Source organism: Phyllostomus hastatus, unplaced genomic scaffold (assembly GCF_019186645.2).
Source record: "Phyllostomus hastatus isolate PE091 unplaced genomic scaffold, TTU_PhHast_1.1 phas_contig_283, whole genome shotgun sequence".
In the NCBI taxonomy this organism is placed as follows: Eukaryota; Metazoa; Chordata; class Mammalia; order Chiroptera; family Phyllostomidae; genus Phyllostomus; species Phyllostomus hastatus.
Genome location: NW_025333833.1, coordinates 3,295,392 through 3,579,482, shown reverse-complemented (window position 1 = coordinate 3,579,482; position 284,091 = coordinate 3,295,392). Strand labels below are relative to the sequence as shown.

At 50.8% G+C, this 284,091-nt stretch overlaps 5 protein-coding genes and 1 long non-coding RNA gene across 10 annotated transcripts; 4 read left to right on the top strand and 2 right to left on the bottom strand.

Moving 5' to 3' along the window:
* Positions 1–30,501: 30,501 nt before the first annotated feature.
* On the bottom strand, positions 30,502–48,943 carry NTMT2 (N-terminal Xaa-Pro-Lys N-methyltransferase 2). The gene is made up of 4 exons (XM_045838723.1): positions 48,667–48,943; positions 38,029–38,204; positions 32,275–32,524; positions 30,502–31,586 (listed from the first exon to the last, which is right to left on the bottom strand). Exons 1-4 carry the CDS (start codon positions 48,818–48,820, stop codon positions 31,315–31,317), a joined length of 852 nt encoding a protein of 283 aa, XP_045694679.1. The 5' UTR covers positions 48,821–48,943; the 3' UTR covers positions 30,502–31,314.
* A 14,398-nt stretch (positions 48,944–63,341) lies between these two features.
* Positions 63,342–71,739, top strand: LOC123818517. The gene is made up of 3 exons (XR_006785635.1): positions 63,342–63,460; positions 70,070–70,724; positions 71,606–71,739. It is a non-coding gene; the product is annotated as an uncharacterized LOC123818517 (long non-coding RNA).
* Positions 71,740–78,058: 6,319 nt separating this feature from the next.
* On the top strand, positions 78,059–182,054 carry KIFAP3 (kinesin associated protein 3). 2 transcript variants are annotated; one of them, XM_045838759.1, is made up of 21 exons: positions 78,059–78,300; positions 82,223–82,354; positions 85,417–85,571; positions 88,121–88,176; positions 88,727–88,868; positions 92,337–92,436; positions 93,505–93,629; positions 96,062–96,160; positions 98,308–98,486; positions 106,583–106,745; positions 124,495–124,595; positions 131,345–131,453; positions 132,656–132,768; positions 133,168–133,333; positions 134,483–134,608; positions 136,210–136,308; positions 139,036–139,121; positions 147,558–147,747; positions 154,116–154,215; positions 178,031–178,099; positions 181,599–182,054. In XM_045838759.1, the coding sequence occupies exons 1-20, from the start codon at positions 78,269–78,271 to the stop codon at positions 178,074–178,076; spliced, it is 2,319 nt and encodes a 772-aa protein (XP_045694715.1). In that variant the 5' UTR covers positions 78,059–78,268; the 3' UTR covers positions 178,077–178,099; positions 181,599–182,054. The 2 variants fall into 2 exon arrangements, with proteins under 2 accessions (XP_045694715.1, XP_045694714.1); XM_045838758.1 differs by lacking the exon at positions 178,031–178,099.
* A 3,717-nt stretch (positions 182,055–185,771) lies between these two features.
* SCYL3 (SCY1 like pseudokinase 3) lies at positions 185,772–210,029 on the top strand. The gene is made up of 13 exons (XM_045838426.1): positions 185,772–186,203; positions 190,434–190,640; positions 191,767–191,952; positions 193,767–193,880; positions 195,145–195,201; positions 196,348–196,450; positions 197,457–197,568; positions 198,776–198,853; positions 200,472–200,611; positions 201,772–201,956; positions 206,073–206,244; positions 208,408–209,096; positions 209,464–210,029. The coding sequence occupies exons 2-13, from the start codon at positions 190,476–190,478 to the stop codon at positions 209,521–209,523; spliced, it is 2,061 nt and encodes a 686-aa protein (XP_045694382.1). The 5' UTR covers positions 185,772–186,203; positions 190,434–190,475; the 3' UTR covers positions 209,524–210,029.
* A 128-nt stretch (positions 210,030–210,157) lies between these two features.
* Positions 210,158–246,262, bottom strand: CUNH1orf112 (chromosome unknown C1orf112 homolog). Of its 4 annotated transcripts, XM_045838422.1 has the most exons (24): positions 246,105–246,262; positions 242,177–242,216; positions 240,947–241,035; positions 240,166–240,270; positions 239,561–239,701; positions 238,673–238,847; positions 237,218–237,302; positions 235,231–235,369; positions 232,095–232,175; positions 228,044–228,108; positions 224,234–224,382; positions 223,825–223,954; positions 222,627–222,813; positions 221,722–221,804; positions 221,350–221,401; positions 220,869–220,958; positions 218,168–218,353; positions 216,890–217,012; positions 215,948–216,043; positions 214,391–214,504; positions 212,726–212,830; positions 212,064–212,144; positions 211,404–211,523; positions 210,158–210,358 (listed from the first exon to the last, which is right to left on the bottom strand). In XM_045838422.1, the coding sequence occupies exons 1-24, from the start codon at positions 246,213–246,215 to the stop codon at positions 210,158–210,160; spliced, it is 2,748 nt and encodes a 915-aa protein (XP_045694378.1). In that variant the 5' UTR covers positions 246,216–246,262. The 4 variants fall into 4 exon arrangements, with proteins under 4 accessions (XP_045694378.1, XP_045694379.1, XP_045694380.1 ...); XM_045838423.1 differs by lacking the exon at positions 214,391–214,504 and having other exon boundaries at positions 246,105–246,256; XM_045838424.1 differs by lacking the exons at positions 228,044–228,108; positions 237,218–237,302; positions 238,673–238,847; ... (3 more) ...; positions 242,177–242,216; positions 246,105–246,262 and having other exon boundaries at positions 235,231–235,348.
* Positions 246,263–246,379: 117 nt separating this feature from the next.
* METTL18 (methyltransferase like 18) lies at positions 246,380–248,771 on the top strand. Its single transcript, XM_045838625.1, has 2 exons — positions 246,380–246,547; positions 247,398–248,771. The coding sequence occupies exon 2, from the start codon at positions 247,593–247,595 to the stop codon at positions 248,709–248,711; it is 1,119 nt and encodes a 372-aa protein (XP_045694581.1). The 5' UTR covers positions 246,380–246,547; positions 247,398–247,592; the 3' UTR covers positions 248,712–248,771.
* The last annotated feature ends 35,320 nt before the right edge of the window (positions 248,772–284,091 follow it).

Below are 284,091 nucleotides of genomic sequence, written 5' to 3'. Positions count from 1 at the left end.
ATAACGAGAGTAAATATTTGTTGAGAACTGTATGTTGGCACATAACGCCTGACCCTATGCTAAGCAGTTCAAATAGTATATGGCCTTGAACCCCCTGGAGGTAAAATGCCTGTCTAAGGTGAAGAATCTGGCGAGTAGCCGAGTTAAAAACAGGACTGCCAAATTCAGCAAATAAAAATACAGGCTACCCAGGTAAACAAGAAGTATTTTTAGAGTGAACGCCTCCCGAATGTTGCACAGGACACACACACACACATACACACACACACACACACACACACACCCCACACCCCCGCCCCCCGGCAACCGTGACGCGACGCCAGGCCCCCAGAGCTCTTGAACCAAGCTCGCGCTTGTTTTCCTTCACCGCATGGAGTCACGTGCAGAACAGAACCTGTTCCCCGCGTAGTCCGTTCTCTAGCACTCTCTTACAACCAGAGGTCCTTCAGGAAGAAGCGACCCAGAGACTGCTTAAGGTTAGCAACTGTCAGGGAAAGTGAGGTGCCGAGGGCGGATAAGCTAGGCCAGGACGGCGGGGCGAGGGGCTGGCGCGTCAGGAGCACCGGCCGGCCCAGCTCTGGGTCCTTTTGCGGTCACGGTTTTCAAGCACATCCATGATGTGTATGTTTGTTTGTTTTTAACTTAAATGCAAGTGGTATATGATGTCATGTTAGTTATAGTAGTTTCAGTTGTGCAATATAGGGATTCGACCTTTTTACACCTCACATGTGATTGCCCCGTGTGTAATTATCACGTATTACTGACTGTGTTCCCTTCGCCTTTTCCACCCACCGCCGGCTCCTCGCTTCTCTCTGTGTCTAGGACTCTGCTTTTCTTGTTGTTGTTTTGTTAGTCTGTTTCTTTAGATTCCATGCCTAGGTGGAACCATATGGTATTCGTCTGTCTGTGATCTATTTCACACAGTATAATGCCCTTTAGCCCCACCCATGTTGTCACAAATGGCAAGAATGCATTCTTTTTTATTGCTGTGTAATATTCCATTGCATATAGAATCTCCTTTATTCATCTACTGATGGACACCCCGGTTCCTTCCGTGTCTTGGCTATTATCAATAATGCTGCAGTGCACAGAGGCATGCATGTATCTTTTCTAATTAGTCTTAGCAATTAGTGTCATCAATTATGAAAAGCATTTACAGACAAAGTAGCAGGAGGCAGGCTCAAGAGGGCAGCTTGGGGAGATCCTGCACTCCCCTCCTCCCACAGACACATGAAAACTTCAGCTACATGTGAAGCGAGTCCCTCCGGAGAAGACCTGAAAACCAACTGAACAACTCCTCCCCAACAGAGGACAGAAGGATAAGAATCCTTTGATAAGAATTCTTTGATAAGAATCAAATGGGTGGGAGAGGCAGAGCTGCAACCTCATCAACGCCCCAGCCCTGCATGGCGACCCGCAGTTGAGAGGGACGTCACAAGTCCAGTACGGAGCTCCTGCCGCACATCGGGCGCTGCAGCCCTTGGGACCAGCACCAGAGGAGTGAGCCCCCCAAACATGTGGCTCTGAGAAGCAACCGCATTTACATCCAGGAGACCCAAAGAGCTGTTGGGAGCTGAGATCCCATGCTGCAAGAGCTTGTGCACAGACGCGCCTGCCCCAAGACCCAGCTCACAAGCAGCAGTTTGAAAAGCATCTAGACCATATGTGAAGTTTTTTCATTTACTGATCTCAGAGCCAGAGGGACAGGGTCCTGTTCGGACTCTCTCTGGGGACCAGGGCACTGGTGGGAACCACAATTGCACCTCCCTCTACCTAGCTAACAGCCGAGGGCGTGCCCCGCCCCCATGCACCATGCAGGTGCAGCCCTGCTGAGGCCTGCAGGCATGCGCACACTGCACACACTCCCACGGCCCCACTAAAGCCTGCAGGCACGTGCAGCCCGCACAGGGGACACCTCCTGAGTGCCTGGCTCTGGGGGCCGGGAGGACTTGTGTCTCTGGGCCCTCTGGGACTGAATCGATCAGGAAGACAGTTCTGGGCAGGCTACCACCCCCAGGGCAGACTACACAGACTGAAACACACACACGCACACACACACGCACACCCCCATCTTCCTCTGAAAAAGTCCTAGTTATTTATCCTGGAGTTTCAGCTCGAGGGGCAGGCTTCAGGCCCGCCACACATCCAGAGGCTATGGGAACGTGGGCTAGGAAGTGGGTACGTAAACCCTCATCAAGATACTAGCACGCTGAATTAAATAATGCATCAAAGGGATCATAGACCGTGGCTAAGTGGGATTCGTTCCAGGGATGCAAGGAGGTCCAACATGCCCAAATCAATTGAGCTGATGCGCCACACTAACACAGTGAAGGATAAACGTCATATGATCGTATCAATGGATACAGAAAAAACATTTGACAAAATTCAACATCAATTTATGATAAAAAGAGAGAAGCTCTCAACGATGTGTGTGCAGAGGGAACATACCTCGACAGAATCAAGGCCACAGATGACACGTCCCCAGCTAGCGTGGTACTCAGTGGTGGAAGATGCAAGCTTTACCTCTACCATCAATAAAAAAGGAGCAAAAATAACATTCATGTTGAGAAAAAATATTTTTGTATGATAACTTGCAGCTGTAAATTATACTTTAAAATGTTTAAAAAATGTTAAAGGGACGAGTTCACAATCTGATTTGTTCATTCAATAAAAATGATTGCCTTTGTGTCGGGGTACTATGTGGACAGTGAATGAACAGAACCAGACTCTTCCTCTGTCCCGCGGGGACAGAAACTAAAGGGGCTAAAGTACTGACCAGGCACAGAAACCGGTGAAGGGACAGTCACACGAGACCTCTGGGGGAGAAGTCTCGGAGAGGTGAGCCTGAAAGGGGGAACTTGAGTTCGGAAGGGCTTCCGTGAAATGGTGATACTGGAGCTCGAATAAGGTCTGAAGGGCGAACAGGATTTCACCAGAAACTCTCAATGGTCACGTAGGCAAAGACCCCGTGGGGGGAGGGAGCACGGCCAGAGCGAGGGACCAAAAGATCTCTCCAGCCGACGGGAGAGGTGAGGCACAGCAGGACTGTGGGCAGGCGAGGAGGTGTAATGGGGAGACCCCAACGTAGCGTGGCTCAAAACAGTAAGTGTTTACTCCCCTCCCACCCAGCTTTCTAAGGAAATTCCAGGGTAAGGCTGTGACTGGGGGCCCCTGAGGAGCCCTCTCACGGTCAGAGCTTCATGCCGACACTGCCCTGTCTTCTTCAGCCTGTGGCTGTTGCCGTCTCAGCCCCCTGGCAGGCAGGCTCGTGAGTGATGCGCAGCACAGGTGTCCGTGGGTCAGGCCTGAGTGCAGCCCCGTGTCGCTTCCGCCCGCTTGTCCTTAGCCAGCCTCAGCCAGGTGGTCGGCCGAGCAGCGAGGGAGTCTGGGGAGTGGAGACCGTCTCTGGGACGGGAGCCAGCGAGGACTGGGCGTTGACCACTCGCACTCTGCACCCTAGTGGGTGGAGGCAGGCAATTCCGGGTCTCGCAAACCTGGCCGAGGAATTTTTGTTTTACCTTAAGACCGATGGGACTCCAAATGGAAGTCACCTAAGCAGAAAGAAGCGACGTGATCAGATCCGTGTTCTGGAAAGACGACTCTGGACACCAGTTGGAGAACAGGTGAGAAGTGTGTCGGCGCAGCTGTGGGGCGACCAGTGGACAGGCTGCTGGAGCGACCCAGGCGCCGTCGCGGTGGCGTGGGCCACGCCGGCTGGTGATGCCGGAAACAGAGAGACGTGGCCGAAGGCCACAACGGGACCAGACACGGCGCTGCCTAGGGAACACCGGGCAGGGACCGTGGTAAACGATGAGTCTGTTGTCTTTGTTTAACTGCCTTTTACTGCTTGTTGTCCCCTGGATCTCGTTAGTTCCTTTTGTGCCGCTAGGATCCCCGAGGACCATACACGGAGTCAGGAAACAGGACCCGTGTTACTTTTTCACTGTTCTCATCTACATAAAATTAGAACGAGCCTGCTTCTTGGGCTTCAGCGGGTGAGAGAGTCGGATGCCGTAGGTGGCACGTTAGACTGAGGTGCACAGTGGTTCGTGTTCACGGGGTGCCGTGGTGTTTGAAGTTCCTGTAATTGCTTGCTCAAGCTATTTAAGGAGACATTCATCAAAGCCTTGGCACATTAAAAAAAAAGGCCTGTTCACTGCTTCCTTGTTTTTACTGTTACCTAATATAAAAATAAGTGAAAGTTATTTGCCTAGTGCAACATGCTAAACAAACACGAGGTATACAAACTTGTTATTCAGTGTACGGTTTAATTGGAGAGTTGAGAGTTTGGTGGTGGTTTTTACTGCTGCAAAAGAGGGAGGCCGCTTAATCCTCCAGCTGAAAATGATCTTTCTCAGAGCTACTGAACTTTAGTTCCTCCTGCAGTCATCTAACCAGCTAAAAATAGAAACAGGTAGCACATTAAATACACATATGTATGCATACACATATAAATATAAATATGCCCCTGACCATAGCCCTATCTGAAGGGCACTATTGTTACCATCTCATTCTACCGGTGAGGAAACTGAGGCACTAAGAAGCTAAGTAACTTCCCCAAAGTCACAAAGGCAGTAAACAGCTGAGCTCCAGTTCCAGCGCAGACTCCAGGACTCCGGGTCCGTTCTTTTTAACCTCACTGTGGTGCCTCTTTGTGCGGTGCTAACTGCTGAATAAAGGGCTGTCTGCCGCCCGCAACAAGATCATCCGCATTCTAGTCACGGCCTTGTTTTTGCTAGAAGAATGTTCACTGACAGCACCAAGTGACTAAAGTTCGGGCTGCATTACTCCAAAATGATGACTCGCTTGGCCCCACAGCTGTGCAAGGGAGGCTAGTAAGATAACTCCAGATGGAAGGGAAGGCTGGAAAATTCCACAACTAACTGCAGCCAGTTCAAGTCTTACCCAGGGAGGAGCAGGTTGCTGCCACAAGGTCGCTCGGGCAGGGTGATGACTTCCAGAGGCCGCCGACGTGCGGAGATGAGGCAGTCAGGACCCCAGACTTCCCTTAGTGTCCCGTGGCTCGTCAGATGGTGCAGAGAACGTAGTAAGTGAACCGCGCCTTGGAAGCTGAATTGAGTTGCCACAGGGGAGATGGTGGAAGTAAGGACACGGGAGAAGAGCATGGGAAGGAGAAGCAAGGAGCGGCACCGGTGGGGAGAGCAGAGGCCGCGGAAGGGAGTAGCAGGCTGGCTGAGCTGGGCCGTGCAGCGTGGAGCGCCCCGCGGAATTCGGGGGCTCTATTTGCTGTCGCTCCCGGGAACCGCTGGAGGAGACCGAGAAGATGGTGATGCGTTTGGAATATCGAGAACATACCAGGGTTGGGGGAAAGATTCTGGTTTCGGCTTCGGACTTTCTGAGTCTGAGACAGTCCGGCTGAGGGGCGTCCTGGGAGGGGGGTGTCGTGCGGGCAGGCGGACATGACGTTATGGTGTAGAAGAGAGACCTGGCTGGAAAGGGATTTGGCTGGCAATTAAAGCCACGACCCTTCCCTACCCACCTCCACACACAATCACCGCACTGCTCTTAAACAAACAAACAGACAAACAAACCAAAGCAAACCATGACCAGTTAGCTCGCAATGGAGCCATGAGCATAAATTAGATTGCCCGGGCGAACGCAACAAGGAGACAGAAGAAGGCTAGGTTGGGACCCAGAAGTCCCACTGGGGGGTGGCAGACAGAGGACCAGTGGACCTGGCGGGAGGCGACCAGCTGGGAGAGTTACGTGAGCAGAGCACGGGCCACGGGAGGAGGGAGCACCGTCCCAGGTGAGTGGGCACACGCATGTCAGGGTCCCTGAGAGGCTGAAATAAGGCGAGGGGTCTGGGAAGCCCTCCCTATGTCTGTGCAGCCACGACGCACACTGCCGCCCGCAGGAGGGGAGTGGACGCGGGGTTGGGGAGCACGGGGAGACGGCAGGAGGGCGGGGCTCTGCCGAGGGAGGAGAGACAGGGCCCGAGCCCTGGCGGCCGGCCGGCCGCCGTTTTCCCTGCTGCCGCTCAGTGGCCCGGCTTCTTCAAGGCCTGGGGAGCGGCTCGGCGCTCTGCAGCCCACTTTGCCCGGCACCCTCCCAGCACACACCAGGGCAGTTCCACTTGGGGCTCCGGCAGCCAGGCTTTGGGGTCATTTCCCGACCCCCAAATGCTGCAGCATGACACACTGGACTGGACGCCCCTTCAGGACCCGCGGGTCCGACGGGTGAGAACAGAGGAACAGCCCAGAATGCGGGACTTCGGGGTGTCGGGCGCACGCCGACCGAACTGCCTCTTTCCACCCGTCTCAGGAAAACCCTGGTTTGCACAGGCCAGAAGGAATTTCAGTGATCGATCGTTTTTATTCTCCTCTAGGGTTTATTAGTGAGTTTAGTTCATTACAATTATTCAGTCTCTGGAATATTATTTAAGACAAAGTTGTTTGCAGGAGGCCAGCTCTGTACAGAGTTACCCACTCACTTTTCACCGTTGTTCAAAATCCCGTGGTCTGTTATCCTGTCCCCTCCCCTAACTCTTCACGTGACCTTGGATGTGCCACTCAATTGCTCAGGATCTTAGTGTCTACAAAGGGGCTGGACAAGATGGCCAATAAAACCATATTATTCTGCACCAGGGGTCAGCAAACTTTTTCCACAAAAAGCCAGACAATAAACACTCTTGGCTTTGCAGACCCTGTGGACTGCATTGCAGATACTCAGATCTACTGCCATGACATGAAAGCAGCCACAGACAATATGTAAAAAATGAACATGGCTGTGTTCCAATAAAACTTTATTTAAAAAACAAACAATGGGTCGGATTTGGTATTCAAGCTGCAGTTTGCCAGCTCCTGTTCTAAGCTCTAAAGTGAAGTCCTTCAATGTACAAGGTTGGACTTCTTAGAATCATCCTTCAAAATACTCACATCCCAGAAAAGACAAATTAGTCAGCTACTATCAGACATAATGTGGTGGGAATTATAAAACTTAACTCACGGCAAGTGAGAAAAGCCATGAGTTATAAGGTTTAATATTTCACTGGTAAACAATCTTGTCTTCTTAAAGGTTGCATGAGAAAAATGTACTAAAAATCTAGTCAAGCTTAAAATTCAGTTTGATCCAATCATTTAAACAACCTATTTAAGAAGTGTTCAACAATTTTTCCCTAAAAATTCCATATCTCTTTGAAAGCCTTCCTTCTCGCTGCTTAAAGACAGTGGTATGTAAATGAGTGAATGAATGAATGAATGAATGAATGAATGGAGAGGAAGAAGAGGAGCAGGGGGACTTGTGGGACCTCACAGTGCATAAGGGAAGGGTGGGATCCTCAGGAGCAATGCCCAAACCCTGTGTCTCTGGGATACCATCCTTGGTATGGGGACACTGTGTGCCCCGTGGGAGGTGTAACTGGCCACCTCATTGGTCTTAGCTTGGGCTCGGCAGAGCTGGGCAGTGACCCTGGGCTGACTCTGACTCACCTGCACTCCTCCGGGACCAGGCATGGTGCAGGAACAGGTCGCCCTTAGAGCCTTCCTCTGCCCAAGCTTGCTGCCTTACCTGGTCGGTGGGCTGTGATCCAGCTCACGAGGACTGCCAAGGGGCTGCCCCCCATCCCAGCCTGTCCCTCAGACCCCCTTCAGCTCACTTCGTGGCTGATGGGGACAGGGGTGTCTGACTCCCCGGCTTTCCTCTCTCTCCCTCTCTTCTCGCGGTCTCTGGAGCCAAAAGAAGAGTGGCCTTTTCTTTTACTGTGCATCCATCCATCTTACCCCTGCTACCACAGAGCTGCCTAAACATCGTAGCAGAAGAGCTGGCTTTTCTGTGCTGGAGGAGTCTCAGAGCACAAACCTTTCATATGGTAAAGGGAGCCATGGAGGGATTTGGAGAAAACTTTCTTAATATTGCCCAGTGAACTCTCCAGTCTATCGTTTGTTCAAACTATTTCGTATGTTAGAAGCTGACTGTTTCCTGTGTTTCTTGTTGAATTTATTATGTGGCAAATTGTGGTCTTGCCCCAGGGGAATGGATGGGTAAATCCACATGAGCTCTATAGATAAAGACTCTATAGCCTAAGGGGTAAAATGAGGAGTACATATTCCCAACGTGTTATAGCATTGCACTTAATTTCCAAATTTACTCAGTAGTGTTTTCCATGAAGACAGAAGATTAAGATGGGGTTCTTGAGAGAGCTGAGCTCAGGACGGGGGGGTAGTTAATGCAGAAGAGAGTGGACAGGCCGCTGGTGGTCTGTCACAGGTGCTTGGTGTCCAGGGTTCAGTGTGTGGCCACTCGGCAGAAGGAAGAGAAGAAAAGTTGTAAAAACACATTTCACAAGCGTGTCTGGGGCCCACATGCTTGAATATTCCAGGGAGAGGGAAGGATCTGAGCATGAATCACTCTGCAGTCCGTCGGGTACGCAGTTGGGGGAGAAGAAGGAAGCAGCGAGCTGGAGCGATGACTCTGCATCATCCGAGGACTGGCACTTCGAGTCAGTAGTTTGGGTAAAACGGTGCCAGAGGATGCAGAACCTTGTTCGGAGACGGGCAGATTTATTAAGTTGATTGCTCCTGGCCCTTTGATATGGGACCAGACTCAAAACTCCGGCGGTGTAATGGTGAAGTGTCCGATAGAATGCCCCAGGGAGGGCTGAAGAGAAACAGACGTAAAAATATTCAGCATCTGGATAGAGAGTTTATATTCTCTTAAAAGGCAGATACCTGCTTATGGTTGGAAACTTATACCTACAATTTAAATGTCACCTTGCTACCTACAAAGTCATGGGAAACCCACAGGTAACTCACTCTTGACTTGGAAGTGTATTGTATACATTTAGAATTGTCTATTGTTCCCTGATGGCGTCATCCCAGGGTTGACACCAGCACCGCTGGCGCATGCGCTGACCGGCAAAGAGATGGAAGAAGGGTTAGGAAGCCCAGCCAAGCTGGCACTGCAGCGGTCCCCGGAGAGGAAAACGTGCACGTCATTTACCGACTACACGTCAGATTCACAAAGTAACCCCGGGCACTTGGGAATAGTGAATAAAGATTACATTGATTCCCATCCTCGAGGAGATTAAGGTCTAATGGGAGGGAAATCAAATACAGAAAATCAGCGTAAACACATGCAGATGTGCGCAGCAATTACAAGACGGACATGGTCGTACGGAATCGAGAATTAGGCTGATTCACTGGGAAACGGTTAGATAAACCTGAAAAAGATACGTGAAGGAAATAGGGTTGTAGTATTCAATGTTGTCATCAGCACACTCTACTTGCATGGAAAATCTTACTTTCATGACAGCCCTTAATGTGTCAACCTGAGATGTAATCTCCAATATCTGAGAAACTTTATTTCCAGGGCTGACACCACCCAGTACTCAAAATAGCAGCAGGGTTTAAGGATCTCTTACCAACAACCCTCAGAGGCTGCTATTTTTCTAACAAAAACATCCCCAGTAAATCCAAGAGCCGGTTATAGTGCGAGAGCACACGGGCACACAGAGATGCGTGTGCACAGTTCAGACGCGTCGGGTGTCCGTGGCAGTGCTGTGGGCAGCAGAGGGTCTGCTCCTGGTGGGTCGCCTGCCGCCACTGGGCCCGCCTTCCTCCGCCTGCACACCGGGCGCGTCTCCAGAGTACCCGGCTGTGCACCGGGACGGCTGCAGGAAGGGACGCGCTTGGACCTCCTCTGAGGCCTGGGACAGGCAGGTTCTCGACTCCGCTCCTTGCGGTCTCCTGTGGTTCTCCTGCAGTGCCGCCTGCCTGTCTGCGAGGAAGGCTTCAGACATAATTTCCAAGAAAGGGAGGTATTAAAAAGAGAGGCAAGTGAAAAATTACATTTTTTATCCAAAAAGGGAACCAGAAGAGATATCTCTGTAGCAAAAAGAGCCAGAAATTTTAAAAACAGAAAAACAAAAACACCACCAATGTAGCCGAGTCTAGAAGAAGCTCAGGAGGGATCTGGAATCCAGCAGCCCGTTGCAGTGTCTGCCTTGCCAAAAACCCACCCAGCAGTTCTTAAAAAAAAAAAAAAAAGGCCTATAGGGACTGAAAGCACTGACTAATAATTCTTGAATCCATCTCCACAATATTATTCATCTCTGCCAAGGTCAAGTTTGGTCACTGCGTGGCTGGAGGTCTGGGCATGCTGTTCCCGGTTTTATTTTTACAGTAGTTATGGAGCCCTTTCGGTTTTCAAGGGCCCTCCTGTCACTTATTACCCACCGCCCAGACCACCCACCCACGCTCCCACACGCAATACATCCAGACACCCCCACAGAAACCCCACTCCTTAAACCTTATGGTTTACACGGGCTGCTGCAGGAGGAGTGTTTGCTCCAAAGGATTCTGCTGCACAGACTCGGAGTTGCCCAAAATAAACCCTCTTTCCTCTCCGGGGACCAATCCGTGGGTCTTTCCGCTCGGTAAATATTTACAGAGCACCTACTGTGTGTGTGGCACAGAAGGACACAGGAGCTAAAGGAAGCTCACGGGCGGGCGGCGGGAAGGGCTCCAGTTCCTTCTGCTGAGCTGTCTTTGTGTCCTTGTCACCAGATGGGTGTGGGGACATGGGGAGGGGCAGGCCCTGTCTGAACAGAGAGGCCAGCTCTTTCTCTCGCCCACACGTCTCTCCCCTCTTTTCTTTTTTCTCCCCTCTGTTTGCCTTTTTCTCTCTCTCCATCTTGTTCTCTCTCACCAGCCCCCTCCCTCGGCTCCCTTCCTCCTTTTTCCATGAAGACAAGCCCACCTCAGAGTTTCTGTCCCGCTTGGGGGCTCTCACGGTGCTTTTCCCGCCTCCTTAATTAACTGGTCATGAGAGCAGCCCTGCGGCCACGCAAACCCGGAAAACATAAAAGGAGGGAAACTGTCTGTCCGAACGCAGAAGAGCCGACCCGGGGGAACTGCGCCCATCCCTCCCCAGGCTGACGGCGGGGCCCGCCTGCCGGAGAGGCCGGCGAGGGCGACACCCCAGCGCTTGCAGCCCCCCGGAGCCTCCCGGGCCCTGCGCCCCGAGCATAATTTATGAGGTGTCAGGGCACTCCGACCACAGGGTCGGAGTAGAATGGTTTTTACACTTCAGCTCCCATGAAAGAGAAACAATTTAATTCTGTTTCGCTCTGGCACTGTCTGTTTTCGCAATGAACAGGGGATTTGGGTCTCCTCGAGATTATTTGTCTAAGCACAGACCAAGACCGCTGCTGGGCCTGGAGAGGTCTGATTCTGACTCTGGCCTCCTTCTTCCCAGCTAGGGGAGGGGCCGCTGGCCTTTCCCGCTGTGTCCGAGTGCGAGCGGAGTGCGTTTCACCCAGGCTACTGCTGTGTGCAGTGGGTAAACGAGATGTCCGAGGCGCTCTTCCTCCTCTAACTTCCAGTGGGAAGGAGTGGGAGAGCCCTTCCTAAGGGCCCCAGGCCCCACCGTCCCAGCCAGGTCGTGGGCTGGAGTCTGCAACGGTGTTTCCCTTGGCCTGGAAGCGCGGCCTCCTGGCTCGCCCTGAAGCTGCAGCACCAGAGACATTCCGCTGAGCAGCCTGAGGCTCTGCCTGCCGGGAAGACCGAGCGTCTGCTTGGAGACGTCTCAGGCTGGGAGCGCAGCGCTCCCCCACAGACAGCGCGGCCAGGAAGACAGGCGCGGGCCGGGCTGGCTTCTCAGGACCCCAGCAACCGGTCCTCCAAGCCAGACCAAGAGGGCCACCTGAGACTCAGAGTGCGACACTGCATCGCAAAACGGTCACCCAGGAAGCTGAGGAGATGCAGAGGCGTCCTGGACCCTCAGGCCTGGAAGCAGGAGAGCTTCCTAGGCCAGCGCACGTGACCTTCTGTGGAAACTGCGTCTCCTAGCGTGTGGCCGCCTGACAGGCACGAGAGAGGCAGGAACAGGAGCAGAATAAAATAGAACGTATTTCCTCAGTCCTTTGAAGTTGCAGGCCAGTTTGAAGGAATGCCGTAAATATTCACATGCTGATAAGTAATAGTCTCTGAGGAAGGTGAAGGGAAAAGAACCAGGGCACCCTGCTGGGAGAACAGTGTGCCGCCACGCCTACGAGCAGAGGCGGTTACACATGAACGTGTACTTACACGGACACCGTGTGGGAGGACAGGCGTGTTTCGGGCTTTGTCTTTCAGACGGGGAACTGGAAGCCGGAGGGTCAGCGTTCAGACACAGACTTTCTTCCTGCTGGGCATTTATTCGTTTGTATTAAAAAACAAAACAAAACTTTTTTTTAAAGATTTTATTTATTTATTTACTTTTTAGAGAGGGAAGGGAGGGAGGGAGAGAGAGAGAGAAACATCAATGTGCGGTTGCTGGGGGTTATGGCCTGCAACCCAGGCATGTACCCTGGCTGGGAATCGAACCTGCGACACTTTGGTTCCCAGCCCGTGCTCAATCCACTGAGCTACGCCAGCCAGGGCTACAAAACTTTTTTTTAACCAAGAGCTCCTGTTATCATTACAGAACAATTCTTTCATTTAAAAAATAATGTAAAATCACAGGAAATGGTAAAGGAAAGGAAAGTTAGGAAGAAAAGCAAACTGATTCAGTTTAGAATGCAGCTTAATGTTGGGCCAACCAGTTCTCAAAAATAAAATTACTCCCCTAAGTTAAAGCAATGATTTCTTGGTGGGAACCATAAAAGGAGCTATTTGGTAAACGACCTTCTCAGGTTCCCGGGGTAGTACTGTCGTATTTAAGTGCTTACGGGAGCATTCCGGACTTTCACGTGGGTGAAAAGATCACTCCACTCCGAAGGACTTCAGTGGCGGGGGCGGACCCGTCCTGCAGTGTGGCACCCAGTGAGCCTCAGTTTCAAGCAAAGTTCTGAGTCAGACTGGTCTGCACCCCCTTCTGCCCTGATCCAAGCTTCCCAAGTCCCTCTTCCACACCGCTGTCTCAGTAATCGTTATCTCCGCGTTTCCGGAGAAGGTCATCGATCCAGGCCCGGCGGGGGTCTGGGACCCTACAACAAACGACACGCGTTACAGCGGTAGCTGTCTCTGGGTTGGTTTGGTAAATCTCTTCATCTCTCTGGGCCTCGGCTTCCTCATCAGTGAAGAGAAGGACCTGAATGAGACACCTTGCCTTAAAATGCGTGGAGTGCAACAGGTCTCCGACTCTATGAAAATGCCATCATCAGGCTCCATGCAGACCAAGCCTGTGACGTATCCATGGATTTCCTCGGCTCCATCTGATCTGCAGGCAGATGCATGTATGAAAGCACTTTCCGATTGGTTTCTTCGTTCATTAGGATGCCTGAATAGCTAGCTGCCCCAAGTTTGCTGCTCACCACCGGAACACAAGGTGCGGAAAGTACCTTCTGCCCAGCTATGTGACAAAAAGGAGGAACCGTTGCACTGTGAACGAAGCTTCAGAGGTGTCCTGGGACGGACCCAGTACCCTGGACGGCTGACCCACTGCCACGGCTGTGATCCGATGGGCAGGAGTTGGCACTGAGGACGCCGTCCCCGACCAGACAAGAAACGCCGCCAAGACGAAGGCCCCTCTCCCGTTCCCCGCCCCTCTGTAGGTGTCCGGGACGTCGGAGAGCACTGTCCGCCCGTCGGGACGAGGTCCCGGGGAGAGCGGCCTGGCGGTGCCGTCACGGCCCCCGGGAACCAGGGAGCACCGTCCGCCACACCCGCCAGGACTCATCCTGAATTGTGACCGTGACTAAGCCCCTTGATGAAATCAGTAATGATTTCCGAAGAATATTTAAATTTAAGAGTAAAGTGCATAAATATCCAAATTTTCCTGAATCTGTTTTTAAGAAGAGCGATGTTATTAGGCTTCTTGATGTGCTTATTTGAAAAAGCCAATCGTGAAACATAAAACAGAGGTGCATAAATAATATATTAGAAAAACGTAAGAAACCAACAACAACAAAAACATCTTAAGTCTGCTTTTTACCCATGGTAAGCTTGGGAAAGTTCCTAACCTGTGTGTGCCACGGTTTCCTCATCTGAGAAAATGGGACGATCATAGACCTTACCTCATTGTGCAGTCACAGCCATTGAACGACTTACCGTGGGCGAAGTGGCAAGAACAGTGCCTGATACCGTGTAACCACTATGTTATTATATTATTGTCATCAGCTGTCCGGGCTACCAGATTATCCTGAGGGTGCTTGACTCACTGTGCTGGGTGCACACGAAAAAGTAAGGCTGCGGCTTCTGAACCCGTCAGTCCTTCCCCGAGCCCAGGCTCCCCCGCCCTCTGTCATCACGGCCGTGCGTGCTGTCCCTCGATGTGCCGCCGCGGGTAAGGCTTTTCATCCGCCGTCAGTGACGCGTGTTTACTCACCGACCCGTCTGTCCCTCACTTGGCCACGCCCGCTCTGAAAACAGTAAAGCTTGTCTCGCTCTTTAGTTTGGAATCACTCTCCCCCACGTTCTTGCTCCAAGTTCTCCTGGTATTTAGATGGGAACACTAACAGAGTATCTGAAAGTTTGAGAGGGACAGTCAAACTTAACTATATTTTCCGCAGGATTCTGGCTTCCTCGCCATCTTTGTTTCCTTAGGACAAAATACTCCACGTAGGTCTGCTCTCCATGGAGGGCGATTAAGGAAGATGGTTTTCTCCGGGAAATGGACAAACTGTTACGGAGGGCGCTGTTCCTTGTCCACGCGCCCTCCCTGCAGCCGCCTCGGTTACCTGCTAATTAGACTGAGTATGGGGTGGGGGGGCAGCAAGCAGAGCTTTCATGCTCTCGAAGAGGTTAGCTCCTTCTCCGGCCCCACTGGCCATTCCGCTACCCTCGTTGGTGGCCAGAGGAGCGCATGCGGCTCAGATCTGGCTGGTGGGGCACGCCAGAACGTCTACTGGGGTGGTGGAGGGAGAGAAACTTCTGGAAACCATTTTCTTTCTTTAAAAAGGAAAAGGACTAAATCTCACAGAAAAAAAAATTAAAAGGCCTTATCCCTAAAGGTAATGGAGCAAGAATGCGGCAGTGGGGGCTGGGACAGCCACGGCAGTATAACGAGGGACACGGCCAGCACGCTAACAACGGCAGAGTGAAAAGAGGGGCAAAGGAGAGAACTTGGATGACAGCATCTGAGCCGCCGTGACTCCCTGGAACAGCCTCTCTCCAGACTTCTTGTAGGAAAGTGTGAAGCAACTGTGATTTGGTCTCTGTTACTAGATAACACAAGTGCACATTTCAGGAGAAATGTTAAGAACTTTGTAACAAAACATTCTTCCTTGGGAATCTTCTTTGAGATCTAATCAATAATTATTTATACTTATAAAGATTTTCTGTATTTCAAAGTATTGTTAATCTCTGATTTATTCTTAGATTTTCTCCGTTAAAAACTATTTACTTATCATGTAACACTAAATTACCTTACTTAAAATTAACTTCAAATTTTCACAAATACAAGATTCTGTTTTATTCTCTCCAATTACAAATTTGAACTTTAATTGTAACTTTATTTGATTCTTCCTGACCCCAATATTACCTCTTTCTAGAGAAGTTTTTGCTAAAAGCGTGGGGTTGGGATCAAAGAGACCGAAGTCACATTTTACTAGACATACGAATGGGAAAATTACTTAATTTCTCTGATACCTAATGTCCTCACTTAAAAATAATATCTAGGCCTGTTACTGAGATGACATGAGTAATAGGATTCTCTAGATCTTGGCACAAAACAAAAACTTAAAAAATTGCAGAGACAAAAGAAAAGGAGGCAACAGGGATGGAGAAGAACAATGTGAAGAAGGAGGAAGAAGAGGAAAAGGGAAAAAAGGAACTTAAAAAGGAGGAGGGAGCTGAAGAAGAAAGGCTGAAAGAAGTGGGAGAATAGGCAAGAAAAGGGAAAAGGGGAGAAGAAAGGGGAAAACAGAGGAAGGTGAGGAGGGAAGATGGGGAAGAAGAAGAGGAAGGGGTACAGAGATGAGAGGACACGAGAAATTGATGATGGTGACCATGGCAATGACAGCGACCATGTGAGGAGCTGAGAAACAGAGAAGTGAAGGTAGATTTTAGAGCCCACACAGAACCGCAATCATCTATAGTTTCATACAACGTGATTTTCCTCCTTAAAGCTTTGGCTTTATAGACGGCTGACCCTCATGCAGTTTAGATCTGGTGACTCCAAATGCCACTACAAAGAAAATTACAAAGGATTATAAACCTTGGGCAACAGTCCTCGTATTTCAAAGAAGTGGTTGATTCATTAAGATTCCAGTGCAATCAAAGAACTTGAAAAAGTCCCTGGAGTTTGTTTTAGTCAAATGCGAGGCACGGCTAAATTAAATGAATAAAAAATTAAATGAGTGATTCATTGGGTTTCTTCTATAATGACCAGGTGTCCTTCTTCTTCAGTGATGACAGGATGAGAGGAAGGAGCTTTTTTCCTCCGGCTGGAGGGAGGTCTTCTGGGCAGCGAGGGCTGATAAAAGCCCTCGGTTACCATCCCGTCGGTTACCGAGTCTCGGAAAACACTGGGCTCGTTGGGTGCGGTCCGGGCAGAGTGTAGCGCACGTGACCGTGGGGGGGGACTAGAAAGCCCCCTCACAGGACCTTCTGGCCCCCCCTGCCCCCCGGTCACACCACAGCCAGTTGCTACCTGTTTTCCATACTGGGGACTCGGGAGACGGGTCTCCCTTTCACTTCTACCTGCTTGGGGTTGGTTTGTGCGCATCAGCTCTCTGTCCTCCTGTCTCTCTCGGACACGTCCATGGGCCCTCCGCTTGCAGCGCTCTCCTTCCTGCTGGAAGCAGCAGCACGTGCATCCTTCCCCGTTGTCTGTCCCGCCCGCTCCATGCCGCCTGCGTTTACAGCTTTCCTTGGCCTAGATTCGAGCCTGAGATCTTCTGACTTTCCCTTCCAGCTCGGATAGGGTTATCATTAGCGACCGTTTCTCAGACACATCCATGGATATTATTGCTAGTCCTCATTCTCGCCTCTAGGAGGTTAGAGCTCAGGCTAATGCTGCTACCTTCGTCGCCCTAACCCCCATCCTCTGGCCTGATGCTCTTATCCGCTGCACTTGAGCTTGCACTTTGGAATCGTACCACCTTGCATGGCGATTCCAGTAGAGGGACTTCTCCAAAGGAAGGCAAAGGAAGGAAACCCTCGTGTCAACCGGAATTGATAACGGGGAAACGAGAGAAGTCTCACCCTTCCAAGGCAGAAGGTGTGTGCATTGTTTATTGTGAGGAGCCCTTGGAAGGAGGAGAGTTCAAGGTCAGCATTTATGTGGCACATTTTTCAATTAGACAATGCACTGGACGGCATTTCCCTTCCTCCCCCAGCCCCTTCCTTTTATTACCACATGACTTCATCTCCCCGTGTGACTGACAGAGCCCATTGGGCTCAACACTGATAAAAAACATCTGGGGGAGAAAAATTGCAATTTAGAAAACAATTAAGTACATCAATTTCAATTCATTGAGTTGGCCAGAGGAAGAAAAGTCCTTTCAAAGAGGTAACTTGATCTGCAGCGGTCGCGGAGTACAGGGCACCAGACCCGTCTTCTGCAGGTCGCGGTGTGGAGCAGTGCGCCTCAGCTCAGGGGTCCAAACGCAGACGCTCGCTCCTTGTTGCAAATTTCAACCAAGAACAAACCACCGAGACGTTCCCTAACTCTCCCATTTCTTCCTATTTTTGAAGACATTCTTTTTCCATTCTTTCCAAATTCGCCAGAACTTAAGTGCTTCCTCAAAGGGTGTGTGTTTCTGTCTCTCAAATGCTCGCCGTGTGCTCGTTTCCTATGGGAGCTCCGCGAGGGAGCCTCGGCTGACGGCTCAGGGCCCCAGCCGAAGGGCTGAGGGGGGTGTGCGTGTGTGCGTGTGTGCGTGTGTGTGTGTGTGTGTGTGTGTGTCTTCGCTGACTTCCCCTTCTACTTCTCCTCCCTAGCTCTCTGAACACCCATGGGCTCATTATCTTAAGGTACCCAGATCCTTTCTCAGGACCTTTATGAAGCATGGCATAACTTTTCATTCACAAAACCTTCTATAAAGAATTTTAATGCCAACGGGTTTGGCCTGGGTGCTTCCTCCTTTGCCAGAAACACATAGCGAGGCACAACATTCTAGCCACTGCTCTCATGTATTGAACATCTACTACAGACCAGCCACTGTGATGCACCCCTGGATGATAGTATCTGGCTTTCCGGTCAGATCTGTTCCGTTAAGGAGTTATTCTCATTCCCACTCCTGTCTTAAGACAATACGCTTCTTACCCGTATAAAACAGGAAAGAGTCAAACCCAGATTTCTCGCCTTCTTAGCGTCATGCTCCCAGTACCACGTACAGAAAATAGCAACCTAGGCACTAAAACTGGAAGGTGGGTTCCAGTGACAGCTGTGAATGGAACATCTCTGACTGCATTTCATTAAGAGAACACACATAAAATAACCAGTTAGTGCCTGGCCCAAAGTAGTTCCTCAATAAATGATGGCTGCAATTAGTACATAAAACCCTCTCCACTCATTCCCCTACCCTCACCCTCAATTTCCTTCAGGAGCATCAAGCACACTGCTGAGGTTTTGTCACAGTGCCCACCTCGAATCACCATCGATGTGGTCTGAGGACCTAACAGCAAGATCCAGAAGCAGGCATTTTACGTTATCTGACTGAGAATACTAACTATCAGGAAGTTAGCTATCCCGTTCCGGGAGGGGGAAAACAGGTGGGAAAGGCCCTAAAGGAGACCTCGCTCATTTTCTGTTAAAATCTGCTTTGGGAACCAGCCTAAAACCTGCCCCCTTTCACAGCCTGCGTCCCATTTTGCCTACGGTAGACGGGGGACACAATTACAAGAACACCGAGAGGCCACAGGGAAGCGTGGGGTTAGGGCACACTCGTGTTGCAATGAGCCAGCGCTGCCTGACAGGACCACTCAACAAGCGGCCACGTCGGCACTCGGAGGGCCGGAGGCCGGGACGCACGAACAAGGAGAGCACTCGGCACCAGTGGCTGGGCGTGAAGTGCAGGGGGAAAGGGCGTGCGGGGCAGAGGCACTGGAAAGGCAGAGGCAGTAGCGAGAGGTGCCCCTGGTGGGGCTGTGGTTGAACCCAGAAGCCTCCTGGCTGCTGAAGTGCCAGGGTCTGGGTAGAGCACGCAGGGCTGACCTTGTAGCTCAGGAAGGTCAGCAAGTTGCCGAGAGGAGTTTACTTGACTTAACTGTCAAGGTAGCGGGATGACAAAATACCCAACCCCAGCTGCAGCGCGCGCAGGGCCCTGGAAAACGGTTGTGCTAGCTGAGAGATGACGTCACTGTGATTGGCATGTTCAGGGAACCCCTGCTGGAGCAGCTTCCCTGGGAGAGTTCGGCGAGATGGGAAGAAACCAGGGCGCCTTGCCTGTCAGAGGCGGACCCCAAAGAATGGCAAGAAGGCAGAAGTGGCCATGGTGACAGCAGGAAAAAGAGGGGACTGAGACCGTCTGCTGAGCCCCGGACCAGCCCCGGCCCAGCCCAGCCCATCAGGGCCCAGCTAGCCGGCAGTGAGGAGGGCTTGTGTCCGGCTTCTCGGGGACAGCAGGGACAGGCCAGCTGCCTCCTCCTGGCCCGATGTGCTTGCTGAGACACGGCCAGGTGTGCACGACGTGTTCCTTTAAGGTTTTGTTTTTACATTTTGTTTAGGCTGCTTTGGTTTTTAACCTTCAGCGCAAGGCAAGTCAGGCAACGCGCATTCAGAGGTATCGCAGAATTTGTCGGAATCATCTGTCTTCTCTGACTTCAACAACCAGGCAGAAAATGTTGCAAAATCAGGTTTCCAGTCTTTCTGGCCCCTGTTCCTGCCAGGAGCTCCCACGCCCGCCCCCGAGAGACAACAGCCCCTCAGATCCCCAGGAGCCCCAGGGGCTCACTCATGAAAAGAAACCAGACCCCTCGGCACGCCCGAAAGCTCTTGGCTCCAGACACAGGCGAGGTCCGGGGTGGGGTTTTAATGTTCACGTTACAGAAGCTCACTCTGGGCTTGCATCGCCACGTTATCCTTCAAAGCACAATAGAACCCCTGTCAGAAGATAGATCGCCACCACCCTGGGACAGCTCAAAATCAGCCTGTCCTTCCTTTTCTCCTCTTGAACTTGAGGGTGCTCTCAGGGACCCAGAAGCACTGTTTCTGGGGAACCGAGTCTTCCCTAGTTTACCCCAAAATAGAAACCCGACCTATAGCATCCACAAATCATAATAGGCAGATTTTGAACCAAAAGAATCATGTCCCTGGGCTGAATCGCTTACTACAGTAAAATTCTCCATGTGCATTAAAAAGGGAAAAAGAGAGAGAGATAGAAAGACAAGGAGAACTCTTTTCTCTTCATCATCTATTTTTAGAACTCTTCTGAGCTGACAGGCAGACAGGCACAGTGTGCTGCCCCAGTCAGGGTGGTCCATTTAGGACAGTCCCCTCCAACGCGGCGCAGCTGTAAGTGTGGCCCGTCGTAAGCGGGTCGCCAGATGTATTGTTACTATGTCGGCCCTTCCTGCCATGGTAGCACCGGGCAAGGCTCTCGGACATGTGGGAAGGCAGGGAGGCCGGCGGAGCCCCGGGGCTGTGGGAAGAAAGACGCCCGCCCACGTGGGCGCCTGGCAGAAGGGAAACACAAGAAAAAGGAGGGGATGTGCGCAGTCTCGGTGCTGGTGCCTGTGTTCTCACGGGGAGGGCTTGGGCTTTTGTTTTGTTTGGGGTTATTATTTTTGTTTTGTTTTGACGGTTGCATTGCATTTGCTCATGCAGTAAATATTTGCCGACTTGCTGTGTGGCGGCACCCTCCTGAATGCTGAGGGTGGGACGCTGCAGAAGCAGAGGCAGTGCCTTCCAGAGCCTGTGAATTCGAGAGAGAAACACATGTCCAGAGTTTGTCCCGGCCTGCTGTCAGACACGGGTAATGCTTTGGAGAAAAACGCAGAGAGAGGGGAGGCGAGGGGAGCACTGGGAAGGGCCTCTTTCATCGGGCCACTTTATGGCAGAGGCCTGAAGGAAGAGCCAAGGTAAGCCGTGGGCACCCCACGCGGAAACAGCCACTGCGGGGGCCCGGAGCCGTGAGTGTGCGCGGCCACTGCAGGAGCGGCAAAGGGAGCACAGGTCCTTGCGAGACGAGCTTTCCTTCGCTCAATGCTTCCCAAAGTTAAACGTAAGGAGTGGAAGTGGAACGGGATGGAACTCGGGTTCCTGTTACTCATTAAAAGGAGAAATTGAGGTAGAGAGTCGGCAATCAACCTGCTCCCCCTGTTCCTGAGCAAGGGCTCGAGGAGGGTGCTGTGTGGTTGTGGGGCCTCCCCAGAGCGAGGGGAGGAAGGGGAGATTGTGGCCAGGAAGCCCAAGGAGGCGGCCACTTTGGGACTGAAGGTTAGGCCCGTGTTTCGTGAGGCCCCGTCCGAGGCTGTGGCTACTTTAGAGGTTGCACAGGTATTCTGTTGAGTTTAATACGAAACTTGGTATTATCGACAGGGTTATCAAAGTTCCACAGAAATAAACTTTCTGTTTCCTAGAAAGTTCGCTATTAGGACAGAAACTGGAGAAGCCATTTTATTTGATGTTCTCGCTTCTCCCTCCCCCTCCCCCCGCCTCGCTGGCCTCTCCAGAGTCAGAGGGGTGTTGTTTCCTTCTCCAAAGCAGCGCTGAAGGGTGCCGAAGGGGAGGGAGGGTGGTCTCAGCCCCCCCACCCCCCGGCGTGAAGGCGCGGAGCAATGCCAGTGAGGCTGCAGTGAGGGGCTGTCCTGGCCCTGCCTCCTGCCTCCTCCTCAATCATGGGACGATTCTTCTCCCTCCCACCGCCTGGCCCTGGACGTCTGTCTGTGGGACCTTCTTCTGGTGTCGTCCACAAGGTGTTCACCTGTTCTGCAGGTCATAGCTCCCAAAGCGTGATCTGCCTCTTCACGTCCAGCTTTGCCCTGATCAGTTCAAACGGAAACAGAGAAGCAGAGAGATGTCCGCGTTTTAATGATTTGTTTATTCAGCCACCATTTATTGAACGCCTACCGCATGCTAGTCGTTGTGCCGAGAGGCTGGGAATGAAATCGTGGGCAATATAGACCTGACCCAATGTGTGTGGTGTGGGACAGTGTGCGCAAGGAAGGCGATGTGTTCCCCTTCCAAACCCACCCCCATCCGCTGGTGTCCATGGGGACCCCATTCGGAGAACTCCACTGAAGCCCTGATTTCGTGAACTGCCCCTGAGTGGGACTTCACAGAATCCAGGATTCATCAGCCAAGGATGCAGGCCCTCCTGGGTCCTCGGATGTAAACGAGACGTCCCACCTCCATTATCCTCTTTCTTGTATGTTTGCGTCATGGCTTTTACCGCAGTTAAAGTTATTACGCGTTTCATGCCTGCCCTTCACCAAATTTCAAATGACCCAGAGCTGTTCTGCTCCCCATGGCATCTCCAGTGCCTAACACAATGCTTGGCATGTATTAGGCACCAGGTGAATACGTGCCAGCTTAGTGTGGAGGTGAACAGTGGGGCAGGTGAATCGAGTCCTTCTATTCATTTGAAAAGTTTGGAAACTTGTCTTGCACGTGTCACTGAATGAGGGTCACTCCTGATTAGAAGCCATCCACCGTAATTTCCTGTAGAAACTGAAATTTACACACGCCCTTTCGCGCACGGCGTCTCCCGGCCTTGCCCCTCTCCCTGCTCGTCCAGGGCAGAGCCCGCAGGGAGGAGTGACGTGGGGTGTCTGCACCAGCCCCAGCCCAGCGCCTCCATGAACAGCACTGTTCTCTCCTCAGCCAAGGGCCCCGGATTCCACGTTAGATGGTTCGGCGACTTGGGCTCCCGGATCCTTAAACCGTTTCTTCCGGAGCCAGGCCTCATGGCCCCAGGACCTGCCCTCGTTCCAGAGACGCTTAGGGTTTCTGACTCGTCTCTGTCTGGACCTGTGCTCAGATGAGCAGCCACTGAGATGCAGTCCTGGTGAGGAGCGGTGACGGGCCCAGCCCGAACGGCTGCCTCTTGGAGACCAGCCGTCCCTGACGTCCCGCCCGTCCCAGACACAGCACGGCGACTCCGAGAGGCCCTGACGGTGCTCTCACTGCTGGGCCGCCACCCGCCACTCCAGAAGGTGCATAGAGGAGTCCTTCTGGGCCAGAAAAAGCACCCAAGGCTAACGTTGCAGAGACAGGCTAACGTTTCACATCCAGAAGTGGCAGCTTGACCCAGAACAACACACAGAGAGGCCTCACGGATGGACTCAAATGCCCCCGGATGTTTCCTTGTTGGGTGGGCCTGGTTCTCATCACTTCAATTTTGGCTTTAACAATACATATTGTCAGAGAGCATCTGCTACACGTAGGGGGCCTGTCTGCCACATTCCTTTTTCCTTCTTGACAAATATTCCTGGAGGGGCTGGGAACCAGACACTCATCCACGACATCCTTTTGTTCTTTTTGCAACAACCGAAACCCTTTCTGTACACATGTTTAATCCAGTGGTGCCGGCTAATTGCAGCCTCCTTGCTCTCGCTAAGGTCTCAAGTGCAGGTGTTGGCTGCCTTCCTGGGACGCTCTTTTTAAGAGTTCCTATCAAGAGACCATCTAACGGTGTCTCTCCTGCATAGCGTGAACACGTTACATGACTTTCAATTCTCCTAGTATTTCCTTATGTCAGTCACTGAAGACACTCAGACATGGAATACAATTGTGGAGCCTCTTCCCCATTCACCTCCTCCTTTAACCGTGTCCCTCAACTCCAGCGCGCAACTGGGGCGGAGACGGGGGAATGCCACAGCCGTACCCCACAGCCTGCCCACACACCCAGCGTTAGGCAGCCTCGTCTTCTTCCATCACGCTTCATCACGCCCCAGCCCCCCACATCTCCAGCCACCCGGCCCCACCCATTGCCCTAAGCCAGGGTGAGACAATGCTCGCCATTGCGAGCATTGAAGACAACATTCATTCCACAAGAATGAATGAAACCAGTGTGGAGGACAAAGGATGAGCACTGGAGGACTTGAACTTGGAGAGTCTGGGAAGACAATTCAGTTGTCTTTCATACGCTCGCCATTTCTTCTGTTCTGTGTTTTGTTCTATGCCAATAAGTGCCCCCCAGTTTACTGTGCCCGAAATGTTCTTCCCCAGCCTCTCTACCTCGAGAACAACCTGTCATCCTGGGAGTCTCAGCTACAACTTGAGATCGTGTGTGAAGCCGACCCCCTCTGGGCTCCTCGTGGCTATTTCCAAACCATTGTCCTTCTTCTCCATCTCCGCCCTAGACACTCTGGGGATCGAATCTCCAAGAGTTAAGTCTTACTACCCATCATTTCTCACTGTGGACGTCACCAACCCACCCACGGATTTTAGTTCCTCGTTCACTTTTAAGCTCTTCAATACAGCCAATGTCTTCTTTCTCGGAAGATTGTCGTGTGTATAGTAGATGATTCAACCCAACGCTCTAGTTTGTTCAGTTTCTTGAATTCCTCTCCTCCAGTGATCTGGCCCTCCCTGCTGCCGCAGCCATGTATGTGCACAGTCATAACCCGAGACCTTCTCATTACCGATAATCTCTTCATAATCCCAGCTTAATCAATTCCATCCCAAGACCATACCTCCATTTATCCTTCCGTTCACTCCCTCTCCTGCCCCAATTCCTGGGTCTTCCCACTCTCTCTAACCATCTTAGCATCCTCCCTACTCATCTTCAATTCCACCACCAACCACGTACTCATGTATTTGTATGTACCCTCAATTCTCGGTTGGACTCACTCGACAAAACCACAACCCTGGTTAAATTCATCCTTTAAGCTAATTTGTGGTATCATTCATGCCAAAGAATGAGCTGAAGACAAGTAACCTTGATTATGAACCTCAGGTGGATGTGTACGCTGCTTGATGACCCTGTTCGGCTTTCCCAGCTCATCCCCCCATCCGCGTGTGTGACGGGTATCTTGCGTGTGCTCTTCTGTCCTCACACGCACAGCACACCACTCAGCGTTCGGTCCCAGAGCAGGGCCTTTTCTCCCACTTCACCGAGAAAATCTGAGCAAAGAAAAAGGGCCTTCCACGGGCTCCCATCGCTGCTGCCACCCACCGTGATGTGCACCTGTAAACCGTGACTCCCCCACTGGCTAGCAGGAAGGATGTGAGCATGCGCCTATCTGAGGCCAATCCTTCTGCTTGCAGGTGAGGCCTCCTCTTTTCTGACTCAGTGGCTTTGCTCTGCAGTCCTCCCACTTTCTTTCTTGAATTAGGAAATTTTCCATCTCCACCAAATCTCTCCCATCGGTACACAAACACACAATCAGGTTATTCCTCTGTCTCAAAAACAAAAACATATCATCCTTCTCTTAATCCTACTTCCCTTGCCTGGTACCACTTCATTTGTTTGAAAATGTTTCCCTTTGCAGCAAAACTCTTTGAGAAAGTTGTCTCCGTTCATCATCTGTAATTCTTCCCCTCCCATACTCACAACGCTCCAGCCCAGCTTTCGTTGCTACCTTCTCTACCAAAACTGCATCGGTCAGTTCTCAGTTCTCCTCCCACTGAACGCATCAGAAAGACAATACAGGTGACCCCTCTGTCCTCCTTGATACACTCGGCTTTCAGAACACCCCTCTCTTAGTTTACTGGTCACCTCCCAGTCTTCTTTACTGCTCATGCTTTTCTTCCCAGACTCTCCAAGTTCAAGTGCTCCAGTGCTCATCCTTTGTCCTCTGCACTGGTTTCGTTCATTCTTGTGGCAGTCCCATCCGCAGTCCCGACTCTGAGTACCATCCCCATGCTCCTGCTCCATCTCCAGCCCCGGTGTCTCTTCTGAGCTTCAGACTCGCGTAGTCAATTGGCTCCTCAACATCTTTACGTGGCGTGCGTCGTCTACAAACTCACAGATGTCGAGTCTCAGCTGTTCTAATTCCTGATCTCTCACCGTGACAACCGTTTCACTACCGACTTTGTCTCAAATGATAGAAACCATGATCTTCCGGCGATTCAGGCCCAACACTTTAGACTCATCTTTGACTTCTCTCTTTATTACTCTCCCCCACACGAGAAAATCCAGCTGGCTTCCACTGCCAATGTACCTGAGGTCCGAGCGCTTCCCCCGCTTTCAGCACACGCCCTGCTGGGAGCCGCCGTCCCGCCTCTCCCGAATCACTACAGGATGATAACTTGGGGGTCAGCGGTGTTTCCTTGTAAAGGGCTGTGCAGTAAACGTTTCTGCTTTGCAGACCATACAATCTTTATGACAACTACCCCCCTCTGCCACTGTAGGGGAAATGGGCACAGCCACGTTCTAATGAACGTTTATTCACAAAAAGGCATGCGGCTGGATCTGGACCATGAGCCGCAGCCTGCCGGCTCCTGTCCTAGCTGCTCTCCCCGTGTCCGTCCTTGCCCCGCGGTTCTCTTTTCTCAGTGTCATGCCCAAGGAATTCTTTTACACGAGCCAGGTGTCACTTCTCTTCTCAAAACTCTGCAGTGGCTCCCCTGCTCGGTCAGGACAAAAGTAAAGGCCCTTCCCAAACCTGCAAGACCCTGCCTGATCTGGCCCCACTCCTGTCCCTAAGCCTTGTATCTTACTACACTCTCTCCCCCCTGTACTCTGTGGCAGCTGCACCGACCCCCTCGCTGTTTCTCAACTAGGCCAGGCACACTGGAGACAGAGCGTTTGGACGGGCTGCTCCCTCTTCCCCCAGACGTCCGGTGGCCCGTGGCCTCACTTCACTCCTGTGCTCAAATGTCACCTCTTCAATGAAGCCCACACTAACCACTATTTGAAACTACAACCCTCCTCTGTGACCCCCAACTCCCCTTACTTTACTTCCCTCTTTCCCCTAAACTTACCACTTTCTAACATAATGAGATAATTTATTATCCTGTATTTATTGCATCCCTATGTCTTCTAAAATACAAGCTACACAGGACCAAAAATCATTAGATTTTTTTCCTCTGGTGTATCCTGAGACCCTAGAGCAATGCACGCCACGTAGTAGGCATTCAAAAACATGTTGAAAGAACGAGACTGCGTAGCCTCCAGAGGTGTAGTGAGTCCCCCTGTTCTCCATATTCCTTTAACGCTTTGTACTGCCACTCTCTCGGTCTTCTGTCCTGATTTATTAATATGTATGTGTCTGTCTTTCCCATCACCGAGCCATGATCTTCTCAGACGTTTTCTATATGTTTATTCTCAGAAAGTAACCCAGCCTGTCGTGCACCAAGAGGTCAGAGTAGGCCGACGTCATGAACGCACAGAGGTGCCGTGTATGCATACTCCTCTGGCCCAAGTCACTCACCCTGCAAGTCAGTTGTCATTTAAAAAGTCTCTCCTCAACCCTACTCCAAGATACATGTGTACACACACTCTACTAATTGAGATAATTTAAAACCATTTTTCACATATTTACTTAATTAGCTCGCAGTGACCTCTGCAAAAACACTGGCCTCTGATGATTATAAGAGGTAGTTTTCTGGCGTGGACACCAAAGCATCAAAGCGTCAGCTGGGACGAAGGAAAGCAATAACACAACTGGTTTTAATTACTCCTGACAGGCAGCTGAATGTATCTGCCACAGGTCTTCTCCCCAGTACATCACTCAAAACAGACCAGTCACAGGAAATGGCGGAGAGGGAAAAAAAACACAACAGAGTAAGGCCAAAATGTGTCCATAATACAAAGCAGATCATCTTTCCCATGGATGACCTGATTCATTTCGTTTTATATTTTTATGATGGTCCTGAATCTATAAAACGGCTGACCCCTTAAGACTTGGCAAGCTTCTACGCTGGTGCTTAGAAGTGGTGGCCCAGGTTCTCCGGAGAGGAGGCGGGCGAATATTATACCCATTCACGAATCCTTGTACGAGCCCAGGGGTCCTCCAGAGTTCATCTGGAGTGGCAGGCATGTTTGCAATCAGCTCGTCTCTGGGGTACAGGTGAGCCCCCTCTTCCCACAGTCCACGTTCACCGAAGGACTGACTTCATCTGTGACCTGGTTGGCGCTTTGGGCTTGTCGCTTAGCCAGAAACAGGTGAGGATTAGGGGTTGCTTCATTATGACCGACTCACCATTAGAATGTATCTTTCTTATGAGGTGTCACCTCTCACATGATGAAACTTGGGGCTTTGGGTTGGCCATATTCTTGGGTTGACTCAAATATGAGAGAGACAGAGAGAGATGTTTTCTTACTAGGAGGGACCTAATTTTCTTACTACAATCTCCTCTTGATTGCTTGTGTCCAATCCCCAAACTCACTGCCTTCTTGTATCCATGCCTTTCCTGTCTGGCCAGCTTGCATTGCCTGGTCGCTGTCTGGACCAGCCTTGCACATCCCAGTGCACATGGGATTCAGAAGCCCTTGGCTTTTCCTACTCCTTTGCTCTGATTCCCGTTTGATGCTTCCAGAAACTTAGCCTGCCTCCTGAGTCTTTCCACTGCTCGTATGTAACATTGCCTTGTATACTTTCAACCCAAGTCTGAGTTCCTGAGTCCCTCCTGACTGGGAGGGCATATGCTAAAGGCAAATTCTAACCATGAATGCTCCATTAAGGAGCTCAGATTTTAACAGAGGAAATAGCACGTAAGCGGGTAATTACAGTGCCACGTAAGTGCCGTGAGACGTTAAGCAGAAGGTACTATGGCAGCACATAGTGGGGGTGCCTAACAGCACCTGCGGTGGGAGGCTGGCGAGGGAAGGAAGCTCCCCAAAGTCGGCAGCATCTAAATAGTCTGGGGCAGATACAAAAGGAGGAGAGACATTCGACTCTAAGGAAGTAACACCTGTGAATGCTTGAGCCATAAATGGCAGCTCCTTCAGGGAACTACACGTAGTTAAGTGTCGCTGCAGTGGGCTGTGGGGAAACCAAGGATGGATGGGAAAGCCTGGGCCAGGTCAGGAAAGGCTTTGCTGTCGTTCTAAGGAGCAGGAAGTCTCCCTTAGTGATAGGGGGTCACTAAGAGTTCATATGTGACACGGTCATATTTGTGCCTTAGAAAGACTGGCATCAGTGTGGAGAATGGGTTTTACCGTGTAGCTCTTCCCCTGAACCCGGCCCACGCTCTTGCCTGCCCTGCCTAATCTTTCTGTGGCTCCGAAGAGCCCAGCTCCCATGCCCCTTTCTCCGTTAGTATCCTCCAACAAAGGAATGCTCAGGAAGAGTTTGAAGCCTTCTAAACAATGCAGATTATCTGAGCCCACGTCACAGAACTAGACTCTCGTGGGGACAGGGCCCGTGAATCTCCATGTTATAAAAGTCTCCCAAATGGTGCTGGGACAGCTGTGCTATGCACGGAATCTGTACCTAGTGCAGACTGTGACTCGTGCCAACCGCACAGATGGGCTGACGGCACCAGCAGGGCTTGGCTCACTGAACTGCACTGGAGACGGCTGGAGCAGGTCTCACTTACATGCCTTCCTTCTGCAGTGTCTCTGACTCTGCCCAGGACCGGAAAAAGCAGTCCCTCCCTGGAGCCCTCAAGAACTTTCTCTTATTTTTTGAATAACATGCCCAAATGTTAACATGACCTATTAGGCAGCATGATCAGCTCCAAGGGCCTCTCCTCTCAAGTCACTCTTTCCTTTATCTTGTGATTAAGAGTGTAAAGAGTGTGTACCGAGGACTGACGGACAAGGACAATGCGGGGGGTGTTGATTGTGGGACAGGGGGGCAGAGCAGGGGAGAGCAGTGGGGGAAATGGAGACGACTGTAATTGAACAACAGTAAAAAAAATTTGTAAAAGAAGAAAAAAGAGTATAAAGAGAAGAAGATGCAGATATAATTTACTCCCCAACATCTACTTTCTCAATTGAATTAAGGACAGATATAGAGTTGGGAATTGGGAGGAGCAATAAAAATATGGAAAACGTCTAAGGAGAATAAAAGTGACTTGACTTAGGATGAGGAGAGGGACTGCTGGTCAACCTCAAAGACTCGACCAAGTTGAAGGTCGTATATCCGTATCCGCAGGACAATTAGGTTACTTCTTCCATAAGCTCGGGAGCCCAGGAGCAGAGGAAATCGATAATTGTGTCCATCAGTATCTGAGTATTGGCAAAGCAGAAAGTCGAGAGGTTAGAGAATTGAGGGCACTGGTATAAAGAAAAAGAAAATTCCTGGATGGGCCTAAAAAGATTTGTCTAAGTTGCTCCAATACACAGCGGATTGAAACTAGCGTGCCCTTGTTCGCCACACTCAGTCCGTTTGGTGTGGTTCACCGTTTGACTTAGCTCTGCCCTGGCTCGTTCACTAAAGGTTCCCCCTCACATCCTGCTACGTTCCCCTAGAGTGTGGTGAGTGCGGACGGTGGGTGCCGGGGCAGAGTACGTGGCACAGCTTTCCAGGACGAAAGTGAAACTACCGAGGTAATGCTGTAACAGCATTAATGACGTAGTAAATGTTCTATAACGCTCGTCTTCCTCCTAAGCTAGAGCTATGCCATGCCGACGGGATTTTTATGGCGATAGCACATCCATGCCATACACCTTCTGTGTGTAAACTGATTCCTTGCACCCCGTAGAGGACCCATTGTACATCCAAATAGCAAACCTACGCATCGATCGGAACACAAGCGTATGCTTCGGCATGAAGATAGGGGAGTGTTGTAAAGACAACACGTTACATTACACTTGGTTGTGGAAGATTTTTTATTACTTTTAGCTACCCAGTGCCTTACATTAATCCCGCTAGTTCACGTTTCAGGTTTATCATTTCGCTTTTCTGTCCCGTGTGCATCCACACCAGCCAGGGAACCAGGGGCCCTGCAAGGAGGCAAGCAGCGCCGGGAGCCACTGGCTAAAACTGCATCACCAGTGACACTTACTTGCATGCGCACAGCTGCAAGTTCAAGGCAACGACGCTTTCTCCTGAAAGTGGAGCCCCTTCCCCACCGCAGAAATGCAGCCTTCGGTCAGCAGATTCCCTGCGTAGGACATCCCTGGGCGGGGAACTGACCCAAAACAGAAAGGGAAACCATGTACTTTTCTGTCCAGAGAGAGACTAAAGACAAGTAATGGGCTCGTTTTCATAAGAGCCCTTTGGTGTTTTCGTACCGGGGGAGGGGGCGGTTTTAGAGCAGTGGCCGCAGGAAGAGGAAGGCCGTGCAGCGCACCGGCCCGAGGGCGGGCAGAGAAGGGGTCAGACCTCAGTGCGTCCTCTGCCTCGCGCGTCTTCAGGGCCCGAGGCCGGGTGGCTCCCTCGCCTGTTCCTGGGCACACACGCGTACAGTTTCGGTACACAGCCGGCATTTTTTCCCCGATGTTTCGCTTCACTTATCTTTCGGACAATCCAGAGCGTTTGCATGGACTTCTTTAATGAGTGGAAGTGGTACATACGACGTCACCCGTCGTTTCCACACACGCATTGCGTCCCTTCTCGCCGTCCCTCCGTGGACGACGGTGCGCCCCGGAGGGGAGCTCCCGCGTCCCGGAGCACCGCCGCGCCTCTCAGCCCCCGCCTGCGCCGCGGGTCAGCGGCACGCGTCGCCGCGCAGGGCGAACATCCACACGGGCATGCACTGCTCTGGGAAGCCGTCCTGCTTCTCCTGGCCCAGCACCACCAGCCCACTCTCCCGGATGAGGCTGCCGAGGATGTGCGTGTCCCGCGTCACGCTGCTGTCCGAGGCGTCGAACACGCAGCCCTCGCGGGCCACGTTGTCCTTCAGTATGATGACGCCGCGCTCTTTCAGGCCCTCTCGGCACCGGGAGAGAAAGGCGAGAAGGTCTCTATCGGTCAGGTACCCTGCAGATGAGGCCGGGTTGAGGGGGAAAGGGGAGGAAACGGTGGGTGGGAGAGAAGGTGAGCAGGAAAGGACCAGGAGACCGTTTCGCTCATTCATGCATTTTCTAATAGCCTGGATTGTTTTTGTTGCAAGAGGCTTTGAGAATTTAGATAAGGGGAGAGTTATCCTCTTTGAGGGGCTCAGTGCCCTGCTTATAAAGTAGATGTTACACTACCTGCTCTCTCTACCTCCTGGGCAGGAGCTGAACTATTGCCCATCCCCATGGGTCCTCTCCAACCTGACTCTGTCACTCACCTGTGTCTCTGACACACACACAGGACAAAATCTAATTCACTATTGTCTCATTTCCTAAGGAATTCAATCTAAGAAAGTCTAGTTTTGCCAATAAGTGGGAATAAACTTTTTTGGCCATACATTTTAAAGTTTTTCAAGTATTTAGGTTTCTTCTAAGATTTGGGTTGGTCCCAAGACATTCCCTCCCTATGGACGGGAGTTGTCAGGCTGCACAAAGGATGCTAGGGGCGAAATCAGAAGGACCAGAGCTCTCTAGCAGTCCCCATGCCACCTGAAGCCAGCTAACCGCTCTAGGCGCAGCTACAGCTACAACCTTGCTCCCTCTCCTCCAAACCTCGAAGGAGTCGGGTGTTGTCTTTTTTGTGGGGAGGGAGAGGGCCGTGGGGGACTGACCGGACACCCACTGGATCCAGATGACGTCGTATCTCCCCGGCGGGGGCGTGAACTCCTGCAGGCCGTAGCAGTGGTAGTTTTCCACCTTGTCCCCATCGACCTGCAGGTAGTTCTGGGCCTCGAGGAGGAAGGACTCCATCATGTCCACCAGCTCCACGCTGTTGAAAACCGGCAGCAGGACGTGCTTGCTGACCCTTCCTATCCCAGAGCCGCAGTCCAGGGCGCAGTCCGTCCCAGCTCTCCCGGGCCCCTGCGCAAAGGCACAGACACCCACTCTGAGTCTTGGACACCCCAGTTACCTCTCCACGTCAACTTTATTTAGGCCAGTCTCATGTAGTAGTAAGATGCACTATGTTAAGAGGGTTTATTCAATGAGTCCGGACAAGTGCGCAGAGGCACAAACTACCATAGCCAGGTTATAGAACACTTGAGTACCTTTTCAGAAAACACACAAACATTTCCAGCGTTTGCTTTCTTGATATGATCGAAACACAGGTCTTTAAAAGAATTTCAAAGTAGGATTTTAGAAAATCATGCCTTGGGTTTAAAAAGTTGGTCATTTCCTCGGAAGAAATAGGTCACTGAAAACCCTATGAAGACAGAACTTCGTGGACTGTCATTTCGGGTCAGACCCCCAGCTACACAGACCTGCGTTGCAGCTTAGTGCTTTATCTTGAACAGAGAGGCAGTCACAGCCCCTCTGAGTTTCAGGTGCGCTTTTCAAACTCATTCCGTGAACACGTTTCAATCCAGGTGGTAGACTTGAAATTTCAGTTTTTTCCAAAACGGACTTGGGGTTCTCTGAAGCGTCTACTCTCCCAGTATGGGGGAGGGGGGGCGGATTCTGGGGACCCACGCTGAGGGAACGCTAACCGCCTCGTGCTCCTGCCCGGGTTCTCCAGCAGACCTGCCCCGACGGCGCACGGCACATTCAGGTGGGGCAAAGGCGGTTGCAGCAAAATCCCCTGCATCTTTCATGCTGGAAATTGTTTTCTGCTTTTGTACCAGAAACCTCGTGATCCACTGGGCACAAAAACCTCTGAATTTTTTTTTAAAGATTTTATTTATTTATTTTTAGAGAGGGAAGGGAGGGAGAAAGAGGGAGAGAGAGAAACATCAATGTGCGGTTGCTGGGGGCCGTGGCCTGCAACCCAGGCATGTGCCCTGACTGGGAATCGAACCTGTGATGCTTTGGTTCACAGCCCCCACTCAATCCACTGAGCTACTCCAGCCAGGGCAGCCTCTGAATTTTTTAAGTATGTCTATGCATCAAATTTACAGGGGCGAAGGACCGATAGATGGTGAAGGAAGGGGAAACCAACCAATATAAACTTTCTGCAACTTGCTTCTATAAAGTAGTATTTACAGCCCTGGCTGGTGTGGCTCAGCCGATTGAGCACCGTCCTAAGAAACAAAGGGTCACTGGTTCAATTCCCAGTCAGGGCCCATGCCTGGGTGGCACAGCCAGGTCAGGTCCCCAGTAGAGGGGCGTGCGAGAGGCAACCACACATTGATGTTTCTCTCCCTCTCTTTCTCCCTCCCTCCTCCTCTGTCTAAAATAAACAAATAAAATCTGTTTTTTAAAAAAGTAATATATACAAATATGTACATATACATGATGGGCTGAATCTCTGAGATATCTGTACAAATCCATCCATAGCCCAAAGATTCCACCGGTCTAATTGATTTGGTTATAATTGGGATGGCTGTTGAATAGGTTTTATCTCAGAAATTTTAGTAACAAGATTCTTGAAGTTGCCAGTAAAGATCTTAAGGAAAAAGCCTACTCTTGATTTCTCAGAAACTAAAAACATTCAGCTAAGAATCACAAGGTAGAGTTTGAGCAGAAGTAAAGATCAGAAATGTGCTTTCCAGTCCACCCAGAAGGCCTTCCTCATAGCAAGAAAAGTACAAGGAGGAAAAAGTGAAGCAATTGTACCTTCTCTACAAATGGGATGATAATATCCAGGATTTATTGAATGCTTATATATAGCAAGCTTTTGGCATCTACAATAACTACAATAATCAAAACAGTTCCAGAAGATAACGATCATTCCCCAATATGGAGGTGAGGAAACTGTGATTTCTAATGCCACACAGTTAATGGCAGAACTTAAATCTGAACGGGGAGCTGTGTGACTCAAAGGCCAGCCAGTTCGTTTCTGAGAGTTGTCACCTCCAGTGCCAACTCTGGTTTCCTAGGGAGCATCTGGCTAACGCTGCGTTGCAAGGAATTCTAAGGCTTCATTCGAACTCAACAGGAAAGAGGTGGAGGATTGATTAGTGATGTGTGCCCTGAGTATGGGCAGGGGACATGGTAATACAGGGGCCATTTGTTTGTCATTCCTACTTACATGGTACCACCTCCCTCATTCGGACATTCTAACTCCAACTAAGCTAATGCAGAAGAGAGGCCTCGGCCCAAGGCTTATGCTGGGAGGGCTGTAAAGGAAGCCCCTTCCAAGTAACCGCATAACATAGACAGGATGGGGGCAGAACAGGGACATTACTGTGAACCGCTGAAAAGGCCTAGAAGAAATCTGTGTGCTCCGTCAGAGATCATCATCACAAACTTTTCTGATCACGACCAGCCCTGCAGGCGGTGTGGATCATGCGGCTCACATCACTGCGGCGAGCGGTCTTGGATGCAGAACTGTGGACAGTGAGGCAGGGAGACCCGGGAACAACAGGCGGAGGCGTCCAGGAAGACTCTACCAGCTGTGCTCCTTTTCCCCAGCGGACCGATACAGCCGAAGCTTCTCCGGTTGAAGTGGGGGCAGGCCGCCCACACTCAGCCTTCCTGCGGTTGTCCCGATAAGCCCTCGAAGGGTCTCCTTCTCACAACCCCGGAGCTTTCTAACCACTCTCGCCCAACTCTCCTACTGATTTGGGCAAAGAAACCGAGCCCCAGAGAAGTGAGGTGCCTGAGACAGAACTCCCTGGAAAAAGTCCCTCCCTCTGATTTGTATTCTTCCCCAGTTTAGACGTGTGATATTTGACTACACTTGCTCTCGAAACGATGGTTATTTGCAGACAGAAGAAGACGCCTCCCACGCAGATGCTGTGTCCCCCCAGCCTCTCGCCTCTCTCTCCCTTCCGTGCCTGGAACCGCCCCCCCGCACGATGGCACTACGTCTCTCTCTCCGTCTCTCGTCTTCACGCAGCCCCTCCGGGAGGGGTATTTAAAGACCGGCCTCAGGGACGGCAGCACCGCCTCGTGGACGCCGTGCCTGTCCGGAGCTGTGGTTGCACCGGGATCTAAGGCCCTTCCGCGAACGTGCCAGAACCACATACGCCGTGTGACTTCCAAGCAGGAGGTTCTGTTATTTTCATCTTCGTTGGTTATGCTCATTAAAATGCTCTTAGGAACTTTTACTTTAGTTTTGAGTCTGCCAAGTACTTTGTTTTCTGAAGAACATTATTTCAGGTTCACCCGGTGGAGTTTAAAACTAAGATGGAAGTGTTGAAGGCGACTGTATAAAAATCAGGAAATGTATGTAACAAGCTAGACCCAAGGTTCCTAGTTGTGCAATCTGAGAAACAGCAAAAGAGAAATGCCGTCAAATACTGATAACTCTTCACAAATTGCTACCCCTCCCCACCAGAAAGCTAAAATGGGGGAAAGTTATCAGCTGTGCCATGGACATCATCATCTTAATACCATTTATTTGCTAAAGTAAACCTCTTTATAACAAGTTTAAACACCATTTCCCTCCATCCCATGTCACTAAGTGTTGAAGCCAAACTTTAAACCAAACTATCCGCCCTTTCCTGGTTGACGCGAGGATTGAGCACGATCCTCGTGTTCTCGTGACCCTTGGATCTTGACCTGGATGCTCACTTAGCAGATTATTAAGGTCAGAGTGCGGAAATATCGTTCTTTCAAAAAGACCGTGTTTGTACTCAGCGGTCACAGCTTCACAATGAGTTTTGTCTGCTCAGAAGGACTCATCATATCTGCTTCAAAAGGGCAGCCCACGCTTTCCAACATAAACGTGCAAGCGCAAGGCCGTTTCCTCTCCCAGGCCCGTGGGCGTGAGGACGGGCTCCGGCTGGCCGGCACCCCTGCGGCCGGCGGGGCATTCCGCGCGGAGCGACAAGACAGCTGGATTACTGACTAAGCCCCTGCAATGCAGGGGATCAAAGTCAGCCTCGCCACCGGGCGAGCAGGGGGCACTGCTCTCCGCCAGACTGGAGGAGAGTCGAGGTCTGTGGTCCACTTAAAAAAAAATAAAAAAGCAGGATTTTTTTTTCTTCATGAAGCAAATGGAAAAAAGTATGTCATGGTTCAGAGCAGGGAGTTTGGTGTCAGACAGACCTGTCTGGGCTCAGGCTCCAGCTCTGTCTCTTCCCAGCTGTGTGGCCTTGGCAACGTACTTAACCTCCCCGAGCCTCAGTTTCCACAACTGTGGACAAGAGGAGATACTAGGACTGACCTCCCGGAATGGTGAAGAGTACATGGAAGATGGTTCTAAAGGGCTTGGCAAAGGGACTGACCGTCTCAGAAACAGCACCCCGTGAGATCAGTCGGTGACGGATCTAGAAATACTCCAGTTAAGCTGACCCATAAACAGCCATGGCCTTCATCCCCAGCTCCCTAGTCCCTACGGCTGCAGCCGATGTCCGGACACTCGGGTCCCGGCGGGCACTCCCTGCTGACCCCGTCTTCCCTCCGCAGGCACTCGGTGCTCCGGGGAGCCCGGCTGTAAGGTGAGCCTCGCCTCAACACCGCGGGTATGCTTACCAGTATGCTTCCAAGCAGGCGGACAGCCCAACCCCAAATATGTGTGATATTTACAATGTTTTCTTTATCAGAATAAAGTCAACTCTGAATTTCAAACAGACAACTTCATAATGAATTGAAACAAAACCTGTTTGCCAATCAGGACTTTCTGTCATCAGTAGGACTAACGGCAGCTTTATTGTTCGAACAACAAAGTGAAACTCCTTAAAATGCAACGAATGCGCTTTATGTAAGACTGTCACCATCGTTAGTGGCAGTGAATCAGACCTACTGGGTGACAGTTATGTGCACCAAGGCCAGCACATGGCACGTATGATCTCATCTGATCATCATGTATCCACCGAGGCATGTTCCATGGTTTTGCTCTAGTCGGAGGTAAGAAGACGGAGGCTCAGAGCGTGTAAGTAACAAGCCCAAGGTTGCTCATACAGGAAGTAAAAAAAACTGTGATCCTAGAACCCAAGATTTTGGCCCCTGCTCTCTACAGACTCCATGGGACACGCAGTAAGGACACCTAGGAGTTGCACCCGACATTGGACTATGAAGGGATCACATTCTTTCAAGACAAGGTCTGAAACTGTGTATAGAATACTATTAAGGGATTCTGCCATAGCTATCATTTTTAAACCAAACCTAAGCATGCGTTCCCTTACCACATCAAACTTTTATTGGAGAGAATCACTAAATCACCCCAAGATCCTACATGTCGTGACCGCTTATCAATTACCTGGTTGTCAACTCTTTACTAAGAGACTCTAAAACAGATGCCTTCTTAACCTCCAACTTGTATTCTCAGCACGGCCGGCTCACCTTTCCCTGAAGCACAAGCAATTAGATGCTGCTTAGGAGGTGAAATGCCCAGTGCAGTTTCTGAGCATCTCGAACAGGCCTTCAGGCCGCACTCCTGGCCGTGCCCCCCGCCTTCAGTACGGCTTAACCACACAGAAGCATGTGAGCTCGACGTTGGCAAGAACTGTGCCTCTTCGTCAAGCTGTGTTTGGATAACTCACCCCAACAAATTTCCTAAGAAATTCCTGAGAGGCCTGGATATCCGGGCTGGACAGTTCAATGAAATTTCCCATCATCCCCTCTTCTGTAGCTGGTACCTCTCGGTAGAAGAGTTTGGCTCTGGCATAGAACTGCATCTCGCCATTGATGACTTGACTTGTTAAGGCATACAATTTCACTGCAAATGAAATAGTATTAATATGATTAGTATTTATATGACAGAGCAAATTCAATCTTATCACACATTGGTTTCCTCCTAGAAGCCTGCACTTTGGGCTGTGAAGGAACAGACACTGGTCTGATGTCAGAAGACCTGCATCTGAGCTTGGCTCAATGACTCGCTTGCTGTGTAACCTTGGGGAAATTTCTTAACCTCTCTGAACTTCTGCTATCTATGTATAAATCATAATCATGTGACATTTTTCATGATTTAATGCCCTATGGTTTAATACAACCGTAGCTTATCACTATACTAAAAAAGCTTAGTAGTGTTTGCTATAGTAGAATAGACAATGTCACAAGTTTTACCGTGAGTTTTATCTTTGAGTTCCAAATCTTTTATGTGAATCTAATCATTAATCCTTACTTCTAATCACAAGGTAGATTATGGGTAGCTATTTTTTAATCTCTTCTTCAAGCAACTCATACCCAAATACTTCTTAGTACCAATATTGTAGAAAATGTGCTTAAGCTCTATATTTCAAAATAAAATAATAGAAAGATATATAATATTTGTTGAACAACTATTTTGTTCCAGGTAGTGGACTAGGTATGTTATACTATGTCATTTCACTACTTCAGAAACCACATGATGTATTATTTTAAGGCATTTATTTTTTTAGGAAAATGTGCATTCCAACTTCTGAAGGGTAAATATTCAAGTGTGTTTTATAAACCAAAATGCATCCTTGAAGATGTAAAATATTTCCATAAGAGCACATTCAGGAGGAAATGATAGAAACTGAATGAAAGGGAGGAACTTCTGGTTCAAGACTGTAGGCTGAACACATGCCTTTGCCTCCCCTCCTTCCCAGTGCCCCCCAAGAATTGCTTTAATAAACCCCGCCCATAACAGTGAAGAAAGTGAGAGGGGACCGCTGATGGGCTCGTGATCTTAACGAATTCCGGGGAGGCAGAGGGCACCCGGAGCAATGCTCAAGAGCTTGCAGCCCCGCGCAGCTGCAGGAGGAAGTAAGAGTTAATGAAAACCCTGTCTGCATACTGACCAGCGAGGGGACAAACGCCCCCTCCCAAAGCAACAGGCGTTACAGCTATGACCCTGGAGGTGGGAGGTGGGAGTATGTCTCTCCTGTTTAAGAAAATTAGGGGAACGGCCTCCATCACCTAGAATCACAGACCCCGCCCTTCGCTCCTAACCGTGAATAAACAGGGATTTCCAAAACCATGGGGGTGACCTGGCAACCTGAGAGAAAACATAGAACTGAGTCCAAAGGAAATAGAAATAACCCAGGAAATGGATGTGAATTTAAATGAAACTAAATGAAAAACTCATATACCCTTGGAGAGATGTGAGAACTGGTACATCTATGAATCAGAGACAAGGTGCCAAGAAAGTGATCATTCAAAGAATAACAAAGTCTTCTTAGAAATTGAAGTTTTGATTGCCAGCAACTTAGGAATATAGTATTGAGTACATTTATCAGGATGTAAACACAAAAAAGATATGGAAAACAGAAATAAAAAGATTAGAGCTATAATCACTTAATTCAAGAGGCCCAATATCAAGGTGATTAGGAATCTCAAAAACAGAGAAATGGAGGGAAGAAAATTATTAAAGAAATAACATAAGGAAATTTCCTGGAGCTGAGATTGTAAGATCCAACAAGTACTGAGTAACATGGACTAAAAATAACAATAATTAAGCAAAAGCCACATTTATGCATATCCTTAGGAAATTTCAAAATGCAAAGAGTAATGAGAAGATTCTAAAGATATTTAAAGGAAAAATAGTGGTTCGACCTTAGAGTAGGGTTGCCAGATTCAGCAAATTAAAATATAGGATACAAAATTAGTTTTTTAGTTCAGAGAAACAATGAACAGTTTAGCAATATAAGCATGCTCAAAATATCACACATTGCACGGGGACATGCATACTTGTACCAAACACTTATCAGGTGATTATTTCAAATTCCAATTCAGCTGGCACCTTATTTCATCGGGCAACCCTCTGGTCAAAGGACTAGAATCAGGTTTGTAACACATATCAGAAACACTGGAGAATAACGAAGCAGTGTCATTAATATTCTGTGGGAAAATGACTTTGAAACTAAAATGGAATCCCCAGTCAAATGTGAAAGAGTACTTACCTGCTATGGATTCATTCCTCAGAAGTTCCTTGAAGCTATATATTTCAGCCTGATGAAGGTTAAAATAAAGAGAAGATATTTGGCGAAAGATGAAATGAAACCAGCAGTCCAATGAAAAGAAATACCCAAATCACAGACATTTATCAGATCTAGAAAGAAATCAGTTTGTATGACAACAGAAAACATAGGCTTCAGAAAGAATATCTTCAAGAAGTATAACGAACTGGATTCTGGACAATAGACAGGACAGGTAAGAAGAGAGGAGACAGTGATATCCTACGGAAGATACATTTTTAATCTCAACCACGAAAAATGAAAGACTGTTGAAAGCTCCAAGCAAAATATGCAACAGCACAAAAATGTTACAATCGGGATATGAAGCAACCCAAAATATGACCTAAGTTGGAGCAGAAGGAAGTTGAGAGAATCTATTTAACCCTAACTAGGAACACCTTTCTTCAGGTAACACCAAGATCGTGAGGTCGTACTGGTGCACGGCTGGGCTCTGCATGGAACAACAATTACACAGGTCCAAATTTTGATTCTAAAAGCTAAAAATCCAATAAACACCACTTACATTGAAATGTTCTATTGTAATTTGTTCCCTCTGTGGAGTTACATCCGTCATTTCCAGCTTCAGGCTGTTGGAGCCAACGTCAGGGTCCTTGAGCGACCGTAAGGGATGCTGCAAGGGATGCAAGGACCGGTCCCCACGCACATTGTTTCCTGGAGGCTAAAGACATTACTGACTACATTTCCCACATGTATTACCTGTTGTACATAGATTGTTACTTTAAAAATACAAATCTTGCCCTGGCTGGCATAGCTCAGTGGATTGAGCGCGGGCTGCGAACCAAAGTGTCGCAGGTTCGATTCCCAGTCAGGGCACGTGCCTGGGTTGCAGGCCATGACCCCCAGCAACCGCACATTGATCTTTCTCTTTCTCTCTCTTTCTCCCTCCCTTCCCTCTCTAAAAATAAATAGATAAAATCTTAAAAAAAAAGAGGCGGCTATTGCCACATTTCTAAAAAAAATACAAATCTATTTAAAGTATTTACAAATATATAGATGATTTTTGCCATCTTGTGCACCAGTTAGCTATTGGCTGAGAAAACACAGCTTTGAAAGGAGAGCCCTCACGCTCAAGAGCGCTGAGAAGCGCCGACCAAACCAACACTAATCCCCTTGGACTTGGTAAAGTGTTGTGGACACCGCAGGTGGCTCAATAAAGGCTTACAAATTCAACAGGGATGACAAAAATCAAGTGTCGCCAGCTCAGTTACAGGGCCATTCCAAATTCCTCCGTACGTCTCAGAAAACCAGGCCGGGAAATCACAGCTCAGGGCGTCTTCCCGGAGTGGAATGCCGCCGCGGACCGCAGGCAGGCCGCCGCTCAGTGCCCTCCCTGATCCACCCAAAGCCGCGCAGCCGCCATGCTCATCATCACCTGCTTAAGCCAGCTCGTCCGCGGCGGAGTGCATTAAAACCCTTAATCTGGAAACGGGAGCGGACTGTTCTGCCAGCGACGACGTTCGGACCACGAGCGGATGCCAGCCTCAGCAGGGGTCAGACTCAACAGGCACGCTTTTACGGTTATGGGCTTGAGTCCTCATTTTCACCTAATTGACAGGCATGTTTCACTAAAAAGATATATGGGGCGGCGTGGCCAGCCCCGGGTTCTCCCCTCCTGATCGCTCCTGCTGTGGTGCCAGCCAGCTCAGATACGGTCACCCGTCACCCACGCCTGCCCCGTCGTCGCAGAGGTGCATCTGGTGGCTCTTCTTACGGGACTGCGAGGTCTCGGCAACTCGGGGCAGCCTGAGACAGAGACTAGACGTCTTGGATCTTGACATTCTAGGGCACTTACTTCTCGACCTGCTTCATGAACTGGCCTCCCAGAGGCCTTCGCAGGGTTCACTCGGTCCAGGAAGAACAGCAGACTGCAAGTTCACTCGCCCCAAGGAAGAATAAAGATCCAGGAGTTCTCTAAGAAAAATGTTGGTAGTAGCTATGTGTGGATCATTGCTGAGTATCTTCTTTTCTATTTTTTAATGGTTGGAAATAACTATGTCGGGCTTTATTGCAGATGTTAGACCTGGTTGCCAACCGGAAATCGATCTCAGGATCTCCAGAGGGTAGACAGGCAAGGCTGACACTGTGACTTTGAAATGATTTGAGACGGAATATTGGGTCAAGTGAGTCTTTCATTTCTAGGAAAAGTGCAATGAGGAACTGCCCTTATGAAAGGTAAAGCCTTGCATAAAAAAGATTTTCTGGTGAGCATTTCCCAGTTTCGTCATTAAAGAAGTAATGGTTAAAATGGAGGAAGGAAGGAAGGAAGGAAGGAAGGAAGGAAAAACGTATCTAGATACAGTGGAAGATTATTTAGCCATTAAAAAGAAGGGGATCCTGCCATTTGCAACAATATGATGGACCTTGAGGGCATTGTGCTAAGTGAAGTAAGCCAGACAGACAAAGACGATAATGTGTGATATCTTTCTACATATATCTTACGTATATGTGGCATCTTAAAAAAAAGAGCCTCATATGTATTTTTTCACCAACAGGGGAGGGTGGAAAGTGGGACTTTATCCAGGTTTCTGGTGAGATCCGAAGGCCTGGGTGTGCCAGAGTGCTCGGGAGTTGTCCTTGTGGGGCTGCAGGGTTGTCCCGAGGGTCCCCGTAGGTTTTACCTGTTCCCTGGGTGCTGTAGTAAGTGTCTGGAGTTTCTTGTCTCTAAAACAACACGCTGCCCGCCCTCAAAGTTTCAGAGCGCTTTCTCCTTTGCAGCTGAGGCTAGCTCAGTGTTCCCTAAGCTCCTTTCGGGCTTCAACACAAACGAGGTGGACGGAGGTGGGAAGGGAGGGGAAATTCGCCCCTCCAGCCAGGGTCCACTCCAGCTCCGCCGCGGGCCTCGCCCCCGCCCCTGGCGCAGTGTCTCCTGACCCACTGCTTCTGCCTGCGTGGCGTACCTGACCCACCGTCAAAGGGTAAGAGGCCGCCGGCAGGCAGGGGTGCTGGAGACTCTTCCCGGTGAGGCTGTAGGTGGGAAGAGTCGGCCTTTGATTCGGCGGCTGCCGCGCCTCCACTGTGCCTCTCTCGGCCACCACCGGCAGTGACGTCTGTCACTACACATTCCGCCGAAGTAACGGGCGGGTCTCCCCTTTGTAACCCCAGCACATGCTATTAGGCTTGACACAGAGTAGTGCCCTCCCAATGTTCGCTGAGCAAACGGGCATCATCCAGTGTTTCTCGTGCTCCAGCAAAGCAGTGAGGGGCTGTAGGAGGAAGCCGACAGAAGCACACACAACTCCCAGCTCGGACAGTCTGTGAAATCTCCACCGTCCTCATTAGGCACACCCAAATAATTAAAAATCGGCGACTGTAATTGATCAAGCATGCACTACAAAGGCTAAACACGTGTATCTCATTGAATCTGTCTTATAAATGCTGTATCTACCGAAGAGAGCAAGGCATTGAGAGATCAGCCAACTTGCCCAGGACCGAGTAGCCGGGGAGTGACCCAGTGGGGGTTTCCGCCCCGTCTGCTGAAATCCAAACCCAGGTCTCATCTGTCTCACGCTGCGTCTGAACGTCTGCTAAATAAAAGGGGGACTTATCTGCTTCTCCATTTCTTCGGAGAGAAAGAAAACGACCCGGCAGCATCTGCGCTGGATGGAGGTTAAGAGGAAACGTTTGAAACCGTGTCGGCTGCACCTCGAGGTGCGGAGGGTGAAACCCGTTTGCAAACTGCCAGTGGCTGCGTGCGGGGTTTCCTCGGGAAGTTCCCAGTGTCTCATGGGAAATGTTTGCCGTCCACTCTGGCTTTGAACTGTGATGTCAGGTGGGCGACCCTTGTTTTTGATTTCCTCCTCGGTGACCGATTCTCCTAAAAAGGGGTACGTGAAGGGGGTGCTAACAATTGGCAGGCACCACCTGTGTGCCAGGCATCGTGCTGGGCATTTTTATATCATCTCACACGTGATCTCTTTTGACGCTACACATAGCAATGCTACCAGAGGGGGTGGTGCTACAAAAGCATCCCGTAGAAACAGGTGTGGTGGCCGTGTCCTCACCCATCCCTATTTCAACACAAAGCCTTTGCTCCTTCTGTTAAATTGCACGGGACCATTATTCTAAAGGTGATGACAGACTAAGCCTTTAACAATGTCCAGGAGTAGTAGACTCTTGCTCAGTTTTTAATCTGTAAATAGTCAATGACTTCTGTGTATTCAGAAGCATGCTGTGGATAGCGCTAGAAGAGTTACTTACACGACCATCTCCGACTGGGCTGTCTGTAGGCAGGCCTCTCCTCTGAGCACTGGTACACAGACTGGAGATTCATATACATTGTCTTTCCGTGCCCCTTCCCAGCTGGTCACAAGCAGCCAGCTTTAGAAAACTCGCTCACTCCGAACCTCTGGCTGAGTGTGAGCTGGTACAACTAGATCGTGCGAACATCCTCACTGGCCAGCCTCACTGCTGACCTCAGTAGAAAGTCCATGCTCTTCCTAGACTATGTTTGACATTCCCGTCCCATCAAAAAGGGGCTAAAACTGGGGGCACTTCCCCCCAGTCCTCACATTGCCCTTGACACTGGGAGGTGGCAGCTTGATCGTGTGGTTAAAGAAGACAGACTCCAGGGGCAAACACCCCCCCACCCCCCGACCAGGTGATCTCCGGTGAGTCACTCACACCTCTGTGCACCCTTCCTCAGAGACGCGGTGGGGTGGGGGCTGGCAGCAGCACCTAGCGGGGATGGTGTAAGGACTAACAGGGACCACCTAGGCAACATGCTGAGAATGGCAACGGGCGTGTTCCCATTTCTTTCGGAAGACCGGAGCCAGGGCTGTTTCAGCGAGCGTCCCCATGACGGAAGGTCGCTGCCGCTGAGGGTGCTGCTGTGAGACCGGCTGCCTGTCGCAGGCCGTCGGAAGGAGGAAGGAAGGAGAGGAGGAATCAAAGGGTCTGGTCAGCCACCACCGTCCCCCTCATCGCCCCGAACAACAAGCGCTCTGTGCAGGCTCCGCCACACAGGCTCCCCGGCCTTTCAAAAGAAGGGCTTTATTTTCACTTCTCTGGAGCCTTGAAACCATCTGAAGGAGGGAAGGCCAACTCCAAAGCACCCCAGCGGAGCGAGGGCGGGAGCACTTCCACCGGCCGAGCTTTGTTCCCACCGCGGCCCAAAACCCCCTCCGGTGAGTCCTGCGCCTCGCCTCTGGGGCCGCCTGTCCGGAGGAAGCCTGCATGGTGACTCCGAGGGGCCCGGCTCCGGGGAAGGGAAGGGAAGGGAAGGAGAAAACACTGACATGCATTGAGCATTGAGTGCTCTCACATATCTAACTAGTTGCATTTGATCCTTCCGACGGACCTGCAGTTTTGAGCAGAGCGATGCTCAGAGACTTCAGTAACTTACAGAGGTGACTTCTCTACCACCACCGCTGTCAGAGTTCGAACTCAGGACTTCGGTGGCCTGCAATTCGTTGTTAGTAAGGCCCATTTCATTTGTTTAACAGATGTTTATTGAGTTCTTTCTATGTGCCAGGAGCCACGGTAAATGGTAAATACGCAGGTATAGAAAAGGACAGCGTAGATGAGTCTCTACTCTCACGGGAACTGCAGTCCAGCAGAGGAAACGACGTGTAAATGCAGTCCCTGAATGTACATGCAAATCTCCTGGAGGAAACCCCAGGGCTGGGGGAGTGAACCAAGGGTTGGGATAGCCTTCTCACCGGGTGCAGGCACGCTGGCAGATGAGTCGTAAGTGCCGCCTCCTTGCCACACCGCCCAGAGCTTATGCCGTTGGCCACATTAGAGGTACTTCAGGTTTTGCCATGAGAAGAGAAAAAGCTGCAAAACTTCTGAGTATTCACAGAGCTGAGAGTCTGCCTTCCCTGCACCCTCAATCTATGGCTTTTGAGGATGAACAAAAAGTTACTTGTAGATGTGTCTCCATTACCAGATTATAAAACCCTGAAGAACAGAGACTGTGTCTTTTTAAGGTTTGAGTCTTCTCCAGTGCGTGGGAGGATCTGAGCTCCGTGAGGCCTGTTGCACTGATCAGAACCGAATTGACCCAGGAGAGGAAGTGCCTGGTGTTTCTCTCTCTAAAAAGCCACAGTTTCCCCCGCAGCATCAACGTGTACTAGCAACCGAATGTGCATGCGCCCCCCTCACAGCCCAGCACCCTTGCTGGTGGGGGCACGGGACTAGTTCTGGGCAATGATCTCTCAACAGGAGTAATTACGTCTTCCTGGGGCAAAAGATGCAAGCGCCGGTGGGCACCCCTTAGCGCCTGTCTTCCCTTGCCACGGTGAGTAGTGACATCTTAGGTGGTGGAGCCTTCATCACCCCGGATCCCTGGAGGCCTGCCTGGAACGCGGCCCCTGCATTGCCCAGTAATGCACGTCGGAATGACGTAGCCAAGTAAAAAAATAAACTTTTATATGTCCAGCCATTGAGATTTCAGGGTTGATTTATCACCGCAGACTAGCCTGGTCCATGCCGATTAAAATAGCCCTCGGTGGTCAAAAGCAAAGGGACACTTGGGGTGGGGCCCGAGCTGTTGGTCTCAGGGACCGCTGTCTGGGCTGAGTCACAGGGCAGGGGAAAACGAGCAGGACCCGGATGTGGAAAACCAGCTAAGTAAGCGGGGTCCGCTCTGGCTTAGAATCAGTTCACGGTTTCCCCGCTGTGTTTATGGAGCCCCGGGGGCGCCGCAGAAGTGCCCCAGGGTCAGTGAGGAGGCCAGGAGGCTGGAGCGGGACAGCGGAGAAGCCTCACTTTCCCTGTGTTGCCCTCTGGGCCTCCATGGAAGACTTTCCTCTAGTTTGACTTTAGTAGCAAATGTTTCTAAAAGGCTGGAAATCACTGATAAACCACCAGCACATTCCCAATGGATACAGATAAAATCCAAATGACTATCCTGGGTAGAGAAAAGAAGATCGAGGCCGAATGTCAATTATTCTCTACTTGTCCCAAATAATTTTCAGGAAGGGCTGTTTTATTCTTACTCTTCAATTCATTCTTAACTACTTTCAGAGAAACTAGTCTCTAGTCATTCTTTTTGTCTCTAGTCACTATTTTTAAAATGCGGCAGTCTTCTGCCCCTCGTCCACTGTCGTTAGTGTTTTAAGACAATCATTTACCTGCAGTGTGATGTACCTGAAGGAGCCCTGGCTTGGGTACTGGCCAGAGCTTGTCACCTGGGCATTTTCTCTTCCCCATTTGCAGAAATAAGAAGGGGCTGGGGAGCAGAGGAAACAAATAATGACACTCCACACACCCCATAGCGTGGCTGTGAGGGTGTGTGAGAAATACGTAAATATGGGAGGGAAGCATTTGTATGTCCAGAAGTGGAAATCGCCTCAGAAATGGCGATTTTTTTTTTTAAATAAAAGGAGGCTGTGGCGGACGGCTGGCACGTGGTTTCTCGAGTGGAGTTCAGAGGCTATGGAGTGCCTCTCGCGTCTGGACCCCCGCCACACCACGTGCACAATGGGGCTTTCAGGCAACCTTGAGAAAACAGCCTGGGACCCATACCCTGTTTCTGCTCTCGCCGGGGTTGGGGCGGGGCAGGGGGGCATAAATCAAAGGCGGGTACTTTGCTCCCTAATCAGAAGTTATTTCCTTTCCAGAGCTGCTGAGAGTGCCCCGGAGTGACCACTTTCACGGAGACTGAGGAAAGAGGTGTAGACAGACCAGATAAGCTCTTTATGGCCCTATCGTCTCATTCCCTGAACACTAGAGGAAATATCTGCAATGGAGACACACGGCTGCCCCAGGTTTTTTTTCTTCATGTTCAAAGACCAAACTAAAAATCTGCTCCCTTTAAACGGTCTGTTAAAGGATCATGTGGCCTGTGGAAGCATGCACACTCACACACGTGTGCACACACTAGGACACAGTGATCTATCACTACCAGTCTCTCTTTTTAACTCTTAGTTGATGTGATTACTGCATTTGTACTCTCACCTTTGAGTCGCCCCATGTTCCCACCTTTCTCTTAAACACAGAACTGAGTGTCTGTAAGCCTGATACTCAGTTAACCAACACCCAGAAAAGCAAGTTACTCTGCGTGAGGGTGCATGGAAGTCCCAGAATAGAGACCCGACTCGCCTGGCAGCACTGGGTCTTTGCACCCTCCGCGAGGAATGCCATTGACACATTCAAGCGCGCTGACACCTCCGTGGGTTCTTTGCGTGCCCGCCTGAGAGGTGCCCTTGTTCCGGCTGCTCTTCCAGCAGCCCCACCGCCTCCCACAGCCCCTGCAGTCCGGTCCCCTTCCGTATCTCGCAGCTCTGCCTCACTTACCCAGGGGGATTTTTTCCAGCAGGTACAGATAGCTCTGGAAGAAGTCGTTTTGAATGGCTTTGTGAAGGACAAAGGACATGCTGTGTCGGCAGAGGTCATCGTCGGTCTTCTGCCAGCGGGACCTAAAGGCGAAGTGGGCTCCCAGGTGGGCCATGGGGAAGGGGGGCTAATGTTATTCCGAGAGAGAGGAGGCTCGCCCGGCTGCTCCTTTGAACTAGCTTTCTCTTCCCACATGAACTTGAGACTGTCATTTTAAACCAGTGCCCTGTCCATCTATATCAGGACGGGCCGTCATGAGGTGTTGGGGGAGGGTGTAGCCGGCACCAGAGGTCAGGCGCTTGGCACCTCCAGCCGTCTGATTGCTTGGGTGACACCATTCCAAGCCAGCAGGTGCTAAGTAAAGACGAGAGGGGCTGAGCAGAGCCTGCCTCCTCCTCCGGGCAAGAGCGCACCTCCTGCTTCCGCCCCCCACTGCCACCGCTGCTCACACCCTGACCCTTCGCTTTCCTCGGATCCCTGAATCAGAGGGGCCTCATTTCCATTTCAAAGAGTTGTGAATATTTTGCAAGGGATCCTGTTCCCTGATTTTCATCCATTCCTCCTGGAGCACTGAGTCCTCAAGTTACAAGGACCCTTCAAAGTCGTCTCAGCCACCCACCCCCCTTTCATCAGGACGATTCCGCCGGACTCCTCTCGTGGAGGTGGGTGTGTGTTTCCCATTTTGAAGGGTCTTCAAGGACACGATTATACGGGAGCCCGTTCTGGTGTTCCATACCCTTCTGCTAGCGGACTCTCCCGTCCAGCTTGCTCTAGACAACACCTCGTGGGGAAGCCCGCTCCTTGCTCTCCGCCCATCGTGATGTGACTTTCAGTGCACGTTTTGTTTCTGCCCCGGGTGTCTTCTGACTGTCCCTCCAGGTCCGCCCCCGGTTACCGTGTGCCCTGGAGGCTGAGCTGTACTGACAGTATCAGGGGACCCTCTTGCCCTCTGGCTTCCAGCTGGGTTCCCCCAGCGGGTGGTGCCTGCAGGTGCCGGGAGAGAGCCAGTCAGCCATTTATTCCCGACACCTTCCCCGTGGAGATGTCAGAAGCTGACTGCTTCACAGGTGGAAAGTCAGAGCTCCTGTCTGGGGGCCTTCTCTTCTGGCCCTGATTCCTGCTTCAGGCGTCGGGGCTGTGATGCGCCAGGCCGGTGTAGCCCTTGGAGAAATCCACTGCTCCTTGCACTTCCTTACTCTTATCCGCAGTTCGTAAATAGCCCCTCTGTTAAACTGGCGTATATTCTCAATGTGTGACTGCCATCTGTTCCCTGTAAGGGCGATACCACCACACCACCTCTTTAGCGTTCCTTTGGAGAAAGTCCGTAAGAGCTCAGGCTTCTACTGGCCCCACCCCATGCGCCACCTCTGGCCACCCCACGCCCCCACACACGCCCACACATGCAAATGCGCGCATCATAGGAGACGGCTCTAAGGCGGTCCTTAAAAAATCCCCACGTCCTGCCCGACGTTCATTCACTCTCAGCTACTCTCCTCTCCTGAATGTGCGCTGGCCTCACGGACTCTCTTCTCAGCAGTAAAATGTGGCAGACGTGATGGACATCACTTCCGAGACTAGGTCATGCAAAGACTGCCTCGGCCGTCTTCCGCTGTCTCGCATGCTTGCTCTGAGGACAGCCACCCGCCTGCCTGTGTGGGCTGCCCTGTGGAGCAGCCCACGCACCGAGGGATGAGGCCCCTAGTGCAGCCGCCCTGGAGGGGGGGGGGGAGCCGAGCTGTACCGACAGCCGGGAGGGAGCGGGGAGAAGGGCCTCCTTGCTCAGGCAACGAGAGGGAAGACCTTGAGTAGGCTGGGCCACACCTAGGGGGTCGCTGACCCACGGACGTTAGTGTGTGTTCTATCCTGCAGCTACATTTTGAGATAATTCCTTCCACGATCTTTCTTTAGGTTGACTCTGTGTGTTAATTTTTGCTGGGACAGGACGCAAGGATTCCGTTTGCTTGATTCTGACTTGTTTTCCTAGGCTTCTGTTTTCCCGTTTCCCCTCCATCCACCTCAAGGGGGAGCTGTTTAGTTGGGGGCAGGGGAGGCTGCTTGTACCTGAGGTTTCAGGAGCGCCCAGACTGCAGTCTGAGCTACCCACGCTCCCCTCGCCAAAGCGAGCGGTTGATGGGTGAGCGCCTGGTCCAGTCTCGAGTCGGCCAGTACGCGGTGCGTCTCCGCCTCTAGTGTCCGTAGGAGAGTGGGCGCACCATCCCGATCTGTCACCGCTCACACCCGCTGAGTCTGGCTGTCCACGCCAGCAGCGTGGAGTCTCATGTAATGCAAATATACCTTCTTGACTCTTAGTTTTTACTAAACAGATCCCCGTAAGTATGGAGATAGAGTAGGTGATAGGAGGGGGGAACCCCCCAAAACCCCTGGAATTTATTTATGAAAAATCGTGTTTTTATTCTAACATGTTTAAATTTCCATCACTTTCCAAGCACTCTCCATCTGATGCAATACACCTATCTGGACGTTTTTTCCACTGCTCAAAACTGTTTTTGAACTCGTCAATTTTGATAGCTTTGAGTGCTTCTGCCATTTTTTGTTTGTTTGTTTCATTTTCTCCATGTCAGCAAAATGTCTCCCTTTGAGGAATTTTTTCATCCAGGGAAACAAACAAACAAAAAATTGACTTGGGGTGAGATTGGGTGAACAGGGAGGGTGGGGCACAGGGTCATGCCACTTCTGAGTCAAACACTGCTGAGCACTCAGCACGGTGTGGGCAGGTGCGCTCGTGAACCACCCATCATGAAATGGGCAGATGCATCGAAAGGGTCTTCAGAAAGAATCACTGAAGTCGAACACAGCCTCTCGCAACAATGTCAGCTAGTGCAGTGACACAGATGGGCTCCTAGAACACTCACCTAGCGGGGGGAACCTGTACTACAAGGGGCCTGCCTTCCAGAAGGAGGAAGTTTTGGGGGGTCCCCCTTGTATCAAACAACAGGAAACTTTAAGTGAGAATGTTTAATCAGGTTAAGAAGGAAGGCTCTCAACTGGAACTTGAAAGATTTGACCGAGAAACTCATTTCCACCCCCCACACAATGGACAACTTGGACAAGTTCCCGGTCTCTCTGATGACAGTAGTGCACGCCTCCCGACTGGTGTGAGGACTAAGTGTGCTCTTGGGCGTGAGGACTAAGTGTGTTCTGCGCACAACACCACGGTGCCCGGCACGCGGTGCACGTTGAATGCATGCTACATGTTCGTTAGCACTGTAATCTTTGAAAAAAATAGTTGATGAGTTACAGGTCTTGAAAATATCTTATGTCTCACTGAGATTTGTCGGGTCAGATTCAATGTGACATTGTGTCTTGGGCAATTTTGCCACATATTTAGATTGTTTGTACTTGAAGCATTTAATTAAGAGTTGAAAGGAAAAGAAATTCAAGTTAAATGCACTTTCAGGGCCCATCCCTCTGTCCTTCAGAACTTTCTGTTGCTGTAGGGAAAACGAAGCAACAGGAGAGGAACACAGATCTTTTCTGTTGCTTGTATTCGTCAGTGTGTGTAAGAGGAGGCAGGTTCTTAACCCCGGCATTGTAGCGATGTTTGGATAACCTCTCTCGGGCTGTGAAGGTCAGGGTGGCAGGCCCTAGGAGAGACGCCAGAAGCCTCTGACTCCAGCTACTCAGTGGTCCTTATTTGGCAATTGATGTTGGCAAGTATCTCAGCTGTTACAGAACTAATTTTCTTCCACTGTGCGATGGACATTAATGACTTGTTTGGAGATGGATTACTAAGTGATTCAAGATTTCTATCTTTCAGGGCCATAGTTTCTGCGTGGGGATGAAAGACAGATGGGTTTCTACAAGGTGCCTTTGTCCGCTTGTGTCTGTCTCCGAGGCACCTTAGGGTTTGCGACTGCGTCTCACTCCGGCGGAGCTTGCGTCGGTTTCCGGCCCATTGCACTTGCCTCCTTCTGTGAATAATTTTTCTCTCGCAGCTGAAATGCCCCGTTTGCTACCACCTCGTAGCCCCCTTGGCTATATCCACACTGGAGTGAGTGGGGCTATGGTGCGGATCGGGCATCCGCCACGGGTCTCCAGCTTCAGGACGGGAAAGGAAAACAACCAATGCAGAGGGAAGGAATTCGACTTCGGCGAGAGAAGGCGGAAACTCTGAGTTCCTCCAGGTCGTTTTGTCTTCGCACGAGGGATCCTTCGGCGAGGAGTCAACCCCTGCTAAAAAACAAATAAGCGCGGACAGAGAGGCAGAAGTGAGAATGGAAAAAGCAGCACAGGAGCCCTCCAGGGAGCGTGCTCGTGGGGCGGTGCAGTGAGCTAGCCGCGCGGGAAGACCGGCTCCGTGTAAAATACCCACCCAAGGAGCACGTCGTAGCCCTGTGAACCGAGCTGCAGAAGTCCCCGGGTGAGCCCCGCTCATCTACAGCCGATATGATTCCGGACGCACACGGAGCACAAGAGGAGGGTGGGGTGACTGTCCCCACGTGCTCCCAGCGCCTGGTGGGGCGCGCGCGGAAAGCCGGTCCGCCGGGCGTCCACACCGGTCAGATTCAAGGTCCGCAGTCAGGCCTCAGCTTCGCGGTCATTACCGAATGGAAATGGTGCTCGAGATGAATGACCCTTTGCAGCTGGAGAAATATTTGAAGCCATAATTCTGAGGTTAAGTCATTTGCTTGCACAGGCGGAAAGGCTGGAGTGACCCTGGGAGGGCGCTTTCCTGGCTCCCTGAGGGGAGAGGGGCTCTCAGGAGCGGCTTTGGCGCCCCAGGCATTACACTGAAAAAGTGCAGTCACATCTTTAGTAAGGGGGATAATGTCGCTGCCTAAAACACCTGTTTGGGATGTGCGTGGGTCCTTTTCTCATGTTCCTCATTTATGTGAAATGAGGAAATCATAAAATATTCAAGTTCACATCAAACTTTCTTCTTTAAAATACAACCATGCTCGATGTCACATAATCCCGTATTTTTTGGACTATAAGACACACTTTTCCCTCCCCCCACAAATTAATAACCATCCACAATGGTTGTTAATGCTGCTGTTGAGTTCTGTTTACATGTATACTGGTGAAATATTATGTCATTTATGTTATTAAATATTTTACCACATTTTTTGCTTCAAAAAAAATTTTCCCCTCTTTTCCTCCTCTAACACCTAGGTGCGTCTTACGGTCCGAAGAATACGGTAACTGTCTCACTGCGACTTCAGGTTGCTGAAAGCGCATGGAGTGCTGTCCCTGCAAAGTCACCCTTGCATGTTCTCTGCAGCCAAGTGCTGTTAGAGGGTGAAGAATGGAAACGAAATCATCCTTCCTTTGTATCTCACGTAAAGACACAATAGGATCATAAAGATACAATAGGATCGAGTCTCAGGCTGAACTCCTCCTATTTCAGTTTCTTCCTCTTCCTTTCAACCCTTCCCTCCGTTATGCTGGGAGGCAGGTTGGGGGAAGGGGCAGAAATGCGGGTTTGAACCTGAGCAGACTTGACCTTGTCAGCACTGACCTGGTCGGGAGAGTGCGGGAAGGCGTGGGCAAGCAGGTGGGCCCTGGCCTCCTGCCTTCACGCCGGCCGGGAGCGCAGACCTGAATCATCCTACCTGAACCATCTGCATAGACGTTCCCTCGAACCCAGTGCCCTCCTCTCACCCCTGCCTGCGTCACGCTGCTCCCTGACCAGACACACAGCCCGGCTCTCGCCCAGCTTGCCCCTCACTCTCTGCTCACCTGCATTTCCCTAAACACGTGGGGTCCCAAGCTTGCCCCACTGTGCACGTAACAAAGCAGATTTGGGGGTAAACTGGCCTCTGCTTTGAGGTTCGCCTGGAAATGCACATACCAGGACCAGATAAACGTAGCAGCCCTGAGCACTGGAAAAAATATGCTGTCCCAACCACAAGATGAAATACAAAATAAGAACATTTTATTATTTGAAATTTGTCTCCCAAGTCTCCTTCCCTCCCCTTCTCTCTCTCACCCTCTCTCCCTCCCTTCCTCCCTCCATCCCTCTGTTCCTCTCCCTCAACCCGCCCCAAACCCCGCCCCCCGCCACCACCCAGGGACTCGGGATATCCTCTGGATAACCCAGCACTGAGGACAGTGTTTCTCAAAGTGTGAACCTTATACCACCAGCGTGGGAAACTTCTAGGGCAAAACTGGAACAACAGAGGCTTTCTTCTCAACCATACTTCTATTTCTTTCATTTTCTAATTGACTGGGTTTTTTTATTATAAAATATTTTAGACTTACAGAATATCCAGTGTTAACAAATATGATACGCTGTATAGTTCAGATTGTTTTTTCTTTTTGAGAATTAAATAGTTACACAAGTACAGTTGGGAGCTCTTTCCCATCCCCACTACCCTGCAGCCATCCTTGGAAAATACATACCAGTTTGAGGTATGTGTCCCCGTCTAAGTTTGTATATGTTTAGTGTAGATGTATCATGCTTATCCAGAATCTCGTTTAACAATTGTCTTGTTAACTTGTTAAGTGCACGTAAGTTGATATTCTGCAATTCACTTTACTCAGTCCACGGTGTGCTCTTGGTATTTTATCCAGGGTGCTCCATGTTCGGTGCCCAAGGGGGAGAGGGTGAGAATACACACACACACACACACACACACACACACACTCACACCCATGTGCACACAGAGCCCATTTTAACTATAGTGTAGAATTGCATTGTATAACTGTACCACCTTTTGTCTGCCCCTGTCCATAGACACCTAGGTGACTTCCCGGCTTCTGCTGTGACCAACAGGCCTCTACCAGCCCCTGGTGCAGGTGTGTGGAACTGCTCCCCAGGGCGCAGCCAGAAGCGGAACTGCGGGTTGTAGACCGTGCGCCTGGAACCTGGCCGCACCCGGCAAAGCCGCTTCCCAATGTGGACGCACCAGTGTATCCACCAGCAGTGTGAGTGTCCCAGTCCCCCCATCTTCTGGCCAAAATGTGCGATGCTTCTTCAGTTCTGCTAACATGTGTTCGTGGGTGTCCACAGCTAAGACTAAGGAAACATCGTTACAGTGCCTAAATCGTTCCAGACACTGCTCTCTGTCCTTTGTATCTAATAATTCCATGGACAGCACCTCTTTGAGAAGTTGCTTTTTAAAACCCTCACTCTGTAGACAGGGAAACAGAGGCATGAGAAGCTGGACAATGTTCCTGAGTTCACATGGTTCGTAAGAGGTCGAGCCGGGGCTTTGAACCCAGGTGACCTGGCCCCAGTGTCCCTTCTTTTGCCCGGCCGGGCACCACAACACCCAGGCCTGAGGGACCCCTGCCGGCAGGTGTCCGGCCGTGAAAAGTCCCTCCCGCAGTTCCTGGAGTCCCTGTCCCGTCGGAGGCCATGCTGTCACCTCCAAGTTTTCATTCCGGCTTGCGCTCCTTTTTGTTTCTGGTGCCTGGACGTTTCTGAATCATTTTCCAGCACAACAAAGTATTTAATTTTTTCAGTTGTTCTGTTAGTATCTCAGGCTGCTCTAACAACATACCAGACTGAGCAGTTCAAACTGAGACATCTATTTCCCACCGCTCTGAAGGCCGGGGAGCCCGCGGTTACGGTGCAGACGGGGAGACGCGTTCTTCGTCTCCCGTTGCTGGAGAGCTGCCTAGAAAACGGGGAAAAACATCGTGAAATCTCCATTATCAGTAAAGCAGCAAGAAAGTCTCCTCGTTGCAAGTTTCCCGTCTCAAAGGATCTCTGTGGGGCGCTCCTGCGAAAGAGGGGAAATGCACACCTACCCTCCACCGCGCGAGACACACCAGGCCCTGGGAACCGGCCGTGAAGTGGTTGCAGTGGCCGAAGGTTGTCACCGGGGACGAGGGATTAGAACCTGGTCAAAGCAGCAAATAAAAAGAATTTAAAAAGCTCTTAAAAGAACCTGACAAGGGAAGCTTAAATCTTATTTAAAGGGTTGGGTTGTACTAAGCCTTGAAAAATCCAATCCCCCGGAGGGCTATATCTCACTAAGAAAGCTCCATGTAAGTTTATCATGTATCCAACACCTAGACATTGGGCCTGGGAGACCGCTAGGATAATATTTCCTCTGGATTAGCGCTGGAGCTTGGAAGTGACATTTGTAAGAGGCAGGCTTTGAAACTCCAGGGCTTTCCCAATTATAAAATGATCACTCTGAAGGGGGGGGGAAATGCTTTCTGCAAAGGGAAGGCGCCCATGATTTACGTCTGGGAGAATCTTCTTTTTCCACACACTTACTTACTAGGATAAGGAGGAGGGCTTGCTTTTCCTTGTGCTTTTTACTGAAGTTGTCTTTTGGTTGGTACCCAGGGTCAGGCCTGTCTGTCTCCGTGCGTTTTTATTTCTTCGGTCCCACGTGTCCTGAGGAATGGTTGTGCGGACCCTCGTCGTAGGCGGCACCAGCATGTACACTGCACGCACCACGCGGAAACCTCAGGAAGCGCCCGCGCGGGGCCTCGGCAACCACGGAAGCTTTCCTGGCGGGTCCTTCCCTGCGCAGGCTCTGGGGACGGCTCTCCGACGGCGGCGTCTCTCTGATGGAAGCCAGACAACAGCGAAGTGAGGCTGAAAACCTGTCCCTCCTCTACCCTCAGCCCGTCTATCAAGGTCTCTGGGACCCCGGTGCAGCCAGTCTCCCACTATCCCACGGATAGAGAGTGCTTTGGGTGAATTAATATCTAGTGACAGCCAAAGTGATAAACTACTCGCCTCCCTCGGGCCACTTTTCCAGACTGGTTTTCATAGTCCTTTCTTCGGCCAGGGTGTACGTCTTGTGCAATTGCGAACATGGACAGCTTTGGGGACGTAATTTAACAGTGTAGCCCTCTATTTACATTTGCGCGGATACATTCAGGGTATCTGGAGAATACGCAGACAGATCTGCATCTGAAGCCAAGCGAAGCCTGCTAACTTTGGTTTCACTTCGGGACAGCAGGCCAGACGCCTCACTGACTCATCTCTCCTACGAGCCCGGGACGGCCACTGCTCCGTGGGGCTGCATGCCAGGCCCTGGCCCAGTCACAGCAAATCCATCCCCTCTGGTAGGAAAACAGGTAACTCATACTTCTTTCCAGGCCCTTCTTGCCTGCAAGGTCTCTTCTGAGAAATCATCTGACAGCCTGATGGGAACTCCTTTGTAGGTAACTCTCCTTTTCTCTTGCTGCTTCTAGGATTCTCTCCTTCATTTTAATCTTGGATAATGTAATTATGATGTGCCTTGGTGTGTTCCTCCTTGGGTCCAACTTCTTTGGGACTCTCTGAGCTTCCTGGACTTCCTAGAAGTGTCTTTCCTTTGCCAGATGGGGGAAGTTTTCCTTTATTATTTGTTCAAATAACTTTTCAATTTGTTGCTCTTCCTCTTCTCCTTCTGGTACCCCTATAATTCAGATGTTGGAACATTTAAAGATGCCCTGTAGGTTCCTAAGCCTCTCTTCATTTTTTTGAATTCTTGTTTCTTCATTGTGTCCTGGTTGGATGTTTCTTTCTTCCTTCTGGTCCACTCCATTGATGTGAGACCCAGCTTTCTTTCCATCACTATTGGTTCCCTGTGCATTTTTCTTCATTTCACTTATTGTAGCCTTCATTTTTCATCTAATTTGTGACCAGATTCAACCAATTCTGTGAGCATCCTGATTACCAGTGTTTTGAACTGTGCATCTGATAGGTTGGCCATCTCTTCATTGCTTAGTTGTATTTTTTCTGGCTCTTTGATCTGTTGTTTTGTTTGGGTCATTTTTTTTTGTCTTGATGTGCCTGTTACATAGTGAGGGGCAGAGCCTTAGGTGTTCACCTGGGCAGGGTAACCCACATTGCTCTGTTGTGACGTTGTATGTGGGGGAGGGATCCGAGAGGGGACAGTGCCACTTGCTCTACTCTCTGCCAGATTTCAGTCACTTTCCCCACTTCCCACAAGCAAATTGGGTGCCTTCTGGTGCTGGTTCCTGGGTGGGTGGGATTGTGCACGTTCTAGGACCCTGTGGGTCTCTCCAAGGAACTCTCCTGTGAGGCTGGGAGTCTCTCCCACTGCCTCAACCCCCACAGGTGTTTTCAATCAGTGGTTTGAGGCTCTATTTCCCCTCACTGGAGCCCTGGGCTATGCAGCCTGTCCAGCTCCCCAGTTGTTCCTCCCAGTTTATCAGCATACAAATGGGGGACCGCCCGCCCCACCAGCTGCTGCCTCACTGGGTCCTCCAGCCACCACCTTGCCTCTAGTCCTCTCCACCCAGCTGCCTATCTCTGCCCCTCCTACCTGTCTGTCTGGGTGAATGTGTCTTCTTTAGCTCCTTGGCTGTCGGACTTCCATACAGTTCGATTTTCTGTCAGTTCTGGTTGTTTTTTGTTTTTAAATTGTTGTTGTCCTCCTTTTGGTTTTGTGAGGAGGCACAGTGTATCTACCTACTCCTCCATCTTGGCCAGAAGTGAGAAAAAATATTTTAATATTAAACACTGATATTCAGCAAAGCTATTGAGTGTGAAGTGTAGGAAGAATAATGATGTTTTTTCAATGTGGAGGAAGGCACCAAGTATTACCTCACGTGCACATTTCTTGGGAAGACACTAGAGAAGGTGCTGCACCAGAGTGAGAGTGGGGACCACGAGCAGACACGTGGTTGTTCGCTCCAGCGGAGACAAAACCCTTACAGTTCTGTCTGAGTAAAGACTGTACATCACGGCTTCTGCTCATTTATAATTCTACTCTCGTTCACCAAATAAACCTCAGAAGGCTTTACAGTTTTTCCACAAAGAAAAGACATGTTCATTTGAATAGTATGGCCCAGGCAACAAATTATTAAACAGTACAACCAGTCAGAGTTGCAGATTTTAGAAGTAACCTATTTCATAGGACATAGCAACACATTCTAATGTCTGGGTGTCTAAAAGCCTCCTTTGTACAAATAATACATCCCAAGAACAGTTTTAGACAAGTAACAGAATAGGCAAATGTATTTTTGCACAAATCTTAAGACTGCACAGGAGTGTAAAATTGAGACCTTTATAAACTTCAGCCAGCCATCACTTTATCAACAAGTGTTTTACGACACAGAAGACTGTACCCTCCATGCGGCTGTGGGGACTGATGGGCACTTTCCCCTTCTCACTTTCCTTTTCTTTCGGGAGGGTCTGACATATTTGAGGCTCCTTATTGGATTTCTATTAACACTGAGAAAAAAAATAGCGGGCTCTTGAAGCTCAAAGGTGACATTGTGAAAATGAAAGGGCAGAATGCGATGATTTAGAAGGGGACTAAGAGGCATGAAGTGTTTTGAATCTATAGGATCCGGGAAAGTAGGAAATCCATGTAAAAAAAGGATCCAGGAAAATAGGGAATCCATGTAAAAAGAAAAAAAAATCCCAGGATGCCAGTGAAAAGAAAGCTCCCAGAAGCAGGGGTGCCGTCGTTCTAGAACATCACTGGCCCACCTTAGAGCAGGAGGATGGGCGTCTCCAGGAGGAGCTGAGTCAGTTTCCGGAATTGTTGGAAGTGGTGGGAGCAGGTTAACAGAGTGTAGGGAGAAATTGGTGATAGGTACGGAAAACTCCAAGGAACTTAAAAAAGGAGGTATTTATTGATTCCAGAGAAAACCAAATGTTATAAAAGCATTACAATCTAAATCATCATGTGACACAGCTGTGAACATTATTCGTAGAATCATAATAGTACAAATATTGAAAATTAACAAAAATTGTGCGTTGGCACTTTAAACAAAAGAAGAAGTGAAATGGGGTAGAAAGTAGGGGTGTAAGAAGCCCTAGTTGTCACTTTCCACTCAAGGGACGTCAGTAGGGAATATGTATAACTGAGAAATGTTAAGAAGTAGCGGTAGAAGCATGGTATTTAGAGATAAGCTGTTAAATGCGGAGGAAACAGTGAAAAGAGTTGTGTCTGGAGAGCAGGAACCAGAAGTGGGAGGTTGGGTTGGGTCAGGGGCCCCCTGGACCTTGGGTGAGCCCCATTCTCTCTACCATCAGAACCGGTGGGCTCTCAGGGTCCGAGACGGTGCCAGCACCTTAGAGGCAGTATGAGACAGCCCCGTGGCTCCCAATGCAGCGAAGACATGGAGGACTGGGGAGGAGATCAGTGGAGCAGGACGGACAGGTGCCTGGTGGCCTTACCTCTGTTCCCTTTGCATGGGGCTCCGGGGAACGGGGCACCTGTGAAACAATGCAGGGTAAGGGGCGGACAATGCCACTTCATGTGTAGCCAAGTTTTTAAGGCTATGAGGCAATCCTGGTCTAACCGGCGCCCTGTGCACAGAAATGAGTCAGATAAAAGGTGAAAAGTCTTGGATTCAAGGCCCAGTTTGAAATACTAAAAACAAAATCTTGCATGGGAAAGGTTCATTTCCAAAATGAGTTTATAGACAGTTCCCGGCTTAGGGCAGTCCGACCTTTTGAACTTATGATGGTGCAAAAGCGATACTCGTTCAGTAGATGCCATGCTTCACATTTGAATTTTGCTTCTTTTCCCCCAGGCCAGCGGCGCGCTCTCCCGATGCGGGGCCGTGGGTGAGCTGCAGGCCCCAGGGAGGCCTTCAGAGTCAACCGCCGGCGCTCTCCCATGGGCTGCGTGCCCCGCGGTCCTGGGTGTTGTGCTCTGAGCACACTTAGGGCAGGCCAGGCTAAGCCATGATGCCCAGTCGGTTATGTAAATTGGATGCATTTTCGACTTATGATACTTTCAACCTACGACAGAGTTTACTGGGACAGAGCCCCATTGTAAGTCAAGAAGCACCTATATGTTCAATCTCCCAGTTCACTCCTTCAACAATTGTGTGGGATAAGTAAGACAGAAGTGTAGCTTTAAAACCAGCTCACAGGGTGGGAAGGTAATGACTTTGAAAATGTTTCCGTGACAGCACTTGAGAGATTTGTTCTTTTATTTCCTCTCCTGTACATTTAGATACTATTATCCAATGACCTTCACCTAAACGGAATTTGAAAGGTTTATGCATAGGGACATTTCACTTCTTACCCACTGAGGTTTCACCTGAGCCTTAGTTACACACACATTTTACATAAAAATGTTCATACCTAAATCTAACATAACAGAAGGATATTGTGTACCCAATCTGTCTCAAGATTAATATCAATTCTGCAAAGTTCAGAACTTCCCTACTCTGAGCACCTTTCCTAGCTCCTTATTACAAGTATTAAAAGTATGTTTGGAAGGAAAAACTTGTGCAGTACGTAATCTTGAGGTTGAATGCCTACACAGTAAACCTGATTTTCCTCAATGAAAGTTCTGACCTCTTAGGAATGTTTATTGGCACTTGTATCTTGATTTGGTTGACAGCGTCTTAATTTTATGAAATAACTCACAGTTCTTCCACGAGGAGCTGTGATAAGAGAATGACAGGTAACTACACTCACACTGTAAGTCCCTGAGAAAAAAACTAAATGATTCAGGAGTGATGTTCTTTAGAGGAACACTGGTTTGAACTGGTGAGCGTGGTGGGCAGTGAGATCATTGTGGACAGGTACGTGTTACAATGTAACCCGTGAAATAAAGTGAAGTCATGCTAGACTAGCGCCGACTTGATTTTTATGATGACAGGCAAGACCATGTGGCCAGGACACCCTCACGTGCCGTTTCAGTCTTCAGCACCACGGCCAGCATCTGTTTGGCCCATAAATTCCTGCCGAGGCTAACCATGCGCATCACAGGTAGCACTTGATGTCAGAGATTAGGACACCCTTAGGTCAACCACTCAACCACCCATGTAATCCCTGAAGGTTTTCTTCTTCCATCCTGACTCTGGTTTGAATGACCCGCGTTATCCTATGGTAATAGTCATCTATGAGTTGTATGCTGGTCACTTTGTGTGCGTTACGTGCCGTTGAGTTGGCTCCAACTCCCAGTGACCCTGCGAGTGAGTGATGCCCGTGGTATCCTGTCCTCAGTGACCCTGCCCAACTCCTGTGGACGCATGCCTGTGGCTTCCTCTATGGAGTCAGTCCATCCTGCATTGCCCACTTGGCTAAGCCATTAACATAAAAAAAACCCAAGGTTAATGCAGTCCCGTAGCTCAGAAAGAAGTGTTTATTCTAAGATGCAACTTTATTTTAGTGTCCACTATGTGCCAGTTTACCTGATTCACCGACTTTCCTTGTTACCCCAACCCTCCACGGAGTGGAAGACAAACTGTTCTAGGTTCCTCGGAACTGAGATGGGCTGAGGAGGAAGAAACGAGTGTGCGAAAGTCACACTTCTGTGTCTCAAAGAATTCACACCCTACCCGGTGATAAACACGCGGGCAAAGCAAGCTACACTGCTGTAACACAGTCTACAGTCTGAACAGCAGTGCCGGGGGAGCCTAGAAAAGGGAGAAATTCGTTCTTTGTCGAGAATCAGCAACTATTTTCCTGGAGGTGGCTCGGAGAGACGAGTGAGAGTTGGCCAGGGGCGTGAGCCAGAGAGCAGACCTCCGGAGCGAGCAGCCGGCACCGCTAAGGTACGGCACGTATTCGGGGACTCGGCATTTCAGGCGCAGTCTTAAAGGACTGGAGAAGAGAAGCGGTGGTGGGTGGGCCGGCAAGGGACGGAGGAGCCAGACTGGAGGCGTCCTCCGACGGCATGCTAGCGTTCGGGAATCCAAGCAGTACTCCGGTGAGCCCAGCGTCCTCGTAAGGACAGGCCCCGGAGAGCTCGCTCTTCCTCTCTCTTTCCAGGCGCACGCGCCCGGGCAAGGCCGCGTGAACACGCAGTGAGGAGGAGGCTGTTTCCGAGCCGGGGAGAGGGGCCTCCCGGGGAGCCGGCCCTGGCTCGCCCGCCCGGACTGGGACCTTCAGAATGCTGAGAAAGTACGTTTCTGTTGTGTGAGCCGCCTGACCTGCGGTATTTTGCTGTGAACATCCGAGCAGACTGATACAGCTCCTAAGTCATAGAATTAGGATAGACTGGGCTCGACTTCTGTGGCTTCCTTCGGGTATTTTAAAATCTAGTCATCTGGCTAGATAATAAAAATGCACATAAAGTAGAGAGGGAAAGACAAAAAATTATAAAATGTTTAGCTAAATAGAATGAAAGGAAAGGAGGGGGCATTATTGGAGATTTCATGAGGATCTAAGGATCGGTGCAAGTCTGGCTAGACGGTAAGGAGGTGGTTGGGCGGAAACGGGAGAGAAAGTGTAGCCTGAGAAGAGCAGAGACGAGTCTGCAAGTTCGGGCAGAAGGCTCCTGCATTTCACAGGAGACCTGGGATCTGAGGCGAGATTCTCGAGATGAGACGGGTCGTGGCTGAGACGAGGGCAGAGCCAAGGCGGGCTCAGCAGGAGGGGCACGTCACGGTGGGACGGCCTCTCCCTCCCCGGGCAGCAGGGGACATTGGGTCACCTTTCCCTCAGAAGCCAGGGGACACGGTGCCCAGCCACCCCTAGTTCAGGGGTCTCCTCTGGGACAGGAGTTGTTCCAGAGGCGCCGCAGTACAAGGCCCAGAGTGAGGAAGCGCTGCAGGGACTCTCCTAGGGCGCAGAAGAGGCTGGCGTGGGGCCGGCCGGGCGCCCCAGGGTCGGAAACCGTGCCCGGGATTTGTTCTCACCAGGTGCGGCGAGGCCGGCAGATCCGGAGACGGCTGCCCCTGCAGACGCTTGATCACCCACCGCTCCCAAGGAGAGGGGCACCCTACGGTCGGCAGGGCCCCCGGGGAAGCCCGTGGGTAAATCGGGAGGCAGCAGGAGAAGAGGGGGATGATGATGGGCCAGAGCCTTTTTGAGGAGAGGAAGGAGCTGGGCAGCCTGTGCACGGGGTACGCTTAGCATCCGGGGGTTTGAATACTTTCAGTGGGCTCTGGGCTCGGGGGTGGGCTGTCTGGTCCTGGCCCTGGGCAACTCAGGGCAGGGGGGCTATTGGCTTACCTGTGAGAATTTGAAAGAGAAAGCAATGAGAGGTAAGGGCTTTGGTTGATTGGTTTGCCTATCAAAGGTGTGTTCCCAGGCCAGGTGTTGCTATCTCTAGGGAGGAGGTAACCCTGGCAGGGGCAGCCCCTCCCTGAGTCTTCAAGACCCCCAAGATGGCACATATGGAAAATAAAAGATATGACTAGTACACAAAACAGTATCCAAAACGCAGAGGATGGAAGAGTAAACTGAAACAATACACATTTACGAGGCAACGGGCGCCTGATAGCTGGGTCTTGAAACAGTTCATTTAGCCACTTGGATTCAGATAGATAGACAGGTAGATGGGTAGTTGTGGGTTCTTTTCCTTCTGTCTTAGAGGGACCACAGCATTAACAAGCGAAGTTTGAGAACAGCCCACACGTGGTTATGTAAATTTATGAACAGATTCAAATAACTGTATTTGCAGAAATTTAGGAAGTGCTTTAGGCCTAAGCAGGGTATCATACTTCACAAAATCATCCCTTTGTGGATTGAAACAATGTACCTCCAAATTTATACTTATGTTCAGGTATCAACTTACTTAACTTTCGATCTCTGGCCCAGTAACTTTTAATTCTGAACATATATTTAAAACAGACATGATTCTTAAACCACATTTTATTAATGGGCTCTGTTTTCAATGAGTTTCTTTGTTTAACTAATGCTACTTTGTGCTTGATTTGGTTAAAAGCGATTGAAAATCCCTTGAACCTTGAATGTATCATTATGTCTTAATGCCATTCTCATTTATGGAAATATGTGTAAAGGAGCAGAAATATTTATTCCCATTCTTTTTTTTTTTCTTCTGTCAGTTCCCTCAAAGAGGGCTAATTGTGCTTCTTTAAAGCAAAGTGACAATTTTTGATACAGGTTTATTTAATTTTTAAAAAAATTACGTAGAATAATCAAACATGAGTGTTAATGAGAAACACATGTGAGGCCCCAAATATTCTGGAAATGAATGCAAAGCAACATTCCAATCAACACGGGTCAGGTTTCCTGGCCTGTTTCTGCACACGCGAAATCAGACAGCGTGAGCCGGTGTGCGTAGGTGGGGGACCGTTCGTGACCGAGCACACATCCGTGTGTGCCGTGGAGGGCCCGCCTCTGCCGCGGCTCCCGGCAGCCTGGAGAATCAATCTTTTACATGGAGCAAGACGCACTCCAGGTTATTAACACTCGGCCGTTTCCAAGAGCCTCTGTTCACACCAGCTCCAGAGGAAACACCATGAAAGAAGGAGCCTCAAGCTGCTAAAAAGCACACAAAGCAATAAGGAGAACCAGTTCCAAGTCCCATAAAAGTGGAAAAGGTTTCAAGAACAACTGCCTGTTTGTTCAGAGAGTGCCCACAGAGAAGGAGGGTAAATAAAACTCAGTACCTGTTAGATTTATAGGCAAATAATCATTATCTACTATGTGTAGATGAGTGAAGGATAATTTTATGCAAACCACAATAAGTAAATTCAAACAGTGTGAACTAAGCCTGCACAGTAAGAGCAGGAAGTTCAGGGAGGAAAAAAAATAAGGAAACGGCATTTTCTGTGTGGTGTATCACCGACCTGGGAAATCCATTACCGAGCCAAAAACTGCAACAGGATTTTATGAAGGCCCTGGCTTGAAACAGAGCTATGCACCCCCTAGGACTTGTATGGTGATTTCATACCTACAGCAAAATTCTGCTCCCCGTGATCTAATTACTAATTGGCCTTACATAGAGGATTATGGAGAATTAGTAAATTGGAGTTTTTACATAATGAGTGTACAGTATAAATTCTTTAGGGGCCTTCACGGCACATTGAATTTTTGAATGAATCGGTTTATGTCAAATATCGGGAACTAAGTACCCTGACCAGTGGAGCTTGGGATTTCATGGACCTGTGTCTCAGAACCATATAGTTTTCTAATCAAAACACTGCTTTTATAAGATTTTTCAAAAGCAGGACATTTTATTTTGGCCGAGTTGAAAATCTCTTTAAATTCGGTGGGTTTTAAATTGGAAAGTGAAACCAGGGTTTTTCAGGTTCAGATTTCATTTACTCTTTATCGAATGTCGTTCCCTGGGTGGTAGTGGAAGATGAAAAGGAGGCTTTTAAAGGATTATATAATGCCTATAAATAGATTCATTAAAATAAGGGCATCAATTTACCCGAGTCCGTTTGAAAAGCATGCGAGCATTAAAACACCGAGGAAAACGTTCTTAGCGCAAGGGTGGAGGTTTTAATGAAACTAATTTTGTTGAAATGGTTTTGCTGAATTATGAGCTCCAGTGACTTCACACTCTGGGGTGGAAGCATATTAAATGAGCTCACAGAAGCTTTGGGATCAGAAACAAGTGGGTTTAAACTTGGCTCCGGAGGAAATGGGGGAGGATCGGAGAAAGGAAGGAAGGAAGAAGGATGGAAAAGAGAGCACGTTAAAGAGTTTCTCTGTATCGGGCACTTACCAAGATGCTTTCATGTATACATATCTCCTGCGGCTTGGTGTGTGGTCTTGTGCAGATGACCTCGCCTCCTTGGGCCTCAGGTTTCTTATCTATATATTAAAAACAAAACCGACTCTCGTGGGATTCTAGGAAGATGGTAGTGGCAATGTAGCTTTTTGAGTTCTCCTAAATCACCACATTAAAAAGACAGTATTAAAAAAAACTTTTTTAAAATAAAAAGACAGTACTTAGATAGCAAAAATAAAAATCCACTAAAACTGAGCAGCAAGATACAACACAAGCCTCAAAGCACAAGCACACAGAGACAAAGTACTGACAGCCACAAGACTTGTGTGTTGTTGTCACTTGAGCGGAGAGGAAAAAGCAGGGAGAATGACAAGGCATTGGATTCTCCTGAGGGTAAGGGAAGCAGAAAGCACCCGAGAGATGGTGCCTGCATTCTGCCGCAGTCGGGTGGAGAAGAGGACCTGAGTCTGAGAAAGGCATCGCTCACCCAGCAGCGTGTGAGTACGAAGCACCTGCTGTCAGCCCTAAGGGCGAGGCAGTCCCTGTCTAAGAACTCTCAAATCTGGCCCACCAGGACAGGGCTCCATGTTTAGCCGGAATGAAGCAATAGAGGTCAAGGAGAGAAGACAAGGATAAAAGTGAGGAACCTGACAAGGGCTAGGAAACCTCAGAATGTAAGATGCTGTAGCTTTACCACTGCAGGCAAACAGCAGAAGAGGAATGGCAGTGAAATTAGAAACGCTGCTGTTAGTGGTGGAGTTAGACTTGGGTTCTTGAGTTCAGTTAAGAAGGAATCCGGAGCCAGGCAGCCTAATGCGAGACGCTCATGTGGAAAGGCGCGGAGGCCGAAGAGGCGAGCCAGCCGGGCTGCAGGGTGCGGGAAGTAAGTGGGAGGCCAAAGAAGGGCCTTGGAGCTGAGGAGAAAGGAAACAGAGGTGCACGCCAGAGAAAGAAGGTGCAGGCGTATGTGTGCAGGGCCGTGGTGGAACTGGGCCCCTTGCCTTAAGGGTTTTTATGGGTTTCCTAAAGGCAGGAGTGCCGGGCGAGGTCTCAGGGGAGGCTCTGGATAGCATATTCACTAACTTGCCGGGCGTGCCTTCCCAGGATCGTGGTCTCGACTGATGGGCCGGCGCTAGGCCAGGGTGCCGTAGGTCGTCTCAGCTGGCCCTGATGTCAGCCATGGCGTCGCTTCATCTGCGTTTGCTGCCTTTCTGGGTCTGGGACACAGCTGAGGCCTGGAGGTGATCTCCAGTTTGACCAGAACTCTGTATCTGTGGTGAACAGCCCCAAGGCCTGGCTCCCGAGAGTGTCTGATGCTGATCAGAATCTTACCGTCCTGAGGGCTTAACGCTGAAGGGAGGGGCCCTGCAGGGGACTGTAAGGGAGTCATAGGAGGCCATTCTCTGGCCCCCTCATTCCCCCTCCAAGGGGGCCCAACTGCACGGCTAACGAAATGCTGGAGGAAGGAGGGTCACCCTGGAGCGAGGTCCTGGCCTGTAACAGTCGCTTCCTCTCGTTTTGCCCATGGCCCCTGAGACTTCCTGCGCGGGTCACATTCTGTACCCGCCTGTCATCCCTGCACCGTTCACATCTGCCCAACTGCCCACTGTCTCACTGCCACTTTCTCACTGTGCGGGACAGCGAACTTCATAAAAACCGAACAACAGAAAACGTGTTGAGCTCAAGTCCCATGCGATCACAATGAAGTCACACCAGGAAGAAAGGAAAGAGATCAAAACTGCAACTCATTTAAAAACACACACACACACACCCCCCAAACTATATTAATGACATAAAACATGAAACAATAACATAAGTCCAGAGTAGAAAAGTCAGAAATAAGCCAATATGAAGAGCTTCCAGGGACCCGTTTCACTTTTTCTTTGCTCCGAGTAAACGGCCAGCAGAAGGAAGGAGCAGCACATGCGTCCCTGTGGTTTATCCTTGACCTTCCAGCTCAGGCTTTTCGTGTCTGTTCAGCTTCCACGGCATTAGACACTCAACTGTCCTGGCAACAGAATAACCTTGGAATCTGTCCTACCCCACACCACCGGGTCTAAAAGCAAAAGGTATTCCGGGAGCCACGAAGGTCTTTAATAAGGTCAAATAAAGCCAGTCTCACTAAAAACGTTGAAGCTGTCCGTGCTTCTTCCTTAGCTCAGATGGAGGGATCTTCGCCAGCACGGCCCCTGGGCTATGGGGGAGGTGGTCTGTCTGGTGGCCTTCAGTCAAGACAGCATTTAAAGGAAAAGCACGTCCCCGTGTTTTTCTGAAGATGTGGTAAATGGACACGCAGTGTTTTGTCTACTTCGCTTTCACTCCGTGGGTTTCTGGCGAGGGCATCCTCGCACCTTTCAGTCAGAGCGACGCTGACGCCCTCCCACGTGACTCACTTGGAAAGGAGGAGCTCGTGGGCCAGTGAGGGGAGCGGGTCCTTCTGAGAGAAGGAGTTTACGGTTTGCCCAGCTTGAAGTGGCAGCGTCTTATTTTTTTACCTCTCGCTCTTTTAAAAAAGAAAGAAAGAAAGAAAGGCAGTGCGGGCCGGGCACTGAAGTGTGAATGAAAATGAAGTGAATTTTAAATCTGTCTTGTCACTAACACACCCAGGAAGGATTCTGACCTTATTGCAACCGCAATTGCAAAGTTTGCAAAGTATTGCAAAGTTTGCAACCTTATTGCGACCTTATTCCCATGGTCTTTGATCTGGCCCCTTTCCTGACGTGGTGATGACCGCACTGAAGAGACATGGATTTGGCGGGAAATTTCCAAAAGCATAAGCAATTCTGTTTCCGAGGTGCAATCACTTTTGTGATGTAAGTGCTGTCCACACGCACGTACGCACACTCACACCGAGAAGAGGAAGGGAGGGAGGCAGGAGGAGGAGATGGGGGGAAGAGAAGGGCAAGAGAGAGAACAAGCTAAAAGCTTTAAACTCAAATAACAAGGATTTAATTTCCGCCCCGTGTTTATGAGGCTGGGATCGCATCATCCACTGGGAAATAACGTACTAACCCTGCGGGCACAGGTTCACTTCCCACCCAACTTCCAAGTTACTATTTTTTTTTATTATTTATTGATTCTAGAGAGAGGGAGAGGAAGAGCGAGAGAGAAAAATTAATTTGATGTTCCACTTATTTATGCATTTGTTGGCTGATTCTCCTATGTGTCCTGACCGGGGATCAAACCAGCAACCCTGGCACATGTGGCCGGCACTGAACAACCGAACTACCCCGCCTGGCTTCCGTGAAGGTATTATCTCGAACTGGCAGTTGCTGGGAGCCAGTCCAGAATGCGCTGGCAGTTCTGGTTCTGTTCCTCATGACTCAGAGGGTATGTCACAAACACCCATGTTATGTGCCACCTTTCTCGAAGAGGTGAAGAGGAGAGGCACTCCTTGGTGACCAGCTAGCTTTCAACCCCCTCCAGCCGAGGCGTGCGTGGCGGTGGTTGTCCTGTGCTTTCCAGCTCCAGAAACTGTATGATTGTGCTGCCGCGGCTTCAGAGGAAACCCCTGCTTGCAAACCTGGTCGCTGCTGACTCCACCCCGTCCAGACGACGTCTTCAGCCCCGGGTCGCACTGGGACGCATCGCACGCACGGACCAGAGGAGTGCTGGACAAGAGGTTGGGCTGACCTCGTGATTCCAGCTTGGAACGTCTGTCATTGTGAGAGCCTATGGAACTGGAGCAATAGGTTAAAAAGACCGGGTGCGGCATCTTCCCACGGACGGAATCGATAGGTGAGCCGTTCAGAGTAACACAAAGCCATTTGACTTGGGATGCAGCTGTGTGGGGACACGGCTGAGATGCCAGCTGCCCGTTCTCTCACTGCCTGTTTGTGGACTTGAAATATTTGAGGGGAAGGGCCGTGTTTCAAGTCATTCCCGTAGCCTCCGTTCTGGGACGGGCGCCCTCTGCAGGACAGGCAGGAAGTGTGTAACGATTCCACACTCGTCTCCCCAGTTTCCAGCTTCCCGTTTCATGTATTTATTCACTTTGTGTGTGTGCGGGGGGGGGGGGGTAGATTTAGGTAGAATGCTTCAAGTCAGAAACCACGTCTGTTCGTTTTTGCACACGCGTGTCTAAAGCCATGCCTGCTCATAAGTTTTAATGAAAGTAATAAATAGCTCACCCGGCTGCACACACGCGGGTCCGCTTCCTCCCTCACCATGCCGGGAACACCTCTCCAAAAGCACACACGTGGAAGCATGCAGTAGCCATGCTTTCTTGCAGAGAACTTCCAGTTGAACCTGTATGTGTATATCTACGTATACAAATTTGCAAACATAAGCGTTTTTTCTGTTTGCATAAATGCGTGTGTGTGTGTGTGTAAGATGAAATACACAGACCTAACTTACACTGGATGACACATTCACTTGACTACATGTCTTTAAGGATCACCAGGTTGACACACCACACAACTATCTTCTCAAAGAACCTGCAGAAGGAGAAAAGCACAGAGATGAACTATTTGTTTTCCTGAGGACCACCCCTGTCCTGACCCCTGGAGCGGCCCAGTGATGTCATAATTGTAGCTATACTAGCTGAAAAGACAAGTTACCACCATCGGGGAGAGGTCGTATCTTAAAGGCCCGTTTAACCGAAGTCTCCTTTGCGCTAGGATGTGCCAGGCGAGCTAAAACCGGTTTGAGAAGAGAGAAGATGAGTGCGCTGCTAGCCGGCGGGTGTGGACTCTTTGGGCCACTGTGGCCTTTCGATGACATCCCCAAGGCAGTCATGAGGTAAGAGAGGATTGCCTGTGCACTCTCGAAGCACACCGGGATTACAATTTCAAAGCAACGTACTCTCGGAATTAAAAACATGCAATTCTTACAGCTCTGTTCTATATCGGTGTATGGGTAAAATACAGAAAAATCAATATTGCTAAAAGCAATAAATTTCAACATATAACTGTATACAGAACATGTGCATGACTCCTGATGCCTAAAGCTATTACACTTTCTTTTGCCAGGACCCCCACAATTTTGCTCCTCCAGTCTTTTCCAAACTTCCTTTTCACCACTCTCCCACTCGAACCTAATTCTGTAACCATCTCAGCTACTTGCAGTTCCCTAAATAAGCGATGGCGCTGGATGCATCTGTGTCCTTGGATATGCTGCTGCCTTTCCCCAGGCCGTCGCTGTCATGCTCCCTGCTAGCAAGTTACTACCGTCCTCTGGGAGTCCTTCTCGGAGCCCCTGTCTGCCATGACGAGTGGGTCGGTCCCTTTTCTGTGCCGACGTCCTACTGGTCCCATGCTGCCATTTTGACAGTCCTCAGTGTGTCTGACAGTTACCTGTGTGCACGCCTGGTGCCCCTGAAGTGTGTCATTGCACCTGATGTAGCCACGGCTACCAATTATTCGTTCTCACCATGTGCCAAACGCTGAGACTGGAAATGTAATTGGCAGTTCATAATTGTATGCCCTTTGAATCACTCTGTTTGGAGATGATAGGGCTGTAAAAACAAATCATGTCCATAAAGTACAGAGAGTACAGTAGGAAAACAGAGGAGACGATTTAAGTCTGGAGCTCAGGGAGAGCCTCCAGGAGGAGCAGAGGTCTGCAGAGGAAGCGAACTGTGATGCCAGCAGGAAGGCTTCCCACAGCAGTGCAGCCCGAATCCCGCAGGGCAGAGCCCCCCGGAAACCACCCTGGGGTGCCGATGTGCCCCTGGGGTTATCTGTGTTTAAGTGATTCTGTCGTAGGTGCTTTCACGTGACTCCGCATTCCTTCTCTCCGCACATTGAATTAGAAACGGTGAGGCAGTAATTGCTTTTCCTTCGTACTTTTCAGCTGCTCACCGCTGCTATCAGTATTCACAATAAAAGTTGACGAAGTTAAGGATGAAGCGGAAATAGTAACAACCTCTGGCGTTTTCATGTAATTTTACAGTCTACAAGGCTGTCACAAAATGTTAACTCATTTTCTCCTCAACTCAGTCTTTTGCGGTAGGTGCCCCAATTTTTCTCAGTGAAGACGCAGAGAGTTTAACTGACTGGTCCGACTCATATGGTGAATAATACATGGTTTTCAAACCCCTGACTCAGTTGACAACAATCACTAGCATTGGTATAATTTTACATGTGCCTTCTCGTTTAACATTACAATAACTCTAAGACCTGTGAATGACTATCATTCTTATTTCATAGACGAGAAAACTGAGGCCTACAAGGTTCGGCTTGCTCAAGGTCAGGGAGGAAACAAGTGGCGGGTCAGGCACTCTAACACAGTTCCGACTCCAGAGTTTCGCTCCAACCACCACCAAGTCTTGATCCAAGACTGACCCAAGTACCGAAGGGTGGATTGCTTCATTCAGAGAATCTATAATCCATTGGGGGAGGGGTGGGAACAGGAGGAAAACGCTAAATTAATACCTATAAAATTATTAAGGAATGATGACGGCTTCTGAACTTTTCCGTTTATGATTAGAATGATTTACTATCATTCCCTTATATCTCAGCATGAATTTCTCTTATTTGTCTTGCCTTCTGTCTTGGATCACGTCAGGACATGTTCTGGTCCCAAAGTGTTGTCTTGTCTCTGTTCAAAGGCGTACGGCCCGTCCCCGTTATCCTTCCCGTCCTCTAACCTCTTCTTTTCACAGCCTTTTCCCTTTCTTTGTGCCATGTTATGTGCTGTTCCCTCAGGTTACTCACAAGTTTCCTCTTCAGTGGTAATTAACTTGATATTGAATCCATCCAGTTCACTACTTTTTGCCTTGTTATACTTTTTAAAACGACCACGTCGAGGAAGAATTTACATACAATAAAGGGAGAGCACTGGAAGTAGTCCAATCAGTTGTGACGAATGGGTCCCAGTCCCCTCCGGCCTGCCGGCAGTCTGTCCTCCAGCTGTGCCTGCGACAAGCCCCCGGTGTCTGCTTTCGGTCCTGATCGGTCAGTTTTCCCTTCATATTCAAGAATCCTTTCTATAAGGAATCAAGCCATGTTTCTTTTATCACGTTTTTTAGATTGATTCATGTTGTTGCATGTATCATCAGTAGTTTGGTTTTTTAATGCTGAGCAGTATCCACTGTGTGGCCACCCTGCAGTTTGGACTGGCTGACACCGATGGACATTGGGGTGTTTCCGGTTCTGCGTTATTATGCATAAAGCTGCCATGACCATTTGCGAACACCGATGTTTGTGGACATGTGTCCTCATTTCTCTTAGGCGAATATTGCTAGCAGCGGAATTGCGGGGTCGTATGGTAAAGGCATGCTCAGCCGTTGCAGAAACTGCCCGGCTGTTTTCCAAGATGGCGGCTCCATTTGCATTCTCACACGCAACGCAGAACTTCCCTTGCTCCAGATCCTTGCCAGCATTTGGTGTTGTCTGATGTTTTAACAGTGGGCGTTGTGGCATGCAAAATACTGACACTTCCCCCTAATAATTCCCACGTCCTCATCCCTCGAACCTGTAAATGAATGACCTTACGTGGCCAAAGGGACTTGAGAGGTGTGACCCAAGTTAAAGCCTACCCTAACCTGCAGAGATTATCCTGGGTTATCCAGCAGGGCCCTCACAACTCTTTAACAGTGGAATTCCTGGCTCTGGTCACAGGAAGATGTGACGACAGAAGGACTTCACCCACTGCTGCGGGCTTGGAAGACGGCGGCAAGAGCCCACGAGGGCAGGAGTGTGGCTGGACGGCCCTTGGAGGCTGGAACAGGGCAGGGAACACCCTCCTTATGGCCTCTCAGCCCGCTGCCCACTTTGATCTCAGCCCACCGAGACCCACCTCAGACTTCCAACTCACCACAGTGAAAGGGGATACATTGGGTGGTTTTCCGCCATTCAGGCTGAGGTCGCTGGTTGCTGTGGGAACAGAAAACCCATGTGGGTCTATAGTGTATCTCATTGTGGAATAGTTTTCCCTTTCCCCGATGACCAGTGAAAGTATCATATGCTGATTGGCCAGCCACGTATCTCTTTCTGTGAAGTCTTTGTGCAGAGCTTTCGCTCACTTTTAATTAGGCCATTCAGGTTTTTAGTGCTGAGTTAACAGTGGTGCTTTTAGTGTCATGGAAACAACTCCTTTGTCAGATTATTCATGGCAAATACCTTCTCTCAGTCCATGACTTGCCTTTTCATTTTTTTAAGGCATCTTTTAAAGAGAAATTTTAAATTTTGGTGACATCAAGTCAAATGCATTTTTTTATATGAAGGTTGGTGCTTTGTGTATCATGTCTAAGAAATATTTCCTGAAATCTTTTTTCTTATGCTTTCTGTTAGGAGTTTTATACTTCTAGACCTAAGGTTTGTATCTATGATCCTTATAAGATAGTTTTATATATGATGCAAAGAAAGAATTGAGGCCCACTTATTTTCAGTAATATATTCAGTTTTCCAGAACCTTTTGTGAAAAATCTGTATTTTTCCTATTGAATTGATGTGGCATTTTTATCAAGAATTAATAGAACCGAGTTTCATTATGAGCCCATGATGAAAGAGAGGCACTTCTTACTTCCACCAAGTACAGCTGAAGTTCCAGGATGTTACATACGTCACCAACATTTGCCAAAATGCTGAAAGGTGAAGAGCAGAAGGCAGACTAACCAGAGACCCAAGGAAAGACTCGGTAGTAAGTTCCCTAAGTTTCTGTTTGGCCCAATAAATTCCATGCCGGGTGCCAGAGAAGCTAACAACTCAGGAAAGCAAGTAGGAGCAGGCCAAAAAACGCCCCAAGAAAAGCTTTTCTCACCCAAGGAACAAGAAAGGGGCAAGCTAAGAAGACAGAAAATGTTTCATCCATGACTTCCCTGAGTCCATCTAAATACTATGGAAAAACTTCAGTAAAAGTAGTCACCCCTCTCAGCAAAAGCCCGGGGCAGAGCCCTCATTTCCCCCGTCAGCAGCTGGAACAAGGCGCCCGCTTCCCCAGCAGAGCTTTCTTGCACCCCTCTGGTGGTAAGAGACCTTTCATGCCATGGTGTCCGTGGAGGCCACGTGGAAAACAACAGACACACGACTGCGCCCGTGTTTTGGAGTGTTTTCCAGTCTTTCCTTTTCTATTATGTACAATACTATTATGTACAATACTATCTAGAACTGATCTCATTGTGCGCACATGCTAGAATGTTCTAGGGCATATAACTAGGAGTAGAATGCCAAGATTTAGAGTATATGCCTGTTGAACTTTACAACATGATGCCAGACGTCCCAATGTACACTGAAACCCGAAATGTTGACTAAACAGTTTCCGGGGGTCCACATTTTCACTGGCACTTGGTATTGTCAGACTATTTTTTCACCCTGGTCAGTGTAAAATAGTATCTTTTTAGGATTTTAATCAGCATCTTCCTGGTTACTATTGAGGTGGAGCATCTTTTCATGCTGTTTCTTCCTGTTTCTTTTTCCTCTTTGTCCATTTTCCCATTTGGCTTATTGCTTTTTCCTATTTGATTCACTGGAGATCGTCTTTTAAAAAATTTATTCTACCCTGGGTGGTGTGGCTCAGTGGATTGAGTGACAGCCTGTGAACCAGAGGGTGGACGGTTTGATTCCCAGTCAGGGCACAAGTCTGGGTTGCGGGCCAGGTCCGCAGGTGGGGGTGCGGGAGAGGTAACCACACAATGATGTTTTTCTCCCTCCCTTCCCCTCTCTAAAAGTAAATAAACAACATCTTTTAAAACACGTATTCAATTTATTTAAACAACAAAAAAATTTGAAAGGTGAACCCCTTTGCTACAAACTGACAGCTTCTGTAGTTCAGTCCCATTTTCAGTTTACCTCTTTGTTGCTCTAGTTTTCAGCTCTTTCTTTCTAGCTGTGGGAATTTCCTCTAGGTTTTTGTCGTTATTTCAAGCTTGGGTATGCATTTTTTTAACTCCAACATTTACTCAGTACCAGCTGTGGGATGGATGCTGTTCTCGACACACAGAAGTGAACAAAACAAACTCTCTGATACCAGGGAGCTTACATTGCAAGAATGCTTGTTGTCTGATCTGTGCAGTTTAATGGCTACTGTGATCTGAACTTTGGGTATTGTAGGGGCTTTAAGGTAATCTAGCCAAGAATGGTAATTTGTTAAATTTTATATCAGTTTTCAGAATGAAGAGGTGAGAAAAGAAACATAGGAAAGGCCAGTTAGGAAAGAATTGCAATACTTTAAGTAAGATGTGGTTCAACTAGTACATAGGAGTGGGAATGGAAAAGAAAAGCTGGATTGCAGGAAACTTTGAAGGCAGAGATAATAGAATTGTGTTTAGAGATAAGCCTGATACAGAGGAAGATGTCGAAGTCAGCTCCAAATAGTCTTCCCTGGAAGACTGGAAAAAATGACCACACCACTGACTTAAATAGTGCTGCTCGCGGGAACGGATGAGCACGTAAAAATGGTACCTCTTAGCGGGTGTGGTCTGTGTGTCTGTATTTAATGTTCCGTGTACGCACTGCAGTAACTCACTGCATGTGAAACAGGCTGTGAACAACTCGACATGGCCCTCGGTGACTGAATATATACAATTAGATGAGAGTAAGCAAGGGGATTGCAGGTGAGGAGAGGAAGTGGAGGTGCCTGCTTTGTATCCCCGGAGCCTGGTTTGGTGTTCGGCACGAAGCTGGCCCTCAATATTCACTGCCTAAAGGAACGTGAGCCCTGTGCATAGACAGGACAGCTGAGCCCATGGAATTAGACGTGAAAGCAGACATTTCCTTGCTGAGGTTCAAGGACATCCTTCCTTCTCCACGGCCTGCACTGCCCACAGCTGCCTGCCTCCAAGGAAACAATTCCGAACGTACCTCGATTTAGGGTTAATTGCTGGAGGAGGTGGGGTTTCACGAGCTCTGTGTGTGTGTGTCAACAGTGCGTTCTAGATCTAGGATACCAAAGAGGAAGGTAGAGATTTGTCACGGAATCAAAGTCGCTACTATCTTTGCACAAGGGTCACACTCTCTGCACAAGGTAGGGCCGCACGGCGCGGTGACTAGGCCGCGACTCCCCCACCACTGACGTCCTAATCGCCGCAGAGCCCTCGGCGCTCAGATCCGGGGCGCGGCGGACGGGTCCCCGGCGCGGCACCGCCACTGGGCCTGCGCGTCGCGGCGGGCGCATGCGCCGTGCAGCGGGGCCGGCGAGGCGGCGCCGGGCGCTCGGGGCGGCTGCTGTGCTTTGGGGCCTGGGAGCCGTGGGAGGAGCCGGCGGTCTCACCGTGGTAACCGCAGCGCCGCCGCGGCCCCGCCTTGCAGGCCTCGGGACTGTCACCGCCTTCGGGTCGGGAGAACTTGGCCACGGTTTCCGGACACGGCCCCGCCGGCCTGTCTTCCCACGCCGCCGCCGCCATGCAGGGGGAGGACGCCAGATACCTCAAAAGGTGACGACTCCCCGCGGCGCGGCTCCACCCTCCTGGCCTGCGGCCCTGAGGGTACTCTCAGGGGCTCTTGGGCTTGGCCTGGGGGTGTCACCGGGCAATGAAGACGGGTGGGCGCGGGAAGAAGTCGCGGAAAGGGAAGTGCCAGGTGCTCTGCGTAAAAGGTTCTGCAGCCGCCCACCTGGCTCGGCGGGGCGCTGACAGCGCCGGGGGCGGCTCCTGGCTGCATCACCTTGTTGGCTGGAGAGGGGCCGGGAGCGGAGGAAACCCCTCTGGCCCACCCCCGCCGCCTCCCCATTCCAACTCTGCATTTCCCCTAGTAGATGAAACCCGCGGGGCCCTGGAAATGAGGTCTCGGGGCGCCTCTGCTCTCTGTCTCCAGTCTGGGGACCACTGCCCGGAGGTTCTGGAGTGATGACGGGGAGAGAAGTGCTGGCTCTTCGTTTACATGGGAGAGGGCTGCGCTGGGAGGGTGCTCTCCAGCCTGCTTCTGCGTGCCTCGCCAGTCCCATGCGTTCGAGTGCATGTGCACGGTGTCGATTTTGCAGGGTTTTAATGATCAAGAGGTTTGTGCAGGAGCTCGACATGCAGCGGGGCCATCATTATCTTAGTTTAAAAACATTTGTCATATCCATCACTCTTTAAAGGAAACTGTACATCTGGCGGGATTGTTTGTTTGACTCCTGTCAAAGATAAGACCATCCCTGATGGAGAGGACACCTCTCAGCGGACCGAGAGGTTGCAGTCTTCCAACAGGGGGAAACCGTCATTGGGATGCTCGGTGTTTAAGGGCCGCGTTCCGATTGGGTAAATACCCTGGGGAAGGCACATGCATCCTTTTGAACAGTGTCCTTATCTAAAAACGGAACAAATATTGCCTCACGAGAGATTCGAGGACCAAATGTGAAAATCCTTTTAGGAGATAAAAACGTGCCTGTAAGGTGGTGGTATTAATCACGTAAGTCCTAATGTGCTTTTCCTGAATCTGTTTCCCTTGGCCTGGCAGGGCCCTGATCACTACAGAAGGATCTTCTGATCTTTGTTAGATTCTTAAAGGGGTTCAGACAGTAGTACAGTCAACCAGCCAGTCAGCCAGCTACCCAGCCTTTGCAGGACTGGGCATCTGTTTTGCCGGCCCTTCTCATTTTGTACAAATAGACCTGAAACTGCTGAACGGACAGGCTTTACCAGTAAAATTTTTACCAAGGACTGTGTAATCCTAACAGGTAGATAGCCAGTATTTATTTCCTCACTGAATTTAGCTTACATTGATCTTTTTGATAGAAAATTTTGCCACAGAAGAAAATGCATTCTTTTTTCAACTCTAAATAAATATAAGATTGTTCTAGAGCAAACATACGCTAATTACACGTTTATCTTATTGAGGAACCACTAAATTGCTTTCCACATTAACTTCGCCGTTTTACCTTCCCACCGGCCGTATGTGAAGGTTCCAATTTCTTCACATTCTTGCCAACACTTGTTCTATATTTATCTTTTTAAATTGCAGCTCTTCTAACAGGTGTGGAGTGATGTCTTACAGTTTTAGTTTACATTTCCCTAGTTTCCAGTGACACTGAGCATCCTTCCATGTGCTTCTTGGCCTTACCTTCTTTGGAGAAAAGGGTTCTGTATGTTTTCTGGATGTAGACCCTGATCAGATCAATGATTTGCAAATATTTTGTTTCATTCTGTGGATTGTGTTTTCACTCTCTTCGTAGTCTCCTTTCATGTGCAGAAATTTTAAATCTACATTTTCTTGAGTTGCTTTTGCTTTTTAAAAAATGTTCAAATGACCATGGATTTTTAAAATTTCCATCCTTCTCACCCCTTTGTCAACTGTCAACTTATTCTCTATATTGTGGTTCTGTTTCCGTTTTGTTTACGTGTTTGTTTCATATTTTTAGGTTTTTGTTGCTGAATAATATTCCTTTGTGTATATGTACCACCTCTGTCCCCACGCATCTGTTGGTGGACACCCAGGTTGCTGCCATGTCTTGGCTGTTGTACACAATGCTGTGGTGTGCTCAGGGTGTGCGTGTCTAGTGTTTGTGTTTCCTTCCGTGGAATACACAGAAGTGAAATTGCTGGATCCTGTGACAGTTCTGTTACTACATTTCTGAGGACTCACCAACCCGCCTTCCATCGTAGCTGCTCTAATTTACAGTCTCACCAGCAGTCTGTGAGGTTCCCTTTCCTGCGCACCCTTGTCAGCACTCGGTACCTGTTGATAGCCGTTCTGGCAGGTGTGAGATATCTCATCGTGGTTTTGATTTGTGTTTGCCTGATGATTGGTGATGTTGAGCATCTTTTCACGTGTCTGCTGGCCATCTGTATGTCCTCTTTGGGGAAATGTCTATTCTAGTTCTCTGCCCATTTTTTAAATTGTTTTTTTTTTCAGTGTTCAGTTGTATGAGTTCCTTATATATTTTGGATATTAACCCCTTGTTGGATGTATTATTTGCAAATATCTTTTCCCATTTAGTAGGTTATCTTTTCATTTTGTCGATAGTTTCCTTCACTGTACAAAACTTTTTAGTTTAATATAGTCCCATTTGTTTATTTTTTATTTTTTGTTGCCCTTGCCCAAGGAGACATATATCCAAACAGGTATTACTAAGAGTGATGTCAAATAATTTATTGCCAATGTTTTCCTCTAGGAATTTTTTGGATCAGGTCTTACATTTAAGTCTAATCCATTTTGAATTTACTTTTGTATAAGGCATGAGAAAGTGGTCCAATTTCATTTTTTGCATGCATCTGTCTAGTTTTTCCAATACCACTTATTAAAGAGACTGTCTTTACCCCATTGTATATTCTTGCCTCCTTTGTCATAGATTAATTGACCGTGCAAGTAAGGATTTTCTGTTCTTTGGGCTCTCTATTCTGTTGATCTAGATATCTTTTTTTGTGCCAGTACCTTACTGTTTTAATTCTTATAGCTTTGTAGTATAGTTTGATATCAGGGAGCATGATAACACCCACTTTTTGTGTCTCAAGATTTCATTGACTATTTGGGGTCTTTCTGGTTTGATATAAATTTTAAAACCATTTGTTCTAATTCCGAGAAGCATGCCATTGTTTTTTTCATAAGGATTGACTTGAATCTCTATATATTGCTTTAGGTAGAAAAAGCATTTTAACAATAATAATCCTTCAAATAAATGAACAAGTTATAACCTTTCATTTATTTGTATCTTCTTCAATTCTTTTCTTCAGTGTCTTACAGTTTTCAGAATACAGGTATTTCGTCTCTTCGGCTATATTTATTTCTAGGTTTTGTTTTTGTTTTTTTTTTTTTGCTTTTGATGCAATTGTGGATAGGATTGTTTTCTTAATTTCTCCTTCTGATCATTCATTATTGGCATATAGAAACGCAATAGATTTCTGTATACTGATTGTTTATTCTACAATTTCATTCTACATGTCCAGTGTCTCAGCTCATTTGTTAAAGACCTTCCCCCAAGGAAAGGTCTTGCCACCCTTGCTGAAGTCAGTTGCCACATGTGTAGGAGTTTGTTCCTGGGCTCAGTTCTAGTCCCATGATCTGGGGGTCCGTGTTTCCGCCAGCAGTTCAGTGCTCTGAGGACTGCGGTTTTGTCGTGTGTTTTGAAATTGGGAAATGTGTGCCTTCCAACTTCATTGTTCGTTCTCGAGATTGTTTTGGCTCCCTAGGGTCCCTGGTGTCTCCACATGAATTTTATGATCTCTTTTCCATTTCTGCAAAAAAAGGCTTTGGGAACTTGATGGGGGTTATATTGAATCTTTAGGTCACTTTGAGGAATATTGCCATCTTAACTGTAAATCTGATTTAAACGCAGATGTTAATCCAGCCCACAGGCTTTTGGAACTAGAACCTAGATAAAACCATGGACATTGTATGAGTTTTCAATCTACTTATGCTTGTTTTTATTTTACATTATAGGAAAGTTAAAGGAGGAAATATTGATGTACATCCATCAGAAAAAGCACTCATTGTTCAGTATGAGGTCGAAGCCACCATTCTCGGGGAAATGGGGGATCCCATGTTGGGAGAACGAAAAGAATGCCAGAAAATGTAAGTGTTCTTTACTTGTGTACACTTTGAAAGTAGTAAACATTACACAAACCTCATAGAAATCTGCTATTATTTAAATCTGCATAGATGATAAATGTTTATGGTGTTATTCTAGACATACTTCACTTTGGTGAAGCAGAGACAACATGAAACTATAAATACAGATATATTTACTTCCGAGTTACTACTTTCTGTGGCTGGAGTAAGTGGGTTTAAACATCAGCAAGGGACAGCCTGAGGACCTCAGGTGGCTCAGGCCTCGCTGCACAGGAGCTGGCAAGGAGTCATACTGTGCGACCAAAGGAGAATGTGGCAGCTTGGTGGTTCAGAGGTTTAGTCAGTGGTGGCAGCTGGGGGACACTCGTATAGCCTGAGGTAGACATGACCTGCAACTGTCACTACATGTGGGTGACATGTCAGCGCCGTGACCCAGGTTGAGAAGCCTTGTATTTCACATTTCTTTACTGGGAAAAGGAAGGTATAAGCCCGTCTTCAACAGAGTCCCGGTTTCTGAAGATTTCTTTATGAGAAACCGGGGCTTAGAGTCCAAAAACAATATGGATATTTTTCTTGTGAGTTTTTGATGTTCTTAAGAGGCATGGGCTGCCTAATGAAGATTCTAATTTTTGATCATAGGAATAATCAGTAAACATACAGGTAACACGCACTAAAGATCCTAGCTGTACCTATTTTTTTCTTTGTCTTTTATAATAAGGGAAGGATTTAGGAGAGTCCTGCACACTAAGAGGAGAAAATCTCTCTTGTTCCTTTTAATGGAAAAGAAGATGAATCCGACTGCTAATATACATGCTGGTAGCAAATAGGTCTAGAAAGAAATAGAAACAACTGCTTTGTTAAACCAGGATACCACTGTATACCCGTTAGAATTGGCAAAATCCAAAACACTGACAGAGCCAGACGCTGGTGAGTATGCACAGTCATAGGGCCTCGTTTACTGCGAGTGGGAGTATGAAGTGGTGTAGCCCCTTTGGAAGACAGTTTGGCAGTTCCTTCCGGAGCTAAATGTGAACTTACCATACAATCCAGCAGTTGTGCTCCTGGATATTAACCCAAGTGAGCTGGAAGCTACGTCCACCCAAAAACCTGTACATGAGTGTTTATAAGAGTGTTATTTATAATTGTCAATAATTAGAAGCCATGAACATGCCCTCCACTTGGCAAACGGTGAAGCAGGCAGCGGTGCGTCCATACACTGAAGAATCGTTCAGCGCTTAAAAGAAACCAGCAACCAAGCTGGGAAAACACATCGGGGCAGGGGTGCCGACCTAAGTACATATCACTGAGCGAAAGAAGCCAGACTTGGAAATGCTACATTCTGGATGATCCCAACTATATAACATTCTAGAAAAGGGAAACTGAAGTAAAGAGAACAAAGGTTGTTGGGGGGTGAAAGGGTGGGGGAGGAGAGAGTGGGCGGAGCCCAGAGCGGGTTGAGGGCGGTGCCCTGTTCTGTAGGGTGCTGTGATGGTGGGTGCATGGCACGGTGCGTGCGCCACCGCCCACAGAAGTGTGCAACAGCAAATCCTAATGTACACTGCAGACTTACACTGGTAATAACGTATCATCATCAGTCCATCAGTTGTAACAAAGACTCCACACTGATGCGAGATGGTAGTAACAGAAAAAAAATACCTCCGTCAGGGGCAGTGGGGGTATATATGGGAACTCTGTACTTCATGCACAATTTTTCTGTAAGCCTAAAACTGCTCTAAAAAAGGCTAGTAAGAAATTGTAACAATATGTGTTTATAGCGTTTCCGTTGTGCCTCTTCTTGATCAGATTTATAGAAACTGTCAGGATTTCCAAGTTCCTTGCTAAAAGTAAACATGAGAGGTCTTGTGAAAGTTTCTGTCTGAAAGGGTTCTCCTTTCTATGTGTGTCTTTTGATGTGGAGTAAAATTATAAAACATATAATTGAGAGTTTGAAAAACTGAAAAGGCAGGAATATAAACAACCCCCCAAAAAAGAAGATAAAGGGACAGAGTGTTGCCAGGGTTCTTCACTGCAAGCATTAGAAGCCATGGCCGCAGATTTAAACGCAGAAGGAAGGTAGTGAAGGCTCCCAGGTAGAAGAACCCTAAGAGGACCAGGCTTGGGCACGACTGTAGAGCTAGTAGTGAGTCATTTCTCCGTCGCTCCACTGCACTCATGTCAGGAGAGACCGCCGGCGTCTGACCGCTGACGACTCCAGATGCTCAGTACCTTTTTCTGAGCTCTCTGTCCCCATGCCTCCAACACCTGATGTCTTTCCAGGGCCTGGCCACTGCGCCAGGAAGTGAGTCCATGCAGTTGCTGCTCTCCTGTGTTTCTCTTTTTGAGTCTCAGCCGTGCATGAGAACAGGGGCCTGAGTCTTCACCCTGAGCTGGGTGTTATGTTCCCATAGCTCTCCCTGGTGCCCTGAGTTCATGTAAATGGGCAAGTTCTGCAGACTCTGACCAACCTCTTTTAATTAAGCTTCCAGCGAATCTCCTGGGCTAAATTAAAAAGGAGGAAGAAGCTGGCTTATTTTTTATATGTACTAACAAGCATGAAATATTCCTCAAGATTCCTCATATAGCTCTTAAAATGAAGAATGCTTTCCTTCTTCTTCCTACATGATTTCCATGAGAGTGCTGAATCCCGAAGCAGTCAGTAGAGCGTCTAGTCCCCGACGGGCAGACCTCAGTGCCTGGGGCTGGAGTCACGGGGGCGGCCCAGCTCCCGCAGTGCGGGTGCTCATGTCCGGCGGCTGCGGACTTACCCGCATCCCACCAGAAAGGCCGTTTTAGAACAGCAAGCTCTCCTCCGAGTGTGCTCCTCTGCTGAGAGGAGGCAGACGTACATTTTATGTCCCTTTCGTTGTCGTGTTTGTCCAGCTCAAAGGAAATCGTTGCTTTGCATCGTTCTATGCCCAATTATATCTCACATTTTATTCTATTTCACTAAAAGTATATGTGAGGTACATTTAAATGCTTTGCAAATTATTTGTTTGAAGAAGGATTGTTTAAGTCACTGCTTACTTTAAAAACACCTGAGTTGGGAAATTCTGATATGCCGGCAGCATTCGTCTGAAGAGCCTCAATGCCAACACAGACATAACTTCCCTGGCGCGGAAGGTGGTGGAAGAATGCAAGCTCATCCACCCCTCGAAGCTGAACGAGGTGGAGCAGCTGCTGTACTACCTGCAGAACCGCCGCGACTCCCTGTCGGGCAAAGGTAAGGGGAGCTTCTGCCCAGTCGGGGCGAGGGCGGGCTTGTCGGGCTGCGTGGCGCGTGGTTTAGGTAAACGGTGGGTTTGCTTCTGCTTTTGTTTATTGTTCGCCAGTGCCGTGAACGAGTGAGTGAAAGAATAGTCAAACATATTAGTTTTCTCCATGTTGAGCTTCATACTGGATGGTTCCACTTTATATTTGGGTGGTTCCACACAAAATGATGTTTCTGTTTCATGTTTCTCCTCTGTGTGCGCACACATATGCTGAAATAACACGTAGAAAAGCAGATATCTGTCCTATTGATTGTAGCGTGATAAAAGGAGAGAATTTTGGGCAGAAAACACATTTTCTCTCTCCAACTACATTTATGTTTTCTAAACTTTCTATTGACAGTTTGTTACTTGAGTGGATAAATAGGTATTTAAATGTTAAAATATGTGTCATGTGCTTTAGACTACCCTAAAATATGTTTTATGAGTCTTAGGAAATACTGTCCTTTCATTCCCGAACATTCCTCTCATTCCTGTTGCTGACATTCCTCTACCTATAATTCCCGCATGAAAGAACTACTCGTTAAAGTATTAGAGCTAAGCGACTGCTTACTTACAGAAGACATTTTCAAACAATCTAAACCAAAAGTGAAATAAGGTAAAAACACGGACATTTTAATGTGGCATCATCTCAGATTACTGGATGGTCAGTTGTTCCATTTCATGGTATTGTTAACAAATCTTTCTCTCACTGTGCATGAGTCCCAGAATGTGGTGTCCCGGAAATAACGTATGAAGGCCTCAGTGTTGATTGTACCAAGTCAAAAAAGTTAAATAGAAAATTTGTTTAAACTTTTTTCCAAGTTTGTCTTCTCTTTCATTCATAACAAATAAAATGTCTTGTGCCTAATATATGTGATACTTGTATTAACTAAATAGAGTTACTAACCCATATGACATGATCAATAGGTATTTGTTGAGTGAATTGGATGGCTGTGAACTTATTTAAAAGCACAAGGAAGCATTTTGAACTTGATTGCTTCCAGCCACATAACTGACACTTGGTTACACTTATTAATTACTGGCAATGAGTGCTATCAGGGAAATAGCAAGGAGACTTTGTATTAAATATTTCGTATTACAGTACTGTTGCTAAGATGTCTGTAAGCGATGGGAGATAGCATCTTCAATAGTTTAAATAAGTTCAAAGTGAGCAAAGCAAGTCCTGCACTCTTTACAGGTAATGTGTGTGTAGTTATTGTGGGAAGTACAAAATTGTTAAAATTGATCTTTACTAATGTGAAATTAATATAATTTTAATGCCATTTATAGTAAAGTGTCTTTAAAGAACAGTCTTTCAGTGTTTTCAGGGTAAATCAGTCTCCTCACCTCCCTCCTCAAAAATTTGGGGAATATGAGGACATTTTTCATATCATCATATGTGGTCATATTAGTCAAATCAATATCTTTCTCTATATAGATATTAATACTGGAAAACATGAAATTCTGTCTATATTAAATATATACTTATTTTTAAAACTATTTTTCTTAAATATTTTTACTTGGTATTCACTATTTCAGAGCCAGAAATATTGCCCTAAATGGGATTGAAACAAAACAATAATATGTATTTGATTATAGGTTCTTTACCTTTAGTGATTTTTTTCTTTCCTTAATTAAAAACACTGTCAAAGTAAATTATCTATTTGAGGCAAACTCTAGCTCTTCAGAAAACATAATCTTACATAGAATGGCCAACATTCTCTGAAAGCAATCAAGGCTAATTTCCATGATATGTAAAACATTTGCTAATGACAGGATCAAAATTTGGTATTACTGGAACTTAATGTATATGCATTGCTTAGGTTGATCCATATCAGTGAAGTATTTTTGATAATTTTTTGTTAGAAAATGAAATTCTGCCATGAATCAAATAATTTGGGTGTAACAAAGGGCTCACAGCTGTGTTCAGCACCTTCGGCTACCTCTTCATTGTGTTCGGAAGCAAATGAGGATTAACCCAGATATTAAACATTTGCCTTTTAACTTATGATCCAAATTTTACTTATTTAAAACAATCAGTTAGCAACTATTCTTCACTTTAGCTTTTAACTTCACTCAAGTCATTTCTTTTTCCTTGTTAATTTTATGTTGGTTTTAATATTACTCAATTCATTTTTTCTTTGCCTTTTTGGTTTTCCTGTTCCCACCTTAACTGCGAATTAGAAGGAGAAATAGAGCAAACTTGACTATTTTGCTTCTGTTGGCAAGTCTGGCTATTTATCTCCCCAAAAAGTCAACCAAGGAGGAAGTTAAAATTGCTGCCTGATGTAACTTGGGGAGTATTTGTTGATTTTATTTGTTTATACTCTCCTTGGTTTATCCTCAGTAGAATGGATGGATTACAGATGAGCATTTTTCTATACATTGAAAAAAACATTATTTCATAACCTATTTGGTTTTAAGATCCCTTGCTTAGCTAGAGTTAATCAGTTGCTGAAAATCAAAATTACTCAGAAATGCTAAAATCCTACTTCTACTCATTAAAAAATTTTTTTTACAGAGAAAAAAGAGAAGTCAAGCAAGCCTAAAGATCCACCTCCTTTTGAAGGAATGGAGGTAAGACTGCATATGATCTACCAGAAAACTGACTGGCAGGTGTGTGTTTTACCACCAACGATTCATACAGTCTCATTGCACAGATGTGTAATTTTAAAAAGTAACTGAAGTTAGAAGTACCTGAAAAAGATAGAAAATAAGTATCTAGTTGATAAAAGCAAAAAATACTTGGTTTGTTTTTAGACAACTTATTTTGATAGAAAAGGTGTGTTTTAAATATTCTTATTGCAGTAGGTTTTGAAATATTTAATCTATTGTAGTGATACAAATTACTTTGTGTTACATTTAAAATAATTTTTAATTGATAGACCAATTTGAGGGCTTGTATACATCCCATTTTATCACATGGTTCATAATTTTGTACTGGAGTCCTAGCACCCAGAGGTCTGATCTCCTCCCCTACAAAAAGATGGCTGTTGTGAGTCCTTTGAAAACTTGTCTGTTACTGTAAAATGTAATATATTGATCACACACCATCATTCTTTTGACAGTGGCTCTGCGAAGCACTATTGTCCTTTTGAAGTACTGTCTTCCTCCTCCTTTGTTTCAGATCGATGAGGTTGCCAACATCAATGACATGGATGAGTACATCGAGTTATTATATGAAGATATTCCTGACAAGGTTCGGGGCTCTGCTCTGATCCTGCAACTTGCTCGAAATCCTGATAACCTGGAAGAACTGCTATTAAATGGTAACTTATATTTATAAATACTAAAGTTAGAAAATTATTGCGAAATGTGATTTTTAAATTTATTATATTAGAGAAGTAAGCTAAAATTATTTGTACTAAACTGAAGAATGCCCTAATTTCCCAACTGTTCATTACCTTTGTACTTTTTCAAATTTTTTACATGAGAATAGTATTTAGATATTTTCTGGAGAACTCACAAATCCTTTAATTTAAATAAGGGAGATCAAGCATTAATGGTGCTGTGCTTTTCCTTCTACCTTGGGACACTTTTTTAGTGTTTCAACGAAGATGCACTAGAAGCCTTTGACATCTGCCACGTGCAGCCGGAAGGACCGGCCCCCTTAGCGTGTCCCACAGGGAAGGCCTGGGTCAGCAGATTCTCTCGGTTCTCGTTTGCTCAGGAACGGCTTAATTTCTCCTTGGTGCTTGAAGCAAAGTTGTGCTGGGAAGAGAACTGTGTGTTGATTGTGTTTTTCTTTCAGCACTTTGACTGTCATGCCGCTGCCTTCCGTGATTTCTGGCCTGAAGGTCGCTGGTAGTCTCGTTGAGGATCCTGTGTACGTCTTGAGTTGCTTTTCTCTCGCTGGCTTTCATTTTCTCTGCTTTTGGCTCTTGCCAGTCTGACTTTGATGTGATTAGGTATTGATGCCTTTGGATTTATCTTGCTTAGAAGTTTACAGAATTTCTTGGATGTGCAGGTTAATGTTTTTCAGCAAACTTGGGAAGTTTTTAGCTGTTATTTGTTCAAGGTTAATTTTACTTTTTTTCCTGCTCTCCTCTTGGAACCCCCATTTTTTTGTGCTTTACTGTGCTTGTTGATGTCCCCCAGGTCTTCGAGGCTCTGTTTGTATTTATTTTTCACTCTGTTCCTAAGACTAGACAGTTTTAATGGACTTGCCTTTATATTTGTTGATTCTTTTCTAGTGCACATCTGCTGACATGATTTCTAATGAATTGTTTTATTTCAGATATTGTATTTTGCAGTTGCAGAGTTTCTGATTAGTTCGTTTTTTAAATAGTGTGTCTCTCTTCATGATACTCTTTGTTTGGTGAGACATCATTCTCCTACCTTCTCACACTTTTCTTTCATTCTCCCAGCATGTTTTCCTGTAGTTCTTTGGGCATGTTTACGATAGTCGACTTTCAGGCTCTGTCTCCCCGGACCAGCGTCTGAGCTTCCTCGGAGACAGTTGCTGCTGACTGCTGCATTTCCTGCTTATGGGCAGGCAGACTGGCCTGTTTCTTTGCATGTTTTGTATTCTTAACTGTTTTGAAATAATATTGTGGAAACTCTGAAAATCTGCTTCCCATTCCCTCCAGGACTTGTTATTTTTACTGTTTGTTTGTTTAGTGAGTTTCCTGGACTATTTCTATAAAGTCTGTTATCTTTGTGCAGCCACTGAATCCTCTACTCTGTTAGTTTAATGGTGGCTAGTGGTTGGGTAGCGATTCCCTTAAACACCTGGCACTGAGCGGCCCCGCCGTGGCGAAGGGACTCCCTGCGCATGTTAGGGCGCGACTTCGGGGCCCAGGCAGGGAGGTCACAGCCTTCCCTTCACTTCCGGCTTGTGCGTGCCTGCCTGCAGGTTGGTCAGAGACAGTAGGTCCTTCTCTGGCCTTTCTCTGGCATGTGCACCTCCCTGCACACGTGCATGGCCCCCTAGAATTCAGGGAGTATGTCAGAGCTCTTCAAAGACGCCATGAAAACCTTTTTCCAGTTATTTCTCTTAAAGATTGTGGTCAGCCCCTTATTAGCTCAAACAGGCTGCTGCCCATAACTGCCTTGTCTCCCTGAGTAGTTTTCCACAAACGCCCTGGGTGTGAGGCTGCGCAGAGCACGCCGTAAGGCAGGTCATGGAGAGCAGCCCCTGCACTGGAGCTGTTCTGCAGGCATCCGGGTGGGTTGGGGAGAGACTGGTCTCTGGAGGAGGGGCTTGGGGGGCGCCAGGCCGTCCTGCCCTCTCCAGTTGCTGCTTGGCTGCCGCCTCTCGCAGATACCATAGTTGTGATTTTCTGGTATAGTTTGTACATTTTTGTATTATTTTGAGATCACCTTATTCTATTCTCTAAAAAATCCTAATGGAATTTTAGTTATGATTGCATTCAACTTGTAAATTAATTTCGTATTTTGACCTTTTGTGAACCCTGTAATTTTCTTTTGGCTATTTGTTGAATAACGCATGTAGAATTCCTGTAGCTGTATTTTCATTGAGATGTTTCTCTATTCTATACTAAAGGAGAAAAATGAGATAAAATTTGAGAAGTAGGTCATTAAACCTATGCCTAAATTCACAACACAGTGCATCACTTTCCAAAGTATTCTATGAAATACTGGTTCCTCTGGGTTATGGTGGGAGAACGCCCAGACCCTTTTGTCAAGGAGGACTTTTGGGGTCTTTGCTCTAATACACTTTGCCTGTCTACTTACTTGACTCTACAGTGATTTTGGAGCCCAGCATGTACTGCACGTACTCTGTCTGCATTGTGAATATGAACAACATGGAATGCCATTATAGGATTTTTTTAGTTTGTTTTAAAAAGTTTCTTACTAGGTGGATTAATATCATAGTGAATTCTTATTGTTGCATACTCTGAATAGCCTGAAAGCTCAAATAAACTGAACACTTTTATTACAGTGATAAATACTGATAATGCAGTCCATGAAATATAATAGATCCTGAGTGCCAAGAAAGTTGAGTTATGAATTATATATAACACACATATATTAGCTTAATTTTTTTATTATTTCAAGAATTGGTAAGCCACATAGCAACATTATTTTGAAAAGTCTCATTACTTTATGTTTACTTAATATGTGGTAATTCTTGTTAATCAATTCATTAATTTTACCTTTCTCAAGATAAAAATCTAGCAGGGATGTTTATTAATCTACCCTGAAGCTAATTTTGTTAAAGATTTTTTGTTTTATTTATGTCTGTTGGCATCAGCTTAACATAATATTAAAATATTAAACATTTTTCTGTGCATAAGTTTTATTTGGTTATTAATTTGCTTTAATGGAGCTAGTGTTTGCCTGCTAAACTACTCATTATTTTTTTAGTGTTGTTCTAGTTTTTTTACTTATTCACAAACACCTTAAATCAGATGTTAATAAAGGAAAAAAATTGGTTCTGCTGTAGCAAGATTACAAGTGGAAATTCGGTTCAGGAAATAAATGGTCTTATTACTTTATTGTCACCCAAAATATACTCCTATTACTTTATCTAAATTATATTTTATTTTTCTGTTTACAGGAATAGACTTAAAGCTGTGTTTTACAAGTTTTTAAGTAAAAGTTTGATTGAAGTTTTAAAAATAGCTTTCTGTGTTGGAAAGAAGCATCCTACTTTTTTGTCCCAGTTCTCCCTTAGCTTTGTTATTAATTAATAAGTAGACATTTAAAACCAATCCTCCTTTATGCCAGAAGCAAGGCGAGTGACTATTTGCGTGCGTCCTCTTGCCCTGTAGAAACCGCCCTGGGAGCGCTGGCCAGAGTCCTGAGGGAAGACTGGAAGCACAGTGTGGAGTTGGCCACGAACATCATCTACATCTTCTTCTGCTTCTCCAGGTACGCGTTAGCGTTCGGAAACAGAGTCCTCGTCTGTCTGTCTGTCTCTCTGTCCGTGACCTTGGTTTCGGTTTTAGATCATTGGTGCGCTCAGTCTTCTGTGTGTCTGCCCGTGCTCTGCCTCCGAGCTCTGACTCTGTTTCCAGCTCGGTCCCCTCTGTCGTTGGGTCGTTAACTCAGCCTGCACTCACCCAGCATGTACACCCGCACACGCATGTCTGTGCACACTCGCGTACACAGCGTAGGGCGGTGTGCTCCCTTAGAGTTGGAGAGTGTGGGCTATGGGCGCAGACTCTCGATTTGGATGTCGGTCCTACTGTTGATTACTTATTAACTGCGTGATCTTGGTCACATTATTTCATGTGCCTCGGTTTCCTCACCTGCAAGCTGTGGGTAATGATAGTAGCACCCTTTTCAGATCGTTTTCAGAAGAAAGCCTGACCCAGATTAAGTGCCAGTGAATGTTGTTTCTTACACACATACACGCATGAGTGTGTGCAAACTTATCTGTTGTACATTCATATATATTATTTTACACATATGTTCTTTAGAAAGTAGTTTATTGAGACATTGTAAAAAGTTTCTAGCTAATTTCTAGAGAATTGCCTTCCTCTATTCTAAAAATGTGTCAGCATTAGCAAATAAATATTTACTGAATTAATACTTGGATGAATGAATTATCTAGGAAACATGCAAAACCTAATTGCTAATAGTTTACTAGTTTTTTCTTTGGTATGATTTTTATTTCATAATAGTATTGTTATAGTATCAGTTGTGTTAGACGGTAGTCTAAAAATTTATTTTGACAGTATCTGAGTAGTTAAAATGGTTAATCATAAATGTGTTTTATTTAATTTCTAACTTAAAAATAATTTCATTTCAGGTAAGGGTAGTATATTAAAATACAGTTAAAGAGATCTCATCATTTCAAGTTTTCCTAGTATGCTCTGGGTGTATTTATTGAAATATGTGTATTGAATTTATTTGTACTAGTGTTTACTCAAAACAAATTTCCTGAACCCATAAAACATTCTCCTTTAAATACGTACTAAAATCTCTTCTTTAAAGCTTTTCTCAGTTTCATGGACTTATCACTCACTATAAAATCGGAGCTTTGTGTATGAATATCATTGATCATGAATTGAAAAGACATGAGCTTTGGCAAGAAGAACTTTCTAAGAAGAAGAAAGCCGATATCCTTTTAGAGTGGCCTTTCACCCCACTGCTACTGCCTGTTGCTATGAGCTTTGGATAGATGGGATGTTTTTTTCTTTTTTCTTTTTATTTGTTCACAGTATGTGAAGAATGCAAGGGTGTTGATGAAGATCGAAACTGTCAGGATGAATGTAGTCTGACATACACTTTTTATCTCCTCCCAACTTTGACTAGTTAATAGGACACAGGGGGCAGAACACAGTGGGCCTGGGCACTGGACTGGTGCGTCCCTAAGTGCCTACATGTGCGCCCAACCCTTCGGTTAGCGGGCGGTCAGCAGGAGCCCAGCTCGCCGCCACCGCTGCCTGTGCAGAAAGTTCTCTTCCTGCAGTAGGGGCTTCGACTGGAGTGGGCGTTGCCTTGGTGATGAAGCTAGTTTTAGACTCTGTTTTTCTACTTAAGCACAAAAATGCTTTTCTTAGTACACACAGATTTGAGAGGCATGCAGAATGATAGAATGTGTGAAAGGAACCTTAAAATCATCTATTTTAACCTGTCTTCCAGTACAGGAACTTTTTCGGCAACTCTCCTTACAAATGAATTATTTAGTCTCCTCTTTACCGGTGTCACTGACTTATGGATTTAGCTCATTCTGTGATGTGGCATTCTATGTATTATAACGTTCTTTGCTGTGTGCTGAAGCCCACTTCCCAATAACCTCCTCTGTTGGTTCTGTCTTGCACACTGAAGCAATGTAGAATAAGGCTGTTTTCTTCAACACCACAGTTCTTATATTTGAAGCTACTTGTCACATTGCCTCTACAACTTCATTCTTCTAGGCTAAAGTTCTGGCCTATTCATCTGTCCATATGTGACATGCTTTGCAGATCAACAGCGCATAACAGTAACCTTCCTGCATGCCCCGAATTTATTGATCTCTTTTAGACAAAAGTAAAAATATCACTCCTGTTGTGCGGAGTATTGCGTGTTTTGCCTCTTCTTCATGGAATCCCCAAGACACTATGAAAATGCATCCTCACACACGCATAAGCCTTGACTTAATTGGGCTCTTTCGTGGTTTAAATTGTGTGCATGTTATAAGCTTCCAACATCTAGATAGGTGTTGCCCTAACTACATGGACAACCAGAGATCCTGAAGATTTTAGATTCTTTCTGGAGTCCCAAGTCTGTTGAATGTACCTAAAATTCATTTAAACTGCAGAGGGTACACAGAGGACCACTAATGGAACTTCTCCCTACCACTTATTTATACATTGCAATTGTTTGGTGATAAGAAGTGATATTTTAGGACATACCGTATCCCTATAACTGTGAGACACCATTGGTTGTAAGGCATACCTTTACTTACGAACCACTAATGAAGGAAAAAATGCTTCCAGTGAAACTATGGCACATCACGGATTATAAGACACGTCCAAATTCTGGAAATGTTGTGGTGTGAGAAAACGTGTCTTAGAACCAACGGATGGCAGTAACCGAAGGAGTACGAAGTGACCTGTCAGGCCCTGGCCGGTGTGGCCCAGTTGTTGGAGCACCGCCTGGGGACCGAACGGTGGCAGGGTCAGTTCCCAGTCAGGACGCATGCCCAGGCTCGGGGTTCGGTCCCTGTTTGGGCACGTGTGAGAAGCGACTATTGACGTTTCTCCCTCACATCAGTGTTTCTCTCCCTCTCTTGGTCCTTTCCCCTCTCTCTAAAACCAATGAGCATACCCTTGGGTGAGGATATAAAAATCAATAAAAAATAACCTATCAGAATTCTGGCCATTTGTTCTAAAATACTGCTTTTTTATTGTCTTAAGTTCCCTTGTGTTTGACGCAAGTAGCGTTCAGCAGCAGACTTGTGAGTGTCTGGGGATCGGAAGCCAGGCTGAAGTAACTGGCTGTTTCCGCAGGTGTCCAGGGCACTGTTTGGAGCCATAATCAGAAGTCGACAAAATTCAAATATTGGGGGATATTTCTTTTTTATTTTGGGATATTTATTTCTTTATCTCTAATTATGGAATATTTCTTTTTTGCCATCTGTTCTGAAGAGGGTGGTCAAAAGTTTTAAACCCAGTCCCTGTCTCCTCACTATTCTGGGCATCTCTGTTAAGAGGGATCCAGCATTTTTATGGACTATGTCATTCTCTAATGCAGTCATTTTCTTGGTACATGGATCCATTTGCTAATCTGTTGGAAGTTAGAGGCTTGTGGATACACATAGAATATTTGCATGTGATTTCTGGGGATTCACGTGTTCGGCGAAGCCCAAACATGCGTCCACCCGAGGACTCCAAGCACATCCTCGAACCCCGAGCTGGGAAGTCCTGCTGTGACACCGGAACACGGTGACCGCGCAGAGCACCTGGTCCGGTCGCGCTGCTGCGAGAGGGAACACAGTTTGCATGCCAGACCGTTCTCGTGGGGTTTCTTTGCTTCAGCGAGAGTGCATGATCCTTAACTTGCTTACTTGACGAAGACCCCGAAAACCAGACCTTGAGGAAAGAGTATGAAAAAACCTTTAAAAAGTACCAGGGGCTTGTGGTGAAACAGGAACAGCTCTTACGAGGTATGAATTCTTAAACACTGAGAAAAATGGCAAAGTGCTTGCTCTGCGTTTAGTTTGTTCCATTTTTTTGTCAGATCAGTAAATCTAATACCAGAATAATTGAGAGTTTTATACATTTTAATATGATACAAGTTCTTTTGTCTTTAGCATGGGTAATAATGTTTTAAATTTTGCTCTACTGGTTTCCACCAAAAGGCCCATTCAGTTTTTAAATGTATAGATGCTTGTTATTTATTTACTCAGAGATGATTTTTAATCCATTGTGTGACTTTTTCAATAATAAGGATCTTGTCTCTCAAACCCTGATATACTTACATAGTGAATTATGTTGTTGCTTTCACAGAAGATATGAAAGTTTTCAAAATATTCTCTTTAATAAAAGATAGTCATCTTCGGGGTCGGGGGGTGGCGTTCACTGAGAGATGAGCATGTTCCCTAGTACGGTTTCTTGTTCCTGACATGCAGAGTCTTGGGAAGATGAGTGAGAATGATCCAGGCTTTCAAGTGTACATTCAGTTTCTGCTTTGTACCCAACTCAATTTTTTCAGCTTTACTGAGCTATAATTGACATATAACATTGTACAAGTTGAAAGTATCAGTGGGATGGTTCGATCCATGGAGATACTGCAAAGTGTTTGTCACCGTGAGGTTAGCTGACACGTCATCCCCCTCAGGGAGTCACCACCTGGTGCTGTTATGGGGAGGACACTGAAGTCCTCTCGGCGATCCTCACCCGCCCGACACGGCAGCGCCAACTCCAGTCCCAGGGCTGCGCGTCAGGCCCCTGGAACGCACCCACCTTATAACGGAAAGCCTGCACCGTTTGGCCAGTGTCTCCCCCCTCCCCCACCTTCATCCCTGGAAACCACCCACCTGCTCTCTGTTGCCCTGAGTTCAACTGTGTCAGACTCTGCAGAGAAGCGGGAACCTGCGGTATCTGTCTTTCTCTGTCCAACTTATTTCACTTAACATAACGCCCCCAGGGCCCACCTGTATTGCCGCAAATGGCAGAATATCCTCTCTCTATAGAGGAATAATATTACAGTGTGTGTGTGTGTGCATGTGCGTGTGTGTGTGTGTAAATGGTGGTTACAGAGGGAGAGGAGGGGGAGGGGCAGAAACGAGTAAAGGGGGTCCAATTCATGGCGACGGAAGGAGACTGGACTTGGGGTGATAAACACACAGCGCAGCACGCAGATCGTGTGTTACAGAACTGTGCACTCGGAACCTATGTGATTCTACTAGCCCGTGTCATCCCAGTAAAGTCAATAAAAGTAGAACACGTGACAAGATGTTAGATGTAAACCCAAATATGTCAGTGATTACGTCGCATGTGGGTGGACTAAATCCAGTTTGGACGCCACTTTAAGAAAAAAGTGGGTTACTATTTCCATATCAACTAGTGTAATGCCTGGCATACAGTAAGTGCTTAATTAGTGGGAATTGCCTTTCCACCTCAAATATTTGTTAAATAGATTTAATATTTATATATATTATTTAAATATATTTAATATTTTGCATCTATTTCTTCTATTCATAAGGGTTTAGAGACGGTTTGTAAGAATATATGAAATGAAATATTAAAATAATGAATAAAATCAAGGCCATAGGAGAGCGAAAAGATTATATTGACCAAAATAGCCTGCATAATTCTGATGGAAGCCTTTCAAGTCTTAACTCTGAAGCTTTTGAAAATGAAAAATGTTTTAGTGTCCTCAGATACGGCCCTAATTGTACAATACATTTTGGATTATTGCTCTTTTTAACATAACAGCCCCAAGTTACTGAACTTTTACCTTCTTTTCTGCATGTATCAAGTTGTTTTTCCCATCTGCCCATTTTATTACTTGCTGACATACACTTTTAACTGCTATTTGATTACTTTTAAGCTCTAAACTGCAAGAAGGTAGGAATCACTCTTATTTTGGTTATTGTGTCCTCACTGTCCTAAGAATGTATGTTTTATTTTATGTGACATATCACTCAATAACAGTAAGTGGTTTCTAGTGAAGTAATAGATGGTTAGTTTTTTTAAATAATACATTTCCCTCTAAGAACTACGTCTGCCACTTGGGCGGGTAGGAAAGGTTTGCTGAGGACCGACGCAGCCGGCCCGTCACTCAGTGCTCGTGTGCTCGCCTCCGCAGTCGCCCTGTACCTGCTGCTGAACCTGGCGGAGGACACGCGCACGGAGCTGAAGATGCGCAACAAGAACATCGTGCACATGCTGGTCAAGGCGCTGGACCGCGACAACTTCGAGCTGCTCATCCTCGTCGTGTCCTTCCTGAAGAAACTCAGCATTTTTATGGAGAACAAAAATGACATGGTAACGTACACTGGAGCCGTCCGTGTTGCCATCCTCAAGTTAAAATATTTTGATAGAAAGTAGACACGTCATCCCCCTGCGGAGGCAGTTCTGAGTGGAAATTTAACAAAAGCAGTGCTCCCTCAAATGGTTTCTTGAGGAAATGCATTTCGTATTGCTTAACACTCCAGAGAGTTGAAGCTCATAGAAAAAGATAATCTTTTCCTAGTATTGGACAGAATGAATGTTTTTATATTAAACACAATGTATAGAAAGTAATTTAAACTTAAGCTTGTGCTTTAGGGTCATCTGGCCTTGCATTATTTGCCCCCGAAGTATCGCTTTCTCCTGCATTTCTGATACCGGCGTGCGGCATTCCAGTTCAGCCTCGTCTCTTCCTTCTGCCTGTGCCCGTTCTGGTCGCTGATGCTCCTTCGTGAGCGTGAGCGTTCCTCCTCCCCTTCCAGGGGCCTGCGCGGCAGTCCGGGCCCTCTCTCCTCACCCTCCTCGGGGCGTGTTTGGATTCTCGCGGGAGGCCCCGTTCGCCCCCGTAGGTGGCACCGCTGCCGTGGCCTTTCCCACGTACAAGTTAATTGTGTGCTGTTTCCCCTTTCGAAAAAAGATGTATAATACAGACATACTAATATAGAAAGGTAGAATAAAAATGACCCACCTTTTCCATGTTATTAAATAGTCTTTGTTAGAACAATATTATATTAAATAGGTCAGACATTGACTTTGCCTTGTTTTCAGATATTTAAGTTGTCTGTAATTTTAGCTATTATAAATAACTCTTCACGTATACATTCATACATGTATCTTTGCCTATACTTCTGATTATTTTCTTAGGATCTATTCCTAGAAATGGAATTATTGGCTCATCGGCCTTAATTCCACGGAGGCCCGTGCTGGAACTGCATGCTGACACAAGTCATCGTGTCATGGTGTGTTGTTGGCGTGACTGGGGGCTCCGTCAGACGGTCCAAACACGCAGTGCTGCCTCCTACCCTTTTTGAAAAATCAGATGAAGGAGGAAGCAGCTTATGCTTATTAAATGGTGCGGGATGCTCTTTGAAAACCTGAGACCCATTTATCAGCTTTAATAAGTGCCTTCAATTCTGAAACTTGAAATACGTGAAACTCATTTTACCCGCAGACGTCTAGTGTCTGTTACCTTTATCATTAGTATATAATTATTGATGATTACCTTATGCTTGATATTGTTTTAAGATTGAATTTACTTGAGAAAGATTAGTCAAAATAATTTTTTAATGTATTGATCTTAAGAAGAATGACGACATAATGATATATTTACTCCTGAGGAATTAGAGTGTGGCTAAACAGCCGCTCCCCCTTGCTTTAAGTTGAAGCATAGTCCTTCATTTATGTATTTAGATTAAGTTTGCCTTTAGTAGTATGTTCACAAAATTTAAATTGATTATCATCAGCATGTGTCTGCTATATATTAATTAAATATGCATTTAATATACTTCTTATATGCTTGTCAAAATCATTTCAAAAATAATATCTGGTAAGATCATAAATTGAGAATATAAGTTGCCTCATCAAACCTCACTCTTTATTAAGGAGGAAAACCGGAGGTTCAGACAAGGTAATTCACACATAGGAATGATTAGCCAGATTTTTACTGTAGACAGTGTGCATTTCATCTTTTATTGTGGAAGAAATGCATTTTATTTAAGGGCATTGTATAAAAATGGGATTTTTAGAGCTTGACGGGCCTTATATCTTTGTTCAGATTTAGTGAGTTACGTCCTAACTTTGCAGATGAAGTAGCAGAGGGTCAGAGAGGTGAAGTAATTCGCTCAAAGAAAGATCTCCAGGTATCATGCTTCCCCCTCCTTTCTGCCTCCAGGGCAAAAAAATATCTTGTCTTTATTTCATGGTGTTTTTTTAAACATCAGCAAGATTAAGTATAAGCAATTTTTAAATGGATGTCAGAAACACTAAAAAGAATTACTTAAAGGCTGAAATAAGTTTACTGATAGATTGTTGATAAGCCAACACTTTGTATAGAACATTTGGTAAAGAATTGACTATATATTCCATTTAGTAGATATAGAATTGAGAGGGCATTGCATATGGAGACAATGACTAAATTTAGCTTTTGGGATTGGGCTTTTATAAACCCGAAAGACACGATTGGGAGGCTGTGTCGCGTGTGTAATGATCTGAATGGACTACCTCGCAATTTTACTTTCCATTCTGCGCAGTGGAAATACAAATTAATTAATAAAACTCTCCAGGTTGCTTTATGATGAAGTTTTCTATAACACCAGTGTATAATGTTACTTTTTCAAGAGAAAAATATTACTTAATGTAATTAGTAACAGATGAAGCCTGTAGCAATTTTATTTAAAAAGGGGGGTGGGGAGGGATGGCCGATCTATTTGTGAGGTTGTATTATATATTTAAATCATGCGCTCATTTTACTGTTGTTGTGAACTAGTACTGACCTTGCTTTTAGAGTTCCATATTTTAAAGGAAATTTAGTTTACCTTAAAAAAATCTTTTAATTAGTCATTTAAATCATATTTTATATTTCTTAATTTTAATACAGTAAAACGAAATGGTAATAAGTCATATTAGAATATGATTTTAAGAGTAACAACAGAGAAGGTATATATTCCTTGGGTTGCTTATTTTCTTAATGAACTTTTGAGAGTTCTTTTTGTAGTTCGAATACATCCTTTATCAGTTACATGTTTTGCAGGTATTTTCTCCCTTTCTGTGGCTTGTCTTCTCTTTCTCCTGTGAAGAGCAGGAGGTTTTAATTGTTGTGAAGTCAGTATATCAAGGAATTCTTTAATGGGTTTTATTGTGGTGGTGTGTTTTAGACATTTTTGCCTAACTTAGGTCACAAAGATTTCTTTCTATGTTCTCTTCCAGGAGTGTTCTAGGATTTGTATTGTTGCTGTTTTATTTTAGTCTGTGATCCATGCAATTTTAGTTAATTTTATGCATGCTACAAGGTAGGCATTGCATGACCACTGCACCGAGTCCAGTAGCCACCCTTTGTGATGGACACGTTTAGAAATGCAGTTGATCTTTGTGTAGTGACCGTGTGCCTGTGGCCTTGCTAAGTTCACTCTTCAGTTGGAGTGGCTTGTCGTGGGTTTGGGGGATTTTCTGAACACTGGAGAGGGGCCCTTCGGTGCGGTGGTGGACAGGAATTCCCTGAGTGGGCTCCCCTGCCTCGTTACTGACCTTAGGAGGAAAGCGGTGTCTTTTACTATTGAGTATAATGTTATGTAGGAGTTTTTGTAGATGTTTCATCTGTTTAAGTTCTGTTCTGCTTCTAGTTTATTGAGACTTATTATGAATGGGCGTTGGATTCTGTCAAATGCCTTTTCTGTGTTGATTGAGAAATATTTATTTATTTTAGAGAGAAGAAGGGAGGGAGAAAGAAAGGGAGAGAAACATCAGTGTGTGGTTGCCTCTTGCACATCCCCCACTGGGGACCCAGCCTGCAACCCAGGCATGTGCCCTGACTGGGAATTGAACCAGCGACCCTTTGACTCACAGGCCGGCACTCATTCCACTGAGCCACACCAGCCAGAGCACATTGATTGACTTTTACATGTTGGGCCAGTCACATTCAGGGAATAAACACCACTTAATCATGATATATTGTGTTTTTATACATTGCTACATTTGATTAGGTAACATATTATGGAGGATTTTTGTGTCTGTGTTTATGAGGACTTACTAGTTTATAGTTTTCTTATTCTGTCTTGGTCTGGTTTTGCTGTTAGGGTAACTGTGGCCTCATAGAATGAGCTGGGAAGCACTTTCTCTTCAGTATTTCAGGAAGGGGTTGTGTGGACGTGGTATTACTTGTACTGAAATGTGTAATAGAATTCACCAGGAAAAAGGCATCTGGGCCTGGAGTTTCCTTTCTTTGCGTTTCTCGAACACCCACAAGTCTGCGTGGGCTCTCTGTTTCTCTTTGATGGCAGCTTTGGAGTCTGTGTTCTCCAAGGAATTTTTCAAACTTTTTTTCTTCTTTTTTTTTTACTTGATTGCTCCATTTTTTAAAAGATTTTATTTATTTATTTTTAGAGAGGGAAGGGAGGGAGAAAGAGGGAGAGAGAGAAACATCAATGTGCGGTTGCTGGGGGCCATGACCTGCAACCCAGGCATGTGCCCTGACTGGGAATCGAACCTGCGATGCTTTGGTTCTCAGCCCGCACTCAATCCACTGAGCTACGCCAGCCAGGGCTCAAACTTTTTTTCTTATGTCATTAAAATCCGGAATTCTGAAGTAATTTCCCTGTTTCATTATTGATATTGGTAATTTGTTCTCTCTCTTTTTTAGCGGTTTAGTGGTGTCTCACTATTACTGATATTTTCAGAGAACCAGCTCTTGTTCCATGTCTGATCTTTGGAAGACGTCGTCACTCAGTGCAGAAGTCTAGGCTGATGCCCCTCGGGTGACTTCCGTTCATCCAGAAGGCTGTTTCTCCCCAGAGGAGGCTTCCTTGACAGCTCCTCGTGCTCAGGTCGGGCTGGGCTCGGGCCTTGTGTTCTCTCCGGGCGCTGTCCCCGTCCTGTGCACCAGTCCCGCAGTCACAGTTAAGTGACCCTGCGGGCGTTCTCTCCCCGAGCTTCACTCCCTCCAGGACGCAGCTCCACCAAAGTCAGGAACCGCCTCCTGCTCGTTCGCCAGCACATCCGCAGGGCTCAGCTAAGAAGTATTTGTTGAATGAACAAACATCTGGAAAAGCATTGATTCATTGTAATCAATGAAGCCAGTGACAGAGCTGCCGTTCTGTATAAATGTGACACATTCCGTCCCTGGCCTCCGAGGAAATTGTGGTGGGAAGTTGACGGATGAGTGACCGGCCCGGCCTTTTTAACAAGCCAGCCCCGGAGACAGGGCGATGGGAGTCGGAGAGTCTGTCCAGACGCATGTGCACTTGGTAGCGAAGAGCTCCCGGGGGTGACAGCAGGGGGGCTCTGGCGGGCAGGTCTCGGCCTGAAGGGAAAATTGTTGTTGTTTGGTCAGTTCAGCATTTGAACAAGTCGTGGTCGCTTCCTGGCGTGGAGTGCAAGGGCGAAGGTGTGTCCAGGGCTCCGTTACCCATGTGGTGTTTGCAGGGTCAGCGAACAGCTGCAAAAAAGATAGGGGAAAGGTGACACAAATAAATGCTTTATACTTCTTTTTTTTTTTTAAGATTTTTATTTATTTTTATTTTTAGGGAGAGAGAGAGAGAGACAGAGAGAGAGAGAGAGAGAAACATCAATGTGTGGTTGCTGGGGGTTATGGCCTGCAACCCAGGAATGTACCCTGGCTGGGAATCGAACCTGGGACACTTTGGTTCCCAGCCCACGCTCAATCCACTGAGCTACGCCAGCCAGGGCTAAAATGCTTTATACTTCTAAAAGAAGAAAAAGTAGAGCAAGATAATTCATAAACCTTTTAGTAATGATCAAAAATTATATAGTTATATAGCATTTCCTTTTTAGCCATTGCATTGTAACAAAGATAAATTTTTTATAGCCAACTTTTTCTGATTGCTGCCATAAGAATGTGAATACAGGGCTTCTGTTGCTAAATCAGTTCTGTCCTCTGTGACCCACACTCTCAGACAAGCTCTCTCAGGGCAAAGTTACAGTCTCAGAGCTGGGAGGGTCAGCAGACTTTCTGCATGAGGGGCCAGACAGCCAGTGCTTTGGGCCTGGGGGTCCCACGGTCGCGCTCTGCCGCCGCACGCTGCAGCTGCCGCAGGTGGCCTGTGAGCCGGTGGGCGCGGCTGTGGTCCGGCCAGATGGTGTGTGGGGAGACCGCAGCTGGGACTGCAGGTAATTTTCATGCGTCACGACACGCTCGTCATTTACTTTTCTCAACCATTTAGAAAATGCAAAAATCGAAAAGCATCTCTAGCTCTTGAGTTGTACGAACGAGACGAGGCACAGCTGGTGGCCCTCGACCCGGAGTTTGCGCTGCTCCTCGCAGCCCAGGCTCTCCCCTGACTCTCCCGGGTCTCCCTGGGCCCTCTGAGCGTCACCTCAAGTTAAACGTGATGGAAGCTGATGCAGCCCGCGCCCTCCGTGTCCTGCTCCTGCTCCCAGCGTGCCGAGCGCCATCCCTGGCGCCCACGCCCGCCCAGCTGGCTGGGTGCAAAAGGGGCCTGAGACCACGCTCCCTGCACAGGCCCTCTCACAGGCATGGCCCGTGGCTCGGGCCTCTGGGCTGGCCGCCATGCTTCCACTCTCCCCCACTCGTGAGGCTGGCTTCCTGTGTCCTGAGCCGTCGCCCAGCGGCGTGGTGTGATGCGGATCCCAGCCGGCAGGACCCGTGTGTTGTGGCGGCTGTGAGCCGATATACACACGGACTACGGAAGTCCTGTGGAGAAAAGGGGACAGCATGGCCACTCTCTGAGTGAGAGAGGGACAGGGCCCCGGCCCCTGCCTGGACAGGCTTTTATTGCTTCTCTGGGTCCATTACATCCAAGATGGTCCTCATGTACTATGCATAGGTTCGCTGCGGGGGATTACCTTTTATGGGTAACAGAGGAAAGAATGTTGCTAATCACTTCAAAGAGAAGGATGTTACAGATCAAAGGGAGAAGTGGTTGGACTGGTTATACTTCACAGTTGAGAGGTTTAGCTCAGATTTTAGGAAGTTACTTTAGAGATGTGCAGTAAACATTTGCTGCCTCAATCCAGGGTGAGGGAGTTTTAGCAAAAGCAAGTCTCACAGCAGCCCAGGTGCAGTGCAGGCCTGATTCCCCACTGGAGAACCTCTCCGCGGCCGTGGTCCTGTGTGCTGACTCGCTCCCCACTGGTTTTCCACGTGGAGGCCGAGCTACCTTCCCACGCCACGTGGAACGGCCCCCTTTAGTGGTGCGTGCCTCACACCTGCTGGAGTTTTGGTGTGTGCCGGGCCGGGGGTTCCTGTGCCCAGTGGAAACCTCGGCACCGCCTCTCCATCCCCTTCCATGCTGGGCGAGAGCGCTCCAGGAAGCTTCCACCTGGTTTCCTGCGGACTTGGCCTCCGTGTGCCTCTTCCTTTTCTGATCTTACTTGCCATCCTTCCGCTGTAATAGCTGGGAGCCGTGAACATGACTCTAGGCCAGTCTTGCGAGTCCTGGCAAGTCGCTGAACCTGCGGGCGGTCTCAGGACCCTCAGCCTGAAGGTCCTCTTCGGGGCTTCCTCTTTGTGCCTCATGCGCAGGGTGCGGCCGGGTGCCTTCAGCAGCTCTCGGGTGGTTCTCTCCTCATCAGTCTCGATGCCCTTCCTCTGACCCAAACGCTGATTCCAGTGCAGCGTGTTCGTCCGTGCTCGCCTTCCGTCTCCGCCTGTGCGGCGCCCCTGTGCATCCGTCCGCGTGCGGGATGTGTGCACATAGGTGTGTGTGTGCTGGTGCACTCGTCTTCATGTCGCTGGTCTGAGCGTACCACCGCCGAGCTCAGAACCATTCCAGGCTCCCCCTGCCTGTAGAACAGTGTTACACCTCTTAGCAGAGCCGTGAAAGCTCGCTGTGGTCTGTCCAGTGCCTGCCCTTGGGGGCGCCTGCCACGCCCCCACACACGTCACACGGTGGCCGTGCCAGAGCACAGCGGTCCCCCTACAAGCTTTCATGCCCAAGCGCCTATCCCCTGGCTGCTCCTTCTCTCTCAGCCAGTGAGCACATGGTCACCCGTTTCAAAGAGCTTGTTTCTCATTTGAAGTCTTTTCTGTCCTTCCAGGTAGCTCAGTGCTTCCTTCTGTGTCACTTCCAGAGCACTGGGCGCATTCCACTTTCATTGCGTGGTATTATTTGTTCAGTTCGTCTGCTCTTTTTTTAGACTGGAGTCCTGGAAGGCCAAGACGGGACGTTGTTTGCTCTGGCCCAGGGCCGGCACTTAGTAGGTGGCACTCACTGTGTTTTCAGGAAGCCGGTGTCATTTGTCGTCCGCTTGGTGCTGTTCTGTGAAGGATGAAGGATGATGTGGAAGTATATATTTTCTCCTCGAACGCTTATAGATTGACATGACTGTGCAGGTTAACACTCAGTTACTTCGGGGACAGTGAAAAGGTGATTATCTGCGACCTTTTTGTCTCTGCGTGCAGCAGACCCTCACTGCACCTGTGTTATCATTCTACGTAGGTGGAGATGGATATTGTTGAAAAGCTGGTGAAAATGGTCCCTTGCGAGCATGAAGACCTGCTGAATATCACACTCCGGCTTCTCCTGAACCTGTCCTTTGACACAGGACTGAGGAATAAGATGGTGCAAGTCGGACTGCTTCCCAAGCTCACCGCTCTCCTAGGTATGATGGTTAAAAATTAATGGCGGTGTTGCTTGGAATTTCCAGCATCACTGGAAAGTTGAGCTGCATGTTGAAAGTTGGCTGAACAAAAATTGTTCCGTGTGTGTCCTTTGATTAGGAGCTTAAAAATAAACGGAATGAATGAAAACTGGCCTGTGCCAGGATTCCCATGGTGCTGGGAAGTGCACCGGAATAGAAACTGTGAACCCTGACTTTGTTTGCCCACGTGAGAGGGAAACCAAAGTGCAGCTGTAAACGACTCCCAGGGAGGCAAGAAGAGAAAATTATTTTCTCTTCAGCAGTTTTTAAAAATGCACGTATGATTTCAGTTCTTTATATGCTGCCATGCTTTTAAAATACTTCTGACAGATGCACAAATTTGGTGAGCCTTTTGGTCATTGAGTAGAAAAGGGCATTTTTTTAAAGGGTGAGTTAGAAAACACTGTGTTGGAGAATTCGGTTTGTAGATAATCTCTTTTAGCTGTTAGCAGGCTCCCGATATAGCAAGGATGGATTCAAGTGCCAGTTCCTCAGTGCTCTCACATAAAGCTTCTTAGCAGAGTGTTGTGAACCCTTGACCTTCACCGTCCGCCCTTGTGGGCACCTGCTGCTCTCTGCCACATGCTTTACTTTGTACCCTGTCCACGCCGAGTCCCCCGCAGGTCCCTAAATGAGCCCTTTCTATGCCCAAGTGCCTGCTCGTCCGCTGTTTCCTTCTACAGGAGTGCGATTGTCTTTACTAACCGGAAAGCACATTCTTACATGTGTTTAAAGATGATTTGTGTCAGTACTGCAGTTTCATTCTTGTTTTGTAGCGTTCATTTATAGTCAAATGTTTTCTAACAGTTTCCAATAGTAATGGGATAGTAGTGGAATGATTTCAAGGTTAAATTTATTCTTTGCTATCTCATATCTAGGAATCCAACCTCTTATTGACATCTTCATTATTTTCTTTGTAATACCAGCGTTCAGATTTATTGAACGTTCACTGTGCCAGGCAATTAGCTCTATGCTTCAATGGCATTGTCTTGCCGAATCCCCATCTGAGGTCTGTACTCAGGGTCACACAGCTGACAAAAAGCAGAGCTCAGGTTCCAGCTCAGGGCTCTCTGCTGCCCAAGGTGGGTTTGTTCACTGCTCCAGTAAGCCGCTGTGTGTAGTGGTAGTAAGTGGGCTATGGGTAAGTACAGCAGACAGAGCTGTGGTAAAAAATCCACTGCAAGTCCCCCTAAAAATAAGGGGGCAGGTGTGGCTCAGTGGATTGAGTGACTTAGTGGATTGAGTGCTGGCCTGGGAACCAAAGCAGCACTGGTTCGATTCCCAGTCAGGGCATGTGCCTGTGTTGTGGGCCAGGTTCCCAGTAGGGGGAGTGCAAGAGGCAACCACACATTGATGCTTCTTTCCCTCTCTTTCTCCCTACCTTCCCCTCTGCTTAAAAATAAATAAATAAAATCTTTAAAAACAGTTTTAACTTACTTCTTACTCTTTTCTCAGAATAGGAAAACTTCTAGTCTATTAGTCCAAGAATGTTTGGTTAATGGGCCAATCCACAAATATTGCATAGGACTTCTGTTACACATTTTAGAAGAAACTGTTGAGGAAATTGTTTTTGGGAAACCAAAGTGATACAAACATTTTGTGAAGAAACAGAAAAACTTTAAAAGTAAAATTGATGGGTCTTGAATTTAAGACTGTGACCCCCCCATTTATCATAAATCTAACAGAATTCTATATCAAATATTAGGCCAGATTCTCGGTGTACGAGGATGAAAAAAATTACAGTCCGTGTCTTTAAGGAGTGCGTGGTCTGTTTGGTTCGGTATCCAGCCACCTGCTTTTGTGAGACAGGGTTTTAAAGAGATTTTTGGGAAATTACAGGATACTCACTTCCTATTTTGTTAACAAATACCCCTCTCTTTTGTTGCTCAGAAGCATTAAATTTTAACTTAAGCAGTTTCTTTTTTTCTCCAAATGTTCATATGTCTTTTGCTTAATAACTGTCTTCAGCTCCTCACTTTCATTCCCCTCACAAACCGCAGGCGCGATGGCACTCAGATGGCAGTCATGCACAGTGCACGGAGAATACCCACTGACTTCTGGGGCCGGGGCAGGGAGACATCCACGCTGACCAGCGTCTGCCGGGGGAGCAGTGCCTCCCGCGTCTGCGGGGTGCTGCAGGGCGCCCGCAGCGTGCACCTCCTACGCATTTCACGTCCTCTTAATTTCATTACTGTGGCGGCACTGTGGTCTTCTGCCCTTTTTCACTTCAAGTATGGGCTTTCATACGCTTCTGTAGGCCCTTTATGAGGCGAGCCTATGAATGAAAAACAGGTCTCTAGTTCTAAGTAACTAATTCAGTGTGAACTTTCGGAATGTAACCATGTTGTAAACTTTATTTTATCATGTCCCCAAAATGGCCCTTTCATCCATCGTTTCCCAGGAAAACCCTATCTAATAAATGCATCAGGAGGGCAAGGCATGATTATTAGTAAACAACCCTAAGGCCTCAGTAGCTCAGAGAAGAGCAGTGGTTTGTTTCTCACTCTGTTTGTGTGCGTTACAGGCGAGCAGGAAGTGCTGGCTTTGTCAGCACCAGTCACGGACACAGGCTGGTGGGGCAGGAGCGTGGGGAATTGCAGACTTCTCCTAAAGGTCCCGTGGAAGTGATAGAGAGTGTTTCTATTTTCACTGCCAGCGACGACAAGAAGTCATGTGGCCATGCCACACGTGAGGGGTGGGTCGGTGCTTGGAAGCGCAAGAACTGGAGCGTGGGCGAGCAAGCAGCCTCACGATCCTGGAAGGTGTTTTCAGTCTCTCTGGCTTTTAGCTGGGTTTCCAGGGTTAATTGAATCTCTTAAAAAGCATACCCTGAAACACTGTAGCGAATACTACCATACGTACTATATCTAGCAACTGTCACAGCACACAGCACACTGAGTGAAAGGTAGAGTTACATGACGGCGTGACTGAATGTTGACTTCCTCGGTTACTAGCTAAGTGATACAAATGACTTAACCCATACATCAGTTTTCTCATCTCCGGGACGTGGATAATTATTGTACATATTAATAGGGAAGGGTTAAGTGAGGTAATGCAGTAGATGTTAGGGAATTATATGTATGTGAAATGATGATAAAAATGCATAGCATAGAAACAATAGATCCAGAAATGGGTCTTTTTTAAAGTTTTCCAGGCGTATACTGTTAGGGGTATTTGATCATTTTGTATTCAGGTTTTTAAAATCGATTACATCCTTCTTTTGTTAAATATATTCTTAAACTTACCTTAATGACATGAGGACAATTTAAATTTTTATTGAGCAGCAGTGCAGTGCAGTAGTTACAGCCACAGACTGTGGAGCCAGAGGGCCTGGGTTCACGTGCTCTGCGAGCCTCAGCTGTTACTGTTTCCGTCATCACTGATTCACGCTTGTAACTCTGGAGACAACTTATTGTACAAGGCTGCAGACAGTACTGTGCTCAAGTATCCGCCCTTTCTAAATGGCCCCTGAATGGCCCTCGCTGGTGTGGCTCAGGGGATTGAGCACCAGCCTTGCAAATCAAAGGGGTGCAGGTTCAATTCCCAGTTGGGACACGTGCCTGTGTTGCCAGCCGGGTCCCCAGCAGGGGGCGTGTGAGAGACAATGACACACTGATGTTTCTCTCCCTCCCTCTCTCCTCCCTCCCTCCCTCTCCTCTCTCTAAAAATAAGTGAAATCTTAAAAATAAATAAATAAATGGCCCCTGAATGGCATGCATTTTTAGTGTTTTTACACAGTTCTCCTGTGTCCCATCTCGTCCTTGGCTGTCACTCCTCATTTCCCCTCCACCAGCAGCAGTCCTGTGGCGGCCATTCTCCTCCGCTCTGAGGACACGGTTCCAATCTCCTGTGGTCTTGGACGCCGACAGCTGGACGTATTTGACGTGTACAGTTTGTGAAAAATGAATTCCAAATGAGCGCCTGCAGGGTTCTCCTCCTAGTGATGTGTGTTGCACGGGCCTTGCGACGTTCCTTCTGACTGTGAAGAAACCCGTTTTGCTTGATTGTGCTGCCTGCCGTGTTTAAAGCAATGGCATTCCGTGCATACGTGATTTCCTGATGAGTGATTATTAGGATGGTCACTCTTACATGTGTTAATGTAAATGTTACTCGTGTGGAAATTAAATCATTACCCCCTAACACAATAAACTAAAGTTCTCAGTTGAGTAATGATATATTTAATATCTCTGATCTTGGCCAGTACTTTTATATACAAGTTGTAGTAAGGAAGCATTTTAGAGAACATATTTTAAAGGGATAGGAAATAATTCATATAGAGCAGAAACTTTCAAACATCTTTAACCCAAACTATAGTGAGATACATCTTACATTACAACCCAGTACTCACACACGTGATGCGTGTATGTGCCTATATCCATGTGTGTATATGTATACATATGTGTGCACTATATTTTATTTATGACATTTATTATACATTGTTTTTATATGTAATTTTTTAAATGTTCACAAAGAAGTATTTACCATTTCTATGTGTAATGTGCCGTACTTTCTACTTTTTATTTTACTATGACTCACTGATTTTATGTTCCGTGATTTTGCTGTCAGTTGAAAAATACTGAACTCGGGGAGTGATTAGACCTTTTTCCCTTCAAATCTTCAGGAAGGTCACTGTCTCTGCTGGACTTTTAATGTGCTGAATTGTTGATACTCTACATTATTCCGGGTTATTCTTTGGCAGAGACTTGGAGTGATTACATGGGAAGGAAAATTGTTTTGAAACGGGTCAGAAACCTTCTGTGAATCTAATATGTGAAGGATCTGGGGCAGGATGACAGCTAGTGGGGAAGAGGGGGAGGGGTGGGGGGCCGAGCAGACGGAGCAAGGACTCACGGACACGGACAGCAGTGGGGTGACTGTGGGGGGGGAGGGCACAGGGGTCTAAATGGTAACAGGAGATACAATGACGATTCAATTTAAACAATGTAAAATACAAAGAAAATAGCTGGGCTGCATTTCCTTCCCTGCAGTCATGCAGAAGGGGTTAAAGGGCGCACCGTAGAACACGAGGGGTCAGTTCGCCCCTTCATTAGAAGTAAATTCATTGTTTCACATGCGCTCAGGTTGACAGATGACTGAATTAAAGAATTACTCGTTTTATAGAGAGAAATTACTCATTTTTTAAAAGACGCAAAAAACGCACAAGCACTTTTGTAGGTCTATACATGTGGTAGAACTTTTCAGACGTGATTTTTAAGGGATGCTGTTTCAGCTGGAAATGCTATCAGATTTTAAGTAGGTTTTCTTTATTATCATTTGGGGACTCCATAACCGAAAAATCTTTTTATACTTAATAATAGATTACTTTAACTAGAGCACAATGAATCTTTCAGATTCCAATAAAGCTGTGCTATGTGAACATTTAATCCCCTTCTCCTGTATCCTGAAACATTCAACTAGTATATTGCGACCCCTGCTGTTGTGAGAATTGCTGAGTAACTGCAATGTGCGTGTATAGGATCTGAGTAACTGTTAAAGGTGGAGAAGAGTTTGTCGTAGAGTTCACTTTTGCCATGTGAGGCCCCCCGTGAATTATAATTCAGTATTACCAAAATTGATATTGTTTGATCACATAAAGCATTTCATTTAAGAATATTGAATTTTTTGCTTTTGACATCAGGGACACATAAAGAAAAATAAGAAATTTTAGAAATTATTATTTAAGTTTCTCTTTCTCCACTTAATCTTGAAATTGATTAAAGAGTGCTGATCTTTTCCGAGGCATAGAGGATAGCATTTTCTCTCAAATGCTTCAAAATTTTTATTTGGGTTCGTGGGAAACCTTGTATCTAAATGTTCCTTTGCTTTTTTTTTTTTACCTTAAATGCCACCCAAATTACTCATTTTTTATTTTATTTCCTGATATGTTATTTTACAAAGACTTCACAAGGATCTTCAAGTTATCTCTGCCTAGTTCAGTGTCAGTAACAAGTCTTGTCACTTCTTTCGCCCCTGTGCTTGCCGTGGTTCCTCGTGCCCGGTAACGTCGTGTTTTCGTCTGGACACCTGTCCGAGCCGATGGTGCCGGCAGACGCGACTCTGCGTGCAGATCGGGTCGGACCGGGAGCTCGGCTTCACGCGTCCCATTGATAGGCAGTCTGTTCGGGTTTCTACGGTGTCGAGTTAACTTTCTTAAAGTGCTTAAAGATTTTTTGGCTCCTCTAAGAATCCAATCATCAAAACATGCAGTCCTTTGTCATAAGTCCTTAAGCCATTTGACCTTGACGTGTCTCGGGAGTGCTTCCTTATGTCAGAATACCCTGGCTCGGGAGACGGCGAGGAAACTCCTGTCACAGTGTATTCTTCAGTCCCCCGGAGGACGCGCCGACAGGGTTTCAAAAGCCACTTGAAAAGCTGAGTCTTTTTAGCTTTTTCTCTGATGCGCCGGGCAAATAACGATTTTGCACTTCTCAGCTGCTTTGGCTCCATGTTTTTTAAGCGGAGAGTTGTTTGATGTGCTCGGGGGGGTGGTTAGCACAGGGGCGAGCGTAAGCGCACAGGAGAAGGGTGCTCGTCGGAAGAACCCAGATCCTCCTGACGCTGGTTTGTTGCATGGAGTTCAAGTGTCACGTAGCAGCAAGAGCGCATTCCAGAGTGCGTACTTAGTGGTTTTGTTTTAAAAACTCTGCTGAACTCCTTTAGACAATTTTGAGTTTATCGACTTTTCCCCCCCTTGTGAATTATATTAATATGTGTTTTAAATTGTGTAATGTTCCAAGTTTTTATTTCAGCTTTTCAATTTTTAACTTTATTTTCAAAGGAATTTAAGCTCAAGAGAATAGGCCTTATAAAATATGCAGGTCTCATCAGACATACGTGAGTTTTTGCATTTGTTAAAATAAAAACCGAATAGGTACAGCCAGCGTAACAGTGAGGCAGATGAGCTAGCTGCCCGTAAATTATAGGCACTCGCCACTTCCCACGGTTTCTTTGCTCTTTTGTAAGTCTTCCCTGCTCAGTGTGACATTGCAGGGATTCAGCGTGATGGGGAAGAGCATCAGTCTTCAAACTGTTGCTCTCGGGACCCCACTTCACGCTCTTAAAAGTTATTGAGGATCCCCCACAGAGCTCTTAATTATGAGTGGTTATATCTATGAATATTTCTCGTATTCAAAATTAAAACCGAGGAAAATTTTAAATATTTGTTAATTTTAAAATAACAGGCCTGCTACATGTTGAGATAAATATTTTTATGAAAAGTAAATTTTTCCCCAAACAAAACTTAGAAGAATGGCACAGTTTTACACTCCGCAAATCCCTTTGAAGTCAGGCCTTAGAGACAGCAGTTGGGTCTTGTGTCTCACTCAGCAGTCTGTTGTGGCATCACATGTCACGTGTGTAGTGTGTCATATGTCGTGTGTGTCACATGTGTCATGTGTGCTGAAGCCCCCTATGAAAGAAGGAGGTTTTAAAAAGGGAAATAATGCATTAACATTGCTACAGACATGGTGTGACTTTGCGGGCCTCCTTTAGGGGTCCTCAGGGCATGTTCTGAGTCAGGGCATGCCTTTATTTTTTATCTTATTTTTTAAAAATTTTAATTGTTCAGGTACAGTTCTCTGTCTTTCACTCCCATCCCAGCCCACGCCCCCAGCCCTTCCCACCTCCCTCCCATTTCCAAAGCGGCTAATTCCTAATGAATGAGAGCACTCATGGTGGTGATACTTCACCAGGAGTCTCAGACTGGCTGCTCAGATAAAGTCAGGAGACATGTTTGATTTTGCCGAAATGTATTTTCTTAGTCTTCTGTTTGAATTTCCGGGCATGACCCAAACCGTCCCATTCCCCTGGGATAACCCTGATTTTTCTCTTACTCTTAGCATTTAGTTACGTTTCTTCCCTTTCTCTTTGGACATCTGTGTGTGCAGCCACTCCCATTGTAGGGGCATGTGTGCCAGGGTCCTCGGTGCTTTGCGAGGAGGCGGGAACCATGGCACGGTGCAGGGGTGCGGAGAGGGAAGGCCCCGCACACGCAGGGGCGGCTGCACGCCGTGCATTCTGACGGACTGACGGTCCTGGGCTCCCAGTGCTGCCCGGCAGTCATGCTGCGTTTCCGTTGCTCGTTGCCCGCTCGCCTGGGTGAGGAGTTCGTTCCTCTGTCTTCTCAAAGATCCAGCCTTACCCGTCCTCTCCCTCAGCTGACCTCCGCTCGTTACCTTGGTTTGCTGCTTTCCCAGAGAGAGGGGAAACAGTCAGCCGAGAAGGCCTGTGAGCTCCTGGGGCTGCACCGACCCTCGACCCTCGACCCGACCCGTGCTCCTGCCCCTGCCTGCACTCTGTCCGCCTGTTCCTCCCGTCACTGGGCTGCACCCGCCTCCCAGCGGCCAGCCCTCCCGGCCACCGCCTGCGCGTTCACCTGCTGGGCTCCTTTCCCCAGAGACGCCCCTCCCGCCTGCCCGTGCCATCAGTTCTCCTGCTCCAGTGGCTCGCTCCCGTCCTCGTGCATGTAAGCTGTGCCTCTGTCTTCAAAAAAATTCATCCTCACCCTCACGTTACTCTTCTTCTGCTCCGCTGTCATCCCCTGTCCTTTCTCACCGTCAGTGCAGATCTCTCCGAAGAGCCATCTTCATTCCCTGTGTCCCTTTCTCTCTCCCTTCGTAAACATGTTCACTTCCCTTCCGGGGCCTGCTCCTCTTCCTCGCCCTGTCTCCTGTGCCCCCCCCCCTTCAGCTCCCTCCCTCACCGACCTGTGACCTTCCCGGTCTCGTCCCATCAGGCGTGCCCAGCCATCTGGGTCCCCTGGCGCGCACTGCGCCGTGTGCCTTCGGCAGGTCCCGGCGACCCATGTTGCCGAACCCGGCAGTCAGCTTCCGGCACTCCCCCCCTCCGCCTGTGCACAGCACTCCACACAGTTCTCTCTTCTTTCAGCCTTTTGCCGACTCCCCAGGACACGGGACTCCCTGGTTGTCCTCCCAAGTGGCCGGCCCTTCTCAGCCTCCCGTCCGCCTCCACCTCATCTCCCCAGTCTACACCCTGGGGTGCGGGGCGGCGTAGTCCTTAGGCTTTTTCTCTGCCCGCACTTACTTTTTTGGTGACTTCACCCGTTCCATTTCACTGTCTGCCTTTACTTACAGAAACAGAAAGGCAGGCAATGTCAGCCCCGTCTCTGTTCTCTCACTGCGGACATTACCACCTGGATGCCTTGTAAGTCCCTGAGGCTCAGCACATTCAAAGTTAAGCTCCTGACCCTCTTCCCACCCTTGATCCTTCCCAAACCCTTTATTTCCACACTCTTTCTCCTCCACCAGTGGGAACGTCCTCTTTCCAGTGCCCGGACCCGGAGGCCGCGCTTTTCCTCCACGCCCACATGCAGTCTGCCAGCCCAGCCCGTCTTCAGCAGGCAGCCGCTCCTGCCCGGTCGCCCTGGTCGCCACGCCGTCACCCCCTTCCTGCTTGAGCACAGCAGCACCCCGACTGCCCCTGGGCGTCTTCCTTGCCATGGTCTTTTCTGGACACAGCACGCAGGGTGGTCCGGTTAAGGTTTAAGTCGAAGCATGTCACGTCTCTGCTCAGAACTCTCCGGGGACCTTCCGTTTTCCTTTACCGTATTTACAGCTTCATCCCTGACTCCCGGTGCTCTCTTCCTTCCTCTTTGTTGTTCCCCACAGCACTTAATCACCACGTAATTTATCTTCCGTCTGTTTATCTTGCTCGTGTCACCACCCACCCACCATCGCCACCCTGTCCCAGGCCCCAAAGACTCCAAGCTCCATGGAAATGTATCCGCTTTTTTCACTCCTGTGTTCCCGGAGCCCACCACGCCTGGCCCATTGTGGGTTCTCAGTAGATACTGGTGGGTGGCTGGGTGGATTCATGTATGGAAGGGATGAACTTCCCAAGAGCTGAGCTGGAATCTTCTTCTTTCCCTTCCCTCTTCAGCTGAGTGACGTTGGGAAGGCCAGTGGATGTTTACTGAGCCTGTTGTCTTGTTCAGAGAACAGGAGGAGAAAATAGGACCGAGGTCAGAGGACTGTTGTGCCGAACAGATGAGAGAACTCACGGGGAGCTGTATCCGGGTGTCAGGGTGAGGAGGGGTGAGAGGGAGGGACAGCTGGGGGCTACCGGTAGCTGAAGGAAGAGGACCAGGAGCACCGCAGACGTCTTCCTGCTTCCCAGTCCCCACGGTGTCGGGGTTGGTTTGCAAACATCGCAGGAGCGCTGCCGTGTCATGTGCACGTGTCGGAGTCCTCAGTGCACTGCGCAGACGCAGGGCGGGGCTCTCCTTGCAGGGTTCCCAGAGCGCGGCTCACAGGCCCCCGCGCGCTCGCGCGCTGCCGCTGGTCTGTGACTCGGAAACCCAGAAACGGAGAATAGGCCTTTCCGCATGCAGAGTGCCTTAATTAGATAAAGGTATATCTTCTGAATATAATAGTGCAGATTTTGAGTTTCTACTTGCATCTGTTTTATTTAATTTCATTTTTATTGCACTTTACAAAAGCATTGATCTTTGACACATTGAGAGGAAAGGTGAAAACCTGGCCCTACGCCGTAGGCCGTCTGAGGAGCACCGTGGAGACGGAATGACAGGTTTGGTCCGGGACGATCACGCTGTTCTTCTGGAGAACTCAGAAGTCCACGTGATGTTGAAGCCAGCATCCCAACGACGTCTCCTGGCCACAGTTTCCTCTTTTATTTATGAGCAGAGATGAGAACATTTCTAAAAAATTGAGGAATTAGTAGTGTTACCTAGAGATGTTGCTAACCTGTTCAGTACTTACAGAAATTGTAATAGCTAAAGGTCACACTCATAATCAATATTCATCAAGTACTGAACTTGGCAGTCTAACATATAATTTGTGAATCTGTGTTCAAGGTAACTAAAAAAGTTAACAATCTCAGACGTCTTTGTTAAAGTTGCCCTTTGCTCTGCAGAGCCGCGCTGGTCACTGTCTACAGGTGACACTGCGTCCTGCTAGTGTGAAAGTGTGATCCCAAGTTCAAGTCTTGATTCGAGCCCTAGCTGTATACGTTTTGATTCTCTAAATTTGAGGAGAGCGAGTCCATACTAATTTCATAGCCGGCCTGTGCCTGAACTAATCTGATTGGTTATGGCAGGAAAATTAGGGTTCCCGGGTTCAACAGCACGCTGCCGTGCCTGGTTCACAGTTCCGCGGGAATCGTTTCCGAAAGGGTCCAAACTGTAGCCAGAGTTTTGATGTTAGACCGTATTCTCTTCACTGGAAACCAGGGTCTCTGAGGTTTTCCGAATCCACATAAATGCTGCTCTGTACTGCGAGGGACCCCCAGGGGTTTTGGGAGGAAGAATGGCACCTGATCCATCTCGAACTGCGCTGCATTAGGTGATCTGGGTTTCGGGGCACTTTCCAGGCTGTGGAAAGGCTTTATCAGCATGAAGGGAGTCAGGCCAGGTGGAGAGTTAAGTGATGAATGTTCGAGTCCTTCCGGTGGAGACAAGTCTGATTTCCCTTATTGCTGAAGAGGGCGGGGGCAGATACGGCGGGACTCCAAACTTTGATCACTTGGAGATTAAGGGTTATTTTATTTGACCACTCTGTCATAGGCCCTTAAAAGAAAATTGGGAAAGTTAGGTTCTGAACATCTTCGAAATTCCTCCGTGATGTGAAATTTACTTTTTTCATTACACATTAATATGACTTCATTTTTAATTTATCCAAAGCATCATAAAGTGAAGAAATAAAGCTTGTCTTTTTTTTGAAGAGAGTAATATATTATAAATGACCTTTTCTGACTTGATTATTAAAAACTGTTCGGAAATGGTCAGAATAATGCTTTCCAATTAGGAGGTGTTTGTTATTTTTTGTTTTTTTTTAAAACTAGGTTGCCTTTATGAAGGTTTCTTTAAGAAACTCAAAGTAGATTCTTTAATAACTTCATTTGGCCTGTTTATTACAAAACTGTTATGGAATTTCACACATCTGTTTCGGAACGCAGCTCCTCGTAGACTACTGCGGCGTTTCTCCCTTTTAATGGGCCTCATTATCCTATAAATAAACCTGCGCCTTCTTACCTGATCAAGTGAGCAAACAATGGGGGTTAGATGTGGCGCGCGCCCTAACAGAAAGCACATGTCCAGCCGTCAGGGCGAGGTAGAGTCGTATCAAGATTGCTTGAAGTTATTAATGGCAGTAAAATTTATGCTTCCTCCTGTTTTCCCAATTAAATCAAGAAGCCTTTTTTCTTAAGATTCTTCTGTCACCAGCTGGTTCCAATACCCCGTGTGTGAATTTTGCCTGGGGTGTCTCCATTTCTAGATGGTAAAAGCCGGCCAAAGCACATTAAGTGCGCGGTGTGGACCTGCAAGCTGGAAAGCAGGCATTGTTAGGGGCTTTACTTTGGTCCGTGTCATTTGTACCACAAATATGCGTATTTTGTAGGGTGTACTACAAAAAGTTGCCGTGATGTGCTCTGGGTGTAATGAAAGAATACTACAGACAAGGTAGTAAGATAACTGGAAACATTCTGAAATATTTGAAAAATAAGGTGCAGGGCAAAACATACAGTTGTCCATACTAAGAAGGAAGGAAAATGCATGCAAGTGTTGGATCTTAGAGTACTTATTTAGTGAATACCTTAATGTAACAGAGCTGTTGAGCTTACTGATATATTTATAATTTCAGTTTCTTATAGTTTTTAAATTAAATAATTGGACACAAAAGCCATTATCCACGAACCATTGCATCACAAAACTATGGTTACACTTGTTTTCATGTGGACCATTGTAACCTTTGTTATCCCCCCACCCCTCAGGTCATGGTTAAAAAGTTTGGTTTTCATCTGTGTATCTCTAATCTTCACTAGATTTGGCTGTGAACAAACATATTAAAACACAGGAGACTGTCCAGTATAGCTGCATTCTTAAAAGTGGGCCTCTCCAGCTTCACGTTCTCACTGAGGCTGTACAATGATGCTGGGGGTGTCTGCAGTCTGTGCACTGAGGAGTTGAGTGTGAAGTTACACGGAAGCGTGCGCCAGAGGTGCTCTGATGTTCCTTCTGTGTGGTCAGTATCTGTGCTCAGTACTTGCTGCCCCTGCCTTTTCAGTGATGCGTTTGCCCGTGGCGTTTTCAGTACATTGAGAGAGCGTTAAGGGCTCTAACTCTGTAGGAAACTTAAGAGACATTTGTGACTTTTGAACTGTGTTGTATTCTTTGTAGAATACAAAAGTCTATGTAGACTTTCTGGGGTAAGGCATTGCCTTAAGGCTACTTTATTCTGACAGAGGGGTGCTTGTTTGCCCACTTCTCTCATCTTTTCGCGGGGCCTGTGAGGCTTCAAAGGGAGCTCCTTCTCGGAGCAAAGGCGTGGAGTGCAGGAGGGAGCGAGGGTCGGGCTGGGGCCGCGGCCCGGCTGGTGCTCTCGCTCTGTCGGCACCGAGTGCCGGGCTGGGCCACCGCAGAAGCGGAAATTTGGCCCTGCGTTCTGCTGTTCAGAACTCATGTTTCTGCGGGACGGAACTGTGAACGGAAAATCCCAAGTGTCTTACAAAATTAGTAGCTAAATGGTGCTTTTACTAATCACTTCGGAGATGAAAACACGGAAGACATTTTAAAATTCCCAGCCCGTCCGCATGGGCTTGCCCTTAATGGGCAGGACGCGGGCCGCGGGAGCAGCCCGGGAGCGGGGCTTGGCTCCTCCAGCTATCCCAGCTGAACTGCAGCTGCAGGTCTCTTTAACAGGGAAAGGAAAAAAAAACCCTGAATGTATTTTATAAGTGCAATAATTCCCACAAAATCAGTGACTGGAGTTAATGACCAGTTTGTTAAGGCATTAACTGCCCTCAGCTGGGAATGACCAATTTGGGGCTGCACAACTGCTAAGATAATTCAGGAACACTTTCAAATAATGATCCAGCTAATTAACGGTGAATTCCTGTGGAAATCCTATCGAAGTACTTACGACCTCTGCATTTAATAGCCAGTGAGTTCATCATGATTCATGTTTATAGCCATAAATACCAAAAGAATCATAATGCCCAGGCCGTTTTCTTTCCACCCTGGCCCTTATTACTTGAACAGATTCCACTAATCTACCTCCAGCCATTAAGGCCTTGTTCTCAGACTACCCAGCCTTTCACTGCCCTGCTCGAATCCCCAGCGCCTCTGGTGCCGTGCCAGCGTGCCGAGGACTGGCGGCCTGTTGTGACCTGGGGCGCTGCTCGGGAGTGACTGTTGTTTGTGAGTCTTCAAGGGGCCCTTTCGAAACGCCTGCCCCTTGTGGGGTGTGGAGGACTCGGAGCTGGGGAGCTGGAGCTTAGGGGGTTCACAAATCCGGAGGAGAAAATCATGCCCTCCAGCCCCTCGCATTTGTTCAGCAGCTACAAATTGTTGGGTGGTGTTTTTTTTTTTTTTGAGGTTTATGTCTTAAGAACTAAGATATCCTTTCTTTCAATGAAGAAGATTATTAGCTTATTTTACTTGGGCCATTTAATCTCTCTTAATGACTGTTTATTGCTACATGATCTGCAAATTGATGTCATAATAAAGTTATAGGCTGTATTTTATTAAGTTAATCATTTATGCAATGATTAAATCAGGGAGCCAGTGCGTAAGTCACCTGTGGCCTGTGCACCGTCATCTTCGTGCGTACACTGCAGCCTCTAGGGCAGGAAGGAAGTGCGTGACATGGACCAAGATTTGAATCAGAATCCAGGTCACATCCGGGTAACAAGACCATTCATAAAATATTTACAACTTTCTTCTGAATAAAAGGGCAAGGGTCCGTGTATGTCTTTTTTTCACTCCTGCACCGATGTGATAGGGGATGGAAACGAGCCCGACAGATACTTGCACACCAGCTGATTGAACTCCAGGGAGCCTCCACCCAGACGGAACCTGGCAGCCCGTCAGCGGCTGGGCCCGACAGACCCCGAGTCCGGGACCTCCCCCGCGCGCCACCTCCTCGCACTCTGTCCTCAGGGAAGGTCTCTGGGGCAGTGCTGGCCACCTCCCGGTTTCGCGTGTTCAGTCGTGCTCAGCCCGGACACGGAGGGAGACGCCCGCAGGTTTTGTTGGCCTCGTGCACGCTGCTCAACGGGGGAGGCAGGCAGGTAGCTCGTTGGGAGGTTTGTCTTCGCGTTCTCGGACTTGTCTCCGTGTCCTTCCATCCTCTGCCTAGCCCGCCCCCTCCGCCACCATGTCCCACTCCAGCGGGGAGCCCAATTCTGTGACACGCGGGGAAGGCTGGAGGAGGAGGAGAGAGTCACAGTGTGTGTGGTGGCGGCAGTGGAGGAACACACTGATGACAGTAATCTACACTGTGACGATTTTCTTTTCTCCAGTTTATTTTCATTAAGGGATGTATAAACCGATGAGGACAGGCGAGTGCGGCCCGTGGTAGCACGGGGCAGCCCTCCTGGGCCTGTGCTTCCAGCACAGCGGGGCTTTCTGTGCGTGTGGCCGAGCCCCGGCTCAGGACGCACCCCCCACCCATCCCGCCCCATCCTGCCGCACTCAGGGGGCCTTGCCTGCCTCTCGGCCCTGCTTTGACTCTGAAATCCGGTCAGACCTCAAGGACGAAAGACACAACGTGTGTATGAGGGGCACCTGAGCGTCCTGCTGTGTTGGTAAAACAGAGAAACGTTGTCAATACAGTACTGCTGGGGAAAAGTGAGACGTACTGAATCGGTTTACTCTGGGTCAGCCGTGCTGACTGCTTTACCAGGGCTGTCACTCCGTCTTCACAGAGCAGCCCGTGGGTGGGCGGGTGCAGTTGTCGCCCCCACTGCACGGACGAAGCAGCTGCGGCCCAGAGAGGTCAGCGCTCTCACGGCCGCAGAGCCGGCAGGCGGCAGGGCCACCCCAGAACCCCAGTGGTCTGCCTCCAGAGCCTGAGCTCCTGCCCAGGTGCTGCCGCCTCTGAACACCATCTGCTCACCCTTTAGGCTCCCAGTGCCTTGTTTTCTCATGAAATCCCACACTGCTTGGTAGCAGTTCTTGTCCAATTTAGTGAGAGACTTTAAATATAACACTGCTTTTTTTTAAGATTTCATTTATTTATTTTAGAGGGGGGTGGAAAGGGAGAGAAAGAAACATCAATGTGTGGTTGCCTGTAGTGTGCCCCCTACTGGGGGCCCGGTCCACGACCCAGGCATGTACCCTGACTGGGAATCGAACCAGCGAGCCTTTGGTTCACAGGCCAGCACTCAATCCACTGAGCCACACCAGCTGGAGCTAACACTGCTCTTTTTTCCAGCTTTATTGAGATCTAAGTGACATATTATATTATGTAAGGTTAAGGTATACAACATACCGATCTGATGTCTATATGTATGGCAAAATGGTCCCTACGGGAAGGTTGGTGAACACGCCCATCGCCTCACCGTTACTTCTTCTGTGTGTGTGTGTGTGTGTGTGTGTGTGTGTGTGGTGAGAACTTGTGAGGTCCACTCCCTTAGTAAATTTCAAATATACAATACAGTATTGTTAACTACAGTTATCACGTTGTTTAATTAAAAATAGAATCAATCAGCAGATACTTATTGAGAAGCTTCCATGTGCTTTACTGTGCCTTGTAAGCATTTACGACCACCTTAGAATATGCCTAATATATGAAAAAATTCAGTAAGAATATAAAACTTTTAAAAACACTATTTTGATAATTTTATGCTGTGGTAGACACAAGGATAAAGCTGCTGAATTTATTCTCCCTGTTAAAATAGATTTAATAATCTTTTTGATATATTATTTATCAACTAAATTTACTTATACGTTTGATTTTTTTTCACTCTAAATATTTTCAAGGATTTCTTAGAGCCCACAATTTTCCAAAAGAATACCGTTTTGGGGATAGAACTTTTTAGCTAAGCAGTTTCCCACCTCTAGTTCTGTCACGACTCTGGAATCGCGTGCAGGCCCTTAAACTACGGCCTGTCTGCAGACAGGTGGAGCAGTCCCACGGCAGAGTCAAGTCTCATTGCGTTCGTCAGGTCTGTCATAGATGACACTCTTTTTTCCATTTCAAGGTACACAAATCTAGAATTATTTTACCTCACAAGTTCAGACACAGTCCTTATGCTGTAGAGTGTGCCTAGTTTATTTATAGCCTTTGGCATTTTATCATTATGTATTTTTTTATCCTCACCTAAGGATATGTTTATTGATTTTGGAGGGGGGGAGTGGGGGATGGGGGGGAGAGAGAGAGAGGAACATCGACTGGTTGCCCCCCAAGCGTGCCCCAGCAGGGGATCGGACCCTCAGCCTTTTTGGTGTGTGGGATGACGCTTCGCCCAACTGAGTTGTTTGGCCAGGGCAGCCGCTGGGCAGTTTTAATATTACAGATGCTCTTCTATTTCTTTTATAATATTGATTATTTTTCTAGAAATTAAATATATTTTTGTTCACTATTTCTTATACATCATCACTTTCAATGAACGATGTTAGTCTCATATTTTGATTTAAAAAGTAAGGGTGGGAGGCCAGTTTTATAGTGGGCTACTGAAAATGAGTAATTCTTAAGTTTGGGCTTAACTTTTTATCCAAAAACATACCTTGCAAAATATGCATTATCTTGTAGAAATTAGTGGTATTTCACAGATAGTTGGCTCTGTACTTCAGAACTGAAGTGTAGGGAGCGTGGCACAGTTTCTAGACGAGGGTTATCTAAGGGTTTGACTCAGTAGTTTATAACCTTTAATGCGCCAGTCTGAGAGTGTCACACCAAAAAGCCCACTCGTGCAAAGATCAGTCACCATGTCCGTGATTTCTCGTCCGCAGGCAACGAAAACTACAAGCAGATCGCCATGTGCGTCCTCTACCACATCAGCATGGACGACCGCTTCAAGTCCATGTTCGCGTACACAGACTGCATTCCGCAGGTGAGGGCTTTCCGTGTGCTCACGACGGGCGTTCAAAAACGTGTATCTTCCGCTTTTTCCTCTTCATTGGCCAGATGGCCTTTTCCTAAAAAAGAAAAATCGCTAAAAATATCTGTTATATTATAAATACAGAACAGTATAAAATGCAAATAACTTAGTTATCCAAAATGCAGGGATAATCATTTAACATTTTGGTCCATTTCCTTCTATATTGTCAAAAAAATTAATATATTGGGATTATTGTTGTATGTAATTGTAGATCACTTTATTTACTGAATAGACCATAAGTATTCTCACATGCCATTGAACATTCTTCAAAAATTTCTAATAGTTGTATAATATTCAGTTGCATAAATGTACCGTAATTTACATACTGTTAAATTGTATGTTTAGTTTTTTCTAGTTTATCACATAAAAACAGATGTAAGTAAACATCTATAAGCAAATAAAAAATATGGAATATCACAGTATATAAATGCTTATCCATTTCTCTGTTTTTCCTTTAGTTTTCTACTTTTAAATTCCTAAAAGTAGAATTACTAGGTAAAAGGTATGAACACTTGTGTATTTGATGCACACATGTTCATACCTTTTTTTGGGCCAATTAGTGGCCGAATTACCTTCCAAGAAGACATGGTTTGTACTTCTAACCAGCGTGTCACTTTTAACAGCACTAGGTGTTCCCATTTCTCTGAAAGTGGAGTGTCTATTTCTTCTTGTTTGCATTTCTATGAATACCAGTGAGCTTGGACATTTTTATATGTTTATTTTCCATGTTCTGTTATAAATTACTCATTCATGTCCCTTGCCAGTTTTTCCATTGCCGTGTTAATATTTTCATGATTAATAAATAAGATATATATACATAAGTATTTTAACCCTGTCATATTACAAGCACTTCCCAACTTTGTCACTTGCCCTTTATTCTGTTATGGTTGATGGTTTTCAGTGCTTTGCATTCTCTGATGGGAAAATGCGTCATCAAAATTATTTTATTTTTATACCACTGTTCTCAGTTGCTTCATATATTTCACATGTTAGGTCTACTTGTCTTGAAGGAGTTCAGTGATTTTTCCTGCATGGACTGTAAGGGCTCAGATTCTATACATTTGGATTTTACTCTTACAAGATTTACATTCATAGAGTAAGTTGTATGCCATTAATCTTTATTAAACTGAGTTCCAGTAATTTGATTATCTGATGATTAAAACACTGGTTGTGCTGATTTTTCATATTACATTATTTTCTATAAAAAGATTTTCTAAAAAGAGAAAGCAAAATTGCAGGATGTATAACATATACCAGAAATTATACTTTAAAAAACACTTTGGAAGAATATGAATTATACTTATTAAAGGTAAATGCTCTTAAGATTCCTAAAAGGTAATTTCTTTTAGCCTAATATAAGTTATTAAATTTATATTACTTTAAAAATAATTAATAAGTAGTAAAAAATGGGCCATAATTTCTCTTTTCATTAATTGACCATCCTTCTCTTCATTCCAAATCAGTAAGACAGTTCAGAAATTGAATTTTATATTCCAGAATTTTATTTACATGCAATTAGAAAACTGATAAAGCCTCAAGGATTCTTTCGCAGCCTTTAGGGTCAGGAGACAAACTGGTTGCGCGTGTTTGGAGGAAACAAGACACCCTGTGAGGAACACGCAGCACATCGTGGCTAACCAGGCAGGGGTTTTTGTGGAGGTGACTCACGGCAGGCTGCAGCCAGCGCGGAGTGGAATCAAACCTGGTGTCAGACAGGCTCTCAGGGAACGAGCAGCCGGGCCGGAGGGAGACCGCGGGTGATTTACGGCCGCGGCCCCTCTCCACCCCCACCCCCACCCCCACCCCCACCCCCACCCCCACCCCCACCCCCACCCCCACCCCCACCCCCACCCCCACCCCCACCCTGTTCCCAGGGCTGCGGCTGCGCAGTCCCGGCGCGCACGCCGCCTTCAGCCCCACGCAGCAGCGTTGGAACTTCCTCGACCGCCGGGGACAGATTGGGAAGCAGCCAGGAAAGAATAATATTCTCGTCCAGATTGACTGTTCTTACCCGGTTTAGATTTTTAGAAGAAGAATATTAAGTTAAAAAAGATACATGTACACCGAAAAGGGATGGAAAAACTTTGTTGAATTTGAAGTTACTCTTCTCTCTTACAACGTATATTCTCAGACATAAACTATAAAACTTTATTTTAAATAGAGAATCAGAAATAAGAGGCTGGTTAGGTTACCTTTGAGACATTGTTGTTATCTATTGCAGTTGGCAACTTTGTGTGTAGAAAATTCTCTCCGACCTTTGCAAGGACCACAGTCATGCATGTTTTCCTGCCAGACCGTCCCCGGGCATCAAACATGACTGCAGTGAGGTTTTCAGGGCACGTGTGGTGTGCATTTCATGACGGAAGTTTCTAAAACTCATTTCGTGCACAGCATTTTGTTTTTCTCTTTAAGAGTTCAACCCTTATAGGAAAAGGTGAGGTTATATTATCGAATTATGTCATAAATGTTGAGGCTTTTTGGTGTGAGGCCACATCATGAGAAACCAGATGATTCTCTGGAGTGTACTTGTTCCTCAAGGGCTGCGGGACCCCGGCCTTACGCTTTCTGGGGCTCAGTTCTGACACACTTAGGGAAGAGTGGACAGGGTCTGCTCGCTCCCCAGTTTCAGGCTCATTGTAAAATGAAAGGGTCACGGAAGGCAACTCGGGCACTGAAGGGAAATTTCCAAGCTTCCTTCAGGAATTAAAAATACACTCCTTGCAGAGGTATTGGCCTTCGAGGTAATAATACTTGTCACACCGGGCCAGCTTCAAGCTCATGGGTGACCACAACTGCTGGACCTGCGGATTAAATGACACTGTGTCTGAGGTTCAGAATGTTTTTGAGTGAACGCAGTCCTCGGTTCACTCTGAGGCCACGCGCGCGTTAGGTTTTGGCTTAGCAAAGCTCGTCGAGGACTGCCGCTGCGGACGCGCGGACGCCGCGGCTCAGGGGCGGCTCAGGGGCGGCTCACGTTCATCGCGGTGATCCAAACGTGTGCCGTCCGCTCGCGTCCTCTCCGGACGTCAGAGGCGTGTGTCAGGGAGGTCTCTAAACAGCGAAATGCCGTACAGAAGAACAGTGCTGTTAGTCAAACGTCAAACCTTTTTCTCATCATTCAGGGCCCGTCTACAGCTCATTTAAGTGCTGATCTCCTTGTATGCGTTTTGTAGGTTAAACCTATGATTAGATTAGATTTCACTTTTGAAAATTATCTAACATTCAGAGAAGTGAGTGTATATTCCACGTGCCTTATAATCTCTCCCAATATTATGTTGTTTTGCTTCTTTTGGATTTTATTGCCTCTAATTATCCAATATATTCTCATTTTTTCCCTGTTATGTCAGTATTCTGCCAAATTTGGGGGCCAGGGCAAGTCTTCCTTTACATATGATCTTAATGGTCTCAGTGGGTGAATTGTTTTAGGTAAGCATATTTGGGGATAACCAGGAGTTAATAGTTGTATTCTAATAATAGTTAAAAGTACACATTAACAGTTCATTGTTATTTAGACCTCTAAGATGCATGCTTTGTTTAAATAGGTGCAAATGCCATCCAGATGCTTATAAAAGTATTTATTGGTAATAGAGTGGCCAATCAAAGTGCATGTTTAGGTAATGATGTCATGGTGTTATTTAATATTTTACCCTGGAACAGTGTGCAGGGATCTTCCCAGTGATCCACATGTTCGCCGCCACAGTTGTCCTGCCTGGCCCCTCTTTGATCCACATGCTTCTTTTTAGCTGAACGCTGGTAAACGTCCTCTCTGACAGCCCCCTTTGCTCCTGCCTGCCATTATCTGCTGCAGCTCAGAAACCAGAGCATCACTTCAAACAGCGCAGTGAGGGAGTAGCCAGTCAGAAGAGATTCCTGAGGCATGCAAAGTCCTGCCATAATCATTCAAAGATGTTCGGGTGGGGGGCTGGGGGCGGGAGAGGTATGGTGAATGCAGAGAGCTGTGGGGGTTGGCCCCTGGTCACTGGTAAATAAGTAAAGTCAGGTGCCAGAGAGTCTAGACACAGTGATTTCAGTCGTGGGTCTTTGGTATCTGATACTCAATATGGGACTTGTCTGATTGAACACTATTGCCTCCTCATTGCGCAGGCTGAAGCCCTTTAAGGGCCTTCCTGTTAAATTAGTAAAAGATGACAATGGACACAGTTAAAGCAGAACAAATCTAGTTTTAATATTTCCTAGTTGTCAGCAATTACACTTACTTTTGAAGTGCCATGGGCAGCAATCAGATTAAAGACATCGTGTGGCACGTGCAGTTTGAACTGAACTATTATTTTAAAATGTGAATGCTTTAATTAAAATTGAAGTGTTTCTCTTTCCTATTATGAAAAACTAATTCTATATCATGATACATTTAATTCACATTTAGTCCTAATTTCTCTTGATTTTGGGGGGTGGGGTTTGGGTAATATTACAAATCATGCATTTAAAAAAAAACCTACCTCCTGATTATTCTACCACAGGACGTAACGTGGATATCACAAAACACGAAAACTCTCAGCTTCTCAGCAAGTGACTTGTGACCCCAATTGTAAGGGCAGTTTTCCTACTACAAGTTTAATTTTAAGTAAATAACAACAGATATTTTGCCTTCTTCAAGCTTTGCTTTTATGTAACATATTTTTGTTGTTACAGAAAGCTTCTTGTATCAGTGAAAGTTTGGGAGAAATTTGTAGTAGGTTTTTAATGAGTATGACAAACACACTAATTACATTAACTAGAGGATTGTCACCTACAATTTTATTGATTTGTACTTTATTTGAATCGGCAGTTGATTTATAAATAGGTAGCACATGCGTTAAATGTATATCTAACAAATTTCGATACTTTATTTTTGCCATAGAAATTTTTGGCCAGTAACATTATTAAGTGTTAATGATTCCTTACCCAAAGATTCCATTAGCAGCAACATCTGTGGTTAAAGAGCTGCCCTCTTGGGGAAGGCGTGATATACGCCGACCTGCTACAGTATTTTGTACTATTTTATACTTTTCAGCAAATTTTGTGTGTGTGTGTGTGTGCTTGTTAGAGTTATACCTAACTATTTTAGTTTTTGAGCAATTGTAAGTGGATTCGTGCTCTCTATTCTGGTTTCCAGTTGCTCCCTGCTAGCACATACAAGTACGATTGACTTTTTGTGTTGACCACGTATCCACTTAGAAGTTGTCTGGAACTAACACAGAGAATAACCAAAGCAAGATTTCATAGAATAGGGCCTAACCAGTCAACAAATAGTTATTATTCGCTTTCTATGTATAAGGCATTGTGTTTGATCCAGGAAGGCATGGTGAGCTAAAAAGGTATTACCCTGAAAAGAAACCAGAATTTTTTAGGTCATAAATGAAAGTCTACCTGTTGTTATCAATTTGACTTAGAGAAAAGTATCTTGACATAATGCGCACCGAGTTAGTTCGCTGATTTGCTAACAACGGAAGGGCAGCTCCTCAGGGCCGCAGCGCGGGGTTTGTTCGTTTCTCCTCTGCCACGGCCTCTCTCTCTCTCCCCACGACAGCCCGAAACCGCCGCTGAAGACGGGCGCGGGCAGCCTGCCTTCTCTTCCTGCTGTTCTGTCTGCCGCTCCTCCGACCCCTTCCCTTTCCCCCAGACCTGACTAAGGTTCTCTTCTCCTTTCCCACCTGTGCCCAGAGAGCTGGGTGCAGCCTACAGCTTCCGTTGTCAGCTAGATGGGACACTCGCTGAAAGTGTCCCTCCGGTCCAACCATGTCTTCCAACCCCAGGCCTGCATTTGTTCCTTGTGCTGAATAGGCACTAGGCTACTGAACAGGTCGCTCAAATTCAGCATACGTAAAACCAAAATCACTATCTTTCCTTTAAAGTTTTCTCCTACTTTTTCTCCCTTTTTTTGGTAAATGTCAGCGCCACCATCCCTGTCGGCACAGAAACCGGGAGCCTCCGTCGACCCTTCCTCTCCCGTAACCCCCACCCCCAGTCAGGGGCGGAACCGGCATTGGTCTTCTTCCCGACTGTATCTCCATCCGTCCTCTCCCCAGGGTCCCCGCTGCTGTCCCTGGACCGGACGACCGTCACCCCCCCCCCCCGGGGGTTTGGTCTGCCCTCCTGGGGGGTTTCCCTGGGCCTTTCTCAGCCCCTTTCGGTCTGTCTTCTGCCCTGGCCAGGTCTGTGTGAAACCCGGATCTCCCACTGACACGTCCCTTATTTAGCAGCTTTGGATGGCTTTTCGTTACCTTCAGGATGAAGTCCTAAATCCTTAAGGTGCGCGTCAGGGCCCTGCAGATCTGGCCTCTGCCCTCCCGTCTCTGGGCGCCCGTGCCCGCCGCCTGTTAGGCGCTCGCGGCACCGCGTTCTCGCCTCCTCGTAAATTCGCCCACGGTGCGGTCTTTGCTCAGAAGGCTCTGCTTCTGCACAACCTCAAACCCCTCACCCGTGTCGGCTTTACTTAATATTTGTCTCGTATGCTCCACTTTACTTGGAAGTTTGTATTTAATGCTGAGCGTCTAGTAGCCCATTGACCATTTATTCATTTAATTATTCAATAGTGAGAGGGTACCACTGCTCTATGTTGAAAATGTAATTGTGTTACATAATTTCCAACATACAGTCTAAGGTAACACACTGTGATAAACTGCTGATACTGGTGTGTGTGTGTGTGTGTGTGTGTCTCTCTCTCTCTCTCTCAGTAAAATAGCCCTTGTGCTCCTTGCTAGTTAATGAAGATGCTCTTTGAGTGCTCCGACGAGCGGATTGACTTGGAGCTGATCTCCTTCTGCATTAACCTTGCTGCGAACAAGAGGAACGTGCAGCTCATCTGCGAAGGTCAGTGCCTTAGGGCTGCGCGGGTGCCCGCGCCCGTGTGGCCGCTGGAAGCAGGTAACAAGGGGTTTAGAGTTGTGGGAGCTGTGTAAAGTCTACTTTAAAAGACTTTTTGAAACTATAGCTATCATCTTAAAGGTCAGACAGACTCAGAATATTCTTATCATGAGTAGTAAACACGCTTCCAAAACATTTTATACACCTTATTTGAAGTTTGATTTTTAAAAATGTTTCCTAGATGCAATAAAATTTTTAATTTGCACAGTAACCTGTGACATGGTTGGACAGCACAGTACAAATGTGTTAGGTATTTCTTCCTATGGTATCCTCGAAAATTCGCCTGTCATGCATTATGATACTTCAGAACCTCCTTGATAGTTTTTTTCTTATTTGAAAAGTATACACATTTGTTAACAAAAAGTACAAATGAACAAATAGGAAAAAACTTAACTCTTTACTCTCACTATCCAGAGGTAATCATAGATAAAATTTTGATGCACTACTTCTGCACATTTTTTAATTAAAATGGGGGTCTTTTCTCTGTGTGCTGTGACATTTTGAAGTTAATAATGTGTTGAGTGCATTGAATACCGTTCCGTGTAGTTTATGCGTTTGCTTTCACAAAACACAGCTGCCCATAGCTGCAAAATGTCTGCTAATTTAGATACTTAGTTTGTTGTCACGGCTTTTCTGTTACAAACAGCGACGCAGTGATGTTCCTTTCTGTGAGATGCTCCACGTTTCCATGTTTCCACTCTCAGGGTGAATTCTTAGAAGTCCCGTTTTTGCGGGTCAGCGAGCACTCGCAGGTTTCAAGTTTGTGTCGCACATCCCGTACACAGAGAGCACGTGCCGGGTGACTCCCTGTATGTGAAGTTCTAGAGCAGGCGAAACTGGTCTGTGTTTAATGAGAAGGAAGCGAAGGGAGAGAGGGAAGAGCGGGAAGAGGAAGCAGAGGAGGAAAGCAGAAAAGCGGTTGTGTTTGGGGAGCAGGATTGGAGGGGGCGGGGGAGCGAGGGGCAGTGTTCTGCATCTCCTGATGGGTCGATGCCACGGGGCAGGGGTAGCAGAGCAAGTCTGCTGGACACTTCAGTGTTGCGCATCTTACTGCACGTCAACTGGCTTTTTTGTAAACGACAAACAAAAATGATTAAACTTAGGTGCACCTGAATTTTACTGGGGGAATCTTCGTGTTTCTCTCTCAGGAAATGGGCTGAAGATGCTCATGAAGAGGGCTCTGAAGTTCAAGGACCCGCTGCTGATGAAAATGATCAGGAACATTTCCCAGCACGACGGGCCAACTAAAAACTTATTTATTGTGAGTCTCGTGTTCTGACCCGCTGCCTACTGCAGTGGCCTGAGAATCAAAGCTTTGCTGTAACACTGGGGACGTGACTTTTACCGAGTCAAGTACTCACTCGTGGCCCAGGTTGGCTTTCTGTCATCAACTTCCATGTAAGATTAACTCCTAGAAATTTCAACCTGGGCTTTAATGCTGTTTTGTTGTATGATCCCTACCCCCGCCCTTCCATCCTCACTCCAGTTTTCTTGCCTTAAACCAGTCCACCAGGCGCTTCCTCAGCAATTCAGCTCAAAATTGTGAAAACAAGAGAATCATGTTTGCTACTTATTTTTCCTCCCCTTGGGTTAAATGATTAGATTGGTTCTTCTGCAGAAATCATATTTTACATTTGTGTTGAAATTCTCTTTTATTCAGGATTATGTTGGGGATCTTGCAGCCCAGATCTCCAATGATGAAGAGGAGGAGTTTGTGATTGAGTGTTTGGGAACACTTGCAAATTTGACCATTCCAGACTTAGACTGGGAATTGGTTCTTAAAGAGTACAAGCTGGTTCCGTACCTCAAGGACAAACTAAAACCAGGTCTGTGCGAGCATCTCAGTTTTGTCTAGTTGTTAAACTATTTCTTCACGTTGTGGGCAAGGCTGCTAGGGCAGTATTTTGTGACCTTACTGTGCTGGGTAGCACATCTTCTCCTGCACCTCTAGTTCTAGCTGCTTCCTCCCAGAAAGGTGGTCCTAGGCCTCCTCTTAGATGTATGGACTCTTTTTTCCTGAGAATATTAACTATTTCCTATTGTTTCCTGTTCTGCCTTCTTTCTTAGTTTTTTTAAATCCTGCCTTTTAAAAATTACCAAATGCCATCTCCTTCTGAACATGCATATGAGGGGGGGCCCCCAAGCAACCGAATTATCTTCTGGAGGGTGGGCCCCTTGCAGTCCAGGCTTCCCCGCTGGGTGAATGTTCTAGGAACCATCTGGATTAGTGTACCAGCTGGTGTTGTTGTGAGAAGCTGTGTTTGGCTTTGGTGAGTTTTTTTAAAAACTCTTTCAACACGTTTGTCCATTTCCTAATGGGTGATTTACAGGCCGCCTGCCCTCACCGTGCTGAGTGTTCAGCAGTTTTTGACCCAAAACGGCAAGACCCCAATGCCCCACCCTCCCTGTTCACCCAGTCTCGCCCTGATCGACTTGTTTTGTTTCCCTGGATGAAAAAAGTCCTCAAAGGGAAATGTTTTGCCACGTGGAAGAGATTAAACAAAACAGCTGAAGCACTAAGAGGCATCAAAATCGACGAGTTCAGGAACCGTTTTGGGCAGGGGTAAGAACGTCTCAGTAGGCAGGCGCATTGCATCAAATGGAGAGCACTTTGCAAGTGACTGAAGTTTAAGCATCTAAGAATAAATACACAATTTTTAACAAATAAATTCCGGGGTTTTTTGGGTCCCCCCTCGTATGTATACGTAACACACACAGTGTTCTTTAGGGCATTCAAGTGAGTTCTCGAATTTCTTTGTTTAAATTGTCATTCATTTGTACCTCCAAAGACTTAATTTCTAATTCTCTACTGTCCTCCCCCCACCACAAACTGTCATCAGTGAACATAGAAATTTGGAAAGAGATAAATCTATCACCATGTTAAGTCTTTATAAGAACTGACTTCATAGCCTTCAGGATCTTTTTGTTGTGGTAGTGGTGGTTGGTGCAAACTTTCTGTGATCGGCCTCTGTCAGGGGCTGCCGAGGATGACCTGGTGTTGGAGGTGGTGATAATGATCGGAACGGTGTCCATGGACGACTCGTGCGCCGCCCTGCTGGCCAAGTCTGGGATCATCCCTGCACTCATCGAATTGCTGAATGGTGAGGCACCACTCATCTGACTTTGTCTTTATGCTGTAGTAATGACTGTGAACTTAAGTTTTTTAATATAAAATAGAGTCTGGAATCCTGAATTGTTACCTTATTACGTTAATGTTCTTATAACAAATTATATGGTTATGAACATGCATTAGTAGAACTCTCACTGGGATTAGGTGGGGTAATACCAGAGTTAAGAACGTTGCTCTGTTGAGTTTGACCTTAGTCTAGGTCGCTCACTTGCCGACGTCTTGCTTTCCAAACTGGAATACGTCACTAGTAAGTCCAGGTCTCTGAGCCCGAGCCCATGTTCTTATTGCTCTGCCTCACACCCTTGACACTTCTGGTCCAGTCGTGTAAATACAGCCTGTGCGTGTATATGCTTAAGCTCTGTGGATCATTCACGTGCTCAGCTACTACCAGGTAAATTAAACGTTTTCTAACTCGAAAAAAGAAAGAGCGTGTTATAAAGCAACTCAGGGCTAATTTAGACACTGCCCTCCTCTCGTCAGCCTGGACCCACGCGTGTTCTGCTGTTTCGTCTTCCTGTTGAACTTGATATTGGATGTCCTGTCTCTTGCAAACCCTTTTTTTAATATCTTGATGTCTAATCAAGAAAGTTTATTTGGAAGTTAATTCTAAGCGTCACACTCTCCTAGGTCCAGACCTAGTGTTGTCCTCAAAACTCTCTGAAATGAAGAGAATGTCCTCTATCTGCCCATCACGTGTAGCTGTTGAAACTGAGAACCTGAATTTTCATTTAACTAAATGCTCATCTAATTAGCCGCAGTGGCTTGTGGTTACAGTCATGGGCAGTGGAGGCCTGGGCAGAGCCTTCCCCTCCCCCTCGTATGCTCTTACTGGGCTCACTGCTCTCCACATTGCACACCGAATGTACCTGAATCTGATGCTGTCCTGGCAGGACTGGACTTCCCAGGACCTGACAGCGGTCTGCTCAGGCCGCCACTGACTGAGCGCCACGGGCCGGGCGGCTGAGACACAGGCAGGCGTGCAGGCTGGGGGTCCCAGGTGACGGTGCTCCGCTGACTCGGTTCCTGGGGAGGAAGACAGAACCGATGTGCTCCACAAAGTAGAGTTGTTTAGAGAATTCTTATTGCAAACAAGAAAAACCAAAACAAGTGGAAATAAGAGTTGCCGTCTCACGTCTGGGACGTAGAGTTGGTTTAATCAGTTTCGCTGTCACTGTCCCCTCCAGCCGATCTCACCCCTTAGTCCCGCGGCCCGGTCTTAGGACGAGAGTAATCTCACGTCGTCTGGTCTGAACTCAGATAATGGTGGAAGTTTTCTTCTTCAAAATCGCTTTACCTTTGTACTCCAAAATAACTTAACCTATGTAGTTTAACTGCAACCAAATTTACTAAAACTTGTAAAAGTATATTAAGAATGTCCTCACTCTTGTCATCATGTGATTTAGGAAAACACCGAAGACATAAATGACATCTACACCTGTGTATTATAAAGAATTTAAACTAGTTGTCTTTTATCTGTCTCCTGGCCATTTTTAGATGTTTTGTCAGCGTTTTTAAAATTTCGTAGATAAGCATAGTATTGTCTTTATGTAGAAGTTTTCTGTTTCCTTTCAGCTCAACAAGAAGATGATGAATTTGTCTGCCAGATAATTTACGTCTTCTACCAGATGGTTTTCCACCAAGCCACAAGAGACGTCATCATTAAGGAAACGCGTATCCTCAGTGTCCGCGGTACCTAATGACGTTCACTCGGTCAGAAAAGACGGGCCTTTGGCTATTTTTTTTGCAAACATTTGGATAATGTAGAACATTTCAAGCTTTGAAATACATTTAGAGGGCAAGCTATGTTTCATGGAAGCTGTTACCCCCAAACCAGTGCGCGGGTAGAATAGACTGGGGGTGATTTTACCAACTTGTCCGGCTGTGACCCCTAGGAAACCGAACAAACACATCGGCACTGTCTTCTCTGTCGACAGTAAATGCTCTGCCAGAGGTTCCCAGGACTACCCCTTGTTCTCTCTGAATCTTACCATTTTCACTCTACGTGGGAAAACACACCTATTCTCTTGACTTCAGCTGCCAACTACAGGCAAAGTATTCAATATTTTCCAAACCTCTTTCTTGAGGGCCAGGCTAGCTGCCGCCTGAATGTCACCTGCACCTACCTGGAGGGGCACGGTATGATGTGGCCTAAGAAGCACTTTGATCACATAACCCTAAAGGTAACTAAAGTTAGTAGTAGCGGCAGGACCTTGGATAGGCTACCCAACCTGCCTGAGCATACAGTCTTGCATCTATGAAATGGCCATAGTATTGTTATATGGGAAGAAGACCTCCCCGCAATAGGACTGTTACAAGCACCAATGGATGTGAAGTGCTGTAATAGTTCCCAGCACAGAGAGATACTCAGTGAGTGGCGGTTTGTCTTTGTTGCGTGTTAAAGGGCTCTCAGTATTTCCAGCGCCTGCACCTGAGAAACAGTCTCCCTTCTGTAGTCACAGTGGGTAATGACAGTGTCACCCACCAGTCCCGGGACTGCAGATTTTTGTCTGCTGTCTCTTTCACCACACCATTGATCACTTACTCTACAAACGATTCTCCAGTGCTGAGCATCTGACATTGCGTTAAGTGTTGGATACACTCAAGGAGTTAGTTTGTGGTTTGTTGGAGAGTTAGGCAAGTAAATTGGAAACACGGAAGTGTCATTGGGTGTAATCCTCATTGCAAAAGGTACATGCAGAACACACACGGGAGGGTATCTGCTACGTCTGGGGATGTGAGAGGGTGGCAGAGGAAGTGGCGTCTGAGCTGCATTGTTTTGTCTTATTTTGATGAAACTGTGGTGGTCTGCTTGTGTGTGTGTCTGCCCCCTCCCTGCCCCCGCCAAATCTGCTTTAGAAACCCACTGTGTAGAAGCCTTCATCGTGAAAAATCCCAGTTCTTTGGCTTAGCATACAGAGGTCTTCACAACCTGGCCTTAACTTCACTTCCGAAGCCCCGCCTTCAGCCTTCCTGCACGCAGTCTCCTCCTAGCGCACCACAGGTCTCATCGTTCCCCAGGCACGACCCACCTGGTCGCAGCTTACCGCCTCCTCAGGCGCCTTCTCCGCCGCAGGCGTGTTGCTCTTGTTTTGTTTTACCCGACAGTCGCCCCCCGGCAGAGCGACGTTTATGAGCCGTGTTTGAGCTAAGCCTTCTGGTCCGGTGCCTGCCTCCTTCCCAGCGGGAGTCGTGGCTACTGTGCCCTGTCTAGCAGTAAGTTCATGGACTACGGAATTCCGGCTTGCCCGTTATTTTCTTCAGCAATTGGAAGGCGCTTGTCCGCTGTCCTCTGGCCTGGACTGATGGCAGTGAGGAATCTGTAGTCTACTGATTATCGGCATCTGTCATGAAGTCTGATGACAGCTTGCTTTTCTTTCCCTTGTAAGTGAGTCGGTCTTTCTGCCAGGAAGACCGAAGGATGTCTCTGTTTCTTTAAAGCCAAGTCGTTTCATTAGAATTTGACGTCCTTGCCTGATTTTTTTCCAGCGTGTAAAGGTGCTCTTTCAGTAGGTGGTTTTGTCTTCTTTTTGTTTTAATTTCAGGAAAGTTTTCTTGAATTACAGCTTTTAGTATTTGTTCTGTTCTATTGCTTTGGTTGTCTTCTTTGAGATTTATGTTATATTGGATTTTCTTTGCCTGTCTTTAATATCTGTTTCTAACTTTTTATCTCTTTTCATTTATTCTTTAATTTAAAAAGTTTTCTTCCTTTTTACCTTCTGTTTTTATTAAAGTTTCATCTTATATTCATTTACTCTTATTATAAATTTAGTTTTTATATATCTTAAATTATTTTTTACTTTTATTTTTATTGAATCATTTTATGTACTGAATCATTCTATTTCAAAGTTTTCTAATTCTGACTTGTATGTCCTTTCATATACTATTGTTTTCTTAAATTCTTTTATCTCTTTTTGAAATATTAGATTGCATGTTTTGCCTTTTATGTGAAAATGTCTTAGGTTTTCTCCTTCTTCTAGTAATTATATACGGGGTTTGACTGTGATTCTTGTCTGTTAATTCTGTGTGGGATTAACTGTCCTGAACTTCCAGCAGGGCCAGGCAGACCAAGAAGGCCTTCACGGCTGCAGAGCTGTACCGTTCCCTCTCGAGTTGTTTTCACAGTTTTCATGTTTTCAAAAATAACGGCCTTGTGCTTTCTAAAATTTACTGGCTGTTTTTCTTACCCATTTTTATCTGGTATTTTTTCTTCCTCATCCTTGTTCTCGAAACAAATGAAACATTAAATGTTTCTGGTCATGCTGTATTAACGATTTGATTCTAAAACTTGAAGTTAAATTTCAAGTTATCGTGTGGATTTAGAGGAGGGTGGGCTGCACTAGGAGGGTGGAACGGCCGCGACCTCAGATGCCGTCCGTGTCCTTGACCGCTGTTGTCCAGAGGCCCCCGCGTACCTCATCGACCTGATGCACGACAAGAACAACGAGATCCGGAAGGTCTGCGACAACACGCTGGACATCATAGCGGTGAGTAGCGCGTCCTCCCACACAGGCGACCGTCGTCCTCACTTCGGGAGGAAGAGGGCATCGCAGGTCTCTTTGGAACACTGCACTCCGTGGACACGCAGATTTGTCTTTTGGCCACGCTCAGAAAATAGCAGTGGGACAATATTCATTTCATAAACAGCGCTAGGACTTTTGGCTCTCAAGTGTAAGCCTCTCACATACAGGCTCTGTGCTTGTATTGTGCACAGCGAGAGCCTTAGTCTGTTCTGCATGCCGCCCCACAGGCACTTGTCTCTCAGAGAGGTTACCGCGTGGGGCTGGGACTGTGGGGACGGTTTCTGCCTAAACTCAACACGGCCAGCCTTGCAGTTTGGCCACTGATATTTTCTAATAAATCGGATATCGTATCAACTTTTTTCAGTACTCTGATAACTTTAGTTATATGCAGGGTGGGGAAAGCACAGGTTTGCAGCTGTAGTACAAATACAGAATACCATATTTAATAAATAATGACGCAGGAGCAAACTGTGCTTTGCATACTCACAACCGTAGACCTACTTCTGCCCCGTCCCCTACGTAGACTGACTTCGTACGTTGCTTTGGAATGGCGAAACACACAGGAATGTCGGTGTCGCTCACGACTTCGGCAGTGGTCTAACAGACGTGCCGCTCACTGGAGGCGTGCGAGCAGAGGGGTAGCGTGAGCCCTGGGCAGAGACCTGCCCCCTGCACAGACCTTCCTCGGGCACCAGGCTGCCCACCACAGTCCTCCACGCCTCCGTGCTGGGGCACGGGGCCCGGCGCGGAGGCCAGGTCACCCTGCCGCCGCGAGCTCCTCGCGGGGCAGGCACTGCCGCACGCAGCCCACTCGCCCCCCTCCCCCTCCTAGAACTGGGTTTCCACTCTTCGCTCCCGCCCACCCTGTAGAGAGGGCCTCGCACGCAGCCTGTCCAGTGGTTTCCACAGTTTAACCTAAGTGTTTTAAAAGGATCAGAATAACACTCTAACGAACCAGTGAACAACCTCATTGCACATCCTCTCAGCTGACATTTATACTAGCCATCTCATTATGAGATGAAACCCATCACCATCACGTACTTTTTTATGTCAGTTTTCTACATTTTATTTCAGAAATCCATCTTATTCGATACCGTCTGCTCTTTGGAGTTGACTGATTATATCATTACTGGTTTGAAACTAAAGGAGTGCCCTGCCATTTTAGCTGTGATTTCTGAGTGACACTGTCCAGGTGCATTGGTAATGGCCACGCAACCCCCTTTCTAAAACAGCGCGTTAGAAGCCCACCAAGAACAGGAGTGGGCAATCTTGCAAGACTCTCTTCACCTCTAGGTCGTGGTTTCCCAGTATCTCGGTGTGACAGCGTCTTATAAAAATTCCAAAAAAGAGAATGGGAATATTTGTAGCTTAATGCAACTTATCTTTAAGAAAAGAAACTTCTTTTTCTCGCAAGACAGACAGCATGGAATGATGCTAAGAAAAATGAGCTGCCTTGTGAGCGTTAAGGGAGCATACCTTCTGCAGTGAAGTACTTGTCCCCAGAACCATGGAAACGTCGCATTAGTGGTGGCCTGTGGAGTGTGTTTGGGCCCAGGCCTGCCCTGGCGAGCTGAAACAGATGTGTGGTGGTCGTGACTCTTCGTCCCGTGCAGGACGGCAGCATGGCATGTCTGGTGATGCGGTCTCAGTGGCCTCAGCAGCAAGCCGTGGCCTATCTGACTGGGCCTTCCGTGTATTTTTGGGAGGCAGAGAGCAGGGTAGGTTCAGGGAGGAGCAGGGAGGCAGGGAGGGAGGTGCCTGGTAGCTTCTTGGTCTTCCCAGGGGAGGCTGTGGCCGCTGACCGCAGCCTTTCTCTTCTGAGCCTCAGGAAGTGCGAAGGCAAGGACAGACCACCTGTACGGAGAGAGCTGCCAAGAGACCAGATAGTTGTTACTCCTCAGTGCTTCTCTTCTCTGTGTGAAGTAGTTGAGAACCACATAAATTCTTCCCCAACTGCCAAGCAAACCCCCCCGCCCACGACTGGGTTTTCAGACATTTAATATGTGTTTATGAAGCACGTGTACTGTGTTCCAGACACTAAGATAGACACTGAGAATACCAAACTCCACAACCCAGAGTCCCTGGAATGCACAAGTTCCCAGTCTAGACGCTAGAGAGCCCCAGGGTCCCGTCGTCTGGACGCGAGCTGGCCTGCCGGGAGCGGCCCCACCCCGTGGCCCTGGCCGTGCCTGTCCCGGGCCGCCAGCACACGCAGCTACGGGGCACTTCCCCAGACAGGACGGTGCCAAGTTCCCCGGGGAAGACGGCTGCCTGTTCTCGGTCTGGCCGGCCGGCCACGGGCCCACGTGGTCCGGTGCTCACGCAGGCCGCGTCACGGACGTTTCCGATGGCGGCCACATCTCTCTCAGGAGCTCCGGGGCCGTGGGCAGACCGCGTGCCCCTCAGCCATCGGGAACCAACAGCAGCTCCAGTGTTTCAAGCCTGGAAAACAAGTTGGTATCTTCATTCCAGAATAAACAAACTCGTATTCGGTAAGGCTGGTGCGATGAAATGGGAAACCAGCGTAGGGTTGCATGTAGCCTCTGGGACATCAGTTGTTACGGTCCCCACGGAAGTTATCGGGGAAGCCCGTGTCAGACAAAAACGCTGAGCTTATTAACGATTCTGCCGGCAAGGAGGCGCACTCTGAAAAGGGCTCACGCATCCTTAAAGGGGAAGTTATGGGAGAAATTTCACAGGGGTTAGGATTAGGGTTAGGATTAAAAGTGCGGTTATTTCAGGGCAGGCTTTCCAAAGCAGGGAGTGGGTCGGAACTGGGTACAGTGGGGAGACAGTGGTCACTTCCAGCTGACTTGCAGGTTGGGTGTGGGCGCAGAGCAGAGATTGCTAAGTTGTTGACAGAACTTCTAAGATGCTCTTTCTCGAATAGGCGGAGTTGGTTCTTTCTTGTTTTATAATCTTGGCAAATTTTCATGTCTCAGATTTGTACGTTTGATTTTTGTGTCTCAGTTCCATACAGTCACGTTGGGCTTAGTGAGATAAGCTTGCTTAGCCCTCTTTTGGAGTTCATTTTACACTGCATAAACCTGAAAGACAGACATTTAGGATATTTTTGCAGCTTTTTAGAACTTACTCATGCACATGCGTGGGCACACACACACTCACCCACAGCCCAGGTCCTCAGATAATGTCATTTTGTTCAAGGCATTTCTCTCTAACACTGAGGCCATGCCCTAGGAACTTAGCCGTCACTTACATTAACCAGCCCACGGTTCAGTTGGTGTAGTGTGTCGTTGTGCTTACAGTCACAGAACATACTGAGGCTCAGTGAGGACCTACTGTGTGTGTGTGTGTGTGTGTGTGTGTGTGTGTGTGTGTGTGCCTGACCATCCTGTGCATCTACATTGTTGTTTTTTTCAGTCGGCAACAGTTGTATTTAAAAGAACTCAAGCGTGGTATGAAAGATAAAGGTCATGATTTCTTGCTTAACCAGTTCTATCTTTTACTTTGCGGCCTGACTGGACATGATAACTTAAGTGATATTGCACAGGTGAGCCCCTTGGCGCTTTACACAGAGACGGAGGGAGAATTCCATGAGGTCTGGTTAGAAAATGTGCTGGCCGAGCCCGCGGGGCGACACTCGGAAGAGCGCTGCTGCTGCAGAATGGGGGGGGGGGGGCGGTGTGTGCACACAAGCCAGCGTCTCGGGTGCGGCTGGTTTAATGACGTGCATCTCAGCGTGCATATCGTGTGCCTATCGTGGGGGGAAGTAATTTCTGAGATACAAAAGGCATCTTTTTAGCAGCTACTAACTTAACCTTAATGAACAACTAACTTACTCTAGGTCTGCTTGAATTTGGGATGAAGAATTGTATTAAATAAACCATGTTACATCCTCACTTAGGGGCTGCCACATTAAAGGAGAAAGGGAAGTCTGCTTTCCATCAGTAGCTTTAGGACACAGAGCAGAGCTGTGCAGCGCTGTGTCACCCTGCGCTGTGTTAATCATGTACGAGGTGTGGCGGAGGCCCGCGACAAAGGGCTTTCCTGAGAGGGAGCGGGCTCTCATAACGGGCGGCCGAGGCTTCGCGCTGTCTCAGGGTTGAGGGGTAAACGGAGTGACGGGGACGGCAAAAAGGATGGCACAGCCCACATAAAAGCAAGCCGTAAGTTTTTCAGGACACTTTAGAGTCTGTGGAAACCCAGTGCTTAAGATCATACCGTCAGGCTCTGAGAAGACGAGAGGAGAGGAGAGGAGAGACACCTTTCAATACAAGACAAACTCAAGTCCCAGAGGCTGTCAGGGTGCCCTCCTCATGAAAAGAGGCATTCCAGAAGCGAGGAGAGAACAACTGTACCCCGGAGAACTTCCACAACAGTTCGACGGGTGCTTGTCACGTGGCCGGGCTGCGCCATCCCTCAGTGTCCACAGTTCCTCCCTGCCGATGAGCAGGGGGTCGGGGGGGGGGCGCAGGGAGCTGGGGCACAGAGGGTGGAGGGGGTAGATGTAATTGATGTGTGCTGAATGTATTAAATTTTTAACACTGGATATTCATTCAGAGCTGCTATTTAGCTTTTTAAAATGAACGTAGACTACCAGTATTCTTCAGAGTGGAGGGATAGAATCATTTCAACAGCTTTATGAAGTAATGGTATTAATCATGGGCTTTTATTTATAGAATGTTAGGACTTGGGTCAATCTTAGATTTGTTTCATTTTAGAAATGAAGAACCAGAGACAAAAGATAGCAGCATACCTTTGAAAGGTTGCATACTTCTCTTCATATCAGAGCTAGCACCAGAACCCAGGTCTCCCAGCTCCTAACCCAATGTTCTTTGCACTATGCCGCGCCGTATTACCACTTCCCTAGATTCAGACTCAGAGACAGAAGGAGGCCGTGGTGTCGCCAGGGCTGTTAGACTCTGCTCAAGGGAAACGAAGAAGGTCGCTGAGGCCCGGGAGTGCAGAATGCTGGCCGTGGGAGTAGGGCGAAGTCTCTGTCCCCTGCATTTCACTGGAGTGGAAGAGGAATGAACAAAACGTGTGTGTTTGTGTGTGTGCGAGAGAGAGAGAGAGAGAGCCAGACAGACACGCAGGCATGCAGGGAGACCAGGGCTGGGGAGGAATTGCAAATGTAAGGCTCTTAACGTGTTTTGTCTGGGCAAAGTATGTATCTATTTTACCTATTTTCAGATTGTCTTGCTTACATCTTTAGTGTTAACATGACCTTTCTTTTCTAAAAGCGACAATAGTCAGTGGCAGATGCTTCACCTTTACTGTCAGTGCCCCGAGGTTTGCTCCGGGGCCTTTCTCGAAGCCCTGGGCTCGGAACCACAGCGGCTGAGTGGGCGTCCAGTGGCCATCAGCTGAAATACTTGATTTTCAAGAAATCTGGAACACAAAAATCAGTGTTTCAGAAACAAAGATCAAAACTCTAACCAGTGTTTACCACTAAGGGAAAGGAGGAATGAATGATTTAAATATATTTTATGTTCCTCATAAAAAACATGCTTCATTCCAGGATGCCGTGTTTGCTAAACACTCAAATACCTGAGGCCGTGTTATCACAAATTAGAGTAAGCCTTTCTGGCACAAGTATAATATCTTAATAATGTTTGATATGTATCCTCTAAATGTAGAACATACATATTTTTAAATATTTCCCAAAGTTTTCTATTAACACTGGAATCGAAGTCATTGAAAGCATGTTCTTTTTTATTGTGGTTCTCTCTATGGGTATTTTTTCTATGGTTTCCAATGTTCAGTGGTTTTACAACATAAAGCTCCAGGTATTTTTGAGAAATAGTGTTCTTACCGCTGGAGACTCGCAGGCCTTGACAGTGCTGGGCCAGTGTGCCGTCCGCTGTGGTCTGTGACGAAAGCCACACGTATGTGTCAACTCTCAGGGCCAGCCCTCGGGAAAGCTCCACTTGTCGTGGTGGCGGATTCGCTGCAGTGTGGATCTCGAATCCCTATTGAATGTTTCGCAAAATGTAATTTTCTATACTGTCATCAGGGGTGTCCCACCTTTCGGGATCTCTGGGCCACAGTGGAAGAAGAGTTGTCTTGGGCCACACGTTAAATACATCGTGACACGTAATCACAAAATCTCATAATGTTCTAAGTAAATTCACGATTTTGTGCTGGGCCATACTCACAGCCCTCCTGGGCTGCATGCAGCCGCAGGCTGCAGGTTGGACACCCCCGCACAATTCCACAGCTCGGTGTAGAATGGCGTGTCCTGTGTCATGTTTCCGGAGGGGGAGCTGGGTTTTTTGTTTGTTTCATTTTCTTCTGAAAAGCTGGAGACAGCCGTCGTGTTTTCACTGTGCTTCCCTGTAAACGGTAGCGCGCAAGTGAACCATCACTAGTCACAGAGAACCCCGCCTGCAGTTTTGTAGTACAGAACTATTTAAAATTGGAATAAAATTATTTGTAATGAGGACAATGGCAGTACAGTCTATAGCATTGCTACTATAGCTTTTCGGCCCTACACTGTTAACTGTAGGGCCGAAAAGTGCATCTGCCTTGGTTCTGTGGGTTCATTCGGTCCTAAACTGATGAGAGAGAGAGAAGACGAAACTGGAAAGGAACCCAGGTTGGCGGGATGCTGGCCTTAGCACACTTGGCCCTAGGTCTGTGCCCAAGACACCAAGTCAGGCTTTGGTGTCCAAAGTCAGCTACGGGTGCTCGTGGCTACAGTCACTTCCCGTGTTTGGCTCTCTCAAATGGCGTGTGGGCAGTGTCGTCTTAAAAATGCAGGCATGCACGTTTAGGTTCATTAACAAGAACATGGCTGTAAGTTCAAAGGTGATAATGAGGCTTAATTAGAAAGGCTATTTGTGAAGAAAACAGCATCCTTGTTACACATTTCTACATTTATTAAATCTATTTTTTTAATTTATTTATTTTCGGAGAGGAGAAGGGAGGGAGGAAGAGGGAGAGAAACGCTAAAGTAGCTAAAGTAGAATAGGAAAATCTCGGGAGAAGGGTGTAAGGTGATAGCTCCTGGAACAAGCATAAGTGTTTTCTTTGTGCAGAGCATTACTTACTAGGCTAAGTACATTTATGGCTGTGTGGTTTAAGGATTTACTTTTTCAATTATGCCTACCTCTGAGACATTTCACAGTTATTAGTAAAGAGGCAAACCCTATATTTTATGTGCTTTGGGCACGCGATTGGGTTTTAACTCTTGTTCTTACACTAGGAAATGATATGCTTTAACTTAAATTGTAATAAAACAATCAAACCATATGTTTTTCTCCATCTTCCTTGAATACTTCTTCATTCAGATAATCATATTTAAAATTTTTCTATCAAAATAAAAAGTTAGTTTTATACTTCTTGCCAAGTGAATTAAGCTAGCATTCATAAAAGAAACAATACCACTTAAATTAGTTCTAGTAGTTAGCATACATTTAATAGGATTTTTGGTATTATAAGGCATATTCTGGGAGTTTGGGGACTTAAAACTAACTTATCTTTTAGGAAAAAAAGCCAGGTAGTATGAAGAATTTCTTGTCTAAAATATCACTTTTCTTTTTGTTTATGCATTAAATTCTTTATCATCATCGATACAACAAGTTCCTCTTCCTGTTCTCTTATAAATGTGTGTGATCATTCTTAAATTATCTGGCCACCTCTGACATGACAGCGGTATGTTTTTGCAGCTGACTTGGAGCATGCGCAGTGTGCACGTATGGAACCAAAAGTGTGCTGTGCTTCTGAAGTCAAACACTTTAAAGAGGTTCACAGTTAACCCGTAGCACTTAGACTAAATTGTTTCGAAGCTAATCACTTTGCCCATAGTGCACAATGAGCGCCACTTAGCATTTAATTTAATTTTGGAAACCCAAAGTGATCCGCCAAAATCTGTAGCCAGTGAAACTCTTTGTAACAACATCTCTGTGCTATTATTTTTTCACTCTCTTTCCCCCCAGCACCTTCCCATGAGTGGCCAGGTCAGCGAGAACATGACTGACTATACAATGTGTGATACACTTACTAGACCAGAAGCGCATTTCTTTCCCCCCCTACTGAAAAGTGTTATCTGAGCAAACAGAGCAAACGATGTCATCTTACGCTTGGCCACCTGCCATCAGTGCCATGAGTAATTGCGGCCACAAAACCCTGTGGAAGGTGAAGTCTTACTGCTCGCCTCAATTCTAGCCATAAAGAACTTGTGAGGTTTGAAGTTTTCCAGTCTTTGCCATTGCCTTTAGCAATTGGTAATCCAAATAGGGATGTCTTTAATATATGTATTTAATTGATTTTCATTGATTATTGTGTAAAATCATTCTGAACAGGTAATTTTAATGCTTCCTCTGACCCAAACGATGGCCCCCAAGATTCTCACGAGATAAAAGTACGGTTATCCGAGTGCTGAGGGCGTTCCTGCCTGAGCTTACCTAGTCTTCGTCGACGCATTGTTTTCAACAGGAGTACGACGAAGAGTGGGCTAAGAAGATTCAGAGCGAGAAGTTCCGCTGGCATAACTCCCAGTGGCTGGAGATGGTGGAGAGCCGCCAGATGGATGAGAGTGAGCAGTATGTGTACGGCGACGACCGGATCGAGCCGTACATCCACGAGGGAGACATCCTCGAGAGACCCGACCTTTTCTACAACTCAGGTGAGCCGACGACCCGCGGTCTGCACGCTGGGTACAGGGGCTTTGCTCTGCCAGCCCTGCTCCTTCCTTCCCGAGCCCTGTTAGCACTTGTAGCACGTAAATGCCTCCTGCTAATGGTTTCAGACGTAACATCGGTACGCGCCAGTAACCCATTAACTCACTGTTATTTTTTTCCACCTCAGTCTTTGATGTAATCTCCATAAAAAAGGTGGTGGCCAGGAAAATTAATTGCTCTAAGTGTATTACATTCTAGAGTATATAACTTAAAATGACATCTTCAGGATTCCAGATTTCTGTTTAAAAATGTAATGTTTATTTTTCTTTATTCATTTCCATGTGTAACTCACTAGTTTATGTTTTGTTTTCCATGCGTTTCGTTTGAACAGTCTAATACGGCCATCGTGTTGCTCTGGTTTCAAAGTGGTAAATTCTGTTGGTGGCTCTTTGGTTAGGATGATGCCAACACTACGCAGCAGTAGTTTTTCCTTCTAAACGCTGCTAGTGTTTTCAAGGTAAAATTTAATTTCCACATAAATCCCACATATATTATGACCTTGTTGAGTCTGCCATACTGCCATTTTCCCAGGATGAGTTTGGCACAAAGACTTTGCGTATTTGTGCTTTTAATGTGTTTTACAGTTGCCAGTATTAACATGACTTCATGGAAGTCATTTAGTTTAGGAGTGGAAGGAAAGGATTTTGAGTTAAGATCTGTAGCAGGTTGGAAATAAAAAGCATGAAAGTAATTATGTCCAAATTGTGGTTCACTTTTTCCTGCCATGTACTGCTTCGTGTGTTTTCATAATTGTGTGTTGTGCAAATTGTCCGTACACATTGCGTTGTTTTTTATGTTTGATATTTGAATCCTGGAAAATTGATACTTTATTTCAGAAATTAAATAGATTTCTTCCTAAGTGAACTTTACAGTAGTTATGAAACACTGCTTTGTGTTTCAAACCAGATGGTGTAGGTCATTAATTTCAACCAACCAGAATTTCCCAGTTCAGTAATGGCGAGCAGCTGTTCCTCACATGCTCAGATATTCATGAAGTAAAATGATGTAAAATATATATGATATGAACTTTTTGTTCATAGAAATCAGAATTTCTTGGAATCGGGTTTCTTGCTTTGAAGGTTGATAACCACTTTTTCAGTGTGCATCAATTACAGTTTTCAAAACCGAATCAAACTTTTAACCATTACAGTATTCAATTTTGTTAATACAATTAGAATTTTAGAACAGATTTTTAAAAAGTTAAAGCACATTTCCAAAATGAATTTATTTAAATTAACCTCTTAAGTGAAAATAATAAATATTTTTCTGTAAGATATTTTATAATTAAAATGTACAACTTAGACTTTTGTGAGGAATCTAAATTAAATACATTTTTATATATCAAAATTGCAAAACAGCCAATGCTGCTGGAAAAATAAATAAACGTGAGCATATGAAGAGTGGAATACCATCACTGCATAGACATACCGTGTTTTTTAGTGCCGGTAGGCTGATGACGTGGGGGACAGCTGACAGTGGAGATGACACCGCCGTGCGTCTGGAGATACGGTTCTCACATCAAGCCGTCTGTTTTGTTAGTTCTACCTAGTTGACTGTCCATGGGCAGTTCCTCTGCTGAATGAGTCTCTGTGGTACCTCCTGGTGTGTGCCACAAAGACCTGGAGAACGCCCTGCTCGCCCTCCCTGCGTGCAGCTGTGTCTGCAGAACCTCAGAGAAGCTCACAGTACTGCAGACCGAGTGCTCCAGCCCTCTCCCCTGAGTCGCCAGGCCTCCACGAAGCCTCAGGCGGCTTCCCACGGAAGCAGGTTTAGGAGCGGTTCAGCCAGAGGTTGGGCCAAGTGGCCCGTAACTCCCTGGATCTCATCTCTCACCCAAGTGCAGTATCGTCTGCTGCCTCCTGGTCACTGGGATCGCCTTCTAGGTTTTCAAACTGTGTTTGTTACCATGTGTGTTTCTCTCCTGCTTTTATTTTATTTTTTAAAGGATCTTAGTGTTGTCATTTGGAATAGGAATCTAGCATTTCCTTTAGTTACAGTATTTTTTCCTTCGAGTCTAAAATTATGATCGTTGTAATCACAGATAATCTTTTCTGTCGGGAAAATCACCCTGTTGTGTGAGCACAGTCACCAGGCGGGAAGCACATCGCAGCTTATGGTCAGGCGGTGCCGCGGCCGCCGCGCGTTGCTGAACCATGTGTTTCTTCCCCGACGTCGTTCTTCGTCCGTCGTGGCGAATCTTGCTCTTAGCGTTTGACGTGGAAATATACTGCTGTAATGTGAAGCTTTAAATGGCCCTTTTCTGTCTCAGAAAACTATAGTTTTCACCTAGGTGTGCGTGTTTCCGTGGCGTGTTTTGTCAGAGACAGCCACGTGAGTGACGGTTCGTCTGTTCAGTGTCCCCTCTCTCTCTCTCTGACCTTCCTCGGTGCTGACGCCCACCTCGCTCACACAGCCACGGCACCACCGCGAGCCACCTCACCACGGGCCCCGTGGCGTGTTTGCATTTGCCCTCAAAAAAACAACATTTATCTCAGAACGATATATCAAAAATAATGGTTTTGCAATTTTTACTTTGGCTCACAATGCAAGCGAGCGAGTCTTTGAGCCAACTCACAGGAGTCCGAAGGCCGGTACATCAGCTGTGCTGACAGCGAGTGTGCTTTCATTTCACCCTGCCCCGACACACCCTCGTTTGGCGCGGACGCGTGTGGCCATCACTGCTTGGCGCACCTCAGAAGGGCGCGCTGGCTGCAGCCCCAGTGAAGGGCTCCCTGTGGTTCAGTGACCTCCGTGTGCACGACGCCCTGCGGCACGCAGAGGCCCCGGTGGATAGCGTCTGCCTTCTGCTTGTTCCCGGCTTGGGTCGCCGGGACGTGAGGCCCTCGGGTCCTCGCTGCTCTCTGGGGGGCGGCACAGCTAGAGCGGGGCCTAAGGGGGCCTCCTGGACGTATCTGGGGTTTGGGACCAAGAATGCGTGATTCCTCTCTAGTGTGTCTACAAACACTTACGTTTGGATGCAGAACACTGAGAAACGGGTAGTTCTGAAGAAGCTGAGGTGCTTGAATGGAGGGGTAATTTAGGCAGAACTTAACTTTATGGAATTATAAATAAAGTCTAGCGAAGAAAGAGTGCTCATACATTCGAGTTGCCTAAATTCTGCCAAGTGGGAGCCGGGGTGTGCAGAAGGAGTTGCAGGGGCCTGGGGTGGTAAAAAATAAGTCCGGAAGTGTACGTCTTCTCTCTCTTATTCACATAATAGCAGGCTTATTATATTGTTAAACGAGTGGTCTTCTGGGCGTATGAAATTCCTGGCCGAATCTGTACCCTCAGAACCACTTAGTTTGATCTGTCTGAGGAGCCCCCAGGTCGCAGCCCGCCCCGTGTCCTGCTGGTTCCCTGCTCCTCACTTTCCCTTTGAAGACGCGGGCGCTCAGAGCGCCCCGACGGTGCTGCGAGCCGGATGAGACTTCCTTTGAATTTAACTGCTGCCTAACCTGGCTCACTTCGCCGGGCGTGTTTCCTGTGACAAGCTTAAAAATACACTTCAACTATGTTTTTATTTAGTTGTATTTACATCTGAAGTTTTTCTGAGTGTCGACTCTTCTCTTCTACTGGCATGCTAAATATCTTTGCATTCATTTTCAAAGTGTGGTATACATTTTATTTTGGCACTTTATTTAGCTTTGTTCTTCTAAAATTGTCAGATTTCTTAAACCCCGATCCTCAATTATTTGGTTTTAATTTAACAGAGGACCTTATTGATTTTTGTGGTCTTAAACTCGTTAATTTTAGACACACTTTCACAAAGTGGTAGAGCCATATAAAGTTAATTTTTTAGCCACTCAATTCTGTGATATCTTGGCACTTTCCACAATTTCATTTTTTTGTAACTTTTTTTTGTTTGGCTGGTCTTTTACTTATGGAATCTTTAATTTTTAGGAAACATAGAAACTGGTCTAAATACTAGACAGTTTTAAGCTACCTCTTAAGTATTTTAAACTTACTAAAGTAATAAGACAGATACTGAAGTTATTCATTAACAACTCAACAATTAAATAATAATGTCTTTATGGATACATGTACCAGATAAGTAGTACAGGAGTCTGATGGAAATACAGGTCACCTCACTTACTCACTTTCCAACTCTTGTTTTTTCTGTTCACTCAATTTTTAATATTCTTGCTCCTGAAACAGGTCGTGCCACTGACACTGACCTGCCTTTCAGGACCCCTGTCAGTTACACCACTGTCTTCCCCCCCCACCCAGGGAGGGTTTCCTAAGCCCTGTAGACATGGTGTCCCACTACGGCTTTTCTGTCTTCGGTGCTCATTTGTTGCATACGAGGTCTGTCTGGGAAAAAGTCCAGCCATTGTTAATACAATGATGTAACCTGGCAGCCAGGGAGAGTAGACAGGGATGCACATGCATGAACAACGAAGACTTCACTGTACTGGTCAGTAGGGATGGTAGACGCTATTGAGTGGGCACATGTACTGTGTGGCCATCGCATTCAAAATGACTTAGCCAGTAAAGCAACAAATCCGCATCAAATTTGGCATTGAACTTGAACATCCGTTCTGTGGGAACTATTCAGATGATTCAGAAGGCTGCAGCGATGGGCAACTGGTGATTGGCAGCTTCATCATGACAACATGCCTGCTTAGGCATCACATCTCGTGCAGAGGTTTTTGGCAAAACATCAAATCACCCAGGTGACTCAGGCCCCCTATAGCCCAGATTTGGTGCCCTGTGACTTCTGGCTTTTCCCCAAAACTAAAATTACATTTAAAAGGGAGGAGATTTCAAAGCCATCAGTGAGATTCAGGAAAATACGGTGTGGCAGCTGATGGCAATTGGGAGAACTGTGTGAGGTCCCAAGGTGCCTACTTTGAAGGGGACCGAGGCGTCATTGTCCTGTGTGCAGTGTTTCTTGTATCTTCTTCAATAAACGTCTCTATTTTTCATATTACATGGCTGGATACCGTCTGGACAGACCTCATACATCCATTCCAGTTGTGTATCCTTTATTAAGGAAATGTGTTATTTAATTACATCTGAAATGTTTCTATTTCACTTAACCGAAGACTCCTGAAAGCAGAGCTCGTGTGTCGTAGCCCCCGCACCCTCCGCAGGACCTGGTAGGGCGCTGCTCTGCACGCGGCCGGTGCAGGACAGCCGACCGGTGACAGGGCAGCTGACTGCCCACGCCCCAGAGCTGTCATTGGCGTTGTGGGTGTGACCTGGCCGGTGTGCGCCTAGAGGTCACTGAACACCCCAGAATACCTTCTTTTTATTTATTTCTTTTATTTTGTATTGACTTCAGAGAGGGAGAGAAAGAGGAACCTTGATTTTCATTGTTCCACTTATGTATGCATCATTGGTTGGCTCCTGTGTGTGCCCTGACCAGGAATCGAACCCGCAACCTTGGTGCATCAGGACAACGCTCTGAGCAATGGAACTGCATGGTGAGGGCCAGTTTGCTTTTGGAACAGGAAACTTTGAGAGGCCTCAGAACTTCCAGATAGTGACTACAGAAGCCGTATCTTATGCCGCACTTGCTCAGTGCATAGGACAGCAGCGAGGCCCCCTTTCCTCAGATTGTTCTTCACTTGTTCGCAGTTGTATCGATAGCAGGCTATCTGGACTCTCAGTCTGGAGCAAGGGAGAAAATGGTGTTATCTGACAATCAGTAAGAGTGATAATAAAACTTGGACTTGGGAGAAGAAGCACTCTGTCCTTAGCAAATAGGAACTCAAAGAGCACAGCAGCGCAGAGCCGTTCGGTGTGAGGTCAAGTGTACCTGGCAAGCTAGGGCGTGCCGTGTGGTAACCGACACGCGTAATGAAGACCGAGTCATCAGAAAGCATGGGATGTGTTCTGTACACTTTTAAAAACACAGGGCTCGTGACACGTACTTACAGTGATTTCTGACCCAAGTCTGTGTGTGTGTTCTAAGGTTTGTCAAGCATTGCTTCTTTAGAGTCTCACTTACTTGAAGGCTCTAGTTCCCCAGTCGTGTTGCACAGATGGAGCTGTGTGGGCGTAAGATGCGGGGCCCACTGAATCCGTGCACGTTCCCGACGGCCTGCTACTTCCTGTCCACCTGTCTTCACTTGCTCTGCCCCCTTAGCCCGGGCCTTGCCCCTGCCCGTCACCCCCTGCCTCGCCCGCCCCCGTCTGTCCGTTCGCACTCCCCAGAGAAGAGCGTGTCCTGCTGGCACGTTCTCCCCAGGTTTAAACAAGCGAGTTGTGTTGCACCGTGTTCCGTGATGGAACAGTCTGTCACGGAACACACGTGTTCTTGCTGTTCCCCGCACACACGTTTCACCAGGGCCGCTCTCCTTCCTCCTAGACGGGCTAATCACCTCCGAAGGAGCCCTCAGCCCGGACTTCTTCAACGACCACCACCTTCAGAACGGGGACGTGGTCGGGCGGCACGCGCTCCCTGGCAGGTAAGCGCCCTTCCCAAGAACCGTCTGGTGTGTGACCCTCCCCTGGTCTTCGGGAAGCTCGAGTTCTCTTCCTCCCCATCTTTCTGTCCTTTTTCATTGAAGCGGGAAAGTGCCCCGTATTTTCAAGGACGTGCTTGTTCGATTTTAATTTGTGAAGGCGTGTTTTCCGTGCAAAAGAAAATGGAACCGCACGTCTGAAAAACACACGTGCTTCGGCGCTTCGGAAATTACAGGCCGTCTGTCGAAAGGCACAATGCTTTCACCAAATTAATGAGCTCAGATTGTTTTCCAAAGCTCATCAAGTACGATATAAAATAAGGACACAATACATGTATTTTAACAATTACTTAGACATTGTTTTAACAAGCTGATGCTTTGATTAAAAACTTTTTCTCCCTAGACGACATGCAAATACAATATTTAAAGAGAAAAAAGTCTGACAGGGCAGCATTGTTCTACAGTTGATTTATAAAGTTTTACCAGAATGTGTAAACAAGCATTTTCTTCTCCGTGTCATTCCTGGAGGTGGAATATTTGAATTCAAGCTGACTGTTGAAATTTCACATTAAATTATCCTCATGAATAGCTGTAGTCTTGTTTGCCATGAAGATTACTTTTTCTTAAAATTATTTACGTAATATCCTCTTCCAGATTTGTGCTTTTCATTCACATAAGCTGTTTTCATTTTGGAGGATGTGCTTATGTATTTTTTAAGTGAAAGAATACAATTGTGATTAATATTTTGTAACTCGTATGGATCACTTGTACTAAGCCATTTCAATCCAGCAGCGATTGTCACAGCCATTACTGATCACCTGTTGTATGTAACCTGTTTTCCAAGTGCTCATCGTGTTTGTTTTAACTGCACAGCTACGTGTTAAGGCAAGTATTGTCATAGCCATTTTACAAATGGGGAAATGGAGCCTCTAGTAATTTAAGTGACCACTCACACTAGGAGGATGTGACAGAAGAAAGTGAACTCAGGTCTGTGTGTCTCCAGAGTTTATGTTCCTTCAAACATGATGCCTAATTGAGAAGGAAACGCAGCACACTATAGTGACTTCTCAGTGTTTCTTTGTCTCTCATTAAGAAATACTTTTCATGTCATCAGCCAGTGCACACATACCCACTTGTTTGTGTATGTATGTACTGTATACACGTAAACCAAGTTTCTTAGAACAGTAATGACTCTGACGCCCTGCAACGCAGAGTGATACATTCTGCTTGTTCTGTTATTTTTGACATGCAGTTGCAACCCACTATATTGGTTTCACAACTCATTGGTATCAGGACTCAGTGTTTAAAAGCATGGTGGAAAATGCAGTTATTACATGAAATGCGATCCCGTACATGTAGTTCAGTATTCTGTTGTGGACTTTAAATCTATAATAGCACTTTAGAAAGTTTTATTGGTGGACTGGATTGTCATGGTAAGAAACTCCCTGCCGTAGGAAATAAAAGTTAAACGTGGTTATATACCAGAGAGCATACGGCTTTTGATCACTTCTGATGTTTCCGTCTGCATTGGCTATAATTGTTTAAATGGGGACTCTGTTTAATCATTATAACTGTACAGGGACAGTCCCTGTACAAATGTTTTCTAAACATACTTGGAAAAGGAAAAGTGATCTGGGTTTATAATCCTCATATTTGTATGGAAGACTTGCTGATGGCATTTACAGGATCAGTTGTTCTGCCGTTTGTGTCTCACGGTGAGCAGATCACTTCTGTGTCTCCTCCAGACACTGCCGTCCGAAGGAGGCAGGCTGGTGCTAAGGATGCATTACTTACTTAAGAAAGACTTACCCTCATTTTTACGTAATCATGCAATTTTTAAAGAATCTGAACATTTTTATTAAAATGGAGTATACAAAACAGTGAATGTGCAAGCTCAATTCAGCAAAATCTCTCATTTCTGACTTTCAAAAATGGTCATTTTACAGAACAGTAAACATGTTCTGAGAGGCGCCTGTGCTCAGTGGCTGGGCTCTGCCCTTTGTCCAGAGACTTCAGGGTTTTATGTCGTAACTCTGTTCATAACTCTTCGTTTTATTTCTTAGCTTATTTCCGTTTCTGTTATTTATTTACTTCCATGTCTTTATTGTTGTCCAAGTACAGTTGTCTCCGTTTTCACGTGCCCTCACCCCCCCACCCCATCCCGGCCTCCCACCCTTGAGCCCGCCCCCTTTGGCTCTGTCCCTGTGTCCTTTGTACATGTTCCTGGATGGCCCGTGCCCTGTCACCCCTCTTGCCCGCTCCTCTCGGTAACTGTCAATTTGTTCCTTATTTCAATGTCTCTGATTGTTCTTGCTTCCCTGTTTGTTACCAACTCTTTAAAAATGACTTGGAAAGTTCTCTTACCTTTGTCCTCTCAGTTCATTTACAAAGGCAAAACTATTAAGTAACATCTTTGATATCATAAAAAGCATATCACAGTAATGTTGGCTTAAAGGATTAGTTAATAAAACTTACTGTAGACTTCAAATTAAAAAAGTGATATACTTATTTATTATAATCATTTTTATTTGAGAATTGTTTGCCCTTTAAAAAGAACTTCCCCTGAGAAAGTTAAGTCTTTCATCTCTTGTCTTTTGTAATTTTTCAGCCTTTAAATCATGTGACTGTATCGTTTTCTTTTTTCATTTCCAGAAGAAATAATTTACAATGAATTTCCTCAGGGTTTTTTTTTTCTCCCGTAGGCAGTAGATCAAATAAGAAGGAACTCTCTGTTGAATCAGCAGAGATACAGAGAGAGTCTAAAGTGTGGCCCAAACTCAGTTGTTTTGTCTCCATTTTCTGCTCTGGAATCATTTACTCTTGCTTTTATTCAATCATTTTTGATTGGTTAGGATTCTCCTTTAATAGGATTTCTATGCTCTTCTTTGATAGTAACAAACCATAGATCTTATCTGGATTATTTTTTAACTCTGCTAAGATTTAAGTATTTTAAATTGCTACATAATTATTCACATATTTTGGCATGAAAATTTTGCCACAAAATGTCCCAGATGTGAAATCTTAAACTAATGGCTACCTTTCAGTTTCTGACATCCAATAGGTAAATTTAAAGCCTATTAGATCAAATAATGTTGACTTAAAATACTACTATTGAAATTTTTTGCTTTAACCGATTTTAAGCAAAGTAGGAATATTTTTTGAGAAATATAAAGAGTGGTCTTGAACTCTTATTCTTCATCCTCACTCTGGAGATAAGAATAAGCAGGTCTCATGAACAACATTAAGAATTTGGGCTAGCTGTGAAAAATCAGTCTTGATTGAATTTTGAATATTGAAAAGCTGGTTACTATCTATTTTCAGTATTTTCTTAAACAGGGAAATTGTCCAGATGAATTACCAGTTATGTTTTGGTAATTCCGTTTATTATCACATATCTTTGATAAGTAAGCACTGTCAAGCTCTCTGAAAAAAGAATAATAAGAAATGAACGTACGAAGCGTGAATTGTGAATTTTCGTCCTCGTTTCTAACACGGAACAGCGTGGCAGAGCCGGTGGTGTGCTCTGCGGCCAGCACGTGCATCTTTTCCGCCGTCGTGGGTTTTAACACGTCAGTGTCACTGGGCTCAGGTGAGGTGGACGGTCCCGAGTTCCTGCAAGATAAAGAGTGTGTTCTAGCTATTATAAGAGGTGATTTTTTTTTAATTGTTCACAGTGAAATCCTCCACTTTCTTCCTAAAATGGCAAAATTTAGTAATCGGACATACCTGTCAAATGCGGGAACTGGGCCAGATTTAGAGAATTGTTTAAGTAGTTCACATTAGTCTTTGTCTTAAAATTCAGGTCAGTGGGGGGTCTTTCTTAATCCGAATGCCTGCATTTTTGCAACACCGCAAGGCAGTTGAGTGGAAACGTCGGGAAGTGTGGACTCCCTGTCCTGTCCTACAGGGGAGCCTAGATGTGCGGCAGAGCGGGCGTGGCCGCTGGACAGCGACTCCTGGGCCTAGACCCTGTCACTGTGGGCGTGAAGCCCTGGCCCCGGAACCTCCCGGCCGGTGGGGGTGACCTGGGTGGGGGTGACTCGGGGCTCCAAGCCCCAGCGGTGGAGTCGCCAGTCCCAGAGGGCCAGGCGTAACTCTTCCCCTCCCCGCGCCCGGACGGGTGTTAAAAGTGGAGTGGAGCTTGCTATTGAAGCTAATTAAAAATAATAGGAGTAAGACTAGCTTTTCTTCTCCCCCTGCCCTCTTTTTTTTACCATGTATCCACACCATATTTTTGGACCGTTTTTTATTATAACTCTTACTTTTCAAGACTAACAAGAACCTCATGTTGAGTATTTCTAAACTGCTTCCAGCTTTTACAAATCAGTTTTTGTTGCAGTAAAAATGGTCCATTTTTCTTTTATAGGAATCCAATTTTCATAAACTGGAAAAAAATTACAGAGGCTGCTTAGGTTTCCTTGGGGCTTTGAGAAATGTGTTTCCGAGGGCCTGGAGTCCCGCTCTGTGGCCGGGCGGGCCGTCGCCCGCCGGCCGTCCCCGAGCCGAGGCCGGCGCGAGGGCCGCTGTCCCCGGCCTCCGACGCTCACACTCTCGTCTGCTGGCTCTCACACGGCCCCGATTTTCTCTTCCTCAGCATGCTTTGGCATGGACTTCTCTGTGCATGATACGAATTATATCTTACAAATATGCACCTTTTATTCTGTTCACTCAGTTTATTTTTTCAAACGTTACAGTTGAACTGTTAGTTTTACTTTTAAAAATCATACTGAGTAGATCTAACAAATTACGTATTTCCTTAATATGTAAGAAGTAACCTTTTATTCAGTTTTTAAATGTGTGATTTTTCCTAAGACAAAGACTCTATGTGTAAAAATTAGACTATTACTTTAACAATGAGGATGCCTTGATTATACTCGGCTATTTATTCCGTTTTTTCCCCTTGAGAAAAACACCTCAAAATTACATATTCCCTCTGAAACGCATGGCGCAGTGTTTGCAGAACTCCATGTTGGCTGTCAGATGGGAGGGGAAGGGGGGAAGGGGGAGAGGTGCGGAGCCGCCGCGGGGATGTGTCGGACAGGACAGGACAGGACAGGACAGGACACGCGCCGGCCAAAGAGCACACGCGCGTGACCCGTGGACGTGAGCAGTGGGGGGGGCTGCCTGAGGGGCTGCAGGGTGCTGGGGGGACCAAGGGGGAAAATCAGGACACTTATGATAGCATAATCAGTTTTTTAAGAAAGGAATAAAAAAGGACTACATATTATTCCTAGACCTCTGTTTGATGAGATTATTTCAAAGGACTTACTCAAAGAAGAAATGAAATTATGAGAGAATAACCCTAAATCTGGCCAAGCCGAACTTCTTCTCTGTTGAGAGGAAAGTAAACATGCCCATAAAGTCCCTTCTCTGAGAAGTCCTCCGTCCGTTTCCCATCGGCAACCCGGGCTCTCCCGCGCGCTCTGGGGGTTCAGGTTGTAGTCACTCCCGTGCCGCGGCAGGAGTTCAGGCGTCGCGGGAAGGGACCCCAGCGGGGAAGGGACCCGAGCGGGGAAGGGGCCTCAGGAACGGCTTCCTCGGACAAACAGCGACGCCGTCCGCGTGTTCGGCAGGTTGCGGAGCTGAACGAAGGGGCGAATGTTTGTGACATCCTTCAAAGATAACCGTTAACTAAACCGCAGCTTTCTCCAGTGCACTGTTACTCAGTTTTCCTCAAAATCTTCTGTTTTCCTCAGCAGGGACCACCCCTCATGTGAGCCTTGAACAAAATTCTTGACTCTAGAACTTTTCCGGGCACAGGGGGCACAGAACAAGGCAGCCGGGTTCCGTTCTGTCAACGGCCGACGGTTTCCGGTGCCGAGGCCCGCACGGCAGAGCGCAGAGGCGCCCTGAGCGGACCCTGCAGGGGCTGAGAGGGGCAAGCCCTCCTGGGCGTGCGTGCGTGCGTGCGTGCGTGCGTGCGTGCGTGCGTGCGTGCGTGCCGAGAGGGCGCAGGAGCCTCACGCGGCTGCGCTCCTTCCCGCCCGCAGCCACGTTTCCGAGAACCTGTCCCTGTGAAGTACTCAGAGATCAGTCCTGCGTAAACGAATTACTCAAACAGAACAAATGTATGTCAGAGAAAATAGATCCACCGAGCGTAGTGAAATACACTTTCCTCATTGTGGAATGAACACCGTTTTTAGCACTTACCTTTATGCCACATGATTTTGTTCGCATATTACGTTATATCAGTGTTCTGATTTAACCTCATTTAAGTCAGTAGGAAAGTCAAAATAGGTAAAAACTGATGTATTTTAAAATAGATATTTACTTAACATAAAATTCGCACTTTCTAAAGAATTGACCACAGATAGCTTATAGTTTGCTGCTTCTTGATTCAAAATTCTTTTTAGACAAAAATGTTATTCCCCTATGATGTCTTGATAACGTAAAATTGAATACATCACTGTCACATCCGTAATTCTAGTAATGAAACCTCCTTCGTTTGGACCACTTAGTCATTCCATTGATACTCATTTGCATGTATTAAAGCACTATGGCAACACATTCATTTATTCAACGCTAATATATAAATGTGTTTTATTTTAAGACAAGCCTATTACCAAATAATGTATAAAATTACGAAACAAAACCTCGCTGAATGCCCACACGAGACACTGTTGCGCAGTCATTCCATCTACCCCCCGTGCCTGACCCGCGGGTCGGCGCAGGCCCCCCGTCCGTGTTCGCGGCTGCGCTCGGCGTGGGGCGTGGGCAGGAGCGGCTTCTCAGTTCACAGGGGTTGGTTAGATCGCGACTGAGGCACACGGAGCAGAACCTCTGTGGGAGCAGTGGAGCTCGGCAATAAGACCGCATCCCGCTACTTTGAGGAGTTGCTGTATCCCAGAGTGCATTGTTTGATTTGGAAACATCCAAACCTGCAACATTTACTACAGTTGTATTTGGCCATCCCAATGACATTGTTTCTGCTGTAAGTAAAACATGTATTTCAGGTTCAGGAACAAGTGCTACACCTAGGTATAATCAGCAGAAATACATTTAAGTTCTTCCCACTTTTACCAGTATTAACCAATCAGAAGTGAATGGTAAAATTTCTTGAATGAATACAACCATTCGTAAGAAAGAATACTGTACTTAAGGGAGAGTATGTGTAAAGTAGCGAAGAAGTCGTTTTACTGTTACGCCTGTGGGACCGTGAAAGCCGGCGAGCAAGAGTGGCAGTGGCTCTAGAGCACGGTCCGAGGGGGAAGTGGAACCCGTGCACGTGAGCGGTTTTCGCACTGCGAGACCCTCGCTCTGGCGTCGCCCTTACCTTAGACCGTGTTCTTCTGAGCGCTCCCGCGGCAGCTCTGCCCCCTATGTTTATTACTACGTTTATTACTTCAGAGGGTGGAATGTCTTAGGGGCCTTCTAAAAGTTTCAAAGGATAAGATGTAGGAGGCTCCTGTTAGACCAGGTCTAAGTCTAGAAAGACTAAAAACTTGCATTAGCTAGCGTTTGTGTCATCGTGTATCTCATTTTAACAAGCGTGTGAGACCGAGGCAGCCAAGAGCAGCATGGCCCCTATTTGAACAAATGCAGAAATGCAGTCTTCTAAGGGGTTTTCAAGGGACCAGCCTCAAACCAGACAGCCAATAAACGGGGAAGCCTTTGAGCTCGGGAAGGGGCCCCACTCTTAGTGTCACGCCCTGCCCGCCTCCAAGCGGCAGGACACTGTCTCTGTCTCACGGAGAGCCGTGCTTTGGAAAGCTCTGGGGGGACGTTATCACCACTCAGTGAGACAGGCAGGCTTCATGGCACAGCACAACGTGTCGTTGGCCTGTTTTGCTTCAATACATTTGACGTGATTTACTGCAAACTGATGCTTTAGATTGCTTGTAGGCAAGTGGCTACAAACGTATTAACACATTAAATACTTCACCACCATTAAATTGCCTAAAGGACAACGGTCGGCCCCTGAATTCCGTCCTCCACAGATCGATCATGTTGCGTGAAGAAATGAGGACGAAAGGAGTGGGGCAGTCTCAGCCTGGAGGGGTTCAAGTCTTATGCAAATCATCCGTTTAGCTAGCGAGCCAGTGTTGGGGTTCACATACACGATGCTGTTGTTCGGCGCCTGTAAATGAGCCCTCAGATGTGAGTCATCCTTGTTGAGACTTTTTATAGAGACAGTTTCTTTCTAGTCTTGAAAAGGCAAGGAAATTCGGTTCCACTACTTGGACACTAATGATTTGCATTTCCCAAGGAGAATTGAATTAGGTTTTATTAGCAGATTGGGCCTATAACTTTTAAGGCCCAGTTTTATTAGATTATCACACATCAGCATTAGCAAATTGTAAACTTTACTGAAATATAGAAATACAAGCCAAAAATCAAGGCTTAGAATTCTGGAAACTTGGGAAGATGTGTTACCCTAGAGAAGTTATACTACTGACTTGGGAAAACACGTTAAGTGGTTTACTTCCCGTTGACATTTAGCGGGAAGAAAGTCGGCGACAGAGCTGCCCCCATTAAGTCTGTGTTAATTTTCAGTCTGCTGACCTGAGCAGAGTGTTTGGAGACATGCACATTAGCTGTGCATGAAGTCCAAAGGTGCCCCACAGAAAACCAGATTTAAGATCAAATTTATGTTCACTTTATTAGGACTTCATTTAGGGGAAGAAATGTAGCATACCTGAGCCTATAAATAAAAAAGTAATCTGAATATGACTAGATCCTATAAAAATGTTAAGAGATCAATTATGGTGCAGCTTTGTACTGAAGAAATGGGAGTTAATCCAGTCGTGACTGAGAAGTTAATTATATCACTGCCATTTAAGGGTGATTATCTAGTGTTAAAGTTCATAAGTTTTTATATGTATTAATTGCCTTACTTTGGCTGTACAGATGTATAAAAATTAGTTGTAAATTTAAATGGAAAGAAAATTGAAAGTCCTTCAGCAAACATGACTGCTTTTGTATATATTATTTGACCTATGAAATACTCTTATTTTCCAAAAAATTATGAGGTTTCTTAAAGGAGTAGTATGCAAATGGCCATTATAAAGGCTTGCTTAATCATATCCCAGTGATAAGAATAAAAATGTAAGCAATCTGATCAATACACACCATCACCCGTCCCAAAAAACAAACGAGAGAGGAAAACAGAGCAAGTCACCTTTTCCGTCCTTGAGGTCTGGATTCAATGATACTGGGCTTACCCTAAACTCAGGGACTTTTCCTAATTTAAAGTTGATTTATTCTAGCCCAACTGTGTTTTGATTGAATTAACAATGTGATTTAAGTATTTATGAACAATTTAAAAAAATTTTATGTTAGAAATGCTAAACCAAATATTTTTTCTTAGATTTTTTTTTAAAAAACAGATGAAACCTAGAGGCTGTGGGTTTTAAAACGTAATATTAATTAATTCCCGTAGTCTCCATGGCCCTTCCAGATGTGCTATTACCGATAGCTCACCCCCAGATGTGGGCTGTGCAGGCTCTGTAAACTGATTTGCACTTATTTTGAATGGGGATTAGACAGATTGCTGATGAATTATTAAAGTAAATGTATTGCCAAATAAATCTAAGAGCAAAATATTGAACTGCAGTAAATGAGAAAGGAATGTGCACATACAGACCTGCCTGCTTTCCTAAGTTCAGCAGTTCCCTTCTCAGTTTCAACCGAAAGAAAAGTTTCATTTTTTTTGTTATTGTGTTAAAGAAGAAAAAATGGTCTATAAAACTGCTTACAGAAGTATCTAAGACAAAAACAAGGAAATATAATGTTCTAAACTCAGCCGGTCCAAACCACTTGAGCAGCTATGACAGCTCATAAAACAGAGTAGTTTTTAACTGGGCTCTGTTTTACATTGCCAGAGTGAATTTTCCTCGCAGGAAGTAGCCAGAGGGTTTATTTAGTTTCCAGTCCGCGGCTTTGATCTTTCTGTACTGTCACATCTCGGGTTACATAGCTCTTTTTCACTGCAGTAAATCTGCAACAGTTAATGAGAATAAAATTTCCTCCTCCTTACTGATGCATGCTGTTAAATGCCAAACCACAGCCAACTGCGTATTTGCAGAATTTCAGCTACAATGTATGAAAACAGTGCAATCAGTTTAATCTTGTTGTCTTTGTAATTCATTTTATTGGGCTTTCTTTCTTTCTAAGTGACCTACTTTATCAAGTCAGTGGTTGCAAGGCCAAACCCGGGAGAAAGTTTTAGGATGGTACCAAACAGAGGAAGACGGGCTTGTGCGGAGGAGGCGGGTGCGGGCGCGAGCTCACTCTTGCACGCTGCCGCCGAGGTGCGTCGTGGGTCTGCTCGAAGGTTCCTGCAAGAGCAAGCCTTGCTTCCTCCTTCAGTAAAGTGGTTTGTTTGTTGCCGCCTCGATTACGGTGCATGCTCGGTCTCGACATGAATTCTCATTGGGTGTTTACTTAATGTCAGAACATTATTTTTAGTTTCTGATTAAAGATTCCATAGTATTTAATGGAATTGGAAGGATTTCAAAAAACTCGATCTATTCTTAAAGTAAAAATAACATTGTTATGAGCATCTTACCAAGTGGGGCCTTATACCTATTAGAAATACTATAAATATTTATAAAATAAATCAAAGGAAATTTAAAATCACACCTAAGCAAACTATTTTATATGTCATTAAACATGCATGTTGATGCTGAACCACAATAAAATCTCATGCTTTTTATTTGCTTTTTTGCTACGAAAGAGCAAATAAAACCTCTTGGTTGAGGCATTATTGGATTCAATTAATATATGTTGTTAAATTTATTTTTCGCTCATACCTTTCATCTTTGTTACAGTCTGATTTTGTGGTTGGTAACTGGAACTTATCCCTGTCAAGAAATTCACTCTTAGAAAGCTATTTCCGATGATAGCCATTGACAAATACATGTTATGAATATTATACATTTATATAGGTCATAATGACATTTAAGTATGAAGTATTCTAAAGTACATAGAAGAAGGAAATCAGCTTCTAGTTTCTCACCACTGGAGTCACACTGGCTGGTGTCCCAGCCCTCTGATTCCACAGAAGAAATCATTTGTATTCTCATAAAAGTCAAAATGTTGTGTATAAATCAACAGTATGTAATACCCATTCTTTGACTTAGATAACTATCATAAAACAGTAACTAAAATTGTATTGACACTCGGAATAACATTTCTAAATTAGGGGCAATAAGGTCAGATTTCCTGGTAACTAGAGGACCCCTTTGGAAAAGTGCCTCCTGTTAGTCACCCCAACAAGAAAGGATGGTTTCAAATTTTGAAAGAGAAGGGTGCAGCACTGAACTGGGCCTTCCCGGAAGGTGTTAGCTAGAACGCAGAAATGTTGAACCTTAAAGTAAGCCTGTCTGTGTGTGCTTAATCTGCAACATCCTAGTTTCCACGTGGAAGAAAGAGGGGGAGGCTGAGACAGACTGCAGGCCATCATATCCGCCCGGGGTGCCGGGCGGGACTGTTCTGGGGGCTGCAGCCTCCTTTCTCCGTACCGTTTCAGGCTGCGCCAGACTGTTAGTCCGTCATCCATCCAGTACTCTGGATTCGAGAGTCCACAGAAGACTTCTGCACAAAATAAACATTAATTTTAAAAAGTTTCTATTCTGTAAAAAAGAAAAATATTAAGTGAAATTGTTTAAGTGTGCTTCCCCACACACCCTCCTCCAAGCGGCCCGAGGTCCCCACCCCTGGGGTCTCCACCCCCCCCCAACCCAGTGCGCCTCCCTCCGGTCTAATTAGTCCCCAGCAGCATCTGTCCCGCCTCCTCAGACCGCCCACCGGTTGCAGCTCCCCAGAGACGCTGTTTTCCCGCTCGCCCTCCCCCCCGCCTCCCGCTCCATGCCTCCCCAGCGTTCTCTGCTGGGCATCCCTCCGAGTAGTCGCCCTGTTCTGTGTCCACCTCGTCTGGGGGGGGCCTCTTCTCTTACTGCCCCCCCCCCCACCTGGAGGGTGTCACTCAGGCCCCGTGGCTTTCGGCACTACCCGCCAGCACGGGTTCCCACCTGAGACCTCCCTCTGGGCGCCGCCAGCCTGCCTTCCTCCCCGCCACCCAGCACAGCCAGTCGCGTGTAGGTCGAAACCTTCAAACCCAACTTTCGCTCTCGCGCGTGCGGACAGGCCCCGCCCCTCGCCTTCCTTGGCCACCGTTCGGCAGGCCAAGCCATCGCCTTTGGAGTCCACCTGGGTCCCTCCCTCGTCCTCACCAACTGCCTGTCCCCGTGCCCACCACCCGTTAAGTCTTGTTTCCATTTCTAGACGGTGTCCCAAATTGCGCTGTTTTTCCATTTCCACCGTTGGCACCCTAGTCTGAGCCGCCCTTGTCTGTCCCCTGATTAACGTCCGTGCATCTGCACTCACCGGCCCACGCAGTGCCTTTTCTCTCTGTGACCGAGCTGGTCGGCTGAAACCGGGGCACGTGCCCCGCCTGCCGTCAGTGCTCCCCACGCCCCGACCATGAGATGTGAATTCCCACCGGGCCGACAGAGCCCTGCGGCTCCTGACAGTGCGTCCCCAGCCCCTCCCCTGCCCGGGCCCCAGGGGCTCACCAAGTCCACTGGTTTGGGGGGCTCTCTTCCGCTCCCACACGCACCCAGTTCTCGCTCACTTTGGCACCTTTGTGCTTCAGTTGAATACCCTTCTGACTTTCTGAGTGACTCGTTTGCTCTTTCAAGTCATGCCTCAGAGTCTGTCCCTGACCCTCAGAGACGCTCCTCCCCGCCCGCCCCCCCCCCGCCAGTGGCTGTCTCCACGGCTCCTAACCCCATGTGTCCAGGTGCCCTCGTTCAGCTCCCTTCTCCACGAGGGTGTCGGCTCCAGAAGACCGGGAGCTCGGCCGTCCCCTTCGTGGGTGTGCCCCCTGCCTGGCACACACCAGGGTCCCCGGGGGTGCTCGTGTGACCGGTGAGGTCCCCAGGGCGGAGCGGGTGCTCGCTCACACGCGTCTCCCTCCGCGCTGCCTGTGCCGTGGGCTGCTTCCAGTGTGAACTGTTTTTACAGTGTCTGTCTTTTATAGTTAATCTTGACTGTTTCGGTGTCATACTTTAAATGCACAGTGCTTGTAGTACAGGGTGGGGTTTGTGTTGAGTGTGTGCAGAATCCGGATTTTATGCACACACAGCTACACACACACAGTGTTACGGGCTTGCATTGTGACGTTGTTGCAGGAACCTGTGCTGTGTAAGACAAGACGTCTTTTAACTTGCAGTGTTTTGTAGAGAGGAAGACGCCCATCTTCATCGCTAAGATCTGGGTAAGAAACTCTCAGTCCACGTGTGTTCCACCACCACAGATGTAATTGGACGGACTGAGAAGTGCTTCCCTGCACAGAGTAGAAGCATTCTCTGCCACACTTTCTTTTCATCACTGGGAAAAGAAACCTTCATTGTCCCAGTATTAACAGGAGTTGCGTTACTTTGATCAAATGGCCTGTGTTCTGTAGAAACATTTTCTATGTTCTACTCGATCTTGTTTCTGTCCTATTAGGGGATCTTAACTAATGACCTCTTAGTAACCAGTGAGTGAGAAATATAGCATATATATTGTTGGAGAGTGTTATTGCCAAAGATACTTCTAACTTTCGATGTTTCTGTGATGAGCAACTAAATTAACTTTGTAGAGTAAAAAATAAAGATATAACCAAGGTAAGGATGTGCACTTAATGTTTTCTTTTTAACATTAGCATTTTCTATATTTAGTAACCTTTTTCATTGACAAGGACTTGGATGGGCCCCAGGAGTGTAGAGATGCGTAAGAAACAATCCTTTTTCTCTTGAGAAGCTTATAGTTAGTACAGGGTTAAAATACAAGTTCTTGATATGACTTAAAACACAATATTCTTTATCAACTTTTCTCTTTTTGAAAATATTCAGGGTAATAATGTTATCAGGTTTAGAAAAGAAATGAAAGGGTTAACTACAAGCACAGTGCCCATCTTGGGGCATCGGTGGTCTTCTGTGTGTTCCTGTCGACCTTTGCGTTACTCCACACCTCCACACCGTGTGTGTGTGTGTGTGTGTGTGTGTGTGTGTGTGAGAAACACACATCTCAGACAGTTCTGGATTGTCCTTGGTCTTAAGAGGACACAGAATTAATCATCTTTGAAAAAGAATGCCACATTCTCTTAAATGATAAACACTTTAAAAAAATATGCTCTTTGGAGTGTTATCGATCATTAACTTCCATTACAAATTATTATACCTTTAGTATTTTTTTAATTGATTGATTTAGAGAGAGGAAGGGGGGAGAGAGCGAGAGGGAGAGAGAGAGAAAGAGAAACATCAATTTGTTGTTCAGCTTATTCATGCTTTCACTGATTGTTTCTTATTTGTGCCCTGACCCAGGATCGAACCCACAACCTTGACTTATTGCGACAATGTTCTAAGCAAATGAGCTACCTGGCCAGGGCCATACCTTCGGTATTTTCTCAGAGAAAAAAAAATCAGATAATCTGATGAATGTTATATGTGTATCATATATCAAAGCTGGAAAAAAGTTAAAGATACTATGATGAATTTTCTTAGATAAAAACATATATTTTTAGATTCAGGATTTTTTTTTGTTTGCATTTTATGCCAAGCAGTGCAATTTTTGACAAAGAATCACATTACTATTGAAATATAACTTCCTGAATTATATAGGCTGTTTAATAAAATGCTGTACTTTGATGATCTGGTAATTCACTAGAATTTAGTTACTTCATTATAACAATAAGCTCTTTGGAAGAATTAGCCCAGAAGGAAGCTTGTTGTGGCTTTGTAATAGAGATAATGCTTCTTTAGGAACACATCTGTGTCTTAAAAAACATAATTTGAATAATTGTGAGATTTGAGGAAAGCTGCTTGCTGTATTGGAGTTTATTGTAAATGTTGATTTTTTTGGATGCCCCCCACCTCATGAGCAAAGGTTCACTAGGTAGACACCTTGAGTTTTATGAAGGGAGGGAGGGAGGGGCAAATCATAGCTACTGGTGAATGCTCAAAACTTTAATAGAGTTTTTAGATCACAAAGATTTGTTAAAACGGATCAGGTTTTCTCATTTTAAAGAGGCAGCAACCCTTTGCTGATGATGACTTGGCAAACGGAGGAGATGTCTGGAGGGAAGGGGACTCATCCTGCGCTGTAAGCCCGCAGCCTTTGCCTGGGGGAGCTGTGGGCCAGCACGGCGTCTTGCAGCCCAGCCCCGTGCTCCCTAGCGCCGCTGTCAGCAAAACAGAACTCAGGCCCATTTCAGAGAGACAGGTGTGCTCTCTGGAACAGAGCCTAATTACAAATGCTATTTGTTTTTACATTTGAGAAGAGTATTAGTAGTTTTCTAAACTTCATACTTGTACTATTAAAGTAACCACTGCAGAGTATAAAACCTTTCTGTGTCTACGCTGGCTTCCGTGTAAAAGCTGTGTGTCCCATTTTGGACTCAGAGGCACAGTCAACCGAGGCTTTCTCGGCCCTTCGATTAAGTCAGAGGTTAATGTTCAAGTCTTTTGAGTGGACTTTTATCAGCAGGAGCAAAATCAATGATTTCCTGAGTATCTTCTCGTTTGTGGGCATTAGTCGGCAGGCATCGTGTCTCATGTAATGTAATGTTACATACATATATTTTTAAACCTGTTTTCTTTGTTTATCTTCATCTAAAGTTCACACACCCCACTTTTCCAGAAATTTTTTCCATTTCATGTTCTTCCTAGTCAGAATCAAAACACCTTCCTGTTGGCCTGTCAGAAGTTAAAAGGCAAAGCAATCTTAAAAACGAACCCAGATCTGAGTGGCTAGCACGCAGGGGCTCATGTGGATCCCCTCCAGGGAGGAGGGGGGCGGCGGCTCTGGGCACACGGTTGGGCAAGCATGCTTTGGAGTTGCAGCTGTAACTTAAAATTACACCTTTTCAAACTGATACGAGAAAACCATGAAGCTATGTTTGCATGAATATTAAAACTTCATGCTGAGACAGCTTTTGAAGTGGTGAACGGGAATTCTTAAAAGTCTCTCAACCATTTTTTCAGAGGGTTGCTGGGTCCTGAGGACTTGGTGAGTATTGAGTTATAATTTCACTCAGTTCTCCGTACACACGGAGGCGGGAGGAGGAACTGGTACAGGTTGCTCACTGTTGCAACTTGCCTCTCTCTCTCCGAGTCTGGGGAAGGGAGGTGCTGCTTGCCATCAGCAGGGGGCACCGCAGCCGTTTAAAACAAACCCGCTGGTCACCCCCCCTTGTCCTGCGCACTTGGAGTAGCTCACAGAGAGACACAGGGGACCCTGGAATAAGGCAGGGGTCGGGCGCCCGTCTCCGAGGCAGTCAGAAATCCGCGTGTAACTGAAGCCGGCCCTCCTCGTGCACAGACCCCCACGCAGAGTTTATCCTTGAACAGCGTGGGTCCCGTGCTGGGCCACTGAAAACCGCCTGAGACTGACTGTGGAGTCGGACCTGCATTGTTCAAGGGCCAAGGCACCCGAGTGTGAGCCCAAAACACCCCTGTTGTGCGTGTGGTCCCCCAGGTGTGCCCAACATTCCCACCTCCGTGCAGAAGTCCCCTCGTAGTCGCCCCGTTGCACTTCCAAGGCCCAGATTGTCAGGGTGACCCAACCCCAAGGCCATGAACGCCCCAGAATGAACAGAGCCCACCCTGAACCCTCCTGTGGCCTGTGCCCTTTCCAAAGAGGAGCCAACACGGTAGCCGTGAGCCTGCGCGTGCGGGTTGTGTGCCGCGTGAGAGGGGATGGTTTCCGTGCAACGCCTGGAAGTCTTACCTTGATTTGCTACTTTCAAACAAACGCCCTGAATATAAAACCAGATGAAAATGCATCGCTAAGGTGTTGACTCGATTGCGTCAGTGATGACAGAGCGTGCGAAGAGCTCTGATCGAGGAACCATTGACACAAGCATCCTGCCGCTCTCACGGGGGCGGTAAAGGAGGGTGCGACGGGCCGGGGCATCGTTTCAACACAGCAACACTTAGTTGCCTGGGTGCAGGTGCTGCCTCTGCGGGCTCTGGATGAGCCCTGGGAGGGCGCACACTGCGCGGAAGCAGTGCGCCAGGTGGGGGCGGTAGAGAGCTCTCCGCTGTCAGGACCAGGGCAGGGGCCGAGGTGGCCCGGGTTCCCAGGGAAGGGTGTCGTTTCTGTGCGTCATGGCACTGCCACCGCCGGAGGTGGAAGAGGCGCTACTTTGGAAATGTAGCGATCTCACGGCAGAGCGCGGTAAACAGGCACAGCCGCTGTTCTTACGTCACGGAAGTGATCCCGAGAGAGGCAGGCAAAGGTGCAGAGCAAAACAAGCTGTGTCAGTAGAGACAGAAGTCACATTCGGACAGTCTGGTTTCGAGGTCATTGCACCCACTAACAAAAAATTCAGGAGTTGTTCAGTTCATAGTGAAGCTGGTTTTGCTGAATTTAACAAACACAGTTGCAAGTCTTTAAGGGAGAAAAATGCCTATATACATCAGTATTTGAAAAGTTTCCCTATGTTGCTTTGAAGATAATTTTAAAATGTGATAATAGGGTACAAGTCAAAAAACTATGTGACAGGATCGAGCGCTTCCACTGCCCAGTCCGCGCTGACGTGCGTGGTGCCGACTCACGGCGCCCACAGCGTGCTGAACCCCGTTCAGTGGAAATGATAAGGAAACGACTCCTTTCACCATCAAAACACTACGGTCTGGCTGACCGGAGGACCTGAGTCAGTCCGTCCCTGTCCTGACAACCTCGGGCCAGCCCCTGGCGCGGCAGGGAATGCACTTCCCTGGGGTCTGTCTTTGTTTTCACAGATCCAGATCATAACATGGATTCTCAAGGGCCGAGAGCTTGTCAAGTTTAGCCGTGGGTTTACTTCGGTGCCTGTTCTTGCAGTGCCGTGGGCGGTGCCGGTGCCTTGCGCAGCCCAGTGGGGTCCCAGATGCTGCGGAGGGCCCTGGGCGGCTCTGGCAGCCCCTCTGACCTGCGCCGGTCACCGGCGCCACGAGTTAGCAGCCGCAGTGTCTGCCCAGCTCTGCCCAGCACAGCGGACGTGCCTTCGTGTGTGAGCTTGACAGTGTAAAAAGTTAGAGTCAGATTTTCAAACTGTCTTGCTTAGCTATTTTAAATGGTGCACTTTTAGTTTGTTTAACTATTATTTCTATTATAAATACTTGTGCCCTCAGTTTTGGAAACACATTCCTTAGTTTGATTTAGCTACAAACAGGTCTTTACTTACCAGCCATTATTTGGGTTGTATCAGCCAGCGGTAATTTGTAGATTATTTACGCTAAAAAATTGAGACAAGTGAGTGACTAAGCGGACATGACATAAATTGGAAACTTTGAATTAAGCTTCTTATATCTGATAAGACTTCTGAGGGGTTTGTTTTTTTTTTACAATAAACATCTACCCACCTTTTATGTAGGATAGTAAAGGAAAGGGGAAAGTGTCAAAACGACATCAGAGTGTTTCCAGACCATGCTGTTCACTTAGGGACTTGGGAGACAGGGCTCCCCAGAAGCTGAACGGTGACTTCCCAGTGCCGAGAGGCTGGCGTGTCCCGGTGCCGAGAGGCTGGCGTGTCAGCAGGGGCAGCGCGTGGGCTGCACGGCCGCGTTGCCGTGACTGCGTCGGTGCGTCGGGGGCTTCCCGGAGGGAGAGGGGCGTCCACCCCGTCCCTTTCGAGTCCTGCCGCGGTGAGTTAGAGCCTGTTCCGCCTCCTGACCGGGGTCATCCCGACAGCACGTTGTCACTTTAAGGCTCTGGTTGGCGCGCATGTTCCAGTAACCGGAGGCCGTGACTCACGCTCTCACCGGACCACAGAGTTTCCAGTACCGGCATTAACTTTTGAATTATGCGCGAGGCCTTCGACTTCACAGCGTGTTTAGTTTCTTTTCACTTCTTATTAGTATTCTCCAGGACTTAATAGCCCCCTGCTCCCACCTCCAACAAGAGCTCTCCCCTCTGCTCAGCATCAGGGCCCTTTCCGCTCTGGCATGTGCGCTCTCGTTCCCCAAGCAGCGACGGCAAATTGGAAAGTTCAGCTGTCATTCTTGGAGGGTCATAGATCACACTAGCAGCCGGAGTAATCCAAGAGGTTTTAAGTATCATAGCATTTAGTTTAAAGCGAAATTTGCTCTGACAGGGCTGGCAGACCAATAGGAAAAAGAAATATTTGTGCTCGGAGAAGTGCATGTGTAGAGACCAAGAGCATAACTGATGGCTGGAAGTGATTTCAGTCTAAAAAAACAAATCATTAAGAGAGTGCATAGGGGTAAAATACACAGTTCATATTTTAAAGAGTCTCAACACAAACCAGCAACTAAGGTTAGCATTACACAGTAATTAGCTGGGGAGGTGGGGCCTCGGCGCGCTCGGCACCGGACGGCACGGTCCAGCCGCCACCGCGAAAGCACCGCTCCCTCCACCCTACTCTCTGCTCTGGGCCTGCAGTCGCAGCTGCTGCACCTTAAAAACTCAAGTATCTGATAGATCATGTATATGTCGAAGCAGTAACAGACAAACAGTTATTTAAAGGAGGTGCTAATGACTCGGTTTATGGACCCAGGGGTTACTCAAGCAGCTCAGGAAACTCCCCTTCCCTTTTCAAGAAGTCCTTGAACTTGAATGAAGAAATATAACTTAAAGATACTTTCACTAAAAGATTGCTAGAAACAGTTTGAGACCATCAGAGACTCGAGTAAACATTCCCATCTGCTTGATAGCCACATCGGACAGCGTCCAGCAGGCACCTATCAGGGTATTTTGTTTCCCCTGTTAATTGCTGCCAATGAGGAGAAAGAAAATATCTTCTCATGGTTCATTTGTTTCTCCCAAATCCTTGTTCCCTTCCAGAAGCCAATTTTGAGTCACGGGAAGACAAAGCTCACAAACCCTTCCCTTGAACGCGCAGAGCGGGTTCTGCGCGTCGCGCTCGGAGGAGGAAACTGGAAGGGACCTCCAGCGAGATGGCAGGCTGAGTGGGCTTGGAAGGGCCCCTCCAAATACGACGACAATCTGTAATTCGTTCGTGGCCAAATTTGCAAAAATCCACAAAGATAGGAAGCACCCCCAGTGACGCGCATGCACAGAAAAAGAGGCGCTGCAGGAACTCTGGCCTGGGCAGAGGGGCGGGGCGCACTTGGGGGGGGAGGCGGAGCCGCATCCCTGACGGAGGGTCTGGGGCTTCCGACCCTCCCGAGGGCTGCCTTTTCCTTGTCGGTTGAAGACAACCTGTGAGTTGAACTCACCCGCATGCTCCGTGTGCGTGGGGGTGGATCCAGAATTTAAACTGTAGTCACGTTGAGGGAACCCACGTCCAGAAATTACTGTCTTTTCAGGACAGCGAAATCCCCAGGGCCTGGAGAGACGACAGACCAATCAGAGCCTCTCTGTAGAAGTATGTCCAAGCTCAGGGGCCGAGAGACAGGCTGCAGAGACATAGAAATAGATGGAACCGGAACTTGGGCACAGTGAAAAATTACTAAGCTCATACGAGAAGGGGCTGTCATGAAGGAAAATTGCCAGGTGCGGCAGTAAGAGCGAGGATGCCCAAGGACTGGGGTTAACAGAAAAATCCCAGTGCGACTATCAAATATGTGAAAAGTAAAAGGATGGAAAACTCAATGCGATGATGATACAGAATGAAAAAGTGCCAACTGTAACGGCGCCACGTTAAAAGACAATTACAACGGACTCCGGAGCTGGTTGAACAACAGACGAGATGTGTGATGGGAGAAGTGTAAATGGAACGGTACTGCAGGAGCAGCGATTCGGTGGATTTTCTTTAAATGTGTGACTTTTACACACGCTTCCCCATCGTCAGCACAAACCAGCTGTAATCGGAGGCACCTCAGTGTAGTGACTGAATTGAAAGGATCTGCATTTCCCCCCTTAGAATGGACAGATGTCTTTTCTTGGCTTTTTAAAAATAAATTCCACATGAGTTCTTTAAACACTACTCCCCCCTAATGTCACTTGTCCCTGGTTTGGGGGGAAGTGTTACTTGGATTTTACCTAAAGTCGGACTCTGGGTGTAGCCATCTGGTTTACCCCAGTGGACGGAGCGCTGCCAGTCTGCAGGGGAGAGTGGAGGAGAGCCCGGACGGACAGCCGGTGCGGCACCGGCGGGTGGCGCCCAGGGGGGGCGCTCCACTGCTCCTTTCCTCCCGGATGTGGGTGCTCGAGTCCTAGCCCCCTGCATGTGTGTGTATGGCACGTAACCCGAGGGCAGCGAGATGCTGGCGACAGGCTGGCCAGCACTCCAGGGCCACGCCACAGCAGCAGCACCTAAAGGCACACGCCCTGCCGGTCGCCCCTCAGGGTCCGGGACGGTGGCGTCTTCTGCTGCTCGAGAGGCCCCACGGCCACAGAGCTCTGCAGGCGCGCGGGACAGATCCCTGTGTACCTCCGCGTGCGTTTGTTTGTTCCCGTGCGTAAAACGAGGGCACGGTCGTGTGAGGGAGCGGTGGAAACCACATTCTGTCCGGGGTGAGTGCGCCGAGAAGTTCCGAGTTTGGTACGGCTTGCCCTAAACCTTTGTACAGTGCAGCGCTCAGCGGTGAGACAAGCTCTCCATCTACTGGCTGACCCGCCAATTACACTCACCTAGGCCTGCATTTACCAGTGCGTCACTACCCGGATGTTAGGTGTGGTTTTACAAGCATTGTTTCATTCGACCCACACTTCCCGTGACCGTGACCATATGCGCGTGTAAGAGTAGCACGAGGAGGTCATCGCTTCTGCCAGAGGGGCCCCGCCCTTTCTCCGGGACACAGAGGCAGGCGCTCGGCCGTGCGGCCTCGCCTGCGCGGACGCCACAGCCTCTTGGCGACGGGACGGGGCACGTTCTCTCATTAAAGAGCAAACACTGTTTTATCCGCAATTATCCGTGACTTATACAATTTCCAGCCAATTTCTGTACTCTTCCTTTTACTCCCAGTTCCCAAATAGTAAATGTACAACTAAAAACCACATCCTAAAAGAAAAACGCTATTTGGGGCCGTGAAGTAGAGCACCTCTGACCGGTGTTGCCACCGGGGCCGCAGCGGGCGGTCTGAACCAGCCGCAGACGGCCGCCACGCGCTCGCCTCTCCGCGGTCAGCCCCCAGGGCACACACGTAAGCCGTCCCCTTCTTAAAAGCCGTGGACGACTCTCCCAAAGCATGTCGTTCCTACCACGGCGCGTGAAGGACTTTCAGAGCCTGTTCCAGCCTCTTTCCAGCCTCGTCCCCTGCCACCTGCGCCCGTCACACACCTGAGGCTTCGACCCTGCCGCCGCTCTGCTCGGCCCTCCCCTCCTGCTCAGACTCCCACGCTCTCGGAGGCCTCTCTGCCCCTCAAGTGCCACCTGTCCTTTGCGACCCAGCCATCCCCGCAGACAGGTGCATTTTGGATGACCACTCCTTGTCAGACACAGCGATGGATGCTTATGACACAACAGCGAACAAGACACTCGTTTCCCTGCTGGCCTTGCGTCCTCATAGGAAATAAGACCAAAACAGAATGTTGGGAAGTGGCCGATGTATTAAAACCAAGGCGTTTTCCGTGGAGCCTTTCTAGACCCCAAGATTCTTCTGCAACAGTTTGCACATACATCTGATACACTCTCACGTTGTGTTAAATATGTGGGCCTCCTCTGTCCCTCTGTAGCACTTTATAAGTACCCTGGCATCACTCAGCACCGTAGTATCACCAGCACTGTGCTCCCTTTGGCTGCCTCCCGTCTGTGGTCAGGGACTGTGGACTAAGGACCACTATTACAGGGACCTGAGTTTCCATGACAAATCACACTTACGCCGAAGTTACTCTGGTAATCAACTTATAATCTATCTAGAAAGAAGTGTAAACATGCTGATTTTGACTCTATGATCAATATATTGGAGTAACCGATTAAAGAATAGCCTTTTCTCGAAAGTTACCACCATTTCATACCGTTGTGTAACATTCGGGAGAGTTCCCGCTGAGGAAAGCTAGTCCAGGTTAAAGCCTTTCACTTCACAGTCTCAAAGAATTCCAGCCTTGGATTCATCTTATGGGCCACAAAGATGGGTGGTTAATAAGAATCACTCTTCCCTAGTTATAAATTGATTGTCATAAAGGATTTTGTCTTAGATAGAACAGAGTCTCTAAAGAAAGACCCAAATGAAAAATTCAGCATGATGGTTACAAGTGAGAATGTCGCGTGTGTCTGTGTGTGTACGTGCACAGAATGGTACACACCCACATACGTTCAGTGTAAGCCCCTTTGCAGCAATGGCACCTTAGGAAGCTTGTTTAAGATCAGCTCGGTGTCCGCCTGCATTGAGAGAATGAGAAGCAGAATCCCATTAGATTCTATACTGGTCTCAGACCACATTATGAGTAACACATCTTCAGCGTCTTCATTTTAACCAAAACGCTGAGAAAAGTAAACTTATTTTAGTGAGCAAACGAGACGACGAGGGTCTGAGAGGCCGCCTGGCGAGGGGTGAGGAAGCAGGGGTTGTAGAATGGATGCTGAAGGAGAGCGAGACTCCTCGCGCGGCCGCACAGGGCGGTGCTATGACGAATGGACCAGCCCGCAGATTGCCGGGACGGAGAGCCTTCTGACAGTCCCTGTGTCCCTGTCCGGGAGGGGCATGCACCGCCCAGAAGGTGGGGCGAGACCCTGGCGAGGGTGGGGGTGTGGGCGACGTGTACGCAGAGGATTTCTGGGAATGGGCCCGAAGACCCTGTGAGCCTGCGGAGAGAGGGTGGGGCTTAGATTTACTCTTTCCCCCCCGTTTTTTGTAGCACCGCAAATGTGCTCATTGTTTGCCCTGCATTCGTGTTGCTGGCTTGGGGATGTCAGAGGAGGAAAAGACTCCCGTTGCTCTTGTCTAATTCCGATAAAATAACGACACGCTTTTCACTTGCACAGCGCTTTTCACCCGCGGACCCCCAAGTGCTTCTCAAGCACGCACTAGCTCAGCCTCCCAACCGGCCCGAGGTAGGTGGCTCCTTCCCTCCCCGCAGGCCTGCCCGCGGGGCGTGGGGCGCCGGGGACCTCGGGGGCCGGGACTCCTCGCTGGCTGCCGTCCCCTTGTCCTGTGCTGCATGTGACGCGCCGCTTGTCATGCCTGGGTTGCTGCCCCCTCCCCCCATCATCTCGAGTTGAGAATTCTCGTGAATGCTGTTAAAAATGGGTTTGAAGCCTTGTATATATTCCAGAAAGCTAGGTCTTCTGCTTGCTGAATGCTGATTACACTTCCAAATGCTAAAACCTAGGTGTAGTTTTCTGTTTGTTGTTGAATATCAATACAAATTTGGCGTTTATGGAGAATTTATCTTCTTCCTCTCTGGGTGCATTCCCTCCTGGTCTTCTCACGCCCAACAGTGACCGTTGTCGTTGAACTGGAATTACATGTTTTCAGGAAGAGATCTTGCATTTCGGTGCTTTTCTACTTTAAAGGTCCAAAATGTGACACCTGGACATTGAGGATGAGAGTCGAATGACACGACGTGACTGGCCCTGGAAAGGACCGGGGGCCGAGTGGCGGCACGCCCCGATCTGGAGGGACACACAGCTCTCGAGAGCTGGTCGGGAGTGCCAGGAGGGGGCCGTGCACACCCGGAGACACACGTGCCAGGAGGGGGCCGTGCACACCCGGAGACACACGTGCCAGGAGGGGGCTGTGCACACCCGGAGACACACGTGCTGTGCGGGACGAAGTTCCCGCGTCGACAGCCAGACATGCAGGCCTCCCGGCAGCAGCTCGGCCCCACGGGCTGGGGCGCCGTGTGCCCCAGCCCAGACACCCTGGCCCTCGGGGTCCCCGGGGGGGCACGCGGGGCCTTCCGTGCTGTTCACTCCGTGTCTCGGGGGGTCGGAGAGCAGGATTTCTGCGGCCGCACCTCCCTGTTCTGTTCACAGTGTCTGACCTTTTCCGGAAGGACTTACCTAAAGAGTCTGCCCTCTTCCGTTCAAAGGAGCACTTACCCTCGGGCTCTCCTGGTCCGGAGCCAGGTTCCGCGGGAACAAGCCTGCATGCTCTTCCCAGGGGAGCAAGCAGAGGAAATAAATACACGTCCTCGTGTCCCAGAAGAATAAAGGGGCTGCAACTTTCCCCCCTCCTGTGGAAGTTCAGGACCTTGTGTTCCTGACGTCACACTGCACACACCTGTCTCTGCGTAAAGGGGACTTGGTCACGGGACCCTTGCAGGCTCAGCAACGGAAACTCGTCGGTCTGGGTGACATCTTGCTTTCACTGACTTGGGTGCAAATTCTTACCAACAGTGTGACTGACGTTTAAAAAAAAACCATAATATCCACTTGCCAACTCACAACGAAAAGTTAAACCATCAGGCAAATCAGATAACGTCTAGGTTTTTTCTTGACCCTGTTGGCAAGCCGCACGGACAAAGAGGGCCTGGAAGTTTGCCTGTTGGTCGCAGGAATAACGCACAGGAGGCTTTGCCGTGTGACTGTGTTGTGGCCTCAGAATCTCAGGACCTGTATTAGGGCCCCTTCCTCAGTGAGGGCCAGCCTGCCGAGGTGCTCAGATGCTCCCGGCACGGTCAGAGGTCGCCCCGAGGAGTTGCTTGGTCTGGTTCTACCTTTGTGGCCGCTGAGGAGCTCCCACGTGGCAGCCGGACTCCCTTCTGGGCGTCATCTTCCTCTCGGAGGTGGAATTAGCCATATTGCCACCGCCCCTCTCTGAGAGCTTCTGCTTTGAAGATGCCCTCTTTGTGTGCTGATTCGCCGATCTGCCCTGTACTTACTTCCAACTCCTCGAAAGCGGTCTCACGATTGCCCCACCTTGAGAAACATGGACAAAATTAACTGGAGTTTAACCAGAGTCTGCTGCTGCTCAGCCTCAGAAGAGGTGCTCAAGAAAAATGTAAGGAGTGGCAGAGGCCATTGATAAGTAGCAAGATGAAAAAGGACCTTGAACTCCACACACCGTACAGTCACTCTTTGTGGTAGAGAGTTGTTTAGAGGCTGAGTGCTGGGTAGCCTTGCTGCTTCGGGGGAGAGGTTTCCGACAGCCAACTTTTACTCTGATTTTAAACTCACACGTGTGTATCTTAGCTCATGGGATCCATTCATTTCTGAAACGTCTTTAAAGCTACCTCGAGAGTAATATTGTAAAATTTAATCTTCCCATGGGACCAAGGTAGGAGAGGTGTGCTAATATTTTGCCATTTTAAGATAAAATTCGGACTTAAAAATTTCAACCGACATTCAGAAATTATAGATGGAGCCCCCACAAGTTTGATTTATCCAGGATCACACAGTAAAAATGCTAGCCTAAAACTTGCTTCAGAAATTCCTTTCCTTTGAGAGGCAGAGTCACATGAACTAATACGCCCTGCATGGATTACGAAGCTTCACATTTAGTTTTAAGTCCTGTCACAATCCACACATGCGCACACACACACACAATTATTTAAAGCCTCACTATTTTAAGTTGCTTCCAAAGTGTTTTCACCTCATTTTGAGTCGTGAGAAGGCAGTCGGTGGCCATATGAACGTCGTGATTTTGCCGATAAGAGCATCTTCCATCTCCTGCAGTCCCACCTGACCTTAAATCGTTGGAGCGCGCGCATTCCCTCCGAGCTCACAGCCCTGCATCACACGCCGTTTGCTTTGGGTGGAAACGAGCGCCGGCGGCTGCCGCGTGAGCATGCCGGGGCCGCCGCGTCCGTCCGCGAGGCGTCGGGCTTCTCCGACCCCTAAAACGTGCTTGCCGAGCAGATTCTCTTCCAGATGACTTGTTAGTGGAGGAAAGAATCATTTTTTAAAAGGAATAATCAAAGGTCGTCCACTGTCACATTCTCTTTATAACTAAAGGTTCTCTTCGGGCTTCTGTTACTTCCATAGGACAGATGGAACCCAAATTTATGATTAACTTGCTGTTACTCAAAAGAAACATGTGCTATGGAGTAATTTTTTGAACTGAGGAGTCAGAGGGTTGCAGATCAAATCGGGCTAACTCTGACATTCTGTAACATTTCCCGTCTTCTCCCTGTGCTCCCGAGCTTACGGCGCGGTTTGGGCCTCAAACTGCACGGCCTTACTAATAAGAGCGGCTCGGTCCTGCGTCTTCACGTGAAAGAGAGCTCCCTATCAACAGCGAAACTCGATTTCCACTGCTTTATCGTCCCCTGGCATCGTCTGCCCCACCGCTGCCAGCGGGTAAAATCTCTCCACCTTCTGGCGCAAAAGCCCGTGTGAGCCCGACCCACCGGAAGCGTTCCGATCTGTCCTCCTCCTGTCGTGACGGCTGCCCGACGACAGTGGCTCCCCTCACTTCTAACGCACGTTCTTAGACGTGAATGTTTATTATACACGTTTTGTGACTATATTAAATTTTTAAAAGGATTAATAATATCTACATAAATCACTTTCACTGCTGGGAAGAGAATCTTGAAGGTGTAAAGTTCCAGGCATTGTGGGTGTCTGATGAAAAATGTAACTTACTTTTTTTTTCTCTCTCTCTTTCTAGCCTTGGAATGGATGGCTTCGGCCAGTCGGTGGGCCTGCTGGGACGCCCGGCCACGGCGTACGGCTTCCGCCCAGATGACCCTTATTACTACGCCTACGGGCCTCGGTGAAGGCCTTCCCCTCCGTGCGCACGCGTAGCTTAGAGGAAACCTGTGGGGGTTGGGTTGGCTTTGAATGGGGGGCTAATAATGCATGTTGACGCTAGTGTGGGTCTGTGTTTCTTTCATTTTTCCGTGGTGTCAGCTGCAGACTGACTCCACCCCCTGGGCTCGTGCCACGGGCAGCGGGTGCTTGCCCCCCGCTCCCGCACCAAACCGCCTCGGGGTGCTGGAGAGCGCTCCCCCCGAGACTCCAAGCGGACCCCGAAAAGCAGCTAGACTGGAAAACAAACACTGCATTATGTATATTAGGTAACTAATTTAATTTCCATTAAAAAGAAGCATAAAGTACAAATGAATGAGAGAAGGTCGCGTGTCCCTATTTCATGTGTTTCGCTGGGAGTGACGTGCCGATGATGTAGGTGCGCGAGAACTTCATTTCCCCTGCCCCCTTGTGAACCCGAGTATTTCACGCGAGACGTGCTGCCCTGGAAATGCATGCGTGACGCCGCATCTCTCGTCCACGCACGAGCCTAAACGGCTGCCCCCAAAGCTGTCACCGAGGGGTCTCCGTGAACAGTGGGACATGTGCCGACAGCTGTTACGTGCGAGCGCAGCCCTCCAGCCTCTCGCGTCCTTGTCTTCCTGACTTTAATGTAGAAGACCTGGGCATCTATCAGTCTATGACACTAGACAAGTTTTGGGCTTTTACATTTTATTATTTGTGAAATCTAAAGTACTGGAAAACTAATTATAAGTCTCATTGAGGAAAACTAAAGAACAGTGTTTTGCTTACTAAGATACTTATTAAAAGATAGATTTTAGTTAGTAAGAAATGGAAAGACATCATTAATAGTGAGTGTGGAAAATAATTCAATGTTATAAAGCTGAAAATTTCCTTCAAGCAAAGAAAATAGCCGCGATCTAGGGACACCGCCCCGAGCACTCGCCGTGGAAGAGGCTGTGGGGCCCTGAAGGGGATGCGTGGGGCCCAGACCACACGGACCCGTGGCCACGGGCCTCACTGGCCCTCTGCACTGTCAGCTTGCTTTGTATTTTACCAAGAGAATCGTGGAGTGGAAAGAGCCTTGGAAATAACTCAGTCCATCTACCTGTTTGAGAAACCAATCACATAAAAGCCTTAAATACAATCAGCAGATTTCCCAAACCCCCTCCCGGGGATAAGGAAACATGCGATGCCCCTGAGAGAGCATGTGAGCGTGAGATGTGGCTGGTGTCTTCGAGCTTACAGCCCACCTGGTCCTTCTAAGAACGTACGTTTGTCAGCTTGTTGTTGTTGAATTTTATTGATTCTAGGGCGGGGGAAGGGAGCGAGAAAGCGAGCGAGAGAGACATCAATGTGAGAGAGAAACGTCAATCAGTTGCCTCTTGCACACTCCCTGACTGCGGACTGAGCCCACAACCCAGGCACGTGCCCTGACCAGGAATCGAACCTGTGACCTTTCGGTTGGCAGGACAAGGCCCAACCAACTGAGCCACACTGGCTAGGGCTGTCTTAGTTTCTGTTTTAACCATGGAATATTAAAGCTGGCAATGGCCGGGGGAGCAACCCTGTCAGACTAGTTCCGTGGAAAACCCGACGGCCAGGAGAGACGGAATGGTTTGCCCAAGCTTGTCTGTTCGGCCAGTGACAGAGCCTACCTCCCTGCTTCCGACCCGGAGCCTCAGCACTAGGTGTCTTGCCTTATTATCTGTCATCTGTACAAGGTGTAACACACATAATGTCCACAATAAGTGACACTAATAGAAAGACAAAGCAAACATTGTATAGCTTGACTTCCCACACACCATTAAAAGTGATTGAGGAAGAACATCATATGAAGTACCTAGCACATAGTAAGCACTCAACACGTGTTAGCTCCTCTTACCACATTACTGTGTTTTATTTTTTCTTAGAAGCAACAATGATCTGAAGTTATCTTTGTCCATTGCTATGCTTATTGTTTCTCTTTCCCCTTGCACCTCTGCCCCCTCCGGTGCAAGGTCCGCTCAGGGCAGGGAATTGTTCCCCTTGCCGGGGTCTCCCGAGTCTCTGGAGCAGAGGCCGGCACCCAGCGAGCCCTCGCTGAGGCACAGGAGCGCGTGGCAGGCAGAGGGCGGAGCCGTCCGGCTCAAATCCAGACTCACACGCGGCAGTGTGACACTTACCTGTTGGTGGTGGGGCCGCGCGCCTTGGCAAACCAAAGTGACGTCACTAGCACAGAGCTGCTAGCACATCTTCAACTCCTTCACTTAAACAAGACTTTCCTCGGGTCCCTCGGACAACGCACTGTTCTGCAGTGACTGTTCCCTCATTTCCCGGTGGCCAGCAGGGTGCCTGGGACAGAAAGGGTGGGTGTGACATACCTGCGGACTAAATGTAGTCTGTGACGTGGGGCTACACGTTCTAGAACATGTGTGTAGCGTCTGCACAGCCGGGCAGTATTTCTCACAACAACACAGGTGTCATGGTGCCTGTGGTTCACCTTGAATTCCTCCAGCAGAGACAGCTCGCAGCGCTCTGTGGGCTGAATGGGCCAAGGCAGGGTGTCCAACTGTTCAGCGTCTCTGGGCCATGCCGCTGCCTTGGGCCACACATAATACATCATGACACGTAATTACAAAAAAAAAATCGCATCATGTTTTAAGTAACTTTACCATTTTTTGCAGGCCGCATTCACAGCCATCCTGGGCTGCAGGTTGGACACCCCCATGGTCCAAGGTATGCCCTTGAGGCAGCCAGCCTTGGGGAGTCAGGAACACACGCTCCAGAAAGGCCACTCTCCAGACATGGAGCTCTGAGTACTCGAACCACCTTGATCTCTAATCGCACCAGAGGTTTTGCTAACAGTGTAGTGTCACAAAAGTGTTTTTATTGGCAAAAAATAAGTTTATTATCAGGATGTACAGTAGAAATGAAGTCTACAAAGAATTCAAGTAGGTGATTTGGCTAAAATAGTTTAGAAAATGCTCTCCTGAATAAACAGCGTCGAAACATTCTGGGAGACATCCACCTCTGGAGATGCCACCCAAGACTTCGTCCCTAGTAGTCCTGGCCCTGTCACTGGCCTGAGAGATTTCCGGTTGCCAGAGGCTGATGCTGAGGGGACCACAGTGACAACAGAATCCAGCACAGGGCAGTGGCACCTCTGCTGCTCCACTCCTAGTGCAAGGCGGTGGTTAGACCTCCTGAAACCGCTCTCTCCAACATGAAAATATGGCCAGTCCAAACTGCAGAAATTAAACATCTGATTTCAAAGGCTGTACCAAAATATCTCAGTAATATTTTTTATATTGAGTTCATATGTAAATGACATCTTCTGGATCTACTGTGTTAAAGCAATGTTCAAACTGCCTTCATTCTGTGGCTAGCAGAAAATTTAAAATTACTCATGTGGCCCGAATTCCGTTTCCGAATTTCTGGGGGGCACAGCAGCGTCAGCACAGAGAGCGCGGCTGTCAACAGGCTGTTAGCACAGAGCTAACGCTGTGTGCGTCTGCGTCCTAGCAAGTATTTGATACATTTCTGAAGGAGGGACACCATTGGGTCTGCTAGTTGCTTTCGTTTAACCTGGAGAAGACACTGTGGGCTCCCTTATCCATCTTAAGGTTTCAGCTGCTGCCATCGGCCATAAAGAACCTAAAAGTTTTGGATGACCGAAGGATTCGGGTCAGCTGTCACCTGTGAGGGTGTACACGCACCGAGTAGGAGCGATGGCGACCGCCACCACGCAGGAGACAAGGAAAATACATTGTGTTTACTTCGAGTCACGCAGCTTTAAAGCCATTCCGTACGTTCACTTTACTCTCACAGCAGCCTACTAAGTAACCGTCATTAATGTAAGTCACGGGTCCTATAGTGCCAGGTTCGACTCCTTGCTGAAACAAATGTAACTTTAGACTTTCCTTCTCCAGGGCTCGGGCACCGCGGAACGCACGACTGTGGACCACGCGGCTCAGCCAATCAGCGCTGCGGAGAGAGCGACGTCACTGTCCTGAAAGTCCTAAGGCCACACGCCTTCCCTCCGCCCCGCCCCTTTGCTGTTTGTCAGACGCGGCCGGAGGCCATTTTGGATTCGGGCGGAAATCGAATGAAAACCCGGGGTTGACAGCCTGAACGTTACGGTCCAGAGCAGGCTGCACGTCCCGCTGGGACGGGGAAAGAGGGGACCTCCTCATAGGCCGCCAGGCCGCTGCGAGCGGTGGCTGGCCGCAGGGTGGGCACCGGCGCCCGCACTCAAGATGGCCCCGGCCGGAGCGTCCCCCGGGCGGCCGCTCTAGCTCGGTTCCGGGTGCGTGCGCCTCGCTGGCGGCTTCGGAGGGCCGCAGGCTGGCATTCTGTCCGGCTTCCGGACCCGTCTCTATGGTGGCGGAGGGACCGTACCCCCGAAGACTGTGGGTGTAGTGGCCGGACCCTCACGGGGGAGGCGAGGGGTGTTGGTGTCAACAGGGACCGAGGAGGGGACCGGAGCCAAGACCCTCGGCCGCCTCCCGCCGCCCTCCGGCAGGTAACAGGACGCCGCGTCCCCGTCCGTGCGGCCCGGGCGCGGGGAGGAGCGGGGAGCGGGCGGTGGGCGCGCGCCCGGCTCGCGGGTCCGCGCTCGGGGGGCGAGCTCGGCGCGGCGTCGCCGCAGGTTGAGCCCGGGCCGCCGCCGCGCACAGCCCCCCGTGGCCGGCGGGGCGCCCTCTCCGCGGGGCTGTCGGAGGGCCTAGCCCCGGGCGGCGCTGGCGGCCGGACGCTGGGAGGAAGCCGCGGAAACCGGCCTCGCAGTCAGGTGCGGCAGGTGAGGGGCAGCCCGGCGACACCGCCGCCCCACCCCCGTCCGCCCCGAGGGCTCCTGAGCAGCTGCCGCAGGACCCCGTGGTCTGTGGCCCCTGGCCGGACGGGGTGGGCGGTGTCGCCTGAGCCGGGGGACCCCGGTGTCGTGCCTCCCGGAACGCCGCCTTCATCCTGGATGCGAGACCCGGGCCGGCTCCGGAAGAGCAGCTAGCTGCTGGCCTGTCTGCGACTTGCTTTGTATTTAGAATAAAGGTGGAACACCTGTAGGAAACCGCGTGAACGCGGGAGCGCCCTGAACGCTGCAACCCTGTCACCGCGGGTCTTGGCTCTCGCGTGCAGCCGGCCCCAGGTCGCGCCCCTCTCTCGGCTGAAGTCAGACTCTGTTGGGTCCATGATGTGTCGTGGTCCCCTGGCACGGCCGGACCGAGCTCCATGCGGGGACATACACCTGAAACAAACCAAAGCAAAGGACCCCAAGGAGCGTCATCACCAGATAATGAGATACCAGGCCTTCCAGGCGACCTTTGAACGCACAGTCCTCGCCTTGGGCGCCTCGGAGCTGCGGGAACCTGTGGGAACCGGAACCACAATCGGGACCAAGATCGCAGAGGCTCATTGCTGTGGACCGAGCAGGAGAGCTGTTCGTTCCCTGAGAACCTGGGGTTCTCAGTTCAGGGAGTTGCCCAGTGACCCAGACTAGGCCCAGAAAGTTGGGGTGCTGCCCAAGAAAGCCAAGAGATGGAGGGCCATGGGCTAACACATCTCTAAACACACGACCGTGTGCAAGTCAGAAACTCTGGAACGGTTCACTTTTGGCTGGAGACCAAGGGCCTGCAGTCCACCTGCTCTTGCAGCCCACATCAGGGTCCCCCTTCCACCTTCCAGTGGCTCGTTCCAAAGCCACAGGGTTGCAGGTTTTCCCCTGCGCGCCGCAGAATAAGGAAGAGCGTTTTGGAAATCCAAGTGCTACCGTTGACTGGTCTTACATTTCAATGAGTCCAGTTGAGCCCAGTTACTTAAAGCGCTGCTTACAGCCACAGTTTTAGTGCCTGTCAGGATACAGTTATGTGAAGGGAAGAATCCGGAACTTCTGCTTTAAAGACATTTTCAAATTGCAGTCAGCAGCACATCTTTTTATGTCCCCCAATAAATTTTGCCCTGGGCATAGGATAGAGCCTTTCTGTGGGCGTTTTCCAAAAACGGCATCTTTCTCATGTTCTCATAGGGCCTGCAACCCGAAATGCACACTGCCAAGAAAAACAACCAGTTTCAACCCCTCGCTAAAAAGGCTTCATAGCCCTAAGCTGTTATTTATCTCGTGAGGGAATTCATAGTATTAAGTCGAAGGTCAGTGGATGTTGCCACCAGGAAGCCCTCCACTGTTCAGAAATGACTAAAGGCTCAGCCAGAGCACTGCCCCCGAATCCTGGTGACCCTCGTTCCTGCTCTGGGGGCTCACAGTAAAACTGAGTAAACAGCCTGAGTTTCGGCCAGGCCGGTTTGCAGTTTCTCGCTGACTTTTCGGAACGCCGTCCTCTGTGGCTAGGAGAGCCGGGCCAGCTTCCGAGAGACGCTTCCAAGCAGCACTTCTCAAACTCATTCCTCCAGTCCAACTGGTTTGGCAGACTGGAGGCGTGGAGAGAGGAGCGGAGGTTGGTGCCTAGGAGCTGGCAGTCGGTTTCACAGAACACGGCCCCGCCGAGCTCCCCGAGTGTCCCCGAGGCCCCCCTGTGTGGACGGGGGTCGCCGGGACGGGGGGGATGCTGGTGGGGCTGGAGGGCGGTGACGCACCCTGGAGACGCCCGGCGCTCTGCTCCTGATGCCCCCTGGCTTCCTCTGGGCTTGCCAAGTGCCCACTTCCGCCCAGCTCTGACCGGTCACGGCCCTGACCCAGCCCCGTGGCACCCCTTTACCTGCCGGTGGCCAGAAACACCTCCCGGTCAGGTTCCTGGGGAGACAGCTGGTGTGCAGAGACTGCCCTTGGGCACTGGGGAGGCTGCCGACCCGTTTGCTGTGTCTGAGAAGAGAGCAAGGTCCAAGCGCTGACCCCGGCCCTCCCTGCGCAGTGGGGTGGGCTGGGGTGGTCACAGGCTGGGCCGGCGCCGCGCCTGCTCGGAATGGGGGAGTTACCGCAGTTCCTTTTCTCCACGATCCCACAGGCACTTGAGTTTTCTTTGTGGTCCCTTCAGAAAGGTGCACGTCACACGTCAAGGTACATGGCCTCTTTAATGGTATTCTACTTTTCCGTCCTTAAGAGAGGCACATTGCTAAGTGGTTAGGAGCCCGGCAGGTTTGTTATGCAGCTGACTTCCTCCTCATTCCCAGAACCGCCCTTGGATTTATTTGGATTTTGAGAGCCCGACCCCGTGGTGGCCAGCGCTAGCCCTCGTCCCTGTGTCCTCAGACTGTGGCGTGCAGGTGCCTGCAGCGCTGGGACATCCCCATTTGGGGTGTGCCTCTGGAGCGGCGTCGCGCACTCTGATGGCGCAGGAGGTGCCTCGGGGTGCTGGGCCCGCGCGAGGAGAAGGGCCAGCAGGGGGTCTGCGTGTACGGGTTACCCAGAGGCTGCGCATCTCACAGCAGAAACGTGAGCGGCCCATGGGGAGTGTGGCACTTAGTCTGCCACTTAGTTGTAGGCATATCGTTTGACCTGCACAGGGTTTAAAAACACGTGAGTCAACCCACAGGGACATTTCCACTTGAGTGTTGAGGCCCTTGGCCCTTCTGCCCCAGGGCGCGACCTGGCCCCTCGGGCCGTGAGTCTGGGGCGGGTCTGGGTCCTGCGCCCACTCAGTGTCCCAGTGCCGGCCTGCTTGCGGCCTCTGGGCGGCGCTGGGTGACCGCAAGAGTCGTGTCCCTGTTAGCAGGGTGTGGACGGGGCAGGTGCACGTGCATGACTGTGTGCCCGGGAGTCACCCCTGGCTGGCCTGACCCCCCCAGCAGCGCTCCCTCAGCCCGTCCGTGAGTCCGTGAGTCCGTGAGTCCGTGCCTGCGGATACGGGGGAGACGCACCATCTGGGCTACTTTCTAAAGCCCCCGAGTGGGGCGGGACTGACACACAGTAAACTGAACGTATCGGATGGACGGTTTCACAGGTTTCGGCAGTTGTGGCCCCCCAGTCCCCCGACTGTTCTCATGGAGAAGCCGGTGTGCCCTCCCCACCCCCGGAGGCCCCTCCTCCCCCTCCGCCACCTTTCCCCTCCCGGCCCGCTGACGGCCCGCTGACGGCCCACGCCGGGAAGCCCCGCGTCCCCCGTCGGCTCTGTGCTGTGGAGAGCAGTTTGCATTTTCTAGACTCTCCCGCGTGCGGGGTTGTGTGGGCACCTGTGTTTGTTCAGCGTCGGGACCGTGCAGTTGTGCCTCTTCCCCGTGTCAGCAGGACGGGAGGGCTGGAGGCCGCCCTCTTGCCACGCGTGCCGTCCCTGGTACCCCGAGAGTTGTCTGTCCCCTGCCCCAGCCCTGCCCGGCTTTGCCGGGTCTCTCTGGGCTCCCGCCCGCTGCCGCGCTTCTCGTTGTCGTCAGGAACCCTCTGCAGTCTGTGTGGTCATGGCCTTCGGAAGGCTCGGCGGGCGTGGGGAGGTCTCAGCCCTGAGGGGGTGTCTGTCCCCCGCGAGGCGGTTGTGCCAGTGGCTGTGGGAACATGAGGGACCCGAGTCCGTGGTGCTGTCATCCACCCTGACTGTCCAGGGCTGGCTGGGGTCCAGGGTGGTGGCCGCGAGGACTGGACCCGCTGGCCAGCCGTGTGCGTCCTCTGGAGCGCTCAGCGGCTCCCCTGCGGCGTTGTGGGTGCCTCTTTGGGACCGCGCCTCCCCACGGCCGGCGTCCTCAGTCGGGGCGGCCTGGCAGGCTGGCTGGGCCACACCAGGGGGTGCTGTGCCCGGGGGTGAGGGGGGGGGGCGGGGGCCTCGCTGCATGTTCAGAGATATGAAGTCCGACTGTGTTCTCCCCTTTCTTGCAGGTCCGTGGCTGCGGGGAGGGGCCACCCACCGCCGCCCAAGGGATGGGCGCAGAGAGCAGCGCCCTGCAGAGCTGCGCACTGAGGGGGCCGCCCGTCACCCTGCCCTCCGGGCTCGCCGTGTTCCCCGCCGAGCTGCGGGATGGCCGCGTCGCGTCCGTCTTCGTGTGCAAGCGGGAGAGCGAGGACAAGGTCAACAAGGCTGCCAAGGTCCGTGGGGGCGACCCCGGCACCACCGGTGCTTTCGCTGCGGAAAACACGGAGCGAATGCAGGGGCCGGGGCCGGCGCAGCGTTCTCGCTCTCGGGCTCTGGAAACCCGGTCTTCCGGGGCGGGGGCGGGGGGGGGGGTCTCCCCGCTGGCCCGACCGGTCTGGGGCCACAGGGGCAGTCAGTGACGTCACAGAGTGCAGAGGGGGGCGCCCCTCCGCCCCTCGTCTGCTGCCCCTCCGCAGTGAGAGGGTGGCAAGGGCCCTGGGCGCGGCTGCCGGGGACAAGGGGGGTCTGCTTGGCTGGCGCGGGTGCTGCAGTGGTGGCAGCATCTTCATAGCCTGGGGACGGTGGCCTGTGAATGACAGAGTCCAGGGACCGCAGCTCCTGGCTTTTCTTTCCCTGAGGCTCCTCGGGGCGGCGGGCACGGGTGTGTGTCCACCCGTGTCTCCGGTGTGCGGCCCGGGAGGAGGCACGTTTCTCCCTGCAGCCTCTTGCTCTCCAGCCGCGGCCCCTTGGTTGTGCGTCATTTCTCGGCGGCCTGGAGTGCTGGCTGTGCTCCCGTCGGAGAACCCGCCAGTGACTCCGGGCTGCCGACAGGGGCCCCGCTCCGGGTGGTCTTCAAGGGGACATGGCCAGTCGGGAAGGAGCTCTGGAAGGAGCGCGGGCCCAGGGGCGAGCCATGGGCCTGGGACAGGAGAGCCGAGTGAGGACGTTTTCCTGGGGCGGCAGTGAAGGAGACTCCAACCTCCCCCCCCCAGGGGGTGTCTCCCCCCGCCCCCCAGTGTTGACCCCGCTCCGAGGTCTGCATGCTTCCACTCACTCTGCAGTGCTCTCGGTGGCGGTCTGGGCACTCGGTTCGGAGTTCCCAGCAGCCCCCGGGCGCTCCGGCTGCCGAGCTCCCCGCCCTGGTGGAGCCGGTGGGCCTTGGAGTATCGGCACATCAGCCAGCCAGAGAGTCCCCTTTGCCTTCTTGGGAGTTCGGTGGGCAGCTAGGGAAGGGGGGCCCTGGAAGGGACCTTGAGTGCAGGCTGACGCGTCCTGGCTTTCCCGGGACGCACAGGGACCGGAGGGAGGGTGGCCCTGAGGCACTGACTCAGTGGGGGGCGCCTGTGTTTGCGTGGGCAGCACCTGAAGACGCTCCGCCACCCGTGCCTGCTGCGGTTCCTGTCCTGCTCCCTGGAGGCGGACGGCATCCACCTGGTCACCGAGCGGGTGCAGCCTCTGGAGGCGGCCTTGGCCACGCTGTCCCCCGCCGAGGTCTGCGCCGGCATCTACGACGTCCTGCTGGCGCTGGTCTTCCTGCACGACCGAGTGAGTGCCGGGCGAGGGGGCGGGGGCGGGCGCGGGGCGGGGAGGTGGGGGCTGTAAACTGCGCTGCGTCCAGAAGCTGACAGTTCCCGTCCTCGTGGGAAAGCACGCCCCACCCGGGGAGGGGGCAGTGGTCTGAGGGGTCGGGGCGGCCGGTCAGAGGCTCTGTTCCGGTTCTCCGGGCTGCCCCTGGGTGGCATGGCCGCCCCCCATTGGTGCGAGTCTGTGCGAGTCTGCACGCACAGGCGTGTGTGAGTGAGCGCGGCCACAGCTGCCGCCCGTCACAGGGACGGAGGTGAGCGTCGGCACTGCTGGGGACCGAAGTCCCCCTTCTTTTCCGGCAGTTTCGTTCCGTGTGTGATTCTGAAGGAACGCTGTTTGTTAGAAGGAGGCGGTTGTACACGTCTCTCCCCATTTGAGCAGGTGGTGGCCCTGAGAGCCGCTCTCGGTCCTGCGGTCGCTTGCCCTTGGGGACAGAGGGCCCCTCCCGTGTCCCGCTGGGCCGAGGCTGGGTGGGGGGCAGGCACTGTCGCTCAGAGGGGTCCACGCTCCGCAGTGGGGCTGTGGCGCCCCAGGGGCAGACCACCAGCGAGAGGTTGGAGACGCTGGCATTAGGCTCGAGCGAATGTGCGTCTTTAAAGATTCTTCTGTTAATGGGAGATGAACCCTCCAACCATCACTTTGGATTCATCCTCTCTTACGCGTGTGTCGGAGGTGCACGTGGGAGAAGTCACGAGGCTGCACTGCGGGGGCGCTGCCTCTGACGGAGAAGGCACGCACACACGCCGTGAGAGGTCGGCCGGCGTGGCGGGCGCAGAGGGACCGGCGCCCTCGCCCGCACTGGCCGGCGGTTGTCCCGGCTCGGCCAGGGCTCGGCCGCTGGTCCGGGGGTCTGCATTGTGCGGCCGAGCGGGCCTCCGCGCGCTGACCGGCTGCTGCTCCGCCCGGGTGCGGACGCGCCTCCCGCGCCGCCCCACACCCACCCTCCACGCGGGCACGCCCTGCGGTGCTCCCTGTGGGACAGGCACACGTCCGCTCTGCCCTGCCGGCAGCACACTGAGAACGCACTCGCCGCGGGAGTGGCCCCAGCGCGCACGGGACAACCTGCCTCCTGCCTCGTTCTGGTCTCCTTCCCTCGCGCTCGGCCCGCCGACTGCGGTTCCCGCTTTCACTTCGGCTGCTCGGGCCCCTCCCTGGTCGACCCCCCGCCCTGTCCCCTCCTGTTTGGGCGGAGTGTGTTCGGCGCCTGCTAGGGCAGGTTCCCGCGGCCTGGGCCGGGGCTCGCGGCGGGAGGTGGGCGGGAGAGACGGAGGAGAAAGTGGCCCGGGAAGCCGGGGAACCAAGGGGAACGTGGTCTCTCACCCAGCGGAGGTCGCCGCTGACCCGAGAGGTACAGACACTTTCTGGAATATTGTTACATATGCCGGGTGCGTGGGTTCAAGGTCATGACTGGCTTGAACGTTATGGCTTAACAGTCACATACAGACACGCATGCACCCGACGTATGTAACGATGTTTAAGAAAAGAGTTGGCGTGCTTCTCTCAGGTCAGCCGTGCCCTCCCCGGGGTCAAAGGCTAGAAGCAAACGGACAGGTTCCAAAGGCCGTTGACCTTCTGCTTCCGGACCCGCGGGCACCGGGTGTGCGGTGACCCGCCTTCAGCTCCCCCAGCGTGTGCCCCCCCCCAGCGTGGGACTCCGTGGAGGGCGCCACGGCGGGGGGACTCGCCGGGCCTCTCGTTTGGAGGTCAGCGTTGGTTCTCTAAAACCTGCCCTTTGAAAGCCGGGTGGCGGACCTCTGCCTGTCCCTCTCCTCCAGGGCCACCTCACGCACAACAACGTCTGCGTGTCCTCGGTGTTCGTGAGCGAGGACGGGCACTGGAAGCTGGGGGGGATGGAGACCGTCTGCCGGGTGCCCGAGGCCACCCCCGAGGTAAGCCGCGTGTTGGGGCTCACGGGGGCTTTCCCTCCGGTGTTGGGGCGACCCCAGCTGTGGAGACGCGACTCTTTGTCGGTGCTCGTCTTCCTGGACCTGCGGGGCCGACCCTTCCTTCCGCGGGCCGTTCGCCCCGCCGTCCTCATTTGCTGGCTGAGGAGCCCGAGGCTGAGAGGTGGAAGTTGGGTCCGCTTTTCAGTTCAGAGCCCCTCCCGCTGCTCCGGAGCTGGCGACGCCACGTCCCGCTGGGCACTGAAACGCCACGTGCGCGTCCGCCTCCTTGACCCCAAGTGATGGCGCCTCCCATTTATCCCCGGAGCTCCGCCCACCCGCAGCGTGAAGGGCGCGCATTAGGGACTCAGGAACTCGCACTGCACGGCGTCCAAGTCCGAGTTCTGCCCCATTCTGTCCCGAGGCCTGGAAGTAGGACCCGTGCATCCTAAGGGCCCCCCACCCCCACGTGGGCGGGGCGGCAGGGCTGCCAAGGGGCCCTGCGCACAGTTCTGTCGGACAGAACTCGGGACCCCCATGCTCCACCTGGCTCCGCCTTCCCCCCTCGGTGCCCATCGCCCGGACACTCACTCTCCAAGAGAAGGAAACACCCCCACCGCCGCTGTGGCCCCACGGAAGCCCCGCCCCGTTCTCACCTGCGCTTCCCTGCCCCGCCCCCACGCCTCCCTCGCTGGCGCACCCACCCAAGTGGCGTGTTTTGTCACCATGGAGACGCTCCTCTGACCGCCACCTCCCACTGTCGGCTGTTGCTCCCTCCGACTCCCCTTGCGCTGCCCCAGGCTCCCCACGTGCGCTTCTCTGTGGGCCGCACTCCAGACAGCCTTGATTCCGGTGAGAGTGGTGCCGACGGGGGCTTCGGCCTCGCGACCGCCCTGATGCGGTGAGGTCGGTGTGGCCTGGCCCTCTGCCGGAGGAGCCCTCCGCCGGTCCATGTCCATGTCCGTGTCCGTGCGGCATGGGAAGGCGGGTTCCTCTGGGCAGCGAGGGGTCTGTCCGGCAGGCCGCAGGGGCGAGGGGAGGGGACCAACACTTAACCTCCCTCTGAAGCCTTGCGCTGCGCCAGGCCCGCCTCTACCTCGTGTTAGGGAGGCTTCAAATTCGTGCGTTTGCCCGGGGCCGCGGTGCGGTGCGCGGCTGCCGTGGGTGGGACGCCCCCTGGCGGCGTCTCCGTTGCTCCTCGCCCTGGCGACTCGCGGGCAGAGGCCGGGTCCGCAGGCGTCAGAGCGAGCCCTTCCCTCCCTTGTTCCAGTTCCTGAGGAGCCTCCGGTCCATCCGAGACCCGGCCTGCGTCCCTCCGGAAGAGACGGTAAGGCGACGCACGTCACTGTCCGTGCGACCCACCGGGTGGGAGGCGAGAAACCACTCCCCTGCCCCCCTCCGCGGTCCTGTGCTGAGTCAGGGAGGCCCCCCAGCTCCTCTGGCTCTGGAGGCTTCTGAGAGTCACCGGCGCAGGGAGCCTTGTCTTGACATTGGCCGACGTTTGGTCGAGCAGACACCTGGGACGTCGTTCAAAGACGGAGGGACCTCAGTCGTGTGAACCTAAAGAACAGAATCGAGGGAGAAGCGAAGCAGAAGCAGGCGCGCAGATGCGGAGAACAGCCTGGGGGCGGGGGCGGGGGCGGGGGCGGGGCGAGGGGCGGGGCCGGAGAGACGGAAACCGGCACTGGCAGGGCAGTCCCGGGGGCCAGGGTGCAGGGACGCCGTCCGCCCTCCCGGCGTTGGGTGTCTGGGGGGGGCACCTGCCCCTGACACAGAGGACGCGGAGCGTCACTGCAGCCGAAAGGGAAGTGTGACGAGACAGGGAGTGCGGGTGCTTCCCCCCTCCCCCCGGTACATGGTGTCCGCCCTTTGCTGGAGCCTGGTGGGGGCGGGGGGCCCTGCCAGCCCCACCGTGAGGGGAACCCCGAGACCCACACGGAGTGAGGGACGCCCCGTCGGGGGTGCCGCTGGCAGAGACGCTGGGTTTACCTGGAGAGCCGGGAGCGGCTGCCCCCTGCAAGCGCGTCTCACGGCCGCTGTGACGCCAGTCGGCCCCGGGACCCGGCCAGCGTGCCCGGCGGGAAGCCCGCGCCCAGCCGGAGACACGTGGGCCTGGAGCGGCGTCGGTCCGCCCCCCCACGCCCGAGTCGGCACCGTGTGCGCTCGCTGGTGTTCTTGTGACGCCACGTGGGGATTCGGGTGGGTCCAAGGGTTCTGACGAGCACGTGGAGGGAAAAGGAGACAGAAGATCACCCACCGGGCGTCGTAGGTGGGGGGGGGGGGTGGTTGGCCCTGCCCTGTGAGACTGTCTCTGTTCCGTGGGCACGTACACGTGTGACGGCGACGACGACGGTGCGCCGTTCACTCGGCTGCTGCCGGACGTGTTTTGTGGCCACAGACGGCGAGAGCCGGTGCATCGGAGTGAGGGGGCTGTGGCCGGGTGCCCGGCGCTGACGGCCTCTCCTGCTTCCAGGCTCCGGAGTTCGAGGCCCTGCCCGAGGCCCACGGACACGCACGGGACGCCTACGCGTTCGGGAAGCTGGCGGAGAGGCTGCTTGAGACCCTCAGTGGGCAGGGTGAGTGGCGTGAGACCGCCGAGTCCCAGGACAAGTGGGGCCCGCCCACGGCCTGTCCCTCGGGGATGGGGGGGCCTGCAGACCCCCCTGCAGTGAGGACCCACTCGCCCGCCGGGCACCCGCGCGGGCAGACCCAAATGGCGGCGGGGGGGGGGCAGGGGACACCCTTGAGCCCCGGCTGCCTGCAGCGGCCAGGGAGCGAGCGCCCCCGGGGACTCTGTCGCCTGTGGCCGTCGGGCGCCTTGTCTCTCGTTACTGGGTCGAACTCGACCTTTTCGTCGTTGCCCCTTCTGAGTTGTTTCACCGTGCGGTAGCTTACTCATCCCAGTTGTCGCCCTCGGAGCCCGGCCTGTCTCCCCTCCGAGTCCTCCAGGGGCCCCGCGGCAGCCCGTGTCGCTGTCCTGCAGCCACTCGGGCCTTTGGTGCTGCCCGCTAGGTGTCCCGGGCACTAGCCCGCCGGGCCCCCCACGGGCCTGGGCCCCCCCTGCCCCAGTCTGCGCCACCAGGCCTGGCCATGGTGAGGTGACAGCACGCTCAGGGGTCAGCTCAGGGGTCAGCCATCAGGTGTCCCGGCCTCAGTGCTCAGAGTGAGCCCCGAGGCCCTGGGCAGGCCCCCGCGGATGGAGACCCCTGCCGGCGGGAGCTCCTGCTCCCCGAGTGTCTAGAATGGAGGCGGTTCTGTGCGGTCCTTGGGAATGTTGAGAACATCGTCTTTCAAACAGCCTGCCCGTGCGGCCTCTCCGGTCCCCAGCCGAGTGCAGTGACAGCCGGGAAACAAGGCCCTGGCAGGGAGGCACGCCGGGGGCCCTTCCGTGGGTGGGGTCGTCAGGGCAGCTTCCTGCGCCTGCCCGGGAGTGTGGCTCCAGGACGGAAGCTGTTTCGCCACAGCCGGGGCTCTCTGTCTGTTTGGGCTTTTCCAGGTTGGCCTTGCCCTCGTCGGCCGGCAGCTAGAGAGGCCCCGGAGCAGGCGGCAGCCTCGGGCACTAACTGTCGCTCTGGGTTTCAGTTTCAGCGGACGCTCTCTGCAGCTTCCGACAGACGCTGCACTCGGCGCTGCTGCACCCCGCCCCGCAGCGCCGGCCCGCGCTCCGCACCCTGCTGTCCCACGGCTTCTTCAGGTGAGGGGCCGGCGGTGGGAGTGAGCTTCCCTGTCTTCCGGCAGAAGACTGGTTTCTGAGCTGAGTGGGACGCACGGGGACAGCCGAGCCGTGGGCCTGGGGGGGGGGGGGGGGGACAGGCAGCCGCTGCTCCTGGGCCTCTGGAGGTCGGTCTCCGTTTTGTGGCCCCAGGTTCCTTGTTGCCCTGCAGTCCGTTACCTCCAGGTTCACGGCCTTGTTAGCAGAGCCAACCCCGCGTCCGTTTTGAAACTTAAACTTCTTGTTTGCAGTCAGAGAGCCCAAGAAAAACGGGAGCGAAGGGAAAGCTCGTGTTACCCCGGGGAGGCGGGGTGACCTCCAGGCCAGGCCCCGGGGGTGGGTGGTCTCACTAAACCCGCAGCGATCTGTTCCAAACCTTTGCCTTAGTAGAGCCTTAACCAAGGGGTGGCCACGGCTTTGGGTGATTCCCAGGGACACTTTAGTGACCTGACGCCAGGTCTCTGAGGAGACCGCCTCCGCTGTAACTAGAGGCTCTGGTCCGGTGTGAGAGCGCTCCAGGCGCGGAGGAGAGCTGGGAACACCCGTGGGCACCCCTCCCCTCCCACAGCCCGCGTCCCCATGTGGGGGCAGGGCCCAGCCGGAGAGCCGGTGGGGGTGGCTGAGCCAGTCTGGTGAGACCTGTGGGCGTCCCCTCTGCTGCCGAGCCAGCAGGAAATGGGGGTGAGTGCAGGATGCGGCCCCCAGGGGCTGCTCTGCTGCTGGGGGCTCCGGGCTGCGTGCCCACCCCGCCCGCACCCTCTGCCCGGCCTGGAGGGAAAAGGGAGCACAGGCTGGAGCGTGAGAAGATCCCCGCGACTGCCCAGCAGTTTCTACTTCTGCAAAAGACTGAGAACCAACCACCGTTTAGTGACGACAACCTGGCCGCTCCCGGGCCTCCTGTGGCCACACCCCCTCACAGCGGAACAGTTGGGACGGTTGTGATTATTAAAACCACAAACCTAGTTCTTAGTGCACACACACGTGTGCTTACACATGCATCCCCCTCACACGCCTCTGTGATAGCCCGACCACTGGGCTCGCTGCGGGCCCCTCTGTCCCCGCAGACCCTGCTCGTGGGCGGGCGGAGCCCCGTGCGGACGCGGCTCGCAGTGCAGCCCGGGTCGTGGCTGCAGTTCGCACGGCCTCTCTGATCTGCTGTCCTGCCTGCTCTTTTCTTTTTGGCGTTTAGGAATGATTTTCTAGAAGTTGTGAATTTCTTGAAAAGTTTAACGTTGAAGAGTGAAGAGGAAAAAACTGAGTTCTTTAAGTAAGTTCAGAAAGTTAACGCCTTAAAATTCAGTAGGTTGGCCTGAGGCCGTGAAACCCTCGGTGGACCCGGGGCAGACCTGTGGCACGTGGCGGACGTTCACGGACACCCTCCGCAGGGCTCCCTGCCGGGCCCTGGGCGCAGCGCTCCGGGAGGGAGGCGGGGTGGGAGCGGAAGGCGGAGGGACACGGAAGGCGGAGGGAGACCCAAGGCGGAGGGAGACCCAAGGCGGAGGGAGACGGGCAGGTGCGGAGGCGCTCGCCCGGGCGTCCCGGGAGCACGCGGTGGGCGGGGCGGGGGGCGGCTCCAGGCATAGCGGCAGGCGGAGGGTGCACAGAGCAGCGGTGGGTCCTGCTGGAGGACAGACTCCGAAACCGGGACGGGCGAAGGGAGGACACCCTTGTCCGCGGCGGCGACGGGCATGTGCGCGCGGGCTTCAGGCCCCGACGCCGTCCACAGAGGGGCGCAGGCGGTGGAGGGGCCTTGTCCCGGGGGTGAGGTGCAGGCCCACCTCGTGGCGGATGCAGACCCGACAGCAGGCTGACCCCCGCTCCTCCCGAGGGCGTCCAGACGCGGAGATGAGGAAGACTCGGCAGACGCAGTGGCCGGTCTTGGCGGCTGCCACCAGATGAGTCAGGCTTCGGGCAGAGGACGGAACGTGCCGGGGAAAGGGTGGGTTGGGCGGCCAGGGGCCTCCAGAGGCCGTGAGCCCAGGCTCTCGGCGGGAGGGGTTGACTCTCAGGAGAGGCCTTGGGCTGATGAGCTGGAGGGGACTGTTAGGGCTCACTGCCGGTACTCGGTGAGTCCTCCCAGAGAGAGTGAGGGGCAAGGGCAGGACGGTGGCCCAAACTGGGACCTGGGAGCCGCCCTTGCAGGGGCCGGTGGGGAGGGAGCGGCCGAGGTGGGAGACAAAGGGCCGGACCGCGCGGGAGGCTGGACTTCCCGGGAGAGCGAGGCGCGAAGGTAGACCCTGGGTGGAACCTCCTCTGCGCGGGGTGGCGCAGAGCAGGGGCAGGAGCACTGCCCAGGGAGGAGTGGGGCCCAGGTGGTGGAGCCTGGGGGCTGGGAGGGGCGGGGCAGTGGGAGCTGCAGGCACACTGGGGACTGTCGGGGTCCTGTGGGCAGTGGCTGGGAGGGTGGCCTGCAGTGAGAGGCCCTCGCGCCCTGGGCGGACCTGTTTGTGGCTAGGGGCCTGTCCCCGGTGGAGCCGGGACGAGTCCCTGCCGAGGGCGGCGGGACGGCGGGGGTGTTCCCGTTACCACCTCACATCTGCGGCCTCGTCCCTGAGCGGTTTTACAGGCGCTGTTTCCGTTGAGTAAGTTCAGTGACGAAAGCCTGTGTTCTGACCGCTGTGGAAGTCTGGGTAACCCAGTAGCCGCATCTTTTACGCCGGGTCGCCCTTTCACTGAGCAGCCGGCCCCGGGCTGTGGCGGGAGGGTCGCAGGCAGCCGCTGGTGCTGAGGGTGACAACGTGGTGAGAACTGCTGGCCGCCTCCCGCCTTCTCACCTTCCCGGCTTCCTTCCCAAATCGTCACTCGGATGGAGTGGGAGGCGGGCCACAAGCGCGTGAGCTGGCCTGTGCCACAGCCAGCCCCCGGACTCTCCTCCCTGCCCGCAGGTTTCTGCTGGACAGAGTCAGCTGCCTGCCCGAGGAGCTGGTCGCCACCCGGCTGGTGCCCCTGCTGCTCAACCAGCTGGTGTTCGCAGAGCCAGTGGCGGTTCGGAGTTTCCTTCCTCACCTGCTCGGCCCCAAAAAAGGTGCACTGTTTTCTGAGCTGTTCTGTGTCGTGGAGTTTGGGATCGCTGGCTCGCGTGCGAGGCAGTAGAGTGAGATGGCTGCGTGGTGCGGTTGAAGTGCGCTGGCCCCGCAACCGGGGGCTCGCGTCTGGGTGCCGGAGCCCGTGGCGTGGCCGTGGCGGCGTCCTGGAGGGCGGACCTGCGGCACTTGGCCGGGCAGCACGCGTGTGCCCGTGCGCGCGGGGCTGCCACACGGACAGCACGTGAGACCGTGAGGCGAGGCTGCGTCTTCGGGGAACTTGGACACTCGCAGTGACTCTCGGAGGCCGGCGCTGCCGACCCCGAAGCAGTTGCTCGTTTTCTGTCTTCAGCGGAAAGACAGAAAAGCACTGAGGTCACTCCTGGGGACTTCGGTTTTGTTCTGAGTGGGGGACGAGGCTGTGACTCTGAAACTGCAGATGCTCTGTAAGCACCGCAGACGGTTAACTCCCCAGGGTAGAGAGCGCGGCACCCATGGGACTAGGATCTGAGTTGGGGGGAACCCTGCTTTCAGAACCCCTGCCCTGAGACAGTCTCGGTCCAGCCACGCAGCCTTCTGGGTCACCGTACGCCCGGAACTCCCTTACGCCCTACTGTGACGTCATCCCCTGCAGCCGCGAACTTTGCTCTAGAGCACTTCCGGCCGATTACTCAGTGGGTCGGGGTGGGGGGGGTTGTGCCTGAGTCACCTGGGACGCTTTTAAAACTTCGCCTGTGTGCCGGGTGCCCTGGCTCTGGGACAGCAGGTGTCATCTGTTGTGAAGGTTTCCGCCCCCACAACTGCGGGGCAGAGGGGGCCGGCCAGCTGGTTCTGCAGATAAAATCGCAACAACAGCCTCAGCCTAACGACCACTGATTAGGCACAAATGTGTAACAAGTTATTGATTCGGGATTCTACTTAAATGTGAGCTTCTTGTAGACCACGAAGAGTGATAGTGTTTTTGAAACACTTCTGTAAGGTAGAGAGCCTTTATGACTCAGCCTCGAGAGGAGTTTGGGGTCCACGGGGAGCTTAGCTGCCCTTGGGTTTGGGGCCTGAGATTTCAGGGGGGCGCGGAGGGGTCCCGCTCCGGGCAGGTTGGCGGGTCCTGGTGGTGCTCGCGCACTGAAACGTGTTTGTTCTTTCCTCTGCCCGCCTGCAGACGGGGCGCCCGGAGAGACCCCGTGCCTGCTGTCGCCGGCCCTGTTCCGGGCGCGCGTGGTGCCCGTGCTGCTGCGGCTGTTCGAGGTGCACGAGGAGCACGTGCGCCTGGTGCTGCTGACCCACCTGGAGGCGTACGCCGCGCACTTCACGCGAGAGCAGCTGCGCACCGTCGTCCTGCCCCAGGTCAGTGCGGGCGGCCCGGCAGGCGCTGGCCGGCGAGGCTGCAGGGGGGCGGCTGGGCGGGCGCAGGGCTCCTTCTCCACCCCGAAGGCCAGTCCCTTACTCGGCGCCTTTGGGCACGACCGGAGAGAAACCCGTCTGTGCCACCGCGCACCGCTCTGGGGCCCGGAGCGGACTTCCCCGGGGGAGGCCGCCTGAGCGCAGGCCCTGGGTCCTAGAAGGTTGGGAAGAAGCTGCTCAGCCAGAGAGGGGAGGAGGTGGCGGCCACTGCGCTTCCAGCCTGGTCAGTGCCCAGAGCCTCGTTAGGCCCTGTCCCTCCAGGGCTCCAGGCCTGTGTCGGTTCCCTGTGACCGGCAGAAGGTTCCGGAAGTAGCAGTGCAGACCCGAGGGGTGGCGGGGCCGGAAGCCACGGGTCTGGTCTTCCCTGTGCGCGTCTCCCCCCTGCACTGGCGGGTCATCCCCAGGGCTCCCAGCTTGAGCAGACCACAGAGATGAATAACCAGGCTCTCTGAACTCCAGTTTTTACTGGGAAGGCGTGGCCTTTGGCCCATTTGGGGCAAGTGTTCTACTTCTACGCATGAGATATGATAATGAGCATTGTCCTGGTCGCAGCTGGTGGGCGTGTGCAGCTGAGAAAGTGGGCGGGGATGGGGAAGCGCCCGCCTTCCGGGCTGAGCCCCGCCCCGCCCCGCCCCGCCCCGCCGTGCTCTGCGGAGCCTGCTGCCCCCGCGCTGTGCAGCGTCTGCAGCGCCGGGAGAAAGGACGGGAGCATCCACGTCCCAAGCCTTTGTGGTCATGTTATTTCCAGTGCATGTGTCTAGTTTTGTTGCTGTATTTCCAAGAACTGTTTCCAGTCACAGTTCACAAACAGCATTATATTAACTGCGACTGTACAATGCAGTGACCACGTTTCAGTAACTTGAAAAGCAACCCCCGATAAGCCCAGTGCCCCCTCTGACGTCACACGTGGGCGTGACGGTGGCCCTGCATTCCCTGCCCCTACGCCCTACCCACCCGGCCCCCGCCCCCGCCCGCCGTGGGTCTGTTCTGTGTCTATGTGTTTCTGTCATTCATGCGATTCCACGCAGACGCGAAGTCACGTGGTATTTGTCTGCGTTCCATCACAAGGCATAATGCCCTCTGGGTGCGTCCATGTTGCTGCGAGTGGAGATTCTACTTTCCTTTGTCTGGGCGCGTCGCTGTCCAGACCTCTGACCACAGCTGCCTGGCCCACGCCTCTGCTGGTGGCACCCGGGCCGCTTCCCTGTCCTGGCTGTTTGAATGAGGCTGCAGTGAACATAGGGTGCACGTATCTTTTTGAATTAGGATTCTGTATTTCTTTGGACCAACACCCAGGAATGGAATCGCTGGGTCACGCGGTAGTTCTGTTTGTGACTTTCTGAGGAACCTCCGTACTGGCTCCCACAGCGGCCGCGCCAGCCTGCATCCCGCCTGCCGCGCCCCGGGCCTCCCTTTCCCCGGGTTCTCGCCGGCCAATACTCGTTTGTGGAGTTGTTGACGATGGCCATTCTGGAAGGAGGTGTGAGGTGGCACCTCACTGCGGTCTCGTTGTGGTTTTAATTCGTGTTTCTCCGAGCTTTCACGATCACGCAGAGCATCCGTTTGAGTGTCTTTGGCCATCTGTCTGCCCTCTCTGGAGAAGCGCCTGTTCGGGCTCTGCCCACTGTAATCACGTTGTTGTCCTGGCGCTCAGCTGTGTGAGTGCCTCACGTAGGGCCGGGGTTGGGGCCACGGAGCGAGAGGAGCGGGACGCGCCAAGGGCAGTGCTGCCGCTTTGCAGCCGTGGGCCTTCGGGGGCTTGACGGTGATGACGGGGGTTTGGGGGGGGGGACACAGAGGGTAAAGGGGGGCCGAATGCTGACGGGAGGAGACCTGAGTGTGGGCGGTGCACACAGTACAACGTGGGTGATGGACTGTGGGGTCGTGCAACCGGAGGCTGGACAGAGTCCGCAGCACGAGCCGAGGCCAGCCGCTGATGAGGAACAGCCGCAGGAGGAGGGCTGGTCAGGGCTCGAGAGGGGTGGCCAGGGTTTCGGAATCCGCAGGGTGAGGCGAGAGGTGCTGGACAGGCCAGAGAGGCTCAGACTGGTGCCGCTGGCTGGCCGGGCTTGGGGAGGGCCCGACAGAAGAACATCGCGGTGCCGGGACCCTGTCCTGGAGAAAGCTGCCTCTCTGGCCAGGTGGTTCCTCTTGCCCCATGTCCCTGGCCCCTTCTTTGTGGCATCCCGGGAGTCGCCAGCAGGGCGGCGCCAGCGGTGTCTGCCTTCACGGCGCTGTTTGTGGAGCTGGCCAGGTGGAGCTCAGTGTGTTCTGGGGCCTCTTTATCACCAGACAGGGGCCTGGCCCGAGTAGGAAGGTTTCACAACATGGGTCCACGTGACCACGAGGGTCTGTCCTCTGAAGCTGGGACAGTGAGACAAGGGAGGGCTCGGCACAGCAGGGGTGGCCCCAGGAGAGCCCAGGCGGGGCTGCCTGAGCTCGCTGGGGGGTCGGGGAAAAGGGGGCTTGGGGACAGGTTCGGGAATCGGCCTGGGGCCCCCAGGTTCAGGAGGTGCCTGCCTGGGGGGGCAGGGAGAGAAGTGGGGGAGAAGAGAGGGAGGGGACTGGCGCCAGCGGCCATGGTCTCTCTGCCGCATCCCTCTCCTGCAGGCGGGGTCCTGGGGGGCGGATCTCAGGGGAGGGTGTCAGCAGAACCTGCGTCAGTCGCCCAGGTGTGTCCTTTCAGGGTCACAGGCTCCCCTGATTGGTCAGCGGCAGAGCAGGGGGCTCTTAATCATTGCAGCTGGTCCTGCCCTTGCCCTCCTGGTTCTGCTGCTTTTCTGGGCCTGGAGCTGCACCACCAGTAGGGCCCCGATGTCCTTTCCAGGGGGGGAGGGGGGGTGAGGTCACCCTGGGGGTGAGGTCCGTGTGTTCCCAAGTTTGCCCTGCCGGGCCTTCCTTCCGCCCTGGGGACCGCCTGCACCTGGCTGTCAGTCGCTCGGCCAGTGCGTTCAGCCATCTGTCTCCGTTTTCCTGTGCCGGCTGCCGAGGCCTTTTCCTGGCTTTCCCCGTCCTGTCTCACTGTGAGGGGCTCCACTGCAGGTCAGGGCCACTGCCGAGGGCTCTTAGCTGGGAGCCGCCTGGTGGGAGCTACAGAGGGGTCTGCCGTGGGCTGTGGCGGGTGCAGGGCGAGGAGCTGCCTGGGAAGGGCCGTGTGGCACACCAGGGCCACGGCCGCTCGTGCCGGGCACGCAGTTCCGCAGTGGGAGCTGCGTTCCAAGTCACCTCTGGCTGCCGCTCGTGCCGGGCCTGGGGGCCTGGGGGCCACCCGAGGGGAGCTGCGCTGCAGGCCTGCGTCAGGCTGGGGGCGGCGCAGCAGAGGCACAGCTGCTGCTCGTCCGGGGCTTGTTGGACCTTGGGATTGGGAGGTTTCCCAGGAAGCCCGCAGTGGGAACAGGGACAGTTGCGTGTTTGCAGGGGCTGCTGGAGAGGGTCTCTGGGCCGAGGTGGGTGGGGTCTCAGGGAATCTCCAGGCCGGCAAAAGGTGTTAGTTAGCCAGGTTAATGGAGACTCGGGTTTGGCACCTACCAGCTCTCAAGTCCCAGGGGCTGGACATGGGGCTGCCATACCCAGAGGGGGTGGCCCGGGCCCCTGCCCTCCAGCACTGCCCGCCCTGGGCCACCCCCCCCCCCCGGCCCCTGCACTCTTCAGCCCCCATGGGAGCTCAGAGCCAGTCCCTCTGTGAGCAGGCGGGCCGGGCGTCTGAGAGCACACGGGGACTCAGCCGCCCTGCCTCCTGGGCACAGTCCCCACCGGTTTCCACAGCCAGACGTTAGGGGCGCCCCTCACTTCTCACGGGGTCCTCAACAGCGGAGATACCCCTCCGATTCTTTCCCCGCCCCTCCTGCCCAGCTCGTCCGGGCTTCTGTGCCTCCTGGTCACAGGCCTTCGCCCCGTCATTGGGGTGTGGCTCTGCCGGTTCCAGCTCTGATGCGGTCACAGGAGGAGGGAACGGGTGGGCCCCGGGCACAGACAGCGTGGAAGCCCGGAGCGCACGGCGGAGGGAGGAGGGCCGCCTGAGCCAGCGAGGTCTGCCCACACTCACACCCCCCCCCCCAGGTGTTGCTGGGCCTGCGGGACACCAGCACCCCCATCGTGGCCATCACCCTGCACAGCCTCGCCGTGCTGGTCTCCCTGCTCGGACCAGAGGTGGTCGTGGGAGGAGAACGGACCAAGATCTTCAAACGCACCGCCCCTGGTTTTACAAAAACCACCGATCTCTCCCCAGAAGGTAAGAGCAATTTAAAAGGTCTGGCTCTTCACTGTACTGTTCTTTTATTTGCTTTCCAGTGTTACAAAAGTAATGCAGGTGGACTGTATTCAGTCAAATGATGGAGATGTGTAAGAGAAAAGTTAGCAATGTCCGTCTCCCAGCCCCTTCTGGGGACAGGAAACCGAGTGCAGTAGTTCACCACTGGGAATCCTTTCCTCCCGTCCTTCAGGGCACAGAAGTGTTTGCACTGTCTTCAAAAACGATAAGAAAATGCCACGCACAGCCTGACTGTGAGCAGCAGCTTCTCGGGGGCCCACCCCCAGGCAGCTGCATCCGGTGTCCCGGGCCGAGCTCCCTCGGGGGCGCCCCTGTCGGCACACCTCTGCCTCTGGGTTCTCCGCCCCTGCACACGCGCCGTAGGGTCCAGTCCCGGGTTTGCCGGGGGCCTCCGGGGCTGAGTGCGTGGGTTTGCAGTTCAGTCGCGCGGTCAGCCTCTGAAGGTGGTACCAGCGTTCAGCACTCGCTGGCCAAGTTCCCTCAGTTCTGCGGGCTTGTTGCGGGGAGACCCCCCATCTCTGGGGTGTCTGTCGGGTGTTCCCTGGAGGAGCAGTGACTCCTGGCCCAGACAGGCTGTCAGGTCAAGGACAAGGTGTGGGGTCTGCTGCTCCTCACTGGGCCGTGGTCCGCCGCTGAGGCCGGGCAGTTCCTCAGGTGACCCCGGCTCCTGGGGGCTGCCGGGCAGTTCCTCAGGTGACCCCGGCTCCTGGGGGCTGCGGCGTGAGGCCGGCTCCACCGGGGTGCGGAAGCTGCTCCCTCTCCGGCTGCGAGCTGGTTTTCCCGAGGGTATTGGGGCGGCGCAGAGAGGGAGGGGCCTTCTCAGACTCCTCCTCCTCCTGCTCTTCTGCGTGTCACCGGGATGGTCAGTCAGACTCCTCGCCACGGGGACCCGTGAGGCTGAGAACTCGGTAGGGCTTCGGCACGGAGCACTGGGAGGCCTCCAGGCCCTGGAGGGCGTGGGCAGGGAGCACGTGGCCTGCTGGTGGCGGCCCAGCCCAGGCCAGTCCCCTCGAATTTTCAAGGCGGAGGGAGTGCTTGGCCAAAATTTTGTTCTGAATCCTTTTGAGCAATGAGCTTTCTGGCTTCAAATCAGCACCAAAATGGGTTCAAAGGCCGTGACTTCCCGAACTAGGTAGGGGTGCCGTCTGACCAAGCCCTTACCTGGGGCGGGACCCTCCCCGCCAGGACACGCTGGGCCCGCCCTCACCCCCTGGCGCGGGGACTCTGTGCCCGCCCCGGCTGTGCGCTTCTCCAGGGACCGAAGGCGGTCCTCCCTGCACTTCACTTGGGCTGAATGTGCCCACCCCCTTCAGCGAGCAGCTTGGCGTCCCTGGGACCCCGCCCGGCGCAGAGAACCCCTCCAGCATCGTCCCTGCAGGGTTCTTTTCTGGCGACAGGCCCAGGGACAGCAAGCAGCACAGGCAGCGAGGTTCCCAAAACACCCTCCCCCCTCCCAGGCAGGCCGCCAGAGCGCGAGTAAACGGCTCATTGCACGGGCGGGCAGGTTCCCGAGCAGGAAGTGCTTGGAAGTGTAACCCCGGAGCACGGGGGGCACTTGGGCACCCAAGCACCCAGGCGCTGGTCTTACAGGAGACGTCAGCTCCAGTGTCATCTCGCCTCGCGGGGCCGCAGGGGGCGCCACCGCCTTTTCTCGGCGGCCGAGGGTGGGGGGGTTGACCCCTGAGCCCTTTCCTGCAGCAGACACCTTGGGACTTGCAATGCCTCGGAGCAGTTTGCCGAATCGTGCCAGAGCCACCGTTCTGGAGACGGCGCGGGTGTGCCGCGAGGACGGGGCGCGTGGGTCGCCGCGTCTGGGGACATGCTGGCAGGCGGCCATCTCCGCGCCTGGACCGCACACAGCAGACCTCCGACCTCAGGGTGGAGACGCGATGCCTCGGGCGCGCTCCCTCGCGTGCACGCGCACGCACGCAGCGAGGGCGGCCGTCTCGGCTGGAAGCCTCTGCGTGTGCTGGCTGACACTGTGCCGACGCAGTGATCCTCGAGTGAATACTCGGTGAAGGACGCTGTGACGGCCGCGTCGGTGGTTCGGTGTGCAAGGACACTCCCCAGAATCACCTCCTTTGATGCTAACCCTTCCCTTTCTCGCGCATGTTGTCACCACAGGCGACCAGTTCACTCAGACCTCGAGATTCCCTGTGAATGGCCTTTCAGACGTGAAGCACACCTCCCCGGGTGGTGAGGACGTCCCGCCCAGCCCCCAGGCGGCCGAGGAGTGGCCTGACTGGAGCGAGCCCGAGGAGCCGGGCCACAGAACTGCCCGTGCGCCGGCGTGGCCTCCAGAGCCCCCGGAGGCGGCCAGGTCCCCGCTCCGAGACTCAGAGGCAGCGGCAGGGACCCAGGAGGATGTGGAGCGTGGCGGCCCCGGCCCTGCAGGGGGCCCAGGAGGCGGAGCCACCGCCACCCCAGGGGAGCGCCAGGCCCTGCCCACAGTGGCGCCTCTGCTCACGGAGGCGGCCGGGCTTCTGGCGTCCAGCCAACCCCCGAAGACCAGCCCTGCCCCAAGCGTGGCCCACCCGGAGCAGACCAAGCCACCAAAGGGGCCGTCCCAGGAGAGGCGCCCCCAGGCCCCCGCGGAGTGGGGGTTAGGGGAGGAGTTCACCATCCACGTGAAGAAGAAGCCGGGGCAGGACCCCGAGCTGGACTGGTTTGCTGACATGACCCCCGACATCCAGCCTTCGGCCACCATTCTCGTTCCACCCGAGCTGAGGACGGGCCCCACGGGCCCCCTGGAGGACGCCGTCGCCCCGGGGATGCAGTTTTCCTCCAAGTTCGCCGCGGCAGACACCACCGAGGTAAGGACCGCCTGGCGGGTCCCAGCCGCCCTGTCCCCTTCCTAACGGACCCCCCCACCGTCCTCCCGCCGAGGGGCTGGACGGCGGCGCATGGCTAGTCAGCAGTCAAGGCGAGCAAAGGCCACTTCCTGTCGCCACCTTCCCTTCCGGGGAAGGCCGCGGTGCGGGCCAGGTGCTCAGCGGGCCGCCGGGCAGAGGGGTCACCCGTGTGGGTTGAACCAGGGGAAGGTGTCATTTCTGACTGTGCTGGGTTAGGAGGAGCTTAGAAAGTGGGTCTGCTCCGCGCGAGGAACTCTGCCCTGGCCCCGAAGTCCCTGCCGGGGAGCCCCGGCCCCATGGCTGCCCGCGCTGTGCTGTGTCGTTGCAGGCGGAGTCCGAAGGCTGGGGCGACGCCGGGGAGCTGAGCTGGGGCGACGGCAGCTGGTGACAATGGCTGTGAGTGAAACTCTAGGGAAAAGGATTCCTTTTTCTAAGAAAAAGCAAACGAATACCTCAACCGCGGGCTCTGCGGACAGGAACAGCCCGCGCACCCTTTTCCTCAAGGCAGGAGCTCCTCCGTCAGTGCCAACAGAGGCGCCTCGGGGGGCCCTCCCCTGAGGGGGCTGTGCCTCTAAGGCCAGGTGACCCTGGAAGTGAAGAGAATAAATACAGAACTTCAAGCTGGTTAGCTTAACTCTGTGCCATTTTTTAGCAGTGGAAAGAATCAGCTCTGTTGTGAACACTGAAAAGAATCTAGCTATAAAGGATACAAGTGATTGTGGACTGCTGAGGTCTCCTCGGGCAGCGTATTTATTTGTTTGCAGTCCCCCTGGGCCCGGGGCTGGCGCCGGGACTGACTGACCCCACACGTGTTGTTACGTGCACCAAAGTCCCTCCCGAGACAGACCCGTGCCCCTGTCCTGTAAATGTCCAATAAAGGCTATTTTCACTAGATGCACCTCGACAGAAGTCTCTTTCTGGGTGAGAGAAGGCACAGGCAGAGTTATACCGATCCTCTCACTTGCAAAACGCAGCACGACACGACCCTCCCGGCGGCTCCAGGCCACGCCGTGGTCGTCCGGTCACGGGTCGCCCAAGGGCCCCTGGCGCCGCAGCTCACCCATCTTCTCCTGCAGCAGCTGCATTTCCCGGGGGAGCCAGTCTGGAGCCGGGCACCTGCGCAGCAGGGACCCGAGGGCCTCCAGGGCGCCCGTCGCAGCCCGCAGCGCCGACCTGTACTCCTCCTCCAGGCGGGGCTCGCCGCGGGCTCTCTTCGCGTGAGGCTGGTGCGGGAGAGGGAGCTGGTGAGTGCGGCGGGCGATGCCCAGCACCTGTCCCCGGCCCGACTGAGCGCCCCCTGCCCCACCTGGCACCAGTGCAGAGCTGCGCGGTGCAGACGGCGTTCTGGCTGCTGGCTCGCGAGGGCCGTGCCGCCGCCGCCGGGCAAGGTGCAGCGCGGAGGCACGTCTGACCTGTCACGGCGACTCAGGGACCCGACGCCCCCCGCGCCTGGGGTCCCAGGGAACTGGACACACGTGACCTCACCCCCGAGCCCAAGCGTGAGTGTTTCTCAGGGCCTCCTTTTCTCTTCACTGCTACGTGTACGACTGACTGGGGGGGGGGGGTCTTCCCGGTGCTTTGGAGCCGGGCCAATAAGCAGACGCCACACGGGGTGGGGGGCAAAGGGCCACGACACCCTTTCTGACCGCTGCCTTCCTGAGGAAGGACAGAAGGACATCGTGCGTTCTCGAGGACTGACTGACACCACTGATGGACTCTCTGACCTCACAGTCTGAGAGTTAAGTCCTGAAAACAAGTGGTAAACGTACGAAAACTTACCAGAACATTGTTCCTCTTAGGGACTGCGATTCCAAACACACTGTCAGTGCTCAAAAAAGCATGTTCAGCGTCCTCAGTGGAGTCAGAGTCCTGCCTTTTAACAGGCAGCTGGGATCTCTGGGCCCGGCCAGAAACAATGGTCAGCCCGGCCGGGGGAGGGGGGGCCGGTCTCCTCCACGGCCCCAGGAGGCTGCCGCGCAGCCGGCTGAGGTCACTGCACGCAACAGGCGTGTCCACGGCACATGTGGAGTGATGTCTGAGATGTGTTTTTCTGTAGTCCCACCTGTTTTACGTGTCCACAACCTTTCAGGAAAAGGGTTTCTAAAGCAGCAACCGCTGTACAACGGTGGAACTTCACAGTCTGGGTCTCTGACTGCTCTGACACTTCGTGAGTTCGAGAACACTGCGAGTCGGCTTTGCTCCCGCTCGGGCAACAAGGGCCGCACCGCCCCTCGGGAAGCGTGGCCCGGGCCGCGCCGCAGTCCGTACCTGTGGAGACGGTGATCGGGCTCCTCCTGACGCGGCCCGCGCTGGGCACTGGCAGAAAACCCCCTTCTCCTGCTTCACACGCTCCGCCCGGGCAGCTGCCGTCTCGCCGACGAGCCCCGTCTGCCGGAGGTCACAGAGGCCGGGTCAGCAGAGCCGCCCCACCCCGCCCCCCGGCCACCGGGCAGACTCCGGGCGTCCTCGAGCTGGTGTTGTCACGCACTGCTCTGTCAGGGCGCCCCTCAGCCCGACCTCACGTCCCAACTGTCCCCGTGCAGGTGTCACAGGACGCACGAGTGTGGGAGCAGCACCTCACTCTAGTGCTAACTGGAACAAGAGCCTGAAAGAGGCCCCACTTGGAAAAGTGGGTCCTGGTCTCTGTCGGCGCAGCAGAGCCGTGCTGGGGTCACGCCTGCGTCCCGGTGGGAAGCACGGGCCTCTCGGGCCCGCCAGTCCCCGGAGACACGGGTCAGGGTCCCCAGGAGGCTGCCTCCCAGGACACCGTGGAGCGTGCTCCCGGCTGCACGCGTGAGTGCGAACGTGGGCTGCGGAGACCGTCGGCCCGGTTCCACCACCACGACCGCCACTGCCGCCGCCAACCGACGTGGCAAGAGAAAGAACAGGGAGCAACACCGTTGTTCTGCTGCTGCGTGCAACGAATACCTTCTCCAGAAAGGACACAACTTTGTTCTTCGTTTCTTCAGAACTGAGGCACTGTGGGACTATCTCCTCATGACTTGTACCCTGTTTAAAAATTGATAGGACCGAATTTAATATACTTTGATAAGTTGCAAAGACATATACCTGAGTTTTAAGAGCTACTTTAACCAAAAAGGCATTTTCAAAGAAAATCGTTCCAGAAGATTCTCAGGGGATGGTTAGCTCGCAGCACCTTCCAGCGCCGCAGGGAACCGCCTCGCTCTGCTGAGCACCGGGCTGTGGGCTGTACTCTGCCCAGCTGTCCTCCGGGCCCCAGGCCCAGAGGGGCGACTGCGCGGCCCAGGGTGCCAGGGAGGGCGTGGCCCACGGCAGGGCCGCCGTCCCCGCGGCACCAGGCCAGCAGGGCTGTGTTCGGGGGCCTGACCCCAGGCTGCTCGAGGACGACGGCGTCGGGAGGGCCGCCTGAGTCCGCAGACCCGGCTGCAGGGCCGGCCGGGGCCTTGGTGCCCACGGGACCTCAGGACAGTCTCCGCGTTCCTCAGAGCCTCCTTGTTAGCAACTCCCCGCGGCAGGAAGTGCTCCGGCTACGGCCCAGGGGCAGTCCACCAGCGTGTGCAGGGCCATGGGGTACCCGGCCCGTAGACGCTCCGCCGACCACGTCGTACCTCAGCGAACTGCGTGAACGCCTCCAAGGCGAGCTGCTCCAGCAGCCAGCTCCCGTCAGCCAGCAGCGAGGCGAAAATGGACGCCAGGGCGGGCAGCACTCTGTCCTGGAGAGAGGACCGAGCCTTAGCGGGGGAACCTCAGCAGACCACGGCGGTGCCCCCGTCCTGGGGCCAGGTCCCTGAGGCCGCCCCTGCGAGCAGCAGCGTTTACGATGGAGGCCGGCCGTTCACGCCTCTGCTCGGACCTCGCGCCTCCCCCGGCGGGAGCCCAGGGACCGGACTGACTCTGGTGGGCAGGTGGCTGCCGCCGCCGCCCTCGAGACCGGACGGGCTCCCCGAGCAGAGCCTGTGTCCAGGCCGCTCCCCCGCGTGGCAGACGCTCGTCCCGGGGGCTGCGTGGCCCGCCCCCCACACCGCTTCTCGCAGTCACAGGGCACACGCCACCACCTCGCTGGTCTGTGGCCTCTCGGCAGGGCGGGGCGGGGGGGGGGTGAGGGCGGGGTTCATTCATCCGGCTCGTTCCGGAGTCCCCAGAGATTGAAGCAGTGCCAGACCCGCACGAAAACTCAGTAATTTTGTCTTCTTAAATGAGTATGTGGCTCAATCTTATCTCATGGTTTAAATGCCTCTCATTTGCTGATGAATCCCCCACATTTTCTCAGGCCTTAACTTCGCTCCCAGACTGGATGTGCATTCCTAGGAGCGTGCAAGGTAACTTCCGCTGATGAAACCCGTTCTGTGGGTGCCGGACCCGGCGGGCCAAAAGCAGCCGCATGTTGGAAAACACTCGGGCGCTAACGAGAAAACACATTGGAGCCTCGGTCCTTGAACTTGGTCCGTTCCGGGAAAGTGTCTAAGCAGCAGTCAGTTCAAAACCCGAATCTCCTCTGTCGCCTGGGAGGTGGGGGACCGAGCGCCCAGGTCTGACTGGAGCACGTGCACGCCACCTGGGGCGCTCCGCCCACACGGCGGGAAACACACTCGGCACCTACACCCACCCCACGAAACAGCCTCACGTGATGGGAAAGGCGGTTCGATAGCATTCACCTGTGAAAAGTAAAGCCTTTCGGAAGCTAACCAGGTAAATTTTGGGGTCTCCAAGGTGTTCATCAACGTGCAACGAGCCTCGTGGTCCTGCTCCCCTCACACAGAGGCCCCGTCGGGGAGCTGCCCCGTGGCCTCTCCCGCGCAGCGGAAGGCCGGCCCCGAGTCGCCGCGGGGCAGCTCCGGGTGGCGGCACCTCCACCGGCAGGGCCTGCCCCCGGCCCCCACGGCAGGTTCTGTGAAGACGCACCCGTCTGTCAACCACGTGTCCTCGGCCACACTGTCACAAACCAGCGTCTTTACAGTCCCCGTTCACAGGTACAGAACTAAAAGCGTGACTTCAGTGAGCTACCCAACTTCTCATTGAGCACTTCGTTTCGTGCTGATGCTCCAAGAACCCAGACGACAGCCCAACTCTGCACATGTCAACGTTCCTCTAGAAGAACGTAACTTAAAATGTGCCGGTGTGACCAAGTCACCCCCTACTCACAAACAACATCCGGCCCCAATTCACGCCGCCAGCAGCCCACAGGACCGGGGAGACCGAGAGCCTGAGAACCCGGTCCCCCGCCCCCCGCCCCGAGTCTGTGCTGAGCGCGAGGATGGAACTCGGAGCGTCACCTGCAGAGCCGGCGGTATCAGGAGTGTCCCCAGGGACCCCGCGAAGTCGAGGACGGCCAGGCGCACGTGGTCGGGGGGCCCCGCCTGGAGCAGCACGGCCTGCAGAGCCACCACCTGCGGAGCACAGACCAGGGGACGGTTACTTGTCTCGGGCTCTGCTGGCGACACGGGAGGGGGACCGAGCAAACCCGGAGGAGCCCAGCCCTCCAGGTCCGGACACGGGAGGGAGGGTCGGCCCGCTCGCCCCTCACCGAGGTCTCCGACGACACTCGCCTGCGCCCCGGACCCGGTGGGACGAGTTCCTGCTCGTGAGCAGGGCCTGCAGGCCCCCTGCCAACGGCCACGGGCCGGGGGTCCACGCTGTAGACCTGGCAGGCCACGTGTCCCCTGTCACCTGTTGTGTGTGAGTTTACAAGCCCTGTAAGGACGGGGAAAATCCCCCTGGCGGCTGTGCTGGGAACGGCAGGACCCGGCCGAGAGGCCTCGGGCTCCAGCCCCGACCTGAAGGGAGGCGGGGAGACGCCCTCCGTCTGCCCTCCGTCGCGGGGGCGGCGCCACAAGTGGACACTCGTGCTGGACCCAGAGCTTCAGTTACTTGGGTTTTTAAAGGCAGGCACAAGTGTATCAAACTGTCAGTATCTAGTTTTTCAGAAAAAGAATACCAGAACCTTCGAAATAAACGAAGTATTGCATTCATAGAAATGGAGTCAATTATTTCACTATATTCTCATTCTCTATAATTTGGTAATCCATGTTACACAAACAAGTAGTTAAAAACATACCTACTTAGCAGATATTTGGGCTTTTCACGTCACAACCACTCGCCAGAGCCACTGAGACCCAGCGTCCCCAGTTGTACTGCCCCACCCCCCCTCCCCCCCTCCTGCACAGCAGCCGTCCGTTTCAGCTCGAAGCGGCTTTGCCTCCTGCCGGCCTCTCCCGCGGCGGTGAACACAAGCCCCGCTCGCTCTGGGACCACACTGTCCGTCTGGGCTTCCCGCGGCCTCCCAACCACTTCGGGCGGGAGAGAGGCCCGTTCCCCTCTTCTCCCCCATCAGCCTGGAACCCCCGCCCCCGCCGGGGGGCAGAGGAGAGGCCCCCCAGCCGCCCGACGATGGTGTGAGCCCGGCCCCGCCCGGCCACGCTCGGCAGGCAGTGCTCTTCCCTCCAGGTTGCTTCCTCGAAGAAACGAGGAGGACCAGCCCTCCGTCCCGCGGGTTCCCTCCCCACCTGCCGGGCCTCGGAGGGACGACACTTCGGCGGGGACTCCACGGCCCAGGGCTTCCGGGGCGGTGACAGCAACAAGCCACCCCGACCAGTCCGCGCCAGGGAGGCGAGGAAGGACAGGCCGGGGCGAGCGCGCAGCCCGGTCACCAGCGGCGCCGCCAGAAGGGAGGAGGGACAGGAGACGCCCCTGGACAAGCAGCCCAACGAGACGGGCAGCCAGCAAACTGCACGAGGAGTCGTCAGGCAGGGCTGTTTCCAGAGACAGATTTAGGCCCAAGCGCCAGCCCAACGACCTCCCCCACGGAGCACCAACTCACTCGCTCCTCGTACCTGACTTGTCAGCTGAGGGTCGAGAGTCTGGACGAAGAATCCCAGCAGTGGAAGCAAAAGGCTGAGTGTCTGCTGAACAGAAGGCTGGCCTGACACCTCGAAAAAGAGGGAATGATTTCAGTGCAAACTTCCAGGCACACGTGAACAGCACCTCTGCACGGGCGCTCACCCTGCACCGCGGTGCTGTCTGGGGCCCCCCCACGTGGCCGGCGCTCGGTACACAGGGAGCAAAGGGGCTGGGGGCACACGCTCTGCTCACCACCCCACGGCCGGGAGGCGGCAGCGTGTCCCCAAGTCGCCTTAAACCCCCATCCCTCCCCTAACCCTCACTCTCACGACCCAGCACGCTGCCCCCACAGAGCACGCCTCAGTGGCCTGTCACAGACGAGCGGTCTGGGAGGCTGGGGAAGCAGCAGTGAAGGGTCCTGCCGCGCACACACACACACACACACACTTCGGGCTGAAACACCCGCCGACACCATGGCCGGCACTTCCCGAAAGCGGGCCTGCCGCGGTCAGCGCCGGCCAGCAGGGCAGGCAGAGGCCAATGTTTATTCCTCCTCAGCCACAGCAAACAACTGTCACAGTCGGGTGCCTGAACTCGGTGTTTCCAGGCCACAGTCACCGGCGGGGCCCCTGTCACTCCAGTGCCAGGCCCGTCTCTGGGGAGAAGGCACAGACTGGCCACACCCGCCCGCCTGCCCCTGCCGCCTGCAAGCCCAGAAGATGGGAAGACCCCGAGAGAAGAGACCGGGGGCAGTGAGTGGGCCCAGCTGGCAGTGGACACAGGCGGCTGGACCGCCGCCGTTTCACTGACCCAATGCAGCCACCTTGAGAGAACCAACCGGCCGCATGCACCGGCCAGCGCCACCACCAGCTGGACCCACACGCAGAACCCACACGCGGTGTCTGTCCCCAGGACGGCGACCGCCGTCCCCTTACCAGGTGGCCGTGCAGGGAAGCCCAGAGCTGACTGCCGACTTCCAGGAGCTCAGCCCGCTGCGCGGCCTCCAGGGCGTCGCCGGCCGAGGAGCAGACGGCGAGCACGGCCGAGAGCGCTGCGTCCTGGGGGACAGGCGAGGAGGACCCGAGTGTGGCCGCAGCCCCGGCGCGGCGCCCACGCCCCCACGGCTGCGAGGGACTCGGGACTCTTCGTCCAGCCCCACGTGGACCCACAGCCGCCGCCTCTTCAGCTGCTGCCTCCCTGGGAGTCGGTTTGTGCTGGACGCACTTTCCCTCACAGAGAGGTGGTGGTGGGGGTGGGGGGCACAGCGACCAGAAGGCAGTGACCAGGCCACACTCGCTGCCCCTTCTACAGACAGACAGGGTGAGCGACCCGCTGAACTACAGTGTTGGCCGCACGTCAAGATTTACTCAGTTTTAGAAAACGGTGGTTTTATTTGCCCGACACATATGTTTTTGCCTTTACTAAAGAAGTCAGCGCACCAAAACGTGCAAGAACAGAACCACTGAGCCTGTTCCTGTTTCACGGCTGCCCCACACATGCCCGTTGGGTCTGCGTAAACGTTCTGACCGCAGACACTGGGGGCGGGGCCTGCAGCCGTCCAGCGTCGGACGGAGCACCCGCACGCGGGACTGGACGTCGCCCCGGAAACCCTGCTGCTCCCGCCCTGGCCCGGTTTCCTCCGCGTGGCACGGACGGACGCACGGCTCACCGACTGCACTGCCCGGCTTGGCCAGGAGGCACGTGCCGCGAGCAGGGCTCGGTGCCGCCCCGGGGGACCAGCACCCCCCCCCGCCCCCGAGTGTCCCAGGCGGCTGACAAACGAGCACACGAACACCACGTGGGAAACCCAGCCCCACGCACTGCGGCCGGTCAGTTCCTCAAGGCCACGCGTCTGCTGCTTCTCACAGGTGGTTCCTTTCCCACTCCCCTGTCTGAGGGGCAGCGTTCTGACAAGGCAGGCCCACAAAGGCTCAGGGAGGCCTGCACTCACGGGGCAGGGTCCCGCCAAACAGGACGGCAGCCCCACCAGCGGCGTGCCGGCAAAAACACTGCAAATGGAGTGTTCGCCCTGCGCTCCACGGTGGGCCGGTGCCAGCCACCACACACACAGTGCGGGGGTCTCTAGGAGCCAGAGCCTGAGGCAGCGGCTTTGCCCACCTCACCACTGCAGCCCCCAGGCCCTGGGGGACCCAGCGGGGGCTCTGCCCAGCGCCGAGAGAACCCCACCCCCACCCATCGAGCGGACCACTTGCCAGTGAGGGGAGCTCCGAGGCCGTGCGACTGCCGGCCAGCCAGCCCCTGCTGTGCGCGGCGCCGGCGCGGGCGACCTCCTGCGCAGCCAGCCTCCGCAGCGCCTCGGGGAAGGCCTGGAAGGAGATGTGCTGCCACAGGGGCAGGTTCTCCGGCTCTCGGGGGGGGAACTCCCGGACGAACTGCGCCTGAAACACACGGTTGAAGACACACGAGTGATACGAGGGTCGGAGGAGCGGCTGCGGAGCAGCACGCGGCAGCTCCCACAGTCGACGCTCTCCGGGCTTCCGGGCGGGGAGTGGTCACGAGGCACCAGGCCAAGGGGGCGGGAGGGAGCACACGCTGTTTCCGTTGTTGCCCCGTCTCCAGGGACGCGGCGGCCGAGAGGGGGCCGCGGGGGGGCGACAGGGACCCACTGAGCAGGTCCCAGGAGGGGCGTCCCGAGACCCTGGTCGGCTGCTGGATGGGCCCCCGGGACGCCGGCCGACGTGCCAGGACTTGACGCGCCCCCTGCACAGTGAGGTCCAGAAGGTGCAACGAGCGCTCGAGGCAGAGGTCACGGGCCCTGCCCTGCCTGAGACGCACGGACGCCGCCCGGAAGCCAGCGCGGTTTGTTTAAGGGGGGCGTCCACACGCCCGACCAAAAGTGGGGCAGCTGAAACGTTAAATTAGTTCCCCGTGGAAAACAGCAGAAACAACAGTGCACGTAACTCTGAAGTGAAATCCAGCCAGGGAGCACACTCACGTAATTTTTAAGCACAATCATCCGATTTACAATACCCGACACCTGCTTGTTGAATGAAAGATTCTCCTACACCAGAAGTCCTAAAAAGCACACGGTACTAAACTGACAGAACCGTCTCCATGTTCTCTATCTGTATGTGAACCTTACTGTGTTTGCAGGCAACGCTTCGCTGTCGAAACCAGGGAGGAATCGCGCGGCTCTTTCCTGGGGCAGCCGCGAGCACCAGAACCCCGACCTCGTGAGCTGCGCGTCTGCCGTGCCCTGCAAGCGGCCCCGCGCACGAAACCAAAGGAGGACCGTGTCCAGTCCCCACGCAGAAACGACAGAAGTGACGCCTCGGACACCCCAGAAGGGGACGCACTGCCGAAACGCGTCACGAGGGAGGAGCGGCGTGTGCGTGCGCTGCCCTGGGCTCCACGGCTCTGGTCCCCGCACGGGGCAGCGGGCCGGGGCTGCTGGTGCCGAGCGCGGGGCCGGGGTGGAGGGGGCCGGGGTGGAGGGGGCCCGGGGGGCCACCGTTCTGAGAACCGGCTTTCCTCCTCAGCGCTGAGGGCAAAAACACAGCCGTGCGCCGGAAACTCACGTCGACACAGTCAGGTTCACCTTCCACAGAAGTGGCAGCACAGCTGTCACCGCGTGTCGCATCCACGCCCCTCGGGTGACCTCCTTGTACTTTGCTTGTCCCTGTGAAACGGGGACACTGTGTCCAGCTTCACAACAGAAACAGGCGTTCAACCGCCACCCTCCACACTGAAACTGCAAACTCGCTGTCACCTCCCAACACACCGGCACTGTCCCCTGAACTGCCGTCACAGACACCCGTCACGTAAAACGCCGCTGCGCTGGGACTCTCTCGTGTTCATGCTGCGGCACTACCACCGTCCGGGTTCTTATCTCGGGACCTAAAGGGCCTGCACGCTGACCTCTGGCCTCCCTGCCTCGGTCTGCGACCCCTCCTCGAACCTGGAGTCTCCTGGGCGCGCATGCACGTCGGACTCACCAGGAAGTGAACAGCGCAACAGCAACGCGTCCCTGAGCCTCACTCTACCGCCGCCGCCACGCCACAGCCACTCTGCTCACGGAGGAAGGCCCAGGAACCCGGGCTGTCAGAGAGCACCTGCCTCCCTCCACAGCACCTGCCAGTGGCCCAGGCGCAGGACCCCGAGGATCCCAGGCCGGCCACTGCACCCCGTCCGCATCACGGAACCTGTGTCCCCACAGCAAACTGCAAAGGCTGTCCTGCTCTCCTTGTTTACTGTGAAACAGGAGACATCGCTAAGGCATACACAGGTCGAGTTCTAGCTCTTCGATCAGTTCAGGGGGCGGGAGACAGAGAACCGTTTCAGGTGTCCTCTCTGTGTGAGAACCGAGGGGAGGGCTGTGTCAGGAGACAGAAGCGGGATCATTACCTGTAACTTGCAGAAAGGACACTGGCAGACCTGAGTCTGGCTCCACTGGGCCTTGGCCTTGGGCTTGAGCCCCCCCCCCCCACCAATGCTGGGCCGGCGTCATCCAGCGTCAGCAGGAACCCCCGCGGGCAGTTCAGAAGCAACCCCTCTCCCCTCCTGTCTGACCGCCAGGTCTGCACTCCGCAGGGGTCTGGGGTCTCACCGGGTTGGTTCAGCCAGCACGGCCCCCTCCCCGATCCCGGGCTGCTGCCCTCCCGCCCCTCGCGAGACTCCGAGCCCACACCTGTCTGCACAGAAGGCGGGGCCGAGCCCCCGCACACACCCGGGTCTCCTTTCTCTGTGCAGCCCTGGTTTTCCTTCAACATCACCAAAACCTGCACCATCTACAAGCAGCCAGCACAGCGACCAATTGCCGCAGCGCAGTTCGCTCAGATCACACCCACATGTAAATGCAGAGTGTGTGTGTGTGGGGGGGGGGCAGGGACAAGCCTTCCCGAGCAGCGGGGACAGCAGTGAGCACCAGGGCAGTGACCACAAGGGTGTCCTTGCCTGGTGGGACGGGGCCATGAAGAAGAAGAGGCGCCTCAGCAGGACGGACAGGTGGGTGAGCTGGCGACACTCTCCAGGGCACGACTTTATCTGGGAAGAGACAGGAGAGACTGGCTGGACCGAGGGGGGAGGGGCACGGCAGCCCCGGGGGCAGCGGGCTGAGTGCGGGGAGGGGCGCTGGGCCATCCGCCCCACAGCTCGCTCTCTCCCGACTTCCTGCTCCGCACCTGACTTTGTTTGTTCACAGTGACCCTGGTCTTCCCCTCCCGGACCAAACAACTAAAGCAGCTCTATAAAATTCTGAAAACACGAGACCGTTCCCCCGATTTTAGTGTTTCTGGTGCGTCTCTCTCAACAGCATCAACAGCTGCTGGACTGCAGCCCCCACGCATTTCTGCGCCGGGCGCTCACCCGCTCAGGTGAGCATTTCTGCCCGGGGGCTCCGGGGGCAGGGCCGCGCCAGGGCTGCGACGCCACTCACCAGGCAAGCCACCAGGGCGACGTGGTGCGCGCAGAGCTCCGCGGTCCCGTACCTGCGACGCAAGGGAGGCCGTCGGGACACAGTCATTGGCACAGTCGTTCCGGGAAGCAGGGAGGTGAGCTTCCATAAAGCACCACGTTGTCTGAACCGCAGGTATTTCCGCAGCCGAGGGGACCGCGATACACAGAACCAGCACCCACAGGTGCAAACCAAAGCCGGGGGAGCAGCCCAGTTCCCCACGTGAACCCGGCCCACCCAGGGGCTGCTGGAGGGTCGCCGAGCCGGAACCCGTCTGTGAGAGCCGACTCCTTCACTGCCGGCCACTGCTGCAAACCCACGCCCACCCCCGACCGGACAGGCAGCGCGCCGTACCGAGCCAGGAAGCACCACGCGTCCACGGCCAGCAGGGCGGCGATCATGTCGGCACTCAGCACGGCGTCCAGCAGGGCCGCGTCCTGGGGAGAGACACAGCGCTGGCGGTCAGCTGCCCTCGACCCCAACTCCTCAGCACGAGCAGAGGCCCTCACGGTCCGGACGGCCGCAGGCCCTCCGAGGAAAGGCTCCTGCTCCCCGAGCCCGAGGGAGCCGGCTGGCCCGAGGGCCCTCTGCATCTGTTTGGCCCGACCACGGCCAGCCCTGGGCCGGGCTGCGGGGACCTCGAGCCGGCGCTCGCGGTGGCCACTCAATCACCGGGGCCGCCAGGACGCTCCCCGTAGCCTGAAGTCTTCAGGACGACGACGTCCGTGACACAGGAGCCTCTGCCTCTGCCGTGGGTCACCCAAACACAGTCTTTCACGTGGCTGATGTTCCCCACTGTACAATGTATTAAATGATGACCATACTTACGCAATTTCTAACCATTATTTCCCTGGAATTTCCTCAGCATCTTTTCTAATCCAATTCCATTAAAAAAGTCTGTATTATACCTAAGATCTACGGAGACTTGGCAATGCATACTACAGTTTATTTCTTTACGGAGCTCAGGTAAGATCCTCTCATTTTCCCTCCCCTCACAGTCTTTCCAAACCTCCCCACCCGAAATGTTTTCTCCAGTATTCCAGCTAACTGCTACACGTCAGCAGTGTAAGACGCTGGGACTGCCACTTCCTACGACTCAACGGAGTTCGAGGGTGAAATGTGTGAGCTGGGGGAGTGGCAGCAAAAAGCCCGTGTGCTAACGATTCCCACCGTCCCCTGTGTCTAAATCACAGTGTCAGAGGGGGTGGGGGTCGAGGCGGGAGCGTAACCTCGCGCAGCCCAGCGGGGAACACACTCACCAGCTCAGGGAACAGCGACGGGCGCAGGGAGGCGATGAAGGCGCACAGGCGCACACAGGCGTGCTGGTACAAGGTGACGGCCACCTCGGCCCGCCCCTCGCCCCGCACCCCCTGCGGACGCATGGGCAGGGACAGCTCCCCAGCGCAGTGCTCGAAGCTGCGGAAGACGGCCCCGAGCAGGGACGCCCTGCAGGAAGACCGGGGACAAGGAAGCCAATGCTGTTAACAATTAGCAGGTATCGTGACGAAAACACGACACATCACAGGTCGTTTAGGCAAGGCTAGGTGTCTCAAGAGGCATACGTTTCCAACATGCGGACGTGAGCACGCAGAAATAAAATACAGTCACAGTTCGAGAAGTCCCTTACAGGACAAGAATCTGCTGGCGCATTCTGTATCCCTTACCCAGTGTTCATCATGGCACTAAGCTATTCAGAGTCAAAGACAAAAGTCACCCAGAAACCTGGTATTTCAAGGGCCAGAGAGCACAGGTGAAACAGAGTATCAGTTCAGACAGGGAGAGGTCATTTCAGAATTGAGATGCTTCAGGAAATCTGCACAGCGGATTTAACAACGGATTAAAGACGGACCAGCTGGAAACAGGAGAAGGCACACCCGTGAGGACAAGGCCAGCGTGAGCGAGAGGTCTGGCAGGACCGGCGCGGGAGGCGGCCGGCGGCAGAACGGGGCGGCCAGGCCGAGGAGCCCGAGCTGGAGCTTCCCTCCCGGGCAGGGGAGCAGGAAGCGCAAGCCGGGCCTCCGGGAGGCCGACAAGACACGGCCCGGACGATGGGCCAGAAGAGGGAGGAAGCTGGAGTGCAGCGACCGCCCAGGGGAGGAGGCTGGATCCAGGGAAGCCCCAGCCCCAGAGGGAGCTGAGGGGGCCAGGCCCCCACCCCTCCGGAGCCCCTGTGCCCCCTGCTCCCTTTCCAACCGCCCCCACCCGCACGCTCGACCTGCACAGCCCCGCAGGGCAGACCCCGCAAAACACTGAGCAGGACCAAGTGTGTTCCGCATCTACGGACCCATGTATTTCTACGTGTGCATTTTGATAAAGCGGCCACACGCACACGAGGTCCACCGTCATCAGTGACTAGGACACCTGACACAACAGACACTTAACGTGACCGTCTTCCCAGACAACGGGGCGTTCCGCACCACCCGCAGCCCGACCGGATGTACTCGGCACGCCCGCTACCTGCACGCGGCTCCCGGGTCCCGGCTCCCGGCGCACCACAGCGCCTGCACGTGCTCGGGCTGCGCGGGCAGCTTGTCCATGACGGCCAGCAGCAGCAGGCACTGCGGGAACTGCAGCTCGCAGGGCAGCTCTGCCGGGCAAGGGGAACACACGCGTTAGGGCGCAGCCCGCTGGCGAGAACACACACGGCAGGCTTTCAGCACAAATCTGGTGTGGCGTCCAGAGAAGTCAGAGGTGTACTTTAAAATGGGAAGTGTGTTCCCAGAAGAACAACACCCAAGACGCTTTAAGTGAAAGTTCTGAAACGTGAAAGAAGGATGACTGCACGAGGGACCGTGTCCCTGCCTCTCCACCGTGTCCTCGTCGGCAGGAGGAGCTGCTCCAGCGCCGACCCGGCTCTGACGCCCACCTGGCGTGCCGTCCAGAACCACGTGCACGAAGGGCTGGAAGGCGAGCAGCTGCGTGACGAGAGGGTCCAGGGCCGCGAGGAACGAAGCCACCACTTCCTCCCGCTGGGCGTCGGAAAGGCCGGCCGCGAACAGGCTGGGGGGGCACCGGCTGGAAAGGGGGAAACACGGGCTCGTTAACGGCCACTCCCGGCCTCGGGGAGAGAGTGCACTGCACGCTGACGCTCCTCCCGCCGTGAAACGACGCTGAGAGCAAGCGGCACGCGCTGCGTAGAACCAAAGTCGGAGTACGGGGCCGACACCGTGACCGTAGGAAGAACTCAGAATCAGCACACGGCTCTAACACTAAATTGAAAGTTTAGAACGTTAATGAAATCTTTGGATCGCTGATGCATTTTAGTAAAACCATTCTGACAGTGATGTCTTTTAAAAAATAATGTAAAAATACGAAGTTAAGTAACTAGTAAAAACACTGCACGTAAAAACATATTCCTGATGAACTCTGGCATGATTGCTTCTACGGAAAATTGTTTGAGACAGCCCAGCGTGGAACGTGCCGGACTGGACGTGCAGCTGCTCGGGAGCGAGCCCTCCGCAACGACCGAACCGTCCGCCGGCGCCGGAGGAAGGGCGGGCTTCTCTCGGAGAAACATCTCAGCGACTGCGCACGCCGAACTCCGACCAAAACCTGCGGGGCCCGGGGCGTGTGTCTGGTGTCGGCGCCACGAGCTTCTGACCGCGGCGCAGGTGAGTGCTCGGGCAGCCCTGGCCTGCAGGGACGACGACACCTGGGAGCACGCACTAAAGACAGACACTCGGGGCCTCAGCAGTGTGACGCAGAAGCACCGCTGCTGGCCGGCCGCTGGCTGCGGGGTCTGGTCCTGCATCTAGCCCCCCGAGCCTCTCGGCCACCTCGCTGGTGACACTGGCCTGGAGCCAAGGGTCAGCGATGCGGGATGTGCAGGGCAGACACAGGTAAAACGCAGGTAACAGAACTCTAGGCTTGAGGCTCAGCTACAGAGCAGCCAAGGGTGCATATTTCAATCAAATGATGTATTTTTATTTTTTTAAAAGATTTTATTTTTAAGCCCTGGCTGGCGTAGCTCAGTGGATTGAGCACGGGCTGCGAACCAAAGTGTCGCAGGTTCGATTCCCAGTCAGGGTACATGCCTGGGTTGCAGGCCATGACCCCCAGCAACCACACATTGATGTTTCTCTCTCTCTTTCTCCCTCCCTTCCCTCTCTAAAAATAAATAAATTTTAAAAATCTTAAAAAGATTTTATTTTATTTTTAAAGGGGAAGGGAGAGAAACATCAATGTGTGGTTGCCTCTTGTGCACCCCAGACTGGGGACCTGGCCTGCAACCCAGGCATGTGCCCTGCCTGGGAATCAAACTGGCAACCCCTTGGTTCACAGCCCTCGCTCAGTCCACTGAGCTATGCCAGCCAGGGCAAATGATGTATTTTTTGTTTACTTATTTGACGACAAGCGTTTACCAAACGCCTGTGCATGTATGCCATGCCCTGTTCCAGGACACAGCAGCAAACAAAATTCAAAGTCACCGCTGGTGCAGAGTGTCCGTGCTAACGAGGGGAGGCAGCTCAGACGCGGAGAGCAAGTGCATCCACAGCAGAGCAGATGTCGCCATGTGCCTCGGAGAACAAACCAGGGGAGGCGGACAGGAAGCTCCGCTGAACTCCGTGGGGATGCGAGTCACCTGAGGGTTTGCACAGAAGTCCCACGGTCTCCGGTGAGCTCCATCCCTCCCTCTGGATACTGTCCAGAGAACAGACTAGAGCAGGGCGGGGGCGGGAGCAGAGGGCCGGCCGGGGACAGGTGCGGCGGGGAGCAGCGGTTGGGCTCTGTGCACGCACAGTGGACACACACACTGACACCGAAGGTGACCACCAGAGGGTCTGCTGATCAACCAGATGTGGGGGTACGCAGGCAGGAGGAAAATAGTAAGGATGTCGTCATGAGACGACAGGACCACAGAGAAGGGGCCCGAGGACCGAGGACCGAGGGCTGGGACCCACCCCAGAGACCTGGGAGAAGGGGCGGCACCTGCTGGGGGGGCGGCCGCCGGAGAGACCAGAAGGGAACCCAGAGGGCGGGGCGTCCTGGAAGTCAGCGGAAGGCAGAGTTCGAAAGGAAGGGCCGGGCTCCGTGGACAGGCGGATGCTGCGAGGCCTGCGGCTGCCCGTGGGACGCGGCGGCAGGGGGTCACGGCCAGCCCTGACCAGGGCCGCCCTGGGGAAGTGGCAGGCGCAGAGTCGGACAGGAATGGGCTTAAAAAGGCAGCGCAGTGGACCCCTCAACAGCGAAGGGGGGAGGCACAGGCACCCGCACCCTGGACAACCAAAGGTCCGCCTGTAACTCCAGACGCCTCAGACCCTCTCTGCCAGAGGCCTGCTGCAGCCACACAAGCAGCCGGTGAACGCCAACTGTGGTGTTGTGCGTGCTACGTAAAGTGGCCTCACGGTGGAGCGAGCCACAGGGAAGACGTGTCACTAAGGAAATCACGAGGAAGAGAAGACACGTCCGCAGCGTCTGCTGGGAGAAGCCCAAGGGGAGGGCCCTGGCCCAGACCGCAGCATCAGAGGGGCAGCTGCAGGAGCAGCGACGGCACAGGTGCGAACACAGGCAGAGCTGGGACGGGACGGGATGGGCAGGACGCTGGGCTGAGAGACAGTTTCATATCGCTCTGCAGACTGCAGACGGGGTTCGCAGCCCGGGACACGCCCGCAGGGACGAGGCAGCTGGGAGAGAGTGTGGCGGCGCAGGAGAGCGAGGTTCAGGACGTGCGGGAGCGGGGACTCTCCTGCACGTGGCCCCCCCCACCCCCGACACACACGGTGAGCACAGGGCTGACGAGGAGGAGGAACGGGCCATGGGTGCTGGGGTGGGGCACGTGTGGCGGGGGAGTGTGACGGAGGGTGTGATGGGGGGACCGTGATGGGAGTGAGTGTGGCAGGGGGGGTGTGGCGGCGGGGACAAGTGTGGCGGGGGGAGTGTGACGGAGGGTGTGATGGGGGGACCGTGATGGGAGTGAGTGTGGCAGGGGGGTGTGGCGGGGGGGGGGACAAGTGTGGCGGGGGGAGTGTGACGGAGGGTGTGATGGGGGGACCGTGATGGGAGTGAGTGTGGCGGGGGGGTGTGGCGGGGGGACAAGTGTGGCGGGGGAGTGTGACGGAGGGTGTGATGGGGGGACCGTGATGGGAGTGAGTGTGGCAGGGGGGGTGTGGCGGCGGGGAGTGGCACACAGACGCTGTCGGGAGGCCGGGTGGATGAGGGAGAGGAGGGCGGACCTGGTGAGCGAGGTGACAGGACCATTTTAGCATCAGACGGAGGGCTCTTCTGAGGTGGCTGTCAATTTCAAATGTCACTTAGCCTCTATCCGAACTGACACCTTGCTGTAACTCACACTGTTGCTGAGGCAGAGCTGCCCACCACCTGACTTCCATCTCGTGGAGCTGAGATGGAAACTGACCAAGGTCGGAAGCCACGTGCCGACAGAACGCACATGCGTGCGTGCAAGCCCCTCCGTCAGCCTCCGGTGCCCATCACCACGTGGGCCAAGGGCGTCGTCCCTCGGTACCAGGCCCTGCTTCAGACCACAGAGACGTCCAACGCACACAGAATCTATTTTTAAAAGCTGCCATTTCCACCTACGTTAAGCAAGCGGATAAAAATTCACTGAAACACTAGAAGAAGCGACTCTGAGGTGTTACTTTAAAATGACGCACATTTGGTCTCTGCCTGGCGCACACGGCATCGCTGCACCTCGGCGGCGACGCGGCGCTCTCCTTACCTGTGTGCCTGCAGGTACAGCTGGTGCAGCGCAGAGCAGCAGTCGGAGAGGAAAGGAAGAAACTCCTGAAAGAAAACAGCTCCACTCACTCTTCACGCACAGTGCGCCCCTCTAACCCACACCCCCTCGCCAAGGCCACCAATAAGTAAACCCGGACGTGCCGCATTCTGAAACTCTCGCGTGAGAACAGGGAGCACGAGGCTCAGCACCTGAAGGTCCTTCCTGTGAAAACTGTCACCAAACGACGGTGAGCGACTCTCGGGTGCGCAGCACCCACTACGTGCACAGCACTCACTACGTGCACAGCTGTGAGACCCTCCGGCGTGTTGGGGAGCACGGCCCCAGCCCCCTCAGGCCCCAGCCATGCCGCTGTCCGCACCTCGCAGGACAGAGGCTGGGCCAGGGTGTCCAGCAACGCGACCCAGTCGCACAGCTGAGCCGGGCAAGGCCGGGCCTCAGGTGCAGTGGTGCCTGCCCCCAACCCCGTTACGGCAGGCTCTCTCTCCTAGAAAGTACAAGAAATTGTCTTTATTGTCAGGACATAGAAAAAAAGTTGATGGTTAATTTTTAAAAATTACAAGCTCCCCTGGGAGGAAAGAACTGATGGAAAAGATGGTACGATGAGGGCGTCTGGGTCATGAGGGCAGAGCAGTGACCTGCGCTGTGCCGCCTCCTCCTAGGGCCAGATCGAACTCACAACCAAACCACGAAGCCACCGCCAGGAAGGACCCCTGGGGACGAGCTGAGCGGGTCTCCGACAGCCAAGGGTCCAAGGAGCAGCCTCGCGGAGACCAGCAGGGGCAGAGATGCGGCCACCAGTGCACCCACCTGTGCTGGTCAGGCACCAGGAGGGGCATCTCAGATGCAAAGGTCCCCCGTGAGGAGCAAGGGGTCCCAGCTCCACACCGGGCCCCCCGCCCCAGGGCGAGACCACCAGGAAGAGGAGTCCCCGTAACACCTGGGCACAAACAGAGGGGACTGTGCCCAAGTGAGACGGAGGCTGCTGGGGGCCAAAGCATTCCCCCAAAGGCTCACTCGCCCGAGCACAGGCTCGCTGGCTCGCGGACTCGCTGGCTCTGGAAGCCAGGGCGGATCGGAGGCGGTGGCCCAGAAGCAGGGCCAGGGCCGGGGACAGACAGGGAGGAACCGAAGTGACTGGCTTCAGAGCGCAGCTGCAGGGGCAAGGCCAGGGGCTCCCCGGCAGGGACCCGTGTCCTGTCTCCCACCACATCGCCAGAGGGGGCCGCCGGGCACCAAGTGCTGGGTGGGGCAGAAGCAGGTTCATAGTTGTTCGTACGAAAAATGACACAGCCCTGGCCGGTGTGGCTCAGTTGGGTGGGCACTGTCCCGCAGACCAAAAGGTGGCGGGTCCCATCCCCGGCCAGGGCACGTGCCTGGGCTGCGGGTTCGGTCCCTGGTCAGGGTGCAGAAAAAGGGCAGCCAATTGACGTTTCTCTCTCGCATTGATGCTCCTCCCCCTCTCCTTCCCCCACCCCCACATTCAATAAGCATGTCATCAGGTGAAGATGAAAAAACAATAATAATAACAGTAATAATACGAGAATACACTGTCCCGCAGGTGCCCCGCCCCGTGTGGGCTCTACACTAACTGGCTAACACTGTGCCCAACCTGCATGACCCCAAACCCAGCCCCGCCGGAGCCCAGGGAGCCTCTCCCAGTGCCCCGCCCCCACGAACCGCCTGCCTGGGCTTGCCTGCGGGTGTCCCCAGTGTCCCTCCAATGTCCCCCCAGAGTCCCCCCAGTGCCTCACAAACCCGAGAGCAGGGCAGACCCGACGAGCCCCGTCACCCCCGCCCCGGTGCTCCAACAGCCGGCACTGCATGGCAGGGGCAGCCTTGGCTGGAAGCACAGCCTCAACCGGCTGGCCATCCACCTCGCACAAGCGGCGGCAGGCCTCAGCTCGCGTCCCAGCGCCCACGGAGGGGCCGAGCCCAGCCCTGGGGCCCCACCTCGGCTCACAGCGCAGCCCCTCCCAGGCACCCCCCCAAGCCCAGCACAGGGGCAGCCAACAGCCGATCACGCTGTAGCCCCTCCAGATGGCTGCGACCCAGGGTCCAGTGCTGGCTGACCGTGACCTGCCCTGGCACCCGCCCAGGAGGCTCCAGGACCCATACCCGGTGGCCAGCGCCAGACCTCCCCGGAGAGAGAAGCCTCTGACCAGCTCCATAAACGACATGGGGAGGCACACACTGTGCAGCACTGGAGCTGGCTGGAGCCACCCCCGGCCCCTGGGGCCAGCCCCGCACGACGACAGCGTCTCCTCCAGTCCCAGCCGGCCCTCACGGCCGGTTGGCTGTGGGCAGCCGCACCCAGGACGTGCCAACGGCAGCAATACAGGGGCACCGCAGAGGCGCCCGCTCAGGCGAGCAGGGCGACTGCACCCCTCACCCCACAGGACACCTGCTACACGAGGCCGCTCCACCACCACGGGGATAGGGCCACTCCACCTCACGCACCGACGCGAACACAGGGAGGCAGCCAAAATGAGCAGACACAGGATCATGGCCCCAATGAAAGAGCAGGGCAAAATCCAGAAAAAGACCTAAATGAAGTGGAGATGAGCCATCTATCAGATGCGGAGTTCAAAACACTGATTATAAGGATGCGGAACGAACTCAGGGGGAGAAGAGATGGACTCAGGGAGAACTTACACAAGAGACAGAAACCATGAAAAGAAACCAGTCAGAAACTAAGAACACAGTAACCGAAATGAAGAGCACTTTAGAGAGAATCAACAGTAGGTCAGACGAAGCAATCTCGAGGAAGAAAAACAAAGTTAAGTACCGTGCAAACTGATACCAAAGTGCACCGCACGGTTCCCAGGGGCCAGCACAGCCCTGGGCTGAAACCGCCCGGGCGACGGGACAGAGCAGGGAGCCCAGGGGTGGACCCGAGCACGCGCGGTCAGCGAGTCCACGGCGAAGGAGGCAGCGGCACACGGCGCGGCAAAGACAGTCCCTCCCGTGAGAAAGCCAGGACAACGGGACAGATGCATGCAAAAAGAAAAAAGAGAGAGAATCCAGATCACTTTCTTACATCACACACAAAAAGAAACTCAAAATGGATTCACCCCTTAAACGCAAGACCCGAAGCCATAAAACCCCCGCAGGCGAACACAGGCGGCGATCGCCACCGTTCTCAGCAGCATTTCATTGGCTCCCCTCGGACAAGGAGACGAAAGAAACGGGACCGCATTAAACAAGAGAGTGTTTGCCCAGAGGAGGAAACCACACACAACAACAGGAAAAGACCACCCACCGAGTCGGAGCGGATACTTGCCAATGACACATCCAATCGGAGGTTATATCCAAACCGTAGAAGGAACTCACACAGCTGAACACCGAAAAATTAAACAACCTAATTAAAAAATGGGCAGCCTGAGAGACATCTTAGATCCCAAGAGGGCATGCCCATGGCCGACAAACACATGAAAAGGGGCTCAGCCTCCCTGACCGTCAGGGAGACGCCCCTCACGCCTGCCGGAACGGCCCTCGCCCTCACCGGGAAGCCACCGAGCCAGTGCCGGCACGGGTGTGGGGTACAGGGGAGCCTCGGGCACTGCCGGTGGGTTGTAAGTCCAGGCACCACTGTGGGAACCACAGGTCCGCCCGCCCGGACCACCCGGCCACTCCCTGCGCACACCCCCGCGGTCCTGCTCTCTGGGAGACTCCCCACCACGCGGGTTTTCTCAGCATCGCCCCCCAGTTTCACGGATTTGAAGCCCACGCAGTACTTGAAGACAAATGGAATCATCTTCTGAAAACTGATTTGGGCTTACAGAAATCTTATTTGTATTTATATTAAATAACTTTTTCAGATAACTGAGCAAATAACAATGATGACAGCCACTTAAATAATATCACAGATACTCAATATTTAACAACAGACAATACTAAACGAAAAAATAAATGACCTAAAAAATACACTCTTGACAAAATAACTTCAAAAGACTGCTCTTAGCAGGAATGATACAAACATGATCATTCATAATTTATTCACATTTATGCATTATAAAAAAATAAGTCTTACCTTAGTATAGTGCAGAAGAGAGTTGGCAAAGAAACGACACAATTTGAGTGTTTTTTGAAATAATTTATAGTCAGCATTATCCTGTTTCAAAAAAGAAAAAATATAATAAATAATAAAAGAATATAAAATTAGCTTAACTTGTAAATGAGAACGTTTTCTATAAAGATCTCTTAAAAACCCTTAGAGTATAAACATTTTCCAAGAAAACATAATTCTACTCTGAATTGTTAGGAGCAATACAATTACCAAATGATGACAGACATACTTCAAAAAATTTACATTACTGAAAATAAATGTTAATGTATAAGAGCAAAGAGGAGAACCTTCTGGGTTGACCACAACACGAAGAGACGTAGACGCCTCACTGTCCCGTGCCCCGCGCAGAGGGACAGACGCGGCGGCAAAAGTCTCGCAAACCAGCAGGACGCGCAACAGACGGAAGGAAGGCGGCCGTTCGCAGAACAGAACAAGGTGCTTCTATCCTGACTTTTTCAAAAGCGAGTGCAGGGCACAGACCCCGCCCCTTCGCGGTCCTGAGCTGCGGGACCAGAGAGCAGCGGCGCCCCAGGGCCGAGCAGCGGCACCCCAGGGCCGGCAGGGAGGGGCTGGGGCGCAGCCACGGGAGGTCATTCCTCAGCGTTTCAGGAGACTGAGTATATCTGCACCCCCTTTCTGTGACTAAGGCAAGAGAAACACTGGCTAAAACCTAAACGCAGCAGGCAATGAAGCTCCGTATTAAAGACAAAAATACATGTTTATTCTCAGAATGCAGATTTCTAAAAACAACGGATAAACAAAGGTAGGAACTGCAGTGAAAATTAAATTCGTATCGAAGAGCCTTCCAAACAAATCTCCCTGTCCTCACAGGAAAACGAGACCGCTGGTGGACGGAAGACTGCACGCTGGGCGGGAGGGAGGAGGGACCACCGGGGACAGGGCCACACCCTAAGCAGCCAACACAACACCCTGGTCCAGAAAGCGCACTCGGGACTCGGGACTCGGCAGAGAGCGGAACTGTCAGTCTCCGTGGCCGTTCGGGATTGACCACGCCCCCAAACGTGCTGACGTCCGGACCCGGCGCCGCGGAACGTGGCTGCATTGGAGGCACGGGCGCCGCCGAGGTGCTGCGTGGATGTGCGGTCCTGCGGGCCTGCCCGGGTCCGGTCAGCTAGGGCCCACATGAGGATGACGGGAAGGCACAGGGAGGCCCCACGCGTGACGAGGCGGCGGAGGCCGGGGTTGCCCAGGACGCCAGCCACACCAGACGCTGAGCGGCGGGCACGGAGCACACCCATCCCGGACTCCGGGGCAAGGCCCCACCCCCGCCTCTCTGGCGTCCACCCCGCAGGGCTGTGAGGGAGCAGGGGTCGGCCCTTTCACCGGGGCCACCTCGTTCGTGGTCGTCTGCTGTGGCTGCCCGGTAAGTAAACACAGGGACTGACGGACCCGTGACCCTTCCATTAACAGCATACAACCAATTAAACCTAGTGGTCTTATCTAGACACTGATGAGAACCCTGGCACTTGGAAGACGTCCATTCCTCAAGAAATACCGACAGCGAACAGCAGAGGGCGCCGCCGGCCAGAGTGTAGAGGAAGGGATGGCTGGACTGGCTCGGCAGACCAGGGCAAAGCTGCGTTTCCCCCAGGGACAGCGAGTAGAGAGGGTCCAAGTTGTCGGTCCCAGATGTTCACAAGTAAGGAAGAACATGAACATCTGCTTGGAAGCTAGGATAACGTGCCATGTTAATTCTCTGATTTTCACCTGCAAACAGGTGGTAAGAGGTGAGCTTGTGCACCTACTACCAACAGCCACCCTGGCCGGGCACCCTCTGCCCTTTCCCTCCCACTGCTGACTGTGCTGGCGCCTGGGCTTTCCACGGCCCCCGGACTCTGCCCAGGCACTTCTGTCTGCTCTTCCTCTCCCAGCCCTAACTAGCTGGGGGAGCTGGCATCAGGAAAAGCAAGGAGCTGGGGAGAGGGGCCGGGCCAAGGATGCAGATGTACTGGAGAGGCTGGGGAGCAAACAGCCCTCCTGCCACGGCAGGGGGCCAACCCACCGCCGCCTCTCAGCACGGTCAGGGAGACCAGGAATGCACAGGAAGGAAGCCAGACGACAGAAGGAAAAGGGGAGAGAGAAGGGGAGTGATGGGAGGACAGGTGAGAGGAAAGAGAGGCAGGAGGGGAGAGATCAGTCCCTTCCTGAGCTACCCCCTCCCCTCCTCAGCAGTGCAGAGGCAGAACCCCATTCCCAAGTCCTGCCCCCCCCCAGCCTCTGCCCCCAGACCGCCCCTGCCCCAGCAGAGGCCACCCACCGGCACTCAAGCACACAGGTGCTGGGCGAGTCCTCCCTCCTCCTCCCCTCTGGAGGCTTGGCGGGAAGGACAGGGCCCCCAGGGCTTCCCCCCACCCCCCCTGCAGCCAGCAGGCCTCCAGCAGGAGGAGCGCCCTGCGGTGGAGGAAGTCTGACCCCTTTCCCATTGGAAGATGGAGCTGCTCGGTCCGGGGCACTATTAGCCCTACACTGTAGGGCTTTATGAGTTAAGTGAGTTCAAAGGGCTGGTCTGAGAACAAAAGGCACTATTGTCTAAGGCTGCCACTGGAAAACGAACAATTCCTGTAAGCATACTAGAAATAAGTTTTTAGAATACGGTGATTCAGAAATGGGATGCCAATTCAACACTGCAGTTCTTTGCAGTCAAAGTCATGCAAGCGCACATCTACTTCAGAAGACACGCGCACACACACAGTTGTGTGACGGGTCACTGCGGCTGCACCGGGTCAGTGAAGAAAGGCCGGTGTGGCCGCATCAAGACGGACTTAAATAAGCACAGGGCTAAAGCGTCCGACTTGGGTTTTCGGGGAGAGGAGGAGGAAAGGATGGCGAGGAGACGGCCTGGGCCCCCCGGTTGGTATGGAACGAGGAGAGACAGCCGGACTGCAGGGGGATGAGGGCGGGCAGGCATCTGCCGCCACGGCCACGTTCGGGGTGAAGGTAGTCACGGGCTGCAGTCCCGTCTCACAGACTGAAAGACGGGCAAACGCAAACGAGCGAAGAAAAACCCTTCCAAGCGCAGCGGCCCTCAGAGCCCCTGCGGTTCGGGGGCTGGGAAACAAGCGCTGCGGCAGCACCGTACCTGCGCGCCGGCCTGGGCCATCTGCTCCGCCAGCTGCAGGCCGGCCCGGAAGGAGCACAGGGCGTCCTCGCACAGGCTGGCGACGATGTCCCTGTGCCTCAGCCGGCCCCTCACGCCCGCCTGGTGCTTCAGGCTCTGCCTAGGAGCACGGAGAAAAGGGCAGTCACCACGAGCAGCACATCAGGGAACTTCGGGCCATAAAACATGACGAAGGAGCACGTGGAACATCACAGCGCGCACCTGTGAGATGCGGCACAGTTGTGTCACCTTTCCCTGGGAAGCAGTCACATTCAAGTTACTGTTTGTTTTTTTTTAATTTCTCCACGCAACAGGCGCCAGTCTCTCTGACGGGCTCTGGGAGCAGAGGGGGAAGGAAGACACAGCCTCTGCCCCATCCACACAGAGCGGGTGGGCCAGCGGGAGGCCGAACATCACATCACGGTCAGCATTCTCAGGGTGGGAGTCCGAGAATGCTGCCGTGAGGGCGCAGCACTGGAGCTGGGGACTGCGAGTTATGCACAGGGGTCAGCAAGGCGTGCGTGCAGGCTGAAGAGGAGCATCCTGGCCGAGGGAGGAGCTGCGACAAGGCCCCGGGATGGGAGCGCTCCGTGCGTTCGAGGAGGTGAGTCAGGGCGTCGGACTCGTGTTCCCCGGGGGCCACATCAGCCTCACGGCTGCCTTCACAGGGCTGACTGCAATTCCAGCTCCTTAGCAGTGAAGGAGCCGTCACATTTACACAGTCCTGAAACTATTCCGGCCCTCGGAAGGCGACCGCGAGGCTGGTGAGCCCCCGGTGAAGTGCGTCTGATGCCCTGCGCTGTGAGCACGGAGAGGGCGGCGGAGACGGGGGTGGAGATGGGCTGCAGGGGAGGGCAGAGCCCGGGGGGGGCGGTTCCGAGGTCGTTACTCGTAGTAAAATGGGGTGGACTTCAAGCAGTTGAGTGACTATCTGATTACATTTCAAAACATGAGTCTGAATGCTGGGTAGCAGTGCTTTAGAAGGGGGGGAGAGTGGACAGTATTTGATGGTGGTGATGGTGACAGTGATGGTGGTGACAGTGATGACAGTGGTGGTGATGAGGATGATGATGGTGGTGACAGTGGTAATGGTGATAGTGGTGGTGAGGATGGCGGTGATGTGACCGTGATGACGGCAACGGGAATACAACTAATTCGTTGAGCATTTACTATGCGCCATGCACCCGTCAAAGCATCTCACCCTGGTAAACTCAGCTCTCACTAGAACCCACGGTAAAAGTGCCATGGCCGCTAGCCCTGTTTCCAGACGAGCAAACTAAGGTGCGGAGAAGCCTCCCAAACCACCCCAGGGCTGAGGAGGGTCAGTGGCTTCGGAACAGACCAAGCGACATGCCGCAGGGCTCTGAGCTGACGCTCCTGACCACCGCGCCGCTGCCTGGTGGAGACTTCGTAAGCTGCGTAAGTGCGTGCTGCTACACTGACCCTTCGCGTGCCGTGCATGTGCGCGCAGTGGGGGTGCTCACCCACGTCTGCACCTCGACTGTGCCCCCCGCCCCCAGGAAGCCGACGAACGCTGTGGGCACTCTCCCCAGTGACCCTTCGCGATGCTCCAGTCAAAGCCACTTCGTAAAGGCAGTGGAAGTGGAACGACTCAGAAGCTCACACTGAAGGGATCGCACTCAGCTCTAACTGCAGTCACTGATTCATCTGAGCCTGGAAACAGGACGCAGCACAGTGGCGGCAGGCAAGTGGTTCGGGTCTAGCCTGATCCTGGTGCAATCGCCCGGACCCACTAGCGCACTGGGGGAACTTCCATCCTGAACTGGAGGCAGCAGGGTGAAGTCCACTCTGGTCTGGGGGCTACGTGTGGGGTGACCTGGGCCACCGGACAGCAGGGCCGCGGAGCATTTCACACACCCACAGGAAAGGAAGTTTCAAATGCAGTCTGATGTGAATCATTAAGATCTGAGATAGGGAAAACTGCAGAAAGTAAAAACAAAATACTTACTTAATTATAAATTTCCAAGTGTTGGCGTGGAATGCATGGTCCATGCCAGAAATGGCCGCGCAGATGTCCAGCAGCGAGTGGATGACTGCGGAGAGAGGTGACAGAACCCTCAGGGCTCTGCGGTGGCCAGGGCCCGCCTGCGCTAGAAGTGTCTGCCGACCGGTCAGACGTCCGCTAGAGCAGGCGAGGCGGTGTGCAAAACTGGTGTCCAAATGACTATCGGAGAAGTGTCGCACTTTTAAAGTTTTTCATAAATTATGGAACTCCTGAAGTCTGCACCCGCCCTATGACCTAAACAAAAACTGAAATGCTGAGTGGCACGAAGCCGCGCGAGACTCCAACTGGAACCCTCTCTGCGCGGAAGTCCGCTCTGAAACGACAGAGGAACCCGAGGCGAAAGGACCGAACACGGACGGACCAGAGCTCACGTGCACGGCTCCCGTGCACGGCGTCTGTGCTGTCTGCGGCGGACTCCTCATACAAACGGCCGAGGGAACGTCCCCTTGGTGCCCCCACTCTCCGGCGGCGCCCTCCCACGCGGGCTGCGGGCTCAGCCGCACGGCCTGCTTCAGTCCACAGCACGGCGGCGACCAGAAGGCCAGCGGAGACTTGAGCCTGCCTGGCCGTGGGGCCTGCCCTCCCCGCCGCTCTGCGACCCCCAGGCCGCAGCAGGTGGGGGAGCCGGCGAGCCAGCTGGGTGCTGCTGCCTCTTCCAACAGCCAGACTGAGCGAGGCCGCCAACCCCACACACGGGGGAGCCGCCCTGCCATGCGGAACAGGGACAGCCCGCCCAGCGGAGCCCAGCGCAGCGGCTGGCTCACAGAACCACAGGTCAGTAAAACGGTGGTGGTCTTAATCCCCAGCTTTGGGGAAGGTTTGCTGCAGAGACAAAAGCACCTAATACACACACCGAACCGGCTCCCCCCTCACGGTGAACTGCGGGAGAATACCTTCGCACTCACGCTGCTCCCCAATCTCAGGGCCTCGGCCCGCGCGTGAGGGAAGGCAATTCTTCAAACGTGAAACAGAACGTGACAGAGTCCGCCACGGGCACGAGGATGCCGTCTCACGCACAGTCAATGACACGGTGTGCACACGCTGACAGGCACAGGCACGGGCCATTCTGTGCGTTCCGAGAGGGGCCTGCAGACGGCCCTCCCCGCTGCGGCCAGGGCTCCAGAACCCCCGCGGTGGCCCCCGTCTGCGGCTGCGATGGCGCGGCAGACCTGTCTTTGTGGTCACGGTGGGGGGCTACCCACTACGGACGTCGTCCGAATGTGCAACGCCGATGCTGGGCATGGAGCAGCGGTCCTGCACTCTACAATCTCAAAGGCCGACCACTCACCCGGCAGGGTTTACCCTTCCCGCGGAGGCGCCCTGAGGCACCGCAGACAGCGGCGGCTCAGGCACGGCGGACACCCGTTCACCAGGGCACTCGGCCCTGCCCCCACTCACCGGTCGCCATGTCCAGAGCGCCACCCTCCTCGTCGCCGGCAGGGTCGGCAGGGTCCGTGCGCACCGTGTCCAGCAGTTCCATCAGCTGCTTCTGGAGAGAGTAGGCCTCCTTGAAAAGTGCCTGGAGAAGGTCTGACACCAGGTGCAAGCGCCCAGAATACACAGACTCACTGTTCTGCTCAAATGAGAGAAGAAAAGAAAATCATGAGAAGCTCAAAAGCTAAATTTACTTTCACTCACACTATCAGAGATCACAAAGTTCACGCTTCCCACCGACCCACGTGTTCGTACGTGGAACACAGGTTCCATGAGCACCCACTAACTATGTGCCCTTCAAGAGAGGCGAGCTGGCAGCAAAGGAAGCGACTTCCGAGACCCTGCAAGGGCAGCGCTGGGGGGCGGCGGGGGGGTGAGCGACCTTGGGTCAGGTGCATGGCAGCGCGGCCCCTACCACCGAAGAGGGGTGTCAGCCGACACACGGCAGCATCAAAACGGCCCACGGCCTCTGTGCCGTCAGGCTGCCCCAGCCAGGGACGCAGAAAGGAACCAGACAAGGGTTGCTGGCCCTGCACAGGAACCTGCTCATTAAGGAATTCATCCGTTTCACCAGCGTCAGCACAGAACTATTTCAGGATCCTTGTGACTAAACCAATTCTATCACTTCTTTCTTGGTAGAGAGGAAACGGGATAAACAAAAGACAAAAGCCCACTTTTATCACTTCTTTGTAACTATGTTAAAAACACTTACATGCATGCTTCCAGTTCTATGGCAAAGTCTATTCCAGTAATGCGGGCTCAAGTGCATACTCTTACGTACAAGACTTGGTCCTCAGCCCCTCCGCCCTCGGGTTCCAGGCCATTCAGAGTGTGCCTGGACCCGTCACTCACCTTGCAGTGCACAAAGGTACTTCTGATCACGTGCAGGACCGAAGCGGGCAGACTCTGGATGCTGTCGAGGACGACGGGCCCCTGCGTGGCGCAGACGTGCCGCACGCACCCCGTGAGAGCGCCCAGGGCCTGCACCATGGTCTGAGGACAAGGAGGGAGAGCCCATTTGGAACACGTCCGCTGTGCCACCGGAAGTGGGCGGGCTGGGTGCCAGGGACGGGCCGTGAACTGCACGGGCCCTCTGCTCTTCCCGTCGCAGAGCCAGTCCAGCAGAACAACCAGCCAGCCGCATGGTGGGAGAGGAAAAAAGGCTGGAATCCTCGCCCACATGTCACACCTGTGCCCAGCATCCTGCCCGCGTGCCCTGCGGTGACGGGGAGGGTGTGCGCTTGCCGTCCCCGTCATCCTTTAAGAGTCCGGTGTGCACTGAGCACGAAACTGCACAGACATTCAGAACTCGGGTGTCTGCATTCACACCTGCAATCCCGTCAGTGAGCCCCCCCAGCCCCGGCCACCACGCACAGAGAACAGGCGCACTGACACCAGCACAAAAACCCTCTCTCTCCGCGCTCCCTCCGTCTGTCCTGCCCCGACACGTGACTTGCCTGTAAGATGTTCCTCAGGGTGCTCTGGGTCTCCAAGTTTTGGCTAGACAGTTCTCTGGCTTGACCGGTTAACTCATCCATCATATCATCAAATAATTTCACAGTCTGTAAACACAAAGCAGGTCATTAGTAGGAACAGAAATCACTAGAAAAGGAAAGATATCTTTGACAAAATTGTTGATTTTCATTTGTCTAGCTTACCTATTATACCTAATTTAGTTTAAAATACATAATGTTATGTATATATAACATACAAGGTGGTACAAAACTAGGGTTACAGTTTTGAATATGCGAAACAGCTTATTCTTGTATCATTACTTATTAATTATTGTATTATTTTCCACATGAACTGTAAACCTACCCTGGCCAGCCTGTGTGTTATCAGTATCTGTAGGAATTCTGCAGTATAATCTCTTCTTAAAAAGATAACAATTACTAGTAAGTGGTACAGAAAAGACACACAAAGGGACTTGCTAACTTTATCATCTAACCCAAATTTTCACTTAATAGCATTAAAATATGAAAGCATTTAAAACTAACTACAAATAATTTAAACTCAATGAGTCAAGGATCCCTACTATCTGAAAATGTAAAATTTTTTACTCAACTAACTACTCTACCACCACCATATTCCCACCCGAGATCCACTTTCCACTACTTGACTGGGACGACACATCTGTTTGACACATTAAAGAAGAACCGCAACTGAGAACGCTCTGAAGCGGGCTGGCTGCCGACTGCCCTCGTGGCCCGCGCGCTGACTGAGACCGTGGTTCAGTACCTTGGGCAGCACTTGTGAAAAGAAAGCCTGTTCCAGCGTCAGGTGGTCCATGTGAGGTAGAAACATTTCGACGATGGTTTTCAGAATTTCTATAAAGCAAAACAGGAACACACTCTGTGGGAACATTCAGTCACGTGAGCCAACAGCGATCACTGTTCTTCGCAAACGTGAGACTACGTAAGCCCCACCAACAGAAAGCACTGCACAGCTCCAAAAGCCATAATCTATGCAGAGGAACTATTACTTAACTGAAATAATAGCAAAAAAAGGGAAACTACGTCCAGCAACCAAGGGCCACTTAATGGACATGGGTGCCTGTACTGAACAGGGTCTGTGATCAGCTAAACGATTCCCAGTGGTTATTTAAAACCATGGAAAATGTTTATAGTATTTTAAAATTAAACAAAAAGGCCCCAAAATAGCACCCCAATTTTAACAGAGGTAAAGATGTGCACACGAGGAGTACCAGACAGTGTGACAGGCATGCGCAGGAACACCCCATACTAGAGAGAACGCTGCACGTGAAAACCTTAACCATCTCAGACCCAAGGGTCTTTTGTCATCTTCTGTTTTTCTGTTTCAAATTTCCTATAAGGAATATGTATAATGCATACTCGGGATAAAAAATACTTATGTTGCATAAAAAATCAGACCCCAACAGGCAACACAGATTCAAAATCATAAACAAACATTCCACAGCCATTCTAGCTCAGAATAAATGTGACCTCCAAGTCCAGCCTTTGCTCTCTACTCCTGGCTAAGTAAATCGTATCAGGTAAGAGCAACGAAGACAGATGAAGATGAGAAGGTCAACGTGTTCCAAATGACGAATGTGTCATCACCTAAATAACCAGCTCTCTGCAACCTAGAAACTATTTTCTAAGTGCTACTTAACACGAGAGAGGCTGGAAGCAGTCAGTCGACTGCAAAACTGTCTCATAGAGGTCTAACCATGGTTTAACAACTGACATTTAAAGTGGACACTGTGCTTACACGCATTATCAAACAGAACACATCTGCTACCTCCAGAAAATGGAATTTAAAACTGAGCACTACCCTGTAATTAGAGGAGTGTGGGCATTCTCAGTAGCTGAGGGTTAGAGAGGCTGCAACGCCACCGCCACAGGAAAAGATTTAAGGTGCAGGGAACACAAAACTGGACGGAGGGAAGTACGACTCAGATCTCAACAACATCGAGATAAATCAGGCGATTGAGACAGTTATACTCACGAATGTGCTCAACCCAGCCGTCAGAATGCTGACACAGGGAGTAAAATGATTAAGGAAAACCACAGTAACAGGAGGCGCACCACTGAGAATTTAGAAGGACCATTCTGCCAGTTTAAGCTATGATCCATAAGAGACTGGAATCAGACTCAAATTACTGGCATAATTTTGCTGTTATAAAATCAATGCTAATTAGGTAAACAACCAATATTACAAAAATATTTTACAGAAATATTTTCAAAATTGCCTTTTCAAGCTACGTGTAGCCATGAAATGTCTTTTGACAGGTGACAAACGGGGCTACAATAAGCCACGGATTTCTGGCCTCTCACACAGGGAAGCGTCTCTGCCCCGTCGGCATCTCTGCCGCACTGCATCTGTGCCTGTCTCGGGCCACTCGCCACTCTCCACCTTCCTGTCACACCGTCTGCACACCTCTCCCCGCCAGCCCCGTCAGACTGAAATGCTCCCGCGCATGAGAGCTCACAAAAAAAGTCATAGTGAATTCTCCTAACAGAGATGACATTATAAAACACATACTTGCGCACCGTCAAGAATTGTTAGAAATGTTACAATGTAAAAACAATATGAAAACCATTAAAGAGTGTGTCAATGAGAAAAGTGAATATCCCCAAACCCCATCACACTAATAAAGTTGACTTTTATATTCTCACCCTAGGATATGTTCACTGATCTGACAGAAACATCAATTGGCTGCCCCCTTATGTACCTCAACCCAGGATCCAACCCGCAACCCAGGTCCTGTGCCCCGACCGGGGACTGAAGCTGCGACCTGTTGGCACACGGGACGATGCTCCCACTGACTGAGCCACCCGGCCAGGGCTGATTTTTCTTCCGAAATCTCAACGGTGCATGTATATTTATGCAGCAGCATTCATAATGAGGTACAGGCATTAACATATTTAAGTCTGGTAGGGCATAATTTGCCTTAAGAAAAAATTTTCAGCAAAGACCAAAAAATTCTAGCCTCTTCAAAAATTAAACATGAATGTCGCAGGTTCGATTCCCAGTCAGGGCACATGCCTGGGTTGCAGGCCACAGCCCCCAGCAACCGCACATTGATGTTTCTCTCTTTCTCCCTCCCTTCCTCTCTAAAAATAAATAAATAAATTCTTTAAAAAAATTAAACATGCATTATAATTATGAAGACATGTAGCTAAAGACTGGAAAATTATATGTAAAATGCAAAACGTGAAAATGATTATGTTTCAGTGATGCAACGGTGGATTTAAATTTGCAAACTTTATTGCAAATTTGTTGAAAATTATGTTGAAAAGAAGTATCGTCTAATGAGACTTCCGGGCATTTAAAAAACACAGTATTTTGAGCCCCTCACTAGGTGACCGGCACGTGCCAGCCCCATTCTGGGTGCCCGTCCTGGGTGCGGGCATGGCGCAGGGAAAGCACCGCTCCTGCCTTGGGGACCCTCACAGTGCGGGGAGGGAAGGGGGGCAGCAACAGGACGTGCAGGAGCACTTCTGTCAACGAGGAAGTCCTCAACTGCACGGGACAAAGTGGTAAAAGTGCCGCCGGCTGGGTGCAGGGGAGCGAACTAAGGCCGAGGGCTCCACTAAGGCTGAGGGCTCCAAGAAGGGCCAAGCGGGGCGACACCGAGCCAGGACTCCCGAGTGAGCTGTGCAAAAGGCTGGGGGACACCCCAGGCTGAGGGGTCAGCAGCCGAAGACATGGATGGAAGGCAGCAAGCGAGGCCAGGGGAAGGGTGAGGCTTGGATCACAGGGGACGGTGAAGGCAAGTTCGTGAAGGCAAGTTCGGGTTTTATTTCCAATTTGTTAGGAAGCCACTGGGGGGGTGGGAGGATTTAAAAAGGAAATGACATCATCTGTCCTTCACTCTGGACTACTTTTGGAAAATGGATTACCAGGGGGGACTCAAAAAACCTCCCCGACTTTACCTATAAAAAATTGTATGTTTATTCTTATATGTGAAACTTCAGTCACCTCCAAAGTACTCTCCATTTGATGCAATACACCTACTGAGAAGTTTTTCCCACTGTTCAAAATAGTTTTGAACTTGTCAATTTCAACGCCTTTTAGTGCTTCTGCTGTTTTTTGTTTCACCTCTTCCACATATATGGGCAAGACGTTTCCCTTGGAAAACTTTTTCATTCAGTTGCTTGGGGCGAGATTGGGTGAATAGGAAGGGTGGGGCAGAGGTCATGCCGTTTTTGGTCAAAAACTGCTGAACACTCAGTCAGGTGTGGGCAGGTGCACTCTTAAATCACCCATCATGCAGTTTGCAAACACACTGAGTCTTCATAAAAAATTCACTGGAGCCAAACACAACCTCTCACAACAACACCAGCCGGTGCACTGACACAGATGGGCTCCTAGAACACTCACCCAGCGGGGGAAGCCTGTGCTACAAGGAGCCCACCCTCCAGAAGATGATGCTGGGTTTTGGGGGGGCCCTCCCCATATAAGGGGACATGGGGAAACTATGGGGTTTGGAAGAGTTGTGGGAATGGGGGGATAGAAGTGGGGGGATGGAGTCAAGATACGGCTTGAAACCAGAGACAACAGAACTTGCTGACTGCAGGTGAGGGTTCAAGGTTTGTGAAACCATTTACACATGTAAGTCCTCACTTAACGCTGTCCACAGGTTCTAAGACTTAAAGCAGCTCAGTGCACAAGAAAACCGGTTTTTCCACCGGCCAGTTGATATAAACAAGAGTTAGGTTCCTGTTTTACAACGAAACGACTTGGAACAAAATTATGTTCTTGGGGAACCAGCTCTGTTTCAATAAAGAAAACTGGGGGAAGCACAGGTTTGGGTGCTTCTGAATGTTTAACGTGAGGTGTGAAACCAGGCGGGAACACGGACTTTCGATTACTGAAGTCCCCCGCAGAGAAGGAGCCCGCCCCTGATCTTTGTTACTCAAAAGCCTGCCACCCTGCGCCCTACTAACACGTTCGGGACCGAGGAAATGTTTTTGAGGAGGGCAGCTATTTCGTTTCCGAAGTCAAAATGCACGAGGATGGCGATTCCACATCTACAGGACTAACCAAGGGCTTCCGTAGCTCGCGGGACTGTGCTAATGCCCAGTGACGTCCACACAGGGTCACATTTGTATTTGGCTCGAACGGTAAAAATTCGTTGTACAGTGTTGACAGTCCCTCAAGAGAAGGTCATTTTTTTTCCTTTAAGTATAGTTTTAGGTCGAAGGTGAGCGCAAAGGCATAAAAAAATTACCTTTTAACATGAAAGACTAGGACTCCAGGCATTTACAATCACAAAGGCTCGATACTACGAAAGAATGGTCTGCACCTGGACTACTGAGGCATTAGCCACTCAAACCCAGCAGATGGAACCAATTAACAATAGTTAGCAACTCCAAACCAGCAATTAACAAAAAAAAAAAAAAAAAGAGGTGGGAAAAGGTAAGGGGAAGGACATTTTAACATCGTGTACACACTGGGCACCCCGGCAGAACTGCGTCCCACGGTACCGGAGGTGTGGCTCACATCCACCAGCCGCCTCGCACCCAAGAGCTCAGGGCGTCTCTCTACCCCACCCAGCTGACACCCAGGGTTCGCCTGACAGCTCAGGTTCGAGTCCTTGCCTCCCCCGCTCTCCCATGCAAAAGTTATTTATACTTAATTGCACGTGGCGAGTACAGAAAAAAGGCAGAGGGACGCGCGAAGACGCCCCTTTCACCGCCGCGAGCGTGGGGCAGGACGCCCGCGCGAGCCCTCCCAGTCCCGCCGCCAGGAGCGGCCCCCGCTCGCCCTCCGTCCCCTCGCCGCTCCAACTCGCTCGCCAACAGCGAGCCGAGAGGGTTCAGGCCGCGGGAACACAACGCGACCCGGCGGCGGGTGTGACCGAGCTGAGGGGAGAGGGGCGACACCGGCCGTACGCCCGTGTCTAGGCGCCAGCGACAGCCAAGGATATGAGGAGCCGGGGCAGGACCGTCGGCAGTTCCCGGCGGCACAGCTCCTCCGGCCAGCTGCTGAATTCCTCCAGGGGCACGTCGCTCGCCGGCGCGGCGCGCTCCTGAGACATGCTCTCGCCCGGGAGCCAACTTCCAAACACTCCCGCCACCGCCGAGAACGGAAGCGCTGCCGTCCCGGCAGGCCTTGCGAGCTCCCCGTCGGCGCCAGAACCATAGAGACGGAGCGGGCTGCCGTCTTTGTGGAGCCTAGGCCCTACGCTGCTGGGGGGGAAAAAATGGGCACCTCTGGCCCGCGGAGGACTCGACTCGCTGGTGCGCTCTCTCATCGCGGCGCGTCCCGCCCGCTGCCGGGTTTCCCCGCGCCGGGAGCTGGAAACAGGCCCGCTGCGTGCGTCCCGAGATCTGGATCGCTGTCACCGTTACCTCGAGGCGCTTTAGGGAGGTGAGGGCCGAACGTCCCCAGTTGCCACCCCTGGTCCCAGGGGGCTTTGAGATTGCACATCTAGGGTGGGTGTGCCCGGGACCTGCAGCGGGTACAAAAGGGCACGTTCCTACCCACTTAGCCGTGGGACCCTGCCTTGTACCTCTTGTGTATTGGGAATAAAGACTCCACCTGCCAGAACTGTACGGTTTGAAGCGGGTCTAGCACCGTAGATACAGAGAAGAATCTCAGTAAAGTTGCTTCCACTCTCGCGGGCCTCTTCCAAACGTTCACAGCCCTTAGTTTGTGTTTGTTCTGCCACCAAACTGACTCTTACCGATTACTCCAAAAGCACCCCAGTCCCATCCACTTGGGGCTGCTCGTCTCCCCTAAGTGCAGTGAGGTCCGTTGGGTGAACTTGCACCAAAGCAGACCCATGCAAGTTTTTACAGGGCTACCCATGTACCTAGATAAGCTCGTGGACCCCTGTTACCGGAAACAGGAGCAGACTGCGGTGACGCTGGAGTTTACTCACCTGGAGTTTTGCACGTGCTGTGTTTGGGCAGCGTCCTGGCAGGTGACAGACGCCAAGTAGCTAGGCTTGTCACTTCCTGCCCGAAAATTTCGGACTTTCCTTTTTTATTTCTAGTTGTTGTTGCTGCCCTTGTTCTTTTATTTGTCTTTACTCTTCATTCTCTTCTCCAGCTTTCGACCCATGAGGGGTGGGTGTGCTTCCGAGACTTTTTTTCTCCCTCGCAGATTTTTATAGAAAAAGCTGCTGAGTGGGGGGCGGGGGCTACTGTTTAATATTATAAGAGAATATGTCGTTTTGCTTTTTAATAACAATTGTATTTCTTCTTTCTTTCTCCAGAGTTCAAGTGAAAGAGCAGAGACCTCTAAGAAGTCATTTGGAAACTTCTCTAAGTATTTGTAACTGTGTATAAGCAGCTCAAGAGAAACGGACCCGAATGAAACTGCGTGAAGAACTGAGGCAGGTCTGTGTTCCCGTCTTCACTTCTGTGCGCGAGCTGAGGGGTCTTCCTCCGAATTGAAGGGTTGCGCGAGGATGACTTTCCAGTTTAATTTCACTATAGAAGACCACCTGGAAAATGAATCCACAGCCCTTGGAGATGGAGCTTTGACCCCACATTCTTCAAAAGAGGCTTCAGGCTCAGAAAGTCAGAAAGGCAAACATAGGGACACAGGCTGTTCTAGAGAACAGTGTGACTGCCCTCGGGATCCCTTGGGGACCCCTGAGCCAGCGGGAAATGCAGCTCCCTCTCAGGACCCAGGCAGCTCCCTCGACGCAGCCAACAGCTCAGGTAACTTGGAGCCCCATGAAGAACAGCCTTGCTTAAGACTTGCCAAGGAGCATGCCGTGCCTGCAGAGGCGAAGGAAGTGATAGGAAACAAAGTCCTAGAAACGTTACCAGGTCTCCAGCAGGGTAGCATGTCGGTGGTGAAAACCGTCTTGTTGAAAGAGAAGAAGTTCCCAGGGGAAAACATCGTTTCAAAAAGCTTTTCTTCTCACTCCGATCTGATCACTGGTGTTTACGAAGGAGGCTTAAAAATCTGGGAATGTACCTTTGACCTCCTGGCTTATTTCACAAAGGCCCAAGTGAAGTTTTCGGGGAAAAAAGTGTTGGATCTGGGCTGTGGGTCAGGGTTGCTGGGTATAACTGCCCTCAAGGGAGGGGCCAGAGAAGTTCATTTTCAAGATTATAACAGTATGGTGATCGAGGAAGTCACCATACCTAATGCGGCAGCTAACTCCGCTCTGGAGGGTGAAGAAAGTGATGGAGACCAACCAGAGGTGAAAAGGTGCAGGAGATCAAAAGTAGCACAAAGTAAGTGCCGCTTCTTCTCTGGAGAGTGGTCTGAGTTCTGTGAGCTGGTACTGACCAGTGGAAACGTCTTTGAAAGATACGATCTCATTCTCACCTCAGAAACCATTTACAATCCGGATTACTACGGTTCTTTGCACCAAACGCTCCTCAGGCTGTTACATAAAAATGGGCGGGTGCTTCTGGCCAGCAAAGCGCATTATTTCGGTGTGGGTGGAGGTGTCCATCTCTTTCAGAAGTTTGTAGAAGAAAGGAATGTGTTTGAGACTAGAACACTTGAAGTCATTGACGAAGGACTGAAAAGATTCCTCACTGAAATGACTTTTAAGTGCCCTAGTTAATGTCCACAGAGGGACATGAATTGAGGGAAATAAAATAACCAAATTGTTTTGAATGTTTAATTTCTACTTTGCTATTATTTTTTTTTCTGAAGTTAGGATTCAGTGCACTATACTTACTGGATGTTTGTTAACTAGGTACTTGGAATAGCATCTTGCTTAATATTTGTAACCTTATGAGGTGTATTACTCATGCTCATGTTAATAATGAGGACACAATAGCTAACAGTGTTCTATGTGTGGAACAGAAGCACTGTACATGTTTGCTGCATGTAGGGCAGAAGAGCTGTACATATACTAACACTGAATAGTCATTAACGGTCCTGAATTCAGTACAATTCAGGTTATAATTAAGCTATAGCTAGTATCTCCTTTTTGAAGATAAAGAAGTTGAGGCTCAGACTCGAAGTAATTTGACCCCCTCACACTTCTGACCTTGAACCAGAACCTATACTGACGTACTGACGTCTGTCTAAAAGCTTTCTTTACTCTTCTCACCACTCCAGGGGTCTCAGCCTGACCGTGGCCTGGTTTTCATCACAAGTATTTCTTAGCATCCTTTTATTATTCTGAAATGAAAGTCACAGTTAAAGAAACTTATTTATACACATCATTAATAAGTATATGTACTATATACATCAATCCCTAATGTACAGCCACATATATATAAATGCCATATATATAATTATATGAAGAAAGTCATTTATAATCAAATAACTTGCATCTCACCAGGTGTAGCTACAGAGAAGACACATGGTAGTGAGATGTTTACACCAAGGGTGCCATTAGTATAAATGCCACAGCTCCAACTCCAGCCCCTCTGCTAGATAGGGCAGAATGGGCCCTGAGACCCGGGCTGGCTCATGGAGGAGGGACCAACATTGGAGAGAGTCCCAGGACAATAGACAGTACTGATGATTTTGAGACAATTAGGCACGTCTTGGTTCTCCGAGATGAATTAGACTCCCAGTGAGGTGTCAGCCCGGCCTGTTCAGGAGGGGACTCAGCACAACTCTGCTCCACAGGGTGGGGTCCCCTGAAGACAGCAGTCAGGCACAAGCCCAGTCCTGGGAACTAGATCACCCTGGGGTAACAGGCAGTCCAACAGGGAACATCCCTGTCCAAGGAGCTGGTAGCAGAAGAGACTTGAGACACAAGTTACAGCCACAAATCCAGGAGAGGTGCGCCCAGTACACCTTCCCAAGCAAATAGTTGAGCTCAGCCATTCAAAGGGGCGCACTTTTGTTATGGCAACGGGCTTAGGAGTCCAATGCCATGGGTTGAAGTTCAGTTTCGCCATCTGTAAGACAGGTTTACAGTAACAGTAGCTCCCTAACAGTGCTTTTAAGTGATACTAGTTAATGTCCAACGTGTATTATGGTTCCTTTCACATGGTTCCTATATATAAGTGGGAAATGATTATTTCCAAGAATCCTCATAATAGTCATCCTGTTTTCTCGATCAAATAGGAAGCCTTGATCACTTCTGTTAAAAATTAGGTGTGGCCCTGACCAGTGTGGCTCAGTGGGCTGGGCGTAGTCCCATAAACCACAAGTCGTGGGTTGGGTTCCTGGTCAGGGCACATGCCTGGGTTGCAGTGTCGATTCCCAGTCAGGGCTACTGATCAATGTCTCTCTCCCTCTCTCCCTTCCTTCCCCTCTCTGTAAAATCAACATGCAGGTCCTCAGTTGAGGATAAAAATATATATACTAGGTCTGTGCCTTCCCAGTTCAGAATCTGGAGAAACAAGTAACTCCCAGGCCGGGCTCGGCCCAGCACCAGCCCCCTATGCTCTGCCTCCGCACATGCCCTCCCCCTGCACCCCCAGCTCCACCTCGAAGTTTCTAAGCTGTCCTTTCGGGACACATCGGCTTTTTGGATCATTACGGATGAAGAAGAGTGCATCTTGCAAAGCTGTGATAAAACTTTCCTCTAAAAACTCAGTCAACAGCCACGCTGTGCTCTGCCTTTGAACTTCCCTCTGTCACACATGCCTGTGCCCTTAGTTCCATGCCCACTGCCCCCAAGGGCCTTTCTGCCCGCGGCTCAGAGCTCAGAGACGGGGCACCAGGAGCTGACGGACTTCCCGGTGTCAGCAGACACCAGTGACACACAGCCTCAGTGCCCTCGGGGGATGTGAGGTCAGTCACTCAGCAAGAGAGTTCACTTGTTAAGAGGAGGAAACACCTCTTCACTTTTCAGTGCCCCCCCCCCCACCACTGGGCTTTATCCAGGTGCTTCACGCACGCACAGCTCTTTGCAAAAGAGGAACAGCCAGAAAACTCTGCCGCCGTGAACCTGGTTCTTCACCTCCACGTCCGTCAGAATTTCCTGAACGTATCCCCTCGTGTCTATGGTGGCCCTGGGCTTGCTGATAGTAAGGCTTCCCTTTGGGTAAAGGTGCACCTTCAGAGTCGCCGTCATCACTTGGGTGCAGCCCAGCAGAGGTGCTGCTCTGTGCCCTACAATAACCTCTTGTTTCCACCCGGGGACGGGACGCGGCTGCTGTTCCAAGCCTTGGACAAGGCTTGTCCAAGGGCTGGGGGAAGCCCCGTACACCGGCTGTTATCTCCCAGGCCCGGTTTCTGTCTTCCCCAGGCCCCAACCGTGACCTCAGGGGACCCTTACCAGTAGGCTGAACCTCTGCAGAGAAAGTTGCCAGAGGGCAGTGCTTTTTCAGGAGAAGTGTTCATTAATACTCCATTTGAAAGAAACTAGGTGAAAGTGACAATGATAGCAAACAGCTTGGTAACCTCGGTGCTTACTCAAGAAAGGGGGGCATCTTTTTTTTTTAAAGATTTTTTTAAAGATTTTATTTATTTATTTTTAGAGAGGGAAGGGGGGGGGGAGAGAGAGAGAGAGAGAGAGAGAGAGAGAGAGACACATCAATGTGCGGTTGCTGGGGCTCATGGCCTGCAACCCAGGCATGTACCCTGGCTGGGAATCGAACCTGGGACACTTTGGTTCCCAGCCCGCGCTCAATCCACTGAGCTACGCCAGCCAGGGCTAAAAGGGGGGCATCTTACCCCAGAAGAGAACAGGGTAAGTGACCAGTGAGTGCTCTTCCGATCCTCCCCGTGCAGCACAGGAAGTGCTGTAGCTGCCCTTTTCCGTGGGGCCCTGATGGGACGGGGCGGGAAGGGTCACCCTCGGCCGATGGGTCTCAGGCCTCTGCAGCAGAATCGGGTGTGCTCAGACCCACGAGCCCCCCGTGGCTCTGCTCTGTCCTCGGGGCAGATTCAGCCCCATTTCAGAAACATGACAGGGCAGGTAGAACCAGGCTGTCCCCTTGACTCCTCTCGGTAGCCCTGTGGCTTAGTCCTACAAACTTCCACCACTTTCCGCTGAGAAGATGGAGGAGAACGGGCAATAAACTGATGAATATCCAGAGGACCCCAGGACACCCACCAAATACAGGAAGCAGGCGCTGTAGGAGACTGGTCTTCCCTCCCTTTTTTTTTACCTCAAGGTGATTTACAGCCTCTGTTGAGGGCAATGAGCCAGGTGAGATGGGCCGGACAGCAGGGGAGCTCAAAGGAAATGTTTGAATGTTTGGGAAGGGGGTGTGGTTAGAGCGGAATAGGCCAGTATTCCCATGTGACCTCCCTGCCCCTTGGCCAACCCCCCACCAGTTCCCCTCCCCACTGCCACCCTGCCACTGGACCCTGCAGTGAAGGTGACCCAGGTGAGCCCTGGGTCACATGGCTATGGATGCCCGTCCCCATCACCCGGCTCAGGACTCTCAGAGGTTCTTCAGGTTCCTGGCCACGCAGCAGCCACAGCACAATTCCGAAAGCCTCCTAACGTCCCGGGTCAGCATATCAGCCGAGTGGGGCTCCGGCATTTTTCTCAGCCTGCTCTGAAGTCTCCCACGGGGGAGGTCCAACCCCTGGTCCCACGACAGTGGGCCTGGGCCATTCCCCCAGCCCGGTCACCTCTCAGATCCGGGACTACAGAGAGGTCAGTGTGCCTTAGAATATGTTCCCAACAAAGCCCTCCACTCTGAAAAATATATGTAGCCCAAGAGATAAATATTTTTAAAAATTATCCTCTTTATGCCCTGGCTGGCATAGCTCAGTGGATTGAGCGCGGGCTGCGAACCAAAGTGTCCCAGGTTCCATTCCCAGTCAGGGTACATGCCTGGGTTGCAGGCCATGGGCCCCAGTAACCGCACATTGATGTCTCTCTCTCTCTCTCTTTCTCCCTCCCTTCCCTCTCTAAAAATAAATAAATAAAATCTTTAAAAGAAAAAATTATCCTCTTTCTGTTCAAGGCTTGTCCAAATTCTTTGTGTGTGTCTCAAATGTCCCAGAACTCAAAATTCTTCGGCTATTCTAGGCTGAGTAGCTTCTGGTAAATTTCTGTCAACTGGATTCTCGACTTGTTTTAAAAGCATGCAATGGAGGGTCTGGGTGGGGGCATATTTTTTAGGGGGCATTTGCATGAAAAGTTAAAGCCCAGGCGCCCGCCAGCACCCGGTGGGGCGCTGGCACTCCGCACCCCACCGGCCAGCATCCGTGCCAGCTCTTCTATTATCATTGCTTTTGCAGGCTCTGTTTCAGCATCTTCTGCGCGAGCCCGCTTCCAGAGGCTGGCGTTTCTTCCCTGAGCCTTCCTGTTCAGCTGAGCCCTGTTTCCTGTTTGCTCTGCTGTGTCCACCCTTCTCCAGGATTTGTACCATAAAAACCATAAAAGATCCTCTCTTCTAAGGAAAATACCCCAGAGAAACATTTCCTAGGAAGAGCGGCACTGATGTTTCCCGTGGTCTGGATTTTAGTTCCTCTGACAGGAAACATGGTCAAGCCCGCGGATTTGAAACGTTCGACCACCGTTCTCGTAACTTCGTGGCCATCTTGTTTTGTTTTGGGGTTTGTTTGTTTTTTCATTTTTCCCAGAGTTATCCCATTTCTCCCAGATCTTCATGGAATCCGTGTGATGAATAGACACATCTCCAAGTGCATTTGACTTCCGTGCATCCCTTTCACAGTGACTTGTGCATTTCCTTTGCCTGAATCAAGGGACGTCATCAAGTCTAATTTATGAAGGGTCAGAGATTAACTAATGGGAAACAGAACAATAGATAACCGATAGCTTTGCACCTAAGTCTCAGGAGGAGAGGGAGTTATAAAAGCAAAGCCAAACCAACAAGCAGAGCCCAGAGGCTGAGAATGGGAAGAGGACAGTGAAGAATGATAGAGACAAATATGGAATTCTACATATTAAAATGTAGAGCAGCAGAAAGAGTTCCAGGAGAGGTAAGACGGTGGAGCCCAAGGAGGAAGGCCAGATAACTGGGGAGTCAGGAGGTCGCCTGGAATTCACACAACCGTTGAACTTATAAACAAGTGACTGGAGGTGGGGTTTCTGGTGACTCAGGGCAGAGAAGACAACCGAGGGACAGGGTTATATGTGACCAAGGTAAGAGGACCAGGAGGACTTAATGACAGTTCAGGTGACCTTGCTGCTCTTCTGGCACCCAGGTGGCAAACACAAGGCCCGCGGGCCAAGTCCGGCCCTCCACCGTGTTCCATCCGGCCCAGCACCTTATTCCTACCCAGCGGCAGTGCTGAGCACTTGCTTAACTGTTAAGGAGCAGTTACATCCACACAGTCCTCAAATTGCATTCAGCCCTTTGAAAGCAACCACAAGACTGATGCGGCCCCCGGTGAAAATGAGCTTGACGCCCCTGTTCTCGCAGTTCACCCCAGGTGGAGTTTTGTTTTATGGGACACTGCTGGGAGCTTTGTAGCTAGAATGACCCCCCATGTCCCCTTGCCTGAGAAAGTCCCAGCTGTCGGTTGTAGCGACCCGATAGCACTGTCCTGAACCTTATAGTGTTGTGGGATACATCACAATTAAAATCATGCAGGAAATACATACGAACTTCCAGGTTTAGTCTTTTAAAAACCTACACCCAAGATTCAAGGAGAACGTTGCCCTATCAGTGAAGCTGGTCACCAACCCCCAAGCACAAAGCCTCGGATTTCACTGAGCACACAGAACGACCAGCCTGCCGGGTGTGGCTATGTCCAGTTAGAAAGTGACGGCGACGCCCTCGGGAAGCTGGGCTCAGGCTGCCTCTCCTTCCCGCCCTGCTGGCAGGAGCGCTGGTGCCTCTCTGAAATGGGGACGCCGTGGAAACCCTACAGCCCGAGCACATGGGGCAGCACTGCGGGCATTTCACAGCAGCGTGTTGCGACTTCCCGTTGCTTCTTAATCACTAAGCGTCTGAGAACCGGCAGCACAGAGCAAACAGAGGCATCGGAGGAAGCGGCCGGTAGTGGAGGAAGCGCTGGTGGAAAGGCCACTGGAACCGAGGTGGGACCGAGCTGAGTCCAGACCCGACTCGTGCTCAGTGACTCTGATCGTGCCCTCCATCCGATGACTACAGTCTCTCTAACAGTTTCCTCTTCCATAAAATGTTGGGTATTTGTTCTGTGCAGCCCCCCTGACCTATGGGTTTCAAATGCACCATTCATCGTACGTTACAATTTCCCGCACATCTGTGACATTGGTCTTATTGAAAACCACTGTTCCCTTTCCATTCCCCTGTTTGACTACCGTGAACTTTCGCGTGCCGCCATTGCCACTGTTTAGTCAACTGCTTCCTTTGTTTGTCTCTCTCCGTCTCATCAGGAGCTTCCCCAGTTGCCCCAGAGCTAATCCGACAGGACCAAGCCATCCAACTCATACCACCAGATCGAGTTTCCCAGCTCCATCTCACCTCCTCCCTGATGAGAATCTTGAATAGCTTTCTATTTTCAAAGACTGTGGTCACCACAGTGGGTAGGAGACACCTCCCTGTAGTGCGGGAAAAAAATGTTAGACTGCGCATGTGTATCAGCTTTTTACCCAAAGCAAAAGACATTGATTCTTGACACACCAGGAGGTCAGTACAATCCCGAAAATTCTGCCAACATACCTGCCTCTGTCTTTCTTTACATTGCCTCAGAACCACAGGGACCATGTCCACAGGAAAGCGGACTCATGAGGTCTTCAGAAAGAAGGGGGAAAAGTAGGGTCACCATGGAAGACTTTCTGGGGGAAATTTTGAGGACTTGGCACCAGCACCCCGCCTTTAACAGAGTTCTGGAGAAAGCCTTAAGTGCCTGAGAAAAGGGTCCGTGTTTTCTTACACCACTCCTTTACCCCAAAATTGTCAGTAGCTCTCTGTCGTTCCAAGGATAAAGTTCAAATCTCTTAATATGCATTCAATGCTCACCTTGAGCCAAAACTACAATTTCCATCCCGTCTAAGGAACACTGCTGTAACTATTCCTCCTAAAGCAATCTTTCATGAGCAAGGGCTACTCACCCTGGCCCTGGCCGGGAGCTCAGTTGGTTAGAGAGTCGTCCTGATACGCTAAGGTTGCAGGTTCCATCCCTGGTCAGGGCACATACAAGAGCCAACCAATGGTAATGCATCAAGAAGTGCAACAATAAATTGATGTTTCTCTCTCTTGTGCACTCTCTCTCTTTCTCTCTAAAAATCAATCAAAAAAATTTTTAAAGGTTACTCACCCTATTATGGCTACCTGAGCTTCCTATTTCTTTCTTTTTTAAAATTTAATTTTTTCTTTCAGTTTTATTGAGATATAATTGACATGTAGCACTTAAGTATAAATGGAAGGTGTAATAATGACTTGAATCGCACACACTGAGAAATGATTACCACAAGTTTAGTTAACATCCATGATCTCATATGGACACCAAAAAACAAAAAAACCGAGAGAGAAAAAAAGAAAATGTTTTTCCCTTGCAATGGGAACTTTTAGCATTTACTCTCTTTTTTAAATATATTTTATTGATTATGCTGTTACAGTTGTCCCATTTTCCCCCCTTCACTCCCCTCTGCCCTGCAAACCTCCTCCTACCCACCCACATTCCCCTCCTTTAGTTCACGTCCATGGTTGTACCTATAAATCCTTCCGCGTCTACATTTCCCACACTATTCTTGAACCTCCCCCTGGCTATTTTCCACCTACCATCTGTGCGACTTATTCTCTGTACCTTTTCCTCCTCTCTCCCCCTCCCACTCCTCTGTTGAAAAGCCCACATGTGATCTCCATTTCTGTGGTTCTGTTCCTGTTCTAGTTGTTTGCTTAGTTTGTTTTTGTTTTAGGTGTGGTTATTCATGATTGTGAATTTGCTGCCATTTTACTGTTCATATTTTTTATCTTCTTTTTCTTAGATAAGTCCCTTTAACATTTCATATAATAAGGGCTTGGTGATGATGAACTCCTTTAACTTGACCTTATCTGAGAAGCACTTTATCTGCCCTTCCATTCTAAATGACAGCTTTGCTGGATAGAGCAATCTTGGATGTAGGTCCTTGCCTTTCATGACTTGGAATACTTTTTCCTAGCCACTTCTTGCCTGCAAGGTCTCTTTTGAGAAATCAGCTGACAGTCTGATGGGAACTCCTTTGTAGGTAACTGCCTCCTTTTCTCTTGCTGCTTCTAGGATTCTTTCCTTCATTTTTACCTTGGCTAATGTAATTATGATGTGCCTTGGTGTGTTCCTCCTTGGGTTCAACTTCTTTGGGACTCTCTGAGCTTCCTGGACTTCTTAGAAGTCTATTTCCTCTGACAGATTGGGGAAGTTCTCCTTTATTATCTGTTCAAATAACTTTTCCACTTGTTGCTCTTCCTCTTCTCCTTCTGGTACCCCTATCATTTGGGTGTTGGAATGCTTAAAGATGTTCTGGAGGTTCCTAAGCCTCTTCTCATTTTTTTTTTGAATTCTTGTTTCTTCATTCTTTTCTGGTTGTTGATTTGAGTCCCAGTTTCCTTCCCATCACTATTGGTTCCCTGTACATTTTCCTTTATTTCACTTAGCGTGGCCTTCATTTTTTCATCTAATTTGCGACCAAATTCAACCAATTCTGTGAGCATCCTGATCACCAGTGCTTTTGAACTGTGCATCTGATAGGTTGGCTACCTCTTCATTGCTTAGTTGTATTTTTTCTGGAGCTTTGATCTGTTCTTCCGTTTGGGCCATTTTTTTGTTGTTGTTTTGTCGCACCTGTTACGTAGTAAGGGGTGGAGCCCTAGGTATTCACCAGGGTGGGGCAACCCAGTGCCTGGGTTGTGATGTTGTATGTGGGGCAGGGGTCCAAGAGGGAACAATGGTGCTTGCTCTGCTCTCTGTCAGATTTTAGTCCCTTCTGCCACTTCCCCCAAGCAAACTGGGCCCTTCTGGTGCTGATTCGTGGGGGAGGTGGGTTTGTGTGTATTCTAGGACCCTGTGGGTTTCTCCAACGAACTCTCCTGTGAGGCTGGGAGTCTCTCCCAGAGCCTCAACCCCCACAGGTGTTTTCAGCCAGAGGTTTGAGACTTCATTTCCCTGTGCTGGGGCCCTGGGTTGTGTGGTCCCTCCCACTCCCCAGTTGTTCCTCCTGGTTTATCCGCATGTGAATGTGGGACCGCCCGGTCCACAATCTGCTGCCTGTCCAGGTCCGCCTGCTGCTGCCTTGCTGAGAGTCCTCTGCCCCCCGGCTGCCCATCCCCGCCCCTCCTACAGGTCTGGGTGAATGTGTCTTCTTTAATTCCTTGGTTGTCGGACTTCCACACAGTTCGATTTTCTGTCAGTTCTGGTTGTTTTCTGTTTTTAAATTGCTGTTGTCCTGTTGGTTGTGCAAGGAGGCACAGTGTGTCTATCTACGCCTCCATCCTTAGGATTTACTCTCTTAACAACTTTTTCGTATACCATGCAACAGTAGTAACTGTAGTCGTCGTGTTGTACATTACATCCCCGGCACTTACTTATCTGACCCCTGCCTCTGGGAACCACCAATCGTGTCTCTTTTTCTATGAGTCTTTATTTTTCCACATCGGTAAGATCATCATGGAGTATTTGTCTTTGTCTGACTTATTTCACTTGGCCAATATGTCCTCAAGGTCCTGTCACCTTGTTGCTTTGCTCCCTTCTTGTGGCTGCACAGTATTCCCTTACGTATGCATACGTGCATATTTTTGTACGTGTCGCACTTTCTTCATTCTGCCGTCTGTCAAAGGGCACTCAGGTTGCTTCCATGTCATGGGCACTGTAAATACTGCTGCAGTGAGCACGGGAGTGCAGGCATCTCTTTGACAGATGACTTGGTGTCCTGGAGGTAGATTCCCCAAAGCAGAGTTGCTGGACCATAGGATCCTTCTATTTTTTAATTTTTTTTTAGGACACTTCATACTGTTTTCCTTCTCTCTCTGATTTTTAGCATTTCTACTCTTCATTCGAGGTCTACCTTGAACCCTGCCTCCATGAAGCTTACCCGAGTCTTGTGACCCACAGTGCTGGCTAGTTTCTCTGAGCTTCCCTAGAATGCGTATGTGTGACTCTTACCACTTAAATAAAAGGCTGTACAGTCAGCATGGCCATACACTTTATCATCCGAACTGGGACACCTGAGAGTGAAATAAAGCAGTTTTAATGATTTTTCCTTGAAATCAGGTGTCAACAAGGACTGGTCTGGCCAAACTAGGACCTTCCTAGTAAAGTTTTAATGTCTTCGAAGTCAGAACCACATGTTTTAAGTTCTTGTGTTAGCTGGTGTTTCACCTGTGATAGGAGTTTGGTAAGTATTGCTGAATGGTTTCATTAATTTGTAGAAATGGTGCCCTGGCTGGTGTGGCTCAGTGGATTGAGTGCTGGCCTGTGAACCAAAGGGTCACTGGTTTGATTCCCAGTCAGGGTACACACCTGGGTTGCGGGCCAGGTCCCCAGTAGGGGGCGTGTGAGAGGTAACCACACATTGATGTTTCCCTCCCTTTCTTCTCCCTCCCTTCCCCTCTCTCTAAAAATAAACAGATAAAATCTTTTTCAAAATTTGTGGAGACACGCAGAATCACCAGATTAGATATTATTTCTGTTATCATTTACATGCAACAAAAAATCCAGTTGGATCGAACCGTGGTCCTCTAACCCGAGAAGGAACAAGACATTGAGCCAAGCAAACAAACAGCTGTCCTGCTCTCAAATCTCGTTCCAAAGTCAGCCAGAGGCGGAGGGAGGTGAAGGGCCGGGAGGGGGAAACCTGAGTCATTTTCTTGTTTGTGTAACGCTTCACGTGGGGCTCTCCTGGCCCGGTTCTATTCCAGGGGGAGGTGGAGCAGTCACACTGGGGTCACAGGGAGCCTTCGTCTGAAGCCCACAGACACGACCCCCGACGTGGTGGTTCTGCGCTCTGGGGCCTTGACCCTCGGCTGGAATACGAGGCGGGAACGTGACTTTACTTTCCCCTCCCCCCTCCCAACGACTGGATAGTTGTCTGAACCCCATCTCGGCGCATGCTTTCATCGCCCATCCTGTACCAGTATTAGACTGTTGTAACCAGTGTGCTTTTACAGTGTAATTTTACCTGTCATGCAAGATTTTCCTTGCTCTTTCTTTTTCAAATCTTTTTTTTTGTTGTTGTGGGGTGGGGGGCATGGTAGGTATTAGTCACTCTTCTTATATGTTTATTTTTTCCAGGTAAACTTTATAATCATTTTGACAATTTATAAACAATGCTTTTGGTATTTGGTTGATCGTATATTACATATGCAGCTTAATTTGGAGGTAATTGGAACACTTAGAATATTAAATGTTCTAACTCAGTAGTATGGCATGTCTCCCTACTTATCCAAGTTTTTTCTTAAAGTCATTATTAACATTTTTCATCCTGCACCTTAGTAACTGCATGACCTTGAACCAGTTAGCTAACTGGTTTTGAGCATCAGTTTCTTCATTTGTAAAGCGGGGATCATAAAAGTAACTTTATGGGTTCGTTGTGAGGATTAAATGAAATAACAGGTGCCACCCGTCTACTAAGTCCCACCCTAACCTGATGCACAGAACAGATATTCAACAGCTGTTTGTTAAATAAATATTATCAACAGAGAGGGACAGTCCTCTCAAAGTGATGCACGAGCGGTTTCGCCTCTCGCTTTCTAAGAGAAGAAGACAATTCAATATGAGACGGAGGGTGACAAAGCAACTTTGGATCTGGAGTTGGGCGTCGTGAGTACACAAAGGAGTCGGAGAGGGGGGCTTACCGTGTGGAGGTGGCTGCACAGAGGGCATGCCTGGAGGGGACCCAGGACCCCCTGTTCACATTCCCTCCCCAAGCCTCTGCTCGAAGGACGTGAAACGAAGCAGAGACCCTGCTGCAGGGTCAGAGTTCTCCCCTCGGGATCCCTTTGGAAATACAATCACGTCAGGATACTGAGACTTCCGTGTACATTGTTTTATCAAATTGCCTGTTCTGTGGAGGTGAGACCCAGGGACCATGGTATCTCTGGTGCCTATGGAAGAAGACAACATAGACACACACCAGGAAAAAAAAGGAAGACGGAACATACCTAAACATAATAAAGGCCCTATATGACCAAAATAAAAAAAAGGAAAAGGGACTGCCAACATTAGTTCTGTTTGCACGACATTTTCCCTAGTAGTTCCTCTGAGAAAGGGAACCCATTTGCAGATAAAAACAAACTCTCGTTTTCAGTCCAGGGTATTTCCTATTAGTCAGTCATCGTCGTGGTTGATAAATCCAGCAGCTCCCCAGAGGCCGGCAGGCCCTGGTGAGTGTATGAATCTGACAATTTCGGGAAGAAAGGGTGGAGAGGGAGGGCGCGGCAGGCCAGGGGCCTGGGGGAGACGGCGGACCGCCTGCGTCTTAGTCACGGAGGACTGCTGTCCGGCTGCTATGGAAACTGTCTTCCCCAAAAAACCTGGTTTGAGAATTGTCTTTCCATTGTTTGGACCAGTCCACGGTATTAACCATTTTCTTGCAACCAACAGAGTTCTGGGAACAGTTAATCCTGTGCGCCTCCGTGAACCTTGCAACATGTAGTCTACACGGGGCTTCAAGATTTTTACCCGGAACAGGGAGCAATTTTGCAAAAAATATTAGCCATAACCAATGAAACACCGAAAGTTTTCCACTAGAAACATGTTGAGATCAATGATCACATTTTAAAATTCTGAGCAAACAATCTGAATCCAGTTTTCCAGGGACTCTTCTAGCACATTCCACTGATGTTTCGCTGACATCAAAGAACAAAAATCTACAGCCTCCTGCCTCCAACGTTGCTTTATTTCTGTTACCAGGGGCCCCGTCTTAACAAATCACAAGTCATCCAGGCATCCATCCCGTCATGCAGCCAAGAAGAACTGAGAATGCACTGAAGAGCGTAGCTGTAGGCTAGGTAGCATAAGTGTATAAAGAGAAAGATAAAATACTGTTTCTCATCTCAAAATATTTACACTTCCCACGGGAAAGAGAAAGTATGGTCAGATTCCATGTGTCTGTTCCCCTTTGATGGAAAAACGTCTCTAAAATATTGTTTCTACTTGCAGGTTACCTCTCTTCTCTGTTCATCATTTCCTCCACCTGTCCTCACGGGGAGCCTGTCTCACCGGGCCACCCAAAGTGCTCAGCGTTCATATTTCAGAATTCCACGGCCACTTTCCCGTCCTTAGACGAGTCCACTGGCCAGCCACGACGGCTGCCTGGTGTTAACCCTCCCTTCTCTCTCCTTCTACGCCCGTGCTTTCCTGCTTTTCCTCCCACCTCGTGTGCGTGTGTGTGCGCGGCGTCAGCTCGACTCCTCCGCCCAGAGCTCGGAGCTCAGGGCGGCCTAACTGCTTTGGTATCTCAGCCTCCTCGGAGGAGCTCGTGCACCGCCACGGCTTCAGATACCACGCATGCGCCGATGACTCGCACGTTATTTCCTCCATCTCTTACCTTTGTACTGAGCCCCACTCATGTGCAACTGCCTGCTTGAAATCTCCACTTATGCGTTTAGTCGGCCTCTCAAAATTAATTTGGCCAAACAAAGCTTATGATGCTTGCTCTCCTTCCCAGCCTCCTCATCTCAGTCCACGGCGCCCAGGCGTTCAGTGGTCCAGGCACAAACCTGTACCTCCCTCCCTTTTCCCTTCTTCCACCTGCGATCCCAGCTGGGCCTTAAATGTGGGCCACTTCTGTTTCTTTCTAGTGCTATAGTACAAATTTAGTCCTAGTCTGGGCTGCTGAGACAGCCCCCACTTGATTTCACCCCTCACTCTTTATAACTAAGTCTTCGTAATTATCATTTTTTTTAATATAAAGAGAATCTCCCACCCTACCTTCAAACGTCTAACGGTTTTCAGGTGCTGTTGGGATAAAATCTGGTTTCCGTAACATGACGCTCACGGGCTCTGTCTCCCTGCCCCGTGGATGGTTCCAGCCCAGCACGTCCCTCTCTCTCTGTCCCTGCTCGTGCACCACAGGCGCACCGTCCTCCTCCCGGTTCCCCGAGGAGGCTGAGCTTGCTCCCCACCTGGGGCATTGGCCCTTCCTATCCACCCTACGCTCCGGCCCCCCATCTTCACACACCTGCCTTCTTGGCATCTTCCAGGTCTCAGCCCAGCGGTGGTCACCGCCTCAGAGACCTCTCTGACCACCCAGAGTCCAGGCAGCCTTCCTTCCCTCGCCTGGCCACGTGGCCCGTGGCCTTGGTTGGTGTTCCTCCAACACCAGGCACCACCGCCTGAGATCACCCCGACCCACTGACCCATTAGGTGTTTACATGTGTGTCTCCCTCTCCCCCTCAGGAACGTCAGGTCCGTGAGATCTGGGACCTTGTCTGTCCTGGGCACTGCTGCCCCCTCGGTGCCCAGCACGGTGCCCTGCATGGAAAAGGCTCTCATTTGTGTTTGCTGAGTGAGTGAGTGAGTGAGTGAAAGACTCTCTGGCTGTTCCCGGTTAGGTGTAGGACAACGTCCAGGGCACTGCACGGGGCTTACAAGCTGGTCCCTGCTTCCCCATCAGGCCTTATCTTTCACCGCCCAGACCTCCTCTGGACTCTCCTTGGTGTTGACCTTGTACTGCCCCTATTTACCACTTCAGGACTTTTGCACATGATTTCTCTTCCCTCGGATACTCTTCCTCCTCTGTGTCCATCATTGCCTGGCCCGTTTCTCCAACTGAGTCTTCGCTTGGACTCCACTTCTTCTGTGGCGGCAGTTGCTTGTCTTCCCAAACTGCTTCCTGCTCATAGGAGAAAGCTGAGAGTCCGATTTAGAAAGTTCACAGGTCTCCTTGTCTTCTTGGAATAGGGTGTTTCCATAAATGTCCATAACAAGAAAAATCTTGGTGTTTTTTGAGAGAGACAATGGTGTGACAATTCTTAATGAGGGCTTGTTTTCAACACGCGCCTGCCATAGCAATCAGCAGACAGTCGTAGTGACTAACACAGCCATAAAAAGGTGGAAGGTTAGGGTAAGCAAGGTGTTTCCTATGCAAACTGATGGCTTCTGCATCCTTACCACTCTGTGTTTGGGCCGCTCAGCCCTCCGCCGCACAGTTTCCAGGGAGTGATCGCTTTTGGGAACTGGTCTCTAATCACCAAATCCCGAGAGCACGTTTCTAAGTCAAAGACAGACATCTGATTAATTTAGAGTGGGCAATCTCTTTGAACGTGAGAGTGGGAATTTGTCATTTGCAAAAGACGTTCCTTCCTGCAGGGCACACACCTGAGGGGGGAACGGTGAGCTAGTACCATCCCGTACCCACGTTCCTCCTGGTCTTCCAGGTGTCGGTCTCTCCTGAGTGTCCAGGTCAGACTAGGCTGCACCTGCTCTGCCCACCAGCACTTCTCCCATCACAGAACTTGCTATGGCTGGAGTTCTCTCTCTACACGCTAGCCAGCAAGTAAAATCTCATCACAGCCACACCGATTGTCACCTGCTGAAGGCAATGCCCTTATTCTGACTTGCACTTCATAAATATGTGTTGAATAGATGGGTTATGGAATGAAAATAAACAGTAAACCAGTCAACACGGAATATCACGAGATCACCCATGAGTAACTGTGAATCAGGGAGTCAGAAGAATGTCCTGAAGTTCAGAATAGGTAAAAATCACTGCGGGCTGAAGCAGTCTTTGGGGGGGGGGGGGTGCTTTCCAGGGGGCGGGACAAGAACGGGGCCTCGGAGGCTGGATGCAGCTGAGTGACCGAGATGGACAGAGGACACTGCTCCCAGGGCAGTGGCAGAGAAGACGTGGGCAACAGGCCCAGACCCAGTGAGTGGCCACTGCTGCTGCCCTGCGACCCAGCTGAGGCCTGACCGGGCACGGCTCTGCGAAGGAGTCAGTGGCCTTACCTTACAATGGCTCATGGGAAACCTTAAAAACCTCTGATCGCACAAGCAGCATGCTGCCCATTCTATCCAAGGAAAATTGTCCTGTCATGGATGGCAGGAGGCGTTGGAAGGAGGAGGAACCGAGATGTGAAGGGAAGCCTCGGGTGAGGCCAGCAGCCCGGAGAGGAGTAGTTAGAGGGGGAGGAGTAGTTAGAGGGGGAGGAGTAGTTAGAGGGGGAGGAGTAGTTAGAGGGGGAGGGGAGCCAACGTGGTGGGAATGCGACTGGTTAGGGAGGTGGTAACCCCTGGTTCTTCCGTAAAAGTGTAGGCAGGCTGCACGTCCTGGTGGTCTTTGTGGACCCCTCTCCCGCGTTCTCCATGTGCACCGAGTCTCCGTGCCCGTCCTCAGCTCTAAGTCAGCACTGGGGAATTCTCACCGGTCGGGGTTCCCTGCCCGGTATGTGAGTGTTTGAGGCACAGAGATGCGAAGTGGACTAGCAGGTCACAGACAAGAGGGTCTGAACTGCCCAGGGCGCTCACACCCCTCCCCACGGCATTGGATTGGACAGCACAGACCTCTCCGTGGCACAGCTCTAGCCCCGGGTCTGGGGGCAGCTGGACTCTGTGTTTATGAAGCAGCTTCTTCCAGCAGGGTAGACGCCGCCGGCTGATTGCACGTGGCGGACACAGTCTGCTGGCTTGGACCCACCGTCAGCTACAGTAATTTGTAGAATTGTCCCTGAAAGTCGCCCAGGAGTCCAGTTAATATTAACTGTGTCTCGGTGACTTGGTTATTAAATGTCTACATTGCAGGTTTCTCAAGGAAATTTTCAAGTTGTCTGCAAGATGGGCCAGAGCACACTTGGTTCTGGTCAGAGCTCTGGGCACGCCATGGAACCTGAGAGTCATTCCTCGCCGTTGCTACTCACTGCGCTCACCCCGGTAGGTCCAGCGCATGCTCCCAGACCAGAGCAGGCCCTCCTGGCCAGGCCTTCCTTGTCCAAAACATCCTTGGACCAGATGTGCAGAGACAAGACTTAACACTCATCGGTTCGGCACTCTGAAACAAAGTCCCCACCAGCGCTGAAAAGTAAAATGATAAAACGTGTGATGCACAGAGTCGGGCGCCGATCTGTTCTCAAGTGGCTTCCTGACGGCCACCTTCTTCCTGGCGTCCCTTCCGGTGGGGCGGCCAGTGCCGCTGCTGGTGAAAAAGCTTTTGCTCTTAATAGAAATGCTTATTAAGAAGTGGCTTATTGAAAAAAAGTCACTAATATCATGTCCCTAGAGACAATATAGTGTGAAATCTTGGCATGATTGTGGGTGAGGAAGCCAACCCAACTTTGTAAGTAACAATAGGGAACACGTTCAGGAAATCCCCAGTTTAAGCTCATTTCCAACCGGATTTGTTGGACTGGTGCTAAGGGACCCTGGAGCCCATGGGAGTCGGAGTGGCTTTCACTGTGATATCTGTCATTGGGGTCCAGGCCCCTGCAGGCTACCGTGACAGCCAATGACAGTCTCAGAGGGGAGCAACTCGTAGGACTGCAGCCAGAGACAGAGGAGGAAGACAGGCCCGTCTCCTGCTTCTTCGTCCTTCGAGCACAGCTCTCTCCCAAGCTCACCTGTTCTCCCCAGCCGCACGGGGCCCAACTCCCACGTTCCTGCGGATGGGCAGGCACGGAACAGCCTGAGAGAGCGAGGCTGAGGGCTGGACGTAACCGTTGGTGACAGAACCAGTGAGTCTTCCGAGAAGCCTGCCCAGCCGAGGCCCAGACACCTGCAAATTCTCAGGAAAGAGCTCACTCTGTCTTTTCACTCTTTCTGTATTTGCTTCCATTGCTACCGTAATAAATTACTGCAGATTTAGCATCTCACAACACGTATAGTTCTGTAGGTCGAAGGTCTGACACAGGTCCCCCCAGCTAGAATCACGGAGTCTTGGGGCGCTGCTTCCTTCTGCAGGCTCTCGGGGCAGAGCCCTTTCCTTGCTCCTCTGAGTCACTGGTGGGATTCGGTTCCTTGAGGGTTTTGGATCAAGGGCCCCGCTTTCTTGCTTGCAGTCAGCCGACAGATTTGCCCATTTTCTCAAGGCTGCCGACATGCCTCGGTTCATGGCCCCTTCCCTCCAAGTTCAAAGCCAGCAACAGTAGGTACACCCATTCTCTCCCTTTGACTCTCCTCTCCTTCTCCCCTCCCCCAACTCTTCTCTTTATCACCCTAGCCAGGAAGCGTCTTCTGCATTCAAGGTCTCATTACATTGATTGGGCTCACTATATCCAGGACGATCTCAAGGTGTGTATCCTTATTCCTATCAGCAAAGTCCCCTTTTCATGTAAAGTAATGTGCAAGCGTGTTATCAATTCTGAGGACTAGAGTTTGGGTGTTCTTTGTGGGGTGATGGGGTCCATTACTCTGTGTAGTACATTATCTAGAAGCAAGGATATCTACCTATCTGTGTATCCATCTATCTATGTGTCCATCTTTCTAACAAACATTTATTTAGTGCCTGCCACATACCAGACAATGCACGAGGTGCTGAATGCTCTGCCCTGTCCCACCTGCGAACTGTGAGAGGTGATGAAGAATGTGTGCCTCGAGAACATTTACCTGCTGAATTTTCTCTCGAGCTGCACTCTGTCCACAAGGAGCAGGGGCCAGGGAAGGAGCCGATGTCATAGGAGACGCTCGGACGACCACAGGAGCCGTGCGCGGTCACCGTCTCCGACATCCATGCGGATGTGACGGGTGTGAGACACGCAGTGACTGACGGGGAAGCACCACAGCGGGAGTGATCGCTGGTTCGGAAAGAACCCGTCCATGTAGCAAGGTCGGAGCTGTGACCTGCTGTGTGCTCGGGTGTCACGCTGGCACAGGTAAGGACAAGTTTTGCTCTGAAGAACTTGCAATTGAGCTCAGGAGATGGGGAACTTCAGGCAGTCCGATCATCATAAGGAGCAATATCTCACTGAATGAAAGCCAGAGTCGCGCTTCAGCCCCCAGGGAGCCTGACGAGGGCACAGCCCGTGAAGACTAGGGGTGCAGGTCGGCAGGGGGCGGTCGGAGAGGGGGAGCGGAGCTCAAAACACCCGCTGTGCCTGGAGCATCTCATCAACTGACGGGCTGTACGTAGAAGACGGCACGGTCGTTGTGTTTCCTTTCTCTTTTCTCCCTTATTTTCTTGAAAGAGAAAAGAGGGTCAAAATCACATCGAGGTGTCATTCTTAGAAACTGACCACACCAGATGCTGGTGCGAATGGTGAGCGACAGGAACTGCCATCCGCTCGCTGCAGGTGGGGGTGCGAGCCGGTACGGCCCCTGGGCAGACGCTTGGGCGGTTCCGTACGGAGCGAAATGCGCTCTTACCGTGTGACTCAGCTGTCACGCTGCTTGGTGTTTACCCAAATAAACACCTGCGCACAGATGTCTGTGGCACCCTTGATCATAACCGCCAAACCTTGGAAGCAACAAAGATGTCGACCACTAGATGAGTGGATAAATAAACTGTTATATTCAGATAGCAAAATGTTATTCAGTGCAGGGGGAAAAAGTACTATCAAGCCGTGAAGATAGAGGAAGGAAGCTTACATGCAAAATACCGAGTAAAAGAAGCCATCGGGAAAGACTACAAACTGCATGATGGCAACTGGAGCCCATTCTGGAAAAGGCAAACCCAGGACGACAGTGAAGAGACCAGCGGCTCCCCGGAGCGGAGCGGGGAGGAGGGAGAGATGGACAGGCAGAGCTCAGAGGGTGTTTAGGGCAGTGAGAACGCTGTGTGATCGTATCGTGGTGGGCAATATCATCATAAATTGTCCAGACCCACAGAATGTACGCCACCAGGAGTGAACCCTAGTATAAACTACGGGTTTTGGGTGATTATAATGTGTCACCGTCGGTTCATCTCTGGGGGGGCGTGGATTATGGATAATGGGGGGCACTGTGCATGGGAGGGGGTAGGAGTTTTATGGGAACTCTCTGTACTTTCCGCTCCATTTTTCTGTGAACCTAAAACTACCCTAAACATAAAGTCTATTTTAAAAAATGTTATTGCTACCATTTTTGAGCACCTGTTTCATGCCAGACACCCAGGTCGGGCTATGCTGGCTATTGCTTGTGCTTGCAGCAATCCAGTAAAATAGGTGTTTTTTCTCTTCTGTTCGGCCAATGAAAAGCTTATTATTTGCAGAGATTCAAGGAGTTTCTCAAGGCCATTTGCTAATCAGTGAGCATTTGAGTTGTAACCTTAATTATCTGGTCACAAAGACCAGCAATTTTTTTTTGCTAGTCTATACCATATACATGTGTATATTTACACCTTTTATTTTAAATTTTATAAATACAATGAGGACATTGTATTTAACAGTATGGGGGACATTTAGTAACAATCACTGGATCTTGAAGTGGGGAAAACCTCTGAGTTAGGAAGTAAGGAAATGGAAAGAAAAACAGGAAATAAGGAAATGCCGAGGAAGTAGCTGAAAGTCCTTTTTTAAAGAAGAATGCTATTCAAAGGCCAGTTATATTTAGAGGTTTCCAGTCCCCAGCTACGGAGGAGCGGTCCCCATCGGACCAACCCAGCCACAGAAAGCAGCCGTAAACTCGGTCAACGCTGGCGTCTCAGGAGCCACCAGAAGCAGGTGGCCACAGGAGTGGGGTCTGCACCTGCAAGACGCACATAGCACGGAGATGAAAAAAAAATCCATCCTCCCTCCTTTGTTTCCAGAAGTTTGCCTCAGAGCAGGCAAACTTAGAAAATCCAGCGTCTTCCTGACCTGGAGAACCAGGATGCAGAGCTCAGGGCAGCGGTAGAAGATGGAAGGAGGACATGCGGACGAGGAGAAATCCGGAGACAGAGAGCCCCCAGTTCTGCATACAACGTGCCCTGCTCTCCAGCCGACCCAGGAACTATGTGTACGAAGGGCAGATGTCGAGCATGTGGCTAAGGCTCCAAGATTCGAACAAAGATGCCTGTTGCTGCCGTTTACAGAGGAGCTTGTGCTGGAGTTTGAGTTCAATCAAGTTACCTGTCAGGTGGGAACAAAACTGCATACTCTTCAGAGAATCCAGAGTCTCCACAAAGAATAGCTCAAAAATGTCCAGGTGGCAGCCCAAAATTATTGTATATGTGAATGCACAAGAAAATGTGGTCCATGCTTTTTAACAAGGCAAGGCAATAGAGACTGACTCCCAAATAATTCAGGTGTTGGAACTTGAGGCAATGACTTCAGACCACCTATTATAATCATGTTCAATGATGTAGAGGAAAATATGCTCATAATTAGTGAACAAATAGGAACTCTCAGCAGAGAAACGGAAATTACTTAAAAATGTGGAAATCCTAGAACTAAAAAAAAAATGTAGTATCTAAAACTGAAAATTCACTGGATGGTCTTCACCGCAGGTGGGAGATGACAGAACAGAATCGATGGGAAAGGCTCAGCCAAAGCACAGTTCACTCGCCCAGCTTCCGGGGGCCTTTCCCTTGCACCAGACACTGTGCCGGTTGCCGTAGCGAAGAGATAAAATAGGTGTCCTTCCTGGCGGAGCATGAAGTGACTGTCACACCAGAGATGCGGGCAGAGAGCTCTTGTGTTGCTGGGATGAGAGGTTTGCTGGGGTCTTTTCGGCCGCTGTCCGCCCCCTGCATGGGGGGTTCCGGAGAAGGACCGACCCCACATGTCTCAGCCTCGCCCTCTCCTCTCCCTGGGACCTGCCCACCCACGGAGAACTCGTGTCCTGCTCTGTGATATGCGGTGGAAGGCGTCGGACCCTGAAGGACAGCACTGGCGTTGGCCACGTGAGGTCAGTGGCGGGCGGACTGGGAAAGTCTAGTTCTGGGGTGCAGTGTCGAGGAGTCAGTTGCTGAGGAGCTACACCAGGTTCACCAGAAATGTAGGCAGGTCTGCATTAACGTTTTCAGGGGTGGCGTAGTATTTTGATGACCTATACGCAACACAGTTTAAATTGTTTCTAATTTTTTCTTTTCATTATAATGAACAGCACTACAATGAACAGCTTTCTGTATTTTATCTACATGGATATTTCTGAAGAAGGAAATGGAACGGATGGGCGAATGGGTAAAATCCAGATAGCTAGTGACGAAATGTCTCCCACGACACACATAGCGAATGTCACACCCACCGGTATTTCACGGCCCTCATTTCTTCATGGGCACCGCCCGCCTGTCCTTGCACGAGCTGGCGGGAGCGCCCTCCGGACTTCCCCGTCCACCCGCATCTCAGAGCTGCCAGTCGTCATAACCCCCCGGCACTGCCCACGGTCTGGGACGCTTTGTAGAAAATGCGGTATTTGCTGGATGACGTGTAGCCCTCAATCTTCTCAATGCTATCTAGAATACACACACACACACACACACACACACACACACACACACACACACAAGTATATATATTCAAAATGAATATAACCAGTTTTTCAGCATATGGCTTGAACATCTGGATGTTAAGCACTAAATGAGATTTATTATTCACTATGTAAAGTTTCTCATTTCCCGAGCACTTGTTGGTGGAGGATGGAGACGAAAAGATAGGAGGGAAGTTCTTTTTAAGGATAAAGCCTTTTGATTCTCTGCCCCCCCGGGCCTGGAACCGGCCAGCGGGGTTCACCCAGGCAGCTCCGCTGTCACGCCCTGGGGTAACTTCACCAACGTGGTGACCACGGCCACGTGCCTGTGTTTAAGGTCATACGCCTTCCACAGCGCCTGAGAGGTACAGATTAATATTCTCTCTTTCACAAGTGCAGAAACTGAGGTTCAGCGAACACAAGTACACAAGTGTCACGAGTACACAAGTGTCTTGCCCAGGATCACACGACAAGTGGTGGAAAAGGGACTTGACCAGACCCACATTCCAGCCTGAACCGACCAGAGAGTAGGAAGGCAGATGGAACAGGGTGGTGAATTGCCCCGAGCCAACTTGGCCCCCATCCCCTGCCTCCATTCCGGAAAGGGACCCTTGTGTGGGGAGGAGTCAGCCGACAGGTGCGTACCTGCTCCCGGGTCCTCTCCTCACTGTCTGCTCTGGAACCGCTGTCCTTCCCAGATCTTCTCCCCCAGGGGCTGGCGCCGCCACCTCCTCACTGGACCTCCAGGGACACGCGGCTCCAGCCCCAGCCCCTGCTCCACTGTCTCTGGTGTGAGAAAAACAGTGGACAACCATGTCTTACTGTCTCCACGCGCCAGTCACTGGGCTACATTCTTTAACCTTCCCTCATCGGAGCTGGGGTCAGTGTGCCCCTGTTACACGTGAGGACGCTGCCAAGGCTCCAGTGAGAACTGAATCAGTGAGCACGTCTCTTCCCCCCTCCAAGTGGCAAATTCTTCTGCATTTCAAAATTTAAATGGTGCATCAAAATACCCATGAAAAATTAGAACAGCAAAATCAACCATAATTCCACCAATAACACACAACTGTCTTTCTGGATCATCTTATTCCTAAGTGCACATCGTTTTCTAGAAGTCACCATCGGTGGGCAGGCAAATTTTACATTCAGCCTTTAAAGGTTAGCCTCAGAGCCGTGTTCCATGTGGCCACGATCTTCCTCACGAGCATTTTAGTGGCGGCCCAGTAAATGACTTCCCTAATGGACAATTAGGTTCTTTCCAGCATTTGGTTGCCCAAATAAAATTGTTATGTTTGGTGCTAATAGTATTTTCTTTCTATTAAGTTATTTCCTCAGAATACGTTCTCAAGCGTGATATTATCGAATAAAAGGCTATAAACATTTTTATAGCCCGTGTCTCGTGACACCACAAAAGGGCTGTGCGAATCTGAGTCACACACACAGTTGAGTGTAGAGTTAGACATTTTGGAGGGAAATCAGGCTGTTTCCCCTGTCGGGCACTGGCAATGAGTTAGAGACCTTGAAAGACCCTCCAGGTCAAAACAACCGGGATAAGGAATAAAATATAAAAACCACCTTCTTCTATGAACCACTGAGCCGATGATAAAATAAAATGTCAGATCTTCAAAATGGATAGAAACCAACAACTCCGGAAAGCCAGTAAAAAGCTGGCCTTTACCTTGGATGGTTGGCACGACACAGAAGGACGCCACGCTGAGGGTGACGTACCCTTCCCGGCGCATCGGGCTAGGAGACCCGGGACTCGGTTTGACCCATTATTGGTCATGAGTCGGATGCTAGATGAAGGTGGTATGTCCCCACTTGTCCCCGATTTCCCCACTTGTAATTAGTTATCTGCAGGGTGACACCCCAAGACTGCACGAGTACCTTGTCCACTGACCATTTTCACCCAGTGGTAATACACCCATTAATAACGCTTGCCTGAATTGACGATTACAATCGTTGTTTGAAAGCAATTTTTCTCCAGTTCCGTCATTTCTTCTTTATTTACTATTTGGGATTCTTCTGTAAACAAGAGCTTCCCCCTCTTTCTTCCTCCGTGGGCTCATGGATTCCTTTTTATTCAAACTGTTACAATTCATCATTCTTGATATTCTTTCTGACGTCATATGGTCCCAAATTTGGCCAGTAAGAATCACTTCCAGTAGCCCTGTGTGTCCCTTCGATATGCTCCCATAAGTGTTTGAGCACTCGCCTTTTTCTGGCACTGAAAGAAATCCCAGGTTCACCTTGAACTTCACCTGTCCCAGAGATGGAGCCAGTCATTGCCTCGAGGAGACCTTGTTCCTATTAGTGAAGAAGAATAATTAGACATCAAATCTGAGCAACAGGACCACTCATCTCTACTGGGACACCACTACATCTAGGCCCAGTCGGCGGACAGCAATAGGGGATATGTATTTTTTAAATAATAAGTTTATATGAATAAACTCACCAAGGGTCTGTCTTGCTTCCGTTTGTCGAATCCTCTGTGTATTTCTCTTCTCCCACAGTGACCGTCTTTGTTCCCGATACCGCAACAGGTTTCTTCCCTCGTTCGGTCCCATAACGTACAAAGAACGGTTTCAGGGTTAGTGTATGAAGGTGAGTACCAACAACATCCTACTAACGTTCAGGACATTTTTGCAGTTCTTCTTGCAACCCCTGAGCATGTACAGTTAGAGTATGATGTTCCACTGCTATTTGAATCGGATCTTTTTTTTCTCCCCTGAGTTTATGTTTCAGTATAGTCAGGTTCAATTATTTTCTGTTTGCATTCAATTTTATGTGTGTTTTTTGTTGCCCTTGTTAGCTTATTTTTATTTTTGAATATATAAACACGAATATGGCTCAAAAGTCATATATATGTATGTATACCTATATATGTATACATACATACATATATGTATATATACACATACATACACATATATATAAAAAAAAGCCTCATTCTTTCTTTTCTACCCTATTTCCATGAACACTAGGAGATCATTAATTTCATTAGTTTCTGGTTTACCCTTCTCGTGTTTGTTATTGCAAAAGAAGCAGCAGATGCTTCCATATTTATGTCATTTCCCTTTTTTATTCTAAAGGCAGCACACTCTATCCCTTGGCACCGTGATTGGCAGCATAACCAAACAGGACTTCGTTATACGGATGTGCCACAGTTTACTCAGTAAGTCCCCTATTTTGTGCATCTAGATCATTCACGATATTTTGCTATTAAAATTACACCATAATGAATAAATGTGTGCGTATATATTTTAAGATTGTTGAAACTGACCTTCCCCTCTAATTCCTAGAGGGGGGATCGCTCGGTCAAAAGAAAAAGCCACGTGTCCTCTTGCTAGACGTCGCCGAATTCCTCAGGGTGAGGATGGGGCCGTCTTCCACCCACGCCAGCAATGTGTGCAGTTGAGCGTTTCCCCTCAGCCCCTCCTAGGGGTGTGCCGGGACGCTTCTGAAATAGACCCCCAGCTTTTAAATAGTTTGTCCTCAGGGGGTCTCTATTCTCGTACTTCCTCCCACCACCCATCATTTTGATTATTAATTTTTAGAGAGAGAGGAAGGGTTGGGGGGGAGAGAGTGAGAGAGAGAGAGACATTGATGGGAGAGAGGAACATTGCTTGGTTGTCTCCTGAATGTTCCCTGACCGGGGATTGAACCCGAAACCCAGGTACGTGCCTGACCTGGAATCGAACCCACTCCTTTGGGTGTACAGGACGACGCTCCAACCAACTGAGCCTCCCAGTCATGACCCACCTCCCATCATTTATGTATATAAATGGCCTTGGACTTTCTTTGATTCTGTCAAGTCTCCAGGAATGTCATATTTGCCTTGGAACTTTTACACGCGCAACATTTTGAGAGAAGCTGTTGTTTACAAGCAGCCTGTTCTAAGATAAGAAGGTTCCGCTTCATACCCCTAAAACACCTACCTAAACAAAAGAAAAAATAGCTTTTAAAAATGATTAGCTATGAGAAATTCTCACACTGTCATGCTGAAACTTGCAAAAGCAAAGCCAAAGTTTTTCGGGGGACCAACCATGCCTCAAAACAAACCTCAAAACATGTTGTTCCACCCTTGAACTTTGACGTGACCAAGTGCAGAGGGAAAACGAGTGTCTGTGCCAGCTCCCGAAGTCGTAGCATAGACGGAAGAAATGATAGAAAACATTTCTGCTTACGTAGGTGGGAAGCTAAGAGAAGCTTCTCCTTGTACTAACTGTTTTCTTTATTTTTGTCAACAGGAGTACTTCTGTCCGAGGGGGCCAGTGCTTACAGGGACCTGTTTGGAGAGCGGACCCTGGACTTACAAACACAGCAACTGCAGCTTTGAATATGGAATGGACGTCACAACGCGGTGATGTAATTCTTCTGAGACTGGAAGATTTTGAATTATATTTGAATTATATATATATATAATATATATATATTGAATATATATTTGAATCATATACACAGCACACAAAATAGCAAACATGTGTTGCTTAGAAGGCCCCCGGACTAGTGAGTGAGTCACTTTCCTCTCGGGCTCTGTAAGTCTTAATGACATAACACATAGGTTTCGATAAAAGGTAAATGCTGTGCACTTCAATTTAGAGTTTCCAATGCTTTGCTGTTAAAATCATGCCGTAATGAATAACTCTGTGCATGTATGTTTGTATACGGTTAGAGGTATGTCAGAGAATGGCGGGGGGGGGGTATCCCCGGCGGAGCGGACGGGGAAGAGTTGTGAGCCACACGTGAAGCACATTTCTCCTCCGAAGGACGCCTCGGCCTCTCACGTGTGAACACGGATTGAGAGTCTTCCAGAACAGTCTTGGGCCAAGTTTCCAGACTTATTTGATGATGACGTTCTTTTCTCCTCTCTGGAAAACAGAAGATACTCTGTAAGCCAGCGACGTGTCGGTAGTTCTGCAACCTGGGACTCTGGAAATGCCTGGTGCCCATTTCACAGGAAGGTCCAGTGCGTCCTGCACCTCCCAGGTTTCAGCCCGTCCTCCCCAGAGCCTCCGGCGGGCCGGCCTGCCTGTCCCCCCTGCGGGCAGCACTTCCTCTGCTGTCCCTTCCCTCAGGCCAGGGCCTGTCTGTCCGCTGGCCCGGACATTCCCACCTGCCCGGACATTCCCACCTGCCCAGGCATTCCCACCTGCCCAGGCTGGTTGAAGCTTTTTTTTTTTTTGGACATGCTGACATTTATTCTTTCTTGCTCTGAAGGCCAGGCCGATTCCCCGTTGCCATCTGGCATGGCCAGCCTTGGCTGATTGATCATCTCTGAACAGCTAAATCTAAAATCAGCATCTCGAATAGCATTTTATGTGGTTCTATGTATTGAGTGACTACACACACCAAGTGCTTCATTTATATTATCTCATCTGTGTTTACTTTAAAAAGAAGACCCCACAGCACTACGCTGCGGACAGAACCCCCATTTCACAGGTACCACAGCATCTCATCGAGGTTAAACCTGAAGTTCACAGAGATGTGATGCCTTCACTCACGGTCGCACAGCCAGTGTGTGACGATACCCAGGTTTTTCCCTCTGCTGATTTGCATAATTGCAACGGTGAGGTTTTCCTTGCGTTCCGAGCTGCTTCCCAGTAGTTGAGCAAAGCAAAAACCTTAGTCAATTATCTATTAGACAAAGAACGCACCCAAAAAGAATGCACTTTTGCTGCGGTCTTCTGGATATTTCAAGGGGGAAGGTGACTCACGCCTGACAGCGCCAGCTAATGGCCTTATTTCTCTGGAGTGTCGGCCCTGGGAATTATGACCCACTCATGTCGGAGAAAAGTGTTTCATTTCCCTGCATCAGACAAGGCGCTCTTAATTAAGGGAAACATTCCACTTGTCAAAACTCATAGATAAAGATGCTTCCATGCCCATGACCTTCCGCCAGACTGACCGGAGACATCTTTTTCTGAGATGAAGCGATAACGCCGAGCTTCTCAAAAAGTCATTGTTCAGCTCTTCCTCTCTCCTATCTACCAGCAGCAGAGCCCAGGCCTCACCGGCTCCGTGAACTTGCCCTCTCTATTCCTGTAACACTCTCCAGAGAAGGGCCTGTGGGTCTGCAGACTCTGTTTGCTCTCCAAAGTCAACATTGTTCAACAAGGAGAGGAACCTCGAACAATCAAAGGCCAAGAAAGCCAATGTGCAGAGAGCAGGCAGGTTCCGCTCTGAGAGCCAGCCCAAGTCTTCTCCCTCGGCCCCTTGGTGGAGGGCGCACGGGCGCTCCCTCCTGACAGATGGGTCGTTCCGTCACCCCGGGCGCTCTGTTCCACGTAAACTTTGCAACCAACAGCTCGGGCAAGCCAGGTGAAGGGGACGCGGCCGACCACCATGGCTCCTGCATCGCAGACACACGGCCAGGTCTGCAAACAGGACACGGTGACACGCACGCAGGGGCAGTGCCAGGGGGGCGGCTCGGGCCTGGGCTCCCCAGGGCCCTTCTTTCCAGCTGCCCTCTCCATTAAAGAGATAGGTTTCCTGATCTCGGGCCAACACGGTCCGGTTTGGGTATGAAGGCTGCAACTTCCCAGAATGAACTGGGGAGGTTCCGTATATTCTATAAAATGTAGAACTCTTATAATATTATTTTAAAGAGGGTTTGCAAATGCAGTGATTTTTTTGAGAGAAATCCTCTATTGCCTTTAAACATAAAAAATCATTTCAGTTACATATCTGATCGCTGAGCCTCATTGCTCCCAGGGTGGGGGTGCGACCCTGACGGGGCACCCCTTGCTCACCCAAGAACCGACCACCCATGGGGCCCTCGGCCCGGCCGGAGAGCTGGGGGAGGCCCGCCTGCCCTCACGCAGCTTCTCAGAGCCGGCCCTCGGTTCAGCCCGAGGGTGCTGAGGCTGGCAGCCTTCCCTCCCCAGGGGCTTTTCCGTCTTTATGTTGGGAAACATTCAAGTAGAAAGAACAGAGAGGGTGCGCCCTTTCTTTTCGGGATGCCAGCTGCTCTGGAATCCACGATGAGAACACGCGAACAAACGTTCACATGCTTCAGGGCACTTACTCACTTACGAGGGCGACAAACACTTGCGGTCCGTGGCTCACGGCCAGGCTGAGTCGGGGGCTGAGTGGAACCACAAATGATTTGCTCCATGACAAGGCCTCACAGGAATTCCTAAATGACCTCTATCATCGGTAAAAATTTGGACACACGAAAAAAAAATTTTTTGAACACCAGCAACTAACAGAGAGTAAGTAAAACTGAATTCAGGCAAACATCACGGATTGGAAAATGACTCCGTGCCATTGATTGTCCCGTCTCTATTTCATTTCATTTTTTAATAGTTTATCTATTTATTTTTTAGAGAGGGAAGGGAGGGAGATAGAGAGAGAATCATCAATGTGCGGTTGCTGGGGGTCATGGCCTGCAACCCAGGCATGTACCCTGACTGGGAATCGAACCTGCGACACTTTGGTTCACAGCCCGCGCTCAATCCACTGAGCTACACCAGCCAGGGCTTTCTATTTCATTTTAGAACAACTCAGTGAAATAAAGTTCCAGTCTATTGTTGGACGGCATTGTTTCACACATACACCACACAGGCCAGAAAATAAACAGCAATTTCATAGAGAGAAAGGAGAGACAGAAGGGAAGGAAAGAAGGAGGGAAGGTAGCAAGGGAGGAGGGAAGGCTAATAAAATAAATAAAATAAAATATGAACATGAAACAAAACGCGGCAATGACCAGTCTCAGAGGGTAAACCCAGCCGTCTGTGAGCAGAGCCCAGCTGGCCAGCCCGCCTCGGGCAGTGTCACCTGCAGCTGACGTGCATTCGTAAAACCACAAGGAGAATTTGAAAGGGCAGGAAAAAATCCAAATTTTCCAAGACCCTGAGTTTTTAAAAAGGTAATTTAAACAGGAAAAAAATGTGTGTGATTTTTTATTTACATTTTGTTCCTGTTGTATGTATTGTTGGGGGTCAGCCATTTTTAAGGGCCTCGGATGACCAGACCAGGCTTCGGAGTGTTGTCTGTTCTACCCGTGTGTCCTCAAGGACGGCGCGACCAGGCACCGCATGACACCCTCAAAGCCTCAGTGTCCTCCTCGGTGAAATGGGGACAGTGACGCTTGACTCCCGTGCTGACCATCAAAGGACTTGGTAAAGTTCTTAATATCGTCTCTAATGCGAAGTGACCCTTTAGTGGTAGTTATTGAGTTAATAATGGTAATCAGACTCAACTATTTGGGCCGACAAAATGAAGTGTCCATGAACAACATGACCTCAGCTGCAATGTGAAAACTACTGGAGTGGGGTCCCCCGGGGGGTGAGGGTGCCCAGGGGATGTGGGTGGGACACCGTGGTGTGTCCTCTGCTCTGTACATCTCGTTTCCACTTAACGGTCTGGACGGCCCCGGGCTCAGGGAGTCAGTCCCACGTCTCAGCAGAGGTGCTGTAACAAGCACCGAGTCAGAAGACGTCGCCACGGAAGTGGCCTTCGCACACCAGTGCACGTTTAGGCTGGCCATTGGCCTCGCTCCGGGACTGCACTTCTGTGACTACCGTATTTTGCCGTGTATAATGTGCACTTTTTGCCCAAATTTTTGAGGGAAAAATAAGGAAGTGCAGTATATGTGGGTGTAATGTTTACATGCTATGTGTGTGATAATAATCCCATGTATAATATGCACACAACCATGGGTGCGCATTATACACAGAGAAATACAGGTAAGTGCCCACCACGGTAGGCAGGATGCTAACGATGTCTTCCCCCACCCTGATGCCCCCCAAGAGTCCCGTGTTTTCATTATCCAGTCAAACACGAATCTAGGTACTGCTGGGAAGGGATTTTGCAGATGGAATTAAGGTGAACAGACTCCACAGCAGGGAGATTACCTGGATTACCTGGGTGAGCAACGTAATCCCATGGGCCCTCAGTAGCCGAGGGCAGGCGGCAGAGTCAGGCAGAAGACTGAGGCGGCAGAAAGGAAGTTGGAGAGATCGGAAGAGGCGACTCGCCCACCGTCGCTGGTTTGGGAGGTGAAGGGGGCAGGAGCCAGGAGATACCGGTGGAAACACAGCAAGGAAACAGAGACCTCGGTCCTTTGACCGCAAGGAAGTGGATCCTGCCCACAGTATGATGGACCCCAGAGGGGGGGTTCTTCCTAGAATCTTCCAAGGAGAGCCTGACCGGCTGACACCTTGAATTTGGCGACACGAAACCAGAGCAGAGAAACCAGCCGAGCCGCCCTGCCCGTCTGACCGACAGAAACTGTGGAATAATAAACTTGGGTTGTTTTCAGCCATTAAATTTGTAGCAACCTGTTATGGTGGCAATAGAAAACCAGCGCCTATCTTGTCCCCTAAGGAGCATGCAGATCATCCTGTTAACACCGAAGGCCGAACCTGTCGTTTCCAATGGCAAACTCCTGCAATTCCGTGCAGAGGGCCTTCGCCGGCCCCTGAGACCCCCCGGGGAGATAGCCATGCCCTCAGCCAGTTGCCAGCAGCCGGTGGGTACACCGGCCCCTTGCGCCCCCTTGGGATACTCTGCAGCGTCTCCCAAAGCTCTCTAGTGGGGCTGAGTCCTGGTTCGCTCAGCGGTCTTCATTCTCTCCTTCCTTTCCCTTCTCCCTCCTCACTCCCTGGCTCGTGTTCCTGGGGTCACCTCCCCAAAAAAGACCTGCACCCACATGCTTGTCTCAGAGTTTCCTTCAGAACGAACCCAGCCTAAGACACTGAGCTCCCAGGGCGGGGTGGGGGTACAGCACACCAAGGAGGTTGCTATAGCTTTTTTCTTTTTTGTGCAAAAACTCAGGTACACGACCCTCCTGAGGCTTGGAACTAAGCAGGTGTGACACCCACTCAGAGGACATCATGGGCTTTAGAATAACAGACATGGATTTGAATCTCTGCTCGACCACTTATTAACAACGAGAACAAACAAAAAGACCCACTGGCAAGTTGCTTAACCTCTCCAGGTCTGGGTTTCACCTTCTGTAAAGCAGACTCAATAATGGCCACCTCCCCTTTGGTGACATTTGTGTGAAGTAAAGTGTGTGGTGCTCAGTAGACACTCGGTCTATAGACGGTGTCATTGTCGATGGTCAGCCGGAAACGTCACAGCGGGGAAAACGCACACTTGGGTTTAAATGGGCATCTTTGCCGACGTTTACACCTTATGTCACGACGTGCTGCAGCTGCAGGGGACTGAAGCCAAGCCCCTTTGGTTCCCACACGGGAAACTGGAGGCTTAAAGAGGTGGAAAGGGTTTGCACCAAGTCACAGAACCAATGAGTATAAAGCTAAAGCAGCGGTCTCGTTACTCAAAAGGTGATGAGGCCAGAATTCGTCTGATGGGAGGCCCTGAGAGCAGAGCTAATAATAATCCCATAGGAGACTCGTGACTTACAAGACAAGCAGCACGGTGAGCCAAGGAAAACACACCCAGGGGGGCTCTTCTCGCATCCAGGGCCGTTTTCCCCGGTTGACAACGGTCGGCAAACAGTCGGTGGATGTTCAGGAAAGGCCCGTCCATGCTCCAGCCCGCCCGCCCGCCCGCCCTCGTTTCTCCCGGGGAATTCACCAGGGTTGGCTCACTTTGGAGATGTTCCCATTAGCGAAGTCTTATAAGATCCCAAAACAGAAAAACGGAAGCTGCGAGATAAGGCTCTGCCAAAGGGGAAGTGAGGAAGCACATTAAGATGGTCTTCGTCTTGCCAAAGGGGAAGCAAAGAAGCACATTAAGATGGTCTTGTCTTATCTAGAAAGTTGAGAAAGGGGAATTTGTGAAATCAATTTCGCCTCTAATGCAAGGGGAGACAAGAGAATAACCTACTATGTATATACATAAGTCCCATTAGCAGCTATTCTGTCTTTGGCTACAAACCATTCACTTCCGGTGAGTAAGAATTCAAAACACACACCCACTGTGAATGTTTCTCCTATTTGCCCAGCGCCTTTACCGATAGGGCCTCTAGCCTTCCTCCAGCAGGGAGGGCGTCGGGGTTCACCGCAGCCTGCCTGCGACCTCTCGCTGAGCGCCAGCCACTGGGCCATCTCGATGGTCTCTCCCAAACTGGGTGGCCCTGGGCCCCTGGGTCCCACGGTGTGGGCATCCACACCAGCGTCACACAAAGGTGTTCATTTAAAGAGCAGGTCCCCGGGCCCCAGCCTAGACCCACCGAGTCCGACTTTCTGAGTGTCAGGCCTGAAGACAGGTGTTTGACACGAGCTCAGAGTTAGTCTTGCTCCCGTGAAGGAAAGGTGAGGAGCCCTCTCTTCCCGGGGGTAGCGCAGACCAGGACGGCCCAGGGCTCCTGCCTGGCTCAGATGTCCTCAGGCGTCGACAAAACCCACATGCGTGAGCAAACCTTTCTGGGGGGTGGATTCAGAAGGAGCCAGAGCAACTTCCCATCAAACCCGCCCACGGGTCAATCAAACAAGGAACGCCGTTCTGCACCGCGATGGTGCATGGACATTAACGCTGCTTCACACGTTTGGGTGTGCAAGGAACACCACATGTGCACTCTGCAAATGCAATGGAATCTTTGGTGGGATTTCCTCCCCCCACCTCAGACTCTGCAGGAGTACTCGGGGCATTAGCAGAGCAGAATTTGGGAGGAAAGTGCCGAGGTTTTCAAAACCGAGCGCCCAGCAGCACTGCCCGGAGGTGAGGGGACTGAGAGGCTTGGGAAGGCGAGAGGGGACCCTGCCACTCTGGGAAGTCCTGTGCTCCGCAGTTCCCATCGGTTGTGAGGGACCAAAGCTGACCTCATGCCAGTTACAGGTGGTCCGGTCTGGGCCATTGTTCCTGGCCGGTGCTACTTCCATTAACCCCAACCCTCTCCTGTCCATGGCTTTTACTGGTTCCTACCTAGCTACCAACGGTCTGATGCCAGGGTGCCAGGGTACAGCCAACATTTGTCTTGGGAAGCCCTAGCCTCCCTGCTCTGGCTCCCTTGCTCCCTCAGGGATGCTCCTTCTCTGTGAAAGTGGGCGTGAGCTGGCCTGGGCACGGAACTGAACTTGACCCACGTCCTTGGTGCCCCCCTCGAATCCGAGGAGCAGAGGGCAGGGAACTTCCTGGAAAAGGGATGTGGAGCCGGGAAGGGTGGTGCCTCGGAGACAGGCAGCCCTGAGCGGCGGAGCCTGGGGTGTGTTCCAAGTCTGTCCCACCCTCCTGCCTTTTCTCTTCGTCTCTGCCAAGGTGGAGGTGGTCCGTGTGCACCCGGAGGGGAAGACTGAGCGGTCCAGGGACGGCAGGCTACGTCTGCAGAGTCTGGGAGACTCAGTGGGGCTGTGAGACCCCTCCAATCAGCAAGTTACTTGGGGGAGCTCTGGTGGATCGGGGCCGGGGGAGAGAAGATTCAACATCCCCACCCGCTCAACCCTCACCTGGTCTCCTCTGCAGCTCACTGCCGCCCTCTGGCAAGTGGGCGCCCCATCGGACCCTGGACAGGAGAACGCAGGGGACGAAGCTGCAGCCCCAAAGCTGTGGCCCGGCTGTCACCCCGCTGCTGCCCCTCACTGCACTGGGGTCTCTCTATGAGGGGCACCCGGGTCTCTCTATGGCCTTTCAGTGACCCTGGGGCCCAGGGAAAGACCCCTGCACTCCAAGCATCCATTTTCATGCCCAACCTCAGGGTCTCTCGCTCGGAGAATTTAGGACAACAGTGAGTGGGTTTGGAATATTATACTCTAGTAGTAATAATAATAACAACAATACCTTTATTCACAAGTCTCCACTCATTTCCCTTATCCCTCCTTCTGCTATTGGGTTCTCTCCCTCAAGTTCTCTCAATTCACATTTAAAATAATCATTTTTCCCTTCAGCCATAGAGAGAATTTGCTCTTGAGCCAGGATCACCTAGAAAGGGTGGCAAAGGGGACCACAGTGCTCCCCGGCCCAGCTCAGCTGGCCTCGCTGGCGTCCTGTCTACTCTCTCC

Excerpts from the sequence above, each read along its gene's own strand:
- NTMT2 (XM_045838723.1), bottom strand. The coding sequence starts at position 48,820 with ATGGCCCACCTGGGAGCCCACTTCGCCTTTAGGTCCCGCTGGCAGAAG. Across the intron at positions 38,205-48,666 it reads GCTGGAAAAAATCCCCCTGG|TGAAATTGTATGCCTTAACA; the intron begins GTAAGTGAGGCA and ends TTTCATTTGCAG. Across the intron at positions 31,587-32,274 it reads CTGGATCCAGTGGGTGTCCG|GGTACCTGACCGATAGAGAC; the intron begins GTCAGTCCCCCA and ends CCTCATCTGCAG.
- KIFAP3 (XM_045838758.1), top strand. The coding sequence starts at position 78,269 with ATGCAGGGGGAGGACGCCAGATACCTCAAAAG. Across the intron at positions 132,769-133,167 it reads CAACTAAAAACTTATTTATT|GATTATGTTGGGGATCTTGC; the intron begins GTGAGTCTCGTG and ends TCTTTTATTCAG. Across the intron at positions 154,216-181,598 it reads CGGCACGCGCTCCCTGGCAG|CCTTGGAATGGATGGCTTCG; the intron begins GTAAGCGCCCTT and ends CTCTCTTTCTAG.
- SCYL3 (XM_045838426.1), top strand. The coding sequence starts at position 190,476 with ATGGGCGCAGAGAGCAGCGCCCTGCAGAGCTGCGCACTGAGGGGGCCG. Across the intron at positions 197,569-198,775 it reads CTGTCCCACGGCTTCTTCAG|GAATGATTTTCTAGAAGTTG; the intron begins GTGAGGGGCCGG and ends TTTGGCGTTTAG. Across the intron at positions 198,854-200,471 it reads GAAAAAACTGAGTTCTTTAA|GTTTCTGCTGGACAGAGTCA; the intron begins GTAAGTTCAGAA and ends CCCTGCCCGCAG.
- CUNH1orf112 (XM_045838422.1), bottom strand. The coding sequence starts at position 246,215 with ATGTCTCAGGAGCGCGCCGCGCCGGCGAGCGACGTGCCCCTGGAGGAA. Across the intron at positions 232,176-235,230 it reads TGGCCCAGGCCGGCGCGCAG|GATAATGCTGACTATAAATT; the intron begins GTACGGTGCTGC and ends TTTTTGAAACAG. Across the intron at positions 211,524-212,063 it reads TTGTGTCCTTTCTGGAGAAG|ACGGGGCTCGTCGGCGAGAC; the intron begins GTATTCGTTGCA and ends GACCTCCGGCAG.
- METTL18 (XM_045838625.1), top strand. The coding sequence starts at position 247,593 with ATGACTTTCCAGTTTAATTTCACTATAGAAGACCACCTGGAAAATGAA.